At 48.9% G+C, this 285,948-nt stretch overlaps 2 protein-coding genes and 3 pseudogenes across 2 annotated transcripts; 3 read left to right on the top strand and 2 right to left on the bottom strand.

Moving 5' to 3' along the window:
• Positions 1 to 54,299: 54,299 nt before the first annotated feature.
• LOC123815017 lies at positions 54,300 to 54,735 on the bottom strand (annotated as a pseudogene).
• A 17,371-nt stretch (positions 54,736 to 72,106) lies between these two features.
• Positions 72,107 to 72,471, bottom strand: LOC123815237 (annotated as a pseudogene).
• A 2,352-nt stretch (positions 72,472 to 74,823) lies between these two features.
• CTNNBL1 (catenin beta like 1) lies at positions 74,824 to 227,836 on the top strand. The gene is made up of 16 exons (XM_045833652.1): positions 74,824 to 74,949; positions 104,529 to 104,717; positions 108,510 to 108,616; positions 120,335 to 120,474; positions 129,835 to 129,932; positions 137,818 to 137,911; positions 140,540 to 140,631; positions 148,355 to 148,427; positions 148,664 to 148,722; positions 150,175 to 150,323; positions 171,398 to 171,579; positions 200,756 to 200,853; positions 202,824 to 202,904; positions 217,771 to 217,908; positions 218,146 to 218,218; positions 227,648 to 227,836. The coding sequence occupies exons 1-16, from the start codon at positions 74,920 to 74,922 to the stop codon at positions 227,734 to 227,736; spliced, it is 1,692 nt and encodes a 563-aa protein (XP_045689608.1). The 5' UTR covers positions 74,824 to 74,919; the 3' UTR covers positions 227,737 to 227,836.
• On the top strand, positions 109,444 to 112,698 carry LOC123814929 (annotated as a pseudogene).
• A 25,802-nt stretch (positions 227,837 to 253,638) lies between the features above and the next one.
• On the top strand, positions 253,639 to 285,700 carry VSTM2L (V-set and transmembrane domain containing 2 like). Its single transcript, XM_045833296.1, has 4 exons — positions 253,639 to 253,926; positions 273,533 to 273,702; positions 275,350 to 275,400; positions 284,323 to 285,700. Exons 1-4 carry the CDS (start codon positions 253,806 to 253,808, stop codon positions 284,593 to 284,595), a joined length of 615 nt encoding a protein of 204 aa, XP_045689252.1. The 5' UTR covers positions 253,639 to 253,805; the 3' UTR covers positions 284,596 to 285,700.
• The last annotated feature ends 248 nt before the right edge of the window (positions 285,701 to 285,948 follow it).

Here is a 285,948-nt window from a genome sequence, read left to right as displayed (position 1 = left end):
AATGTCTCCCTCTGTCTTTCCATCTTTCTCAGGAGTAGCTTTGTTCATGCAAAAAGCCTCTCAGTATAGCCGATAAAATGTCCACTAGCAAGCCCAGATCCAAGCCATCTTAGCAGCCCTAGTTGCGAGTCTCGCCCCTTGGTTTCTCTATAGCAATTCCAGGGCAAAACCCTGATTGGCTTTGCTGGGGCCACGGGACCTGCCCTTGGACCAATCATTGTGTCCAGGCTGATGGAGGACTCTGATTGGCCAATCAAGTCACGGCTGGAGAAGCATCGTGACTACGGTGTCTCCATAGCAGAGGGTTAGGGAGGGAAGGCGTTCCTCAAAGGTACCAGAAGAAGGAAAGATGAAAAAGGGTGCCTGTGTTGTTTGTCTGCTGGGGGTGGGGGGTAGCCGGAAGTTGTTCAAGGATAGGAGCTGGGGCTGCTTCGCCTGCTCGGTGCTCTCTTACCCAGCTGTCTTATTCTGTCTGTCCTCTGTGCCTGCACTTCATAGTTTTCAAGGTCAAAAAATGCTTTGGGGCCTGAAAAATGAAGCATCAGGTGGGGAATACACACCTTAACAATCTAGTCACTACTAGCAGACCATGAGCTCCTGTGTATACGAGACCGGCCTCCTGGCTGCGTCCCAGCATCCGTTCCAGAACCTGGCCAAAGATGGTGCCGTTAGATGTTATTTGACTAAATGGGTGGAGACAGTAACAGCATTTCTCGAGCACTCGCTGTGTGCCAGTTCTCTATAATTCTCCCGGCATCTTGCTTTATCGTCACCACTGTCTTCTGCGGTACTTGGATTCCCATGTAACAGATTTGCTCTTTATTTATATAATCATTTATTCACTATTGAGTGTTTAGTGTGTACAAAATAGGCAAAATACAGGCTCTAACAGAGATTAGAATCTGGTGGGTGGGGAAACTGAGGCTCGCACAGGGGGTGAGTGCAAAGGGGCTTGAGGAGGTGGATGGGGTTGGGTGGAGGCCCTTCAACCCTTGATCTGCTAGGCATCCAAAATAGTGATGGCATAGGTCGCCTGAGCTGGGGGTATGGGGTCGGCTACGAGCACAAGGGGCCTGAACAGCCTCTTCTTTAGGAGTCTGGACCGGTTTCAGCCAGTCTGGTGCCAGCAAGACTGCTCCCGCGGGCCCTCCCTCTCCCGCTCGCTCTCTTTCTCCCCTCCGCTGCCTCTGGCGCAGTGATTGACGCGGTAATTGGCGCGCGTAGGCACCAGGCTAATTGAGGTCGGGTGGCTGATTGTTGCGGCCCGCGGAGGCGGTGGGCGCTCAGACTAGGCTTTCAAGCTGGTCCGGGGTCTGGTGTGGGGGCGGGGCAGGGTGGGCCAGTGGCCCCCGCCCCTCCTTTTTCCTTGAGGACAGCTCTCCAGGGGCAGGTATCATGGGGAGGATTCCTGGGCCTTCCATTTGCAGGGGAATGGGAGCCTCCAGGCAAAAAGGCTGTGGGGGGCTTGAATCCACCCTTTGGTGCCAGAGCTCCTGGGGAGACACGCCAGGAGAAATATAGCCCAGAATCTATCCTTGTTCCTTATAGCAGCAGTTGGGAGCCTTGACAAATAATTTCTCCTCTTTGAGCCCCATTCTCATTCATTCACTTATTCACCATTCATTTATTGCCTGTGTTAGCTGTTTCAGGCACTGGGGAGGAAGTTGAAATCAGACAGACACGGTCTTATCCTCAGGAAGCAACAGCCAGTGGGGAGATAAACCAACCAACACATACTATTACAAACAGGTGCTGGGAGAGACATTATCTGCACGCAGGGAAGTAATTCATACGGAGTGTTCAAGCAAGTCCTCTCCAAGAGAGGTTGAAGGGGGTGTGAAGGGGGCAGGGGAAAACCTCTTCTCTAAGAGGAGGGCAAAAAAGGCCTGAATGGTGGTCTCACATTGCTCATGTCATTCTACCCTGGCTGGTTGGGACTCACAGATTATTGAGATGGAATCATGTTGATGTTGCACCCACCACTGGAGAGGGGATGTTCTCATCTGCTGACTAGTTTGGGGAGGGCCAACAAGACCGGCGGGGCTGGAAGCTCAGTGCACACAGTGGGGGTGGACAGGATTGGTAAAACCTGTGCAGGGAGAGACTTACTTATCTAGCCTTGCAAACTCTCCCCAATACCTACCAGTCTAAAGGGATCAGGGAAAGAGGCATGGGCTGAGAGATGAGAGGTGGCCTCATCTCAATCCAAACTCAGTGTAAACTTTGGGGTGGTCCTTTCCCCTTTCTCATCTGTGAAATGGGTGCATGTGTAAGAACCAGCCAGGGTCAGTGATTTTCCACTGGGTTCTTACTTGAACTTGATTTTCTCCGATTCTGTATTTGTCTGTTTGGCATCCATCAGTCACAGGCCCAAACTGATGACCAAAGTTGTTTCTATCTTCCCTGCGATCCAGAGCCCATATTCAGAATTACCTCCTGCCTCTAACACACACCAAGCCATTATATCCCCAGGCCTAAATCAACCCAGGGCTAGGACCCAGACAGCTAGGGACAGCCTCTGTGCCCCAAGGCCCACTGGAGTCACTGAAACTCACCAGCCCTGCCCTGCCTTGCCTTTCTTGCGGAAACCCTAGTGAAGGCTGCAGCTACGCCTTCCCTGTGTCCCTGTCCCCACCTCCGGACCAAACCTGGCACTTCCTTGCGTGGCCCTCCGTGGTATGGTTCACTCCCCTCTCTTAGGAAATGTAAGTGCTAAAAATTCTTTCAGCCGCATTAACCTCTTCATATTGTCACTCAGTCATCTTTATAAATTAAGACCAGGGCACAAGTCAGTTCCTCAGAGTCATTTGGCTGTGTGAAGTCCCTTTAGGGGCTATCAGGAGGACTGTGGCAAGGAGGGGCCAGCTGCAGAGAGGGGGCCTGGTGTGCGTGCCACAGATCTTCTTCCTGCCTCCACTAGAGCTGCTCCCCGGGAACTCATGCCACTGCCCCATGGGGCCGTCCCTCCCCAAGATCTGTCTGGCTCCCACCTTGGTTCTGTAACTGACATAAACCCACCCATGCAGGGTGCTGTCATTCAGAAAGGAAAAGATGACCTAGAACAGGGGCCCCAACCTCTGGGCCAGGGACCAGTACCGGTCTGGGCCCGTTAGGAACCAGGCTGCACAGCAGGAGGTGACCTTGAACGTAATGCACTTGAATCATCCCAAATCATCTGAGGCGGGTCCTTGTCCCTAGACTTAACAGTTTATGGCACTGAATTTCTTGAAGGCATGAATCCCTGTGGGCTAGAAAACATGGAGACAGTTTTTGGAGGGAGGGGACCATGAAGGTCTTAAGGGGGCGCCTTAGGTCATGCTGAACAAAGACTAGAGGATACAGGATAGAGCCGTCCTTGGTCCCCATCATCCTCAGCCTCGCCATTCCAGGCTCTTCCTAGTCTGGTCCCACCGACCTCCCCAGCCCTGTCTGTGTTGTCTCAACCCAGACCCAGCTCCTTAACCAAATGGGATTTTGGATTGGAGCTCAGCCAGATCCTGGTTGTATGAACTTGGAAAAAAACTTCACGTCTCTATGACTCAGTTTCCTCATCTTTCAAAGGGTTTAGATGATCCCTGTCTCCCAGGGTTTTGAGGAAAACTCAGACAACCCAGGTAAAGCACAAAGCTCAGGGCCTGAGCCATAGTCAGCGTTCAATCAGTGGATGCTTTTACCATTGCTGCTTATGCTGTGGGCAGTGGGGAATTCTGGGGAGTTTTCAGCGGCCTGGGAGAGAAGGCATCGGATTTGCTGCTTGGAGCTCTGAAGGTGACCGTGAGGAAGACGACCCGGATGGGGCCAGAGAGGAGCAGGCTGCCGCGGCTGGTAATTTACATAGCCGTCAAAATTAGATCTTTAATGCTTTTGGCCAACGGCTGTATACAATTTTAGAGTGAAATAGAAAATACATTCTGATCTTTGGGTAATTTACAGAACACAAAGCAGAAACAAATTAGACAGGTGATAGACACAATCTCACTGAACCCGACCAAAAATTTTCCCAGTGACAACTCTGGGCTGCGTGAGACACCACTTCTGTTGGGCCCTCAGATCATGGTCAGGGGACTGGAAGTGTCACCAATGTATGTATGGCTTCCAGGGACTTGAGTTCCCAGGTTCAGTCCCTTTTGTTTGAAAACAAGTTTAAAAATTACTACAAAAAATATATGCACACAGACATAGGTTGTTATATTGCCAAAGACATAGAGTAAAAATGTCTCCCTCCCACCAGGCTCTCAGTCTCCTTCTCGCCGATAATAATTTGTGGCTTATCTTACTTGGGAATTTCCATCCCTTTGCAAGTACACAGATCATTTCTTTCTCTCGAGCAGGGTTGATACACCCTGCTTTTTCCTCTACTTAGTGATGTGTCTGGGAGATCTTTCCATGTTAGTTCCTTTAGCAACTGTGTTATAATCCAGTGTGTGAATAACCTACTTAACCAGATCCTACTGATGAGTATTTAGAATGTTTCTTCTTCGGTATGTCTGTAGGAGAAATTTCTAGAAGTGAGATTGACTGTTACAGGAAACAGACATTCTCGATGTTGCTACATGTGTCTGAATTACCTCCTTGTCGGGGACACGATCAGTGCGCCACCACAATCTCTTTGGATCTCTTTTATGGGGCTGGTGTGTGTTCCCCAACTTCTGTGTGCTTTACTTCTGAAAGTTCACACCCATGACCATCCCCAGAGGCCTGTGCTTAGGCTCGCACAGCTGCCCTGCCTGTAAAACAAGTGAAATGCCTGGATGTTAAGTCCCACATGGGGGCCTAGGCGGTGATGGAGTGGTTCAGGGTATGAAAGCTCAGTTTCCTTGCTTGGAGGTTGGACAAACTCTGAAGTGTAATTTATACCCCAGAGCTCCCATGGGACGAGGCTGAGGCTGGGACTCACCGAAAATCTCACCGTGGTTGGCAGCCTCTAAGGCGGCCCCAAGATGCCCACCTTGTGATCTTCACACCCTTGTGTGATCTCCACCCTCTGAGTGTAGGCTCTGTGATATGATATCACGTCCAAGATTAGGTTATGAAAGGACTGTAGCTTCTGTTCCCTGGAGGTCTGTTTTATAGCAGGCTGTCGTGTATGAGCGGCCCTGCAGGGTGGTCTGTGTGGCAGGGGCCCCACGTCTGTCTCACTGCCAGTGAGGACCCGAGGTCTAGCAACATTCTGAAAGTGGGCTTAGAACAGATCTGCCCTCGCTCAGGCCTTGAGATGACTGTAGCTCTGGCTGACACCATGGCTGCCTCCTCCTGCCAGACCCTGAGCCAGACCATCCAGCCAGGCCTTCACCTGCCCGCATCTCTGTCCCTCCCATAATGCCCAGATCCTAAATACACCCCCTAACCCAATGAAGCACCTGCTGACCTCTCCTCCCGGAAGTGACACTCCCCCGCCCTCAGCTTCTTCAGCTCCCTGTTTCTCTTTCTGATGGCCGTTCTGATGGCTTTTACTTAACGTACCATTATTTCTGCTCCAGTGTTATTTCCCTGCCTACACTAAGAGCCTTCATGGGCCAGGGTCTACCTCCCAGGAGGGTGCTTGGGGCAGAGAAGTCATGGAGGCCTTTGGGAGTGACCGCCTGGCCCAGGCGCTGTTCAGGGAGACAGCTGAACTCCCTCTCCTCCGTCTGTCCCCAAGTCCTGTGCGTTCCCCTCCTCCACCCTGGTTCAGACTCACCGCCTGTGCTGTTTCAGCCCCCTCTGTTCCACCTCCGCTTCCCCTTCCCACTCGTTTCTTGCTGTCCTCACTGCCTCCACCCTCCATTCCAGCCATGCAGAGCTAGTCACAGTTCCCTAAAAATGACAGTAGTTACCATTTTCTGAGCCATTTCCAAGGAGCCCGTGCGAGGCATTTCACATTCTCATGGTGCCCATGCAGGAGGTGCTGTTATCAGCCCCATTTTACAGGAAAGAAGACCAAGGCACAGAAAGGCCATGTTCACATAACTGGTGAGTGGCAGGGGCCCGTCCCACCTTCGAACTGCCCCAGGGGTCATCTGTAGACAGATCCTGGGCATACAGAGAACATTCTCTGGCCAGCTGCAGTGGACTGAGCCCACGGGGCAGGCACGATGAGCCTGGAGTGAAAACCTCAGGGGCAGCCCTCAGTCAGGGGAGGGAAGGTTCCGGCGTCCTGGCCTCTCAGGGGACGCCTCTGCCACCTGTGGTTCCACACACCCTCGTGGGAGTCCTCAGCCGGACTGCGGTGCAGTCACTCACAGCAGCAGCCTGCGTCGGGACACAGCGGTATTGGCTTCCTTCCCTACCGTTCTCACGCCCCGCTTCCTGTGAGTGCTGGGCTCGCCTCTCTGATACGCCGCCTGCACCCAGGTGCGAGGCTCAGGATCTTCTTCGAGGAAAACCCGCCAGAAGCAGTGGCAAGAATGGGGTCTGCTCTTGGTCTGCCTGCCTGAGGCTACTCTGCTGCCCAGACGTGGCTGGCTGTTCCGCAGCTCCGTGCCCTTGACCGCCCCTGCCCCTAGAATTCTGCCCGAAACACACAGTCCATCCCTGCTCACCTAACCATCATTTAAAATACCCAGCTCAGTTGATTTTTGTAAGAACATTTATGGGACACCCCCAGTTAGAACTGGCCACCACCCTCAGTATTTCAACAGACGGACTTCTCCCTGAGCCTCTGTAATATCCCAGCACCCTTGTCTGTGGGCTTGTGGCTCCCCCGCCACCCTGGGAGGGATCACGTCTTACTCATCCCAGAAACCCTGCAGGCCCGCCGGGGGGGCAGTCACAGAGCAGGCGGTGGGTGATCTGTGTCTAAACTGACCGCGGCTCCACACGCAGACGCCTCTTCTTCCCCTGCTTCGCTCACCCCTTTTCACCCCCAACCGCTTCATATCGTTTCCAAGGGGCAGACCATTGTTTCTGTCTCTGCCTGCCCCTGTGGGCACCCCCACGTCTGCCTCGTGGCGCCTCGCCGCGCCTCGCCCTCTCCGGCACACGGTCTCTCTCTCTGCAGACTTCCACCACACTTCGCTGCACTAATTTCTTCTCCAATCTGCCTCCCTAACTGGGCTGTGAGTCCTCTGAGGCCCACCGTGTATCTCGTTTATCACTATATCATCGCTGTGTTCCTCGTACCAGACCTAGTACACAGTGGGTGCTAATAAATGTTTGTTGAACGGATGAATGAATTAATTACTTAAAGCACAGATTCCCCAGGTCCCTAAATGGAAGGATAAAGGAACTGGTATAAATTGCTTACGACTCTTTGGGTTGTAAGTGGAGAGAAACACATCTCAAGCTGGGTTAAGTAGTAGAAGGTATTTACTGGCTTAATCACTAGGATGCCCAAGTGGACTTCAGGCATGGCTAGATCCAGAAACTAAGTAAGGGCAGCTGCTAATTCTCACTTGTTTTCTTTCTCTCCCCACCCCCACCTCCCTATTTCCCTTGCTTCATGTTGACTCGGCTCCTCTTTGAGTTTTGACCATATTTTCCATGACCACAGACAAGTGCAATCACAAGTGCAATCACTTAGTTGCTTCTCTCTTTGGGCCTTAATTTCCCTCATCTGTAAAATGGAGAGGCAATTTAACCTGAGGCTCTCTAAGCCTCCTTCATAGCTTTCGTCTTAAAGGGGCTCCAAGATAACTTTTGCATTTTCTATTTAGAAACAAGCTGAGGGTCAGAGAGGCAAGTGATCTGTCCAAGCTTACCCGGCCAGTTGGGGGCGGGGCTGGCACCACAGCCCGAGTCTCTGACCTTCATGGAAAAGAGGACAATGTCATTTGGGGCACAGAGGACCTAGGCCGGAGAGCCACAGGGTATTGATTCAGGGTCACCCACCTCCTCTCTGCCTTCCCTCTGGACTTCCCTCTGGCGCTGAGGCTCTTGGGCCATGAAAGGATTTATGTCAAGTGCCACCCCAGACCTGGCTTTGAGAATCAGCCCCACCCCTGGCAGCTCTGACCCTGGCAATTCATTTTTCTCTGAGTCCCTGCTCTTTTCTTCCGGAAAGTGGGGGTTCCTGGAGGAGAGGAGAATAAGGCTCTCAGCACAAGGTCTGGCATGAGGCAGCAGGGAGATAATTTGTCTCGGCGTACCTGGGACCATCCTGACTTTAAAAGTTAAAGTCTCACATCTTGGGAACCCCCGAGTCCCAGGCAAACTGGGCAGTTGGTCACCCTATCAGGCGGGCACTGATACCTGGTAGCAGGAAGGGAGGGGTGTCCTCAGAAGACCCCATAGATCCGGCCAAACAAGCCAGCTCTCCCAGAGAGATGGACGAACCTGGGCCAAGGCAATGCCAGGAGCATCTTTTCGGGTCCCTGGGCCCTTTGCAGCTCAGAGCAATTTGCACAGAAATGAGGCCTGAGATGCAGCAGCTGCCTCTCCCCCTCCCCTCTTGTCTCCTGGACAGGCAGAGGCTCTTGAAAACCTCTGTCTTCAAGAACATGTAGCTGGAAATGACTCTGAGTCCCACCCAATCTCATCAGGCACTCTCCCATTGTACAGATGGCAAAACCAAGGCCCAGAGAAGAGAAACAATGGACTCAACGTCTGTGGAGGCAGATTGTCTCCAGCATGGCTGACTTCGCAGGTGTGCTCCCAGATGCCGTCAGTGAAAATTCACAGTTCACACCTGTGCCGCACGTGGGAGCTGGGGGAGACCAGTGAGAGATATATCTGTGATGTGGAGAATGAACGTGGGCTCAAAGCCCAGCTCTCCAAGCCACAGACTTGCTCTGTAACCACTGGGCCCAGGTAATCCATCTGTAATGTGAAAGTCACATCTCAGCTGGCATGTCCCAGGGCTGTGGCTTAGGAGTGACAGAAAGCACTGGGCAGCCTTAGTCTTTACATGGCTGACGGAGCAGAAGAGCTTTCAAAGACTGCTTTAGTGCTTCTGAAATATTGGGCATTCCAGAATCTTTAGGTACCACCTTTAGTTACCACCTGTACTATTAGTTACTCAATATTTTTCTTTAAAGTAACTTGTTTGGAAAAAATCTTAACTAAAATGATTTCAAAGGAATATGTTGTATCACTTTCTTGAGGTACTAGTTATATATTCATCTAATGCTCTTTAAAGTAAATTCAAAAGTTCTTTTTTTATCACAAAGTATGCAAACCCTAGTCCATACCCCCAGCAGCATGCACACAGTAGGCACATGGCACCACTGTGTTAAACTCTGAGCTTGTGCAGTCTCTGTCCTGACCATGTCCCACTGCACACTGAAGTCCAGGGAGGAGCAAGGACAGAGCTGAAGTCACGGAGAAGGTCTGCAGCTGAGCCCAGATCCAGACCCTCCTGCTGTTCCCACGGCTCTGGGCGAGAACTGGCGCCCTGAAGTGTCGGGGCTTTCCCTGCTTCCCAGCATTTGCACAGCCTGTGCCCTCACCTGGAAAGTTTCTTGAAACTCAAAAGTCACCTTCTCTGGAGCGTCCCTGGCCTGTTTGGGAGTCTCTCTCTGAGCTGAGACGGGGAGGCCCTTGAAGGCAGGTCCAGGTTCTATTCATCTCTGCTACTGGGAACGTGTACCCTGAGGCTGGACACCCATGAGGCCCTGAGCAGTGCTGGTTAATTAGGGGAGACTGAGGGTAGTGAGGCCCAGAGAAACAGGGCCCCAGTCCTGTCCAGGCCCCAAGAGGGACAGGACAACCACGCTGGCAGCCTGCCCCGGGTGATCAAATAGTTTAGCCAAGGCCCCCATCACTCTACCAGATACATTTCAGTGGCTGAGAAAGAAGTTCAAGGGCTCACATGGGTCTGTTGCTTAGCAACGGGAGACTGTAAATGACATTGCTTCAACACTTTAACCCCTCTGTGACAGGCAGAGGATAATGAAGGCAAAGGCAAACAGTGCAACGGAATTAAAAACCAGACCCAGGAAAGGAGCAGAGGCAGGTGCTGGGGAAAGTGGGAGCCTGCAGCAGGTAGATGCGGGCGTGGGGGTGTCACAAACATTTGGTGGCTGCTCAGCTCCTGGGAGCCTGGTTCAGGAGTTCTGGGTGTGTTTGCTGGCGTTAGAAGGGGATTTACTAAACTTAGCCCCTAACAACAGGCTTGTATTTCCCCGAGGGGCACTAGGCCTGTAATTCCAGAAGTTGCCACTAGTAGGAGTTTCCACTCCAAGGGCAGCCAACTCAAAGTAGAGGGAACTCATTCTAGACCTTTTATAGAATCTCTGAATTGTTAGGGAACTCAGATTGGGGTGGGGGGGGCGTTTATTGAGCACCGCTTTGCTTTTGTTAACTCATGTAATCCTCATAATGTCACGATTTAGGGAGGTGTTTCCATTTTACATTGAAGAAACGAAAAGCCATTGATTCAATAAGTATGTGTTGAGCTCCTCTTATGGGCCAGGCACTGTTCTAGGCTCTGTGCACACAGCTGTGAGTGAGACAGATGAACATTCCTGCCCTCATGGAGCTGCCATTCTAATCAAGGGGGTAGTCAATCAACAGGCAAAGTAAATGAAGTATATGATATATTGGATGATGACAAGGCCCATGGAGGAAAATAAACCAGGAAAGGGGATAGAAGATCTAGGGGAGCAAATAAATGAAGCAGCCAGAACAGGGCTCACTGAAGGGCATTGCAGCAGAGGTTTGAAAGAAGCGGGGAGCAAGCCACGTGACTGTTCAGAGGAAAGGCATACCAGGCAAAGGTCCTGAGGCAGGAGTAATGTTGGCATGTGCCAGGCTTGGTAAGAAGGCTGGTGTGGCTGCAGCAGGGTGACCAAGGAGGGGACGAGAAATACATGAAGTTAAGTGGCAGGGCCAGATGCTACAGAGCCCTGGAGGGCATTGTAAGGACTTGGAACAGAATGTAAGCTGGTGGGTGGTCAGGCTGGGGTTCATCTGCCTCAGTTGACCTGGAACAAACCTCCAAACAAGTCTAATTTTTACTTAACCCAACTCACAGATGGAGATGAGCTCTCCAGGAGAGGCGGCCTGAGCTGGGGTAGTCAAGGAAGGTTTTATGGAGGAGGTGAGATGTGGGCTGGGCCTTGGATGATGGATAGGACTCTAGAAAGGCAGGGAGGGCACACCAGGGAGGAAGAGTAAGAAACAGACGTGGGAATAAGCATGGTGCATGCCTAGAATCACACGAAGTGTCTGTGTGCATGTGTGTATCTGAAGATGAGGTTGGACAGACCCAGAAAAGACTCAACACGGAATGCTTAGCCTTCCTTGGAAGCCGCAGACTCAAATCTGGTGCAGTGTCAACCTCTTTCTCACAGTCCTGTCTCCTCTCGCCTCCCCTCCTGCCCGCTGCTGAAGGCTGATGTGGAGGAAGGCCCCAGAAATATTTACAGACCTCTCGGTAGCAGAAGCCCACCACTGGCCATTGGGACAGCCCCTTCCTCAACTCAAATGACCAGATACACTTTATCTGCTTTGTATGTTGAGCTTCCACCAAAAATTCCTTCTCAAGAAAAGTTTACATGTTGCATAAAGCTGGGAACAACCTACATGTCCATCAATGTGGAGAAACGATAAGTAAACTGTGGATTGTTTATCCAGGGGACCGATATACAGCAGTGAGAAGAAATGAGATGGAGCTGTGGGGAAGGAGCGCACGGCATAATACGGAGTGACAAAAAGGCACTTGCAGAAAGATGCACAGAGGGTGATAAAGAGTCTAAACACATATAAAACAATGATGCTTGAGCAGACACACAAGTGTAAAAAGTATAAAAACATGCATGAAAATGCTGAATAGCCCACCTGGGATGGTGCTGATGCTTGGGGAGGCAGGGAAGGAGGAAAACTCGGGGCATGTCAGAAATCTCCGTAATGTTCTATTGTCTAAGCCTTGTGCTGGGTCCAAGGGCATTTGGTGTGTAATTGATTATCTATTTTGCATGGTCAAGATCATCTCTGACAATCAGTGGTTTGGAGGGAGGGTAGACTTGGGTGACCTTTAGGCCTGAATTCATATCACAGCTTCCTAGTAGCTATGGGCCAATGGGAGGGGACTTCACTTATTTGAGCCTCTTTAGATATGTAAAATGGGCATAAAGAATTTTCATCTCATGGTTTCTTCCTTCCTCCCTTCCTCCCTTCCTCCCTTCCTCCCTTCCTTTCTTCCTTCCTCCCTTCCATCCTTCCATCCTTCCCTCCTTCCTCACCCCCTCTCTCTTTCCCTTCCTTCCTTCCCTTTAACAGATATTTATTGGATGTCTACTGTGTGCAAAGTCCTGTACAAGGTACAAGAGATAAGGTCCCTCCTGGTACTTACTTAACAGTCTTGAGACAGACATGAATCAAACCAATAAATTATTACACTGAGGCAAGCAATGATAGGAACTATGAAGAAGACCAACAAGCTTCAGTGATAGAGAATACCCGGAGACTCAGATAGGATGGTGGGGGGTGCACCTCAGAGGGGAGCTGAAGGCATTAGCCTTGCAGGGGATGGTGAGGGAGGAAAAGGACATGGCCAGAGGGTACTCACTCTCCGCTCCAGTCATGCCTCACTGTTTCCAGCCTCCTTATCACACATGACCGTTCATGCCTCCGGGCCTTTGCACCTGCTTTGCCCTCTGTTTTCAAACCCTACCACTGCATTGCTCTGCTTTGTGAATTCCTATGTGTGGCTGTGTTTTGTTTTTAACTAACATTCGTTGAGCTCTTACTGTATTTCAGGCACCACACTAAGCCCTCTATATGTATGTTCCCATTTAGCCTTCCCAGCAACACTGCGAGGTTGGTATTATCATTATCTCCACTTTAATTATGAATAAACAGAGGCTCAGAGAAGTAACTGACTGGTGTGAGGTTACACAGCCAGTAAGTGGTGAAGCCAGGACACAAATCCAGGCAGTTTGACTCCCAGCCAACAGAGAAATACACAACAGTTGGAACCCAGTTCTGCCTGTTTCTAGAACCTATGTACTTAGTCACCTCTCGTGCCTCCTCTGCTTGCAGAATTCCTGTGTAAGTATATGAACGATATTCATGCAACCCACAAATGTTTATCGGATACCTGCTGGGCACGAGACACTGTGCCCAGGTCTTCGTGAGCCATCACTTCCTGACTCCTCACACTAGCCCTAGGAGGTCATCATCCTTACTGATTTCATTTTGCAGATGAGGGCAACTGAGACCCAGAGAGGTGAAGTGAAGGTCATGCAGACAATAATGGGTGGAGCTGGGACCCACATCCAGGAGGTCAGATTCCCAGGCCCAAACTCGCCCTCTGGGGCACACTGACTTTCAGTTTGCCTCCATCGGCTTCAAGATTCCGTTGAGACACCACCTCCAAGATGCTGAATGACTGAATCCCAGGGGTTCGTGGGTCTGGCTCTTCCACCAGCCCCTTATGTGGGAATGTCAGAGCTGACAACGCAGCATGCAATGTGGTTTGGACAGAAATCAGGGACCTGACAACCCTGCCGGGCAGCCCCCCTCCGGTTTGCAGCCTGGCGCACTGACCCCCCACCCTGCCCCACCTCACCTCGACCCCTTGGGCCTCAGGCTCTGAATCCAGGCCAACACAAAGCCAAACGACTTTCAATCTGTCCCTTCCAACTCAGTGATTTTGGAGAAAAAAATACCAAACCCACTAGCATGAATAGAAATTAATATAGAACCGTGCTAACTGCACAGGGATGTTTTTTAAAAAGAAAAAAAAAATCTCAATTTAAAATCTCAACACAAATAGACTCTTATAATATAAGGTCAAAGGAAAGATAAATGCCTCTGGAAAGCAAAGAAGCCATCGCTGGGGCTGAGTTCTTGCACCTGCTCTCATTTCCTCTGTCTCTCTCTCATGCCGACCCTGTTCGCATGGTTCTCTGCCCCCACCTTCCCCCTCTTCTTACCTGTCGCTTGCTCTCCCTGTCTGCACGTTTGCACGTGTCAGTCTCTCCCTTTCAGTTCAGTGGTAGAATTTCAACCTCAGCACAGTAGGATGACCTTGCCCGAGTAATTTCTCAGCTTTGTGATTCAGTTTCCCAATCTTCATAATAGGAAGTATAATTATTCCTTGCAGAGGGACACTGAGGACAACAAGACAGTCCTTCATCAGAGAAATGATGCTTCCAGCCAGTGATGGGCAGGCTCGCCCACCCTCTGGCTGCAGGCCTGGAGGGTGGGCAAAGATTAGGAGTCGGCACCATCTGGTTACCCAGTGATGCCAACGAACCAATGTGGGTGAATGGTCTTCTGACCTTGGCCTCTTTACTGTCAATCTGATTTAGCCTAGAGTTATTCAAAGATGATTCTGGCTTAAAACAAAAAAAAGAGAAGCTGAGAGATATGTAAGGCCTGGTGGGTAAGAGACTCTTCAAAGGTGAGATAATAGCCACACAGAATGGAAAAATAAGCATGTGACAAGTTTAAAGTCAAAGGGATTTTGATTAGAAGAAGGAAGAGTTCCTTGGTAAATAAGAAAGAACAAAACCCTGGGAAAAACCTATTGGAATGGGAGATGCTAGGCTGTGATCCTTTTAGGGTAGTGATCACATCTTTCTTGTTCACCATTATCTCTCCAGGGCACAACAGAAGGCTTGGCTCCATAAGTATTGCTTGAGTGGCCAACTAAATGAATGAGCATTTCTATTCCTGGAGCCCCCTAAGATAAGACTGGAAACGATTTGCCCCAGAGCACAGAGCCTCACACACAGCATGTGCTCATCAACCACTGGCTGAATATCGAATGTGTGAGTTTTCTGGCGGCAGACATTGCTGCTACTGCCCAGCTACCCCTTGAGGACCAAGCGCATGTGAGGGGGGAGGTGAGCCTCTCCAGGGTGGAGCAGGAAGGGGGATGGCTGAGGGACACTTTGTCAAGTAGCTTAAGCATCTCTGCCTGGTCAGCTGGAGGCCCTCTGATACCTGGAGGGAGAAGTTGGACTGAAAGAAGCACAATAGCCCAAGTATCATCTTCTTCCAAGAGGCACCAAGTCAGGGGGTGAAAGAGAAGCAGACTGAGACCATGGAAAGATCAGAACTAATAGCTTTTGTGCCAGGAAAGCACTTGATTGGGAGACAGGAGTCATGGCTTCCAAATGCAAGTGACCACACGAACACCAGGAAAAACCCAGGAGCCTTTTAACCAACAGGGTCTGACCTAGTCTTATATCACAGATTGGGTTCTCTGCGAGGTAGACTCGAAGATGGAGATCAGCATACAGGGTGCTTATTGGGGGGTGCTCTTAGGGTCAACACCCCTGGATGAGGAGGGAAGGAAGCAGGCCTGGGGAAAGGGAAAGTGATGCAGACTCCACAGAGCCCTCAGCCAGCCCTGTGGATGGTTCTGAAGCTGGGACAATAGCTCAGCTGTCCAGAGTTGGGGCGGGTCTTTACACTGCTGTATCAATCAGCTGTTGGGTGCAAGCTGCCCCAGGAAGAGGTGTCACCGTGGGTGAAGCAGGTCTCTTCAGCTGGGGCAATTCCTGTAGGGGACTGATAGCTGGTGGCTTCTGCAATGGCACCCCCACTGGTGGAATAAATCTTTCAGTTCTGAAGGGGGGTCTGAGCATGCATCTCAGCATCCATCACAGCCTGTTATCCCCACTAACAGTAGTCCTTATCAAAATCCTACAAACTAAATATTATCATCTTTTAAAAAATCTTTTATTTTTAATTGCAGTATATTTTATTGTATTTTTCATTACCAGTTAGTACCCTTATGCCCTCCTACCCGCCCCCCCCACAATCACCACACTGTTGTCCATGTCCATGAGTTTTCTCCTTTTTGCTCAATCCCTCCACCCCTTACTGCTCTGCCTTAGCTGTCACCCTGCTCTCCATCTATGAGTCTGTCTCTGTTTACCTTTAGTTCAGTTAGTTTGTTAGATTCCACATATGAGTGAAATCATATGTATTTGTCTTTCTCTGGCTGGCTTATTTCACTTAGCATAATGTTCTCCAGGTTCATCCATGCTGTTGCAAAGGATAACATTGTCTTCTTTTGTATAGCTGAGTAGTGTTCCATTGTGTCAATGCTGTTTTACAAAACATAGTTGTTTTATCCACTCACCTACCGATGGACACTTGGGCTGCTTCCATACCTTGGTGATTATAGATAATGCTGCAATGAACATAGGGGTGCTTGTGTTCTTTTGTATTAGTGTTTTGGGTTCCTTTGGATATATTCCTGGAAGTAGGGTCACTGGGTGAAAAGGCAGATCCATTTTTAATTTTTTGAGGTATTCCCCCACACTGCTTTCCACAGTGGCTGCACCAGTCTGCATTCCCATCATCCAGTTTCCTTAAAGAGAAAATGGAATTTTGGGGAATGTATCAACATGCCACAAGCCACAAGACTAGTAACTACCAGCTGACTCAAACCCCTGGGTTTAAACCCTTCCGTTTTTAACTATCATTCCCTTAGATTCATTCACCTTGCCCAAAATTCTTCCTATTCACTCTACATACTTTGACAAACAGCCTCCTCTCCATGAGGCTCAGCCACTCCCTCTGTCAAACGAAGAAGTTCAACTGTATCTGAGACCCATGGACCCCATAAAATAATAGGCTAATTTTGGTCTGTGTATGCAAAATTTGGGTTTCACATGTTTTTGTGAGTTGAGGGTCCTAAAAGGGTTCTGACTCTCAAAAGAGGTTGAGACATGCCATACCAGATGGTGCATGGTTCTCTACAGTGCGTGCTCTGTGGCTCTGCACCCCGGACATCTGAAACCCCGCACAGCACCACAGCCATTCAGCACCATGGACAGGGTCATGGCCTGCGGGCTTCTGCGGCCAAGTTCCACCAACTACCACACTGACCCAAGCATAGGTGATGGAAGACCCCTGACTGCCAAGAATCCGTGGGATAGCAAGTCAGAGCCTGCAATAGACACAGATGGAATTCCTCCTACCTCCGTTTGTGTGTGCGTGGACGAGTCCCAAACGTTGCAGTTGTCCTCACGGTGACATTTCCCCCATCCTGGGGGCCTCCCATTCCTCTCTCCCCAACAGTGACGAAGAGGGTATCGAGCCGGGCAGTGGAGTACCCCAGTGACGGATTAGCACTGCCAACCACTGACACAAAACCATTTGGTGTGGGGAAATGATAGATGCTAACACTCATTTTAAACACAGGCAACTGAATTCCTGCAGACAGGCGCCACGGCTGGAATTTAGGGCACAGCTGCTAGGTTCAGATAAGGTGCAGAATCAGCCCAGCATACCGCGATGTTACTTAATAATGAAAATGTGGTGATTGATGCTGCTGTCTCGAGGATATAACCTCCCCATTTGGAGGTTTTCTGCTCCCAAATCATCCATTCCACCATTTTTTCCCCTTTCTTTTTTTGGAAAGGTGATGTGGGGGAGAGGCAGGTAAAGGATTGGGTGGCAGTGTGGGGGGTGGGGAAGGAGACACTGAGCAGCAGGGAGCTCATCATCCTACAAATTTGTTGAAAAGGTCTAAAGAGCTTAGTTTGAAAGAATTTGATTCTGGCAAACTCACCTGGGATGGTAAGTTCAAAACAAAAGACTGAGTTAGACCAATAAATATTTTCACAGTCAAGGCTTCATTTACTGTACCCTCCACTTCTATGATGTCACAGGGAGCCTATCAGAGTTTTTGACAGAAGATGTCAACTGCCAACTGTCTCCTGGGCTTCAGGACAGATACGCCATGTGTCTACTCCCCCTTGGAGAGACCCTCGTGTTTGGCATGTCCAAAACTGAGCTCACTCTCCTCCTTCCAAACCTGTTCTTTTTTCTCACTTCAGAAAGAGGCTCTACCCAAGATAGATACCTGGGCATTATCCCAGCCTCCCCTTTTTCCCTCATCTCCCAAGTTCATCCTCCTACACTTGCTATTTTTATCCCCCAAATCACTCTCTCTTGAATTTACCTACTTTTCTTTATCCTCATAGCCTTAAAAGGCAACCTCACCCTCCTTCCCCTAAATAGCCTCCGGATCAAGTCTTTCTCTGCAATCCATCTTCCATTATGGACACGAGTAAGTTTCCTAAACAGACATACACCATGTTACTCCACTGTTTAAAACCCAAGAGGGGTACCTAACTTCCTATAGGACAAAGTCCAGTTTTTCTAACTTAGCACCAAAGCCTTTGAGGCTCCAGTCCCAGCCTATATCTGAAGCCTATTTTTCAACGTACATCATATTCTTTGTTGGGACCATGTGAAATACATGCTTATTTCTGCCTCCTTGCCTTTGCACATGCTGTTCCCCCTGTCTTGCAGGCCCTCCTTCCTCTTCATCTACTCGAAAAGCTCCTCTTCATTCTTCAAGATGCAAATGTTTCCTCCTTTGAGAAGTCTTCTTTACCACCCTCCCCAACCCCTGATTTTCCTTTTTTTTTTCTGTACTACTACAACTATAGCCATCCTGCTTTACAATGATAGGTAGCCATCATCGCCAAATTTGTTAGAACTTGGTTCAAATCCCCTTTTCACCGTTTATCAACTGTATGACCTTGAGCAAGTCATGACCCTTCTGTGACCCTCAGTTTCTTTCTCTATAACACAGGGTTAGTAATAGGACCTAGCTCATCAGGTGGTTGTGATAGATGTAAAGTATCCAGCGTGGACTCTGGCACATAGTGAGTGCTTAATAAATATTAATTCTCCAATAGGGAGAGGTCATGAACCTAGGCCCATGACAGATTTGGGAAGTGCTGGTCTCAGGTTGGGGTTCTAGAGCAGAGGGGGACTCAGCACATGGGGTTTATTGAGGAAGTGTTCTTTAGAAAAACCACTAAGGAGGGAGGGAGAGGAGAAGGAAAGGGAAGGGGATAAGCAAGGATATTATGTCAGGTCAAGTCTATCCTTAGCCTGACCCAGAGAGGGCCTTGAAGCATCAATGGCACCACACGGTTGTCCCTGACTTGAGGCAAGGGTGCCAGGCTTTTGTACCCCGTTGTCAGCCATCATTGGCTGTAGGCTGCCTGGGGGTGAGAGGGAGGGTGTAACCTCTTAGACGAGGTGGCCTTGGTCAGCTAAGGGCAATTTTGCAAAGAAGGGGGCAGCTGTTGAGCTGCAGAAGCAGGGGGATGGGTGGGCCTGCCTGGGAAAGGGGGTATGGATGGGGCAACAACGGGATCCGCTGGTGTCCCAGGCGAGTGTCACTGCTTTCAGGGGGCAGTTTGTTATGGAATGAAGACTGAGTCCAGAATCCATAGCTACCTCAGGTTTCTTTTACTCAGCACATCATGGATTCATGCAGAAGATATTTATGGAACATCTCTTATGTTCTAGGGACTTTCCTAGGTGCTGGATATACACTGGAGAGCAAAAAAGGTGCCCTGAAGAACCTCATAGTCTAATGTGGGTGACAGATGTGTAGCAACTAGTCATGACAGATGTGTAGTAAATAGTCACACCAAAAGATGGAGGTCTCCAAAGAGAAGGAACTCAGTTCTAGGCAGGTGTAGAAGAGACGCCCAGGTCAGCCTGGAGGATGGAGGAAAGCTTCCTGGGGGAGAAATTTTTAAGTGCTGCTTTGAAAAATAAGAACTTACCAGGGAAAGACAGAGTTCTAATTAAGTGGGGAAGAGGGGATGTGTGGCTGTCTGCCTACCTCCGTCTTAAAGTCCTGCTAAAATATGAGGGAATGCCACTAACTTAGAGTTGTCTGTAGCTTACACTTGAGTGAGTATAAATGACACTTTCTGGAAAAAAAGAGTTTATTGAAGAGGAATAAAGAGAAAACCTGGGAACACTGAATATTTTGGGGAAAGTTTTTAAAAAAGCATAAAAGGGGAGTTGGGCACAGAAGGAAAGCAAAGAATTTGAGACAGATGTGCTGATTTTGCGATGGCAGCAGCATCCCCTGCCCTCCCTCCTGTGCGCCCCCTGGCCTTGGAAGCTGGTGAGAAGAGCCTTGGCTTGGAGCCACCCACACCCAGAGTCTGCCTTTCTTGAAGCCAGAGGTGACAACTGCAGTGTCACATAAAACCCTCCTCTCTGTCCTGCCTACTGCCACCAGGCCACTGGCCACTGCCTAAAGCTCCCACCGTTAGCATCTCAAAGCCAAGGCGGCTCAGCCGTCCTTCTGGCTCTCTGTCTCCGACCTTGGGCGGGTCTCTTCCTTTCTTGGATACTAGGAGGGGGTTGGATCAAACTCCTCTGATGTCCCTGCTGCCCAAGCTGTCTATTTGTTTCTTCCTCACTCACTGTGGCTCCACTAAGGTTGAAAATTCAAGGTGGTGACCTGGAGACCCACCCCAAGAGGGCTGGGGGATGGCTGAGCACCTGGAACCTGGGCTGGGCCCCTTCCTCCGCCTTCTGGCCAGCAGAGGTTGTGGACCAGGAGTTGGGAGGGAGAAGGGCACTGGAAGAGGCCTCCAGCCCCTTGTGGTCCTTTAAATGCTGCCAAAGTGACTCCTGTTCCCCAGATTGCTGCCGGCGGCTGTCAGACACGCGTCAAGGTCAGGGGTGTGCATTTGCCCCAGACACAGCAATAATGGCTTCTAATGGACTGTAAACAGGTGAAGTTCACTGCAAAGATGCTGCCACAGGCTGCCGGAAGAACAGAAGCTCCTTTCTCCTTAACCCCCTCCTGGATTCTGATTGCACCATGACTGCACTGTCTCCAAGCAGCACCTGCTGCAAAGACTTTCTTGCCCGGCATCTATCTCACCCACCTTTAAAAACAGGTCAAGAGAAAAGGTACCATTTTCTCCACTTTACAGATGGGGAAACTGAGGCACAGAGAGGGACAGAGACTTGCCTGAAGTGTCAGAGTTATGATGTGGCCCAGTCAGGACTAGAACGTAAGGCTTGTCTGGCCTCATAGCCCCAGCTGCTCTGAGACCCTAATATGTTCTGTCTGCAGCTCACTAATGGGTTGCACTGGACTTTGCCAGGAGTTTCAAGACACAGAAAGAATGACCTGGAGCCCAGAGTTCTAGAGGACAAAGCAAAGGCCTTTGAATGAGGCCCACCTGAGTGCACATCCTGATCTGCCTTTTACTTGCTGTGCGATCTCGAGCTCATTAACTAACCTCTCTGAGCCTTAGTTTTCTCATTTCTTACATGGAGCAATAGGACGATTGTGAGGGATGAAGGAAATTGTGTGAGTGAAACATCTGGCACAGAGGTCTTGCTGAAGGTCAGTCCCCTCTCTTACCCCACCCTAAATTAAATCGAGATGTCTGAGGCTTCCTGGAGGCTGTGGCCTTAGCTCTGGGGCTGCCAGATGAAAAGTAACGACGCAGGTCCCAAAACCCACCCCTCCTCTGGGGACAATCAAGGACGTCATTGCCAAGGTCATTGTGTGCTAGGCGGGAAGAGAACAGCCCTCCTCCCCGACCCTGCAGCCCTGGGCCGGAGGGTAGGAGTGAAGACAGCGAGGACCATAGACCAGGTGCACGAGGAGGCAGTAATTCGGCTGCCATTTCCCATCACGCTGCCACCGTTAGTGCTGCCGTGTCACAGCTGAGGTTGGGAGGGGCAGGAGGGGGTTTGGAGGGCTCCTCTCATGGGCCATTTTTTCTGAGCCTGTTAGATGCCAGGCAGGGAGGTGAAGGGAGTGAGGGCAAGGCGAGTGGGGAGGAGGAGGGAGCGGGACCTCGTCCTGGGCCCCCCCACCCCATCTGCTCTCCTACCCTATCCCTCCATGCTGACTTTGTCCCCCAAATGGAGGTCTGTCTCCTGTTGGATCAGTTTCTCCCAGGGGACCCCAGAAGAGGGGGATCTGTCCCACACTGTGGACACCCACATGCCATGCTGTCATCCCACTCCATTTCTCTTGATAGCCCTTTTTGTCACCTGACTACTCAGCCCTTCACTCACTTATCTTTGGTTGCCGGTTTCTCCCCAGCGGATTGTCTTCTCTCCCAGACTCCTCGAGGGCAGAGATGTTTGGGTTTGATTCACTGCTCTATTCCTAATGCCCAGAACAGTGCCCAGCACAAAGTAGTTGCTCAATAAAGTGCAGAGAGTGTTTAGGACTCAGCCACTCTTTGTGATCTCTCAGTTCCTTCAAAACACATGGATGCTAATAAATGCGCCTACAAGTTCAGGCACTGGGTTAAGTGCTGGTGGGACCTAACAGAACCACACAGCCCCCCCACCCACCTCCTTGAAGTGGGGGGACTCACAGCAAAGGGGCACAACAAAGGAGTTACGATTACTGGCTCTGGAGTCAGAAAGCCTGGGCTTGCTTGGTGTGTGAACTTGGGAGAATTTCCGATACCTCTGAGCCTCAGTTTCTTCTTCTGTGGAATAGGGGTGGACAAAGGTGTTGTGAGGAGTCAAGGAGGGTCTGCCTTTAAATGTGCATTAGCACAGCACCGGTACTCCGGGTGCTTGGTGAGTGAGGGCCATTGATCTGCGATTACCAGTGTGTGTGCCGTAATGGAGGGAGAGAGCACCTGCTGAGGGTCTGCTGGGAAGGAGCAAGCGATCCTGATGTGAAAGGTCAGGGCCAGAGTTTCAGAGGGGGCAGCAAGTGAGCAGGGCCCCCAGGAGCCCAGCGTTCTGGTGGAGGAGCCGGGCAGAGGGGTGGGAGGAGCTTCAGGCTCCAGGTGCGTGTGCCAAGCAAGCAGGGAGAGGAGATAAGACCAGGGATCTTTGAATATTGAAGCGAGGACTTTGGAGCCTGTCCCAGGGGCGTGGGAGCTACTGAGGGGGTTTGAACAAGGTGGGCCATGGCCAGCTCTGGGGTTCACAATGTCTGAGGAGGCCTGGGTGGGGTGGAGGGGACAGGAGGTGGAGAGGGCTGCCCAGAGAGGGCTGATATTCCAGGCGGGCGATGCTTAAGCTCAGGCAGAATGTCAGGGGGCAGCGTGGGGCTGGCAGTGGCACCCAGGCCCAAGCTCCTCACTGATGGGCATAAGTCAGCTGGATACCTGTCCTGGTGCTCACCTCTGACCCCACCAGCATACCAGGGAAGGAAAGGGGAGCAAAAACCTGGAGGCTTTGTCTCCTGCTTCCTCCTTTAATACCTCTGACCCTCAGATACCCCAAGCATCCACCCAGCCTGGTGGTGGAAATCCAGCCCCTTCACCTACCAGTAGAGTGGCCTTGGGCAAGTCAGTATGCTTTTCTGGGTATGCTCCTTCATCTGAAAAAGTGGGGGTGGCTGAGAAAAGGATAACTCAGAAGTCCCTACTCAGTATCAGGCCCTGAGCGGGAGTTGTGGGGAGACAGACAGAGAGAGAGAGAAATGAATGAATAGCTCCTATCTTAGAACTATTCCAGCTCAAATTCCAGCTCTGCCCTATTCTCACTGTGATCTTGGGCAAGACCTTTTGGTTCTTAGTTTCCTGATTTGTAAAATGGAAACACACACAAGCCATTCAGAACGGAAGGGCAATGAGAGTGTCATATCCCCACCAGTGGCATGCAGACAAGATAATATTCAGAGGGAAACCTTTAGCCTGTAACACATTTGTTAAAAAGCAAGACTTTTAAAAAATTAATTAATTAGAACTTCAATTCGAGACACTCCAAGTATAACACAACAAAGCCAAAGCAGACGGAAGGAAGAAATTTAAAGGGATAAGGACAGAAGTGGACGAATCAGGAGGTGAGAAGGCGATGATAATCCCGGCAATGTCGTGCTGTGGTGAGAAGGAGATGAGGTCGTCCGCTCACTCAGGGAAGAGGACGTGAACGCACCGTGTGTGCAGCCCACCCTGCGTCCAGGCGCTGTGCTGGGCACCAGGGGAGTAAAGGCGAGCACACACAACCCTGCCCTCGGGGACGTTTCGGTCTGCTGAGACGGGCAGACGCAGTTCGACGTTCAGTGAAATCAGGGAGGAAGCGAATGGGGCTGTAGGGCCCAAAGCAGGGGCACTGACCCAATCTGGGGGAGCAGGAGTGTCTCCTTGGTGATGATATCTGAGGTCTCCATGAAGGACGAAGGGGGTTGTCATAAGACTGTTCCTCGAAAAGAAGACAGCACGGGCCGGGGTCTGGCCCAGGCAAGCGGTGCCCGGTGGAGGAAATGCAGGCGGTTCTGATATTGACTGAGGACACACAAGAGCCCCGGGAGGTAGGGACTAATATTCTCTTCATTTGCAGTTGAGGAAATTGCAGCTCAGAGAGGTGCCTTAACTTGTTCCAGATACTTGAGCAAGAAGTAGTGAAATTGGAGTTGAACACAAAGGCTGAAGCAAAGCTCGCATGTATCATGGGGGCGAAGGAATGAGGGGGAGAGGGAAGTGAGGTGGGAGGAGGGGAGGCGAGTGCGAGGCGATGTGTTTCTGAGCTGGCCGCAGGTGTCTGAGCCAGGGCAGCGGGGCGCTGCGCCACGCGGGGTGGCGTATCCACAAACCACGTGGAGCCTCCACTTCTTTTTCTTTGCCTTTAAAGATTGTATTGATTTACTTTTTAGAGAGGAAGGGAGGGAGAAAGAGAGGGAGAGAAACATCAATGTGTGGTTGCCTCTCGTGAGCTCCTAACCGGGGGAGCTGGCCCGCAACCCAGGCACATGCCCTAGACCAGGAACCGAACTGGTGACCCTTTGATTTGCAGGCCAGCACCCAACCACTGAGCCACACCAGACAGGGCAGCCTCTGCTCTTTAGAACGGTCTGTTAGCCTGTGGCTCCCTCCTCTGTCCTGTCTGTCAGTAGTCCCAGCTTGCTCCTTGAGGTGTTGTTCCTTGGCGCCTCAGGGAAGCCACTGAGGAAGCTGGGCCCCACATCCCATGGATGGGGCTTTATCTGAGCGTGAACGAGACAGAAGGAGCCAGAGCCGCTCTCAGGATGGATTGGATCCACGTGTCAGCTGCTGCAGCTCTGCTCGATGGAGGCCAGGATGAAGGCTGGGCCTCACCGAGGGGAGACTGAGGCAGCTGGTGAGAAGATGCAGTAAAGGCAGCGGCCAGACTTGCCACTGAGGAAACAGGTGGGACTGAGTCCGTCTGAGAAGATATATAAATTGGGTGTGGTGCACCAGGTCTGCCTGAGTCTGCAATTTATGCACAAGTGTCCAGAGCTGAAGGTAGACAGGTGGGCGGAGCCAAGGCCTAGAGGCCTTACTGACCCACAGGAGACAGGGGACGTTATCCATAGTGCAACGGGGAGCCATGGGAGGACTCCTAATGCCTGGCAGGGCGGCCAGCACCCAGAGCAGCTCAGGACAAGCTAGATCCCACTGGCAGGAGTGGGCCCAGCGGCCTCCCACTGGCAGAGAGCGGGGGACTGCCCTGCCGTCCAGCCCAGCCCCTCTGGCCCCCAGGTCCAGCCAGGACGACCGCAGCACACATCCGTCAGCGTGACATTGGAACATCACTGGGGGAGCGGAGGGTGACGGAGCGCCGTCCCAGGCGGTAATGACTCCAGCGCTGGGAGGAAAATGACATAAATAATATCCCATTAGAGGCGCCGAGCTGCTCTGCTGAGTGCCTTGTTTTGCTGGCAACATGATGGGCTTCATAAACAGACTCATCTATTTTCCGGTCCTTGCTCTGGCTGAGGCGGGGGCGGGGGTGGAGGGGTAGGTGCCAGGGAAGGTGACTGGGGGCTGCAGAGGTGAGGGAGGGCAGGAACGGCAGGGTTCGGTCCTTCCTCCGGCTGCTGAGGCCCAGCCCAGTGCCCCACTCCGAGCCTCAGCCTGTACACCTCCCTCAGGATCATCACGGTCCTACCTCCTGACCCTGCTCACCCCCTGCTTCTTCACCTGGAACGCTCTCGCCAGCTCAGTCTTTGGAAATTGTACTACTTCTTTCAAGGCTCCACTCAGGTGCTCCCTTCTCCATGCAGCCCTCCTTGACTCCTTGTTCTTATGTGACCTCACAGCTTTCTCAGCTCCTGGCAAGGCAGTCTGGCATACTGGAAGAAGCTCAGGTAAATCTGGCTCAAATCTTGACCTTGCCACTTACCATCCTGGGAACCTTGGGTAAGTCCACTGCTCTCAGCCTCAGCTTCCTCTCGTGGAAGGTGGTGATAATAGCATAGGCTTGCTGAGAGAAATATCTTTTAGCATTCTAAGTATCTTTTAGATTTCCGTAAGTAATTGCTTTTCTTGTCTCCTTTGCTCTGTACATGGAAATTGGGGTTTTCCTCTCCCCAAAGGGACACTGTATTTTCCTGTTTCAGACCCTCCCGAGTCCAGCCTTGGCCTTTTTGCACAGCAGGCCTTCAGGGCAGCGATGAGGACGTAGGCAGCGGAGCTCTAGGCCAGGAGTATCTGGGGCTTGTCCCAGCCAGAATATCAATGAGCTCTGTGACCTGGGGACAGTCCCTTCACCTCTCTGGGCCTGTCTCTCTTTGAGTATAAAACAAAAGGACACTGTGGCCCCTCTGAGCTCCCACTTCCGGGATCCCAGCTCCTACTCCCTTCCCCCACCCCGTCAGGAGATGGGCTCTGGCTCTAGGGTCAGAGGGCTAGGATCCGGCTGTGCTGTGTGACCTTGAACAAGGACGAAACATCTCTGAGTCTCAGGTTCTTTGCCTGCAAAATGGAGAAAATAGAGCTCACTTTGCAAGGCTGGTATGATACTTCAGAGAAATCATTATTTCAATGGTTTTTACTGAGAACCTATTGTGAGTCAGGCACTGTTCAAAGGGCTGGTGAGCAAGACAATGACCCCTTCCCCCTTCACAGAGCACATGTTAATGGAAGAGAGAGAGTCAAAAATCAACCAGCACGCAAATAACTGTGTAATTTCCAGTTGTGATACATTATAAAGAAAAATAGAAAAGAACTTGGGGGACCTGGCTTAGTGTTTCTAGTCAGGGAGGGCTTCCCAGAGGAGGTGCCGTGTGAGCTGAGCCCTTGTGCTGGTCATCTACACTGTGTCATCCACGAACCCGTGGCTAACACAGCAGCCATGATGTTGTTGTTGCTCGCGGTTTCTGTGGCCCAGGAAGTCTGGAAGGGCCCTGCTGAACAGTTCTGGTTCAGGGCCCCTCGCCAGGCTTCAGTCAGGTGGCGGCTGGGGCTGGAGCCGCTGGGGGCTACGGGGCATGTCTTTCTCTCTCCGCACGCAGTCTTGGGTCTTCTGCATGTGGTCTCTCCACATAAGCTAGCTTGGGCTTCCTCACAGCATGGTGTCCTCAGGACAATCATGCTGCTCCCATGGTTGCTCAGGGCTGCAGAGCCAGTGTCCTTGACCTTCATTCAGAAGTGTCCCACGGTCACTTCCACTGTATCCTATTCATTATAAGCAAGTCATAGGCCCAGCCCAAATCAAGGGGAAGAGTATCAAGGCCATATTTTATAAAGAACATGGAAGATGAAAGATTTTGTTGTGATGATCTTTGGAACATACAGTCTGCCATAGATCTAAAGGATGAGTAGGAGTTAACTAGGGGGAGAGGGTTCTAAGCAGAGGGGTATCTGGTGCAGAGACCCCGGGGTGGAAGAGAATTTATGGCTTAGTACTGAGGAAGCATCCAGGGACCCAGTGGCGAATGAAGAGGAACTCATGGCCCTTTGGAGCTTACATTCTAGTGGGAAAGACAGACAATAAATGAATGCACAAATAAATTAGCAACATGATTTGGGGTTATAAGAAGTGTTGGGAACGGCATAGTTTGGGTGCTATGATAGAGTGAGACTGGGGTCTGGGGTAGTATTTCAGCCCTAGAAGACCTCTCAGAGGATGTGAAAACGGAACTGAGATCTGTGGATGATAAGGAGCTGGCCAGTTGTGCAAAGCACAGGGGAAAGAGCTCCCTCATCAGAGGGAACGGCATGCGCGAAGACCAAGAGGTGGGCGAGGACTCGGCCGTGTGGTTGGAAGCCGGTGAGCCAGCGAGCGGGTGTGATGGGGTGCTGGGCAGGGAGAGAAGGCTGGAAGAATCTGCAGGGGCCGGGAAAAGAGTTTGGATTTATTTCCAAGTGTGGCAGGGATCCACTGGTGGGTTTTAGGCAGGGCGTCAATGTCATCTGACTTTGTAAATAAAGATCCCTCTGGCTGGCATGTGTAGAAAGAAGCATAGGGGTCAGGAAAGAAAGCGAGGAATCCGGGCAAGAGAGGATGGTGCCCGGACCAGGATGGTCGCAGTGCAGGTGATGGTGAGAAATGGACAGGATCATGACAGGCTGGGAGATAGAACTGACAGTACCTAGTGGCTGGGTGTGAAATGTAATCTCATTTTGCAGCGCAGAGAGGTTCAGTAACTAGCCCACAGTCACACAGCACATCCATGGTATCACCAGAAACAGAAGCAACCCATCGTGCCCAGAATTCAGTGCCACCCTCAGGGCCAATTCTGGGCCTGAGTTGCTGCCATCATGGGGTTCCTGGTCCTCTTCTCTGCCCCGCCCCTCCCATTACCTCCTCTCTTTCCTCCCGGGACTCACTCGGGAGGCTCTGGCTGACACAGGCCCAGCAGGTGTGCCTTGCCAAGCTGTCGACATGATGAAAAGCCTCCCTTGGCCGAGCAGATAACGGTACACACACAGGTCAGGGGGGGCCCATGTAGCCCATCCATCAGGCTCGGGAGCGGGCGGAGGGCAGGCACACACTCTTGTGCCTGTTATCTGCCACAAATGTGTTTTTCCCGCAAGGTGAACAGGAAGACTGACGGCCAGGCGCCTGGCATCAGCTGGGCTGGCGTTTGCAGGAGCCAGCTGGGCTCCCCTCCCTTCCTTCCTCGGCTGCTGAAGGCTCCTTCTAGCCTTTTCCAGAAGAAAGACCCAGCCTCCTGGGTGTAGAGACACTCAGAGCCTCCGAACTGTGGGCCTTTCAGTCCTTGAGCGCTGAATTTTTGAAACTTAGGTGTACAGCATCCTTAGTTCCTTTAGGCAGGATTGTGCAGTGAAATGCATGGACTGTGGGCCCTGACTAGCCTTGGGTTCAAGTACAAGTCCCCCTGCTTATTAGCCGTGTGATCAAAGGCAAATTACTCAACATCCTTGTGCCTCATTAAGAGGATAATGAGAGAGCCCTGGCTGGTGTGGCTCAATTGGAGTGCGGTCTGTGAACCAAAGGGTCGCAGGTTCAATTCCCAGTCAGGGCACATGCCTGGGTTGCCGGCCAGGTCCCCAGTGGGGGCCACGTGAGAAGCAACCACACATTGATGTTTCTCTCTCTCTCTTTCTCCCTCCCCTCCCCTCTCTAAAAAATAAAATAAATCTTTTTTAAAAAAAGAGATAATGAGAGTGTCTGTACTATGGGCGGTTGTGGAGATGAAAGGAGCTACTCTTTGTAAAGTACTTAGAACAGTGCCTGGCATATTGCTCAAGCTGGTAGAGATAAAGAATGTTTTAAAAACTCTTTTTTCTCCTTCTATTGAATTTATTGGAGTGACAATGGTTAACAAATGATACAGGTTTCAGGTGCACAATTCTACAACACATCATCTGTGCACTGTAGTGTGTGTTCAGCACCCAAGTCAGGTCTCCGTCCCTCACATTTATCCCCCCGTACCCTCCTCCACCTCCCCAGTTGCCCTCCCTCAGGGAATCACCACACTGCTGTCCACGTCCGTGAATTTTTCTTTTTTTCTCCTTTTTTGCTCAATTCCCCCACCCCATCCCCCCAACTCCCCGACAGTTGCCAGCCTGCTCTGAAATAAAAGAGTTCTTAAAGACACAGAGTCTTCAATGTTAAGTCTTAGAAACACAGAACCTGAAAACCTTTGAATCTTTGTAGGTGCATGGATTTTCAGGATCTTGCTATCTTACATTATTACTCTAGTCATACCTACAGTGTCAGTGTCGCGGGGTGGCTTAGTGGGACTTTAACTCTGCATCATTTCCATTGCCTCTTCCTCCTTTCTTTCACCTGGAACAATTGAGAGTCTCTGAATTTTATGTAAAAGTGTTCTGCAAGTATAGCGTCAAGCCCCCCATCCAACCAGTTTGTTGCACCCACATATCAATTCTTGAGCATCCACTGCATAGCACCTCACAGTCTCTACATATTTATCCATCTACCCATCAATCCATCTGTCCATCTAGTCCCTCATCCATTTACCCATCCGCTCTTCCATCCATCCATCCATCCATCCATCCTTCTATTTATCTGTCTTCTCATGCACACATGTATCCATACTCTTGTCATCCATCTGTCTACCCAACCTTGCTCCCTCTCATCCCATCCACCCATCCTTACTCCCTGTCTTCCATTTCTTTGTCTTTATTTCTTCTCTTCCTTCCTTGATTTTATTTTCTCATCTACTCACCTGTTCACCCAGTCACCTAACACTTACTGAATATCTATTATGAACAAGGCACTGGGTTGAGGTATAAAGGGGCATGTGAGTGGGTTTCGGTTTCCACCTTCCAGTCCAGCAGGCCAGATAAGACACAGACACCAGCCAGCCAACACGAGAGTGGCCGTATTCAGCAGGGATGAAAAGCCATGCAGAGTGACAGAAAGAGAACTCTCCTTTCTGCTGGGGCTCTGGGGTAACTTCACAAGGGAGGTGGTGTTTGATGAGGACCTTCAAGGACCCTGTCTTGATGGTATCACAGGTAGCTTAGTGTTTCGAGGGACTGGGAAGATAGTAGAGCTATGAGTAGAGCCATTAATAGAGCTAGGGGAGGAGAGATTTGGAGGGCCTCAAATACCATTTAGTCTGACTGGATCACCAGAGCTAGGAGGGTCCCTTCGAATACTGTGTGAAGCATTGGTGCAATCCCTGCTTGCACACTTCCAGGGTTGGGAGGCTCACTACAAGACAAGCAAGAAGGCCTCTAGACCTCTACTGTGCTCCGGGAGCTTAACAGCATTTCCAGACTTGATCTGACTCAGAATCATTACTTCACGAAGTGTCTTGCAGGACAGCATGCCGAGGAACACACTCTGTGAAATGAGGCTTTATGCCCCGCAAGCTTTAAGAGCAGGCCCCACCTTTGGTTTTCTTCCCAGATCATAGCACGTAGAGATTGGAGGGCAGACGGGAGGGAGAAGCCAGGCCATTTCCCTGCTCTCTCTACTTTTTCCGCTTTCTCCTCTTTTCCCAGCATCTCCAGTGGCTGCATCTCCTCCATGGTCCCTGATCCTGAAAACACAGCTTGTCCCCTCTGTGGTTTCACCCCCCTCTGGGCAGGCGCAGCTCCTGTGCTCTCGTAACATCACTTCCTCTGTCCAGTGTGATGGTCCTTTATTCCAAAGCACTCTGTTCCCAAGCTGTGGCCCTCACTGGTCCACAGAGGACACCTGGGAAATGCTGATTGGTGGACACAATCTGTATGCACATTCACACATGCAGAGGCGCCCAAAGAGACAAAAATCAACTATTGCTGATGAATAGTAAAACATCGGGGGGGGTTTAGGAAATGAGAATAGCTCATCTCTTGTTTCACTTTAAAATGACCACATTTTGAGGACCTGGCTGGGTAGCTCAGTTAGAGTGTTGTTCCCAATGCACCAAAGTTGTGGGTTCGATCCCCGGTCAGTACACATACAAGAATCAACGACTGAATGCACAAATGAGTGGAATAACAAATCAATTTGTCTCTCACAATCAACAATAAAAATTTGAGCACATTTTGTATAAGTCTTACTCCAGGAGGGTGAACAATGGAGTTTACTTTTGTGAGTTTTCTCTACAAACCATGGAAGCTATTCATTCATTCATTCATTCATTCAGCAAGCACTTACAACAGCTTCCTCCACTTTGCGCTGTGTGCCCGGCCCTGGTGGCACATAGATTTCTCAGGCTTGTAAAGAGATAATTTTGATGCAACATGTAGGACTAAGACCTGAACTATATATTGGGAGCCCAGAGAGAGGCTGTGTATGGCCATCTGAGAAGGCTTCCGGGAGGAAGTGATGCCTGAGTGGAATCTGAAAAGGTGAGTACAAGTTAGCAGGAGAGACATGGCTGTTCTAAGAGCCAGCCTGGCCTTGGCCCTGACTCCTCACGGTGAGAGCCCATCTTAGGCCCAGGAGGAAGGCAGATGTGAACTGAGATGCTCTGGCCCCCAGCAGTTACTCCTCCACTGTGTTAGGATGTTGGGGTCTGCAGGAGGAGCACGGAGCTGGGAGTCAGATAATGCTGGAAGCAAGCCCAGCCCCCTCACTCACATGACCTTGAGTAACTCACTCCCCTTCTCAGGACTTCAGCTCTCTCACTGGCCCTGATAGAAAATCTTAGCTCACTGAGCTGATGATGGATGAGGAAGTGTTCTGTGAACTGTCGAGTGCTGTGTGTACTGTGAAGCCCTATGCACATGCAACATGTTAGCTGCATGTCTTAGCTCAGGGCCCAGTTCCTGACAGGGGCAGAAAGAATTGCAGGACCAAATTATCCTGCCACCGCTTGAGTTCTGTTCCTCAGGCTCTCGATATTGTGGGGTCTTCCTGAGGTTCCTTATTAATATGCCAACACCCTGAGAAGTGTTAATCCTTATTAGCTAATACCTTAGTTATGCTGGCATTTTCATAACAGTTAACACCTTTACTTAGCAGGGAACCCCTTCAGAGGAGTCCCCTGGCATTCAGCTGCGAGAAGCTCCAGGAATGGGCCCGGAAGGGCTCCTGATGGTTTTGGAGGCACCAGGGGGAGAAGACAGGCGTGCTGCAAGGAGAGAAGCTGGTCTAGGAGGGGCATCCCTGACGCAGCTGTTTTGCCAAATGGCAGTTCCACTGCCTGCCCCTTAGACTGAGCGCCCGGACGGCAGTGCCCTGAACCATCTCTGCCACCTTCCCTTGCTGAGAGGCTTTGCGCAAACTGCTTATCCATTGGGAGCGCCCATTTCCTCCTCTATTGAATGGGCTGTTCAACCATAATTTTGGGGTCACCGTGGCTAATAACAGGTTTTTTAGGTGCCACATAAACATTTTTCATTTTCTTAGTGATGCATTTGTATCTGTCAGCATACAGTTACGCTGTAACAAATGACCGTCCCACAAATAAATCTCAATGGCTTTCAACCTAAGGTTTTGGTTTTTGCTCACACTGCATGCCAGTCGTGGGCCTGCTTTGTTTCCCCTCCCTGTCATCCTGCTGAGAACCACAGCAAAGGGGCAGCCACTGCCTCCAGCACTCCTGGTTACACGGCGCTGGGAAAGGAACACTGGCAGAGCCACGTGACGGCTCTTAAAGCTTCCATTCAGAGGTGGCTCACAACAGTTCTGCTCACATGTCATTGGCCAAAGCATGTCAGGTGGCCAAACCTATAGCCAGTGAGGCAGGAAGTGTAATCCTTTCAGGGAAGCACATAGTAAGGGGTGCAGTGAGTATTTTTGAGTAGTACTGCCATCCAGTACTACACTGTTTATTTTAAAGTGAATTCCAAAACACTCAGCTATGCAGGCATAAATTTAGAGAGAGAGAGAATGAGAAAGCAAATGGGGCAAAATGTATGACGGGTGAACCTGGGTAAAGGGGAATATAGCTTTTCTTTGCAAGTTTTCTGAACAGTTTGAAATCGTATTAAAATAGTAAGTTATAGGTATATGATATCATGTACATGAGGTCTGTCCAGAAGGCTTCCAGCCATGCACTATGAAAAATAGAGACATTTGTTGAAGAAGATACAAGATACAAGAAACATTGTACATAGGAGAGTGGCGCCTCAGTCCCCTTCAAAGTAGGCACCTTGGGACCTCACACAGTTCTCCCAGTCTCCATCAGCTGCCCTGTTGTATTTTCCTGAATCTCATCAACAGTCTGAAATCTCTCCCCTTTCAAAGGTGATTTTAATTTTGGAAAGACCCAGAAGTTGAAGAGTGCCAAATCTGGGCCAGAGAGGGCCTGAGTCACCTGGGTGATTTGATGTTTTGCCAAAAAAAACTGCAGGAGACGTGATGCATGAGTGCGTTTGTGGTCATGATGAAGCTGCCAAGCACCAGTTGCCCACAGCTGCAGCCTTCTGGATCATCCAAGTAATTTCCAGGGAGGAAAGTTCAAGTTTCACTCAGAATTTGATGCAGATTTGTTGCTCTACTCACTCACTCATTTTGAATGTGACAGCCACACAGTACACATGCTCACTCAAAGGAGTCTACCACCCCCACTGACTAGTACAGTGAGGTCATCATTGTTCACGCATGTGCATTCCAGTCCACTCTCCTTGGCTGCCAGTTTACATGGATGTCATGCAAACCATTTTTGTTACATTAATAACGGCTGGACTTTTTCCGGGCAGACCTCATATGTGTGAGATATATATATATAGTACATGGAACTTCCATGTATATCAGGTGAAACCATGGTGCCGTGGTTGTTTAACATGAAACAGAGAGAACAAAGCTAGTTGAGCTAATGTAAAGTAAATGAAGTGATAGCGCCCAGGCACAGCGTTCATGAAGGTGGGCCCGGCAGGACAGACGTTTGGGAAACCGTTGGATGAAGTGTATGATGTTCCTCACATGTCATCGGGGGTCCCCTGGCTGGCAGCCCCCCTTCTCATTCATTCATTCTACACTTAGATGTTGAGCACCCACTGTGCGCCAGGCCCCTGCAGGGCACAAAGCATACAACGGTGGGTGACACGTGGCAGGCACGAGCCTTCCCTGGAGCAGTGAGGGCACAGACTCCTGAAGGTGTCAGACAGAAAGACACATGGCGAGTGGTCCAGGGAGCCCAGCTGGCAGCTGGAGCTGCTGGCTGCGTGAGGAGGGACTGGCTGTCTAGTGGCTCGCCACGGGCTGTCGGCGTCAGAGAACACACCTCAGATCTTGCAGTAGCCGGTTTTCTAAGAAAGGACACGTGTGTCCTTGGGTCCCCACGGCAGTGTGTGTTTGAGTTCGGGGGTGGGAGCCTGCAGGCTAAGCCACAGCGTGAGCGCTGCGCACCTCCCCGTATGGCTTCTCTGATGCCAAGACTTGTTGTCGTGGGACCTGGAGAACCTATTATTTTTATTTTAGAACCAACAGAAGAACTGGGAAGGCACACAAGAGAACTCTTTAAGATAATAAACATGTTCATTTTCTTGTTCATGATGATGGTTATATGGGTGTATAAATTTGTCAAAACTCGTTGAAATGTGCATTTAAAATGGGCACATTTTATCATTTATGAGTTTTATCTCAATAAAGTTCATTTACAAAGTAAAAACCCCCCACACAAACAAACCCCAAGAAGCAGAGCGGTATGAAAATGATGCATTTATTTTGGAGAGGCTAAGACACTGTTGAGTGACTTGCCTAAGGTCACACAGCTACCGAGGGGAGGAGCAGGAAATGAGACCCGGGGAAGCTGGACTCCAGAGCTGCTGCTAACTAGAGTTAATTATTTACCCACATAAGCAAAAGTGGCTTCTTTTTTTGACAGGCAACTTAACAAACAGCACAGGAATCTATCCCAGGAATAAAGGTCTCAGAATGAGAAAAGAGCTGTGGCCTCAAAATTCTACCTCTTTCCTCCCCTGCCCCTTCACACACACAGACACCCTTGTCCTTGGCCTTGGTTGACCTCTGGCCCCTTGAGGGCCTCCTTGGGACCTTCCATCTATTCTTGTGCTGGTCAAGCCTTCCTTACCCTCCGCCTCTCTCCTGCGTTCTGCCCCCACCCTGGGGTTTTTGAGGCTCCGCCCACTTTGTCACACCCCCAACAGAAAGTCCTTGTGTTGTCCTTGCTCTTTATTCTTCCAAGGCCTGGAAGGCTGGGTGGAGCCTTTTGATCTGGGTGGGAGGCAGGGACCAAATTAAAGAGTTTACCGTTGACCCCTTTATCAAAGAAACGAGAAGGCTCAGAGAAGTACGGAACCCACCCGAGGTCGCAAAGTCTGCACGGGTTAGAGCCTGAGCGCACCCACCTCTGTGTGACTCCTGATCCTGGGCCCTTACCCAGGAAGGCAGGAGGAGGCCAGGTCATGGGGATGAGTGTGAGGGATGCGGGTGGGAGGGTGGGAAGGCCCCTCTACACTCTCCGCCCTCCAGAACCGGCTCTGCTCTGTCTACGGCTGAGAGACCCCCCGTCCCTGGAGGGACGAGGCTGCTGGCCCTCTTGCTGAGTGGCTGCAGACCACATTTTTCTTAATCTAAATTGAAAACTGCTCAAGTAGAAAAATCATTTCATTGCTTCATCTCAGAAAGGGAAAAAAAACAAGGGAGAAGGGAGGGGCTGGGTTGGGGAGAGGCAGGAGTGTAGACAGAGGAAAGGCTGGGGGCTACAGGGTACTGAGTCCCTGCCTGCCCCAAGCCTGGCACCAGCCCTGCCCATCCGGCTGCCCCAGCCCCAGGGCCCAAGGGGGTGGGACTACCAGGCTGCTGATGCAGTCCGTTAACCAATTTTGAGAGCCCTACTATGCACCAGGAGACCATGGGCCAGACTCCTGGGACAATGAAGCACAGTGAGGGGCAGCTCCTGTCTGCAGGGGGCTTCTAGTTTCCTTCCTCCCTCCATGCCTCCGTCCATGTATTCCTTCAACGAATATTTATCGAACACCTACCACGTGTCCACATTGTTCCGGGGGCTTAGGATATAAAAATGGCCACTGCCCTCTTGGAATGTACTGTCTAGTGGGGGAGACGGATGATGAAGCAAACAGAATAACAAACTGTATTCAGCTCTGGAGGAACGTGAGGAGTGGAACAAGCGGTTATTCCACGGGCAGGGGTGAGAATGCGGTTTAGGCCGGGCAGTCAGTGGAGGGAGTGCTATTTCAGCAAAGGTGGGAAGCATGGGCAGGAGTCATCAGAGGCCGTAGAGAGGCCAGGGGTGGGAGTGAGGTGAGGTAGCACCTTCGGGGCAGAGGCGAGTAGTTACGGGGTAGGCCCTTAACCCAGGCTGGCTGCGCTCAGCTCCCAGCTGTGCCACTCAACAGCTACGTGATCTTGGGCAAATTGTTTAACCTATCTGTGCCTTGGTTTCCTCATTTTTAAACATAGGGTAATTGTGAGGATCCGGTAAATTAACATATGTCATATGCTTAGAATGGTGCCTGGCATACAATTTTTCGCTAAACAAGCAAATGAGAACCCCCAGCATGTGCAAAGGCCCTTCGGCAGGGAACTGCAAAGTGAGCCGTTGGAGAAAGAGCTGCGTACAAGCTCCATCCTGGAACACACAAACCCAGTGCACACGGCGGACACCCACAGGTGCAGCGGAAGGGGCACAGGCTAGGATCCTGCGTCTGCCACGTCATCACAGCAAACAGACGCTGGCACTTTACACCCTGGTCTCTGGGTCATTCCCACAACCTGGGGAAGTAGCCACGGTTTTCCCCTCTTTACAGATGGGCAAACAGTGGCCCAGAGAAGTCAAGTGACTGCTCCAAAGTCACACAGCTGGGTGGAAGCCTTGGTCTGGCTGACTCCAGAGCTGAAGTCCCTGCCCACTGGGCCCACCGCCTCGTTTCTGAGACCCAACGGAACTGAGTCCGGGTCTGAGTTTGGCTGTTTGTGTGCTGGGTCCTGGGCGGGCATGTCCCACAGGGAGCAGTTTAGAAGATGCAGTCTGAGGAGGGGCGTCAGACAGTGTTTTGCCGAAACCGAGGCACTTTGGACAGAGAAAGGGGCACTATTGATGTTTTCACTGGGGCGGCACGTGTGAACAGGCCCTCGGGGTTGCCCCCAGCATAGAGGAAGGTGATTACTAGCACGGAGCATAGCGGATGTGACTAAGTCACTTAACTTCTCTGAACCCCGGTGTCCCCATGTGAGGGTAAGAATACGTACCTCCTGGAGTTGCGAAAATTAAATTCGATGACGACTGACAGGTACTTAGCCTAGGGTCTGGCATGGAATATGCCTTCAGTGACTGTTAGATGTTGTTATTGCATGTACAACCAACAGAAATCTCTCCGTGCTCTTTCAGCCTGTGCGTCCATCTCTCTGTTCCTCAGATTTCCCCCGCGTCCTTCGCGCTACCCCTTTCAAGACCCAGGTCCAGTTTGATTAGCTGGGTGGCCTTGGGCCCATCCCTTTCAGTCTGTGGGCCTGCTCTTCCCATCCGACCAGAATGCACCACACCACCAAGGCAGCTGGGGTCTTTGTCACAGACTCCCTGAGGCAGGCTGTGGGCCATGAAGCCATCAAACTGCTGGTGAGTGAGGACGAGGGGGACTCTGAGCTGGGTGGACAGAAGCTCCTGAGAAACCCAAAGCTGCAGCCTTGCCCTGACCTACCCTCTCACAGGACTGGTCCCACCCCTCCCCTCCGGAGCGTGCATCCTGTTTTGGGGTTTGTTCCCTGCCCTTCCAACCAATCACAACCCTGCCTTTCTTTTTTCAAAGGAAAAAGGAGGTGGCGTTCCTCACCCCTCCCTGCACCCATGTGCCTGGTCTTCCCCTGTTTCCCTTTCCACTGACCCTGGAGTGTCTGCAGCCACGTTACCACTGAGCCGTGAGACAGATGTGTAGGGGGAAGCCGAGTCTGTAGGACGGTCTTTGTAAGGGTCCGTCCCGAACACTGCGTCTGGGGGCAATGGGGGGCTACATCTGTCTGAAAAAACCAAAGGGCTGTGAGTAAGGCCACGGTGTTGTGTGAAAGGTGAGACTCTGAAGTGTATTTTGGAAATGAATCACCATCCTCTCCCGATTTATAGAGTTTCCAAAAAATAAAAAAAGAAAGAAAGAAAAACAAGCTGGCCTTCCTGCCCCACCGTCTATCCCCAGCCTCATTTTACAGGTCAGTTCCCTTTAATTAGGGAGGCTCTGGGCCTTTTCCCTCGCAAAATGGAAACTGCAGGTTCATCAGAATCTCATTAACCTCGGTTCCCCCCGTGGCCCTGCAGAAGTCAGGCCTGTCTCAGAAAAGCCGTCGCCCAGCAAGCCAGGGTCCGGGTCTGCTGGGCTGGGGGTGGTGGGGGGCTCTGGTTTGCTGGTTCCAGACAATATTCTGGCCACGGCCCCAGCCTTGCCAGCCCTTGCCACATGGGGGTCAGGAAAGAGAGAGGGGTCTTCAACACTTTAATTTGAAACTTGCCAGGGGACCGAGGGATGCTGGGAGCAGAGGGAAACAGCTGACTCCAGATACATTAATACTTGTCTGTAGCTCGCAGGTTTCTCCACTTTCGTGTCAGCTGGCTTTCCTTTCTTCTTTCTTCTTCTTCCCTTCCTCCCTTCCCCCTCCCCCTTCGCCCTTTCCTCCTCCTGCTTATTCTCCTTCTCCTTCATCTTCTTCTTCTTTTCCTTCTCCTTATGCTCTTTCTTTTTTTCCTTCCTCTTCTTCTTCTTCTTCCTCCTTCTTCCTCTTCCTCCTCCCCCTCCTCTCCCTCCCCTCTGCCCTCCCCACCACTGGCTGTTCTTCTTCTTTAGTTTTTGGTCTGGAACTTGCCTGAGCCCGGCCCTGGGCAGACCACTGGCCCTACTCACAGGAGTGGCCACTCTGGGGGAGCTTGAGAGCAGTGTTTACCTGTGGGGCTCTGGGGGCCCAGCACTGTCACCTACTTACTGTGGGGCTTGGGGTAAGTTGCTCAGTCTCAGAGCCTCACTTTCCTCACATGTGCTGAGAGTAAAATGAGATAATGCATTGAGGGCCTGGTAACCGCTGTGAAAACCATGGTGGCGGTTTCTTATAACATTAAACGTGCACTTAACATATATTCCAAAAATCCAAATACTAACATACGTATTTAAAAGAAATGGAAACCTTCTGACCCAGTGATTCCACTCCTGGGAATATATCCCAAGAATCCTGAAGCACCAATTTAAAAGAATATATGTTCCCCTATGTACACTGCAGCGTTATTTATAATAGCCAAGATCTGGAAACAGCCTAAGTGCCCATCAGCAGGTGAGTGGATCAAAAAGCTGCGGTACATTTACACAGTGGAATTCTATGCAGCATTGAAAAGGACGAAACTCTTATGTTTTGAGACAGCGTGGACGGACCTGGAGACTATTATGCTAAAGAAACAAGCCAGTCGGTGAAAGACAAATATATGATCTCACTTACATGTGGAATCTAATGAACTAAATAAACTAATGAACAAAATAGAATCAGAGGCATAGAAGCATGGAACAGACTGACAGCTGTGAGAGTGGGGGACTGGTGGCAAGAAGGTGAAGGCAGTAGCCAGAGAACATGTATACACATGAGCCACGGGCATTGGCAATGTTGTGGGGCTTGCCTGAGGGGGTCGGGGTGGGGTGGGGCTGGCTGGAGAGGGACAAAGGGACAAAATGGGACAACTATAATAGCATAATCAATAAAATAATTTTTAAAAATTATAAATTAATGAAAACCTATGTTCACCAAAGACCCACATGCAAATGTTTGTAACAGTTCTATTCATAATTGCCCCAAACAGGAAACAACCCAAAGATCCATCAACTGATGAATGGATAAATGAACTGTGGTACATCTGTACATTGAAATACCACTTGGCAAGAAACAGAAACAAACACTGATGCCCACAACAACATGGATGAATCTCGAAAACGTTCTGTGATGTGGAAGAAGCAGGCTCAAAAGGCTAAACACTAAACGACTCGGATAAATGACAGTCTGAGAAAGGCCAAGCTATAGGCACAGAAGCCAGCAGTTGCCGGGGCTGGGGTCGGGGAGGGGATCAACTGCAAAGGACGCCAGGAAACTTTGGGGGCAATGGCAACGTTCTATGTCTTGGATGCAGTGGGGGTTACTCTGGTGTACCCATCTGTCGACACTCATCCCACCGTGCACTTTAAAAAAGGGGGCCTTTATGGTGTGGAAATTACCTCTCCATTAACCTTGCTTTAAAAAATAATGTTAGCCAAGAAAAATGTTAGCTAGTTTTAAGTGTTATTACTCTTTTCTTTGACTAAGAGATGGCACACGAATAGCGCAGTATGCCATGAAGTGCACCGGTCTTCTGCGTACATCTCGGCGACTTTTCAAATGTTCATACATCTCATCCAGATCAGGAGAGGGATCCTGCAGCTCCAAGATCGCAGCCCTCAAAGTTAACCGCTGTTTTCACTTCCATCACTGCTGGTTACTTTGGTGAGATGTGCGGATCTCACACAAATGGAATTATTGTGTATGTTGACATGGCCACCGACCAGCAGTGACCGTGGAACGCTGGGGATGGCTCGTCGAAACATGAGAAAAACATACACAGAGACAACCAAGTCCTGTGGAGAAATAGGGACGAAACGGCCACTCTCTCTAGTGGGGAGCGCCTCGTTCCCCTGCCCGAGCAGGCTTTTATTGGGTTCATTTGCATAAGAATTCAGGTAAAGCTCATTACACATTGCCAGGAAGTAAGGATCAACAATAGATAACAAGAAACTCTGAAGGCCTATTTTGAGTCAGGGTCAAAGAGCTGTAAAACTTTAAGGAACAAACTTACTTCTTCCCTGGACCCTTATCATTCAACTAAGAGCATTCTAAACAAAGCAGGTTTCACAGGATTTTACATATTCTTTCTTAAGCCTGATCACCTGGGGAACCCGCCCTTTCCAGCACAGAGCTGCACCACCCTGTCATTGTTTCAGGCTTAGGTGGAGCAAGGGAACTAAGGCAACAAAGAGATAAGAAGATTTTCTCACAGACAATGAGGACTCAGGCTTTGTCAAAGCTGAGGGGAGAGGGTACATCACCCCCTTTTGCTGTAGCCCCCAAAGTCCTTCCTTGGGGGCCTCTCATGTGATCATGTCTGTCTTAGATCGTTCCCCCCTTGGGGAATCTTACCCATCATTGGTTAACTGACCAAGCATTGGGGGCCAGTTATGGATGAAGAAGCAGAAGCAGCGCTCCTGCCAGGGAGATAAGCCTGTCTCCTTGGTGGCTTACGGTTCCAAGGTCGTTCCCTCAGCCTTAGCGGGGGGGGGGGGGGGGGGGTGGTTACAGCTTCTGATACCAGGCAGGGTGGTTCCCAACAGTATGTAATCTTTTATGTTTGGCTCGTAGCTAGTCATTGAAGTCATCTTTTAGAAACACAAATCAGGTCACCTTATTTCTTTTTCTTTAAAGATTTTATTTGTTTATTTCTAGAGAGAAGAGAAGGAAGGGAAAAAGAGAGGGAGAGAAACATCAGTGTGTGGTTGCCTCTCACATGGTCCCTTCTGGGGATCTGGCCCACATCCCAGTCATGTGCCCTGAGTGGGAATCGAACCAGCAACCCTTTGGTTCGTAGGCCAGGGCTCAATCCACTGAGCCACACCAGCCAGGGCAGATCACCTTATTTCTTGATTCCAAGCCCTCCACTGTCTTTCTAATAAGTTTCAACTAAAACGCCAAGCCCTTACCCTACCCTCCAGGTGGTGCACAGGCTGCCCCCTCCTGGCCCCCATGAACCCATCTCCCTGGTTTGCCCTCACTCGCCACACAGGCCTCCCTTCATTTCTGTGAGCACACGTGGCTCCTTCCAGCAGCTCCTTCCAGCTGTAGGGTCTCTGCCCTCTTGGATTCCTCTGCCTAGAATGTCCTTCTGCAGGCCCGACCCCTTCCTGTCCTTCAAGTCTCTGCTTCTAAATCATCTCTTCTGAGAGGCCGCTCCCATGGCCTCACCCCACCTCTGATTATTTACCATCTCCGTGCCTGTTGGCCTCTGTATAACCCTCATCGTGATTTGTATTTGTTTGTTGGGGGGGTTGGTTGCCTTTATCCCCACTTAGTCTGAGGCGGGGTCTGATCTGTGTGTCCTAGGTGCCCAGTCCCTCCCTTGGCACATGTGCGTGCTTAATACACATTGGCTGAGTCAATCATCGACATCAGTTCCCAATTTAGAAGTTGGTTTGTCGTCACACACCCTCATGCACTCCACACGATAACTTGGCAAGGGCAGCGGGAGTCATCAGCCCCCTCTCCAGCCGGGGAACTTGGAGAAGCTGATCTGCAGGTCACATAGCAAGTCCTGACAGAGCGGGGACCTGTCACCACCTCCCTGCTCCTTTCCCCTTTCCCGGAGCCAGCAGAGTCTGCCCCTGACTCTCATCCTGCTTGTTGCTGCTGCTGCTATTGCTGTTGTTAGATTCAAGCAGGACTTACAAGCCATAGAAACTCACGTCCAGCTTGATAAATTTGTACTTAGTGTTCACACCCCCAGAACTGCCCCCAGACCAAACTGTAGAACAGCGCCCTGGTCAGTTCCCCCTCCTCCGAAGGGTAACCAGCATTCTCATTTCTGTCACTAGTTTGTCTGTTTTTGAACTTCATGCAAATGGACTCATTCAGTATGGCCTCTTGTGTCTGATTTCTCGTTCAACACAATGTTTGGAGGCTCATCCGTGTTCTTGCGTGTAGCAGTAGCTTATTTTTTTTATTGTCATAAAGTGCTCCATTCTATGAATATGTCATGGCTTGTTTACCCATTCCATTGATGGGCATTTGAGTCATTTCCAGCTTTTCATGACTGCCTAAAGCTTCCAAGAATCTTTTTTGGTAGAAGTAAACACTTATTTTTGTTGGGTATATACCTAGGACTGCAATGGCTAGGTTACTTAGGCACGTGGTTAGCTTTCCTAGGTATTGCCTAACGGTTTTCCAAAATGAGTGTACCTTCTACCGTGCACATTTTAGGAACCCAGCAGCCAAAAGGGTCAGCACTGACTCTCCTGCAGCCCCCAGGCACTTCCCTGTCTGGTGCTGGGACCCCGAGTCACCCCTCTCCATTAGCAATCACAGCAGGGAGAGGGGTCGAGCTGAGTGGCAGTGCAAACCTTTCTCCTGGGAGGCTGGCTGGCTGGCTGAGCCCAGCAAAGGTCAGGCCACCTTGCATTTTCCCCTCCAATGATCTCAGCTCTTAGGGGCAATTAGCCATCAGTGAAGCAGGCAGCTCAGAATACTAACCAGACCTGGCCTATTCTGGGGAGCGTTTTTCACTCTCCAATGGGGCTGAGGCCCTCCCTGCCTTGCAGAAGGGGTGTCTGAGTGGAGATCCGGGGGAAGGGAGCATCCTTTATTATTATCACTGCACGTTTTGTTAGTGCCCTGGGTCACCAGATGCTCTTTGGCGGGAACATGGGTGCGGCATCTGCTGCCACTCTGCTGTTGCATGCCTCCAGGGACAAGATTCTCATCACCACTCCTGGCTGCTACTTGCTTCTTCAGGCAGTTCTGCTCATCACATAGTGCTTCTTGATTTATTTGGCCCTAAACTGAAAATAAGCTAAAAGTCTATTGGAAGGGGACTGATTAAGTAAATGATGTTTCATCCAATTAAATATAGAATGGATACTCCATAGTATCCATCTGAATATAATGCAGACACATCAGGTCCTCAATCCTGGCTCTGCCAGCCTCTTCTTTTGTGTCTTCCTTCTGACCTTCCAGGTCTTCCCTACTTCCCAGCCCTCAGCCTCATGACTGTTAGGAGAAAAAAAGAAAGGCATGTTAACCTCATGTGCTCTGAGAGGGGGACAACATCACTCCTGTGCTATTCTTAGACAATGCTCAAAGATATCCGACAAATCCAAACTGCTGGGCAGTCTGCAGATGGACTGACCAGTGCTTTTCAGAAGAGTCAAGGTCATGAGAGAGAAGGAAAGACTGAGCAATCATCAGATTAGAGGAGACCAAGCAGACGTGACAACGAGACCCAGTGCAGGGTCCTGAACTGGATTCTGGAACAGGAAAAGAACACTCGTGGAAAAACAGGCAAAATTCCGATTTGATCTGAAGATGACTTAACGACATTGTACCGATGTTAATTTCCTTCCTGTGATAATTACTCTTTGATTATGTAGCATGTGGACATTAGGGGAAGCTGGCTGGGAAGGACATGTACTATTTTTTGCGACTTTTCTGTAAATTTAAAATTTCAAAATCATTTATTTTTTAAAAAACACGATAGTTTAGATCAGAGCTTCTCAACTTTCATTGTATCATGGACCTTTTACATGTGACCCTTGGGCCCTCTCTTAGAATAGCTTTAAACACAGAAAAGATGTTAAACTTCCCAAGAAGACTGATTGTATTGAAATCCAGTTATCAAAATATTTTGAAATTTGTGATTTCGTAATACACCATGCTTTATTTACATACTCACTAACAAGATCTAGCGGCAAGTGCAAAAACACCATTGCGATTTCAAAGTCGTGGTGAGTGTCGGCAGTGTTTGAAGGGACCTGAAACAATGGTATTTTGATATGAAAATATCTGCAATCCCCACGGGCGGTGAAGTCACAGATGCTGCCAATGCCACTGTGGCTTGTCGCCCTCATTCAAGTTGAAGGAAATGAGAAATTTTAGTTAGAGGTTAGGGAAATAAGGATGTAAATTTTCCCTGTTCAAATTCATGGGCCCCCTGAATTCTATTTGCAGTCTGGCGGTATCTATTACATCCCTAATGTAAATGTGTATTTATTGAACTGGAAAGAAACGCATAATATATTGGTAATGGGGGAAAGAAGGTTAGAAAGCAAGACGTACAGTAGGATCCCATTTCTGTAAATTAAAAATGTGTGTGTGCGTTATGTATTCATTCGACAAGCCTTCCAGGGTTGGCGACTTTGAGCCGCACCGTGGGAATATCTCGATAAAAGACAGACATGGCGTTACCTCCCCAGAGCAGGGCAGCTGGACGCATTAATAAATTGCAGCAAAATGTTATTTGTTTTTTTCCCCTTTCTTCTTGCTTATTTGTATTTTTCTATTTTTTTCTAGATGACCTTGTATTTCAGGTGAAAAAATGTTTAAACAAAGAAGAAAATGTATCTTCATCACAAGCTGAACCCTGAATTCCATAGGTAACGCTGAATTGTCCCTAGATCTGTCTTTGAATGTCCCACGAAACTCAGCCCCGCCTCGGTGCCCACAGCCCTGGGAAACAAGGAGACAGAGGTCTTCGGGCCTTCCTTTCTCCAGGCTGACCTGCCCAAGTCCCTCGATGATTCCTCACCCTGTATCATCTCGAGGTTTTCTGCCGCACGGCGACCTTCCTGCGGGCTCACCCTGGCTCTCCCGCGTTTCTCTCGCAGGGTAGCACTGAGAGCTGAACTCCAGATGGAGCCTGCCTCGCTTAGATTGTGAGGAGATGACTGCCTCCCTCCTGCTAGACAGCATGCTCCTATTTATGCAGCCTGAGATAACCATCATTTTAAAAGGGCCTTTATTGAGATATAACTCACATACCATATGTATTAGTTTTCTACTGCTGCTGCAACAAATTAGCACAAACTGAGTGGCTTAAAATAACACAGATGAGTTATCTTGTGCTTCTGTAGTTCGGAAGTCTGGCACACATCTCACCAGGCTGGGATGAGGGTGTCAGCGGGGCTCGGAAGGCGCTGCAGGAATCCATTTCCTTACCTTTTCCAGCTCTGGACTGGCCTGCGTTCCTCGCCTGACAGCTCCCTTCTTCCACCTTCAAAGCCAGTAGTGTTGGGACGAGTCCTTGGCGTGACGGCCTCTCTCTGGTTCTCTCCTTGGAGTCCCTCTTCCAGTTTTTAAGTCCCTTGCAATTACATTGGGACCATCAGATAATCCAGGATAACCTCTCTATTTTAAAATCAGATGATCAATAACCTTAATTTCTTCTTCATTCTTTTTTTTTTTGTAAGATTTTATTTATTTATTTTTAGAGACGGAAGGGAGGGAGAAAGAGAGAGAGAGAAACATCAATGTGTGGTTGCTGGCGGTCATGGCCTGCAACCCAGGCATGTACCCTGACTGGGAATCAAACCTGCAATGCTTTGGTTCACAGCCCGCACTCAATCCACTGAGCTACACCAGTCAGGGCATTCATCTTCATTCTTAATCCTTTTTTTGCCATGTACTCTGACGTATTCAGAGGTTCCAGGGATTAGGAAATAGAGATCTTTGTGAGGTCATTTTTCTGGCCACCGCATCACACAATTCACCATCTAAAGTGCACGACTCACTGGTTTCAGTACATTCAGAGTTGTGGGACACCATCGCCATGTTTAATACACTCAATTTTGGAACACTTTCATCCACCCCGAAAGAAACACTGTACCTGTTAGCAGTCAGTCCCGTTTCCTCCCAGCTGCACACACGCCCTCCCCACCCTGCTCTAGGCAACCACTAGTCTACTTTCTCTCTCCATACATCTGCCTATTCCGAACATGTCCTATGAGTGGAATTGTACAATACGTAGTTCTTTGCGACTGGCTTCTTTCACTTAGCATAGTATTGTAGCATATGTCAGTATTTTATTCCTTTTGATTGCCAAACAATGTTCCATTGTATGTATACACCACATTTTATTTATCCATTTATTAGTCAGTGGAAAACGTGGGTTATTTTCACATTTGTTTAAAAAAATTTTTTGAATCCTCATCTAAGGATATTAATTTTTTTCTTTTTAAAGAGAGAGGAAGGGAGAGAGAGAAACATCAATCAGTTGCCTCACTTAAGCGCCCTGATGGGAGAGCAAACCTGAAACCTAGGTGTGTGCCCTGATAGGGAATCGAACCCCCAGCCTTTTGGTGTATGGGACGATGCTCCAACCAACCAACCTACCCGCCAGGGCCACGTTTGAACTATTATGAATAACGACGCTATAAACATTCATGAAAAGTTTTTGTGCGAACCTATGTTTTCATTTCTCTGAAGTATATACATAGGATTGGAACCAATGGGTCATCTGGCAACTCTGTTGAACATGTTGAGCAACAGCCAAATGGTTCCCCCCAGTGACTACACCTTTTTACATTCCTACCAGCAGTGCTTAGGGGTTCCAGCTTTTTCATATCCTCGTCAACACTTGTTATTATCTGTATTTTTATTATTGACTGTCCTCATAGGTGTACAGTGGTATCTCTGGTTTTTATTTGCATGTCCCTAATGACTGATGACATTGGGCTTCTTTGCATGTGTTTTTAGCCATTTGCATATCTTCTCTGGAGAAATGCCTATTCAGATCCTTTGCCCATTTAAAAAAACTGAGTTACTCATCATTTCATTATTGAGTTGTAAGAGTTCTTCATATATTCTGGACCCAAGCCCCTTGTCAGATGTGTGGTTTGCAAATACTCTCTCCCACTCTGTGGGTCATCTTTTCACTTTCTTGATGAATATTGCAAAAGGTTTTAGTTTTGATGAAGTTAATTTATTTTTTTCTTTCATCACTTGTGCTTTTGGTATTGTATCTAAAAGACTAACCCAAGGTGATGAAGCTTGGCTTCTCTGATTTATTCTAGAAGTTTTATAGGTTTAGCTTTTACACTTAGGTCTATGGTCCATTTGGAGTGAATCTTTGCATATGGTGTGAGGTACAGGTCCAACTTCATCCTTTTGGATGTGGACATGCAGTTGTTTCAGTGCTATCTGTTGAAAAGATGACGCTTTTCCATTGACAGCTTTGTTGAAAATCAATTTACCATAAGTGTGAGGGTTTACTTCCAGACTCTCAGCTCTGTTCCACTGAGCTCTATGTCTATCCAGTCCCGCACTGGCTTGCTTACTGCGGCTGCGTAGTAAGTTTCGGAATTAGGAAGTGTGACTCCTCTGAGTTTGTGTTATTCTTTTTCAAGATTGTTTTGGCTGTTCGAAGTCTCTTGCAATTCCATATGACTTTTAGAATCAGCCAGTATTTTCTGCAGAAAAGAAAAAGAAATAAACTTCTAACAAAACAACAAAATAAGACAGGAACGCAGCTGGAGGTCTGATAAAAGTTGCATTTAATCTATGTTTTAATTTGGAGTGTATTGCCATCTTAAAAATATTAAATCTTCTGATCCATGAATATGAGATGTCTTCCCATTTATTTAGGTCTTAGTTTCTTTCAATAATACACTGTAGTTTTCAGACGACCAGTTTTGCACTTCTTTTTGTTAGTTATTCCTAAAGATTTTATTCATTCTGCTTATTATAAATAAAAATTGTTTTCTTAATTTTACTTTTGGATTGCTCATTATAAGCGTATAGAAATACAATTAACTTTTGAAAATTGGTCTTGTATATGTGACCTTGCTGAATTCATTTATCTGTTCTAATAGCTTTTTTAAAAAAATATGGATTCCTTAGGATTTTCTATATGCAAGATTATCCACAAACAGAGGTAGTTTTACTTTTCCCTTTCCAGTCTGGATGCCTTTTATTTCTCTTTCTCGCCTCGCTGCCATGGCCAGAACCTCCACTGCGATACTGGGTACAAGTGGTGAGAGCCCTCTGCTTGTGCGCCCCTGCGCTTAGGGGCGAAATGCATTTGGACACATTCAGTGTGTCAGGGGCGGTTTTTTGTAGATGGTCTTTATCTGATTGAGGAAGCTCCTTTCTACTCCTGGTTTGCTGAGTGTTTTTATCACAAAAGGGAATTACATTTTGTCAAATGTTTCTCCTGCATCTATTGAGATGATCATGTGGTTTTTGTCCTTTATATTATTGATATGGTGTATTATATTCATTTATTTTCATGTATTAACCCAACTTTGCACTCCTGGGATAAATCCCACTTGATCATAGTGTATAATCTTCTTTATATTTGGTTTGCTAGTATTTTATGGAGGATTTTTACATCTGTATTCACAAAAGATATTGGCCTAAGTTTTGTTTCCTTGTGATGTCTTTAACAATCATTCCTTTTTAAGCCACGCTGCACTGCTGACAGCAATTTTTATTGTGAGCCGTTCCCTCCGACCAGATGTTTGGAGACCTGGCCTGGCCCCAGGGTCGACACAATCACACGCTGCAGTCTTGAGTTTGCTCTCTCCGGGCCGCATTCTCCTCTCCTGTCATCACAAGATTGTAAACTTTTTGGAGTCAGAGGGTCTCGTGGCCGGAATGGCCTCCCAGTCCAATGCTCCCTCTTTGGGGCCAAGTCTAAAAAGATCTTCATTGTCCCCTCTGACTAAAAAGATAGGGCAGTGCTTCTAAAACAAAGTATACGTATACACATGCATGTGAATCACCAGGGAATTTTGTTACAATGCAGATGCCGTTTCAGTAGGTCTAGCTGGATGCTCTTTTGGGGTCTGCATTTCTCTTGGATCCTGCTGCTGCTGCTGCTGACTCATGGACCCCACTCTCAGTAATGAGGAGCTAGAATATTGCCTCCCCCAAACTTTGGTACATAGTGACAACTTCATATTTTTGCTACATTCAAATTTCAAAGTATTTTTTAATTGACGAGCAATTAAATGGTTTCTTTGGGTGAAATTTAGACTCATTCTAGGCAACAATATGGATCAAATCACAGGTTTTATACCCTAGTTATATTTTTCTAATTCTTATTAAACATACCCACTGAAATAAAAAAAAAACGTTTACATGCATACTGCCCAAAATGGCCTCGTGTACCACTCGGTCCACGCGTCCCCACAGTTTAGTGTTGCGTTGGAACTACGAAGGGGCTGAGAAGGTGGTTCTTGCCATTTAAACATCATCGCACTTTAATTGGACACTTTTGACTTGCATCTCATGCTTTTGCTCCATTTTTTTTTCCTGCTGCAATTTGGCCGGTGATTCCTGTCTTTTCCTCCATTATCCACTCTGATTAACTCAGCTGCACCTGCCAGCCTTTATTCCGGTGAGTGCATGGAGCGAGGCGTGCTGGAGAAGTCGTTAAAATGCAGAAGTTCGATCATATTCACTCTTTCCTGTCCAGAGCACAGGGAAATAATGCTTGAGCTCCACATCAGGGTTTCATCCCACCGACCTGGGTTTTGTGGCTCCACGACGAGGCTGCTTCTCAGAATCAGCAGGATCAACCTGCAAGCTTCATCTGGTGGACGTTGTTGGGGGGCCATGGCTTGGCTGGGTGTCTGGGAGGCTGTGAGTTTCCTCTGCGGCTCCCGACAGCATGGACTGCATGCAGGGTGCAGGGACCTGGTGGTTCAGTGCATTTTACCTTATTCTCCAGGAGTGGTACTTACGAAGATGACATATGTCTGGCTTGGAGAATTTTTATTTCTCTTGTTTGGACTTGTTTCTTTCTGGTAGTAAATGTCACTTAATTTTACTGAGCCTCCTTGTCTCCACCTGTAAAATGGAAATAATGACAGCCATGTGAGGTGGGAGGTGCAATACGTAAGAATCCAGATTTTGATGTTCAGTAGGCTGGTTGTGTCATTTACGGCTTGTGTGACATCTGTTTCCTCCTCTGCAAAGTGGAGATAACAATACCTACCTCACAGGGACAAAAGGAGTATTAAGTGGTGCCAGGCCAGAGGCTGGCACAGGGTGAACACTCAGTAGGCGAGAATGATTACTACGATCTTGTGGTCATCATTATTATTCTTATATAAAATATTTAGCAAATCTGAAATATTTTAATGCCCCACATTCATTCCCTCTTCCTTTTTCTTTCCCTCCTGTCCTTCCACCTTTCCTGTCTTCCCACCTTTACCTTCTCACCTTCCCGTATGCATCTGGTCACAGCTGCAAGGAGCAGTGGGAGCTTAAGCTGGAAAAGTGGATTGTGGTCAGATCCTTAAATGTCAGGAGCAGGAATGTGATCTTCAGCCTAAGGGCAGTAGGGAGCCACTGAAGTTTACAGAGCAGAAGCAGGATGTAGTGAAAGGAGGGGATCGAGAAGGAATGGTGAGTGCAGAAGCTGGAGCCGCTGTGGCGAGACAACACAGGGGCCTGAAGGTCAAGTGATAAGGGTGGGGAAGGAAAGGCTGCGTCTCTGCCCGAAGCTTGTCTGGGAGACACAGCTCCATCTCCAACTTCCACCTTGACCACAGTACCCAGCCAGAGCACCCCACCTTGCTGTGTGGCCTCAAACAAGGGCCTAACCTCTCTGAACCAGCAGTAAAGGAGAACCTAGGCCTTGGTGATACCTCCTGGCTTCCCAGCTATGACACTGCCGGCTCCTCCAGGCTTTCATCATTTTCCAGGCTGCTCCCGTTCAGAGATTAATTTGTTTACTCCCTTGCCTGGAGATGAACTGAGAGAACTAATCGTCCATCAGCCACAGCTACCCCAACTCTGCACCGCCCAGCCCCAAATGTCCATTTTCTGGTAAAATATGTCCTCGTTGCTGCCAAAGCTGCTTGGAAAATGCTAATTTTACCCTCAAATTAAAATGTGTTCCTCATTTTAATAAAAATGAAGCGACTGGAAACATTGCCGTGGTACGGGAGAGAAAGATCTAACATAATTTTTTAAATGCCTTCAATCACGCTGCCGTCTGAACTATCGGTCTGTCCTCTTACCCTGACCCCCACCCCGATCTTCCTGCCCCCTGAGGCAGCATTTACATTTCTTAATAACCCTTCATTAATATTCATGAGAAGGGGTGGGTAATAATGGCTGAGCACACTGCACTAATTCAATTTCCACCCCCTCGGCCTGTTTACTTAATCACCAAGGGACCTGGGTTACTCAGTATAATTATTTATTCGGAATTAGATCTGGAGGCATCTGGACTGGAAACAGGGAACTAGGAGCAAAATGGAAATCGAATTCTCTTTGTCATTCCCCGCCTGGCCGCTGCCTCCTGACTGTCTGCCAAGGCTCCAGGCAGCCAGCAGGGCCTGGAGGACAAGCCTCAGGGCCAGCAGTGCTGTTCCTGAAAGGCACTGGCCTGTGCTGGGTTCAATGCACTCCAGATGCTCTGGCCCTGGCAGGAATCTCTCATCAAAGGTGGCCTAGGAGATTATCGCCACTCCCTATGGTCCCAGGCCACCGTCCCAGCGGAGAGTGTGTCTACAAAGTGGGGCCTCTGGGTGACCTGGGGGACCGGTCCAAGCTGGGCATGTAACATTGCCAAACACTTGATCACAGTCCCTTATAGAAGTGAGATCTAAATAATGCCTGCTTGTCATTCACCTTCAGCTTAATGGTCACCTCCTCCAGGAAGCCTCCCCTGGCTCTCTAGACTAGGTTGGGTTCTCCAGGACACACTACCTATTACAACCAGGACATGGGTATTCATGCAAAATCATTTCTAATTAGTTTTTCAGGGTCTGTTTCTCCACAAAGACTGTCCATTTCATGGGGGCAGGTCCCACAGCTGTCCTGGTCATCCCTGAGTCCCCAGCATCTAGCAATACCCAGACTAGAGGACGTGCTTGACAAATATTTGTTGATTTGTTGACTGACTGATTCCTGAGCCTCCATGGCCTCATCTGCAAAGTGAAGATAGGAACATCCACCTTGCAGGGTTCAGTGACTTCAGTGTAAAGAGATTTAGAGGATTTCAGTGTAAAGAATGCAAAACTTTGAGCCCAGTACACACACATAGTAAATGCTCAGTTAACACGAGATAATGTTATTATTGTTATTGTCATTTGGCTGGCCTGGGAAGACCCAAGGAGCCTGGGTTTTGGAGGAAGCTCTGCTCCGAGTCTTGAAATGACTTCTCCAAGTTCACACAGCTAATAAGGCCAAACCTCAATCTTGACTTTGCCTCCTAAAAGCTGGATGACTTTGGCAAGTTGCTTAACTTTTATGAGCTCAGTTTCTTCCTCTGTCACATGAAGATGATAATGGTGATCATCTACTGAATTGCTAGGGAGACTCAGTGAGCTCCCTTGTGGAAGCAGATACAAAAATTCAATAAAAAGGGCTATCGTGGCAGATGGGGTGGGTGGTAGTCAAAGTAGGGGGAATGGCATGAATGTGTGTATCTGTTAACTCATTTATTCATTCACTCAGCATGTATTTGTATTCATTGGCCCCTGCTAGATGCCTGGCCCAGTGCCATGCTCTGGGAAGGAGCAGAAGCGAAGGCAATGCTTCTTCTTCCTACCAGGAGCTCTTGGCCGATAGGAAGGACGAAACAGGTAGGCCAGGTACTGGCACATCAGCAAATGCTATGGCTGTGAGGGGGGCATTGGAAAGGTAGCTTCCAGCTCTGGGGTTTAGGAAAAGGAGACTGAAAGGACGGCATCGGGGGCAAGAATTTGGACCAGAGGGAGGAGGAAGAGCATCCTAAGCAGAGGGACCAGTGAGAGTAAAGGCCCGAGAATGGGAATTTTCTGTTATTTGCAGCTGAAACCTCCCCAACTGCCACACTTTCGCCTGCGTGCCACTACTCAGATGGCACCTCTCTACCTGCACATTCAACAACTCCTGCTCATCCCTCAAAGCCCAGCTTCAAGAGATCTCCTCCCATTTGTCCTGGCCAGCCACAGGTCTTTCCCTGTGGTCTCCAGCACAGCGTTCTCACCCCAGCCCAAGACTTCTCACACAGTGTCTCCTGCTTACCAACGTCTCCAGTCCTCACTCCGCTGCCACTCTGCTATGTATTGCAGGAGGAGTCGAACCCCGCATGCTGCAGGCTTCTTGGAGGGCTGGCTTCCAGATGGGTTTGGTCAATGGGAGGCCCTGGTGGGAGACTGGAAGGCAGGAAGAAGGGAGAGGAGAGGCCAGGGTATTTCTCCCTCTCAGCCTTAAGCAGCATCTCTAGCAGTGGCGGTGTCTCCTCCATTTCTCCAGCTCACCTGTAGCTCCATTGTTTCATATTGCACCAAATGACTCCACCCCTGGGCTGGCGACACTACCCCCTTTCTATCCCTTAGGTCTAGGGTGGGTGGTGGGCTCCTGCTGTTACTCATCTTCAGACTGCTTCACTGCTGCCAGTTGGCTTCTTAGCTCTTCCATCACCTTCCATTCCTGAAAGTTGCTCTTTTGTAAATCTTCAAGTGTTTCCTGATTGGACATTGACCTATACATTTGCCTACCACGGTATAAGTTCCTGGTGAAAAGGGCACCATCTTGTATCCTCAGGGTCTAGACACAGAGCAGCCACCAAAAAATGAATGAATGAATGAATGAATGAATGAATGAATGAATGAATTTTTTTTCTAAGTAAGTCTGTGCTTTTATTGGCTACTTGAGAGGGATGAAGCAGGAGGGATGCCGCGCCGACCGTGCTTCGCTGGCTTAGAGGTGACGGAGAACTCGCCCAGGCAGTGGCCAATCATCTCCGGCCTGACTTCCACCGGGCTGAAGGTCTTCCCATTGCACACGCCCACCGTGCTGCCCACCATCTCTGGCAGGACGATCATGTCCCGCAGGTGTGTCTTCACCACTTCAGGCTTTTCCGTGGGCGGCGCTTCCTTCTCGGTCTTGCGCAGGCGCTTTAGCAGTGAGTGCTGCTTCCTCCGCAGGCCAGGCCGTGGTCCAGCTGCCGCCCTGCCTGGCACTGTAGAGCTGCATCAGCTGCTCGTAGGACAAGGCAAGCAGTTGATCGAGATCCACGCTGCAGTAGGCGAACTTGCACAAGGTCCACTTTGTCTTCCGTTCCACTTCCGTCATCGCGTGAGTTCTTCGGGGAGCCGAACAAATGACTTTTGATTGCATGACTATTCCAGCCAGGCTCTCCCCTTGCTTAGCAAGAGAAGAGGCAGAAGGGGAAAGAATTTCTCTCTGAGGTTGATAATACATTTGTATTAAAATGACATCAGTAATAATAATAATAACAATAATAAAGTGCTTTGTTAAACTGGAGAAGGCTTTATAAATAGTTCTCCACCTCTAAAGTCCTTTGCAAAGTGTTAAGTTCTCTACCCACATATATATCTCTACCATGTATATGGGTAAAGTTCTCTACCCATATATATCTACCAAATACCCGGCCGTGCTTTTTCAGCCCAGCTCAGTTTTCCTGCTGAGGTGGCTGTGGGCCGGGAGGTTGAGAGGAGAAAACGAAGATAATGGATTGGAGGCAACATCGCAGCCAAAGAACAAAAGGCGGGAGGAGCCCAGGGAATAGCAAATGATTTGATCATCACAGCCTCATTTAGAGAAGTCCTCTCCCTCCCTTTCTGCCTCCAAAGCACCTGCCTTCCAGGTGCCCAGCCAAGTCCCTGCATTAAGATTTCTCAGAGCTCAGGGCTGTGCTGTATGATGGTCAGGACCGGCCAGCTTGTCTGCTGGACAAGGAGCAAAGGCTCAGGGAGGGGCATTTCTCACTTCCTTGGGTACAGGAGGGCAGATGAAACTTGGGAATCAGACAGAGTGAGTGAAGGAGAATTTCAGAGTTGCCTGCCTTAGGTTATGCTCTCCAAAAGAAGAGCCTGAGACAAGGGCTTGGGTACAAGTGATTGGAGGGGGGGCGGGTGTTGATCCCAGAAAGCAGGAGTGAGGGAGTGGGGAGACAGGGAAGGAGCTGATCGCTGTAGTGGGCAACTGGGGGGACCCTCTGAGTACTGTGCAGAGTTGTTCACTCAAAGGACAGGGGGCTGGAGGACTTATGCACCAGCTCCTGGTCCCCCAGGGGTTGAGCATTGCTCAGGGGGCATTAACATTCTGGTACCTCTGGGCTGCGCCTGTGGTGGGCTGAGCAAAGGACCAGAGCTTCCAAGAAGGCCTCGAGGGGGAAAAACTAAGAGACTCCGTGGGCACCGTGCCCCACGGCTGCAGCTGCAGGGCTGAGGCCCAGGGCACCCACACAGCATCTTTCACCCTCTGATATTCTCGATGTTCTTCAGCCCGAGTGCCCCAGCTCTGTAACTAAGTAACTTACCTACTTTCCTTCCTTCCTTCCTTCCTTCCTTCCTTCCTTCCTCCCTCCCTCCCTCCCTCCCTCCCTCCCTCCCTCCCTTCCTTCCTTCCTTCCTTCCTTCCTTCCTTCCTTCCTTCCTTCCTTCCTTTTTTTCCTTCTTTCCACAAGCACTTCCCCAGCACTTACTATGCACCTGTGCTAGGTGCTGGGGAGCATGTGTGAATAAGACAGATGGGGCCCTGATCTCATGCTACTTACATTCAAATAGAGGAGACAGAAATAGGTGTATATGCCAATTAACGAGACGCTTTCAGAGACTGGTAAGTGTTCTGAAAGGAAGAAATTGGGAGATGGACTAGAGAGAAGGCGTGGTGGGGGGAGAGAAGCTACTTTAGGCAGGGCTGTCAGGGAAGGTCACTCTGGGGAGGTGGGGGACCGGGAGCAGAGCCCAAGTGATGGGAAGGAATGGGCATAAACGTCTCCTACCACCAGTGGCTTCTGTCTCAGTGGTTCTGAAAATCGGAGGTGTCAGGGATGGGTACAGTATAAATGTACTATTTACAGTATTTACTGTATTACAGTATAAATGTATTAAATGTTTTTAGTACAATGTAGAGTTGCTTTTCATTTTGCCAAGTTAAAACATTTAAAAACTCTGACCAACAATGACCATTTACTGTCACCATGAGAGGACATTTTAAACACTGCCCACCCCCCTTTTAGGAAGGACGTATCTCAGAATAAAGACAGTTCATTAAGTAAAATAAATTAGCTTTGTCAAAATTCCCTTTTCTCCCCCCTCTCATTTTGGCCCCTGACTCTTAAAACTTCTCTCCATCTCGAGGCCCAGGTTGGGCTCAGAACACATTGTTCTCTTTGGATTCCTGGCTTGGTGATTATGGTAACAGGAAATGAATGCTCCATGGAGAATACAATACAATTTTACTTTTCTGCTACTTAGAGCAACCCAAATCCGATGAAATATTCTATTTTCAACACTGTTAGCATTACGGACCTAAGAAAGATACTTGGCTGAACAGATCCGTAAACCATTTATTTTTTAAGTTCTAGTATCTGAAATGGGAAAAAGAGTAACATTCATGCTTTGCTGTTTGAAACTTAATTAAAAATATTTGTTACCATAAAAACATTGCGTAGATATGCCTGTGTCCATTGGGTTTTCCATTTGTAAATTCAGGGCGGGTAACTGCTTCAGTTCATCTCTAGAATAAGGACCAGAAAGTCAGAGAAGAACTTAGCCATTCAGTCAGTGAACAGGCGCAGAAAGCCTGTGGAGTTCCCCTCCCCCCACTTCCACCTTCTCGGCCTGGTGAGCTCCTCTTCTTTTCTCAAAATCCAGTTCTCGTGTCCCCCTCCTGGGCATCTCTCTGAAATCGGTCACCCTGCCTCCAGCTGCCGTTGCAGAGTGTCCTGTCCTGAGCACCCCCCCACCCCCCACATTGTAAAGGGTGGATCTTTCTCAGTGGAGGGAGTTGGTCCAGTGTCTGTCTTCCTTGCATTTTCCCAAAACTCCTCAGTGCGATGTGGGTAGCGCGGAAATACAGGGCACAGGGGATTGTGAGCAGAAGAGAAAGGAAGCGAGGGAACGTTCACTGAGGATCTGCAGTCAGGCGTGGTACGCATGTCATTTCCTTTGAAGCCCTCCCTCCCGTGAAGTCAGTGCCTGCCACCTCGCCTCCTGCCGTCCCGTCCCTACACCCTGCCCTTTCCAGCTGTGACTCCTGCCCTCGAGCATTTCTCCCTCCCCGACCCCTCCCTCTGGGAGGGTCTGCTTTCCTCCTGTGCCCTCCACTCCACACCCAGCAGCCGGCAGCCCGAGGGTTTGTCCACCTGGCCTAGAGGAAGGTGGTCAGTGCCTCCAGGCCACACAGTTAGGGTCTGCCTTTGGGGTTCAGGGAGACAGAAATGCTCAGGTGAAGAGCCTGCAGGCCCCTTCCAGCCTTTAAACAGGAGAATCTCTTGTTCCAAGAGTTGTTTTGAGTTTTGTGAGGACAGCCCTGGAAGGCTGATTCTCCCCTTCCAAGATTCTAGAACTCTAAGATTCTACAAACGGGGGAGAGGGTTCTGCTTCAGGATTTGAGTGGCCTCTGCCACCTTTCCAGAGGCCACACACCTCAGGGCCCCAGACGGGCCACTTGGGGAAAGCCCCGACTTGTCCCACTCTTCAGGCGTGCCACACGGAGTGAAGCCTCATTCGTGATTGGTCCGTGGCTTGGCGAGCCGGAGGCTGCAGGTGGGAGGGGTAGGGAGGATGCCCCTGGACAGACCCTCCTCTCCCTCCTGAGGAAGAAGCTGCCTTGGCCAGCCTACAGGCCCCTTCCACGGCAGCACCCGAGTACTGCCTGGCAGTCCCCATGCCAGCCTCCCTTGCCCACCCCTCCTGCTTCCCTTTTCCCGTTCTCCTGAGCAAAGAGGCAATTCTCCCTCAGTAAGCCTTTGCCAACTGTCCACCGAATGCCACAGGCTGGGTTAAACATTTGACACCCATCACAGGTTGGGATCTCCATAAATAGAGTTTTGGGGGCAAGATATTGATTAGGGATCAGCACCAGTAAAAGGAAAGGGAGGAAGCAGACTTGGATAGGCGGAGAAGCCAACTAATGCTGGCTCTGCAAAGCCTCAGCCAGCCCTGCGGGGAGCTCTGGGGTCAGGACTGCTTGGATGAGCCTTTAAACCCTTCAGTCAGTCTCTGGATACAGTCTGTCCTGGGAAGGGTGGGACCTCAGGCGAGGCGACTCCCTGACGCTGAGGCAGACCTGAGAGGTCTGGACAGCTGGACACTGCTGAGGGTACTCCCCATGCTGGGCAGCAAGCCCTCCCCTGAAGGGATGCCTGGCAGCATTTGTCTGTCTTCCATAATTGCCACGATCTGGGAACCCCCACCACCACCCATCTGTGCAGGCATCAGCTAACCTGTTTTACAGATGAGTTCGCAGAGGTCGAGCAGAGCCCAAAGCAGCTTCCAAAACAGAAAAGTAGAGTAAGAAGTCAGGTCTGTCCATGGCCATAGTTGTATGGTCTCTTCCGCATACTATAGGGGTCCTCTGCCTAGGACCAAACAGTGGACAAGTGCTTATAAAGCACACAGATGTTCATATTCCATGGTGCAAAGCCAGTCACACGGTCAAGCCCAGCTAGTATCCAACGTAGGAGGGAACTCACAAGGTCATGGGTCCTGGAAGGAGTGATTTACTGGGGGCCACCAAGGTAGCAGTCTACCACTGTGCGGCTTACTTACCACCCAGAGAAGAGGGTCAGGTAGATTCATGAGCTGCCGGGGTATATCAGGCAGGATTCTTAAAAGAAATAGACACACTCTACTTGTAATTTCAGGAGAGTATAATAAAGGGACTATTTACAAAGGTGTCAGTAGTGTTTAGGGAATCCAACAAAGGATGGTGCAGTTCCTCTGGCCTACTAATAGTAGGGAGTTTAGCACCCCTAGGCCTGAAGGGCAGAGCAGGATGTGGTTGCTAGAATCCAAGAAGGGTAGCTGTGGCTTTAAGAGGAAGCTGCCTAATAGGAGCTGGGGCCTTTGGTAGAGGGACCTGACAGGGAGGAACCGTGAGGGAGAAATAGACTACCTTCACCTTTTCCCTCCCTTGATCTCCTGCCAGGGCTGATTGGACCCCACTGGGAGCCGGAGGGCACGGGGAGCTTGCTGATGCAGCTCACTCAGGGGAGCCTCCACGCCACAGAGCAGAGTGGACAGGGCAGAGAGCAGATCTGCAGGGCCCACGGAAGATACCCAGCACAAAGGGCCATCCGTGGGAAACCTGACAATGAAACAGTGCAGCACAAGACAGAGAGGCTAGGTGGAAGAAGCCGGATCCTGAATACATCACCTGGGCCCTGAATCCAGCGGAGCCTGAAGCAGCTCTATTCCTGGGCTCTTGCGCTACGTAAGTTACTAAATCCTCTTCCTGCTTAGGCTAGTGTGGACCGGTTTCTGTCTCTTGTGACCAAAAGGTTTCTGATAGACATTCTCCTGATAGACATACCCCCATTAAGGAGCTGGCCCTTCAATGGAATGACTACTTTTCGCCTTCATCAGAGTCCTCAGAGGTCCAGAGGGCAAAACACATTGCAGGGGAGCAGGCTGAGGCTCAGAAAGGTTAAGGGACTTGGTCTAGGTGGCTCATTAGTGGCAGGGATGAGATCTGAACTTGGCCCTGTCTCAAGTGTTCTAGCCACATTTAGCCATTCTTAGTCCCCCAAATGTGCCATACTCTCAGGCCTTTGGGCCTGCAGTGGGTTGAATAGTGTCCCCCCTAAAATATATAAGTGTCCAAGTCCTAACCCCAGGTACCTGCAAATGTGACTTGTTTAAAAACAGGATCTTTGTCAATGTAGTTAAAGATCTGGATTGGAGATCACCCTGGATTTAGTGTGGATCTAAATCCAACGACAGCTGCCCTTCTAAGGGAAAAGCGGAGATGTGAGACAGAGACTCAGAGGGGAAGGCCAGGTAAAAACAGGGAGCAGCGGCAAAGCTTGGAGTGATGCATCTGTGAGCCAAGGAGCACCGAGGCTTGCCTGCCGCCACCGCAAGCTGGGAAAGAGGCGTGAAAGACGCTCTCTCTCAGAGTCCCCGGAGAGCGCCAGCTCTGCGGATCCCCTGACTTTGGACTTCTAGCCTCCAGACTGTGAGAGAATACATCTCTGTTGTTCGGAGTTACCAGCTCAGTTACGACAGCCCTGGGAAACGAATACACGACCTTTCCTACGCCATTCCATTTGCCTGGCCTATGATTCTCCTCCCTCCCCCAAACTTCCACTCCACTCCGCCATTGGAGGCTTATCAGTACACAAAGCTGCAGAGAAGAAAGGGGACCTTGCAAGGAATCGTTCACTCTGCCCCTCTCATGTCATTCCTCCTTGTCCTATAGGTCTCAGCTCAGAGGACACCTCTTCCAGGAAGCCTTCCCTCTGTTCCTACCCCTCTCCGTGCTCCCACTGGTGTGCTGGCACTGTCTGCTCACATGGCCTGTTTCCCACTCCTCTCTCTACTGGGCACTTCTCAAGGGCAAGGGCTGTGCACGGTTGCTCTTTGTGGCCGCAGCTGGGCCTCACTCGGGTTCAGGCACAGTAGGGCTTTTCACTCGTGTTTGCTGAATGGATAAATGAATGGGTGTTTGGTTCCCTCCAGTCCTGTTCCACCTCTGGACCCCCACCCCTTATGGGAAAAACCCTCTCTGAAAGCACGTGTGAAATAGCTCGAGGTCACTAATGACAGGTGGGGGTGGGACGTGCACCCTTGAGTCCAGCCATACCTCACACAGCCCTCCTGCCCGAGATGTGAAGACCCTGTCAGAGGCGTGACAAACAGCTTGGCTGATGGCTTATAATGTCAGGGATGATGGAAACAGGGAGGCGATGGCTAAAAGAATGGGTTGGGGATGCTTGTCATAACTTTATTTGTGGGAGGTGAGCTTCTGTCGGCTGGGTGATGGATGGCGGCGGGGCAGGCGCGGTGCAGACCCTGCCACTGCATCTCCCCCTTCTCTCTAAGCCAAATGACTTTGGGGATGAAAAATGACTTTCTTGGGGAGACCAGGGAGAGGGGAGCTTCAGGGGAAGGGGGCCGTGTGTGGTTGGCACCTTGGAATGACTTTTGCTTCCCTTGCTGAGAGTTGAGTTTTGCCTGGTTCAGCCTGATAGTTTCTTTTCTTCCCCCTCCATTCCTTTGAAGACACATTTTCTGCCTTAATTCTCAAAACTGCCTGAAAAGAAATGTATAGTTTTACAGATGAGGAAGCTGAGGCTTGGGGAGAGGAAGTCACAGACCAGGGATTTGAACCTGGGTCCAATTACTTTAAAGTCTGACCCCTCTCCAGAACAATGTAATAAAGACCACATGAGTAGCATTGTACCAAGTTCTGAGGAAGCACAGTGAAGAGAGCAATTAATCTGATGGGAAAAAATCAGGGAAGACTACCTGGAGGAAATGATATTTTGGTTGATTCAAAGAAGGGTGAATAAAATGTCAACTGGTAGAGAAAAGGCATAGTAGGGATTGGAAAGAGAAAAGAAAGGAGTAGCACACAATTTTGTTTGCTTACCCTGAACCAGTCACTGACCTCTTTCTCCTTTCCAGCAGAACCCCAATTGTTGGTGTTGGGGTGAGGTAATCCATCCTTCTACAAATAGTCATGGGCTTTATCAAGCCATTCGTGAAGTTTCCACTTCCCTTGTGAGTGATTGGTTTGAAAGCAGGAGTGGGAAAAATTCTGACCAATGAGATACAAGGAGGGTTTACCCCAAGAGCTCCTGGAAAAGATTTTCCTGTCCTGAGATGGAATAAGTCCCTCTTTTTTTGCAGGATGTGGTCATGTCTGTACCTGATGCCTAGAGGTGTGCCAGTTATCCTGTGACCAGGCGGATGAAGTGACACACGAAGGATGACACAGTGAGAAGATGGAAGTGACGTCACTGAGCTGCTGAATTAACAACCCTGCAGCCATGAATACCTTGGAACTTAATCTTTGAGTGGATACGTTTTTCTCATTGGTAAGCATCTAAGTTGATGATTTCTTTTTTGCAGCCTGAAGCATTCTGACTGATACAAGAGGCAAAAAGGATGCTAAGGCAAGTGGTTGTGTTCACAGCTCAGGCTTGGGGAAGAGATACAGCTGAGGGACAGAGCCAGGTTCAAGTCCCAGCTCGGATGCTTCCTAGCTGTGTAACCTTGGGCAAGTCATTTGACGTCTGTGAGATTCAGTTCCTGGGGATGAGAATAATACACCCTACTGCTTTGGTGATTAAAATAAAATGGACAGAAAGGGCTGCTTGGCACAGTGCAGGGTGCATAGTAGGTGCTCACTACGTCACACCGGTGGTGGCTGTTGTTGCCATCGTTGCACTTCTGGCCTCTGTGGGAGCCTCGACACTCATTCCACTCTCACCCTAAGACTAGACCCATCTGACCCCCACTCACCGAATCCAGTTCCCACGGCCCTGGTAGTTGTGTAGGCTTCCAGGCCTTGGAATTGCATTCCTGTTCCGGAGGCGGAGAAGGGAAGCACCGGAGCCAGGCCACGGCTCTTGCCACGTCATGACACGCTCTGGCAGGAGTTTGCATGCGTTGGGTTGGGGTTCTGCAGCCACAGGTCAGCCACAGACGGGGCTACTTAGGGGACTTTCCCCTTGGCCAAGGCTGCTTGGACCTTTCACGTCTCAAGTTGTAACGACGATGTTATTCTGCATCTGAAGATCCTTGATAGTTGAGAAAAGCAGGTAACACTAAAGGACACACCAGGAAGAAGGAGCAGCGTGTCCACCCCAGCCTGGGCCTCACGCCCAGGGTAGCCAGCAGGCAGTGGGCAGGGTAGCCAAGCACACTGCTTGGGGCTCTTTGGCTTGGCTTGAGGCTTTGCTCTCCCTCCTTGCTCCGACTCTGTCCCTCTGCCATTGTGGTTTTCATTTCTGAGAGGCATCCCTTGGACTGAATGCTGAAGTCAGTGTTTCATGGTGTCAAGGATGTCCATTTTTGTAGAGGGCCTACTTTCATCCTGCCATACCCACCTCCTCTCACCCTGCCCTCCTCTGAGACCACCTTCTGGGAACCACGCCTCCTTCCTCTATCCTTTTGTTTCCCGAAGGAGTGGTGTGTTTTTACTTGGCTCCACCCCTCTGGCCATAGTTAATTGGGCCAAAGATGGACACCCAACCAAAGCTAAACCAATCGGAAACCTTCTATTAGATTTTTAAACCTAAGGGCAAGGCCCATCTCTTTCCAGGGTACAAATTGTGGGATTTAAATCTGCAGGCTACAGGTAGTCATGCTTCCCACTACGTGGACAGAGTCAGGGTGTCACGTGAGGGAATGAGGAAAGCAGAAGCAAACGGTGGCGAGAGGGAAAAGGAGGACAGCCTGCTGAGGGGTTACCAAGCAGGCTGCACTGTGGACGCCTGAGGCTTGTCCCACTGGGGACCGCTGGGAGCCAGTGAACAAAAACCTGAAGTTGCAAGTATCTAAGCACTTACTCAAGGTGACAGAGTCAACCAGCGTGGTGGAGGCAGGCTGCAGATCCAAGAATGCCTGATCGCATTAAGAGATCTCAGAGTTCTTCCCCTCCAAGGTAACTTCATGGAGCCGGGACTGAGGCCAGGACCCACAGCTCAAGCCTGGGTTTCTGGCGGCTGAATCCTTGCTCTCCAGCACTGGCTCAGCCAACTGTGGCAAAGCCTTTGCTTCTCTCCCTCCCCCCTCCCTCCTCTCTGCTTTCCTGGACAGTATTTCCCTGGGGCTCCTGTTACCAGTTTGCAGAGCAAAGGTATGCACAGGCAGTTCAGGGGTGGCGCGAGTTCAGTGGTTCTGGTATTGTTTCTAATTCAATATTTTGTTCCCGAGCACCAGCCTCCTTTATTGGCGGGGAACGCTGTTATTGGATCCTGCCCTGCAGGAGAAAATGCAGACTTCCCTGGATGGAGGCAGCCAGGTTGTTCTAGAGCCTGATGTGTCAGGCAGGGCGAAAAGACAGCAGGGAGTTTTCGAAAATCTGGTGGTTACAAGCTGTTCTGTGACACGCACAGAAATATTAACATATGTATTCTTGACCTTTCCCCTTGCCCTCCCTTCTAGGCAGGACAAAGCCCAGGAGGCAGCCTTCACATCGCCCTCCTCCTTTTCCTGCCCATCCGCTGTACGGCTGGGTCTCTCTGCTTTTCCCGCTTTCTCCGAACCCAATGTCACTGAGTTCAAGCTCCGGCATCTCCTGTCTCGACAAGTGGTCTTACCCCATCCTCCCCTGCTGCCCAGAAATCCATCATCCTTATGATAGACTATCTCATTTGGGATCTCCTAAAAGCCTGCAAGGAGGACTCAGATGTACAGAGTTTACTGGGGGGTGTTCCCCGGAAACACTGGTGGCGGGGCGGGAAGGTCAGTCAGGGGAGGGAAGGCAGCCAGTCAAGGGGTTATCAAGCTGGCTGCATTGTGGGCACCTGGGGCTCGATCCTACTGGGGAGCTCAGGGAGCCAGCGAACCACCCGATATGGGTCAGAGTTATCTCGCCTGAGGAGTGAGGGCAGCTGGTGTTTATCAGCCAAATCCCGTCAGCTTGAGGGCTGCTCCCAAGTTGGGGGTTTGTTCACTCTCTGGCACCTCTGACCTGCTCCACAGGCAGGCAAAGTCTGTCCCCATGGTCAGAGAGAGTCCTCAGGGAAAGAAACCCAGGTGCCGGCAGTTGGAACTGCCCACTGTGTGCTAAAACGTAAGGGCTGGGCATATGGGTGAGAGGCACTGACAGCACATCTTCTATACAGACACATTTTTTTACTAAAAGCCCCCCGATGGCTTCCCTTCGCTCTGTGGGGTAAAGACCCAAATCGCCTTCTCCATTCTACAAGGCCTCAGTGGGCTGGCCCCAGCCTACCTCCGCTGCCTCGTCTTGCCCCACTCTCCCCCTCGCCGTGGGGCCCCAGCCATCCTGGCCTTCTCTCTGTTCCTCAGATGAGCTTTCTCTCACCACAGGACCTTTGCACATGCCGATCCCGATGCCTGGTCCTTCCCTGTCACCTACATAATTCCTACACATCCTTCAGGTCTCCAGGCAGCCCCATACCGTCTCCCAGGCTGGGTCTTCAGGGCCCTAGGAAGGAAGGCCGCGTGCCAACCACCCACATTCGACTCTTTTATGAGCAAGAAATATACATCCATTTTTGTTGTTTATTACAGCAGTTAGATTATTTTGATTAATACACTATTTCTACTCACGTTTTACAGGTGTTGGAAAAGAGGCACAGAGAGGTGAAGTGACTTGCTCAGGGGTGCTCAGCCGGATGTAGCAGAGCCAGATTCTGACTTCAGAACATACACGACATATAATTGATGTTGCTTTACCCTCAGTAGGTTTTTAATAAATGTTTGTTGAATGAGTGCAGTGAAGACTCTTGGTTCCCTAGCCTTTCTGTTAAGAACCTAGGGCAAAAGTAGTTCAAGAAGAAATCATAGAATGACCAAAAATCAAAATCAAAATGCACGGGTCCCCTCCACTATGTTGTATGTTTCTGGAAGGCATATGCTTTCCTGTACTCAACGCTTAAATCTTTTACAGCCTCTGGCATCATGCTTGGTACATTATAGGTGCTCAAACACAGCGGCTCAATTGAATCCTGCATATAGCACAGACTGGGTGTCCCCCAACTTTTTCAGATGGTGGAAAAATATTTTGAAATTATTGCCTGTCTTACAGAATACCATGAAATAGTGACAAATTAAATTTCAAGTGAGTAAATATATAATTTTTGTGCTAAAAGCAAGTACCGTCTTGCACGAGGCTCTGCCATAAAAGGTGAAAGCTGCACGCTGACTGGGGTGGCTCAGTTGGTTGGAGCGTGATCCCGTAAACCAAAAGGTTGCAGGTTCAATTCCTGGTCAGGATACATGCCCATGTTGTGGGTCTGATCCCTGGTTGGGGCATGTAAGAGAGGCAGCCTATCGATGTTTCTCTCTCACATGATGCCTCTCTCTCTCTCCCCCTCTTTCTAAAATCAGTGAGCATGTCATCAGGTGAGAATACAAAAAGAAAAAGTGAAAGCCGCTGAATGCTTCCCTTCATGAACTGCTCTGCAACCACCAAGCCTCCACAACTGGATTTTGAAACAGCTGGGCCCTGTTCACGAAGTTTCCACAGGAGCACAGTTCGAGCTGGTTGGAGTAGGAAGGGCCAGTTAGTTAGTGGACAAGTGTCTGTCTTCATACTTGCTAGTCAGCGGCTTAAAACCAGCTAGTGGCCTCCTCAGAGCAAGCTGCCAGGACTCTGTGTAAGCATTTTCGTATTAGCTTCGTCCCTATCTCTGTTTTACGCTCTTCTTCATGGTTTTCCTTTTTTTTTACACCTTCTTTTAATTTATGCTACCTTGCTGTGTTTTATGTATCTGATGTAAGCCACCTTAAATCCTTTCTGGAATGAGGTGGTGGTATAAATAAAAACATATAACATAAATATAAATATAAACTGCAACAAGCTCTGTAAAACCTATTCCTAAAACGCCAACCGTGGCTGTTTATCATGGAGAGAAATAGGATGATTAGAGGTGTGTGGGGAGGGGGGGCCGTGTGCATCCAAGGGGACAGAGCGCTGTAATTTTCCAAAGCCAAGATGTGGCATTACAAATAACGTTAATAAATAGCATGGAGATAAAAAAATTAGTTTTGTTTTATTACCTCTATTGATATTTATACAGTTCGTTCAGGATAGAAACCCAGAACATACAAATAAACAAAAGGAAGACAATGAAAGCCACTCAAAGCCCACTGCCCAGGGACCATCACCACTAACGTGCAGTCTCAGAACCTTTGCATCTTCTGCACGCATGATTCAGAGAGGGGGCCCAGCAGACTGAATGGAGCTTAGAGTCTGAGGGACCAGATGGTGGGGCGATGGAGGAGGAGAAGGGGGGAAAAGAAGAGGAGGAAGGAGAGAAGGAGGGAAAGGGAGCACTCTGGGGCTGGGGGTGGGGAGGAAAGAATCTCTGTGTGTGGCCACCTGAGGATAGATGGGGAATTGTCTGGTCTACACAGGGCATGAACACCAGAAAGGAGATTCACTGGGTCCATCTCAGGGTCTTCAACGCCCTCAGATCCGTGGCTGTCTGACCACCCCTGGTCTGACTCAGGGATGGAGGCTGACTCTCACAGCGGACAGAAAGGTGAATGCAGGTACAAGCAGAACTGCTTTGGGGTCCAGATGACGTGTCACTCAGCACTGAGGAGAGATGCCTGTACCCCATAATGCTGCAGGACACAGTCTGGACACTGGAGGTGCAGCTTCTGGAGTGCCTGATTGCAATGTCCCGGACAGGACAGCAGTGGTGGGGGCCAGGCTCCCCTCTAAGTGACTTGGGGGCAGGAAGTGCCCAATTGAAGAGGCCAGAGCACAGGATCCCTAGAGGGGACCAGCCAGGTGTGTGTGTACATGGTCATATGCACACCCAGAAAGAACTCAGTCGTTTGCGAGAGTTGGAGCTTATGCTGGCGCAGGTGGAAGAGGAGTCCGAGAATGTTAATTAATGTTATCGTGAGGTCATTTATATGCTCAAGATGTCCAGCTTGGGGAAAATTTAGGTCTTTTAAATATATTCATATACATGGGCATGCATAGTTTTTTTTCTAGGCAAAAACTTGAGATTTCACCCCAAGTAGAGAATTTTATGAAACTTCTAAAGAGGTTGACATGGATCAGTCTTTCTTCGGCCGTGTTTCTCATAACACCGCTTCCCCGGGGTTACTAAGGCATCACGTGAAAAATGGCTTCTGTGGCCAAATGGCCTTGGACAATATGGGGTCAAACAAAGTTAAACAGGCTTCCCCCTATCGGACTGCTCAGAGCTTTGAATACACTGACGTGCACTGTGACCCTCTGTGAGAAGGTGTCAATTTAGCAGCTGCTCCTGCAGCTGATCTGGGGTGCAGAGCCATTCTCTGTCTTCATTGATATTTTCTGGGAATTGTTGAGGGAGTCTAACGGGTATTAATCAAATGTTCAGTTTATCAATAGGTCTCAGTAGCTGCCAATAATCGGAATGTCACTCTTTGGTATCTAACCTGCTTCAACTTTGTATCAATCTATTGCTGCATAACAAAATACCTAAAAAATAAGAAGTCAAAAATACTAAAACATTTATTTTCTCATTGTTTCTGTGGATTAGGACGCTGGGACCAGCTTAGATGGATGATTCTGGCTCCCCATGTCTCATGAGGTTGCAGCCAAGATATAAGCTGGGCCATGGCTGGTGTGGCTCAGTGGACTGAGTGCTGGTCTGCGAACCAAAGAGTCGCTGATTGAATTCCCAGTCAGGGCACATGCCTGGGTTTCAGGCCAGGTCCCCAGTAGGGAGTGCACTAGAGGCAACTACACATTGGTGTTTCTTTTCCTCTCTCCTTCCATTTCCCCTCTCTAAAAATAAATAAATAAAATCTTTAAAAAAGATGTAAGCTGAGCTTGTAGTCATCTGAAAGCTTGACTGGGATTGGAGGCTCCACTTCCGAGATGGACCGGATGAATCTCGCTTCCCGTCATTCCCGTCCTGCGTAGTCCCCTCCTACAATGAATAGATCTAGTCTGCCCAACCTATAGCATATTGCAGAAATGATGGACAGTGACTTCTGAGTCTAGATCACACAGCATTTTCACGTCTGCTCTGATCTCTCTTGGATCATCTGCTCCAGGGGAATCTAGCCAACATGGTACCAGAACACTCAGGCAGCCAGACAGAGAGATCTGCATGGTGAGGAGTTGCGAGTTCTGGCCAACGGAAAGCATCAGCCTGTGGGCGTCTGAGGGAGCCATCTTGGAAGTGACTGACATCTTCACTACAATCAAGAGAGACCTTGATCCAGAACTATGCTGCTAAGCAGCTTCCAAATTCTTAATCCACAGAAACTATGCAAGCTAATAAATGTTCATTGTTATTTTTAAATCGCCATGTCTTGGGGTAACTTGTTAGACTGCAACAGATAACTAATACACATCCTTAGTGTTAAACAGCTTCAGTTCACTGGCCAAGGGGCCTGTTTAGTTCCCAAGCTAAGAGTGGTCTTGACTGATGTCTTTTCACTGATCCCCAGTTAGTGGTTGCAAAATAGTTGTTTCCAGCCCTTATCATGAAAACATCCCTGGGCAGTCTGACCCATGAAGATCATTGGTATGGGGCATTGATGAAGGGAGCCCCTCAGAATTAGGGGTTTATGTAAATCATTACATTCTTATGAGCCATTGGGAGCCAGTTCTCATGACTTTCCCAGCCCTACACGTTCTATCGCAGAATCCTTTCATTGTGCAAGGGACACAGTTGGTCTCTACCCACATCGTTGCCTCCCTGTTCCTTCCTCCCAAGAGAAAGCCTCAGGGAAAGATGACCCCTCTTCCCCCTTCCTCTTCTTGATGTCGTTGTGCCTGGAACTGCAGCTGCCACCTGTTGCAGGAGAATAACAACACGAGCTCCAGTGTCTCCTTCACCCAGCTTCAGCATTCCCATCCTCACCCATTCCTGCCCCTACCTTGGGTTATTTTGAAGCAAATTCCAATCATCATATTATTTCCTACAAAGACTGCAGTATATATCTTTAAAAGATTAGAACTTAAAAAAAAAGGAATCCAATTCTATCATACCTCAAAACACACACACACACACCCCCCAAAATAATTCCTTTTCATTGCATACCCATAACTCTAGAGTCCTTACTTGGCTCGCAGTGTATTTAAGAACAAAAATTCTCCTCATGTTTCACTGAGACCAGCGCATGCTAGGAGAAATAATTATTCAATAATCTGTGCCTGAACTATAAGTACTGTTTGGAAGTTTAACTGAGCCCACATCCCTACTGTGGAGTGTATAGTCAGACAGGCTCGGATTGGAGTGTTGCCACTTACCAACGCCATGACTGTGGGCAAGTAACTAAGCTCTTCACATTTCAGTTTCCACAACTGTTTAAAAATATTAGATTAGAGAGGATCCAGGGACCTGGATTTTGGAAATGAGAGGCAGAGGAAACAGGGGCTTCTCCTGAACTTCAGACATTGCATTTTGCTCCCCAGAAAACATATCCCCCTTTCCACTGTCCATTCAGAGCTTACATACAGGAGCCACGAGTTTCCCGGCCCTGTCATATGTTTCTAATCAGCCCACGATTGCAGAGTAGGAGCTCCATACTGGTGATGAATATGCTTTATAAGTGTTTTTTGTGGGTGCTTTTTAAAAGGCTGCTCCAATAAATAACTTACTGAGGCATTGAGAGATGGAGGAAGCGACTCTGATTACATCTTGAAGTAGCAAAATCTTAAAGTTTAAGGAACCTAGGCAGCCACAGCTATTTTAAAGCATTCTGAAAGGGATAATTCTTCACCATTACATTTTTTAAAAAGGTTGCATACAGCCTCTCGGGTGGTGTCCTCCTCCCACCTCTCTTCTAGCTGCCACTCTGAAATTAGCATCATTGTCACGTGTTTCTGGACTGCTTGGTGTATAGCATGCAGCTCTTCTTCTTTTTCCCTTGTTAGGTGTTTTTTTTTTTTTTTTGAGGTATAATTGATGCAACACTATATTAGTTTAGGGTATGCAATATAATACTTTTATATTTGTATATAGTGCAAAATGATCACCACAGTAAGTTAACATCCATCGCCACACATAGTTAAAAAATATTTTGTCTTGTGATGAGAACTTTCGAGATGCACTCTCTTAGCTACTCTCAAATATTAAATACGATGTTATTAACTATAGCCACTGTGTTGTATATTCTATCCCCACGATTTGTTTGTACCTTTTTGACCCATTTCGCATACCTCCCACTCCTGTTTCAGTTCTCTACATCCATGAACCTAGTCTGTTCTCTACACCCATGAACCTTCTTTGTTGTTTTTCTTTTTTAGATTCTACACATAAGTGAGATCATCTAGCATTTGTCTTTTTCTGTCTGACTTATTTTACTTAGCATATACAGAGCTCTTCCAAACTTCCACTTCCTTATCTTTAAAGTTAGAAAAGCACTTTGTCAGGATTTAGGGTAGGGGTTTGATAGCATATGGCCAGGAACGAATGAATCAATCAGTGGATCGATTGGATCACTTGTTAACAACTATTAGTGAGTGCCAGTTAAGTGGTAGGTGTTGTGTTAGGTGCTGAGGCTATTGTGGTGAACAACACAGCAATCTCTGGCATTCTGGGGCTTAGAATATGGAAGGAAAAATAGACGTCAAATGAGTAAAAAGCAAATAGACATTGACACACAAATCACAAGTGTTCTGAGGAGAATGGTCAGGAATGCTAATAGAGAATCTTAAGGGCAGACGCCTCTGAGCTGGTGACGTTAAGCTGAGACCTGAAGAATGAGTGCCCCAAGCCTCATCTCTGGGGGCGTTCCCAAGGAATTCATTTTTCTTTTTTTCTAAGAGAGCGAGAGAAACATCAATGTGTGGTTGCCTCTCATGCACCCGGTACTGGAGACCTGGCCTGCAACCCAGGCATGTGCCCTGACTGGGCACTGAACCACTGACCCTTTGGTTCGCTCGCGGGCCAGCACTCAATCCACTGAGCCACACCAGCCAGGGCCCCAAGGAATTTTTTCTTTTAAACACAGGAATTTATTGTTTTCACATCAAGGGTCAAGTCTTTGCAGGCTGTGGGGCGGTGAGTCCTGCAGGCAGGGATGAAGCCTTACTTGCCGGCAATGAGCGGGTTCTGCAGGACCAGGATGACGGAGTCCCTGAGCAGGAACATCTTGGAGATGTAGCAGTCCTTGTTGACAGGCTTGGACTTCTTCTTGCCCTTGCCACTCTTGGGGACCTCGGTCCACATCTCTCCACATTCTCTAGCACCATGTTGCAGTGCCTATCAAAAGCCTTCACCCAGCCCAGCAGCTTCTTGTTGTTGCGACAGCTGATGAGCAACTGGGTGTTGTTCATGACCGACTGTGTGAGCACGGACAGTGGGCCTGAGTTAAACTCCTCCTCCTCCCGCTTCTGCAGCTCCTCTGGGGTCATCTCACTCTTGGGCTTGTTGAGGAGGCTCATGGTGGCAGCAGCTACATTCTGTAACACCCTTGTCTCCTCCACGTTGCCTCTGCCTCCGTAGAGAGCGCATGAAAGGGCCCCAGGGAATTTTTAATGGACCTTCTCATCAAGATAAAATTGGGATATCTTAATATGGTATTCAAGATCCTTTATGATTAGAATTGCCAGATAAAATGGAGGATGCCAAGTTAAATATTAACTTCAGATAAGCAACAAAAAGTTTTTAGTATGTTATTAAATATTATATGGAACATATTTATACCAAATTTTGTTGTTTAATGGAAATTTAGACTTAACCGGATGTCCTATATTTTTATGCACTAAATCTAGCAACCCTATCCATAATCTTCCCCGGCTACCCTTTCCTGCTAACTTCCCACCATTCCATCTCTCCCTGTGACTGGTCTACAAGAGATGGTCCAACTTCCATGTCTTTGCTCAAGCCGTTTCCTCTGCCTGTGTTGCCCGTCTCCCACCATGTTCCCGTGGCAAACATGTCTCATCCTTGAAATCCAGTCCAAATGGTACCTTTTTGCCAGACCATGCTATCCCCATTCCACGGTGCTCACCAACCACGGTTCTCAAAGGGTTTTGCCTTATGATTCTTTTAAGGCCTGGTCTCTAAAAATACACGGACAAGATAAAATGCCTGCAAAAGAAATGGTATAAGGAAGAATCTCATTTTCTCACCTCCCTATCCCCACCAATTCCCACTCCACTCCTCATAATGTTAACATCAAACAATTAGTGAGTGCTCTTTTCTCTAGACTTGTGCTAAGTGCTTTGCACACAGCAGCTCCTGTAAATACCCAGTAATCTTATGAGGCAAATTCAGCCAGTGTCCACTTTGCAGGTGAGGTGATCAGGTACATAGAGGCAGAGTCACTTGTCTCTGTTTCCAGATCTGTAAAACGAGTCTCATGACGGTATTTGTCTCCTTAGCATTTCTCCCCAAGTAGACTGTAGGTTGCAAGAGGGCAGGAACTTTTTTTCTTATGAACTTCTATATGCTCAGAAACCAGAATTGTGTCTGGCATTGAGTAGGCACTCAGTAAATACTTGTGGAATACCTTACAGATGAACAGACTACAATTTAGAGAAAGGAACTTACCCAAGGGTGCACAGGAAGATAGATGTGTTGGAACTTTGAGTAGAATCACTGAAAAACCAACAACCCTGATTTGTAGCATTTGTTAATTTCCATGATGTAAGTACTCCCACTATGGCTAATTTCAAGCAGCCAAGCTGATGTCAATCTGCTTGCAAATTTCTTGAAAATCTAACCATAGGCTCGTGCAAGCCCATCTATACAAGCTGGCTCCAGCACATCAAGAACTAGGACATAATTCTAAAGGACACACAATTCTGAAGGGGACACTCCCACCATTTCTCTATCCTGCTGCCCTGAACAAGGCAAAGTCCATGATTAGAGCTAAGTAGGAGGGGAAAAGGCACTGAAAGAACCCAGTTGAAAGAAGATTGCAAAGGTGATTCTTAAAAAGAACAAAAACAAAAACATAAACCCAATCACAAAACTCTGCTGCTTAAAACCTTCTAATATTGAACCAATATTCTTAGCATATAATCTAGTCTTCTTACCATGACCCTTCAAGAAAGGTAAAAACACAATTGAAATGCAAAAAAAATATGATTTGTGCAGTGTATGGAGAAGGTCCCGTGACTGCTCGAATGAAACTGGTTTGCAAAGTTTCTTGGTACTATTGACATTCTGGCCACATAATTATTTGCTGTGGAGCTTAGGCATTGGAAGATGTTTAGCAGCACCCTGGCCTCTACCCACTAGAAGCCAATAGTGGGGGATAGCTGACATACTCAAAATATCCAAATTAATAAAGGTATTGGAGAAAATGAAAACCGTATTTTTTATTTTGTGAAAAAAACATATGGCATTTTTTGGCCAACCCAATACTTTATTTACACTTATGACACATTTCAATTCATACTAGCCATATTTCAAGTTCTAGTTAGCCACATGTGGTTGATAGGTATAGTACTGGGCAGTGTGGTTGTATGCCTTAGTTTCCTTAATTGTAAAAATTAGGATAAAATTGCATAGGTCACCGGGAGGAACGCGAGAGATGTTGTGAAACACCTAGCATCTCACCCTGCATTTAGGAAGCTCGCAATACAATCTCGGATCCTAGGTCTTTTCACTCAGAGGACCGCCCCCCTACAAGTCCCCGCCCCCTTCTCCGCCCCCTTCAAGCTCCGGGCGGAAACAGAGCTGTCACAAATGCAGCGCGCTTTACGGCAGCGCTGCCTTTTACCGCAGTGTGGCTGGCTCGTGCGTCGCGCACACTTTTATCTCATTGGCTCTGCGTCCCCGCTCACGGTGCTTTTCGGCAGTGTGGCTGGAATCGCTGTCCAGGCGGCCGAGGTTTGGGTTTGAGTGGAGGGAAGGAACCAGAGTTAGCGGTATTGGCAGCTTCTGGAACCATGGATGTGGGCGAACTTCTGAGCTACCAGGTAGGAGGGAGGAGAGAGCTGGGGCACCGTACCCTCTCCCAGGCAGGGGTCGCGGGCCTCAGGATCAGGGTCCCTTGTCTTACCTCCTGTCATCTCAGTCGCAGGCCCAGGTCCCCACACTTCTCGTGCCACCTAAGTCCGAGCCTCTCGTTTCACTTCTTTGCCTCTCGAGAACCTCCTGGGCTCTTTCAGTTTATTCCTTCTCAAGGCTCGAGCTCCTTCTCAACTCCAGCCTGGACGACTTCTCACCCTACCCTTGGGCCTGGTTCCTTTCAACTCTTCTGAAGGCCCCAGGCCATCTTCACAGCCGCCGCGCTCCAGCTTTCTCCTGCCCCACCCACTGAGTTTGTGGTGATGGTGGGAGAGCTCCGGTCTTCCTTGCATCTGAGCCCCGGCTTCTCCATTGACTACCTACGTGGTTTTTTGACAAGTTGTTTTGCCTCTTTGAGCCTCAGGTTTTATATGTTTAAATCGGAGACAGTAATAGTTCTCTAGTAGGGTTGTTTGAAGACTCTATCAACTAATGGAAGTGAAAGCATATTTTAAAGTGTAGAAGGCTGTACCCGTATTAACTGCGGATATCGGGAAATGTTTGGAATTCTAGCGCGGGCTGGACCCCTAGGAATCTTCCGTTTTCCTTGCTCAGAGTACTTGAGGGGGAACGGTGGCCCAGAGGGCAGAAAGGACTTCTCCAAAGTCACTCAACAAGTAAGAGCTACATTAGAGCTGAGGTCTCCTGGCTCCTAGCTCAAAAATGTCCTCCCTCTTTTGACTCCCTGAAGAAGCTCCTTGTCAGAGGCAGGGGAACTGTTCTGTTCAATATTGTAACCACTAGCCACAGGTGGCTATTGAACACTTGAAATGGGACTAGTCTGAATTGAGAAGCACTGTAAGTGTAAAATCACTGGATTTTGAAGACTCAGTATGAAAGAAGTAAAATTTGTATGTCGACTACACAATCATATTAACCATATCAATAACATTGATCATTTTGGTTAAATGATCATTATGGAGAATGGGTGAAATAAAATAACTTAAATTTTACCTCTTTGTGTTTACTTTTTAATGTAGCTACTCGCCTTTTAATTTGGCTACTAAACTTACAGATATAGCTGGCCTCATATTTGTATTGGACCAGCTCTGCAGTATAGAGGACAGGTAATTAAGAGTCATGAGCCTGGCGCCCCATGTTGCTTGGGATCTCTGTTTTGAACCTTGAACAAAGTACTTAACCTGTCTGTGCCTTAGTTTCCTCATCTGTAAAAGGGGGCAATGTTGGTACCTACCACACAGGTCTCTTGTGAAGCTTAGACCAATGCTTGTTAAATAGTGAGCATTCAATAAATGTGAGCAATTATGTTTGTGCCACTGCTTCAGCTACTATGCACAGAACTGACCTTGGAGACAGGACTTGTAGGCAATGGGGAGGGATATAGCCAAGAGATTTCTCCTTTTAAGACAGTAATTGAACATGGAGAAAGGAAATAAAAGAGTTGTTGAATGAGTGATTGTACATATGTTTGGGTTGTAGACTGGCTAGCTATCGATTCATGCTAGAGGAGAGTCATTCATTTGCTCAAGAAATATTTATTGAACTCTTATATCCAAGGCACTATATCCACTCAGTATACAGCACTGAACGAAACAGACAAGGTTCTTGCTTTTGTGGAGCTTGTAGTTTGGTGGGGAAGAAACGAGAGAATAAGTGAGTACACGAGAATTCAAATTGTGCTAAGTGCTTTGAAGAGTATGCAGGTAATACTATAGACTGCACTGTTTAGTGTGATAGCCACTGGGCACGTGTGACTACCCATACTTGGAATATGGAAATGTGGCTAGTTCTAATTGGGATCTACTATATGTGTATGATACACACTGGATTTCCAAGATTTAGTGTGAAAAAAATGAATGTAAAATATGTTACTAATTTTTGTATTGGTTACATGTTGAAATGATAATACCATATGTTGGCTTAAAAATATGTTATTAAAATTATAAAAATCAGCCCTGACTGGCATAGCTCAGTGAGTGCGGGCTGCGAACCAAAGCATTGCAGGTTCGATTCCTACTCAGGGCACATGCCTGGGTTGCAGGCCATGGCCCCCAGCAACCACACATTGATGTTTCTCTCTCTCTCTCTCTATCTCCCTCCCTTCCCTCTCTAAAAATAAGTAAATAAAACCTTTAAAAAATATCAGTTTCACCATTTAAAAAATCATAAAAATCACCTTGTAAACTTTTAATGTCACTATTAGAAAATTTAAAGTTATATATTTTGCTTGTGTGTGGCTTTCAAAAGATTTTTATTGGACAGTGCTGCTGAAGAAAATGACCCCTGGGAGTGGGAGACAGGACCTATTACTTTAGATAACATGGGCTGGGAAGGACTCTCTGAGGAATAGGCATTAAAGGGCCAAAGGCTGAGAAGAAGCTGATTAAGTGGAAAGGGCAGAATGATCGTGGCAGAGGGAAGAGCAAGTGTGTAGGCCGTGAAGTAGGAAGCTGGTGCAGCCTGTGAGAGGACCAGAGAGAGTTTCGGTGGAACGTGGTGAGTGAGCAGGAGCGTGGCGGGTGGTGAAGTTGGAGATGTAGGCCGATGACAGACAGTGTAGGCCTTGCTGTGGGCCAGGACAAGGAGTTTGGGTTTTATTTTGAGAGGTGTTATAGACAGCCTCATTTCACGTACCTGTTTGCAGATAGTGAACCCCATTTTGGGAGTTCACTGAAGGGACTGCCCTGAGGTTATGGACCCAGACAGTATCAGAGTTGGAAGCAGAATCCTGACCTCCACGTTTCCAGCCCTGTTCATTCTCCACATGCACTATTCATGCATTTTTCTTTCTGAAAGATTAATGTCCATACTTCCTGTTCCTAAAAGATAGTACAACCTGGAATCTAGTCCGTAGTCATTCAGATGCACACATCCTTTTGTGGAGGTCATGAGGGACTTCTAAGAGTTAATGGATACAAAAGCTCATTGAAAACAGTAGTGTTTTATAGATATGAAGGATGCATACATACCTATATCATGAGTCTAAATTCTTATAATAATCCTATAAGAGAGGTGCTATTTTTTAAAAGATTTTATTCATTTATTTATTTTAGAGAGAGGGGAATGGAGGGACAGAGGGAGAGAAACATCAATCAGTTGCCTCTCGCATGCCCCCCAACTGGGGACCTGGCTCCCAACCAAGGCTGTGCCCTGACTGGGAATCAAACCTGTGACCTTTTCGTTCGAAGGCTGGCACTCAGTCCACTGAGCCACACCAGCCAGGGTGGAAGGCATGTTTTTCATCCCTGTTGCATAGATGAGGTACAAAAAAAAAAAAGACCTACTTCATTGCTGGAGCTCCTAACCACTGTACTGTACTGTCCGTCTACTTTGCCAGATGCTGAGCTAAAGTGCCTTCAGATAAGTTCTTCTGTTTAATTCTCAACAACATGCCCCTTTGCCTGCCTTTCCTTATAGAAAAGGAAACTCTAAGTTCGAGAGGTCAAGTTACCTAACCAAGGTCAAAGAGCCAGTTAAGGAGCAGAGGTGGAACTGGAACCTACTGAGTACCCAAATCTAGTTTTCCATTTTGTTCTCAGATTTTTAAAAACTTTCAGAACTGAAGTATGTTACACATATAGAAGAATGCATAAATTTTAAGTGCCATTGACTGCAGGTCTCAGTGTTACTACTACAGTTCATTTCTCAGGGACGTGCAGGAACAGAGTTGTCTGATTTGAACATCCCCACCCCCAGAGTTTGATTCAGTAAGTCCCGTGGGACTGTAGAGTTTGCATTTCTAACAAGATCTCAGGTAATGTGAAGCCATTGGTCTAGGGACCGTGTTTTGAGATTCCTTGGTTTAGAATGATCTACATTTCTTTAAAAATTTTCTTCATTTGAGACATTCTCCCTTCTCATGGCCATTAGTTTGCAGTTTTTTTTAGCTTAAGTTATATTTTTCCCCTGCCATCCCAGATATTGTGAACAAATCACTTAATCTTTCTGGGCCTCAGTTTCCTCATATGCCTAATGAAGGGATCAAGTAAGTCTCTCTGAGGTCCCTTCTAGCTTTAAAATTCTGTGATATTAATTTAGTCCAAGAGCTCCAGAGACTTCAAGGGATAAAAAAGCCTGATGTAGTAGAATGAACCAGGGCCGAAAATCTGGAAGATTTGAGTTTTAATCCTTCCTTTGTCATTGCTTATCTGAGTGATTCAGGACAAAAGTCACTTCCCTTCTCTGAACGTCATTTTTTAAAACCACTTAGCAAACCACCTATAAAATGAGGGGATTGGGGCATACAACTTAAATTTCTTCCCTGAAATTCAGAGGCCGAGGTAAGCAAAGAAAGGATGTAATTCAAGAAATGTTTAGTAAAAGTATTTAACATTCTTCGTGCACTCACTAAACTTCATTTTTGAGACAACTTGGAGGGAAGATTGCAATTTTCTGCTGAGATTGGTTCTTCTAGTAATAGAGTCAGGCTGCGAGGGCCTGTTTCTATGTGCCTTACATCCTTGACATACGTTACCTCTTCATTTGAGGAGAGAGGAGAATTACAGTGTGGACAGGAGGCGTCGGAAAAGGTCTTAAAGAGGAAACCAGTTACGTTCCCAATATGGAAATGTACTTTTCTGATGCCTTCAGGCCTAGACATCTCATCATGAAGTGTGCCCAGCCATTCCCTGGCTGAGAAATTTTTACTGCACAGGCGCGTACATGAACTCCAGGACGTTCTCGTTAAAACTAATTCCACAGATGTCTGGAAAAAGTTCTTGCATCCGAAGTTTTGCAATAAGGAATTCATGTTTAGTGCAGCTTGGCTGAGTGGGAATGACTTGCTTTGTGACATGAGAAATGTTCTGTTTGAGGCAGATGGGGTCAGAGACCCTTGGTTTTGGCAATATTGCAGACACCCGCTCATCTCGTCCTCTGTGAAGTGATGTCACAGCATTTCCTTGGATCGCAAGTGCTTAGGAATCTATAATCATGCTCCTCTCCCCTTATTATTTGTCCTTTTTTTGTAACGACAATAAGCTGATAGGACCAGGATTAAAGTATTGAGAAAAGGAAAACTACTAATCAAATATTTTTATATTCCCACAATCCTCGGGTGTCTTGCATGGCTATAGGTATTGTGTATACACTGTTTTGTGTTCTATGTTTTCAATTTAACATCATCAGAAATGCTTCCCGTGTTTCTACATAGTCTTTATGTTACTATTAATGTTTGTATATTTTTGGTCAAGTGATAGGCTGACCATTTTCCCCTAAGTTGTTTCTTTATAATTATTTAGATTCTTTTCAGGTTTTTGTTCTTGGAGATAATATTGCAGTGCATTTCTGTATTCATGTGGCGTTTTCCCTCCCATCTGCCCTTAGTAATTACCACGTGTCATATCCTGTGCTAAGTATTGCATGTACTTAAATTGTGAAGACATTATCTGGACCTTAAAGTATTCACAATTTAAGGAGCAAGACAGACAATTTAACAACTAGCTATGAATAAAGCACAATGGAGGGAATGATTGGATGTGCCTGGAGAGGAGGTGTATAGAGGGGGATGGATTTGGTTTGGTGTGGTCATTGAAGAAAAGGGAGATGATATTGGCATCTCAGTCTTGAATGAATAGGAATTCTGTGGACAGTGAAGGAGGCCGAGGAGAATCATTCTGGACTTGGATGAGTGAAAGCAAAAGCCGGGGAGTGAAATGTTCAGAGCACTGAATAAATGGGGGGACTGGCGGGAGACGCTGGAGTCACCCTGGCTGGAGTTACGTTAAGTAACACAAAACGCTTGTGTGGAATTGATCTTCTATCAGTGTACAGTGCTGAGAGCGGTATGTGTGCTGGTTTTGCTGCAACCTTGATACCATGGGTTGTCATAACTTAATTTCCCCATTAATCTCATTCAAGTTTGCTTTAATGAACATTTTTTCTTGTGTTCATCATTTGTATTTCTTATTATCTGCCTCTTTCTCTTAAAGTAATGTGGTCTGTAATTGGGCTCTCCTGTTGTGCTTTTGTTGGTGGTGTGCACAGGAGAAACATTGGAGTTCGGAACACTTTGTGCCCGGAGGTATTTTTCCTTCTTCGATGGCTCTATCTGACTCACAGCTCTGCGGGTATTGTCTTAATCATGAGGTCATTTTGTGGCATCATGAAGTAGGCTCTTTTTGCACGACAGTTCGGACTAGTGCTTTTTTGAAGTTATTTTTTGTTAGCAGTAAGACTATCTGTAACAGATAAAAAGCTATCCGCATGTGCTATTCCCATTTCAGGGTGTTTTCTGTTTGATCTCCTAAGTGATTTTTTTTTCTTAAGTTCATTTCCTCCCTTTGCAACATTCTCATCCTCTCTCCTTCCCTTAGTGCATTCTTTTCAAACTCATGAAACACATATGTTCAGTCTCCTTGCCCACTAGACAGTGAACTTAGAGGCAGGGACCAGCACCCAGCAGTGTCTTCCCCATAATTGATGTGTGACAGATGTTTAATGATTGAGTGAATGAACCACTGCATGCCTTCAAATGCCCTCTGGTTATTTCCCCCTTTTGGAAAGCTTTTGTTCTGATATCTTATGTGCCTGCTGACTTGTATCTCTGCTTTTGTGTTAGGGATCAAAAACGTTGGATTCAAATCTTTTACTTCAGTTTCTGAATTGTCCTCCTCTTCCTTATTATGTCTTATCACTTTTGCTATAAAACCTACATTTAAAAATTTTTTTTATTTTGAACTAATTTTAAACTTATAGATAATTTGCAAAAATAGTTAAGAGTTTTAATATACTCCTCACTCAGCATCCTCTAACTTAATATATTTTATAACCAGAGTACAACGATCAGGAAGTTAACATTTATATACTAATAACTAAACCACAGATTTACTTCAGATATCACCAGTTTTTCCACTAATGTCCTTTTTCTGTTTCAGGATCTTACCAGGATATTGTATTTAATTGTCATTTTCTTTTGTCTTTTATGAACTTGACCTTTTTTTTTTGAGTGGTCAGTTATTTTGTGGAATGTCTAACTCTAAGACCTACATTCTTGAAGGTTGTCAATGCCCTCTGTAAGGTCAAGGGTTTTCTTGACTCATCCATCCTTCTGTCTTCTGTCCTTCTGCACCTTTACGTGGACAACTCTTAGTTCACTCGCCCTGACTGGGCTTTCATGTGTCTACTGATCGTTCTGGCCGGATGTTCCGATATCACGTAATTCCCTGCATTTCTCCGCCTGTCCTGCCACCTCACCCTGATTTTGCATTTTAGTCAGTGGTGCCACTGTTCAGTAAGACTTGAAAGAAGGCTTGGAGCTCTCTCTCAGATGAAGTGGCTCAAAGACTGAAAGGCAAGGTTCTTTTCTGTGGCCATACAAGCTCATAAGCAGAGGAGTAGTTCTTTTCTCAGGAATCAAGGTATTAAGAGCTGAAAGTGATTAAGTTGCACCTCTTTTTAAAAAAAAAGATTTTATTTATTTATTTTTAGAGAGAGGGGAAGGGAGAGAGGAAGAGGGGGAGAAATATTCATTGGTTGCCTCTCACATTGGTTGCCTCTCACATTGGTTGCCCCCCAACTGGGGACCTGGCCAGTAACCCACCCAGGCACGTTCCCTGACTGGGAATCAAACCGGTGACCTTTCAGTTTGCAGGCTGGCACTCAACCAACTGAGCTGCACCAGCCAGGGCTAGGTCACACTTCTTGCTCTCATGGAACTTACAGACAAGTGGGGGCATCCCACAGATTTGAAAACATTAACTCAGTGCACAGTGCCGATGCCGTGTACAGAGGCCTGAACAGGATGCGGTGACACAGAGGCAGGAGCAGTTCTGCCATCGGGAAGTTGGGAAGGCTTTGCAGAAAAGGTTTTCTTCATCAGGAATCATCTGTCTGTTCCTTCCTTTCTGTTTCAAGCACCATCATCTTCCTTTAGACTCATGGGACTTGGTCAAATAAGTAGCTTTCTAGTCGTTCTTTTTACTTTTCTTATTATATTGGCATAGTGGATGTGTTTTTGTCTTCTCCATAGGCCAACAGAACACTCTTCTCTGATCATAGACCTCAGTCCTATCTGTTTCAGCTTTCTTGGAGATAGGTCTTATCGAATGCCGACTTTTGGAAGTGAGCTTGAGGCAGACAGCCTTACCTTCCTGCATTCTCTCACTAGGTGGTCATTGTTTAAATTGGGGGGGTTGAATTTAGAAGGCTTGTCCCACCAAAGAACTTTTCATATGTAAAAAATGACTACACTGGAGAATGTGGATGGTGAAAATAATTTCTCCAGTGTTGTTGCAGAAAATAATTCAAAGCACACGGCGTTCTGAGTGTGCCCACGTTCTTGAATCCCCCCTCTGTTGGCTGCCTTGGTTCAGTTAATTAGCCCCTTTAAGCCGCAGGTCTTCCTCTTTAAAATGGAGATTATATAGTAGTGTTTATCTCGCCTCGTCATCTTTTTAAGATATAGAATTAAATGAGCCAGTGTGGGTAGTGCTCAGTAATATAGTGCCTGACACACAGTAAGTGCCCAGCAAATGTTAGCTGTTGATTTTTATTATTGATATAATTACAAACACGCATATGCTTTGTTATTACATGCATATGCTATAACAAAAAAAATGTTTTCCTTGAATTCTACAAAGCTGCCTTAGTATTCCCAAGGTCATTGGTCCCTTGAAGATTAAGGTTTGGAATGCTATAAAAGGAAATGAGAACCGTTTGTCACCCGCACGTGCCACAGTATAGAACTGTTCACAATAGATTAAAACACACTCTATTCCACCACAGTTAGCAGTCAGTGATATCAAGATTTATGTCATCAACACAGTAATTCTTTTCTCCAGGTCTCTTTAATATCACTTAGATATCTCAGTTTTTCTCGTTTCTGGTGCCAGGAATCTCATTTACCAATGACTCTTTCTTTTTCTTTACCCACTGAGGTTCTTGAAGGAAGTGGTTGGTTTTGGTCTGAGCCTTGAATAGCTGTAGAGAAAGGATTTCGGAGAAAGTATAGCAGGAATTCTCTTACCTCGTTCAGGGCCAGCCATTTGATTCTAGTGCTTCAGCTGAACAGGTCAAACCCGTTTTCTTTTCCAGGGGATTCCAGGAGTGACTGATCTGAAAGTGTCAATAATTATGTAACCTGAACACACTCAAGTTTCTCTTATCATTAGTATGAGAAGCTGTTAGCTAGTCCCGTAGAAGCATTAATGTTCGAAGAGGCAAAAGATAACATGATGAACTGTAACTACAATTCTTTTTTTTTCCTCTAAAACTGCAAAGAAAATAGCATTCCAACATGATACACCAACAGAGAACAGATGCACTGTTAATGTTTAAGTCTGTTGAACTCAGTTGCTCTTAACTAGAGTGGGGGGGAGTCAAGTAAAAAATGCAGTTAATCCTCAATTTTATGTGTTAACAGAATGAGCACATGAATAATGCCAAACAAACTGTTCAAGAATCATCCATACCCACCATTGGAATAGGGTCAACCCCATGCAGAGAAGCATCTGATACTCTGTGCTTGGTTGCAAATCTGTCTAGGTTCAGTCACTGACTTTGGGCATTCCCGGGTGGTTGAAGGGAAGTCTAAAGAGCCAAAGCAGATAATCTGCTTATAGGCAACTGAGGTTCTGAAAGGAGTTACCAGATGAAAATGTACTGCAGCAGTCTCACTAGGTTTTTCGCTGAACTCAGGATGAAGATAATCTAGTTTCTGTTTATCAACCCACAGTGGAGCTGATAGGTCGACACTGGACAGTCACAGTTCCTTGTGTTTATGGCTCGGATATCTAGGGAGGCAAGACAGACAATAAACAAGGAAAACAAGTACAAGTACAAGCAGACAAATAGTAGGTAAACAAAAACAAGGTAATTCAAATAGGGATATGAAAGGGGGACAAAGGGCTGACGTAGTAGAGGTTTAGGGGAACATCAGAATGTTCTAGAAGGCCTCTCTGAGGAGATCACATCTGAGCTGAGGACTGAATGAGAAAGATCCAGCCACATGAAGTGTTGTGGGAATAGCGATGCAGAGATGTAGACCAAGGGCAAAACTGACATGAAAGCCCTAGGGTGGGGATAAGCTTGTCACATTTGAGTCAGTGTGACCGGAGCGTGGTGAGTGAGGAGGGGGCAGTTGAGATAAGGACAGAAGGTCAGCTGTGGGGAGGAGGGGAAACCCTACAATTTTTGGATTTTATTGTCAGTACAATAGGGAGCCGTGAGGGGTTTTAGGCTGTGGAGCGCGACACAATCTGGTTTCTGTCTTAAGAGATCACTGCATCTCTGGAATGGAGAAGAGATTGCAGGGGCACACCCTGGCCAGCTTAGCTGTTCAAAGCAGGGTGGAATTCACCTTTGTGCTGCCGAGGGCTGCAGCTGACGCTCATGCTCTCCCTGCGATAATTGCTTTCCTGCCTAGGTTGTTTGCAGAATCTCCTAGTTCTAAACATTTAATCTGTGCTCTGGCTTAATCAAGGAGCAACACTGAGTGCCAGGCTTGGCACAGGAAATGTGGGCACAGTGCCTTTTGTCGAGCACCCTGGCCTGGGGGGAAGGAAGAGAGCAGCCCTTGGTGGACCCGAGGACAGTGCAGCTGACCCTCCGCACCTGGTGATTTGTTGTTGGAATCCATAAACTTTATGTGCTTCTGCAAAACAGTTGCAGATGGTCTGGACTGATGATTAAATATCACTGCTGTTTTGTCCAGATCTGCTGTGGCTGTCTCTCAGTGTCTGGTTTTGCATTACACTGAGTAATTAAAGGGGCACAGCCATTTCTGGTTACTTCCAGGATATCTTTTTCAGTTGGCTGAGGGAGTAATTTCAATTTCTGCCAGTCGTAGAAGTGACTGCAGCAAGCAGTGGCTGTGAATGGCTGCTTTTTGTTTTCAAATTAAAAAAAAAAAAACAACACAAACTTTTTAAAAAGAACTTTCCCTAATGAAAGGGCATAATTACCTGCCTGCCTCTGCTGTTTCTGCTGATTCTCCAGTGGGAATTCTGCCACCGGACTCGTCAGAGTTGGTTGCCAGGGACTTTCTCTCCCGAGTTAGCGCACGGAGATCTGAATGGGCAGAGATAACACAAAGTAGCGACGGTACAAGCCTATCTGCAGAGGAGCAGCTTTCTTTCTGACAGAGGTGCCATGGGTGGGCACCACCCTGATTCTCGATGCATCTCTGATCACCCATGACGGGACTTCTCAGCAAATGAAAAGAATTGTCTAAGAACCACCTGAGCTGGGTAGGTTTTACCAAACTCTGGAGTTTCAAAGGCCCTCAGGCTGCTCAGCCTGCCAGTGTGAAGTCATTGAATATTGTCTCTCTGGCTTCTCACTAGGGATCCTTACACCTCACGCAGCATAATGAACTTGGGGAGACAGAAATTCTGATTCTTTTGCTTCCCCCCCCAAAGATTTCTTTTTTCACCCCCACAGAACTTATAAGGGCACAGAAGGCTGAGTGGGAAGAATAAAAAAGATGATGTCTGCCTTCTGGCTGATGTGACTTGTGCTAGCGATCACATGGGGATTCCATAATGAAGACTGCAAATCACTTTCCATCCTCTTGGATCCTGTCCTATAATTAGCAGATTAAACATTTTGTTTAAATTAATAATTTCTCCCCACCCTCTCTGAGCGCTTCAAACCACTGCTAGAGAAAGATGGAGTCTGGTTAACTGGTCTGATATTTGGCTTCACGTTCTAGTTCTGAATTTCAGTAAGAGGTGAAGTCTCGTTTTAATTAAAAAAGCAATTTTTAGCCACAGTTCACATTGTGTGAAGCAGAGACACTTCTGACCACGTGAACTTTCAATTGCTGAGTGCAGTAAATGTAGCTCTTTTTTTCAGGACCATGACACTGAGCCTAACAGGATAATATGGGGAGGTAAGTATGCAGCTGGGCATGAAATACTGCCTGTGCGTTAACGGCAGGTTTGCCTTTAGCTGACAGATTGTCTTTGTGAGAGAAGGGGGTTACTTACGGGATGGTATATTCCTGATTTGAAATGAATGAAAAGCAGCTTACAGAGGAACTTATAGAAATCGTCATTTTTAAAAATGAAACAATACATGTTTTCTCCTCCCTACATCACCCAGCCCAAAGGACAAAACAAAGGGCTGGCAATGACCAGGGATTAAAGCCCACGGAAAGCCAGGTATTGCGCTATGTGATTTGTACATGTTATTCCATCTCATCCTAAAGGCAACCCTGGGATGTCAGTGTTCTTATTCTTATTTTATGGACGAGGAAAGGAAGTTCACAGAGGTTTAGTAACTTGCCCAAGGATACCAGGATGTAGATGGTGGAATCTTTGTCCTACTAGAGGGCTCCAGGGGATGGAGGCAGTTTAAGAAAAGAAATAACCTAGAGAGTAGAATGTAGCAGAATGCTACCATGACCCTACTATGTACTTGCCTCAGTCTACCACACACAACATTCTTGTCCAGCAGAACACTGTGCACTGCTTATCACACCCAAACCCAGGGGAGCAGAACACTGCGCATTAGTTATCAACACCAGGGGAGGACTCCAAACACTTCTGCCCATTGCATGTTGGTGTTGGAGTTGCCAGGGAAAACACAGCTTGGTCAAGCACTGGATGGAATAATGCTTTATTCACAAAGAGAAGAGATAAAGCAAAACCATCCTCAGTGGTGTGCAGTGGTCCCATGTGGCTAAATCGCCCTACCTCCCCTGCAGCAGAAGGACCCTGACCTGAAAGGGAGTGGTGTGCCTGAAGGCCACTGATGTACATGAAAAGCAGAACAAAGGAACAGGAACACTCCTTGAGCCTGAAACAGGGAAAGATACTCCCAAGCAAGGTGGGAAGCCTGGCCAGCCTGTAAGAACTCCTTATGTCTTGGTAAGGAAGTATTTCAGGCCCACGGCCCATTCTTGTGTAGCTGAGTGGAGTTTTGAAATACTGCCTGCATGAGACCGCCTTTCCCAACAATTCTTTATTGGGACTACTTGATTAAATATCTTTCTTCCCAGCAGACTTTGCATTCCTCATGGGCAATGCCTAGATCAGTGCCTGCTGTATAGTAAATGCTCAGCGAGTGTCTCTTGACTGAAGAAAGGAAAGAATGAGGGAGTGAATGAATGAAGCAGTGAATCACTGATCAGGTGCTGAATTTAGGTCTGTTCTAGGCATCTTATTATGTTGAGACCCAGCACTTCTGCAGTTGCCTTCTCTTCCTTACCTGTTCTTCATTGATGGGGAGTAGATGAAGCTGTGTCTGTGGATGATGGTGGCCCAGTGGAAACACTGGGTTGGGTGACACTTGCCTTATGTAACAGAAGATGATCTTCATAAAAGCTCAGTTCCCATACTGTAGTAATCTGAGAGGTGACTGGCTTTCTTTTTTCTTTCTTTCTTTTTTTTTTAAAGACTGAGTTGTCTCCAGCTCCAAAGCGAGAGATTGATTGATCCATTTATTTGCCAAAGATTTACTGCAAGTCTACTGTGGGCCATAATTGCTGTTTTCTCTTTACCCAGCCTTATGGGCAATAAATAAGAGTTAATATAAACAACAAGATTAGTTTTTATTTTATGTTGGTTGTATTTGGCATAGCCATTTCTGTTTGATATGTATTTTTTTGTTATTTAACATTTTATTAAGTACTTTTTCTGGGTTAGGCACTGGCTTTTCCCAAGGATGAGATAGCGGTGACTTGTTCGGGTCACACACTGTAGTGGTAACAGACTTAGGTGTCCCACTACAAAAGTCCGTTTTCTTCTCACTGGACCACGCGCCCCAGTTTGTGGGACGGGCTTAGCGTCACTTTCTTACGTCTTGTCTTTGAGTTTCTAACAGGGACATTAATAGAGCTGCTAAAAGGTTTCTTAAGTTTAAGTAGCTTTAGGTAGCAGACTTCAGTAAGGACGGAAACCTGTTAAGGCAGGATGATTTCCCAGTCGCGTGGTGGGAGAAAGAGCCAGAGCTTTAGGTTTAGACTGACTGGCAGTGTCCCAATCTCCACTATTTTATAGCTCTTTGACCTCAGGCAATTCCTGAGCAAATCACCTGGGCCTTGATTTCCTCACTTGAAGAAACAGGGAATGGGATTAGCAGGATTAAAAAGATAATGAAATGTTAAATTGCTGGTACATAATAATCACACAGTTAATGCTAATTATCTTTATACAGCTTGGATAACCACTGGATGAGGAAGCTGTAGGAGTAGTTCTTTCTGCTTTCTTCAAACCCTGTGATTCTCTGATCTCAGTGCCTCCCAAGAAGCTCTTTGTGAGATTTATATCTGATTTTGCCTCTTGAGGCCTGTCCTGGTTCTCTTATGCAGCACAGTTTAAAAAGAGGTGGCTGGCAGAATTCCCTTGTGTACAGGGTTTTTTAGCCAGTGTGTTTCTGTTTTTTGGGTTTTTTTTTTTTTTTTGGTATGTTTACCAGGATTCTCAAGTTTCTAAGTAATTTCAGTCTGAGACAAGTGAGCAGGATTGATGTCGGGCTGCTTTTACACAGGTGTTATAAACAAGATTAAGAGGTTGTTGAGAAGATATCGGTGGAGCTCTGGGGCTAGCTTTCGGGAGTCATTGTAAATTGACAGCTAATGGGTAGTTTGCCTTGATGTCTTTCTCTGCTTGGTAACTGATTAGAGATTCACCCACAGAGGAAACCTGCTTATGAAAATTCACTTTCTTTTCCTTTATCAGAAAGTGAAGCTATCATAACATGTAATGATGTCTTCCCATCATGTAGAAAACAGTTGCCACTGCACTGTTTAGAGAGGCCTTTTTCAAAGGCAACCAATTCTTTTCTTTTTTTTTCATAACACAAGCCTGCAAAGTTTCAAAGAAAACTTTCATAAGGTGGAGACATGGTTCAAGACAATATCTATCTATCTATCTATCTATCTATCTATCTATCTATCTCTATGTATCTGTCTATCTGTAAAAGACACTCATTTAGTTATCTTAGCCCTTGGTAGAGTTTTTTCCTGCCCAGCAAGATATATATATTTTGCCTTATCTGGTCTACTAGATGTTATCACTAGGAAACTGAGTATCCTAAAATGTTTTTGAAGTGAGCATTTATTAGTTTAAATACACTTTTAAGTCAATTTTATAGCCTCCTATACGGAGCGCGGTGGTGGTGGGGACAGAGCTTGTAGTGGGAATTTGTAGGTGGTACCTAGGCTATCAGAGATATTCCTTTTGATCGTACTTCAAGTGGACAGGTGGTCCAACTTCTCTGTGGCTATGTGGAGGGAATATTTCCGACTCTAAAAATAACTCATTCGCCATCATTGTCTTTATTGGGAATGGAGGTATTTTGCTAACTTTTACTATTTCTAGAAACTATAAAGCTTCTAGAAATAAGTAAAACCTTTGAGTTGAGGATAGTAAAGTGCATCTTAGACAAAAGCAGACACGAAACCGTCTCTTTTCATTGTTTTTGATGGACTCATCAGCAGGCCTGTATTGAGGCCATTACACCAGGTGCTTCAGTCAAGCTGAGAGACAGGTAAATCAGCACTCAGGTGCTGGAAAGTCTCTTGTAATGTCATGCTATGCATTCAGGCTCTGTTTTCAGACTCTCGGGTATTACCTATAGTGCTGAAAAATACCCTTTTTTAACAAGATACCTGAGGTAAAGTTTCATGTGAATTCTGTCTTCCTTGAAATAAATGTGACAGCTGTTATGTAACAGACTTATGTGGGTAAGTTTTAAGCTTTAAATGAAATGAGGGCAATAGTTATGTCCTCCTAGGCTCCTGAGATGAAGGCCATGTCGTTGCCATTAGAGAATTAATGAGTAACTGTGGAAGACCTAAATTTTGTAAATGAATAAAATGATTCGTGTCTCACTTACGATCTGGTTCTCACTTCCTCAGTCCCAGATCATTCGTCCCCGCGTCTCATTTTCTCACAGCGCCTTCACTTTTGTCTTTCCCATCTGTCTTCCCGCTGGGACACCCTTTCTCCCCAGCCACTCCTGAAGAGGAATGCCATTTTGACTCTTGGTGATGACCTTGGAGGCAACTTACAGACAAAGTAAAGATTTCCTTGCCCCGCTTTAGTCTTAATGAAATTGTTCATTCCTAGAGGCAATATTCCACTGTCTGGAGACTTCTTGGTCAGCATAATTTTATGTAACAGTTTTCCCGTGTAACTTGCAAAGCCACTGGGGGGCTGCTGGATGCACACACACTATGTCCCACCCCAGCTTCTGAGACACATACTTACAAACTATATAGCCTTGTGTCACCCTGAATAAAAGTGAATTTCTTGTGTGTGAGCCTTGGTTTAAAATGACAAATAACTTTAAATAGCTTGGCACTTTAATTTGTTATTTAATGTTTAAAGATTCAACATGGACTGGTGTTAATCGTATAGGTCCTGCAAACCCGCCCCCCCCCCGCCCCCCCAGGCTCAGTGTGGGTTCACCAGATGATATGCGGCAGGGAGTTCTTACTGCAGCCTTCATCTAGACAGGTGGCAGGAAGCTGCTCTGGGCAGGGAGCTTCCGCGTGGGCAGGGAGCAACGACGGAGAGGAGGTTTCCTGGTTTTCCATGATTTCCTGCCCGGCAGAAATGTAGCAGGAGTTCTGATGTGGTTGAAAGGTGATGGCAGCAGGGAGAGATGATGCAGATGATGCCTTTGAGATGCTAGTCTCCCAGGCTGTTACTAAGGAAAGGAGTCTGGAGGTCGTGTACCCTGCTCCTACAAAAGGGAGGGTTAGAATCCACACCCAGTTCTGTGCCTTCAGGTTCAAGTCTGGTCACTCCCTTGAGTCTTAGTTTATTCATGTCTAAATTAAGAGGTTGTACTGATATTCGTTGTCTGAATCTGAATCTGACTATCCTCACTCTTTGAATATCACTTGGTGCCACCATTAGAAAGTTTACTAAGCTATATACAACGTGGGCAAAAGTGGGTTTACAGTTGTAATATAAATAATACAATAACTAATAATATAAGAATAGACTCGGTGTTTCATGTACTCACAATGGTAAACCTACTTTTGCCCACCCCTGTATAGAATATAGCCCGGGGTAGCATAAGATGATTAAATATGTAGGTGTATAGAGCAGATGAATTCTGCCTGGCTGCAGTCACCCTGATGACCCCAGGAACTCTGAGAACGTGCTCACATTGTAAACATTTGCTAATAGTAAGTTATGATTCCTGTAGTTCATTGGTTTAGCTGTCCTCTGTTGTCTCTCAGTGGTTTAGCAACATGGGTTAAGTGCCTGCTTTGAGCTGGGCACTGTTAGGTGCTGCGGTATTAGGAACAAGGGTTGGATCCCAGGCTTCCTACCCTGATGGGTAGGGGAGATGGAGGTTTATCAGTGCACGTGTTGTGTGCTGGTAGAGGTATGGAAGCTCAGACGTCTTAACTGGCGTGTTTGGAAGACCCTTAGAGAAGGTGACCTTTGAGCTGGGACTTAAGGCTTGAGTGGGATTTCTCTAGCTGGGATGAAGGGGAAAGGAAAGTGAGCTGCTATTCATGGTAGCACCAAAGGTGTTCACGCCATTCCAAGGAATTGTTTAAATACAATAACTGAAGGTGACTCTCGGGTCCCTCTTCGAATCTTCTCTGGTTCCCTTATTGATTTTTTTCTATAGCAGGGTTTTCAGACCCTTTACTGTCCTATTCATGCATTATTTAGATTATAATGCCTTTTTTTTTAAAGTGAGACGACTAACTCAGTTTCTTGGGACTGGAGCTGAATTAGATGTTATGCTTCTAATAATACACCCTTAATATGAATTAGCTTTTAAAAAATTATAATTAGTCATCCTGTTGATTCATTGAGTTTGAAATTTACTAAAACCATCAGCTTTTCTCTGAATGAGTTGTTTTTAAGTCACATTTTCCCTGATAGGGACTTTATATATTTGCTATTTTGAGTTTAAACAAAGGTCTCTAACTGCTCACACTCTTCAGGTTCAACCAGTTATGGATCTGCCTATCTGTACTACCATTCACCCACATTTCCTTGTCTCCCTGCTGTAGTAACTTAGTGAAGTGTGTTTTGAGATAAAGGCACATGATATGTATCTGTATTGTAAACCCTGACCTTACATTAGCAGTGACAGTGTCAAGGGATTACAACCAGCTGGGCAAGACTTGCTCTGCTTGGCCCCTGCCAGCTTCTAGCGTTCTTCTCCCTTTCCCCCCAGGTGTGCACATAAACATGTCATCTTGCCAAATTTAATTTAGATCTTTTTTAAGAAATAAAATACTGTAAATACAACTGAAGTCTCCTGTGTACCCTTCCCTAATCCCATTGTATTGTGTAACCCTCCCTAATCCAATTTCCTTTTTTTTTTGAGCTTTTAGATTTTGAGTTTATTCTTCATTTAACTTTTAAAACACTACTATAGTCAAATATTAAAACAAAAACAATAGCAAGTAGTGAGCATATTGTGATTATAGTCTACTCACTCACTACTGTATATAAAATGCCAGCAGCGAGGGTTACTCACTGGCCCCATGAAGAGGTCTGACACTGAACCAAGAGTGCACGAGTGCTGGTGCACAACAGTTTACCCCCCCTTTCCATCTGCATCCTTCTCCCCCTCCAACAAACACGTGGAAGTGTCCACAGAGGAGCCTAAACCACCACCTGCTCCACCTTCTTTATCATATAATTCCCTTTTCTCTGCGTCAGAGAGCCCTTCTTAAACTTCAGAAATCTGTTTAAACTTCTCTCCTCCATTTGGATTCTTATCAGGGTGGGACTTCAAGGCCAGTTTCCTGTAAGCCTTTTCCAGTTCTTCCTGGGTGGCATTGGGTTTGACCCCCGAAATCTCACAGTGAGTGATTTCTCTCACCATTTTTGACAGCTGGTGAGCAGGCCCAGGCAGGTGTGGAGGAGCAGGAAGGAGTGCACAGCTCTGGAGGCTGCTGCTCCTCTGCTTCTCACCGGGTGTTCCGGAAAGTTCCCCTAATCCAATTGCTTTATTATCCTCCTTAGAAGTAATTATTATCCTGAACTTGGTGATTATTATTGCCATGCATTTGTTTTACTCTTACTACTTAGTATGTACTCCTTAATATTTGAAATTTTCTTTTTTCTTATATGCTCCAGTGAATATTTGTTAAATATCTCCTCGTGCATATGCCTGGGAATCCCTCTAATATTAGTAATTGTACATAAGGGTCAAATTACTAGGATAGTCATAGACTGCATGTTTCTGAAGTGTTACTAGGTATCACAAATTAGCTCTGCACTCATTTCTGCTCCTTCCACTCAGCAAGGTTGAACAGTTCCTGTTTCTCCATATCCTCACTAACACATAGTATTGTGAGCCCGCTTTTTATTTTTTTCATGTTGGCCAGTCTGATGATATCTCATGGTTTTTATGTGTAAACAGTGACTTACCTCTGGCAACCATGAATCTCTGTGTATCTACGAGATTGGTTTTATTTACATTTGTAGATATATTTATTTCTATTTCTCTCTATATTTTTAAGATTCCACATATAAGAAAGGTTAGCATAATGCCCTCAAGGTCCATCCATGTTGTCCACTTTCTATATGCATTGGTCCATTGGTGAACACTTAGGTTGTTCCGGTATCTTGGCTATTGTAAATAACACTGCAATAGACATGGAGTGCAGACAACTTTCCAAGTTAGTGTTTTCATTTTCTTTGGATAAAGACCCAGAATTGGAACTGCTGGTTCATGTGTGATTCTATTTTCAATTTTTTGAGGAACCTCCATACAGTGTGTTTCTGTGTGTTTCCCACAGTGGCTGCACTAATTTACATTCCCACCAACGGCACTAGGGTTCCCTTTTCTCCACATTCTCCCCAACACTTGTTATTTCTAGTCTTTTTGATGATAGCCATTCTAATAGGTGTGAGGAGATAATCTCATTGTGGATTTGACTTACATTTCCATGGTGACCAGTGATATAACATATCCTTTTATGGACCTGTGGGTCCTATGTATGTCTTCTTTGGAAAAAATGTCTAGATCTTCTGCCCATTTTTCAATTGTATTATTTGTTTGCTATTGAATTCTCTGTATATTTTGGATATTAGCCTTTTATTAGCTACATGATTTGCAAATATTTTCTTCCATTCATTAGGCTGAATTTTCATTTTGTTGACGATTTCCTTTGTTGGGCAGGAGCTGTTTAGTTTGATGTAGTTTCACTTGTTTATTTTTGCTTTTGTTGCTTTTGCTTTTGGTGTCAGATAAGAAAAATCATCACTAAGACCTTTGTCCAGGAGCTTACCACCTGTTTTCCTCTAGGAGTTTTATGATTTCAAGTGTTACATTCTTTTTAATCCATTTTCAGTAAATTTTAGTGTATGGTGTAAGACAGTGGTCCAGTTTCATTCTTTTGCATGTAACTGTCCAGTTTTCCCATCATCATTTATTGAAGAGGCTGTCCTTTATTGTATATGCTTGGCTCTTTTGTTGTGAATTAATTGACCATATATGTGTAAGTTTATTTCTGGGCTCTTTGTTGATCTTTGTGTCTCTTTTATGTCAATACCATACTGTTTTAATTACTATAGCTTTGTAATATAGTTTGAAGTCAGGGAGTGTGATGCCTTCAGCTTTGTTCTTTCTCAAAATTGCCTTGGCTATTTGGAGTCTTTCATGTGCATTTTCCTGATTTCTAATTCGATTGGATCCCTTTTTATATGCTTATGGATGACTCAATATTTTTTCTTTTTTGATCATAATTGTGATTATATTTCTTGTCAAAAGTTAAAGTAATTCTAAAAGTCTGTTATATATATGTGACTTTGCAGTTAGCAATCATTAAGAGAAATTGAATCCCAGACTCAGTTTTTTTTCAAAGTGCTTTATCTTCTATAATCTCATTTCCCTTATTTTACTAAAGACAATCCTATAAAGAATCAGAAAAAGGGCACAACATTTTTATAAATGCATTTGTAAATAAGTCATTTTTATAACTGACTTATCTAAGGTCATGTGACTATTGAGTGATTCCTTGGAACCTTGACTTTTCTGATTATTGGTTTGCTGTTCTTTGCATTGTACTATGTTACTTTTTTTTTTTTTTTTTAGATCAGTGTAATTCTGTTATTGTTTTTGGACTGATGTCTAATATTCTGTCCAGCACCTAACAGAGTGATGTTTAGATTCGATTAGCTCAGTAAACACTTCCTGGGTGAATGAATGAATTATAATGGTTCCAGTGTAGCTGACAAAACATTCATAAGTCTCCTAAAATGGAGGTAGTTTACTTCCAAAATTTTACCGTGCCTCTGTTAGCCTTGATAAATAAACTGAATCAACATTCAGCTTTCTGATACAGCTGCAGAATTAATCAGAGAACATGTCAAAGTAAATCATGGATGCGAAAGTATAGTTTGTATTTCTAAAAAAGAAACCCACGCACCCTTTGGGGGTGATATGAATATATATTAGGGCTTTGACAACTAGTAAAATATTTTGGTAGGGAAAAATTGATTAAGTAGAATCTTCATGACTAGTAATTTAGCTCATAAATCACATCCATGTTATTTATCAGCCAATCAGGTTATAGGTCATAAGGGAAACTGTTGGTGATTTTATTTTTGATACAGTGATTCCACCCCCCTCCCCATTGTGGATATTAATAAAACCTACATTTTTCAGTTATTATTATGGTCTCAGTACCTACAATTTTTTAAATTGGGAATTAGTTAAATGAGGCTTTTTGAGGAATTTTTGGTGTGTGGTTTTTCTTCCAGAGAAAAAAACAACAGTAAACTGCCATGATTCATTGATTTTTTTTTAAGCTTTAAGCCTTTTTTTCCCTACATAATCTTTTTTTTTTTAAGATTTTATTCATTTATTCTTAGAGAGAGAGGAAGAGAAGGAGACGGGGAGAGAAACATCAATGTGTGGTTTCCTCTAGCACGCCCCCTAATGGGAACCTGGCCCACAACCCAGGCATGTGCCCTGACTGGGAATCGAACCAGTGACCCTTTGGTTTGCAGGCCAGTGTTCAAGCCACCAAGCCAAACCAACCAGGGCTAAACTTTAAGTCTTAATAAGAGCTTAATATATAACTATATATGATATCTGGAATTTTCACTAGGGTAGTTTTAGAAGTATGATGATAATTCCTTACATTAATATAGCACTTTAGAGTTTACACAGGGCCCTTTTGAAAGGTGTTTTAATCATCACAACAACCCTTTGAGGTGGGTAGACTATTCTGTGTGTGATGACTTTGATCCCTAGTTATGAACTTTGGCTGATGGCAGTTGTAGAATTAGAGATTGTGAGCTTTTTCAGTTCTGGTGCTTTAAGCAAATTTGCAAGGGATCCCTGATGTTAACTTTGGCAGGTTTCATGCCTGCAAATATTGATTGAGCTGGAAGTCCTAGTTGTAAAATGTCACCAGTGAGTGTGCAGCCAGCAAAGGCAAGGGAAAACTCATTACTGCAGCTCATCTGTAACTTCTGGGTCAGGCCGCTCACTACCATTTGGTAAAAATTAATGTTTGAAAACTCCATTTTATTCTGACAAAATGTAATCAGGCAAGGTTAACAGCAGATGATTCTGAGCATTTCAAATTGGTTAAACCAATCCTTCTACAAACTTGGGTTTGTGACATTCTATATGTGTGATGATTTTAAGAGACATCAGAAAGCTCTAAAATTATGAAATCCCCAAACAATGGTAGGAAGGAATTTAATTATGTATATACCTCCCTTTCTCCTCTCTTGCATGCTCCCCCATATTGATAGTGTTTATTCTGAAGAAGAAAAGGCAATGAGAAATGAAGAAAGAAATAAGGCTACAGTCTTGAAATAATATGAAGATTGTTTTTTTCAAATGTGAGAGTGAGACTAACCTGTTTTATATTGCTTTAAAAGGAGAAGATTAGGGACTGGGGAAGAAAATGATGAATTGAAAGGTTTCGCCTCAGTTTAATGGACTGAGTGATCGAAAGATGGAGGGGCACAAGTTAGGGAGGAGGTTAAATTCCTGTCTCTGGAAATGTTTGGAAAAGGCCCCAGCCTGTGTGTAGCGAGATGTTTTAAAGGGGATTCGAACCTCAGATCGGTGATTGGGTCAGACCAAGGGCTCCTACAGTTTGGAATGTCTTAGTGCCTCAGAATTGCTGCAAGAGGGGTGAATCCAGATGGACACAAGCCTTGTCAGTAGAATGAGTCTCAGTATCTTCCTCCCTCTTTTCTTCTCCCCTCGCGTAAGTATGGGTGTTAACAACACAAACTCAGTGAAATGTGTTAGCAAACAGAAAGCAATGTATTTATTGTCATTGTAACTTTTCTCAATCACTGGATACTAAAAAGTGCAGTAGGAGGTGGGGGTGTGTCCAATGTTTTGACTGTAAAAGGGATCTGCATTTTAAAACCTGTGTGGGAATGGGAAACTTTTCAACCTTGAGATTCTTTGATTTTTGAAGCAGGCGTTTCAAAGACAGATAGGAAGCCACACGCATTGTTTTGGGCCACACTGTGCTCATACTTTAGAAATATTGCCCTTTATGTGCATACATACATTCATACATAAATGGTTGTGTGGAAGTGGTTATCGTTTATAGTTTATAGATTGGAAAGACTCAAGAGAGGGTAGATTACTTTCCATGACTGCTAAGTTAGAGGGACCAGATTTGAATTTAGGAAAATCGGACTCTAAAACTCGTTCTTCCTGCAGGATATCACCACTGCACACAGGTTAGCAGTGAATGGCTCGTTAGTGTGGTGGAGAAGACAAAGACTGTGCGGGAGTTAGAAGCCTTGTCTTTTTGGCCACCAAAGACAAGTAGCTTAAACCCACTTGGCTGAGATTTCCCTGTTTATAAAAAGAGGGATAAACTGTATTATCTTTTGCTGCTCCAATTTCTGAGTCTTATCCTTGGTTGATATTTGGAAAATAGCTCTTCATGCCCCCTCTTGGAAGGCTCTTCTGACGAAGTCCTAGGTAGAGAACTCCTGGTTTATCCTAAGGTTAGAGAAGGTTTCCTTTGCCTTTGTTCATTTCCTTAATAGGATTGAACTTATTTTTTCTTCCATTAATGTGAGAGTGCATTTTATGAAAATTACCCCCTTTTTTAGCCAGGTAACTTGTAGTATTGAGCTATATTTAGACTCCTCCCCCACAGTACACATCTACACTGTTATATCCTGGTACAAATGTGCTCTTCACATTAATAATTGCACTGTGTGTTTTCATAATTTATCATAATGATACCATTACTGCTTATTATAGAAGTCCCTTTTCTCCCCCCACCCCCACCCTCACGTCTAATTGAGGTCGAGACAGACCATAAATGTGATAATGTAGGTTGCCTGCTCAGAGGAAATAGAGTTGGTTTCATAGTGAAGTTTTAATTTAGGATTCGTTCTGGTGATGTAGCCTCTTCCTATGGTACATTACTTTGAGCCCAATATAACTAACTGCATGTTCCCACAGCCCCTCATTATAGCTACAGCTTCTCACTGCTTTTTAATTAAAAAAAAATAGAGAGAGGGAAAAATGAAACCTAAAGCTTAGGTTGGATATTGTCTAGGTACAGAGGGAGTATTCTAGGCAGATTGCTTATTTAATTTTTTAACTCTTTCAAAGATCTCATGGAAATACATTGAGTTCTATTTTTAGGAGGTGGGTGACATATATACCGGGGTGGGCAAAAGTAGATTTTCACTTGTGGATACACGAAACAGAGTTTATTCTTGATTTATTATTTACTAATTATCATATTTATTTGTATTACAACTGTAAACCTACACTTGCTCACCCCTGTGTATGTATATAATCATCCATCACACACTCTCTCATACACATAATAGGCTTCAAGAGTTTTGGAAAGTAAAGGCATATATATATATATATATATATATATATATATATATAAAATCTGGAAGCTTTGAGCAAGTGGGAGTCCTTTATGGATCCCAGAAAGGCTACGAACTGTATGGTGGGTGGTGGCGATTCTTAGCGAACATTTATACTGCTCACTACCTGTTGGGAGTAAGGCAGGGAATGGAGAAGATTGTAACCATTCTTGACTTAAAGGCTGATGTTTTGGTACATCAGAAGTTAAGAGTTAATCATTTTTTCCTTTAGATCTGTGGACAGCAGAAACAGAGAAATGACTTTATTAGGAACATTTTTTTTTTTTTGCCATTCCTTCATCTTGACAGATTCCATATACCTTTCAGATACCAAAACAAATTAATCTCCAAAGGTGACTGGTAAGAATGGCTTAATCTCTGGGGGCTGGCTGTGTGAAACACCAGGAGAGCTCTGGCCCGAGCTGCTGACCTCTCTGACAGGCTACAGGGCTCCATTCCCTCTGCAGGCTCAGAGCCCTGGGTTCCTCCGTGCTGAAACCAGTCTGACATCCCTGAGGCTCTTCCCACCTACACACTCTCGCTTTCTTTTGTTTAACTGATCACTCTCTCAGTGGCGAATATTGGTCATTGTAATCTAGAAGTTTATTTCCAGGTCACGGTGCTATTAGCATCACAATTTTTAGTAGGGAGTCTTTCACAAACTTCATATAAATCTTCAGTTTTATATGAGTCCCTGTTTCATTCAGTGTTGCTGGGAAGACAGCTCCCTCTAGTCTGTATTAGGGAACAGGAACTCCTCAGACGAATGTCCGCTAAACCTATGCCAACCACTGTGGTGGCCACTAGCTGCGCGTGGCTGTTGGGCCTGTGGAATGGGGCCCTGTCTGTGTGGAGATATACCATAAGTGTAAAATATGTCTACCAAGTTCCAAAGACTTAATATAAAAAAATGTAAAATATGACACTAGTAATTTTTTATACATGTTGAAATAATATTTTGGACATGCTGGAGTAAATAAAATATATTATTAAAATTAATTTCACCTGTTTCTTTTTACTTTTTAAAATATGTCTACTAAAAAAATTATTTTTCAAGATTTTATTTATCTTTAGAAAGAGGGAAAAGGAGGGAGAAAGAGAGGGACACATCAAGATGTGGTTGCCTCTTGCACGCCCCCTACTGGGAACCTGGCCCACAACCCAGGCATGTGCCCTGACTGGGAATAGAACCGGCAACCCTTTGGTTCACAGGCTGGCATTCAATTCACTGAGCCATACCACCCAGGGCTAAAACATTTTATATTACATCTGTAGTTTGCGTTACATTTTGATTGGACAGACGGAGACTGCTAAACCCCATGATAGCAAAGCAGTGTTTGTCCTATCTGCACTTAGGTCTGCAGTCCCCAATGCAGTGTCTTGTACATAGTTGACATTTGTTCAGGAAATGAATCCCAATCTTTATTATTCAGAGCAGTCACATTTCAGTAATGAATAGGAATTTCTCTATGTGGAATGTTAGTATCTGTAAGAGAGACAACTGAGAGTTGAAAAGAGAAGAACAGAAGTTCTTAAAATTTTGCCACAGGAGAGAAAAGTGCTGAAATAAAGTGCATCAGGGCCTTTGAACAGCTTAGCCGTCTGTTGGAGAGGAAAGTGCTGTGTTGCCGAAGGAGCTGCATCAGAGCATCCTAGTGGGCTCTGCTGTCCTCTGCCACAGGGTGTCAGGAGAGGAGTTAAATGAAGACCCCACGGGAGGAGGGCGGGGGTTGGGGAACCTAAAGGTTGCCCTCTTAGTGATGCTGTGCTGAGACTATTCACGAAGATTAACAAAGCTCTTGTGTCAGGAATCCACAGTGGCCCTGTCTATCTGTGTTCCAGATAGGGTAATTGCCACATTACCCTAACGCAGCGGCTTTCCACCGGTACGCTGCACGCGGCACGCAGGTGTGCCACGAGAATTTTTTAAACATGCAATATCAGGGGCACTGACCTCTTTTCTATTAGATTGTCAAATTAAAAAAAGGACAACAGACAACACAATTGTAGCCATCTGGTGTGAACGAATCAAAATTGTGCCTATTTTTCTTTCAGATTGGCAAAAAATGTATTTTTGGGTTTGCTGTAGAATTTTAGTAATTAGTTCATGTGTGCCGTGAGGTTGAAAATGGTCGCCCTAATGGAAGCCTGGGACTGCTGCTGGGCCAGCTGATTACCTGAGGACCCTTCAAGCCTTGGGATTCTTTAATAAATTATTTGTCGAATGAATAATTTAACAAATACTACTTTAACTCTGCCAACGTCTTGTATTATATTCACGCGTATATATGTTCTTGCCTAAAAGACCCTCAGACCCGTCACAGTTAGGATCCTGGAGTCAGAGTAGACTAGCAAATTTCCCAGAGATCAGGTTCAACTTTTAGAAGGCACCAGGTTGTCTTTGCAAGAGTTTATTGAAGGATCTCAGGCATTCTGTCTCCTGCTTATCAAATAGAACTGTTAACTACTTCTCTTCCCCAGAGATGTAGTGAAGATTAAAACAGGTGCTGTAAGTCCCGCAAAAGGAGTGCTCTTTCAGTGGAAATTATTAGAGTTAAAAATGAAACTCCTCCTGGGTCTGAGATGTTTGTTTTAAAGAAGTGGATTGGCAGATGTGTTCAGAAGAGACATTGCTAGTGTTCTTTGTTTTGCATTTCTGAACTGTGGCAGTATTTAGCTTTCTTCTTTTAATTGTGGTCCACTACTTTTCCTCTCTGCCTTCAGTGATAAACAACACAGAAATCTCCTTTCTGGGGAGACGGTGGAGCTCCTGCTTTGACTTGGCTGCTGCGGCAGTCTCATGCTAATCAGAATCACAGCAGGGCTTGTTTTATGAGCCTGAAAGAATTAGTGCTCCCAGGGCTGAAGTTCCTTACCTGCTGGGGAGCTACAGATTTAGTCTGGAGCCTGCTCTCTTTTGTAGGATCAAGCTACCTTTCCTTCCCTTTCTCACATGAAAACCACCACCTCAGTTTTTGTGTGGTCTGTGTTTACTGGCATATTGAGTTCTTGTTTTTCTTTTTTAAAAATGTAGACCAGTCACGACGACAATAGATTTTTTTATTTATGGGAAGAGGTTGTGATCATATGAAATTATAACCCATCTCAGGGAGACGAGGAACAGAGTGAAAAATAGCAGGTGGTACCCCGCCAACCAAATTGTCTATTGTGAGTTTTCTAATGTCATATGCTTAAACTTACTGAAGCACCTGGTCTGTGGAACCAGCAGGGTACGTGAATATAGCGGGGGTGACTTTGCACCGCTGGGACAGTGAAGTGCAGTGACAGCGTGGGTGTCAACTCACAGTGAGATGTGCAACATGTGCAACAGAAATGTGTCTGTTATTACCAGACAACTTAGCAAGCTGGCAATGAATGGACATTTTTTCCTGTGTGGAAGCAACATACCGTCTCACACCTACCATGCTGTTGGTTATTATAACAGATAAAGAATAGCTTATTCGAGGAGCCTAATGCAAATGTTTTCTGTTGGGGAAGACAGGATCATGTGGATTACCTCATAGTAAGAATTTTTATATTTATTTAGTGCTATTGTAGTTTAGAATTTTTTTGTCTTTTGGTACAAACTTCCACTTATAAGATGAATAAGTTCTGGGGATCTAATGTATAATGGCATGACTGTAGTTAACAATTTTATACTATAAACTTGAAAGTTACTAAGAGCAGTTCTTAGGTGTCCCCCACCCAAAAAAGGTAATTATGTGAGGTGATGGAGGTGTTAACTAACCTTACTGTGGTAATCATTCTACAATACGTATGCCAATCGAGTCATCATGCTGTACACCTTAAACTTACACAATGTTATATGTCAATTATGTCTCAGTAAAGCTAGAAAAATGTAAAATAAATGGTACATACACACAAAAGTATCTTTTTGAAATTCGTAGGGAAAAGGGTTATAATCTCCATTTGCTGATGAGAGAACTAAGGCTTACTTAGGTTAAATGAGACACCAGAAGTTGCACCAGCAGCGACCTGAGCTGAAGGCAGACATGGAGCTGGTCAGTGTCCAGTGTGACGCCATTTCTCTGTACGAACAGAAAGCAACTATGAGAACTCCAGGAACTGCAGTGTTCAGGCAAAATGAGGTCTTAACAGTATAGTGAAAGAGCTCAGTCAGGTCTAGGGGTCAGGCCAGGCCACTTCTGTTTTTAGTGCTACTGCTGGTGTTGTGACCTTGGGTAATACTTGACCTCTGGGCCTCACTCTACTCTTATGTAAAGTAGGAACTTTGGAGTGCAGGAGGCCCTTGCAAGTTACCTGTAATGTTCTCTGTTTGAACTGTTTGGGAGTGGCTGGAGTCTTCCTTAGACGTGAATTAAAGCTGTGTGCTAAGGGATTGGTACTGGGGATTATGTGTATTCAAGTCACCTACGAGGTAGTTGGCTTTTTATTTTTCCTTGAGTAACAAGTAAATTGATCGTAAGCCAGTGTGCCCATATCAAAGCAACTCTGTTCCCTATGATTTCTGTGTGTATAGGAGCTTTTGTGAAGTGGTAAAACTTTGCATATTGAATAAATTTTATTAAAAACCAAGCCATCAAAATTATAGGCAACTTTAATCATGTATTTATAGAATCATTAAGTGTTTGAAAAATACCACTTAGCGCTTTAATCCATTTTGCAGGAGAGATTGTATGCTCTGGTGCTTTTTAGTTGGGGAATTCTTGGAAGCTTTTAGAATATTTGCTAGGAACGTCCTTCTGCATCTTTTCCAGCTGTAAAATCCAGTGTTTATTTTCTCTTAGCCCAACAGGGGCACAAAACGTCCCCGGGACGATGAAGAGGAAGAGCTGAAAATGCGTCGGAAACAGGCTGGCACTCGAGAACGCGGCCGCTACCGGGAAGAGGAAATGACTGTGGTAGAAGAAGCAGATGATGATAAAAAAAGGCTCCTTCAGATTATTGACAGAGAGGGCGAGGAGGAAGAGGAAGAGGTAAGGTGGCAGAAATGTCTGGGAGCTGGGATGGCTGGCCCTGACGCAGTCTCCGTAGAGTGTAACCTTGGGCCAGACACTTCACTTCTCTGAGCTCTCTAGCTTCATCTGTAAAACGGGGTTACGAATACTTGTTTCACAGAGTTGACATGAAGGTTAAGTGGGACAATAAGTTGGGGAAGCATTTTGCAAAGTGTAGAGAATATTACAGATAGAATTTTTAAATTATTTTGGGTTATGTGTTACAATCACGGCCCAAGCACAGACCTGTGGGGTGATTGGTATTGACTGAGGCAGGTCAGGGAGGCTTTCTAGACTAGACTCAGGACGCAGAGTAGAATTTCATTGAACAAGAAGACCATGGGCTTTTCAGGAAGTTGAAACGGCATTAGCAAAGCAGCAAGACTGGAGAAGTTCAGGGGGAGCTAAGGGATTAGGGTTTAGGTGTTACTGACGAAAAATGCAGTTTAGGGGAGAAGATGCCTCTCTTTTGCTTTCAAGATTCCTTGGAGCCTTTGCACCCATTCCTGTCTCCGGTCCTTACTTCCGTGCGCTCCGCTGGAATGCTCTCCTTGTCCTAAGGGAGAACCGCCCTTGGCATGGCTGGTTTCTCTTCCAACGTTTCCTCCTCAGAGAAGTCTTTCCCATCTCTGGGGCTGCCCTGCAAGTCGTCCTCTCATTCTCCCACCACTTTATCGTATGCTCCCTTCACAGTGCTTATCACGGTGTGAAAAGTCGGTTTGTTTATTTCACTCATTCTTGTCCCCTCCTTGGCCCCCCAGCGCTCGGAGCGCCCAGAGCAATGCCTAGCGCTCGGTAGACCCTTAATAAATATTTATTGAACAAATAAACGAATGAGACTGAAAAGGCTAGAGGTAAAATATCAGTGATTAAAAATAAAATGGCCATACCTTTGTGTCTCTTTAAATCCTTAAGTGTTAACTTGAATGTTATTTCACTTTGGCATTTCGTTCAATATGAATTATGGAAATAGATTCTTAAGACCCAGCTGTTTTTTGGTTTTCTCAAAGACATGATACTAAGTTTGGATTTAAAAAATGAAGCTGGAATAGTGTGAATCTAAGAGGAAAAAAGGTTGATTTGTATCTCACAAAGGTCGTTACTGTGTTATGACGATAACTCATTAGCATTTATACCGGGGCTAATTTGGGGGTCTGACCCTAAAAGGTGGTGACACGTTGGAAATCTGTGGTGGGAGACAGTTCCAAATTTCCTCTCGGAAGGCAGCAGCCCTGCCAGGCTTTCAGCCAGACAGCATGTGGAGCCCATCCTCCCGCCTTCCCCTCCCTCCCTCCCTCCCTCTCCCGCTGCCCTCTCTCCCTCCCTTCTCACTAGCTTCTGCTCAATCTGTTGGCCCTGCAGCAGCAGTTAATTGGCAGGTATAATTCCTGTGTAGGGCAAGGCTGGTACGGGAGGATTAGGATGGTGGCTGTCATGGGTAAGTGGTTTCCAGCCTGAGAGACAGAAATATAATGTTGGACCAGCCTTTCTGCTAAGGGACAGGGAAAAAGAGATCACTTTGTAAAAATGACACATGGAAGGCTCCAAGTTCAGGAGTTATTTTCTCACTGCCACCAAAGTCCCATTTGATGAGAAACAAGTGATGTTTGCCCCTGTAACGTCACGTGAACTTGTAAAATATTATTGTCCTTTTTGTGCTACATCACCAGCATTCATCTTTCTGAAATCTCCCTCTGGTTCCTGACATTGAGCTATTGGAGATACTGCTGTGGCCGATGACTAAGACTGATAATTCCGTTTTCCCGCAGTGTTGGAGAGAAATTAGAGGAGGGAAGGCCAGTCCCTGGAGAGGCTGAGACATTGGGAATCCTGTGAGAGCTGTGTTAACACTAATACTCTTTTCCTACAGTGTGGGCAAGATGTTAGCCAAGGGAAGGAAGAGTGGGGGATATTGAGGTTGCTTGAAAGTGACTTAACTCTTTCCTAGAAATTCGGCTTATTTTAGTTAAATCCCAGCCATACATTGGGTACATGGTGCCTATTATGAATAGTAAGAATACCAGCTTCCGCTGATGTAGTATCATATAGCTCACAAGACAGTTGTATGTACCGCATCTCTTTAGAGCTCCTCCGTGACCTTAGAAGACACAGGTTGTGTTTCCTCCCTCCCTCTCTCCCTTCCTCCCTCTTGTCCCCTTTCTCTTTTCCTTTCTCCATTCCTTCAGCAGATCTCCACGGGGGGCCTGCCATGGGCCAAGCACTGTGAGGGAGCAGAAGACTCAGCGCTGAACAAGCAGATGTCGGCCACCCACAGGGGGGCTACTTTCCCTGGTTTGAGGTGGGACTGGTCATCTAGGCCAGGTCGTGTCGCACCTTCCTCACATACAGGCTGGGGCAAGAGTAGGTTTACAGTTGTTTGTATGGGAAGTAATACAATAACCAATAATAATACAAGAATAAACTGCATTTTGCGTGCTCACAACTGTAAATCTACTTTTACCCTACCCTGTATGTCGTGAAGGATTTGGAATTTTATTCTGAATGTCAAGTGGATGAATTCAGGAAAGAATTATGAGGCAGAAACAATTGGATTTGGTGAGGGTTTGAGGATTATACGCAGCACAGCAACACTGCAGTGTGACTAGTGAACAGTGAAGCCAGGCTCGCCGGATGCTGACGGAGCCCGGGCGCTGACTGCAGTGTTTCCCGTGTCAGGGAGCCTCTCTCTCAGCTGCAGACCCTGGGGCGGGGCTGGGGGCCCAGCAGACTACCTGAGGGTCCAGCAGTCACGGATAAGAATCTGAGAAATGTGTTGTGCCCGAAACGAATTTATTGGCATCTTCCACTTAAAGCCTAATAGAAACAAAGCGAAATTTAACAAAACAATGGCTAGCATTTTTTAGTGTACTTACAAAATTATGGGATGATTCAGTGCTTTTCAGAAAGATCTGTTTCAGGGTCTCTTCATAGCAGTTTCTTTATTGCTTTTAGGGGTGAGTTATGGCCAATGACGGCAAAGCTACACAGTGAAGAGTTGGGAAAGGGTTAGGCAGGGTGTGTTGCGGCACATTACATTAAACTGGAAAATAAACTGAAGAGAAAACGTTTCTGAAATTTTAGTGTAGATTTTCTTGGTGGAAATGATTCAGTTTTCAAAAATTTATATACGTTTGTGTAGGTGTTATTCTAGTATACGAAATAAGAAAACTCTGTGTGATCTGCTAGTTTTTAAATGTTTCCTCTAATTCTTGATGTTATATCTGGATTCTAAGAACCCTTGTGACTCCCTCCTCAGCAGGTAGTAAGGACCAGGCACAGTAATGTGTAAGGAATCTACCAATTAGCAGCCGTTCTTATGGTTGGTACATGGCAGATGGAGGATGGAGGGTTTGGATTTGGCTGGCGGACCACAGTTTGCCGACCCTTGTGTGGGGAAAAGATTTAGGGCCATTGTCACTTACTGAATAAGTCTTTTTAAACCACTGAGTGTTGTCTTACCTCTATAACAAAGGAGAAGAAGGACAAGAATAATATTAACTAATGTTTGTCCAATACTGTTGCTTACTCCATGCCACACAGTCTGCTCACGGAATATTTGGTGACTAAGTCTTCAACACTGTGAACTGGACATCCTGCGCCAGATGTGAGACAGGGAGTGATACCACCGAGTGTGGGGTGTAGACCCTTAGCCCTCGTGCTAGTGGGGGAGATACACTGTGTGTTGTGCATTTCACCCAGGACGGCGAGTGGCAGAGCAGCATGTAAAACCCACAGAAAATGACAGTTGTTGTGTCTGTCCTTTTATACCAGGAGGAACCATTGGATGAAAGCTCAGTGAAGAAGATGATTCTGACATTTGAAAAAAGATCGTATAAAAACCAAGAGTTGCGGATCAAGTTTCCAGACAATCCAGAGAAGTAAGGCCCTGTTTTGCTGATAACCTTCTCCTCTGAGGTGTTTTGTTTGCTATTTTTGATTGTTTTGTCTGCTTTGGTTTTTGTGAGTTGGATTAGGAGTCCCAGGATGACGTGCGTGTTTGGGAAATCACTGGAAGCGCTCACAGCACTGAGAGTCATCAGTACTGAGGGCAGACAACCAGGTCAGCAAGGGGGAAAGATATACTGAGCAGAATCTGGAGAAATTCATGTACAGAGTTCCCACGTTTCCTCCCTGGCCCTGAGTGGGGTCAGGCTGACATGCTTCCTTCTCCAGCAATGAAATACGTCAACACGTGTGCAGTGTCTCTGTCCAGACAAGTCCACGTGAGATTCCAAGTCCAGGGTATTCAGTGAGGACAAGTCCTGTAGCCACTCTGCGCCAGGAACAACGACCAGAATTCCAGGCCCTCCAAAGGAAAGGCAGAGACAACAGCCTTATCACATAGGGAACTTTTCAGAGGCCACATTCCCAGATGCCAGCCTAGGAACCAGGCCCTTCTCGAGATGAGGGCTGTCGTGTTAACTCCTTTCTGCGTTATTCTTCTCAGGGCCCCGAGGAGGCTGACGTTGGTTGCTGTGAGTGATAGCCTTACTGTTGAGAACACGTCAAAGGCTTTGGGGTTAGACAGATATGGGTGTGACTCCCACATGACCTTGAATAAGTCACTTCTCTTTTTAGCCGCAGGTGTCTCATCTGTATAAAGAAGTAATACCCCCTTTACAGAATCGTGAAGGTTAAATGAGAATAATTTGCAAGTGTTTAGATTACCTGGCATTTAACATGTAGTGAGGAAGTGATAGTTAACATGGTTATTACCACACCGGCTGCCCCGTGCCCTGTGAAGTCCTCGGATGAGGACTCGGGTACCTTTCAGTCAGTCTTGAATCCTGACTCAAGGGATTTTCATATTTATACAGACTTTAATGTCCTGATGCTCTCTCTCTCGCCCTCCTTTTCTCCCTCCCAGGACATGCACTTTTAATGAATCTTAATATGTCCAAGGCCTCTAGGCAATTAGGAGTTGGATAGTATAGTCTTTGCTCTCAGGTTTATTGGTTTTTAGGCACAGTAGCTGTAAATGCACAGAAGGAAATATGCTCTAAGAGAGATACAAACAGAAGACTGTGGGGAAGAAACTGAATACCAACTTGGGGACTATTAAGGGCTTCACAGAAGAGGTGGTATTTGAGCTGGGCCTTGCGGAATGACTTCGACTTTAGTAGGCAGCGGGGAACACGGAAAGATATGCCAGGCAGTGTGACTAGCGTGAACAAAGGTACAGAGGTATCAGAGGTCGTCCAGTCCTCATGGCAACCTGGTAGGGCTGCTGTGGCCCACTGCGTTCTCTCTGTACTTCGATGAGGAGGAGAGAGGAGAGCCTGGTTACTGGACCTAGGAACATGGTGCTCGGACAGCAAGAGCGGCTGGATTGCAGCCCAGCTTTTCCTCACACCAGAGTCCTGTCGGGCTTTGTGCTGACTTTCACCATGCAGTGGCCCTTGTCATTCTGCACATGTGCGTGCGCGCGCGCGAGTGTGTGTGTGTGTGTGTGTGTGTGTGTGTGTGTGATTGCACAGGTAAGGTAACACATGAATGGATTTTCATTGTAAAAGATACCAAATGCATAAGCAGAGTAAAAAAAGGAAGTTCTTTACCGCGCTCACCCCCTTTCCATCCCCCTACCTGAGACAGCCCTGGTGAACACGCCTGTGAGTATCCTTCTGGACTCTTTTCTGTATACTTTTTTACATACACATGCAAATACGTTTTTCCCACCTAAATTATACTGTACGTATTCTGCACCTTGATCTTTTTTGGTCACATAACCACATCTTTTCATCTTATTATATGCATGTTTATGTGGTTTGTGTGTGTGTGGGACCAGTTATAGTATTTTGTGGTTTATAGGTACCATGATTTGTTTATTGCTTTTCTATTACAGACATTTAGTTATTTAAAAAATGGGCTTTTATGAACAATGCAGCAGTGCACCTTCGTGTGCCTGTCTTGGTGTAAAATGTATTTCTGTAGGATAAACGTTGAATTCCCAGATTGAAGGGTATGTCCGTTTTAAACTCAGATAGCCACTGCCAGTTCCCCGCTGTACTCTTCCATCCTGCCCCAGCAGGTCTCTTTTCCTGTGTTCTCGTCCGCAGCGAATGGGGTCAGTCTCACACGTCTTTGCCGTTTGTTTTATTATTCTTTACTCAGTGGTCTTCCTGCATTAGACTCTGTGCCCTTGGAGAAGGTGTCTTTTTTGTCTCTGTTTATAGTACCCAACAAACTATCTGCCATACTATAGGTGCTCAGTAAGCATGATGAGATCTCAGTTCATGTCTCCTTTATTACACTTATTGCTCAGAACCTAAGGATACATTATGAGGAAGCTACGTCCTGTGTTGATAACTCTGGAAGTTTACGAAATCCAGATTATCCTCTTTCTGGGCTATACCAACCTCAATGTCTTGCTTACGTCCCACTTGCCTACAGCCTGTAGATTGGTGTTCCTTATAATCCAAGAGAACAGAAACTGAGTAGCCAGAGGAAACCTTCCCCAACACCAAAACCAGTGGTGAATTTGGTAAACCCCCTGCAGATGACATGGAAGAGGAACAAGCTTTTCAAAGATCTAGAAACAGTGACGAGATGGTTGAATTGCATTCTGCCTCAGAGCAGGAGTGCTGGGGCAGAGATTGGAAAAGGAGGCAAGAATAGTAAGTCTTGCCCTGACTGGTGTGGCTTAGTTCGTTGAGCATCGTCATGCAAAGTGAAAGGTTGCCAGTTCGATTCCTGGTCAGGGCACATGCCTGGGTTGCAGGTTTGGTTCCTGGTCACAGTGTGTATGAGAGGCCACCCATCAATATTTCTCTCCTTCACTTTCTCCCTTTCTTCCCCTCTCTCTAAGAAAATAAATACATACATATATACATACATACATAAAAATAATTCAAGGACCTGCACACAGACTACAATGCCAGTGTTTGCAGTGGCCCCGAGCACATGTTATCGGTGCTGATATTGAAACAATTGGGGAAATTCTGAAGAAACTCATCCCTACCTTGGAAGAGGGCCTGTAGTTGTCATCACCCACTGTAGCCAGCCAGCTCCCACTCGAATCTGATGCTGTGGAATGCTTTCAGGACCAACACAGGAAAGGAAGTGACTTTGTGACCTGAGACTGCTGGTTCATCAGAGTCTGGCAGGAGGAGTTATTGGGGTCACCATTGCTAAAATCAAGGAGCTTCAAGAGATCGTTCAGACAACAGTCCAGCTTTTCCAGGAATGCTGTCCTCATTCCACTGACAGGCGATCTTGTTGGAGGAAGACCTGATAGGGCTGTAGGGAGTGTGAAGGTTGTCCTTGCTCTCACATCAGTCTTCCATCAAAGGACGTGCACAGCCCTGTGACCCCATTTTACTGTGCGGTTTGATGACCACCACGGGTGTCCCATGGGATTTCCCATGCGGGGAAGAGACGGTTCAACAGAATGCCTCCGGGTCAGGGTGGGTGTCCAATGCCTCCACCTAGAAGAGATCATGGTGATACATGCTCTCTGTGAGGGCTCCTCCTGGCCAGGGTGGCCAGGGTGGTAGCAGAGCATGGAGTCTTCCTGTTCCTCCACCACCATCACCACTTAGAGGAGGACCTCTAACGGCCTGTGACAGAAGAGGAAGAAAGACCTAGAGTCCATTAGGCTATTATGCTTGGTTTAGGTGCTGATGAAACTTGGGGTTCTGCAGTAGATACATGGAGCCCTTCAGAACGGCAGGTGGCTTACGAACCACAGCGTAGCTCAGAATGATGACTCCTCTGCAGGGGGTTGTGGCTCCTATGGTGATCGTGGGGGACCTGTTGTTACTACTCAAGGAACTATTGCCAAAGATTTGTGTGGATCTGTTATTGGCAAAGGTGGTCAGAGGATTAAACAAATTCATCATGAGTCAGGAGCTTTGATCAAAATTGATGAGCCTTTAAAAGGGTCTGAAATTGGATCGTCACCATTACAGGAACACAGGGCCAGATGCAGAATGCACAGAATTTGCTGTATGCAAATTTCTGATGCAAGGGTGTGTGTGTGCGCGTGCACACATGTGCATGCATGAAGCAGTATACTGGAAAGTTTTTTTCTAAAACTAGTGAAGAACTGAAGGAGTCCCGCATCTTTTTTTTTTAATCTGCTTCTGTTTAAAAAGCCAACAGTCCTCTGCTTCACAGGTGTTCTGCATTTGAGCTGTAGTGAAATCTTTGCTGTTCACCCAATGTAATGTTTTATTCCTTACAAACAGGGTCAGGGAGAGGGTGTGTAAAGACTAACATTGAAATTTGGAAACAGCAGCACAGTGAGTGAATTTTAACTTTTGTTCATTGTTGGTGGTTAAAAAGGAATGCCGCCCCCATGTAATTATTATGGACATTGTGCTTTGTGGTCGTATTGGGGGGAGTGGAGTATAGGGAGGAAAAGTACCAATAGTTCGTATGTCCCTGGCCTCTGTTCAGAGCATTATGTAGAAAGCGATGCTCTTTTGTAAGAAAGATTTTATGATTTTTAAAATAAATTTAGTGAACCTAAAAAAAACTCCAGTTTACTCTTGGAGTGCCAGCCTTGCCTTCGCCTACATGGTAGGTGTACTCCTGTCAGTTTAGAGCAGCGAGTCTCTGCGGATCAGGTACCACGTCTTAGGTGCCACAGCTGCTCTAGTGTTACAGTTCATAAACTGGTGTTAAGAAGATGTTTTATTTTAAAAAATCAACAGTGTTTTGTGTTCAGACAATTTATATACTATTTAAGTTTTTAAATCTGAACATTTTAAAATTGAAATTATGCATAAGAAACATTTTTTTAATGTTCCAAAGTGGTTAGGAAACTACATTGTGTTTTAACCTTGAGTTTTTGAGTTCTTAGTGGTAGTGTCTTTCATAATTCTCTAGGCTAGTGAGGTGCAATTAAGATGAAAATTGCTAGAGCATTTTTGAATGAAACTTCCCGGTTGAGATCAGAAACATTCAAATTTATTTTCTCATATATGCAATTGTCATTTTGATTGCATACCCCAAAAATGCCTCTCTTCATTTGGCTGCAGTTCAGATTCAATTGACAGTTCTTCTTTGCACTTTGTAATCTTTGCACTGTGTAATCTTCCTCCCAGACATTTCATTGAGTAGAGTGTGCTATTTCCCTGGTAAGTCATCTTTGCATGGGCAGAATTATTGAGTTTAGAGGTTCTCAAACTTTTAAATTTCTGGACCCCTTTGTACTCTTTAATGATGAGTGCACCCCAAAGTGCTTATCTTAGAAAATTCTAGAATACACAAGTACACATTTTCTTAGCCATCAGGGCAGTGACATCCGCACAGTCCTGGGGAAAATCCTGGTGCTCGCTCCTGGGAGAATGAGAGTGAGGAAGGCAAATGCAGGCCTGCCTCGGAGGCACCGCGGGCTTGGTTCCAGGCCACTGGAGTGAGGGAAATATTGCGTGAAGGGAGTCATGTGACTATTTTGGTTTCCCAGCACATATAAAAGTTACATTTACACTGTACTATAGTCTGCTGAGTATGTAGTAGCATTATCTCTAAAACAACAATGTACATACCTTAATTTAAAAGTACTTTGCTGCTAAAAAGTGCTAACCATCATCTGAGCCTTTCCCAGGATACAATCTTTTTGCTGGTGGAGGGTCTCGCCCTAGTAACATCAAACATCACTAATCAAAAATCACCATATTATATACAGTAACAGTAAAAATGTTTGAAATATTGCAGGAATTACCAAAATGGGACACAGAGATAGGATGTGAACAAAACTACTGTTGGAAAAAATGGTGCCAATTAACTTGCTTGTGGTAACAAGGTTACCACAAACCTTTAATTTGTGAAAAAAAAAAAGCAGTATCTGTAAAGTGCAATAGAGCAAAGCTCAATAAAACAAGCTATGCTTGTGATACTTTGGTATTATTATGAAAATAGTTTTGATTTTCTGGACCCTTAAAAGGATCTCCACCTACTTCCTACCTCTACTCTGGGGTTCCAGGACCACACTTGGAGAACTGCTGATTTAGCCGATGGAAGAAGAAGCATGTTTTCTGTGCCTTGATTGTTGGTTTTGTGTTTGCAGGACTCATCAGTTTCTGTTGCTTTTCTGGTATGTTTGCACTTGCTGGTTACTTGCTAATATCCACTCTTGTGGTTGAAAGAGAACATCTTGCTGATCTGAAGCAAATGCACGTGGACAGGCCAGCAGAATATTCTCCGTCATACCAGATGGAATCAGTGATCCCATCTCAGCCTGTATTGCTGTTTTAATAGGTTGCTCTGTTGCTTTCCCATTGGCCTCTCACTTGATCCAGTCCCCCAGCTGTGAGTCATTCATTATTGACAGTGTGCCTGCTCGCTAGACAACCCTCTGCAAATGTTGTAGTGTGCTCTTTAAATGAGTAGGCTTGTACTCTGTTGACAAAAGAGAATAAAATTTTCTTTGTTAAGCAGAGGAAACTTGAGGGTGCCTAGGTTTGTTGAGCACCTATTGTGTTCCAACTGTCGTTAGGCACTTCATATTTATTACCTCTTTGAATCCTCACTGTGATTCAGCTAGGAGAATTAAGGGCGCTGAGGTTTAGAAACAGGTTAGTTGTTCTCCGTCTCCCTTGACCAGGGTGGTGTGGCCCGTGATCTGTGTTGCAGTGGCGTCTCTTGGACAGCACCGGATCCTCACAATTAATTGTGTGTAATAGATTGTCTGTATTTGTGCTAGGTTGGGGTCCCCATGCGGACAGCAGCTCTGGTTATTTTGTCATCTGTTATATCCTCAGTACTTAGCACAATGACTGGCACCTGGTGTGTGCCCAGTAGACACTTGGTGACTTACTGCTAGTGGTTACCCAGCCAGTAAATAGTGTGGCTGCGGGTGTGACCCAGGTCTGTCTCGTTCCCAAGTCCAGGCATTTTCCATGATGTCTTGTTACTCAATGCAACTCTGGGCCCCAGTGGGGTTTTTATGTTTTCCTGCTCACAGTTGAGTTTCTGCTTGTTTTTTGTTTTGATATTTGATGACTTTCTAAATTTAAAGACATTGGATTAAGACTGTATATTTAGAAGAATTTCGAAGTTGGAAGGGACTGAAAGGCACAGTCCATTCTCCCTTCTATTCTTGATATTTTTTTCCCTTAAATCACCCTTTATTAATGACCCCCAGTGAGACCTTTCATCATTTGGCAGTTCTGACTTAAGATTTCAGCTTAAAATGAAAAAGAATTTCTAACAGATTCTCACGTGAGAGGATATCTAAACTCCTCATAATCTTGGGAGCTTCCCCAAAGTAGTTTCTATATCCCTTCTAAAATATGGTTTCCATAACAGATGTCATAGAACTCTAGGGCCATCTAACCATAATGACAATTCTGTGTTGCCTTCTTGTAGCCTGAAGCCACAGCAGCATTTGTGGTAGCTACTTCCCTCAGCTCCTTCATCTGGCAGGCTTTTGCTGGATTGTGGGCCAGGGCGTGGCGCCCAGTGCTGGGTGTCCGCAAATGAACGAGTGGTCTCTGTCCTAGCAGAGCTGTCTCGTGGTCTGATTTGTGGTTACAGTTGACTTAAACCATCCAAATCTTTCTACATGTGTGCTCTTCTTAAACTGTGTCTCTCCCAGCCCGTACGTTTTGTACTTGACTTTTTGGTTCAGTGCCACTCTCTGTGTGGATCCTAGGTAATTTTCTCCTGTTAGATATGGACCATCATTGCCTGCCAGGAACTTTTTGAATTGACTCAGTCAGTTGCTGTGTTCACTTTCTCTGTAAGCTTTGTATACTTTGACATTTGTTAAGTTTGTCTTTTATATACCTTCACTCAAGTTACTGATTAAAAAAAACCAATAAAATAATATAATTGATCTAAACAGGCCCGAAGTTGGTGCTTTGTAGGATACCACTAGAGTCTTCTCTCATTCATTCACTCACTCACTCACTCATTCGTTCATTCATTCATTCATTTTCATTCAAGTTCCCAAATCTTTTCTTGTATTCAACATGATTTTGTTTATTACTATTTAGTATCCAGTCTCCCTTGCCAATTCTTCCTGGTGAACTGTAAAAAGCTTTTGTCAAGTTACTCTTCAGAAATCAGAATTTTTTAAAAGTACTCATTTAAAAAATTTTTATTCATTTATATTTAGAGAGAGGGGAAGGGAGGGAAAAAGAGAGGGAGAATACATGTGCGAGAGATACATCCATTGGTTGCCTCTTGCATGCCCCCAACTGGGGACCTGGCCCCACAACCCAGGCATGTGCCTTGACTGGGAATTGAACCAGCAACATTTCGGTTCACAGGCCAGCACTCAGTCTACATCAGCCAGGGCTAAAGTACCCATTTAAGGCAAATAAGCCTTAGAGATTTGCTGAGTCCCTTAGGTTCAGAGGTTATCCAGACCTACTAACCCATGGCACACCTGAATTCTGCACCAGCCCTTCCGAGTCATGATTCTTCTGATTTGGCTTTCACATTTTAGGGGATGAGAATAATCTAAAAAGGATCTATTCATAAGCACAGTGAAAGGAACCTTTAAAAAGTGGTGTGAATAGAGGGGGAATCTTGGTAAGAATAATTTCAAAATGTACTTGGAATAATAAGCAGGTAAGAATAGACAAAGAAGCATTGAAAAAGAAGACTAGGAAGGAAGTATTTTTCAATAACAGACATAAAATATACTGTAACAATAGGAAAGTGTGATCCTGGCTCAAGAATTCGTAGACAGATCAATGAAGTGGAGTGAAAAGCCCATACATAGATGAGAGCACACATTAAAATTTAGTGCATGAGGCCCTGGCTGGTTTGGCTGAGTGGATTGGGCACCAACCTGCAAACCAAAGGGTCACTGGTTCGATTCCCAGTCAGGGCACATGCCCGGGTTGTTAGCCAGGTTCCCCAGCAGGGGGCACCTGAGAGGCAACCACATACTGATGTTTACCTCTCTTCTCCCACCCTACCCCTCTCTAAAGATAAATAAATTAAATCTTTAAAAAAATTAGTGCATGATAGAGGTGGCGTTTCTTCAGATCTGTAGAAAAAGGGTAGATTACGATACTGGGGCAATTGGTCAGACATTTGCAGAAAACAAAGTTAAATCTTTGCCCTTTATTTTGTGCTAAAATAAATTTCAGATTTATTTACTCCTAAATATTTAAATATGTAAACATAAATGTACATAAAAGTATACCATAAAATATATCTCATCTTAACATAGAAAAAAACTCAGGATACATGTAAAATATAGTTCATAAAGGCAAAGATTTGACTACTTAAATTTTAAAAACCTTTATGTCAGAAAGCACAGTGTACTAATTAAAAGGCAAATATTTTTCTCTGGTTTATTATTTTTGCAGCATATGAGAGAAATTTCATTAATATAGAGAGTGTTTATAAATCAATGAAGAAGATGAATACCCTGATATAAAATTGGCAAAGAAGAAATACAAATAGCTGATAGACATTAACAAATGTTAACCATTTTAGTATCAGAAATGTAAAATAAAAAATAAGTTTAAATTTCATACCTCAAATTGGAGGAGATTTTAAATAGATAAATTTTAAGTACTGTTTTTGAAGATGGTGAGGGAAACAGGCACTTGATACACTCTTGATACCTTTCTGCAGAATCTAGCAGAACCTGCCAAGTTCTATGTGCTCTTTGGCGTGGCACTTTCCTTCCTGGGAGTCCACCCGGACACAGTAATTATAAATACGTGTGCTGTAGTGTCACTTGTTGTAGGGAAACAGTTAGAGACCATCTGAATGTCTGACAAAGGGGGATGAATAAAATAAATGATCCATAAGGGAATACCATGCAGCTTTTCAAAATGTATTATTCAGAGCAGGAGTTTCAGGTAGGCTTACTCTCCTGCACCTGCTCCGTGATTGATCGGTAGTCCCTCTTTGGAACACTATGTTGAGAAGGATTCTGAAGCCACATCTGGGCTCAGAAGGGAAGAGTGCTGTGCTCAGTGAGGGATCCTGCCAAGGGAGCAGGAGAAAGACTGGCAACAGTGCCAGATACTGGCTTTTCCCGATGTGGGAGAATGTTGAATGATACAGGGAAGTGTTCAGCCCATGTTAACAATAATGAAGATTGAATATAGAACTATATTCTTTGTAGGCTGCTTTTTGGGGGATGGAGGGGAAAGAGTATGAGTTGAGAAAAATGACTTAAACATACCAGAATATTATCAATGGTTATTTCTGGTTAATGAGATAATAGATGATTTCCGTTTATTTTTCCAGGGCTTGTCTTTTTCCTCCCAGTTTTCTATGAAAAGTAGTATTTTATGATCAGGAAAATATTTATAAATGTTATGATTTGAAATAGTAATGGGGAAAAGCAATGGTTAGGGGTATTGTCTAAAATATGGGCGTATTTCAAGGAGCTACAGTCTCCAGATTTTGTCCCTCACAGAATCCAGATTTCCGAGTAGGCGCCACTTGCCCAACCGTCAGCGCCTGGAGGCTGATGAGTGCTCTGTGGCTTCAAGAGTAACCACTTATGCTCCTTTTCTTTGTGGCCTCAATTCAGTTAAGCAGGCATCACTGGATATATACAGACAAAATAATTCCTGTCTTTCAGAAGTTTACACTCTAGCAGGGAAGACAGACATAATAATAAGAGTAGCAGTAAAAGGAGGAGGAGGAATGAGAGCAAATATACAATGCTTTTTGTTTGCCAGGCGTTTCTAGTTACCCACTCACTCTTTAATAGTGTCCCTGTGAGATAGGTGAATGCATTCTCTCCTTTACAGGTGAAGACACTGAAGGCTTTGAGAAGCTAAGTGCTTAGGTCAGGTTCCAGCCCAGGGCGGCTGGTTTCACAGCCTGCTTAACTGCTGATTCCTCTGCCACTCTCAGTTGGGTCTTGTCCATGGATTGCTTTACATGGATTATATTATTTCCTTCTCAGAACGAACTTTCCTGTCTTGTTCATCAAAGGCTTAGTGGGCATTTCTTATGTGTCATACACTGGGTGGGGGAGTGGGGAGGCATGTGGATGTGAAAACAGTGCACACCTGTTCCGAGTGCCAGGGCGTGGGTCTGTTGAAAGGTTCCGGTGTGCAAATGTGGGTGCAATACCATGCTACATGAAGTGTGGTGGTGACTACGGTATGCCAGAGACTAGATCTGCTTTGCTTTGTGATCTACCTTGTAATCAGCTAGCTCTCTGGAAGGGATGTGGGGGAGGGGGAGTATTTTTGGATGACAGCAGAATCTCTATCTTCTTTTGGGTAAGGGAAGTAATGGCTCTTAATCTGAAGTGGCAAGTAAGAGAAACCCTTTTATTATTAGTAGTAGTAGTAGGGTAACTATGTTTAGGCAACAAAATTGCCACACCAGAGGTAATGCTAGCTAATCCACAGGGGTGGTGGGCAGATCATTTACTGCAGCAAAGTGCTTTGGGAGCCTCTGAAAGGCAACTTGTGACTACAAGAGGAAGGGGAGCCCTGTAATGAGATCTGAATCCAAGATTGATTTTTGTAATGAGGAAATCGATTTCCCAAGGAAATTATGTGACAGTATGATGTTCAGATGAGCGTCCTTCTTGGTTGGTCTGTTGTAGACACTTTGACAGATGGTCTGTCTGCCTGGGTTGTGTTGCTGTTTGCTCCTCAGTGCTGATGGTACTTCTTTCCTTTCAGTGATGCTGTCTTGTTTTCCCCCCTTAGGTTTATGGAATCCGAGCTGGACCTAAATGACATCATCCAGGAGATGCACGTGGTGGCCACCATGCCAGACCTGTACCATCTTCTGGTGGAGCTGAATGCCGTTCAGTCCCTTCTCGGGTTGCTCGGACACGATAACACAGATATCCTTTTGGGTCTGTCCTCAGTAGGGAGGCTGACATGGTCGGGGAGTGCTGTGTACTGTCTTCTCCCTGTCCATCTCTGCTGTCACGCCGGATACTCTATTCCCATTCTAACTGTCTCCCGTCTTGAAATGCACGCTGCTTTTAAATCATTCGAAAATCTGGTTTGTATGAGTAAATATTGGGCAGTCCTTAATTGTCTTACTTGCTCTTATTAGTACTAGAATTCATCGTGATGGATCTGTTCACACATTAACAACATTCATTCTTCTGGATCTTGATTGGGAGGCCAATAAGCAAGAGCAGACAGGATTTGAATTTTTGGCCTCCACATCATTCTGTTAGCAGGTGCCCCAGTGGAGCCGAGACTAGAGGACGCGGCGAACCGCGATGGAAAGCACGTTGGAATGTCCGGGAAGACAGGGTCTTTTGTGTCTCGTTCACCATTATATTTCCAGTTTCTTAAAGAAAGGCTCGGTGCACGAAAACATTTACCGTTTATTGACTTAGCATTAGACCTAAACAGACCATCTGGATTTGACTCTGCTTCATTTTTTTGTGTGGAATTTGGTGCTTCTCTAGCTCTTAGTATTCTCATCTGCAAAAACAGAGTTAATAACTTTTGCCTTTCAGTGTTATCAAAAGGATTCAAGGAGATCATGTAAGTGCTGAGCAGTTTCTGATACATAGTGGGCACTTAGTAAATGTTACTTGTAACTGAATCTGAGTCATGGCTTTGAAACCATTTTATGCTCTGCCATCTGATGTGCAGCTGCTTTAACGCAGAAGGTTTTTGATATGCCTGTGTTCATTAAAGGGCATTTTCTCCCAGTAAGTGCTCTGTCAGAACCCAGAGTTTTGACGGTAAGAGATAAGTATAGTTAGTCCTCGTGAGTGATATTCATGGGGAATCTGCTGCTGCTTCGCATTATTCCCATCTTTCTGGTAATCTCTCTCCTGAGAGTGTGTCTGACTAGGTTCTTTCCTGCCTGATAATTCTCATGGAAATAACTTAGTGAATAATTTTAATAATTTCCTGAAGGGTGATCTTAAGCCATTTCTGATGTTTCCTGTGATGTGAGCCAGTATTCAGAATCACTGTGTCAGTCCCTGGATTGATGAGTGGTCCGCTGCATTCGCCGCAGAGTTCTGGGTTGTATGAGAACCCTAATCAGTTAGCTTGTTTCTGGGTGAGCTCCATACGGGCTCTTATGAATTCATTTAGTGGACATGCTTTGCGTGCTTATTATAAGTCAGGCACTGGGTTGGACCCTGAGGAGCCCTAGGCTCTGCCAGAACAGCATCAGTCTGTAAACATATACATCGGGCATCTTCATGTGATTAGCCCTATTCAAGGTGCTCACTGCTCCTTACAGAGTTAGTCCCTGAGATTTCTAGTTGTTACTTCCCATTTCAGTTCACCTGCACAGAATGGTAGAGTTTTAGAATCTGAGCAGACCTGAGAGACGACTTAGCCCAGTGCCTATTTATTTACTTATTTATTTATGGACAAGTCCGAGGTCCCCGTGCTGGAGAGCTGACTGTTGAGGCTGGCACTCGAGGCCCCCGATTTCCAGTCCGTTGTGCTTTACAGCGCACCCCGGGTCTTCTCCCTAGGATCTGCCAGGGCCCTGACAGAGCTGTGGTCAGCTGGTCATCACCTCGTGTCTTAGTGCAGAGATCGCCTGTTTTGTGTCTGGAAACACACCTCTCGTTCTTTTTCTGTTCCTGCTGACTCGAGATAATAGTAGCAGCTCTCTGAAATAGCGGGTGCTTCGCTGCCCCACCAGCCCGGTTCCTGCTGAGGAGAAGCCTGATGCATGGGAACGGCAAGGGCACAGCTGTTCGAGTTGTTAAGTCCTGGTCTTTAAAAAGGAAAAAAAAATAAGTCCCCCTGTAACAACTTTGACAGACTGCCATTCCCTCCCGCTCTCCGAGAGCTAAACTGTTTCTTCCCCCTCTTGTATGCCAGCCTTCACCGTAATGCCCTAATGATATTTTTTTTAAATCTGATTTTTAATTATGTCCTACGTCAAATCTAAAGTTCATTTGAAAAATTTTTTAATTACCTAATTTTAATTAGATGCAGCAATTAAGGTAAATGTCATCCTCCTCAAAGTATAATTTTTCTTGCAAGTGGCTCCGGGAAAGGGTAGGCCCTCTTGCCTCGCATCCGAGGGACCCGCCTCGGCTGGCGTGTGGGGCTCTCCGCCGCGGCGCCCCTTGTTTCCTGTCTGTGATCTATAACGGGCGTTTTTCTTCGGGAAACAGTTGTTTAACAATTTACTGTTGTACAGCTGTAACTGCCTGAAACACCTTACTGCGAATAAACAATTTTATGGCAGTCATGATTTAAATTTTTGATCTTTGTTAACTCTTCATTTATCACCCAGGACCGTACGTGGCTGGTTATGTTCCCAGCAAGCACAGGTCATCTTTGCTTTGTCCTTCTCTGAGGAAACATCAACTATAGGGATTTTAATTGGATCAGAGGCTGGTTTGTTGTAACCTTAAGAGGCAGCGGATGTGAGAAAACAGCTTGTGCCTTGTCCTTTCAACCGTGAGAAGCAGCTTCAGAGTGTATTCTGGCACTCCGCATGGCTGCTGCCGGTGAGGGCCTGTCAGCGCTTCTGTGCTGTCTCCCCCCTTGAGAGGCTGGAGCCCAGCCATCAGCTGGCTGCAGAGCGGAATTCTGGTCTGTGAAGAGCACCTCTGGGGTGTGGGGAGGAGGGGGAGGGGCGAGCCCCTCACAGAGCGTTGAAGAGTCGCTGGGAATGCATCAGGAGAGAGCACGGGGTGGGGCCCAACAGCTGCCGCCCTGCAGAAATACAGCTTTTTAAAACAATTTTCCCTTTAAAGCAAATCATTTAAACATGTTTAGAGCCCTTTTTTTGTGAACCTTTTGGAATGTTTCTGCAGGGGGGAAAAAAAAACACCAAAAACTACATTTAAAGATATTTTCTTAAGGTATTGCTAAACAGTTTTTGTGGCCTGGTTTAAGCCAGATTTACTCAGTTTGCCTGAAAGAACAAGGAGAAGATAAAACCCCAGGTGGTTGCTGAGTACCCCTTCTGCTACCACCACCATCACTACCCCACCCCCTGCCAAAAAATCTCCAAGGTACCAAATCCATGAGTGTCTTTGCTTTGTTCTCAATTTGAGTGGCAAGTCAATGGAATCCTTTATAAAGTTCTTGTAGATCACAGCATTTACTGGGCTCTTCCTCAGTATGATTAGCTCTGTTGGGTTCTGTTAGGGAAACAAGAAACAGCAACTCTAGTTGGTAGCAAAAACATTCAGGTTACTATGTGTGGTGGTAAGTGCCCGTGGAGTACTATGCTCAGGAAATGCCGTTGGAATTCTGAGAAGGTGTGGGTCATCTCTGGCTTGGGGGTGGTTAGGGAATTGGATATTGGAGATGGGTAAGCGTTTGATAGATGGGGAGATGAGAGTGCTTTTCAAGTTTATTTTCGTGGTCTCTACCTTGGCAATGGAAATTGCCCTTCCTCACTTACTGGAAGCTGACATGCTCTTGCTGGCTGCTTGTGTAGTCACTATGTACTTATCGGATATCAGGCCCATTTAAAAAAATCACAACCACTGATTCATAGCTAAATGCCCCATTCTTTAATTAAAAAATATCCAGTAATCTGGCCTGGCTGGCGTAGCTCAGTGGATTGAGCGCGGGCTGGGAACCAAAGTGTCCCAGGTTCGATTCCCAGCCAGGGTACATTCCTGGGTTGCAGGCCATAACCCCCAGCAACCGCACGTTGATGTTTCTCTCTTTCTCTCTCTCTCTCTCTCTCTCTCAATCTCTCTCTCACTCTCCCCCTCCCTCCCTCCCTTCCCTCTCTAGAAATAAGCAAATAAAATCTTTAAAAAAAAATATCCAGTAATCTAAACTCAGTTTATTCAAAGCCTGCTTTCTCTGCATCCAATTGTGATCAGAGGCCTCATTGTAAGTGTTACAGTAAGGCATCAGTGCAGTGACTATACATACGTTAGTATGCAGGAAGGGAGAGATTTGTTAGTGCCAAGTCGATCATTGGTGCTGATGGGACAGCTCTGATCTGCCTGGAATTCTTTTCTAAATCATTGCTTAGTTTTCTCAGACTCCAGAGGGCCCATAGGCTTGCAAAGTTGTCCTCTTGGATTTTGTGAAATATTACTGTGGGAACTGGAAAATAAGGAGCAGACGGGTTGTTTTAGACTAGCAGGGATCAATTGAACTTGAGCAGTTTGGGCCTGAGAATGCTGAAGGGCAACAAACGGCCTGAGACATGCCTGAGACACACCGTGTTGTTCCAGAGGGTGGTTACAGTGGTCAGGGTGCCTCGTGTTAGAGCCCCAGTGTTAAGGAGCAGGACTAGGGCTGGGAGAGGTGTGCGCCTCCTCAGGGCCGTGTTTGAAATTGGCTGAGAGGGAGGTTGGCTGTGGCTCCAGTGCTTTCCTTTAAGTGCTGGCTAACAAGACTTGTGTTTCTCAAGCTGTTGTTTTGCTAGGAGCCAGTCTCATCTTGATATATTCAGAATCAAAGTTACATTGAAAGGAAGTTACTTCTCTTTCTCATTGTTAGTGTAACTTCCCAGATAATCTGTACTGATAAACCACCCATTTCTTTAGAGCCATTTAAACATGCTCCAAAGAAAGTCCGATTAGGTAAAAAGTGCCAAAGTGGCAGTCTAGGAAAAGGACCTCTTAATGTAATTTTTATTTCATTTATGAGTTTTAGGTGAATTCTATGTCCCAAAGCAGGGTGGCTGTAGCCTGCTCCGGACATTTCCCTGTGGCATAATAGTGCCCACTAGCATTTACTAGGTACTTAATAAATGTTAAATGAGTGTATTTTCTCCCTCGTACTAATTTGATTTAGGAGTGTGATAAAATTATGAGTCCAGGTTCATTCTAGGTAGCTCTGCCAGATGTTTCAAAAGGAGAAAAAGACCATTTTGTGTGTTTTGAAATTCATCTGCATTAATTGAGTTATATCTAATCACTATCCTATTCAATGGATAAAAGAATAAAGATTTTTTTAGAAAGCCCCCTATTTGTCCCATTAAATCAGTTATATATTCTGAATCTACACTGGTTCATTTCTCTTAAGGAAGCCTATTAAAAATGGCTTTTTAAAAAAAGCCACCTGTTTTACTATGTCTTGTTCCTCTTTATCTTAAAAAAAAAATTCCTAGTGGACATATCTCACTGGAGATTAATAAGACTAACGTTCCGTTACTGTACCAGGGCCCTCCATGGGGTCAGGTCCCAAAGCGTATATCCGGGGCCGAGAAAACAGCTGGAGACACCCCCTGTTTTCCAGGAGCCACTGTGCTACCGACCGCGCTGTGCCCAGCGGGTTATTTCCACTTCACTTCCTATTACGCCAGCTTATTGGCCCAGTAGTGGACAGGTACAGAGGGAGTGAGTGCGGTGGCCCTTCCACTCGACATGACAGAATAGGCTATCAAAAACTGTGTTTTAGTAATTCACAGACAGACAGGTTCTCTGTTTTTCTATTATACTCGGACCGGAGAGCCTTTTACCTTGTGAAATGAAATTGTAACTACAGTGGAGAAACCTATCACCCATGCTTGTGGAGCTAGTCTGCTTGTGGAGAAATGCTGGGTGGGTGGCAGACCTTGCTGAATTTTCTCATCATGATCGAGAGTTCATCTGTCTGCCTTTAGTTTCCATTCTTATTCTTCTCTCTGGTCTTCAAATGACCTCTGTACTCTGGGTCCCAGAGTGTATAATCAATTCCTGGGTAAATATTATATTACCCAGGAATTGATTATTATAATCACGGACTCATTACTGCCTTGCTGAAATGCTAGTTGGTGAAAGTTGGGAATTTATTTAAAATCAGTGGTAGGATTGATGAAGACGTTTACCAGATCTGGGAGCTGGTAACTGATTTCCTGTTTGACTTGTTAACTGAGGCTGGAGAGTAGACAAGGAGACACACACTGGAACGTTACGAGATGAGACTTCCCTTGGTAAAAGTTAGACATGTATCCTATTTCTGTGTAAAACCACAGCCACTGTCAGTTTTTTTCCTTTTTTTAAAAACAGTTCCTAGGTTTAATATGACACATTTGTGAGCATGGTTGAAGACTAAGCAAAGGAAAATATGTACCTGGCCCGTAAGACGGTAGAGGCTGAAGAAGGACTTGATTAAGCTGAATGTGCAGCATAGCTGAGATGTGAAATTAGATCTTCTAACCGCTAACTTGACCCAGAAAGGGAGGATCATGCTGTCATTAGCTGAAATTTAGATTTTAGAGGACTTTGGCCATTCTGTGGCAAGACTTGCCTAACAAGTCTTTATTATAGTCTTTATTATTTTTTCATATTTTCTCAGTACTTTGACTTACTTGGCCTTTGACATGCATGACCTCATTTATTCTTCAATGAGATAGGCTGGGCAGAGATCGTTACCACCATTGTACAAATGAGGAATTTAAGCTGTAAGGAAACGAAGGGGCTTCAGTGATATTCCGTGGCTAGTGGTAATTTGGGCTGGATCCGTTCACTGAAGATGTGAAGCCGAGGTGAGTGGGATCTGCCCCCCGTCTGCGCGTGGCATCTGATTCTCATCTGCTGTTCTTTAGTGTACATGTATCCTACCTGTCTCTTGGGGCTATTGTTTAGTTAACTAATAATCATCCCATACTAGTTAAGAAGTGCTTAGCCATGCGTGGTGTTATCCGAAGGATGTGATGACAGTACTTACTGCATGCCCGATTCACCTCCTGGCCCTACAGACAACTGGCTCTCGTGGACGGACGGACGGACGGACGGACGGAAGGGTGGAGAGATGGGGAGGTGAAATGTCAGGCATAGAAAGTAAGCATGTGAGTAGATGAGAAGATCTGTGTAAGAACTTTTCAAGAGAATAAATGTGCTAGGAGGAGGAAGGGAAGTTGCCAGCATTTTGCTGTTTTTCCTTGGACTTTAATAATTTATGGTGAGAATACATGATCATTCTTTTCTCTGTGGTTACAGGAGGGTCAAAAGCTGGAATGTACTTGAATCCAGCCCTTTTTAAGCCTGGTATGCGTTCCCCCATACATCAGTATGAAGCTTAGTGGCAAACGTATTGTTTTTAGAATCAGACGGGCCTAACATTTTTCCTTGCCGTTGTAGTGACCTTTCGGTAAGTTACCTGACCACTCTGAGGTTTAGCTTATCTGTGACACGGGGGTCACACTCACGCTGTTGTGAGAATTGGGTTGTGCAGCACTTGGCGTAATGATGACTTTGAAGAGTGGTGGTGGTTACCACGGTGACTCCTGCCGTCTTCGGGGAGAGAAGACTGCTCGTTCCTGCTAGGTAGGGCTGCTAGGAGTTAGTTTTATAGTCTTTTTTTTTTAATGAATTCAAACAACTGATGTATTTTGGTTCACTATATATTTCAGGTGTCAAGTATGATACATTTTGTGTGTGTGTGTGTGTGTGTGTGTGTGTGTGTGTGTGTGTCAACAAGCTTTCCAGTTATTTTGTTAATAAAGGTTACAAGTATGAAGGAATTTTGTCCAAAGACCTTTAAGCTCTTTGTACACATGAAGTTAACGTCTATGCTTTGGGCAAATATGGCTCTAAAGAGTGAAAGAATATGACACAGGGAGCTTAATTACTTGTTCATGATGGTCAGCTTCTCAACCTCCAAGTAGTTTTTATTCCAGCAAAAGATATTCGCAAAATACCTGGAATATCTGTTGATAGCGAGTTCTGTCATTCTTGTTAATATGTCCTGTGTCTTTCATTTTATTTAGTCTTTCTTCCCAGTTGTAGTGAAACTGCTTTGGTTTTACCCGTGTTGTCTCTTGTCTGGACTCTTGTGAGCTGAGGCTCTTCCTCCTTCAAGGCCTGGCTCCCCCTCCCCCGCCCCGGCACCAACTGCCCACGGCCCGTTGCCCACCCCCACCCCTCAGTGCTCCAGGGCCGCCTGCGCACAGCTGCTAGGTATTCTTTCAAAATACTGTTATTTCATACAGTTATAGTTACCATCTTCTCTCTCCCTCCGGTGCCCTTTCTCCTCCTCTTTATATGCCTTTGTGCGTTCTAATCTCTCTGCGTTTATTCCTGTCGTTTTGCTTCCTAGCCCACCCACCCTCATCCTTTCAGTTGCCTGTTGTCTCACCCCTTTTAACAAATCATTCTCCATTTCCCAGTTTGAGTCAATTGCTCCTTTTTCAGGACAGCTGCAGTTTGTTTCTGTATTCTTCATTTGTTACATGTTAGTAATTGCCTGTGGGGTATAATTTTTTAAATGTCTCTGATTATCTAATGTCCTCATTTGATGATGAGGCAACCGAAGCCCAGAGTGAAGAGTAGATTAGCCTTTGTCACTGTCACAGTGCGTTATTCATCATAGGCTCTCAGTAAATGCAGGCTGGTGGAGGGGTGTGTGTGTGTGTGTGTGTGTGTCTCCAAGGTGAGGGAAGAGAAACTTACTTTAGGTCTGGCTTCCAGTTTCCAAACATAACTTCTTTTTTCTCTGCTTCATGTTTTCTTTCAGTTATATGTCCATCTTTCTCTCTAGTTTTTCCAGCTGTTTAATTCTCATTGTTTATATTTCTTTTGTGTCCAAAGCAGCATGGTGCTGGAGGGTAGGAGAGTCCAGTGTAAATCGTTTCCTTTACATTTTTTTTAATCCTCACCCAAGGATATGTGTATTGGTTTCAGAGAGAGAGGAAGCGGGAGAGAGGGAAACACCAGTGTAAGAGAGAAACATAGAGATTGGTTGCCTCTGGTACAGCCCCGACTGGGGACTGAACCTGCAACGTAGGTATGTGCCCGGCCGGGGGATCGAGCCTGCATCCTTTTTTTGCTGCATGGGACGATGCTCCAACCAACTGAGCTGCTGTGCCAGGGCCTTCCTTCTCCATTTTAAATCTATTTTGTCATGCCTTGGTCTCTGAAAACTCCTTGGTGAATACCAGCCGTCTCATCTTAGAAGTCATTGTTGCCTTTCAAGGTGAACTGTACAAAGTAGTTAAGGTTATACTGAGTTTCAATAATTTAAATTATGAGATAGGCTAAGGGTACTGGCTTATTTCTTGCTGGAAAAGCAACCTCCTCAGTGATTTTATTTGAAGTTTTGAAATTTATAAAAAATACAGTTAACCTGTGGAATAGTTTGCCAGGAAGGCAGCTTAAAGAAAGAAACTAAGTCAGTTAACAATATTTATTGAACACCCTCTGTGAGCAGAACCTTGTTGAAGAGATGTTAATAAAACCAGAGTGTATTAAAGGTAAACAGTGCTGAAGTGATTGACAGGGAAACGGGAGGGAACCAAATATTTTCATAAAATGTCCGTGCAGTTTCAGTATGTATGTGATATCCTTAACATTTTTCACATGTGTCCATAGCTGTGGTTGATTTGCTGCAGGAATTAACAGACATAGACACCCTCCATGAGAGTGAAGAGGGAGCAGAAGTGCTCATCGATGCTCTGGTAAGTTGCACATCCCCCCGGGACTTTGCAGGCTTGTACAAGGTGCTGACGTCATCATCACCCCTGTCTCTGTGCGTGGCACCAGCCGGGTATCCAGTAGAGCTCTGTGGCAAGGCGGGGCTGAGTGAGGAGAGTAAGAAAGTAGAAATGCAACCTCTGGGCACTTGGTCCTTTGGAACTATGTGAGGGAAGGGGTTATAGAGGCCTAGCGTTTATTAAATACCACTTTATGGAATCCTCACCGTATCCTCTCAGACGGGCATCGCTGTCGTTATTCCCACTTACAGCGATGGAGCGGAGGCGTAGGGAGACAGAACAGCTTGCCCGTCATCACTCGGCTGGCATTTGAACCTGTGTTCTCTCTGACTCCGTGTTCCTTTCCCCTACACTTGACTGTGGTGCTTCTGACCTTTTCACAGAGAGTCTTCACAGATGTTTCTTTTCTCTTCTGGCTTTTATAATTCCAAGTGCTAGTGAAGACAAGTGTCATTACTACTTATTTCACAGACAGGATTTGGAGAATGTTAAAAATAAGAATAAGTCTTCTAGCGCATCCAGGCTGGAGCTGCAGCCCTGCCTGTGGCACATGGGCCCAGGTGTTTTGGCATTCAGAGCCTTGCAAGCGGAGCCTTGGCGAGGCCTCACAATCTTCCTCAGCTGTTGTTCCAGGCAGCAGCCAATCCACAGGAGTTCGTATGTAGGGTGAGCCTACAGTCCCATCACCTCACTTTACACAAGAGGAACCCCTGATGCACAAGTGAAGGGTTCCAGTGGGTCCCTCAGCCAGTCCCTGTAACAGCGGAGATTACAGCTGGCATATTCTGACTCCCACCATAGTCCTGTCTCTCCACACCGGTTTCCTCTCACCGGTGATCAGAGAGGGCTCGAAGGCTGGAAAGGCACCACAGCTGGCCCGTGGCAGGAGTGAGTCCAGCCCAGCCTCTTCCCCCGCTACGCCCTGCAGAGCCCTGTCCACCTACCAGCCTACTGCCCTCCTCAAGGCTCTGCTGGTTTTCTTCCTCTCTGTTGTCTGGTCTGTGCTGTCCAGAGTGAAAGGAAGTACTGGTTGTCATGCAGTTTGCAGAGTTTATCTTAGATCTTCACAGCCTCTCGTGCCAGGATCATCTGGAGTGCTCGTTAGGCCACCTTCTGGCCCTGTCCAAGACCTTCTGAATCAGAATGGCTGGGACCGGGGTCCAAGTGACTCTGAGATCCCGCTGCTGCACTGCCCACCCCCTCCTCACCCTCTCTCTCTCAAGGTTCCCGACACTAGAAATTCCCATGTGCCGTGCTTGCTGCTGGCATTTGGTGGAAGTGAAGGGGTTGTGAACCCGCTGGATATGAAAAACTCCCTTACAGAGAGCGAGGCTGGCGGCCAGGAGGCTGTTTGTGACTGAATATGATGAAAATTTTTATCACCATTTTTTTTCTTCCTAAAGCAAACTTTCAGTTTTGCAGAATCTGGGACCTTTATTTTTCCCTTGCGCCACTGCGCAGAAAGAAGAGGACGATGGGGGGAGCCCTTCTGAGGAACATCGGAAGGAAGGCGGTGGCACTTGCCCCCTCACTGTGCTCCCACGGTGTCATCTGTGCAATCTTGCCTTCCTGAGGTTTAATTACGTGGCCCCGAGTGAGCCTTTTTGCTTGGTCCCTGGGCTGATTTTAATTACCACCCTTTGCCCGTGTGAATAGAGGAGGCAAGCGAGGAACAGCCAGCCTGTCTGCTGCCTGGAAAACACACTCAGAAACAGCAGTTCGCACAAAAGCCCCCTTTGTGTTTTCTTTGTTGCCAGACCCACCAACAAACATTGGATCTTGAAGATTTTATTGTTTGTTTGGAAAGAAACAGTTCATCCTCAGACTGGGGAGCCATTATGTAGCGGCTACCTAGGGTTTTCTGTTTGTTTGTTTAGTTGGTTTTCTTTTTATTATACAAAGATTTTTACTTTTATAGCTTTATATTGGTGGGGCTGGTGTGAATCACAAACAGTTGAACATTCCTCGACACCCACATACTATGTGCTTGTCTGCAGCCCCTGCAAAGCCATCAGTACAGAGAGCAAAGCTAGTGGGTGATCTCCCATTTATTTTTTTCCCTCCCCGTGTGCTGCATTCAGGAAGAAGTTTGATAAGTGTTCTCATATTACAAGGGTTGAGTTGTCTTCATCGTTTTAATTTGGGGCCAATATCAGAGGCCTGGAATTGCCTGAGCAGAGGCTAGAGGGCACGTAGCAGAATTTATTGTGGTGTGCAGTTCGCGGTTATTGCCTCACTCTTTGTCCCAGTTGGAAGTCCTAAGCAATAGAAGCGCACATTTGTGGGGAGAGAGTGCTGTCCTGGCATTCTCGGGCATCTTTGGAGTTTAAAATTTGGCACACATCCACTGCCATGCCTTATGCAAAAGGTGAATATTTGTGCTTTGTAACGAGTTGGCTTGGTAGCCTGGAAAATAGACTCTTTTCTGAAGAGTAGTAAATGCAAGCATATTTGTTTTGATGGCAATTCTCTGGCATACCTCTCTAAAAAAGACTCTGGGTTTCTCGAGAGTCGTGAGTAGATTACAGTCATTTTTCTACTCGCTAGTCCCAGAACTTGGCCATGTGCTTGGTGACTCCAGGGCTTCGCTGACACCTGCCTCAGCTCGGTAGGCCCTGCTCCTCCGGGGCCACCGGGAACGCTCCTGCTCTTCCTTTAAACTTAAACCGTAGCCCTTGCCTTCCAAGTTTTGTTCAGACTCATCACCTCAGCAGAATTTGTGTTCCCTTAGCACTTTGTACACCCTGGCACCTGTCACGGTGGCTTCCTGGCACCTGTCACGGTGGCTTACAGACAGCTGTAAGGTTGTCTTTCCTGCATTGCGGTCCCTGCCAGGGGAGTGGCCGCTCTCACTTACCAGCTGTGTGTCCTTGGGAAAGTTACCTAACCTCTCTGTACTCAGTTTCTTCTTCTGTAAAATGGGGATAATGGTAGTAGTGCCTACTGCATAAGGCTGAAGTGAGGAATAAATGAAGTTTTTAGTCTGTTTTTAGAACAGAGCCCGGCACAGCATAAACACCCAATAAAAGTTGAGTGTTATCTTCATAAAGGCACTGTGCCTAGTATTATCTTCCCAAAGGCACATAATGAGCACTTCATAAACATCGGCGTCTACACAAAGTGAAGTGTTTGTGAATGTTTGCTGAGTTCAACAAATACTGTTTTCATTTCAGCAGATATTCAAAAAACATTTTGAACAAATACTTTTAAAAAACCTTTTGAGAGTTGTGGGCCTAAATTAGACATGGGAGGATAGAGGTTTAGTTTTTTAAAAAGGATAAATAGTAAGGCGGAATGGTAAGAGCGGTCGTGAGAGATGCCAGCAGTCTGTGGAAACGAGGAGGGAGCGATCGATCACTTCTGATGGGGAAGGGTCGGGAAGGGCTGCAGAGCTGCAGGTATTGGCCTCTGCGGGGGCGGGGAGGGGGGTGGGGGAGGGTGTGATGTGAGGGTGGACGGAGAGGTCACGGCCACAGGAGATGGGACTGTGGCTCATCTGCAGGGCTGGTCAGCGTGGCTGGGAGCCACCATTTGCTGTAAAGAGTTTAATGAAAGTGGCTTTGATGTAGAGAGCCAGGGGACCGCTCTCCGTTCCCGTCCTTATTCTCAATTAACCCTGCTTAAATGTTAAACTCTCATGTCTCGTGTCGATTTGGCTTGGGCTGGTAGGCGGTGCATTGTGCTGTTCAGGTTGGCAGGTTTTTGGCTGCTCTGAGGGCACTTATTATATAAATTTCTGGATCCTATCACTCTTGTTGCTTTCCATTTCTGTTAACATCCTCACCTTCGTCTGTATTTGCTCTCAAGTGGAATTCACTTGTTCATTCATTCCCTGAATGTTTATTGAGTGCTCGGTGTGTTCTCGATTCTAGGAACCGTGCATATGGCAGTGAGCAGGACCGACAAAATCTGCGTTTGTGGAGCTCATATTCTAGTGCAGAGAGAAACAGCAAATAAACCAGAAACAGATAGTGATTCTCTGTTACACAGAGAATTAAAGTACAGTGACGTGATGCAGAGTGACTGGGAAATCCCAGTGGATTAGATCAGGGGTGTCACACTCATTTTCACCGGGGGCCACATCAACCATGCGGTTGCCTTCAAAGGGTCGAGTGTAATTTCAACTCCTTAACAGTTAAGGAGTAATTACGTTTATACAGTCCTAAAATTATTTCGGCCCTTTGAAGGCAACCGCGAGGCTAATATGGCCCCCGGTGAAAATGAGTTTGACACCACTGATTAGACAGCCAGGAAAGGCCTGCGTTCTGCGTGATAGGAAGAAACCAGGCATTCAGAATGGCCAAAGGCAACATAGGACAGATGTAAAGGACCTGAGGCAGGAGTGGGTGTGGCATATTCGAGGAGCAGAAAAAAGGCCTGTGCTGTGAGAGGACAGCTGGGGCGAGCGGAGAGCACGCAGTCCAGGCCAGGCCCCTCTGGGCTTTGTCGTTCTTGGTGGTAAGTTCGGGTGGAATTGCCAGCGGGATGCGGAGTAATGAGAGGATCCTAAGCCAGGGAGTGGTAGCGTAGTCAGGCCTAACATTTAGAAAAGACCAGGTTGGCAGCTGTGTAGACGATGGATTGGGGGGCACGAGTGGAGGCTAAGATATTACAAGATGGGTTGCAATAGGCATGCATTTTGCATTATGACCATATTACTATGTGTTGACTCAAAACTTAATTGCTTATCAGGATTCAGTGGGTGTCAGTGTATGTGGGGGGGTTATTATTGTTTTTAAAATATGAAATTTCCAGAACTATTTCTACTAGGTAGAAAGATTCCTTACTACAAATCTTTCCAGTTGAATTCTTGAGAAAGCTTATTGGCAGATTGTACAAGATAGGGAAAGATTCCTTCAAACCCTCATCTGTCTCTTTTTTATTTTCCAGCCTTTCTTGCTGGTCAAGTGGGAAGTCTGATCATGCGTTGAACTTTGTCTCAGTCAGACCTGCTAGAATATTGTTTGGGAGACCTGCTAACAGTGAGAAATAACCAGTGAATTATAAGAAAACGTCAGGCTTCAACAGTCATGATTTCCAAGGCTAGGGTTGCTCTGGCTGAGCACCCTTTAATGTTTTAATCCCTAATCAGGATTTGTTTTTAGTTTCAGACTTAGTCACAGCTTAAAAAAATAGGCGTGAAGGTGGTAGATACCAAGGGGTTAGAGGGAGTAAGACAGAATGCTAATTTATGTTTCTTACTAGGCAATACCCAGAGCTATGCATCATACGAATATTTTTCCAAGGGTTTCTGAGCTGAGTGAATTTTGACTGTTTTGACCCTCCTGCAATCAGATAAAGTTTCATTGAACCCAGCAAAACATAGTTTCATATTTTGCAAGCTAAAAAAAGCTGTCTGTTTTTCCTCTGGCCAGACACCCATTCTCCATAACCACTCAGTTCTGGGATTTGAATGTGCTGCTTACTGCCACTGTCTCCACTTTGCAGAGAGCAGACATGGGAAACATAACTAGGACACAAGGAAAGGGGGGGAGGGATAAGGGGGTGTGGCCGCGATGAGCAGTGGAACCTGGTGAAGCAGCTGGCAGAACTGGGAAGCACTGCCATACTCGGCAGAGTTGCAGTGCCTGCTGCTGTGGGGTTCAGGGAGATTCTACGTCAGCCCGGGCGATTTAGAGGAAAACAAACTGACGTGGTTCTTATTTGCCCCCAGATGTTTTTCTGTTTTCTTTCACATACCCAAATTGTCCAATTAATTAAGGCAAACGTCGCAGTGGATTTCTTGGTGAAGCTTTTGCTAGCTGTGAGATTTGAGAGCAAGCTTGCCTTCTCCTTCATATAAGAGGGTAAATAGCTCTTTCTTGTATTTATGGAGGTGCTCTCAGTTTTGGCATCCGTATCCCCTCAAATACGCAGCCAGTGTTTTACATCGTTCCTCATTCCAGGCATAAAGGAGAGCCTAGAAAAAAGTCGACTGCATTTGTGACTGGTATTACAAATTAGTCAATAATCCCAGTGCTTCCCTTAAGTCTCCCTGAGACTTAAGAGTGAAGAGGCCTCGTTTCGAGAGCCCTCTCTTGCCCTTGCTTCATCCTCAGGCTCAGTTTGAACTGGGTCTGTCGAGCGCCTGATGCACAAGTGCCTAGGCAGTGTCGGTTGGATGAGATCATTTCCTTCTCTTTTCCCCTCACCAATGTGATAGGACGGGAAGGGGAAAATAGGGTCGCAGAGATGGTCACTTCTGCCACAAGCTTTGAGAGTTTGGCAAGCTGATTGGACCTTGGGACCTTCGTTTTCTCACCTGTGAGGAATATGTGAAAGTAAATGGGGAAATATATATGTATATATAAAGATCTAATTACAGTACATAAAGTAGGTGTTTTATCCATTAAATTTAGCAAAAGTTACTGAGCGTCTGCTGTGTGGAGCATCCGTTGCTCTAGACTTTGGGGAGCACACCAGCATGAATGAGGCTGTGGCACCTGCCTTCCAAGAACTTGAGTTTTCTTAGTCCATAGGAGATATGAGCAGTGAATAGCCAGGTGGAAGAATGCTTAGAGGGCTAGATTCTAACTCTCTCCTTAATTTTTGGACCAGACCCAGGGCAAGGCATGCCCCACATTTTCATTTAATCTTCACAGCTTTTTTCATTAACTTATTTTTATTTTCTAAGTGAGGAAACTGAGGCAGTGTGAGAGGGTACACGGCAAGTACACAGCGGATCTTACCTTCCTGTACTGGTTCACTTATTAAGGCGATTTACTTATTACTCAGAGATTTATAACCAGATAGATAATCACTTCTTGATTATTAGGTGTTTCCTCAGTTGCCTTCCTTATTTTGCCTCAGGATTACCTGGAGGGCTGTTTCCTCAAGACCATGGACTGTGCCAGAAGGTATCGTGTAGCAGGAGTAGCATTGTTTCTCCTCAGAAGGGAACTTGGTTCTGCTTTTGCTCCCACCGCTCAGTAGCAGTGTGGCCTTGGTGAAGTTCCTCGTCTCTTGAATATCAACTGTGGGGTGTGGCTATTGAAAGTTTCCTTGAAGTATTGTGTGAGTCAAATTTAACGAGAGAAATATAATTTCTGTTTATATAATGTAAATATAAGGCATTTTATTATGTTAACATTCTTTTCAAGAAGGAATTAGAAATTCATCAGAGGTAATAGTTTTCATATGAGCTTAGCATGGAATGTTAGGAATGTTTTGTGTTTAATCCTAAATTTCAAGGCTGGTGTAAAGTATGGATAGTAAATTTACCAACTAAACTTATCTTGCTCCTGTGATTTAGAAGCATGCTTTGGCTTGAACGAACTGTTGACCTGACTTTAGATGGCATAGTGCCGCAGAAAAGTAGCAAGAACACTGAACTTGATATCGGAAGGCCTAGGTTCAAATGTACTAGTACTGTCACTCGCTCGCTTTGTAATGTTGAATTAAACTTTGTCTCCATAAGCTTCAATCTTTTCTTTTTTAAAGATTTTATTTTTAGAGGAGAAAGGAGGGAAAAAGGGAGAGAAACATCAGTGTGTGGTTGCCCCTTGCGCCTTCCCTGGTGGGGAACTGACCTGAAACCCAGCCATGTGCCCCAACTGGGAATCATCCAGCAACCCCTTGCTTCGCAGGCTGGCACTCAGTCCACTGAGCCACACCAGCCAGGGTTCAAGCTTCAGTCTTAAATTAGGAATAATGGTGCCTGCCCTTTCCTTGCCTCAGACTCACTTCAAGGCTCAGAAGACAGCGGGCATGGTAGAGCATGCGCTAAACCTCAGGTGGCTCATTATTTACTTTTTTTCTTCAGTAGAGAAGTGAGTATAGGAATGGGAGCACTTTGGGGACTATTTTGTGATGTGTATCCCTCTCTCCTTTTGCTTCCCTGCGGCTGAAGGTGGATGGCCAAGTGGTTGCCCTGCTCGTGCAGAACCTGGAGCGCCTGGATGAATCTGTGAAAGAAGAGGCGGACGGCGTGCACAACACTCTGGGTGAGGGCGAGGGCGAGGGCAGTTGGCGTTGCCGTTCCGTTCCCTGGTGTCGAGTGTCTTTGTGTGTGTTTGGGGGCTTGGCGCTCATTTCCCTTCCTCCTTCATAATAGAGTCAAGAGCGGTAGTGTTCTCTTTCCTTTTGCCCCCAAACTGCCTTTTCAGAAATGAAGACCCTTGTGTAAATTTCACATAACTGCAGCTTTGGGTTGGCTTGAAGGTAATAAAACAGAAATTCACCTTCCTGGACAAAATCGCTGGCTCGTTTTTAGTGGGACTTTGCCTCCAAAAGTTAAGACGAAGTTTATATAGAGTGAATTTTTTTCCTTTCTTTCTTTTTTTTTGCTTTGGGAACTTGGTATACTTTACGATTTTTAAATCTTGTTATGTCGATTTTTCTTCACATTTCCCTTCAGTGGAACTACCAACTTTTGAACAAGTTTGTATCTTTACAGGGCATTTTATTTGAAAAAGAGGTTTTTTTCCTCTTCTTATGTGCAGTTTGCCATGTGGACTGCGAGCTGAAAGATGGCCCTGAGCCTGGCTGCCCTCATCACGTGCTCATTTGAGGGACTTCCTCTGCAGTGTCTTCCCTCCCGCACTTACTGTTCGAATCTCCCCAGACTTGCCCTGTAAAGTTGCCAAACCAATAGCCTATTTAAAATTGTGCTTTGGGGTAGTCCTCCTTATCGCTGGCCACTGTCATCTGAAACCGTAAGTGACATATCTGTAAGCAGAGCTTGAGAAATGAACAAGGCCCAGCAAAATCGGAAAGCTTGATGAGATTAGATTTTCTTTCAGCTCTTTTGTGTCTGGCACAGATTTCTGTTGTAGTTTTATGCTCCTTTCCGTGAAGATTGTCATAAAGAAGGAGGAAGACACAGCACCTAGGCAGTGAGAGGGGAGAGAGCACAATAATCTGTAATTTGGGGGCTGGCCCTGGTCTAGAGCCAGAACTTGGCATTGCCATCTGTTAGCCTAACGCTGAATTTTGCTGAATGGAAAGCTTATCAGAAGTGTTAACTGACTGTTAATTAAAAGGGCCTGATGTAATGGAAAAAAACACCAGCCCGGAGATCTGAAGAAATCTGTCTAGTTTCAGCTTGGTCACCTACCAACAGCTCAGCAAAGTCATTCCTCCCTCCCGTAGTGAGCCCCGGATGTTTGTCAGGCACTGCGCTGGGCACTGGGGAGGATCACAAATGAAGTAGGCGTCCTTCTGCTTCTCCAGAGGCTGGCTGATGGGAACGTCTTGAATGGAAGGGAAAGATAACACAGGGTGACACGTGGCATGCTAGGGGTTAGTGGAGAGCACCGTGGAAGTGAAGAGGAAGGGTCTCCCAGTTGCTGTTCAGGAGTGAGTAGCCACTGGGGCTGAGTGTGAAGACAGGGACCTTCTGACAGAGAAACACAAGAAAGACTTCCAGGCAGGGATGCGGCCTTTGCAAAGCCGTAAATGGGCCCGAGCTTTGGGGAAAGGATAGACATGTAGCCTCGGGAGATGGGGCCAGAGGAGCAATTTTGTCCAGATTATGGGAGACCTTGTAAACCATGGTACAATGTTTGAGTTTTATTCTAAGGGCAACAAGAAGCCATCTAAAGTGTAAGCAGAAGAATAAAAATGAGTTGACGTAAATGAATGAATTGATTTTCTTAGAAAATGAGAGAAAATAGTTTGAGGTGTTGGGATGATCTTCTCAGGGGTCTCGTTGCCACCCTGCTCCCCAGGCTTTGTGTTCCACTCCCCAAAGGGGCTGCCTAGCTGTGCTTTAGCTTGTCCTCGGAGGACTGACGTGGGTGGAGGAGTGGGGAAAAAACACTAGCAGTGGCAGTTTCTTCAGCCCTTTCTCCTTCTGGGCATTGCACTCAGAGAACACGGGACTCTGTTGTCTGTTTTATAACAACTTACCCTGGGGTGTAGAGCGGAAGGGGCCCTGGAGGAGATGAAAGCATTGGGTGTGATTTTTTTAATGTCCTCCTTTTCCATATCATAGTTCTGTGCTGATTTTCTTGCCCCCCAGTTTTTAACTTCTCTGTTAGCAACAATTTGGCTGTTGCAGGAGATAGCAGGACCAGTTGCGGTTGCTTCTGAGTACCTGGCTGTTACCTCTGCCAGCACGGCCTTTCCCCTCCTCGCACATTATTTTGTTCAGTGAAGGTCACGCTTGGTTCCCCTGCGGTCCAGACAAAGGGAACTGGAAATGGATGAGCCAGGGAAGGAATTCACCATCCCCCAGCTTTTTCCCTAGTGTTTTGTTGAGGCTTCGGTCTAGCCCCCTGTCTCGTTAGCTATAGGTCTCTGGGACTCCGGTGCAGTGAGGACTGCGTGGGTCTTCTCCAAGATCCCCATCCTTCCGTGTGTCCTCCCCTAGCGTTTTCCCTATGAGCACGGAAGCTCTGTCACTCCTGTTGTGAATTCCATCCTTTCCAGTTATAAGTTTCGCTTGTAATATAACTTGAAGGAATAAACCCCGTAACATCTCCCTGGTTGATCTAAAAATGACAACACAGCATCTGGCTGGGAGGAATAGCAGGAGGTGGGAAGGGGAATAAAATGCCCGTCTTGGGAAGCAGGCGCGGTGCAGGTGGAAGAGTCGCCTTCCCACGTGACTGGCGTCTGTCTCCCTTCAGCTATCGTGGAAAACATGGCTGAGTTCCGGCCAGAGATGTGCACGGAGGCTGCCCAGCAGGGGCTTCTGCAGTGGCTGCTGAAGAGGCTGAAGGTAGGCTGGGCTTTGGGAGAGGCAGCTCGGACCTCGCTCTGGGCCCGGCTCATGCTGGGTCATGGGCCTGGGTTGTTGTCCCCGGCTGCACGATCTAGTTTGGGAATTTTTTGCTATTTCTTGCCTCTTTCTTTGTTGTCCTCTTTTGTTTGTTTTGTTTTAAAAGAAGACAGTTTAAAAATAGACTTCAATACCGCTGAAAATAATACAAACATGCTATAAATATAAACAAATTCATGTGACACAGAAGATATAAAACTGAAAGTGTCCCTCTGCTGAATGCTTCTAGTACCACCTCCCAGAGGCAGCCACTGTTAACAAACAGTATTTTATCTATCCTTCCAGAATTTTTGTTTGTGAAGATAGGGGTGTGTGTGTGTGTGTGTGTGTGTGTGTGTTTCACAAATAGAAATACACGATAATTTGTAAAGCCCCTTCACCTGGCCTCTCTGACCCTTCCACTTCTCAGTTTTGAAACATTGGCCTTATTACCTTTCAGACATCTCTTGACCTACCCCCTGCTCTGCAAAGGGCAACATTATTTTGGCTTCTGTATCTGTATTGGCTCCTGCCCCTTCTTCCACCAGTAATGACTCCTGTCTTTCCCGTATATTTTTAGATTATACACACTGTTCATTAACCAGCTTACATCTCTAGTCTTTGGTGTAGCCTCCATCATTTTTAGAACTGAAAGGAAATATTTAAGTTCTGTTGCAGATTAAAAAAACATTAAAAGCCGAAACCTATAGAGATCAAGTGCCTTGCCCAAAATCACGCGGCCAGGTAGACGCAGAGCTCGAAGTGCAGCCCAAGCCTCCAGACTTCCTTCACGCGCTGATCCTGCTGCACTGCTCTGCCTCCAGCCCGCGCTGCCGTTTCTCGTTCCTCAACATCAGCCATTTCATTTGCTTCCTCCGAGTTCTCTTGTGGGAGTTAGCAGATCCGGGTTCTCACCGTTGTGTACCCATAACTGTGTGACACTTACCTTCACGGAGCACCTTTTCTGCATCACCTGGAAGACTTTCGTTGTATCACGTGTGCTCCTTGTCTTGCTCCAAATTTCCTTGAACCCTTAAGAGCAAGGACTGAGTCTCTATCATATTTGCATCTCCCCCCAATTGTTCTCAAGGTGTGGCTCCTGGCAGCCTGTTAGAAATGCCTTCTTGAACCCACCCCACCAGGCCCACTGAATCTGTCCAGCTTGGGATGGAGCTAGCAATCTGTGTTTTAACATGCGGGTGATTCCGATACATGCTAATGTCTAAGAACCGCTAACTTAGATTATTTGTGTTTATATTGGTAAAACCTTGCTATTTAACTGATCATCCCATATGTATTTAGTAGTCCTCGAATAATTAAGTGCATAGCACATTGGCAAGTCTCCTTTTTGCATTGGTCGCCTAGCAGTATATAGAGATACTCATTGATATCTTCATCCACTAAATGAAATCTTGCTAATTTGTGCTAATGAGGATGAAATCCATTGCAGATGATTGCATTAATGGTTTAGCAAGTAAGCAAATAACAGTAGTATGAGAGATACCGCAGCACAGTTTATTTTTTAATAGGGAATACAAACTTATTAGGATATTATGTTCTATTTAAAGTAACACCAAAACCCAAAAGTTGTTCCTTTTCTAAAGAAACAAAATTAAGATTCCCCTCTGTTTCCCCATTAAATCAATGCTTCAGAAACAGTTGCAGCATTCAGCATATGAGCCAATGAACTGAGCATTGGCTGCATTGTACTACACATACAACTGGTTAATGCTGAGTTTTAGCTTCTGGACCAGGAGCTGGGATTTTGCAGGGCACAGCCTGCTCTGACAGTTGAACAGGGCTGTAGATGTGTCTGAACCTGCCCCACATGCTCCAGGTAGCAGAGGTGAGCTGCAGAAATAACCTGAAACTGCTGGCTGCGGGTGGTAACATAATTGTTTTGTACTTTCCAAAAAAGCAGCAGCTTTCAAAAAGGTGAAGTTTAATTTTATTCAAGGCTAGTACATGCTGAGTACAAACCTATGCTTGACTCCGTAATTACTCTGACAGCTGAAAAGGTTTAGGATCACCAGGCTCCTGGACAGAAGAGAGCCCCAGAAGGTCCAAGTCCCGGTGGTTTCCTTTGCCACGTCCAAGAGACCGTACCTGCTGAATGAATGCTCCTTTCTTCTAGTGTTGGCTAAATGTCCTTGTAATTTGGTATTTTCGTATGTTGCTAGCTTGGAGGCCGTCATCTCTAGCAGGTGACTTTTGTCTTTGGCTAGACATGAAAGATTATTCTTTTTTCCTCACGTAGCCCATAGTTTCTTTCTTTTCCACCAGATTAAAATATTTGGTTCTCATTCTCATCACCACCACCACCACTAAGGTTTCCTCACCCAGTGTGCATGCCTTGTATTGGCTATTTATTGTGTGCACAGTGGTATCCTCAGTGCTGCACTACACATGCATTGTTTCTGATTCTCACAAACCACCCTCCAAATGAGTGCTACTGTCCCCCGTTTACAGATGAGGGGTGAATCCCGGTGAGCGGGACAGGCTTGCCCAGCCCCACGGGACGTGTGTGGGAGAGCCTGCAGCAGCTGGGCCTGGCTGTCTTTAAAGCCTCTGGCCCGGCCTCTTCCAAACTGGCCCCCTTTCCAGGGTCTGAAGCTTTGCAGGGTTCAGTATTAGGGGGTTGTAGGGCCTAATCATTTTGACTTTCTGATTAGATTATTCCTTTATAGTAATCAAGTTTTTCAGTCAAAGGACCTATATGTTAAGAAAAAAGTGACGAAATTATGATTTTGATTTTTTGTTCTTAATTTAGTTGGAGAAAATTGGAAACACCTTGACGTGTCTGTCACTCAGCAAAAGCTGGAGATTTTCTTGGGCGGAGCGGGGGAGTGCCGGGGGTCAGGAATTCTCAATAGAGGAAAACTCAGCTATTAGGTTCCTACTAAGTACGAGAGGGGATCCAGAAACCCCCAGAATTTATTTAAAATTACGTATTTATTCTTACATGTTTAAACTTCAGTCAGCTTCAAAGTACTCTCTGTGTGATGCAATACACCTATTGAGATGTTTTTCCACTGTTCAAAACAGTTTTTGAAACTCCATCGATTTTGATGCCTTTTTGTGCTTCTGCTGTTTTTTTTTTGTTTCACCTCTTCCACACGGGCAAACCAGTTCCCTTTGAGGACTTTTTTCATCCTGGGAAACAAAGAAACACGCAAAAAACTCACTTGGGGCAAGATTGGGTGAATAGGGAGGGTGGGGCACGGGGGTCATGTTTTTTTTTTGTTTGTTTGTTTTTTGTTTTTTTGTTTTTGTCAAAACTGCTGAACAACACTTAGCATGGGGTAGGCAGATACACTTGTAAATCACCCATCATGAAACAGGCAAATGTGTTGAAAGAGTCATAAAAAAAATTCACTGAAGCCAATCACAGCCTCTCAGGACAACGCCAGCTGGTGCACTGGTGCAGGTGGGTTCCTAAAACACTCACCGCTAGGTGAGTGGAAGGGGGAAGCCTGTACCACAAGGGGCCTGCCCTCCAGAATATAATTCCATTTTGGGTGGGGTTTCCCCTGTCATATACACTAGTTTATTTAATCCAACCGTCACACGAGGAAATCATTATTTACTTTCACTTAACATAAGAGAAATTGAGTTAGAGAGGCAGAGTGATTTAGCCACGATGAAATGGCAGGTGACCATAGAGCTGAGATTCTAATCTGGATATTTCTGATTCCAGTCATCAGAAAAACTTTCAGTACCTACTATGTGTTAAATACTTTCCACATTATCTTATTTAATGCTCATCATAGCTCCAAAAAAGATGTTATTATCTCCGTTTTACATATAAGGAAACTTGGGACCAAGAAATCTTCTGTGGGTCGTAGATGCCCATTCTCAGTTCATTGTGCCATTCGTCTCAGAATTTGCTTTTTGTAGCGTCCCTGTGCCAGAAAGGACATCACTGTTCCATTTATTAAGTAGCTACGTCCAGACAGTTTAGCACATATTTACGTCTTAACAATTTAATGCCATTTGAACAAACACACATGAATTTAAAAAATGTATTTTTATTTCATTCTTAAATACAATTACTTACTTGAGTTCTGCACAGCTTCTAAGCCCTTGCAATCAGGCTGAACAACACCACCCTCTTTCTTATTTCACACAGTTCTTTTTATCACAGCGACCACCAAAACCCAACTTCACGAAAATAGGATGTCATAAAAAGAGATGTACTTGGAGGTAGTAGTTAATGCAGAGTTCAACAAATGTCAGATGTCACTGTGCTTTCCTTGGCAATTGAAAATACCCTACGGTGCCCCTGTGAATTCAGTGTGACACCTCAGGTACTTGGGCACGCAGTTGGGAGCTGCAGACTTGGTGCACGTCACACAGGTCTTGTGTGCTTATTAGTCAAACCGAGGTATGCCTGATCCCAGAGTCATGGTCTTTTCATAATGTGACTGTGTTACCCGATAAAATTAATTTTAACTCAGCCCTGGCTGGCGTAGCTCAGTGGATTGAGCGCGGGCTGCGAACCAGGCATCGCAGGTTCGATTCCCAGTCAGGGCACATGCCTAGGTTGCAGGCCATGGCCCCCAGCAACTGCTCATTGATGTTTCTCTCTCTCTCTCCCCCTTCCCTCTCTAAAAATAAATAAAAATAAAATCTTTAAAAAATTAATTTTAACTCAGTGCCATAATTTAATGCTGTAATAACAGACAGTGTTCATGTCAAATTCCTGTCATGTTCAGTTCTTTGTCTTGCATATATCAGGTGCCCCATAAATGTTTGTTTGTTTGTTTAAAAAAGAGAAAATGTATCCCCTGTCTTGAGACAGGAGTTTATAAAATCAAAGAAAAGACAAGGGAGACATTGGAACCATGGAGAGGCTATTGCTCTAGTGGCCTGATTCTTTTGGATTCTTTCAGTTAAGTGTATCTTGTTTTAAACAAGAACCCTGACCCTGGAAAACCATGTAAGTTGGTGTGGCTTAAATCTTTTATTCTTTAAAAAGATTTTATTTATTTATTTTTAGAGAGGGTAAGAGAGGGAGAGAAACATCAATGTGTGGTTGCCTCTTGTGTGTCCCCCACTGGAGACCTGGCCTGCAGTCCAGGCCTGTGCCCTGACTGGGAATTGAACCAGCAACCCTTTGGTTCGCAGAACAGCACTCAGTCCACTGAGCCACATCAGCCAGGGCTGGCTTAAGTCTTTTAAAATGGCAATACTTGTAACTTAAATAATTTGAGCAAGTAATTTTATTATTAACAAATTCTCTATTCTGGTGCAAATGCTCACCCCTTGACTTTTCACTTCTGTGTTTTGATTTTTATAAACCTGTTTTTCTTAAAGTACACATGCACAGATTGCATCTAAACCCGGTTCTTATGCTGAATTTCTTAAAACAAGGCTGTAAGCTTGGCCAGGGAGCATACCTTGCAGTCAGCACACGTAACACCTTGCATTTACAGATCTTTTAATCCGAGATGGGTCATACCTGGTCAGCCTTCTGAAACCAGAAACCCTGTGGGGTGCACTTAGGCTTGACGACGCAGACGTGCACAGAAAGCTGAAAAGAGGCTGGTGTTGCTTCATCAGGGGCCACTCGTCCCTCTTAAGTACAAAATCAATGTCCAAACAGAACTGTGAATGGCGCTAAGGTGATGGAAGTGTTGGTGTCAAGATAAACACTTCCCCTGTCCTTTCTAGAAACAGAATTTATTTGTCATTTCAAAAAACCCGGGGAGGTAGCAAGGCTGCTGCTGATTAACAGTTGTCTATGTTCCTGCATTTTAAGAATCAAGGGTGCAGTAAATGAAAACACATTGATGAGGCTTGCTCCTCTCTGCACCTTTATCCAAAGGGCATTGTTAATGGTGAGAGATTTGAGTCTAGCTACTGAAGCAACAACGTGGGCGGCCATGAAAGGGAGTCTCTGCTGTAGATGAGTCCCCTTGAAACTCCAAATAGCAGACCATGCAGCAGGGAAAGAATTGTGGGTAGTAATTTGGGTGTTAAAATATTAACACATTTCTGCATATTTAATATGGTTTCCTTTTTAAATAGTAGGCAGATTATGGCACACAAGCAGATAGGTTTATGATTTCAAATTAAATTTTAAACATTAAAAAATCAAAGGCACTACTTTGTTATAAATACACTCAACTAATCTAAATAAGAACTTGCTTTCTTTTCAACTTTTCTAACGTGTCAGCTAATTTACAGCCTAATTTTGTGATTATAACTTGTGAACAAAGCTTCATGGTGAATTTTAGTCTTAAAAATTCAAAAATTTTACCCTGGCTGCTGGGGCTCAGTGGATTGAGCCTGCAAACCAAAGGGCCGCCAGTTCAACTCCCAGTCAGGGCACATGCCTCGGTTGTGGTCCAGGTCTCCCAGTAGGGGGCGCACAAGAGGCAACCACACATAGATGTTTCTCTCCCTCTCTTTCTCCCTGCTTTCCCCTCTGTCTAAAAATAAAATTGTTGCGCGTGGGTCACCGGCCAGCAGTGACCACGGAACGCTGTGGATGGCTCGACAATACGCGAGAAAAAACACACATGCACAGAGACAGACTAGTTTCTGTGGGGAAGTAGGGACAGAATGGCCACCCCCCCTAGTGGGGAGCGCGCTGATTTACTGTCCATACCTGCTTTTATTAGGCTCATTTTGCATAATAACTCAGGTAACGTACAATACTCATTAGGGGAAGTAAGGAATATAGAAAACAAAGAGCTCTGCCGGTCCATTGAGTTGGGGGTCAAAGAGCTGTAAGGCTGAGGAACAAACTAGCTTCCTCCTAAGACCCTCCTCATTCAACTGAGAGCATTCTTGAACAAAGAAGGTTTCACAGTAATTTACATGTTCTTTCTTAGGCCTGATCACCCCGGGAAATCCGCACTTCCCAGTACCGAGCTGTACTTCCCCGTCATTGTTTCAGGCTTAGGTGGAGCGCGGGAACTAAGGCCACCGAGAGATAAGGAGATTTTCTTCCGGACGCTGAGAACTCAGACTTTGTCAAAGCCGAGGAGTGAGGGTCCATCACCCCCCTTTTGCTGCAGCCCCCCAAGTCCTTCTTTTGGGGGGCCTCCCAAAAGTGATCGTGCCTGGCTTGGGTTGTTCCCCCGTGGGGAATCTTACCCGTCTTTGGCTAACCGACCAAGCCTTTTGGGGTTCGGCAGCAGAAACAGCATTACTGCCAGGGAGATAAGCTTTTGTCTCCTTGCCGGCTCACGGTTCCAAGGGCGTTCCCTTAGCCTTAGCCTAGGCGGGGGTCTCAGCTTCTAATACCAGTCAGGGCGGTTCCCAACATAAAATAAATAAAATCTTTTTTTAAAAAAAGTTTAAAAATTTCAATTATTCATCTAGTTCACATTTGAATCTATATACTATGTGCTAGACAGCAGTCTCTAGGCTCAAATTGGGGAATCTGGGAAAGCTTCACAGAGGAGGTGACATTCATACCTCCTCTGTGAGAGGAGGGCATTAGGAATGTGAGAGCCATTGTGTTCATCTGCTATTTATGGCTTTACTGTGTAGTACTTGAGTCTTGTCTCCTGAGATCAGAGGCAGACTTTTTTTTTTTACCCTTAAGCTGCCCCTTCTCTTTCTGACTTCTACTTCTCTCTAAGTCAGATCCTAGCGCTTGTGAAAAATTCATCCTGGGGAGGGAAACAGGGCCCCATAATGTTTTTTTCTCATCTCTCCTGTCCCCTCACAGGCAAAGATGCCTTTCGATGCCAACAAACTGTACTGCAGTGAGGTGCTGGCCATCCTGCTCCAGGACAACGATGGTGAGGCTCCCTCTCGGTGTTGGTATTCCGCTCGGGCAGCAGCCAGGCTTGTTTCAGATCATGACAGCAAGCTCTCTTGCCTTTGGCATCCCCCTGCTCGTCCTCTCGCTCTCTCTGCAGCTTTTGTACTCTGTCAAGCTGTATTGATTTTGTTTGCTGATGTATCAGTGTTAGACGGCTGTAAAATCTGACAGTTAGCTTCATTTTTTTCCTTCCTCTATTTTTCCCCCTTTTAGAAAACAGGGAATTGCTTGGGGAGCTGGATGGAATCGATGTGCTTCTTCAGCAGTTATCCGTGAGTAATTCTTATGCTTCCTGTCTGCCACGAAGATACATGGGCTGCCTTAAATGGGAGGTGGAGCTGGAAATTGTGGGAAGGAGTAGGCCATGTGCGGCAAGGCCTGTGGAGTGTGTTGTTGGGTTTGAGGTTACAGTGGAGGCACGTGACTTGCCTCCTTTTCTTAGTCATTTGCTTTTTGTAACCAGATATCATTGTGTTTCTGGTGCGGGCTTTCTCGGTCCTTTGGCATTTATCGATCCAGAAGAGGTGCACTTCCTGCGCAAGGGTCCGTTCGGGGCCACGGACACCAAATTATTTTCAGTTGACCCGCTTCCAAGACTGTTCACTTCCTTCCCTTCCAGTCTGCCACTAAAACGGAGTCCTTGCATTTTCCAAACAAGTTCAAGGACTGTAGGTTCCACTGCAGAGGGATGGAGGTCACAGAAGAGAGTAGGGAAGGACGTGGTATTGGAGGCTACAATGAGAACTTGGAAATCGTCATTGGTTCATTGTGAGAAATGTAAATCTGGTTGGAATGTTGTTCTGCTGGCATTCTGAAAAGACTGTTAAGATTTCTTCTAACAAATCTGATCTGTGCTATTCCAAAATCAGGACTGAAAATAGATCAATTTGGATAAAATTCTGAGAGTGTTGGGAGTGACTGAGATGTCAGTTTGCATACAGCTCCCATCCTGGTGCCAGCAGCCTGAGTGGCTTGGCCTCCACCCCATAAAATAGAGCTTTGAAATGTGAATCTGCTTTCGATTCTGGGAAGGTGCTTAGTCCTGTTCCTGCAAGATTATTGATCATTTTGTAGTAGACTGGAAGGGTACGCACATACTGTTAAAAGGCTTTCCTCTAACATGCCACATACATCTCTGGCAAAGACAAAGCTTTTGCTTTAAGCTGTTCCCATGACTTAGAGCCACAACTGCTGTGTGAGGCAGTTCAGTAGCCCTGACGGTTAGAAAACTCCTCCTCATGCTGAGCCATGACTTACCCTTCTGGATTGTGGTGGGATTTTCGAAGGCGAAGAAACGGTTGTGGCTGGGTTGGGCAAGCGGAGGACTTTGGGGCAAAGCTGTCTCTTGACTTGGTGGTTCCAGAGGTGTTCACCATACTCATTTAGCTCTACATGTCCTTTATGGAGTTCTCTGTACCTGTGTTATATTTCACAGTAAATTTGTTTTTAAAACATCTGCCTCCTTGGAACTCTCAACCCCTCATGGACCCAGTGGCCAGTTGAGTGCTTTGGTTTTTTGCATAAATTGGTAGCTGTTTATTCAATACCTATGAATCAGAAAGCCCCATTTCTCTATGGAAACTAATGAGAATTTTGTTTGGTGAGCTTTTGTTCCCTCTGCTGTGGGGTTATCGTGACAGGCAGGCTTTGGAAATTGTTGCGTGTTGGCTGATGAAAAGACATTCTCTCATGGCTCTGTGCTTTCTGTTGTCTTTGCCTGACAGGTGTTTAAAAGACACAATCCCAGCACTGCCGAAGAGCAGGAGATGATGGAGAACTTGTTTGATTCACTCTGTTCCTGCCTAATGCTCAGTTCCAATCGTGAGCGCTTCCTGAAGGGCGAGGGTCTTCAGCTGATGAATCTCATGCTCAGGTGTGTTCTCACCTCCTAGCTCTCCGTCGTTTTTTGCCTGGATTCAAGAACATGCAGTTACAGTCCTTTCTTCCCTGAGAGTCCTAGATATAGAAAACCGTAAAGTCTTCAGGGGTGTGTGTGGTCTTTTCTACAGGGAGTGGGTGAATAACATTATCTTCCTCTCTGTTTGTGCCCTATTGTGTCCTTTGGTAATATGACCGCTACATTGAAGGGAGGTGTCTTTTTGCTCCTCCTCTTAGTGTGTTGGTTTTGGGAAATCTTAAACCTCTAAACATATCCTATGCTAATTTCTAAACTTAGTTCAGTTTTTTATATCCCACATAGACCTATCTATGCCATAAATTTGCCTATATTTTATTGAAAGAATATCAGTCATGTTTTTATTTATACGTCATTTTCTATATACGTTAATCTCAATAATGAATTGCGCACGTGCTATGGGCCTAGCACAGCAGGTGTGAAAATGTACAAGGCATTCTAGAACTTCTCTTTCTAGTGCCTGTCTTGTATGTCTTGTTATTTATGTTCTGATTTCTTAAAGTACTTAAAGTGGATATCATGTTAATGTATTTCACAGAATCCTAAGGTTGGAAGTAAATGGAAGGTATCTTATATTCATAACGCTTTTGAAAAATTTGGCTAGGAAGGAGAGTAGAGAGCTGGGGGCAGGGGAAAGGGCGGGGACCAGGAGGTGGGGTGGAGTCGGGAACAGTGTTCTGGACTGAGAGAGACCAGATCGTGTTCGCACTGTCGAAAGACTCTAATCATTGTCGAGTTATTCTTTAGGAGTTTGAGCCAGAGTCTGTTGTCTTAAAACTTCTATTCCAGTCCACTTAAAATTCTGTCAAGCTATTGCTTTGGCAAAATATTTTCATAAATTGAATGTATACCTATTAAATACAATTTAGAATATAGGCATGTAAAACTGCTGTTAAAACATTGGTAAGATACTATTATCAGCCGAATACAACCCAACTTTGTGTGTATATTTCTAGTCTTTTTTTTTTTCTGTAACTGTTTTCTTGTTTTTAACAGCTTTTAGGCCTGCCCACACGTATAATTTTCTATATTGCTTCCTTTTCAACTTAACATGCCATTTCCCATCCTGTGGCATATTCCGTGTGAAAGTTTTCAATAAATGCACAATGGACTCTCAGGGAATACAGCTCACCTGGCATTCTTCTGTTGTTGGTACTGAGGTTACTGCTGATGTTTTCCTATTCTAACAAATTCTACAATGACCATTACTTTTGTTTATAATGTTATTAAGGTATATGTTTCTAAAATATGAGGTCTGTCCAGAATGTATCCAGCCATGTTATGTGGAAAATAGAGATGTGTATTGAAGAAGATACAACATACAAGAAACAGTGTACATAGGACAATGACGCCTCAGTCCCCTTCAAAGTAGGCACCTTGGGATCTCACACAGTTCCAATCTCTATCAGCTGCCTTGTTGTATTTTCCTGAATCTCATTGACAGTCTGAAATCTCTTCCCTTTCAAAGGTGACTTTTGGGAAAAACCAGAAGTCTCAGGGCATCAAATGTGGCCTGCAGGGGGTCTGAGCTACCTGGGTGATTTGATGTTTCACCAAAAAACTCTGCATAAGATGTGATGCGTGAGTGGGCGCGTTGTCATTATGAAGCTGCCAATCACCAGTCATCCATAGCTGTGGCCTTCTGAATCACTTGAATAGTTTCTGTGGAAGAATGTTCAAGTTTAGCGCAAACTTTGATGCAGATTCGTTGCTCTACTTGCTCAGTCACTTTGAATATGATGGCCACACAGTACACATGCTCACTCAATGGGTGTCCACTGCCTCCACTGACTAGTACATAAGGTCATCATTATTTACGCATGTGCACTCCAGTCCCCTCTCCTTGGCTACCAGGTTACATGGATGTTGCGCAAACCATTCTTGTTATATTAACAGTGGTTGTACTTTTCCTGGACAGACCTCGTATCTTTTCTTTAAAGACTTGTGTAGGGCCAGAGGCCCAGTAGAACTCTTCGTTTGTCCAGTGCGTATCTGACCTTAAATTGATCGAAACTCTTCTTTGTGGAATTGCTTTAAAATTTATTCAGAGGCCTATACAGTTCAGGTGATTTTTGCTAGCTTTATTCTCTTGAGTCTTTTGTTTGCTTATCTCCTTTACCCTTCTAATTGCTTGTCCTTTTGTTGAAATGACCAACCTTCTCTCAAGCAAATAGCAAATAAAGAAGATGCATTTGGCTTCCGGGGTCTTCTAACCTTAAAACTGCACTCTGCAGGGACTTTAGTTTCCTAAGCTTCTTAAAGGTCTGAGCTGCCAGTGTCTTTGGATGGTTGAGTGCAAATATGAAGTGATGTATTCCTGTAGCATATGGTTTGGTAATGCGCAGCAGTGGGGAGCTGAATAAAGAACCAGAAATATGGATTATGCAAACAAGAACACTGAGATTCTGGGAGCCTAATTAAAAAAAGCTCCAAAAGACTTAGAAACTATGTCTAGGATCTCCTACATTTTCATTTTTGAATGCTGAAGTTACTGCTGGATTAATTCTTTTGCATTAATTAGCTGTATTAGCAGATTCAGCATTTCCTTTTTTCTCTTTTGTGTGCTTTATTCTATGTTATTTTTGTTATTTTTCTTCTTTGGACTCCCAAATGGAAAGTTTAATTGGGAGGGAGTTTTTTTTTCTGCTAGCTTCATCCTTTCCTGATCTAGCAAGAGCCACCAGGTTGCTCTCCCATACGGAGAGTCTACTCAGGACTAGGACGCTGTGACACTAGAAGTTCAGGAACATTTCTGTGGCTCCATCGCCCTGAATACTGGTTTTTACTCTGACTCAGGCATTCGTCCAATAGTTGTGAATGTGCCCCTGGAAAGGAGGTAGTACAGAACAGCATGGAAATGATGCAAGCATTCTGGGGACCTGGGGACCCAAGGGTTTGCGACCCTCTGTGGATTCTTGTCTTTGTGCAGGAAAGAATTCAAATGTGAGCCAGCATGGGGTTTAAAGGGAAAGTGTATTGGTGAAGCAGTGAGACACAGGGTGGGCTGCTCCTCAGAGCAGTCCTTCCCTAGTGGGATTCACTTCTTCCATGGAGGCTCATTAAATCGGGGGGTAGGGCATTCAGTAAAGAGGAGAAATATTCAGGATCTTTCTGTGGAAAGGGATGGAGACTTCTTGGGGAGTCCTGTGAGCCACTTTGGTTTTTCACAGGGGCTTTCTTTTTATCACGGTGGCAAGGGGTGTGTTGTTTAGTATGTTAATATATTACAATGATTATATAAGGAGGCCACTGTTTACTGCAAGGTGAAATTAGTTGCCGTGTTGGATTGAGCTGATCTCTGCCAGTTCTAAGCCATAAACCCTTTGGGAGTTGGACTTACTCTCTCAGATGGTTCCTGTAGCCCTTATCAGCTATGGAGTTTCTCCGCATACTCCATCTCAGAAGAAGGGCTTTGGAGTCGAGGTGAATACAGGTTTGGAATATAGCTCTTTCACTTACTGGTTCTGGATATTTGGTGAGTTACTTTAATCTTTCTGATCTCTGACTCTCAGTTTTTTCATCTGAAAAATGGGAATAACAGTGACAAATTTGCAGGGATTCTGTGGGAATTAGACTACATGTAAAGTGTGTGGAATAATACCGTAGTTTCTAAAACATTGATAAAGTACTATGTTAACTTACTACGCTAAGTGCTAGGCATATCCAGAGATGAAAAAGACAGGATCCCTCCCTTCATAAAACTCAATAGCTAGTAAGGGAGGCCAACATTAAATAACTGTAATATAATTTAATTTCTCAACTATTAAAGGAACAGTGAGCCCTGGCTGACATGACTCAGTGGATTGAGTGCCGGCCTGTGAACCAAAAGATCACTGGTTCGTTTCCCAGTCAGGGCACATGCCTGGGTTGCTGGCCAGGTCCCCAGTAGGGGGCTGTGTGAGAGGCAACCACATATTGATGTTTCTCTCCCTCTCTTTCTTCTCTTTCCCTTCCCCTCTCTCTAGAAGTAAAAAGATAAAAATAAAAAAGATTTTATTTATTTATTTTTAGAGAGAGAGGAAAGGAGGGAAGAGTGGGAGAAAAACATCAATGCAAGAGAGGAACATCAATTGGCTCCTTCTCGCACACCCTCCAACCTGGGACCTGGCCCACAACCCAGGCATGTGCCGTGACCGGGAATCAAACTGATGACCCTTGGTTTCACAGGCTGGCGCTCAACCCACTGAGCTACACCAGCTAGGGCGAGATGTGTAGTTTTATATTTTGTAGTAGCCATGGTAAAAACGTTAAAGGAAACAAAATTAATTCCAATAATATATTTTATTTAACTCACTATATTAAAAATCATCATTTTTACATGCAAGCAGTTAAAGTACATGATTTATATTTAGATTTCATAAAATTTACAGTTGAAAAAGTAGATTACCATACCCAAGTTTCTCCAAACATACTTAAATGTTTTGCAATAACTGAATCAAGTGTCAGTTTTTAAATTTAAATTACATTTAAATTTAGCTCCTTAGTGTCATTATCTACATTTCAGATGCTTGATAACTACATGTGCTTAGTGCTGCCATCTTGAACACATACATACACATAGATAGATTTTATCACTCCCCAAAGTTCGCTTGATCTCCTTTGCACTTAGTTCCTACCAGCCCACCTCTAGCCCCAGGCAGCCACCATGGTTCTGGCATTTCCTATATGTAGAATTACACAGTATGTGTTTTGTTTAGCTAATTTCATTCAACAGATAACTTTTGAGGCTCATTCATTTTGCATGTGTCAGTAGTTTCTTTTTCATGCTTCATAGTATTCCATTACATTTCTGCATTCCAGATATTACTGTTTATTTATTAAACAGTTGATGGTCATTTAGGTGGTTTTCAGTGTAAGTTTATTATTAGAAACTACCAAGCTGTTTTCCAAAGTGATTGCATCATTTTATATTTCTCTCAGCAAGTTGTGAGAATTCCAATTGCTTATATCCTCTGCAACACTTGTTATTGTCACTTTAATTTTAGCCGTTGGCATGAGTGTGTGTTGTAGTTCTAATTTGATGTTGAACATTTTTCCATATACATGTTGACCTTTCTTTTGCTAAAATCAAACTTACTCTATGTATTCTAAATAAATTTAGTCTATTTTTTGTCAGGGAAGACTGAAATTTATTTTTATTTTTATTATACTTTATTGCTTATGCTACTTTTGTCTGTTTTTATTCAGGTTATCTTACTGAGTTTGAAGTATGGTTTATTCTAGATCTAAGTTTTTGTCAGGTCCATGCTTTGGACATATTTTTTTCTAGTCTGTGGCTTGCCTTTTCATGCTTTAGCAGTGTCTTTTAAAGAGCGTAAATTTGGCTTTGAGGAAGACTAATTTACCACATTCACAGCCGTCATGGGCTGCATGCAGCCTGCGGGGCCATGGCGTGGACACCCCCGGGGCTAGGTGAGAGGGGCTGACAGCTTCCTTCTGTAGGCTGGCTTAGAGGGCCTGTCCCATCATCTGTTGTCCTTGCACGAGGCAGGATGCTTGTCTCTGGAACTTCGTTCCTTTGAGGGGTCTACTGTGTGACTAGGGATATGAAAGGTCAGGGGTCCAAACTGCATTAGCATTATTATCTGTGATATGCTGGGGAGGAAAGGTCTCTGCCCCTTGCTAGGTACGCAGGGCTTTTTGCCCTGGTGACCTTCAGTGCCTGGCCTGTCGTTCCTGCTCTGCTCATGCCTGACTGCCCACTGCGGTTTTACTGTTTTTGCATATAGATGCCAGTTCCGGCATCTCTTATGGCAAAGATTATCCATGTTCCATTAAAATGCCTAGTTACTTTGTCTTTCCATATAAATTTTAGAATCAGCCTGTCAATTTCTAGAAAAATCCTGCTGTGATTTTTTATTTGGGTTGAATTGAATCTACAGGTTATTTTGGGAAGAATGGACATCTTTGCAATAATGGTTTCCAATCCATGAACATGGTATATTTCTTCATTTGTTTCAGTTTTTTATTTCTTTCATCAGTGTTCTAGTTTTTCTTAAGATAATTTGATATTTTATATTTTTCTAGAAATTTGTCGGTTTCTTACAGATTTTCAAGTTTATTGATATCAGTTGTCCTTGTATTGATTCTTTTCCATATATTTATTTCATTTCCTCTTTTTTCATTTTCTATATTTTATGTCCCCTTTATAATTCCTAATGTTACATATTTAAATTCCTCTGCTTTTTTCCTCAATCAGATTTGTTACAAGTGATTGTTATTGTTTTTGCTTTTGTTTTAGTGTTATATCTGTGTACTTTTGCCTTCTCAGGCTTTTTTTTTCTCCCTTTTTTTCCCTACTTTCCATTTATTGTGTTTCCCTTTTTCTAAATTTCTGAGTTGAATATTTAATGCTTTTCAAAATAATCCTTCTATTTATTTAATTTATTTTTAATAGTTTTTTACTGTATTTTTTCCTATCACCATTCATTCCCTTAATACCCCCTTCCGCCTCCCCCCTCCCCCCCGCAGTCACCACACTGTCATCTGTGTCCATGAGTTCTTTTTGTTCTTTGCTCAATCTTGCCACCCCCCACCCCTACCCCCAGATAAGGTTAAAAATGTTCTCTTAAAATTGTTTAGCTTCATCACATATTTCCAAGTGGTTAAGTCTTGTTATTTTATTACATTAACAGAAAATATAGGCTGAAAAATACCTGCTTTTCTGAATTTGAGACTTTGTGGTCTTCTAGATGGTTATTTTTTTCTCTAAGTGTTTCATGGTCACTTGAATAGGATTTGTGTTCCTAGTGTATAAAGTGCTATAAGTATCTCCTGTATCAATTTTGTAAATATATTTAGCTCTTCTCTATCTATCTTTCTTTTTTTTTCCTTTGGTCAGATTCTGAAGGAGGCATACACCTTTCACTATGATTGTGGAGGTTTTTCCTACTTCTTGCTTATTATATTTGAACTTGCTTATTCAGCAAGTAAATGCTCATTTTATTTTAATCTTTAATTGTATTTTTCTATGTAAATAGTCCTTATCATTGCATGTCATAAACTCTCGAGTTCTTGTATAATTTTGTGTTTACTGTTATGTCCTTTCCCGTCATCTTGCCCTCACAGATTTGCACGCCGTCCTGGGCAGGGACCGTGCTGATCTGCTGTGTGTCATTCCAGGCTTAGTGCTTGTGCTGCTGAATCGAGGACTCCATCATCTTATCTTTAGCTTTTTACGTCATTTTATACTACATGTGACTCTTATTAAGAGCATATTGTTTTTTATTTGGTTTTTTAGTCCATTGTGAGAGCTCACCTCAAGTAGATGAATTTAATGTATTTGTTTTTATTTTAATGACTTACACTTGGTCCTTTTCTTGTCAGTTTATTTTCTTCTAATGATTTCTTTGATGGTTTTATTTTGTTTGTCTTGTATTTTGGTTCTTTCCTCATTTTCCTTCTTTTGTGGAAATAAGCAAATTATTCTTTCCATTTCTTTCTGTTAGTGAATTGATTTTTTTTAATTACTTTGGGGTTTTTTTTCCTATGAAATTGGAAGTGGTACCATGTCGCTTCAGGATGTGAGCTCTGCCTGAGTCTCCTGTGGTCGTCTCTTCTCGTCTTCCTTTTCACGTGTTCACATTCTGCGCTCCAAACCAAACTATTTTAGATTCCTTAAACACCTCTTTATTTCCTCTGGATGGCTCACCCTGGGTGTTTAGGCTTAACTTCTTAAAAAAAATACTTTATTTATTTATGTTTTTAGAGAGGAGGGAAGGGAGGGAGAAGGATGGGAAGAGAAACATCTGTGAGTGAGGGAAACATCGATCAATTGCCTCACACAGGACTCTAGCTGAGGACCGCAACCCAGGCTTGTGCCCTGACCGGGAATCAAACCAGGGACCTTTGGTGGGTGGGTGCTCAATCCACTGAGCCACACCAGCCAGGGCTAGGCTGAACTTCTTTAAGAAGCCTCTGCCAGTATGTCACTTCCCCTAGCCCTATACTTATACCACTGTCACCCCTAAACTTTTAGGATTACGTTCCAGCACCTTCTGCTTGTCTCTGTAGCAGCACTTGCCACACTCTGTGGTAAACATCTGTTTGTCTCTGGCTGTCCTGTGTGCTCTTGAGAACAGAGGTCAGGTTTTCTTTCTCTTTGTACCCCAGGACCTAGCAACAGACACACACCAGGCTCCCACTAAATATTTTCTAAGTGAATGAGAAAAATCTGAGAAACATTTTTGCTGTTTAGAATCATTGGGTCATAGAATTTCTGGCGAATCTTACAGGTAGAGCCGAAGAATGAGGAGTGACTTATTAAAGGCTGTGAAGGCGAGAGAACTCAGTCTCCTGTCTGAAGGTGTTGAGTCCTGTGTTTTCCTTCTCACATTTTTCCGTGTACGAACAACACGGAACAGGCCAAAGGGGATGCGATCCTCAAGGCCCTGGGGAAGCCAGGCTCAGCTGTGGTCCCGGGCTCGCTGCCCTGGTTGGCGTGTGCCCACACGAGGCTGCAGAGCAGAAGCCAGCACGGTGTCCATGCTACAGTTTAGCTCCCTTCAGGATACTCTTACCTCTCTGCCTCTGTGAGCCTTCTAGTTACACAGGGTTATGGTTTAGGCTTTCATGTCTTACAACCTCTGTGCTCAAGGTTCAAAGAAGCCCTTCGTGCAGATTTCTGGTCTCCCAGCTCTTGTTTGTGGGGCCTGGTCTGTTTGGGAGTCTAGTACCTCTTTGCTCTTGCTGCACAGCCCTTCCCCTGTTTACCCTCCCACCCAGGTGTGAGTTGCATTGTCAGGTGACTTTTTCATTCCTGTGTTAAGAGTGTCTGGATTTCACGGTGCTTGACAGAATCAATAAGGGAGACAAAAGCTATTGTTATTTTCTCTCTCTGCCAAAGGACAGATGAAGACGTTTTGGAAAAGAAGAAAAGATTGTTGAAGTGATATTTGAAAATGGAACTCATGCTGTGAAAAAAGCAGCAGCTACCCATCCTAGGGTACAGGAACCTCCAAAAAGGGAATTTCTTAGACGACTACAGAGTTTCAATAAAAAGAAAAGATGAGGTGAGAGTGGGAGGCGCAGAACCTCCCGGACAGTGTAGGGCCATGCACTGGAAGAGAGAGAACCAGTTTCCATTGGAGAGAATGCTGCTCCCTGAGTGTCAGGGAGGCTGACCTCATTCTTCCGGTTTGAGGGTCAAGAGTTAGGGTGCGGAGAGGATGTCCGCATGGCCCGTGGCCAGCGGCAGAGCAGTTAAGATATGAATATGAACCAAGTGGTAGTTTTCTAGTCCGGGGTAGTGGAGAGCAAAACAAAATTTAAGAAAGTCACAATTTATTGTGCAGTTTAACAATGATTAGATGAAGAGGGTACAATTTACAGAAATAAGACTAGATTACGCTTATACGGTAATGGCCATTTTAGAATTTAGCGGGAAGTAAGGTCAAGCTATCCAAATGCCCTCTGGATTGAGAGAGGTTTGCCTTTTCCACGTTCTTGGTTACAGATGTCTCTCTTTGATAGGATGGCTGCTACAAATAGAAGATTCCAGTATATCAAGTTTAATTATAGCCGGTATTCCAAATCATTTGCTTCTTGCCACCACAAAACACTTTTTATTGTACTTTAAGGAACAACAGAGCCAGTGGGAGACAGAAGAATTACATTGTCAGTTTCCTTGAAAATGTTGACATGAAGCTTATTACTTCTGTTGTAAAACCCTGTTGCAGTTAGAGAGAGAGAGACCACCACAACCCCAAGGGATATGTACCAATGCAGTTTGGGATTATATAGCAGAAATACAGTGAGCCCGTCTTGGTTATTAACTGTACGGGCACAAAAGAGAGAGAGAGAGAGAGAGAGAAGGGGACACAGACACATGAATTTCGGGAACCACCAATTTTTTTTCCCTCTGGTGGTTTTCAGTAAGATTTCCTTCAATCTGAAGGCAAGTGTCTCTGACAAAGGGAACAAACAAAATAGCGATAGCGTACCATCTGCGAGGTGAGTCTCCGCAGCCCAGTTCTGGGCTGTGAGCTTGCACTGAAACATACATCAGTAGGTAGTCCAGCCTGGGGGATTTTTTTAACCTTGAAATTTTATTCCCTTGGATTTTATCTTGTTAATAGTGATTTTGTTCATAATGAACCTATATGAATGTGCAAAAACTCACATTTTTATTCTTGTGGTCCTTTACAGAGTTAGTGGTGGTGGTTATTGTTTTTAAGAGCCACAGCCTTTTCACCTGACATTCAGTCTCCAGGACTCTACTGCAAAAGCAAGATAATAACATCAGCTGCACTTCCCGGTGGGGCTGTATACAGTTTGTGCCCCGAGCTGCACACACAGATCTTGTTTATTGTTTGTCCACCAAGCGTTTCCTTTCTCCACTCACTGAGTATTGCCATTCTCTCTTAGACGGGTAGTAGGAGTTTGCACCTGTTCTCAAAGGTACCAGAAAGATGCTTCCAAAACACAAAATAATCCTTCCACCAGCCCTCCAGGCCAGAGTCCCCTCTCCATGAGTGGGAAGGGAAGGGCTCTGGCTGAGAAGGCAGGTTAAACTGAGCAGGATAACACGGAGGATACGGTGTGGGACCTGCCTGAGCCCTTCCGTCAGAGCTCGTGGCTGACCATCATTCCAGTGTTAAATTGCACATATTTTAAGGCTATAATTTGATGAGTTTTATAGTATTTTTTATTATTCCGTGTTTATTAGGGGACTTATTTAGCTCTTTCCCTTTGCTTTTTCAGTGGTTGTTTCAACGTTTATAGTATGTGCCTTTAACTGAGCACAGTCTGGCTTCACCTGGTAGTGCAGCATTTCACGTATAACATGATATCTTCATCACCACAGTCAGTTTCCATTTCTCCCCCCCTGTCTTGGTGCCGCGGTTGTCGTATATTTTACCTCTGTGTATGTTATAAATCCTAATGTCTGTTATTTTGTTTGTTTAAGTGGTCAGTTAACTCTTAAAGGTTTTTTTTAAGTAAGAAAAAAGCCTTTTATATTTGCCTAGATATTTGCCATGGCTGGTGCACCTCATATCTGTGCACACCCAGACTTCCATCCGGTACCAGTTCCCTTCCTCCCGAGTGACTCCCTCCCACCCTCCCTGTGGTGCTGGTCCGTTAGTGCTGACCTCCATCCGCTGGTCTGTGTCTGCAAAGGTGTTCGCCTTCACCTGTGAATGGTGTGTTCACAGGTGCGTGTAGCCTTCTAGGTTTGCAGGGCTCTTTTCCTCTTCCTGCGTCTCGGTGCGCCTTCGCTGCCGTCTGGAGAGCCTGGCTGCCACGTGCAGTCTGCAGTCGTCCTTACGGACGTTCTTCCGAGTGCGGCGTGTCCCCTTTTTCCTGGGCGCACTTGGAATTTTCTCCTTATCGTTGATTTTGAATAGCTTGTACTTGGTGTGGTCCTCTTCATGTCTCTTGTGTTTGGGGGTTATCATTGAGCTTCTTGGATCTGTGGGTTTATAGTTGTCATCAAATGGGGAAAATTTTCAAATGTACGCATGCTTTCTGCCCCCATCCTCCTTTCAGGAAATTCAGTTTCATGTGTATTAGGCTGTTTGAATTTGTCCAGCCATGGCTCGCCGGTGATCTGTTCACTTTCTTTTCCGTCTTTTTTTTCCTTTCTGTGTTTTATTTTAGGTAGTTTCTATTGTGTTTTCAAACTCGCTTTTCTTCTGCAATACGTAATCTGCAGTTAATCTCCCCCAGTGTATTTTTCATCAGACATTATATTTTTCTTTTCTGGATGTTCATTGTGGGTCTTTTTTATATCCAACCTGCTTCTAGTTAACATGTTGAAGCTTTTCTCTATCTTTTAAAACATAGCAAATGTGGTCATAATAACTGTCTTAGTTCTTGTCGTCTGTCATCTGTGTTATTTTTACTGATGATTTTTCTCCTCTTTAGAGGTAATAGTTTTCCTTCCTCTTTGAATGCCTCTTAGTTGTTTACTGAAATTCAGATATTATGAATTTTACCTAGTTGGATGTTGGATTTGGGGGGGGGGCGGTATCCTTACAGATATTATTGACCTTTGTTCTAGGATATAGTTCAATTACTTTGAAAGAGTTTTGTTCCTTTTGAGGCTTGCTTTTAAGTGCTGGTAGTTGGGACCAGGCTAGCTTTGAGTCTGTGGCTAATTTTGCCCCATGACTGAAGCACCACCCTTCGGAGGACTCCATCTGGCAAACTGAGTTCACAAGGTTTTCCCACCGCAGTGGTGGGAACACAGAATATTTCTGTCCTCGGTGAGCTCTAGGGATTGTTTCCCCCTTCTTCTTCCAGGTGGTTCCTTTCTGCAGCCATGGTTAGTTTCCTCATATGTATGTTCTTTATTATTATTATTATTGTATTTTATTGTTGATGCTATCACAGTTGTTGCTGCTTTTTCCCCCTTTGCCCTCCTCCATCTGCCTCCCCCGCCAACCCTGACTGTCCCCATATTGTTGTTTCTGTCCATGATTCATGATACCTGTTCTTCCCACATGCGTGTTCTAATCAGTGCTCAACTGAAGCCTCAGCGGGAACCCTCCGTGCAGCTCTCGGTTCTGGTGCCCTGCGCCGTGCATCCAGCCTCAGGGGTCTCCCTGGACTCCCCCATGTGCCTGCACCCTTCTCTGAGACCTAGATGCTCTCCGGAGCAGCCGATGGAGCCTCTTGCACGTGTTTCCCTCTCTGGGGTCACTGTGTTGTGCTACGTGATGTCAGTTATCTGAAAACCACTGTTTTGTACAATATGTTTCGTCCTTTCGTTTGTTTGTTTTAGGCTTGGATGGGGATAAAAATCCATTAGGCCCAAAGTGGGAGTTCAGCAGTATGTTATATACTTCTAAAAATACTTTCTAAACTACATTTTCTTACTATTTATTGCTGGTGGATGGCAATACAACTAACTTTTGTGTATTGATTCTTTATTAAGTAACTTTGCTATATAACATGTCGGTCACATTTTATTGTGATAACTACCCCTACAGCTGAAGGTCTTTCAATGGCAAATATTTACCATTTACTCCTGGTACACCCATCACTGGGCATCTGAAGCTCTGCGCCATGTCTGATTTTGGGACTCAGGCCGAAGGAGCAGTGTTGAATGGGACATGCCTCTCATGGCAGGAGGAAAGGCTGAATGATTCCATAAGCCTTAAAACGTCTCCTCTGAAAACACACGTAATACTGACAGCCGCATTTTACTGACAATAAAAAGTTACATGACCAGGCCTGATGTCTGCAGTGGGAGGAGGGATGTATGAGCAGTGATTTGCTGGGGCTGGCTGGCATGGGCTCATGAGGGCTGATTGCACACATCTCTTCCAACACTGTGTTTAGTGACGTGAGCTGTGGTGGGAGTGTTTGCTCCGTGTAAATTGGCGCAGAGCACATCAGCACTTTTTTCTGGGAGAGCTAGTTGTTAAACTCTTAGTAGCAAACCACGGGTATATGCCTCTTTTAGGTAGTAGAAGTTAATAGTTGGGAACAGGATTATTTTTTGTGACATTTCATTTTAATGATTTGTTAATTTGTGTGTGCATATGTTTAAATTTTACTAGCTCTGACAGATTTACAAATCTGACCTCTAGTGCAGTATTGAGTAGGAAGACTGGTAATGGGCAAACTAGTCTTTCCCAGGGAATGCATTTTACCGTGGAGTATAATATTTGCATTGAGTTTTTTAAGGTAGCATTTATCAGATTAAGACAATTTTTTTTCAGCCCTGGCTGGCATAGCTCAGTGGATTGAGCACGGGCTGGGAGCCAAAGTGTCCCAGGTTCGATTCCCAGCCAGGGTACATTCCCGGGTTGCAGGCCAGAACCCCGAGCAACTGCACATTGATGTCTCTCTCTCTCTCTCTCTCTCTCTCTCTCTCTCTCTCTCTCTCTTCCCCTCTCTCCCTCCCTCTCTCCACCTCCCCCTCCCTTCCCTCTCTAAAAATAAATAAATAAAATCTTTAAAAAAAAAAGAAAATTTTTTTTCTTATGTCACAGATTTGATCAATCATTTGATCAAATGTTTTTCCTGCATTTATTAAGATGTTTTTAAAATGAAAGTCTAGTGAAAATTGCATTAATGGATTTTCTGCTGTTGAACTGACCTTGAATTCCTTCTTTTTATATGTTTGTAGGGTTCCATATTTTATTTATGAATTTCATATCTATATTTATACATGAGATTGGCTTGTAATTTTACTCTTTCTCGGAAAGGTTTTGGTATCAGAGGTTTTGTTTGTGTCTTTGATAGCTTTATTCAACAAAGTTGAATAGTGTTCCTTATTCTTCTATTTTCTCTAGGAGTTTGGGTTAAAATTGGAATTATTTCCCTCTTGAATGTTTGGTAGAACTTAATAGTGAATATTCTTTGAGAAGATTTTTAACTACTGATTCTGTTTTTTGAGTGGTTATAGTCCCATTTAGATTTTCTTTTTTATTTTTCTTGAGTCAATTGGGGAAATATATATATATCTAGGAATTGGTCCATCTCACCTGTTTTCCAGGTTTTAGGCATAAAATTATCCCTTATGTTCTGTTGTTCTTACTTTCCACTCTGTCTGTAGTTTCTCTCCTTTTGTTCATTTTCATTTTAATTTATTTGTTCCTTTTTTTTCCCCTTGATCCCTCTTGGTAGAGATTTTTCAATCTGATTGGTCTTTTCAAAGAACCGGATTTGGGCTTTGTTGGTCCTCTTTATGCGGGATTGGCAGCTGAGGCCTGTGGGCCAGGTCTGACCAAGGCCTGTTCTCTGTGGCCAACAAGAAGCTAAGGATGGCTTTTATATCTTAAGAGTGTTTTTGTTTATATATGGGGTGGGCAGATGTAGGTTTACAGCTGCGAATACTCAAAACAGAGTTCATTCTTGTATTATTATTTATTAGTTATTGTATTATTTATTTTTATTACAACTGTAAACCTACTTTTACACACCCCTGTGTATATGTATAGATGGTGTGTGTGTGTGTGTGTTCACACATGCAAAGAAAAAGACGCCACAGAGACCACATGTGGCCTGTGAAGCCTAAAAATACTTTGTGTCTGGCCCTTTTCATAACGTTTGCCAACCCGTGCTCTCTGGAGTTCTGGATTTTTGATGACTGGTTGTTTGTCTTACTTTACTGGCAGCCCAGCCATGCTCTGAGTGGCTTCTCTGCACATCTAGCCCACGCCGGTGCTAGAAACAAAAATTTTAACCTTTGTTTTATACATTGTTTTGTTTCCTGGCATAGGTAGTCAAGTAGTTGTTGATACCATTGTTTATGAAAAATGGGTGCAAATAGAAATTGAAAATTCAAAAAATGTGTCTAGCAACATGAAGACTGCCATCATTCAGTTCTACTGATGGAATGCCCTGTAGCATCTCCCGGAACTCCTGTGTTCCTGTGTTCGTTGGCACTGTGGTCTGAGAGCAACTATGAACTTGGCTATATTGGTTTACCCTTCTAATTCGTAGAAATGCTGGATCCTAGAAAGTGATCTTATATTTTGGAAGCTAAAAAGGAAGTGAACTTTATCGCTTACTTTGTACAGCAAGCAAAACTGATCTTACATACCATATTCAGGTTTCTAGCCAGGATTAGTTTATGGCTCACAGTATCTTTTAAAGAATGCCTGTCACTTTTTTTTCCTTCCTCGGTCTCTTTTGGCCAGGGAGGGAATGACTTGACTCTTCCTTGTTTTGAATAAGTTTCCTCCAGGGTTCCATCTCTCTCTTGTGCTTACTTTCTGCACCCTCTCGAGGTAGTTTTCTTCAAACCATTGATTCATGGTTACTTCCCATAGATTTAATGATTCTTCCCAATTTCCCCGTTTTTAATCTCATTTCTGGACCTCAGACGCGTAAGTCTCAGTTGGGCATTACTGCCGTGTCTCACAGGCACCTCAGGTTCAGTGTGAAATCAACCCTTTTTACTCCTAGTCTGCTACTACTTTGCCTTTTCTTTTCTTTTCTTTTCTTTTCTTTTCTTTTCTTTTCTTTTCTTTTTAAGATTTTATTTATTTATTTTTAGAGAGGGAAGGGAGGGAGAAAGAGAGAGAGAGAAACATCAGTGTTGCTGGGGGCCGTGGCCTGCAACCCAGTCATGTGCCCTGGCTGGGAACCGAACCTGCAATGCTTTGGTTCGCAGCCCGCGCTCAATCCACTGAGCTACGCCAACCAGGGCTCTACTTTGCCTTTTCTACCAGTCTCTCTGCCCTTCATAGATCTTTTCTTTGTTCTGCTTCCCTGTACCCTCTCGCCCCCGATACTGTCCGTGCCACTGTGGCAAGTGTAATCTTTCTAGTACTCGAGATGAGCAGGCTCCCTGCTTTGCCGCTGCCCCTCTTACCCTTTCTCTTGTAGTGCTGCCCTGCATCACTTCCCTGGATGTTCCACGCTGCTCATGTCTTTGCATGTGCTATTGTTTCCTTCTGCTTGAAACACCCTCTCCCTTTTCGCTTGTACAGGAAAGACCTTCAGTGACGCTTGGTTCATGCATCATCTCCTTGCGAGGCCCCCCAACGCAGACACAGTCGGCCCCCTTCCTGTGTTCACATTCTGTTTTTTATACACCTCCCCGTGGCGTGGTGCTTGGCTATTCTCAGCCTATCCGTTTTCTGCATGCTGTCTCTCTCCCCTGTGAAATGAGCTCCTCAGAAGCATGAGCTGTGCCTGTTGCTACCTCCCCAACTTAATATCCGGCACCTGTTAGGTACCTCATAAATATTTGATGAAACAACAAATGAACAGAAAATTACACTCCGAATGCATGTTCATTGCAAAAATGTTTTTGTATAATAAAGAATAAGCTAATTAAAACAAGAATGGGCCTAAAAATAAATAAATAAAATCTTAAAAAAAATTTTTTTAAAAACAAGAATGGAAACTTACCTTCCCCCACCCCTCCTCCTCCTCAGAAGGTTCGTTTTAGCAGAATAGGGAGCCGAGACTCCCAGTCATTTTCCACAACCACCCACTGATATGGAGGCTTTTGCCTTCACGCTGGTCCTAGCGTGATCGACAGCCCGATGAACCCAGACAAGACTAAGATAAACTACTTGTCCTGCAGTAGAATAAATATTTCAAATAACGTCAGCCCAAGAAAGTCAGCTATTGATTGCTAAAAGCCTGAATTTAAGCCCGTTGAATATTCCAAAGTTCACCTCCATGCGGCTTGCCTAAATGGTGATCAATATGCAATTACTGCCCCCCTTTAAACGCATCTTACACTGCCTACCCGAAGAAGGGTTTTACTTTTAAACCTTTTGTTTGTTGGATTTGCTTAGGTAAGAAAAAAAAGACTGGGCTAAACCAGAGTTCTTTGCCTTCAGGATTTCCAACAAGCCCACGGTTTCTGTGCGGCGGTTGGAATGCGAGCTGCATGGTAACTGAAGGCACAAGTTACGTGGCCGTCATTCATTTCAAGACGCTTTTTCCTGAGTGTCTAAACAACGAGGATGTGTTTATCTCAGCTCCCTAATTTCTGCTCACATGACTGTCTGCCCTAGGCATGCCTCTGTAAATCCAAGTTTGCAGCGTAGGTTGCTTAAATCCAGCAGAAGTAGAAGCAAGTATATATTTTCCCTCTAGTTTCCTGTTAGCATTTTATCTTGATGCAGAAACCTTGCCTGCTGAATTTGGAGCCCTGGTTACCCTGCCCCTGATATTTAAGACTTTATGTCTCACAAATATGCCTTTTTTATACCACCACCATAGTCAGAGCCCTTTGACTGTGGGACTCACACTGTCATCACTGTCCTCCCACCCAAAGCTCTGCGATCCCCCATCACACAGCTGCCACACTGAGCTATCTGAAGTGTATCCATCTAGCACCTTCTTTCCTTAAACACGGCATGGCGTCTTGACATCTGTGGCCCAGAGTCCAGGTCACTGGCAGCCCATCTGGGGCCGGCCATGGCCTGTCCTTGCCCACCTCTCCTCAGTCGTCTGCCACCACCGGCCTCAGAACGACTCCTGTGTGGTACGCTGTTGCTGGCCCCCTGGGCCTTCGCACTTGCTTGCTGTTTCCCCACCACTGCCTCCCATGCCCTCGCGCTCTCTTCTCTGCCTGGCAGGTCTTTCTTCAGACGCAGCTCAGATCCCACCTTCCCCTTGACACACCCACACTGACTTCTCCGGGATAAAGTTAATTATCTCCACTTCTCACCTCCTCAGTCTTCACTTTCACTGCTCCAAGCTTCAGAAGTTTGTTATTCACCTGTCCTTCAGTCGCTGGAAGACAGGAAGCCTGTGGTTCTTCCCAGCTAGCGTACAGCATGTTGCACGAAGACGTGCTCACCAGTGGGCTTTTTTTTTTAAACTTAGCAGCTGGATTGAATGTCATATGTGAGTAATGTCATATGTGAGTATCTGTGGATCGTTTGATCCCACAGCAAGGGGACGAGGGGAGGAATATTCACAATACGTCCTTGGTGTTTGAGGTTGGCACCAAGTGGGATGAGCAGCCGTCTCCGTTTAGCCAGAACTGAGGGATTTCCTAGGATGTGCTACTTTCAACGCTAAAAATGAAACCGTCTCCGGTAAACAGGGGTGGTCGTGCACTGAGCGGTACTGTTGGCAAGCTTTGTACCTACGCTCCTCCCCTTCGCTCCCTGGGCCCCGATCCTGGCCAGCTAGTCGGACCCAGGATCGCATGCCTTGGCGTTCTTAGCGCTTGGATAGCGCAGCGTTTTAATAGTGTGTCCTCCACAAAACACTGTTCAAAAGGGTGGTTCTGATTCTTTTTCTTCAGCTTTCATGTAGGAATTTGGATGAAGGGCTTTGGATTATGTTATCACCACCTTTTTTTAAAAAAAAAAGATTTTTATTTTTAGAGAGGGGGAGGGAGGAGAAAGAGAGGAGAGAAACATCGATATAACGACTGGTACGCCTCTCCACCTTCTTAATCAGCCTTGCGTTCCATTGCCTGACAATCACCTTGCTCTGTCTGTTAGTTCTCCCTTTTTTTAAAAAATTTTGAATCTCCTCATTACCATTGACTTTTTGAAATCCTAAAAATATTATTAAATTGTCCATATTATTAAAAATAATAATTTAAAAAATCTTAGCCTGGCTTTTTTCTCATGCTGATGGACTCTCTTGTCCAAGATTTGCTAATGAGTAGCCTATACTCACCCCTCTTATTTTCTCACCTCCTTTCAAATATTTACATATGTATCTGTCTTTTCCCATACTCCACCAAATACATATATGTTTCTCTCTCTCTCACTCTAAAGTAACTAACACATAATAGTCTCAGAACAAACATGTTGAATCGTAGCTTCTTAACTCCTAGAATCAGTTCTTTAGCTGGAGGCCTTACTGTGTCCTACAAGACTAGGAGGCACAGCCTTCGATGCAGCCCTTGTTTCCATCTCTGGTCTAAGCCAAACACTGCTCCTGGGCTGCTTCCGACATGCCAGGCGTTAGTCTGTGTTTTGACCATGCCAGCTCATCTTCACCTGAGAGCTTTGTACTTGGCTCTTCCTTCTGCTTTTTATGTTTTGCCCCTAAAATGTACATGACTAATCCATCTATCTCACCACGTCACTCAGATCTCACTGCAAATGTTACCCCTAAAGAGGCGTTCCTCAGTTACCTCACCTAAAGTATTCTCCCCAGTCATTCTTTCACATTGCTCTGTGTCCATGACGCTTAGCCACTGTCAAGTACCTTGATTGTCCATGTGTCTCCTGCACTTAGAATTGAGCTCCATAAGAACTGAGACTTGATATATCCTATTCACAAAAGATGTATCTATTAAATATTTGTAGATTAAATAATGTGGGGGGAGGAGTTATAGGCTGGCTTATACTTTTCCCTGGTTATTTCATGTTTAGTCTACTTGAATAGATTAAATGGTTTTGAAAGCAGAAGACACATCTTCAGTTTTGTTTTCTGTTTTGCCTACCACAATGCTAGGTGCTCCGTAGACAGTGAACATCAGCTAGGTTGGTTGATTCAGCAGCTATGGTACAGTATGAGATGACTGGCTTGCGCCTCTCTACCTCATAGAGTTAAAGAAAACAGTGTAGGTTACGGAAAATGATACTCCTTTCAGAAGTATCTTCAGGAGTAGTAGCCAGTGGCAGGATTATTCTGTGACCTATGGATTCGAGAGGGAAAATCTCCTTTGTGTTTTCTTGAAAATAGTTTATCTTTTCTAATTATAAAAAGTATTGAACGTTCATTCTGGAAAAATGAAAAACACTGAAAAGTAGAAAAAAAGGAATAATAAGATGCAGAAAAAGCATTTGACAAAATCCAACTCCTTTCATGATAAAAAATACTTAAACTAGGAATAGAAGGGAACTTCTTCACCCTTTGATATAAAGCATCTAAAAACAATCTACAGCTAATATCATACTTAATGGTGGAAGACTAAATGTTTTACCCTAAGATCAGCAACAAGACAAAGATATCCATCTTCACCACTTCCATTCAGTTTTTTTTAAAGATTTTATTTATATATTTTAGAGAAAGGGGAAGGGAGGAAGAAAGAGAGGGAGAGAAACATCAATGTGTGGTTGCCTCTCATGTGCCCCCTAATGGGGACCTGGCCTGCAACCCAGGCGTGTGCCCTGATTGGGACTCAAGCCGGCGACCCTTTGGTTCACAGGCCAGTGCTCAATCCACTGAGCCACACCAGCCAGGGCCAACTGTACATTTTTGAATGGCTGAATTGTATGGTATGTGAATTATATATTGATAAAGCTGTTAGAAATAAAGACAAATAATAGGCAATCCATAATTTCACCACCTTGAAATAACCCGTGTAAGCAATTCGATCCATTTTTTGCCAGTTTTAATGCATATTTTTCATATAATTGAGGTAATGGCTTCATATAGAACTTTGAATGTGTTATCTTTTATGATTATTCTTCTGACCTTGAAAAGTTGTTTGTATTATTACAGACTCTCCTAATTGTTCGCAAGTGTGTAGTATTCCATGTAGATATACCATAATGTAATAATTTTCTCATTGGTGGACATTTAAATTGTTTTTTTCTCTATTTTTTCCCATTATAGTAAGCACTGTAGTAAATACACTTTTTAAAAAAGGCTAGAATATCCCTATGAAATGCCTTATGTGAAACCTCTTTTGTCCCCAGAGAAAAGAAGATCTCGCGGAGCAGTGCCCTGAAAGTGCTCGACCACGCCATGATTGGACCCGAGGGCACAGACAACTGCCATAAGTTTGTTGACATTCTTGGCCTACGGACCATCTTTCCCCTCTTTATGAAATCTCCCAGGAAGATCAAGAAAGTGGGGACCACTGAGAAGGAACATGAAGGTAGGATTCACTGGGAAACTCGGCCTAATGGAGGTGCGTTGGGGGAAATGGTGGGAACGAGAGCTGCCCTGAAAACCTCTGATCCACATCTGAGGAGTAGTAGACTCTTACGCTGAGGAGTGCTGCCTTTCTCTTTCCTACCTTTTTATTTTCTGTGCGTGGAAAAGCAGCCCAGAGACCCCGGATCACTGATGGCCTGTGTTGCACTGGCGCTCTGCTCGCTTGAATCCTAGTGGCTCCATTTCCTTCTGGCTTGTTAATACATCTGTGCGTGAGGGTTTTGTTTTCTGCACTGTAATTTGTGGCAAGGTGTCTCTCTGATGGAAGACCCTTTTGAAAAGAGTAATGAGATGGCACCACATGTCACCTCCGGAGTGGTGCTTTCATGTATTTCTGTATTAAAGTATGATTCAGCTAACATCAGGAATTGCCGAAATAAACTATTTACAGCCCAGATTCCCCTTTTTATGTTTCTCCTCCCTGATGGTGCATACTCCCAGCAAAATGCTGCCATGAATTGCGATGCTGTAACCAGAGCAGTTACTGCAGGCCAATCTCTTCCTGGTATTGTCTAGTGGACTGCTGCATCCCTCCCCCCAGGAAATGGCCACCGTGCAGTCTGGAAGGCGGGGATTTACGAGCATTGACAGTTCTGCTGGAGGCTACCAGACACCAGTACTAGGGAATTTACATGGTTATTTTAACGTGGGCGCGGGGCAAGGAGGGGTGTGAGTTGCTGGTGTGTGTAACAGAGAAGGCGAACTTGAGCTGATTTGGTTGTCTTGTCAAAAGTTAACATTCATCCAATGATTTGGGTAATTTGTGTGTGTGTGTTTAATAGAATTGGTGTTGGTATCTGAAACATTCCTTGGAGTGTTTTGCATCCCTTGGCCTGCTAGATAAAAGTTTCCCTTCTCAGCCCCAGCTGGGTGATTCACTTGTTCAGAGCATCATCCCATAAACCAATCGGTTGTGAGTTCGATCCCTGGTCAGGGCACATACCTGGGCCATGGGTTTGGTCCCCTGTCAGGGCTCATGCGGGAGGCAACCGATCGATGTTTCTTTCTCATGTCGATGCTTCACTCTCTCTGTCTCTCCTTCTCCCTCTCCCTCCCTCCCCTCCCTCCTTCTCCCCTTCTCCCCCCACCCTTTCCTCTCTCTCTAAAATTAATAAACACATCCTTGGGTGAAGGTTTTTTTAAAAGTTCCCCTTCTCAAATTGACTTTGCTGACTCTCTTCCCCTGGAAAGGCTAAAGGGAAGGTGGTGTGACTGTCTTCAGTGGCCGCCTCCACTGAAACCTCCTCTGATCAGATGAGCGCTCCAGAGGCAACAGGAAGTCTGGCAAGGGAGGAACTGGCAGTGCGAAAACTGTGGACTAGACACCTACGAACAAGCAGAGAGTTCAGTTTGCTTCAGACCAGGTGCTGACCGATCAGCAGCCATAGACGTGTTCACCGGGCATCAACGACCCTACCGTGGTCTTGTTTCTTCTCTCAGTAGAAATTCAGCAGAATGAGGCTGTTGGAGGAGGAGTGGGTGGTCCTGGAGATCTGGGAGGTAAAATTTTGGAGACAGGCATCATTCCTTGAAAACCGGCCACAGTCCTAGCATTGCCGTGCTAAGAGCTATCTTATTTAGGCTTAAATGAAGTAGATGGTGGTACCTTTGTTGTTTTTAGGAAATTAGCTGAGAAATGAAGCAAGCTGTGGTCCTGCCGCTAACTGGCTGTGACTTTAGACCCTTTGTAACTTCTCTGGACTGTGTTTTTCCTCCTGGTCTCTAAAACGAGGAAGGTAGAGTAGTGAACCGGAAGCTCTGCTGTCTGTAGCCTAAGATTCTGAGACACGGGCCCTGCTGTCACAGCCTTGTCCTGTAACCCCACGCTCCACAGGGACTGTGCTGTGGCTCGCCTGCTGGGTTCCAGCGACAGACTGGATGCTGCAGCTTTTTTTTTCTGTTTTTACAATTGTCGTTCAGGTACAATTGCCTCCACTTTCCCCCACCACTCCCTGCCATGCCCCACCCATCCCCACCTGCCACCCTCGATCCTAACCCCCTTTGGCTTTGTCATGTGTCCTGCATACATGTTCCTTGACAACTCTTCCCCCTTTTCCCCATTAGCTCCTCCTCCCTCCCCTCTGGTTATTGTCAGTTTGTTCTTTATTTCAATATCTCTGGTTATATTTTGCTTGCTTGTTTGTTTTGTTGGTTAAGTTCCACTTATAGGTGAAATCATATGATATCTGTCTTTCACCGCCTGGCTTAGTTCACCTAGCATAATGCTCTCCAGGTCCATCCATGCTGTCACAAAGGGTAAGAAGTCCTTTCTTTCTGCTGCGTAGTATTCCTTCTCGAGCATGCTTAAAGAAAGAGGGGTAAACAGCCCTTAGCTGGCTCTTGCTCTGTGCGTGGTACTGAGAAGAGGGGAAGTGACGGATTCAGTGAGCAGCTGTTTTCCTTCTGAAAAATGTGCCCAGGCACATGCTGGTCACAGTATGTTTGCTCTAGAGTACCTGCGTTAAGAATTTGATAACCTTATATTAGTGAGGGCAGTGGCTTGGTGAGACAGCTCCTGGAAGGCGTGCGTGGACTGTAATGGCTGGTGAGGATGAGCCCTGCATCCAGAATTCACCAGCACCCAGAGAGAAGCGATCCCCCGAGGAGAAAATACAGCTCTGGGCCTCCTTGCTAGCTGCTGCGGGCACACCTCATGCCATGAAGGTAGGATGGGAATGAAGGCAGAGCAGGGCAGGGCACGCCATGCAAGGTTTCTTTGTCCTGTCTTGTCCTGTGGCGTACTCCGTGTGCTGGCCAGCTTGTGTGCTAAGCTAGAGCGCAGCACCTCAGACCTTCTGGGGTGTTTACAGATGTGCCCAGTTCACCCTGGCCCCAGGCTTCCACTGTGCTCTTTCTTCAACCTGTAACAACTTTCTCTGCCCGCTCCCTTTTAGTCATCCTTCAGCTCCTTAGTTCTGCTGTCCCTTTCTCAGGGAGGCATATCATGAGCCCCTGGACTAGAGTAGAGCCTCTTATTCAGTGGGCTCTGGTGTCCAGACTTTGCCTTCATAGCCTTTAAGATAACGGAACCAACGGCCTTGCCACCTCTGGGTCCCAGGGTGCAGCCCGGTCCTGGCATGTGGCGGACGCACAGTTAGTGTTCAGTGACGGAGTGAATAAGCGGCCGCTCTCCTGAAAGACTGCTCGTTAAGAACAGACATGGGTTCGGAACTCTCCTCAGGGCCCTGCGCCAGTGTTAATGCCAGTGTGGTTGACTTCATATTGATGGTTGTCAGTCACACTCTGGGGTGAGGGGTCTTTCTCCCGGCTTGTTTAGAAGCAAAAACAAATGGGTTGCTAGCCATGAATTTTACTTTGTCTCACGGACTTGGAGTCTATGGCAACAGCATCCCCTCCATTTAGGGCCACATCCTTATGAACTATATGGTGGATAGAACTTCCTTACAGGTGAGGCCACCCTGTGGCTAGCTGCTTTTGGCAGTGCAGCAACTCCATATGAGGCAGTATGGGCTGGGAATCAGGTTGCCATTCCAGAAGCTCCTGAGGGCCGCCCGCATGCCTCCCTGTCTTGTCACATATCAGGGTTAGCAGCCTCCTTGAAGTTTACCCTGGTCCAGTCTGAGTCCTTATCATGTCTCAGGAGCTTCCCCAGAATCCTACGGCAGCAGTATCGCCTACTGTGGTGCAGATGGATCCACTGCCTAGCAACCGTGTGATTTGGGGCAAATTCCTGAACTCTCTGATCCTCAGGTGCCTCATCCATAAAAACAGTGAGACTAGATGGCATGTCTGCTTAGCACGCGTAGATCCCAGAATAGAGCGGTTACCTTGAGAAATGTAAGTTCTCCCGACAAGACCTGTCTCCAATGCTGCCCACCCTGCTCAGTCCCACGTACCCGTCCTTCCCAGAGGTCCCGGGAAAGCCCGGCAGACTGCGCATGCCTGGGTTGGGGGAGGACTGGAGGAGTGTGGGTTTTATTTATGCTAAACAACGGGGCGACATAGAGGCAGCTGTGTTCCTAAAGCCAACAAAAAGGGTTGAGAGAGGAGAACTTTTCCATTAAGGTGACTAGAGAGGAGGAAAAAGCAAAAACTGTCCTTCTAACCTAGAATTGCTGGTAATTTAGTTCCTCTTTTGTGAGTTGGGGTGGAGAAGGGAAAGAGTTATTGTAATTGAAATCCATTCAGGTTTGCATAATAAAACCTTCAGAAATAGATCAGGGGAGGCATTTCGCTTGGGGGATGGGTTGGAAAGAAATAATTTGCCCTTGTGTGCAACAGCATGATTGGCTGCCTCCTTGGTTTTGTAAAGAACAGCACAGTATATATTGTCTCCTTGGTATTAACTGCTTCAGAATAGGAAGGGAGCAGAAAAGAGCAGGGATCCAGGAATGGCATTTGACCTTTACTTCTTGTCTCTTTCTAAAATTCTTATTAAAATAGGCCCAATTTTTCTTACATTGCTTCATTAGGTAGGTGAGTTATTGAGTTTGTAGCAGTTGTAGTTAATTGCGCTGTTTTAACGTGGTTCCCCTGGAGGCTGTTACAAGCTTTAAGGGGTTGAGCTGCCAAGCAGTGTGTAGGTGTGTGCGGTGCATGCCGGGTGTGTGCACACGTTTTACCTTACGAGCGATGAGAGCAGTTGATAGCAGGTTAGTGCTTTAAAGAATAGCATGCTGTCGTCTGCAGAGGATGGTGATTCTGGTGGGCTCTGCATGTCAGGAAGCGTGTCATTGCCGGTGCTCCTTGGACCCCTGGCAGTGAGGAAGCACAGGCCAGAGCGCCCACCGCCCGCCAGGGTTAGAGAGGGCGATGGCAAAACCTCCCTGCAGTCAGGAAAGAAGGGGGTTTAATCAACACGGGCAAGAAAGAAATATTCCTAAAGTCTCCATGGTGAACTATAATAAATGACATGGCATTGTTCGGGGCCACCTATGTTCAAAATTTAACAAAGACCTAGTATGTGACAGGTCCCAAGGAGAAAGGGAAGAAAACAGAATTCCTGTCCTGGAGGAAGCTATTCTTTCCTAGTGTTCCATCTCCAGGTGCCTTCCCTCCGCCTGTTCCTCACATGTCCAGTTTTGCATGTCTTGGCGGTGTCTTTCCTGTCTTCCCTACCCTCCCTCCCTCTCTCTCTCGTTCCCTCCCTCCCTTCTTCCCTCCCTTCCCTCTTCCCTCCCCTCTTTTCCAGGTGATCTCCTCTACTACCTGCAGCTGTAATTTCTATCTCTTTGCCATTAATTCCCAAATCTTCAGCCTTGTTTCTTTCTCAAGCTCTAGTCCAGGAATGTCAAACTCATTTTAACTGGGGGCCACATCAGCCTCGCAGTTGCCTTCAAAGGGCTGACTGTTAAGGAGTAGTTACATTTATACAGTCCTAAAATTATTTCAGCCCTTTGAAGGCAACTGCGAGGCTGATGTGGCCCCCAGTTAAAAAGAGTTTGACATCCCTGCTCTAGTTGGCACAGCTGATTAGCCAGCAGACAATCCCATCAGATACTCACCCTCAACTCTTGCACAACCATACTCATTCCTTCCTTGCCCGAGTCTCTTCTGGTTCCCTATCCTGGTAGATGTCACTGCTTGCCACGCCACCACCCACAGCAAAAATCAATGCACCCTGCTTAGCTCTAACTGTCCAGCATGTAATTGATCTTAAGTCCTGTGAATTCTACCTTATGAAAAAATCTTGAATCAGTCTTCTCCATTGCCTCATCACCTCTCCTGAACTGTCACTGTAGCCTTAATAGGTGTGTCCTTTTCAGTCTCCCAGTTCTCCTGTCCTCTCAGATCCCTCCTGCATGCCGCCAACCAACTTAGAGAGGCACTCCCAGCCCTCAATGAATGTATAGTTTAAGGAAGGGGGAGAAAAGCAATTTTGCAGATATTTACCAAAACATCTTAATAGCAAGTTCAAAGACATATCAGACCAGAGTACTTCATTATTAAAGTGTGCAGGAAAATAGGAAGGCTTAGAGAGAAAGATACTTCTGGGAGAAAGGAGACGATGACACAGGTTAAAACAAAGGGCACTGGAATTTCAGCCTACCGGTGCATGTTACTACCCATTTCAGCATGTGGAGGGGCGTCTTCATACAGCCGATCATATTCGAGCCTTACAACAGCCCCACAAAGTTGCTGGGGCTTTTCAGTCAAGATGGAGACACGTGCCTATAGTTAAAGCATTATGGAATTCAGGGATTCTTACCATGTTAACCAGTTTGTGGTTCTCCCATAAGGCCACAGAATCTGTCCCCTGGTGATATTTAATGCACGTTTGTTTATTCATCTATAAGAACAGAATTATTACCGCCCTTTTTGGAGTGTTGTGAGAATTAGTGTTGTGTAAGTCTAACATAGTGTGGGGATTGATAAGTTAGTTTATTATAGGTGATTATTTTAATGCCAACCCAGACATCGTACTCTACTAAATGTTCTGCTAGAAGGTGTGGAAGCCCAGACTTCTAGGGATCCTGGGAAGGCTTAAGAGAAGAAATGACATCTGAGTGTTTCCTAAAAGACAAGTAGTATTTCGTGCTTACACCAGTCATGGGAACGGCAGAGAGGACCGTGGGCACTAAGGCATGTATAACAATTGTGGTGATGTGGGTGGTCCAGAACATGGGATTTGGACGAAGACAAGACTTGGCTCGGTGCCTTGGTCCTTCCGTTTACCAGCTGTGTGTCTTTGGGAAAGTTGCTTATCCTCTCTGAGCCTATATTTCCTCAATTGTAAAATTGGAATAATATTGGAATCTTATCTCATAAGGGTGCTGTATGTGGGGATTAAGGGAAATGATACAGAAAAAGTGCTTAGCACAGTGCCTGCTTCACTAATAGCAGTGACTGTGATGAGGATGGATTTCCGATCTGTGTTCCTCGTCTTTGTACTCTGTTGGTAATTTCAGAAGCACTTGCTTGAAGAAATGTTTTCCTTCCTGAATCTGCCATCCACAGAGGTGGACTGTAAACGTGCCAGTCCAGTTCCGTGGAACGTAAGACGAAAAGCCTCCCCAGAGAAGACTCACCAGGGTCCCACTTCCCCTCCATATTACCTGTAAACAGGTAATTCAGAGATATTTCTCCCCTTTTTCGTGTATTCCCCAAGCTTAAAAATCATAAAGAGTTGGTTATAGTGGTCAGAACAATAAGCAAGTGAAGAGTGAACCGTATTTAATTTTAAAAATGGCATTGAGTCATGTATTAACAGCACTTTATGTTAAACGTGGATGGAAATGTCTTGCTGTTGCTTTTTGTTGCTATTTGAAACCTTATAATTGAACAGATTCTGGATCAATTCCTTTTCTCTCCCTCCAGCTAGCCGCTCATCTTGTTCCTGACCTCAGATGATAAAACGTAGGGCTGCTGGAATAGCGGTGTGTTTGGGTTTGGGGGCTCCTCGTCAGGCTTGAGGGGATGATTCTGAGTGTTCCACATCTGGTTTGCTAACTGGTTCCATCATATTAAGAGTTTACCCTCGGGCCTTTCTTTCCCAAGTAGAACACAGCGAGTTGTTTTTCAACAAGGAAGACAGTGAAACAGAGGATGTATTTGCCGCCCTGGAAGAAACTGGAATTCTCTTTTGCAGGGAGGACTGGGGAAACAGGCTAATGGCCAACCCACATTTATTGGGCATCTGCTAATACAGACCTGTACAACTGACCTACTTTATGAATTAGGCATTTCTATATCTTTGACAGATAAATATCAGGGCGTTTTTATTTACTAAAGACCTTTCAGGAAATGAGTGACAGCAGCAGAGTTTAAGCCTAGGCCTGAACTTCTGAAGCTTCTTGTAGCGCCCAAGTGGCTCCAGTGGTTTTGGTTGACATCAGAGGCGGCACAGACGTGGATGGAGGGTCGTCTTTGCAGACAGACAGACCTGGCTTCATTCCCAGCCCTACCCCCAAACTAGCTGGTGGCCTCGGGCAAGTTATTCTTTTTAGAGCTGGAGCTCCTCTTTAATCAACAAACCTGATAAAACCTTTCTTGTCCTGACCGATGTGGCTCAGTTGGTTGGGCATCGTCCTGCAAAGCAAAGGGTCGCTGGTTCAATTTCTGGTCAGGGCACATGCCTGGGTTGCTTGTTTGGTCCCCAGCCGGGGTGCATACAAGAAGCAGCCAATCCATGTTTCTCTCTCACATTGGTGATTCTCTCCCTCTCCTTCTCCCTCCCTTATCTTCTCTCTAAAAAAATCAATAAAGTTAAAAAAAAAAACTTTCTTGAGTTGGGTGAAGAATAACGATCATGAGCATCTTCTACATAGTCTCTAGCAGGTGGACATTCAATAAAGAGCAAGAGAGTTACTACCTATCAGCCTCCTTTCAAAAACAGCCATCCCTCTCTCTCCCAAGTCTTCAGTCTACATGTAGGATCAAACTCCTCGACTTTCGTGGGTGTGAAGCCCAGTTGTGGACCAGGGCTCCATATGCACACAGGCTGGGTCCTATCAAGAGAGATGGGACACACCAGAGAGCTGGGACAGCCACCGGTTATCACGATGGCCTGTAACCTAAACGCTTGGTGATGTAACCCTGCTATGCTAGCCCCGTTACAAGTCATCACTTCTTGAATGAGGTACCAAACCCTTCTATTTCACGCTATTGTCACAAAGTTGATTTCTGTGGAAAAGAGCCCTAGCGGTAGGTCAGTGAGACTTCATTCTTTTTTTTTTTTTTTAATTAAGCAAACCACTAAACCTCTCCTTTGTGCCAGGCTTGGTGCTATAGATGACAGGTGAGCAAGGTCACAGCCCGGCTGGGGAGAAATACTTTATATTACAAGGTGAAAATGAGAGGTGAGTAAGCTCACAGCCCGGCTAAGGAGGCAGACATGGAATCCTGCATTTATGTTACAAGGTGGAAAGGTAGAAGAAAGGGTCAGACACTGTGGGAGCGTGGAGGAGGGTTCCTAACGTAGCCTAGGTGGTGAGAGAACAGTTGGAGGTAAGAAACCCTTCTACCTTAGAAATGTGGTTTTTGAGGCAAACCTTAGGTCGGAGTTTTCCAGAAGTAGGACTGTGAAATAGGGAGAAAAAAGAAAAAAGAGAAAAAACCAGCACAAGTGAAATAAAACTTGGGAGGGACAGACTGCAGTGAGCCTTAAACCTAGCCGCCCATCAGAATGATCTGGGATCTCGTTTAAAATTAGTTGCTTGGACACATTCTCAGAGTTTTTGGTTCCACCAGTCTGCGTAATGTTGGTGGATCTGTATTTTATTGTGTTCCCGGGGAGTGCCTTTGAGGCCCTGCAGAGCTGTGGTGAGGATCAACTGAGTTATATATGTATGATGTTTAGGAACATAGTAAGCATCCATTAATATTAGTAGTTATTGCTGCTTTTATTTTTGTTTTATTATGTTATTCAACTGTCCCGAATTTTTAGGTCATATGTATAGTACTAAATTTAGTTATTTTGACTGTTTCAGCTAATTTAGAAGAAATTCAATTTTGATACTGAGGGCCTGGGTAGAAAGGATGAAGGAGAAACATTTATCATTTCTTTTTTTTTCTGTGTTTTTCATTTTGCCAGGTAGAAACTTAGTTCTTTAGTGACAGCATTAGCTGAATTCTTATTTTTGGATATAGAATTTTCCACTGGTGCATTCATTATTTTGTCAATATGACTGTTAGTTTTCATTTATAATCTTGATTAAATTTTATAGAAATAGTTTAGTATGCAATGTATCTTCTTTATAGAAATAAAACAAATACCAGGAATGTAGTAGGAGCAGTAGAGAAATAGTCAAACCTTTCTAGGTTATCTTTAGCATTTTTAGGTGGTGCCCATATGAGGAAATAACTGAGGGGCTAGGCAGTAAATAACTGTGGGCCCTGGGTTGTTAAAATTCAACATACAAACTTTACTGGGATACGCTTGCTAGTGTTTCTGTTCAGGGGCCTTGTTTGTTCTGAGCACTCGGATGGGCTTTTACATCCATTATCTCATTTTATCCAATCCTTGCAATAACCCTATGAGCTATGTATTATTACCCACATTTTACAGGTGAGAACACTGAGGCAGAGAGGAGTTGTCATTTTCTGACGATCCCACAGCTAGTATGTATGCAGTAGGATTTGAACCCAGGATTTTTGAACAGTTACTCTCCCTCCCCACTGCCGCCCCGCCACCTCCTCTTTGTCCTCTGCCGCCTCCTCCTTTTCCTAAATTCCAGGATGCTCACCTACAGTGGGCCTAACTTAAACTGCTTGGTGTCTTTTCCTGCTCAATTTCTTTAGGTTTTCAGTAAGCCCTGCCCCAGTACTGCGTAAGTAACCTCCATCTCTTAGTCTGATTTTTTGCCTGGCCACACTTTGTCCGTTTCTTCTTGGGTGTGTCTGTCCACAGAGAGCCTTCTCTGTCCTCGTGTCTTCATGCCCGGAGCCCAGCCCGGCTTCGGCCTTCCGTTGGTGTTCCCGTCTGGTCAGCCTGCAGCTGCCTTCCTTTCGTCACGTACTTCACTCAGCACTCGGGCCTCTTTCCTCCCTCTGCGGGCCCCTTCGTGGGGATGAGAGACACAAATCTATGGCTTTTGACCATGATTGGTCAGTATCACATGAAGAGCCTTGACAAAATACACATGCCGAGGCCCTGACCTCCAGAAATTCTGAGGGCTGGGACTCTGAGCATCCGTATTTTCAGAAAGCTCCAGATCCTGGCCAGAATGCCCAGAGCACAAGCCTTGGTAAGCATCCCCATTACTTTCTCTCTGTGCCAAGAGAAGATCTTGCCTTGGTGGGTCTTTGGGAGGAGGCTTGTTAAAAATAGCATTATGGCTTTTTCTTAAAAAAAAGAAAAGATTGTATTTATTTATTTTTAAAGAGGGGGAGGCAAGGAGAAAGAGAGGGAGAGAAACATCAATGTGTGGTTGCCTCTTGAGCGCCCCCTACTGGGGACCTGGCCCACAACCCAGGCATGTGCCCCAAGTAGGAATGGAACCACTGACCCTTTGGTTCACAGGCTCAATCACTGAGCCACACCAGCCAGGGCAGCTTTTTCTGAATTTGGGTAAAGTAAACTAATGTAGAAAATTTAAGCATGTGGAAAAGATTGGTGGGACAGTAAAAATGCCCCCTAGTCTTAACTCCCGGAGTTAATTGCAGAAAACATCATGGACACCATCCATTCAGACATCTGTGTCAGGTGTGGAGTTGTATGTGTGCACATGGGATTTGTATAACTGGAATATACTATTATGGAACCTGTTTTTACTCTGTCTTGGACATATTTGCCAGAGGTGAGTCTTTTAGTACAGTTAGGAAGCTAGACTCTATTGTTAGAAGACAGCAACAGCGTAGATTTCAGGTTAATGATTAGGTGGCAGAGGTGCTAGTTTGGAAAGGTGAGCTGTGCTTGGTCAGTGATGTTGGCTTCTCCAAGTGGTGTGAATGTGCCGGGGCTGCAGAATGGTAAGGAAATGAGGTCGTGGACTGCAGGCTAATGTGTCTAAGTTCATTTGGTTGTAGCATAACGGGAAGTGAAAATGCCTTTCAATGGTATTTTAAAAAAATGTCTGAGCATTTGAATTTTGGCATCTCTCAGTAGATATAATGGGAAAGGGGGTAAACTGAAGATAAAGTTGTATATATTTCACTGCTCAAAAGGAATACAATTACATGTGTGGGAGTGTCAGTGTCCACCTTCCTGGACTCTTGTGATATTGGCTGTGATTTTTATATGTAGCAGCCTTCAGGTTGTCAGGGAAATGTCTGTGTATTTAATCATGTTGTAGTCGTACTTGTTTGCTTTTTTTTTATGGTAAGAAAATGTCTTTGGCTCTCTTTTATAGTCAGATTGATTTTGCTTGTGGGTGTCCAGATGCTGATGAGCTGTAATTAGCATAAGAAGGAGGTTGGAAAGATGTTCAACATTCTTTTCTGGTAGCCAAACAATGGATCCCCAAACTGAAATTATTCTCAGGTAGCAGGTTCAAGAGAAGTAGCTCTTTCCTCTTTTAGATGTCAGTTTGTTAAAGGATGTGGTGCTGGGCAAAGGCTGTCACCCCTGGGGGTGGGGTTGCAGGACCTTGTGAACTGTGGTGGGCGTGGCTTTCTGCAGGTGAGTGACAGTAGTAACTTTCACTGCTTTAAGTAGCCTAGTAAAAGAGATCTGGCTGGGTTCTGAAGACTTGGGTTCACATTTCTGCTGTACCTTATTCTCGGGCCCTGTGCCTGAACAAGTCATTTGCTGTCTCTGAACGTCAGTTTCCCCACCTTTCAGATGGAGACAATAGTATTTCAGTGTGTGAGAGTTGGATAAGGTGATGTATGGGGAAAGTGCTTTGTACAACTGTAAAACGATGCACATGAGCGATACTGTGGTGGTGTGTATCACATTTAGTGTTTTTCCTGTCTCTGATACATTCCTTACATTTTTTTTCTTGTAATACTTTTCTTTCTTTTCTCTGGCTCCAAAGAAGAAAGAAAAGGATTTTTAATTTGTTCCCTGTTTGCTACAGGGTTACCATAAAATAAATTAAGCGTATCATTTTGATAATCACTAAAAAATATGCCTACAACTTTCTTGAATGTTACTGATTACTAATAAATCGTGTTTCTGTGAAGTGTCCTGCTAGCTGGCAGACTTGTGGAACACTAGTGTTTGCTGGCCTCGTTAACAGGCTGATTTTCCTGGGGATGCGCCTTGTCACCCAGTCAGGGTTATTGTTGATGACGGTGGGGGAGATGCTTTCTCACGTTTATTGAGTATTTGGTATTCCAGGATATAATGATGTCATTATCCCTACCATCAGCTTTGTGTTATCACTTTGTGTTATCAACCTGTTTTATTACTGAGGAAAACAGCCCCAAAGAAGCGACATACTTTCTCAAATTGTGCACACAGTTTAAATTAACGTCTGCTAGAACCCAAAGCCCTGGTTCTTTATGCCGGGCTTCAGTTTCTCAAGGAGACTTCCGACAGCCAGAAAGTGAAGTGACTTTTAACCACCAGAGCAACAATCCAGTAATGTCAGTGGTTTCTTGAAATAAAATAGGAGAGTTTATAATACTGGCATGGCAGGGCAGGAAGGCTCTAGTACCAAGGGTTTTTTTGTTTTGTTTTGTTTTGTTTTTGATATTTGGTAATGTGTGATGTAAAGTTTTTAATATAACTTCAGTCTAAGTTTTTGAAATAGTAAACTTTGTTAGAACAATTTTCTTCTGTTGGTTGACCCTTGAACAACATGGTGGGTCCACTTATACAAGGATGTTTTTCAATAAATATTGTAAATCTGTTTCCTCTTCTGTATGATTTTCTTCATATTTCCCTTTCTGTAGCTTACTTTACTGTAAGAGTACAGTGTACAACATACCTGCAGATCTGTGTGATCGACTGTTGACGTTAGCGGTGAGGCGTCCAGTCAGCAGTAGGCTGTTAGTAGTTAAGTTTTGGGGGGAGTCAGAAGTTACACGTGAATTTTCGACTCTGTGAGGGTGGGTGCCCCGAACCCCCACATTATTCAGGGGCCACCTGTATATCTTACGTTAAGTTAGATGTTTTTTCTAAACCATAAGGTTGGTGTGGTTCTTAAAAGCAGTATAGTGGGAACAGCAGAGCTTTCAGAGCATGCCTTTCAGACTTGAGTTCAAATCCAAGTTCATACCCGTTGTGTAACCTTAGGCTCCTCAATTAGCGTCACTGATCCCAGATTCCTTATCTTAAACAGTGTTTCTCTGTGTTTACGTTGCAGACAGATCACCTGGGGATGTTTTAAAATGCAGACTCTGCTTCCCTAAGTCTGGGGTGAGGCCTGAAATTGTGTGTCTCTAATGCACTCCCATGTGGCTCTGCGGCTGCCGCTGGTCCTTCTGGCCACACTTGGAGTAGAGGGATCTGCAAAATGGGATGTTGCTGTCTCAGCTACACTGTTGTGCACAGTAGGTGCTGAACAGCTGTTAGCCCTCTTTCCCCCTCTTTCCCACATACCTGGGGGACAGCCGCTACTTAAGAAGTGGATCTGGAAACGTGTACTCTCAGCATGTCTTATCTCTGTCAAAAGTCCCGGGCTACGGGAGCGTTTTCACAAGTAGTGAGCTCAGGATTAAGCTCTGAAATGAGAGGTGCCCACATCTGAACGCTTCCTGATGTCATACGAGGCTCCTTTAAAAAGAGTGCGCCCGGAACTGGTTGTCATTTAGAAAGCCTCTGTGAAACTCGTGTCTGTGAGGCGGCCTGGAGGAGACCTTGGCTGACCTCTTCCGAGAGCCCGTTCCGTCTTCAGTTCTTCAGCTGATGTTGGCTGAACACCTCATGATGCCTAGCAAGGTGCTAGGTCCCGGGGGATTCCCGTGAGCCGCCTCGGGCCCCAGTCCTGCGGTGGGGAGACAACGTGCAGGTAACGAGCACAGTGCAGCACATCACAGGTCATGAAGGAGGTGGGTGTGCGGTGCAGCTGGAAGCAGTGAAGGAATGAATAGGCTCCCAGTCCCCTTGGGTGAGCCTTGCAAATCTTCCCTGAGGAGACTGGGAAGACTAGAAAGGTTGAAAGTGGGTAGGAAAGTTCCAAGAGGACGAGAAAGGGCATCTTCCTCTCCCTCCCCCACATGGAGAACCACTGACATGGAGGGAAGAGTTTCATGGATGTTGAAAGCTGAGAGGACCGTTAGATAGACAGTTGGGGAAACTGAGTCCAAGAAAAGAAGAGAACCTTTCTGATGATTACTGTGCTTACTAGTGTCATTCTGGAGAATAAAATCTGTATTTTCAGATCCCCGTCCCAGTGTGTGTCCCGCTCTACTACACAGGATGTCCAAGGCCCCCCAGGAGCAGGAAGAATCCCTGTGGTTCTGGGGAGGCGGAGGGTCTCGCTGAGGAGGAGGAGTCACGTGGCCAGGCCGAGGGGAGTTGGGAACTCGGCTGCCAGCAGGGACACACTGCTGCCGATCCGCAGCCACGCCCAGCGTCTGCCAGGACTGCGCACCATTCCCCTTCACCGAATATTTATGATGAAGCAGTCCGGGGAATTCTTCTTTGGGAATGCATTTTGGATTCCTTCATGGTAGACAAGTAGGATTTGTTTCACTGAAGTCAGTTTTTGCCAGAAACCATCTGTTTTGTATAAAGCAGGGGGACTTTGGCGTTTCCGTTTATAGCTTTGTTCAAAATGGGCTCTCCTCCTACTTCCCGCAGCCCAGTTCACTAAGCAGTATCCTGGAGCCGTGGGTGCTGGATCAGTCTCTGGCTCTTACTAGCTCTGAGAACTTGGGCAAAATACGTAACCTCTCTGGGCATGGTCATCTCTCCCCTGTAAAATGGGGTAATTTACTCAAAGGGTGGTTATGAGTATTGAGAATTTGTGTGTGAAGCACCTAGCACAGAAACCTGGCGTGGAACACTAGCAAGTGTTTTTTACCTCTGTTGGTGAGGGCGTGGAGACGTGCCGGGCTCTGAGTTCTTTGTACAGGGCTGTAAAATGCTTGTGCTGGGTGTGTCGGAAAGGCGCGCTTGTGAGGGACGGATGATGGCAAAATACTTCATATATTTGCTAATTGGTAATTACATCCTGTTAGTAAAACAAAGCCTGAAATCGTTCTTCACAAATGCAGTGTGTTTTTTAGGATTAACCAGGTTCTTTTTTCTTTTCCCGATTACAAGTCTGATCCTGTTAGAATGTGATCCTGAAGCATTTTCACAGGGAGGACCTCGTCTTTTTCGAGTTGTTGTGCTGTGTGGCCCCTGATTATGGAATGGCTTAGTTCATTAGCCTCAAACCAGGAATGAAAGCACTGCATTAGTGCAGTGCGGCAGTGGCTTCTGTCCTTGTACCGTCGTGTTCCCGGCTGATGGAAGAAGGGTTAAGGCAGACCTCAAGAAAGCGAACCCCAGGCCTCTCGGGGTCTGCAAGCAGGCTTCGCTGGTTCCTGTGGAAATCAGCTGCAGCCCTGGAGTCTGGGAGAGGAGGGTGAGGAGTGTAACAGTTGGTGAGGCTGCAGCAGTTTGGAGGAGGACTTGGCTGCTAAATGTGGGGAGAATAGGAGGAGGAGACCGTGGCTGTTTGAAGGGTGCCAAGGCAGGACTGGAGGATAAGATGAAAGTAGTGAACGGGGGTTTAGATCATTCATTCCCTGAACATCCTGGAAACGGGCTTTTCTCTTTTTCCTAAGCTGCATTTCTACTCTAAAACAGGCGTCCAGACATGGCTCCAGAAAACACCTCTCTGGCTTTGCGTCTGTAAGGATCAGCTCCCCTGCGCCAAGGCAGCCTGATGCTTGGCACGTGGGAAACTGGGATGGCAATGACATCACGGAGGGTGTGGGAGAAGTCTGTTGTTCGTGCTGATCAACCTTGGGTGTGTCTGAATCCAAGTACTGTGTCATTGTAATGACCCAGGGTTCTGCTGTGTTTCCCAGCCTTTTAGGACTATTTGAGAATACAGTAAGCTACTCGAAAAGAACTCTAAAAAAATAAAATCACAGTACAAATATTCAGGGTAATTGTCTCATTTTAGGATCTGAACACTTTTTATGTTTTTGTTGTTTGGGGTCATGAGCAGTGAGAGGAGTGGTGTACAATATGCTTTTCGAACCCTGAGAAAGACCTTCTAGGCCACGGAGTCTGTTTAAATCAATTTAGGTGAAAAACTCCTAAAAGTGATATGCCGTTAGTGAGCGGACCAGCCTCACCTGACGTACAGCTGTCTTCATGAAGGGACTCACCGAAGGACTCAGACTGGTGGTCAGAAAACCAGGTTGCCTCAGGCCAGGTCTCCAGAACATTGCCGCTGTGGGTGCTGGTGCGGGGATGTTGGTGGGGATGCAGAGGTGAACCAGAGGCGCCGAAACTCCAGGTGTTCATTCCTGCCGTCTCAACAGGATGGGGGTTCATTGAAAAAGCTGTGTCGGTCCTTCTAGCCAGGTTCCCTCAAATGCAGTGGAAGTATTTGAAGGAGACCCTCTGAGACAGGTAAAAAGAAGGGAATGTGCCTTTTCACCACCTAGTTGTTTCTAGAATTTTCTCCATGGGATGTGTGGCTGGTCCAAAAACAAGTGAGACTGTCTGTGCACAGCTTTTGGGGGGTAAATACCTAACTCTCAAGACACACAGTTTCCCTTCGGACTCCCTAGCAAAGAATTTACTGGGTGAGCGTGTCAGTTAGGAATCGCCGTCGATTGCTCATAACAGAGACTGGAGACAATCATGGTTCAAACAAAACAGGACACTCTGGAGGTTTATTTCTCTTGCATGTACGATAAGCCCAGAGGTCAGCAGGACTAGACTGGCAGCTTCACTGTGTCATCAGGAGCCCAGGTCCCTCTGTCATTCTATTCCACCACCCGTATCACGGGACCAGGGATGTTTGCTTGCCAATGTGCCCCGAGCACCTGTTAAAGTGACTAGCTTCAGTTTTCAAGACTGCCTCATGGTCTCAGATGGCTGCTAGAGTCCCAGTTATTATGTCTGTATCCCAAACAGCAGGAAAGCAAAAAGAGGAGGGGGCAGGGCAGAAGGGGACATGTCCCCTCCTGGAAATCCCAGTTCATCTTAAATCTCTGATCCAAAATTAGTCACATGGTCATGCCTGCGTATAGGTCATACCAATAAGGGAAGCTGCCGTGTTTTTTTTAAGCTGGAGATATTTTCAAATAAATATGAGTTCTATTAATAATAAATAAGAGGAGAAATTGGGGAGGCAGCTGGCACTCTCAGCGAGTCAGAATGCTGCCACGTGGTGTACAGCATCTCCCACAGGCAGAGTTCGGCCAGGCCCTCTCCGCGTTCCTGAGGTTGCTGGTGCCCGCTCATTTTTCAGGGTGTCCCCCAGCACCAGCATTGTTCCCCATCCACCCTGGAGCGATGGGGCTGGTTCACGTTGCAGGACCAGAGCAAACTAGATCGGAATCATTTTCCACTGGAGACGGTCGTGTACACACGTGCCGGGTACTTACAGCTTCATGGATCTCTCCTTCGACCCGTCTGGGGTGCGGGCCTTCCCTGGTAGGCGAACACCTGACCCGGGGAACGTCGTGCCTTCAGCTCAAGCCCTGGGGAGGGGTGTTGGATGCCGCATCAGCTGTGCTGTTCTCTCCTCCCTGAGCCCTTGCATAGCAAGGAGAGTAATTGCGTAGCAAGAAGTTTTTTTGAGCACACATATCCCTTTCTTGCTGCAAGGCACATTTCCCCACAAATACAGAGCTGTAAATTAGTTAAGATAGCACTTAAACACATTTTAAAATCCACAGTGCGGCTGGAACTCCGAAAGGGAGGGGAAGAAATCTCCTGAGAACTGTGAAATAAGTCAACCAAAAGCAACACCTATCATATTGCTTTGCATCCAGTAGGTGCTTAAACAGTGTTTGTGGAATCTCATTGTGACTGGAAATTGAGAATACTGAATTAATTTTGGCTATATTTCAGGTTAAATGGGTTTCACTGTGCCTATTTCAGTGGAAAATATATTCAAAATTTTAAACAACAGACATATTAAAAACTACCTTTTGAAAAAAATTGCCTTCGGGAATCTCATCATTTATATTCCAAGATCACACCTCTCACTCTTTTTTACTAGCCTTCTTCCTCCCAACATTTTCTTATGAAAATTTTCAAACATAAAGAAAAATCGAAAGAACCATGTAGCAAATGCTTATGTACCCGCCACCTAGATCCCACAGTTAATGTTTCACCGTGTTTGCTTTGGCACTCTCTCCCCCACCCATTTTATTTTTTAATGCAGGAAGTTGCAGACATCAGTACACTTCACCCTTAAATACTCCAGCATGAATGTCATTAACCTAGAGTTCAGCTTTTAAAATACAACTGCATAGAGTGAAATGCACAGATCTTGAGTGCATTACTTGATGAACTTGGACAAATACATGCTCTGTCGGTACAGAACAGTACCCCCACCCCATGAAGTCATCCTGATGCCCTTTCCTGGTCAGTGCATCCCCCACCTCAGGGAGGTGTCACTGTTCTGAGTGTTTCACCGTGGATGAGGTTAACCTCGTCTGGAACCTCATCAGGGGACTCACACAGCGTACACTCGTTGAGGGGAAAGCTTTCTGTTTTTGAGGTTAATCCGTGTAGTTGTAGGCATCCATAGTTTGTTCCTTTTTATTGCTGAGTAGTATGCCATGGAGTAGATGTGGTTTTCCTTTGACAGAGTATTTTGAAGTTTTAGGCCATTACGAGTAGAGCTGCAGTGAACATTCTTGCATAAGTTGTAGTCCTGTGTTTTCATTAGCTCATAAGCAGATACCTAGGAGCGGGATTGCTGGGTTGAGATTCCTTGTTTGAGAACTGGAATCTTGTCATTGAATTCAGAGAGGACCTTATAAATCATCCAGGCCACCTGTCTTTTTACAGACAAGGGTATTGAGGCTCAGAGAGTGGGTGGAGATGAGACCAATTCAGTCACGTAAAGGATTTTCTCAAAGTCCAGGGTTCTTTATGTCATGCTTCCCTTTTTGTCGCGAGAAGGGGGCAAGGAAAGGACTTCCCCTGAAAGATCCTTAACTGTTTGTTTTTGCCTAGGGAGAATTCACTGTTAGGTACACCCAAGTGTGATACGGTATGGTGTGTATGTTGCGTACGTTCTTGTTATGATCTAGATCTGGTCCTGCTTCTCCGGTGTGTGTTCCTGCAGATACAAAGTCCAGACCCTTTAGCTGAGTGAGCAAGGTTCTTACTTACTCCCGCCCGTCTCCACCCTGCCTCGCCTTCCCCTGCATCAGCAGTTCTGTAGCCTTTTCCGTGTGGGGCTCCTGCCTCTCTCTAAACCTCCTGTGCTTTGTCTGGAATGCCAGTCCCGATTTGTCTTTCTGATAAATTCCTCCTCCTTATTCAGGATTTGACTCATCCAGATCCGCTCAGGGGTTGTACGCGCCTCCCACGGCCAACTCTCACCACGGTATTTTGTTAGGGCGTCAGATTTAATATGGGGTGAGCTGCTGGCACAGGGCTGGATACTGAAGGTACAGAGACGAGGGGGCTGCGGGCCCTGCCTTGGAGGGGCTCGCCCTCTACGGGAACCGTCCTGTGGAAAGGGCCTTCGGGCCTCGCGTCATCCCTCTGCTCACGCAGCCAGCACTGTGGGAGGGCGCCCTCCCCGGCCTGCGGACATCGGGTGTTTGAAGGCTTCATCAGATGAAACTGCCTCATGGTTTTATTTGCGGTGCTAGTGAAGTTGAAAGGTTTTTAACTCTTGAGGAAAATAATCAAGTTTTACTATAGTAGAACTAACTACGTCACTTTTTAAACTGTGAAACCCTGCGAGGAAGACTTATTTTCCTGGCTCAACCTCTAGTTTCTTATCTGTAAAACAGGGAGAATGATACAGCATGTTCATAGGATTGCTGTGAGAACAAATTATGTGTAAAGCACACATAGGCACGTAGTAGGTTTACAGTAAATGTTGCCTCTTTAAGTCCCCAGTGTCTAACCCAGGGCCTGCCACATACTCAGGATTCAGGAAGTGTTGGTAAGAACAGGAGTGTATGTATTTTGCGTGTGTGTTAAAAAAGGAGGGGGCTATATATAGACACAGATCCATCTGTCTCAAGAAGAGTGTTTGATTCGCCTGCATCAGTATTCCACTGGAGTGGCTGAGCGCACACGCGTGACTCTGCTTGGGTTACCACGCTTCCTGCTAGGCAGATGTCCATTACAATGAAATGTAAAAAGGGGAAAAAATAATAATAAAGGCAGAGGATCGTGTAATGTTATGGCTTGATTTGACAGGGCCTCCTGCTACTTTCGGCTGCCGGTGCCAAGCATGGAACACGTTAATCTGTATTCCAGGGCACCACTGCTGAAGTCCAAATCAATCTAATTGGGTTATTTTAAACATCCTGCTTGCGTCTAGAGTCCTACCAGAAAGTTGGATGTCTGTCTATCTGGGGTGCTCAGGGTGGGGCTGGGAGAGAAGAGAGGTGGGCAGCAATAGAAAAAGAGATGGTTTTAATTTTAGAAAGGAGAGAAGAACACGGCTGCCTGAGTCCCTTAAAACAAATGAGCTGATGGCCTTAGATGTTCCATGGAAACAAAGGTAGCTCTGCCGCATGGCCTTGAATTTTAAAGTGGCCCTGCAAGATCTCGCCAACGCGTGGGCCTGACAGTTGAAGCACAGGGACCATTTCCGCACTAAGAATAGAACTCTGGCTGACCCATATTTTTTTAACCATTTGGGCTGCTGGGAATTGCTGTAGTTGGGTGGGCAGAGCGGCCCTGAACTCATTCTCCAACCAGCCAGGCTGGGCCAGTCTTTACGTCCCAGGCCATCAGAATGTTGGGTGGGGTCCACTTCCCATAGTCCAGCACTTACATTTATCCGTGATCCGCACCCCTTCTCCACCTTTCCCACGCATTACCTTTCATCCTCCCTTCCCTCACACCTGTCTCTTCCCAGGTCTTTGTTCGTGTCCTGGGTGTTCCAGCCTAATGCCTGTGCTTCACGTTTGTCCATCGACTTGGAATATCCGTGCTCCCCTTACCCTTTCTCCCTTGAAGCTCTTCTCGTGCCTTTTTCTTCTTCAGGGCTCAGCCCAAGTGGCACCTTGCCCACCCGTCTCCCAGACCCCCGTTGGGAGAGAATGTGCCCCGTCAGCAGTGTCTACCCTTTCCCATCACTGTCACTGTCTGTCGAGCGACTTTAGATGTAACAGACCTCAAGCACGTGGAAGACAGGATCCGTGTCTGAGGTCTCTGTCCCTAAACACCGTTATCTTATCCACCGGGGGGTTCTAGTTCCCGTCATCATCCTTGACTAAATGGATGATTCCGTGTCAGCGCCTGTGCCAAAGACCCCCGTGGGCTTTCTCCTGTGGCAGAGGTGCAAGCAGGATGTCCCTGAAGTCTGGGGGCACTTCACTTGGCACAGAAGAATGAGGAAGTCACATTTAAGGATTATTACTGTGTCCCCTGTCACCTTTGCCCCTCTGGTCCTCACCCCCCATCCCACTCCCCACCATGGGAGACTTGTTAAAGGGATAGTATTCCATTTATCCCTGGCCTCGGGAATATGGTCCAGGTCTGCGCTTCAAGAACCCAAAGTCCTGGCGTTTGTCTGTCTGCCAGCTCTACCACCGAAAAACTCAGAGCTAAGAGCTCACAGCCACTCACTTGTCCCTGTAGCAAATCCAGCTCTGCAGCCCTCCTAGGAGTCTCTGCAAAAAATGTTTTTCTTTCGTCTCCATTCTGGCTTCCTAATTTTTAACCCGTGTAGCCACCCCTACCCACTCCCTCCTTTTCCCCACCCAGCCCAGGCTGAATTGGGGGCCCTTCACATATGTGCCCTGCACATTCCATGTGTGGCGGTTAGTTGAGCACTCTACTGTAGCATGTATGTCTGAGCTCTACTCACTGGATGACAAACGTCCCCCAAGTGGACAGTCTTCTCTCATGACTGCGGTCCCAGGACGTGGTACATGGCCTGTACTTAGTAGGTGCTTGGGAGTTTAAGTAAAGGAACGGTCGCTGTATATACCACGTCACACGCTATAATTATTTGTCGATGGTTATAAAACTCATGAGGGAGAAGGTATTTTTCAATTCCTCTACAGAATATGTGCTGTTTTCATTTCTTACAGCAAGACCAAAAGGCAAATGATTATCAGGGCCATGTACCTTTATTTGTAATAAAAAGTAAGACCATCTTTGCTTAGCCGTGCTGTGTCCTTCAGCCTACTAGTGCATAGCTACTACCCACCGCAGGGCTGTCTGCAGGTCTTCTATTATTTGGCTTCATGAGCAGCCACACATAAACACATTGTTTTAATGTATTGTGGAATCACAGAGTCTGAGTGAAGTTGGCCTCGCTCCATTTCAGGGTTAGAACAAATCATGGGTCATAGAAAATAGCCCTATCAGCTGAGGAAGTCAAGCAATCTAAATTCCTATACATTTTTTAAATTTTTATTTGTTGATTTGAGAAGGAGAGAAATGTCGATTTGTTGTTCCACTTGTTTATGCATTCCTTGGTTGATTCTTTTATGTGACTTGACCCGGGATCAAACCTGCAACCTTGGCGTATCAGGATGACACTCTAACCAACTGAGCTACCTGGCCAGGGCTAAGTTCCTATATTTCTCAGTAGGGGCTAGTTAGGATGACCCAGGCAGACTGAAACCTGTTTAGTGGTAGCTACGTGATCAGGCAGCAGTATGGAAGGAGCTGGATAGCGCTCTATGACAGGTGCATGGGGGAGAGGCTTTTTTGCATTGCTCTGTCAGTACGGCCCATCTTAAACTGATGTCTGTTGAATGCTTACTGCGCACGTATCTCATTTGATACCATGGATTTAATAGATGAAACAGCCACCTTTTACAAATAAGAAAACTGAGACTCGGAGATTAAACATGGTTTAGTGTAACCAGCTATTGCATGTCAGAAGCAAGATTCGAATCCAAGCCTGTCTGATTCTAAAGCCCCACATAGGTTAATGAACTCACTTGCTGGTGTTCCAGGTGCACGTCCCCGGAGCCAGTCCTCTCCGTGCATCCCCAAGCCTTTCTCAGCAGCGGGACGCTGACCAGCCTAATGGCGAACAGGCCTGTTTGTGCACAAACAGGTCTCCTTACAGAGGGAGGTGATGTTAACCTATTGGAATTTGTACCAGACTTTTTTAAAGAACAGGAATGGGAAATGCTATTCCATCCTATTCTTTGTAAAAATGGTATGCACAGAGGCTGGTTGGAGTGACTGCCACAGCACGGTCATGCCATTCTGGAAAGACCTCCAGTCTGGGTGTCTCCCTGGGTCATGGGTTCTTAACCAAAGAGCCATGCCTAAGAGATGGAACACTCTAAAAGTTCGTGGAAATGTTACATTTGTTTCTATTTTGGAAGGCTAGTATGCATAAAGGTTCATCAGATTCTCAGAAATGTCTGTCATGATGTGTGTGTGTGTGTGTGTGTGTATACATATATGTATATATACACACATGTGGGTACATACACACACAGATAGATCTATTAGATTCCAGTGGTTCACACAGGTACTTTCAACCAAAGAAAATAATATCCCCTATCAGGGCTATTGTTCCTATACTCAAAGCCCCAGAGACATTGAATTCAAAGATTTCTAATTCTCCTTCCAGCTCTGAAATTGCAGGACTCTTAACTGACTCCAGAGGATCAAACTTTAGCATCTAACCAGGGTCTGACCCATGGCTAATCACCCTTGAGAGGCCCTGAAGAGATCAGAGTTGGGGGAAGAGTGGACCAGATCCCCTAGGACATCGCACTAATCAGTGACTGAGGCGGCCGGTTGAGGAGGGCCCCCGGCAGGCAGGGAAGCAGGCAGGGAGTCACACTGGCCCAGTTTCTGTACGGCCTCTCTCATACTCTACCCAGGCCCCTGCCTCCCCACTCAGTGACTTGAAAATGTAGGTTTTCTTAGCCTTGTCCTCTCTCGAGGGGACAGGGGTGGGGTGTGTGTGTGTGCACTCGCGTCCAACTTCTGCTCCTCCTGAGCCCTGCCTTAGAGGTCGTTCTCTGCAGCGGGAGCCACCACATCCACCTCGTCTGTGCTGACAGCTCCATAGCCATCTTTCACCTCCATTTCATGCTGTCGAAGTGACAGAGCGGCCGAGCCGTGGTGGCCGGCAGATAAACCTGCTATCTCCCCCGCTCTCTGTGCCAGCAGCTCTCCCCATCTTTTTGGTGCTTGAAAAATTGACACCACCTTGGGCTGAAATCTGTTCCTAGGGAAGCTACATTTATTAGTAGCTAACAAAACTGTGTGTGTGCGCGTGTGTATGTGTGTGCATGTGCAACTTGGGGTGGCTGAAATGTTTTCCTATCTGGTGGTGCCGGTGATGTACGGCCAACCCTAACACCCAGAGAGACAGATGGAAGGAGTGTAGGCAGCTTCAGCGCTCCTGAAATTGACAACCTGTACTTTACTTTAAATCCCAAACAAATAGGTAAATGTCATTTGCTCTTAGTATACCACTGCAATTGATTAAGGTATCTCCTGCTCCAGGCTGGGATGAGCTGTGGAAATGCATGCAAATATGATCTAGTGCCAAGAAGAAAATGATTCATCTGTGTATTATATTTTCCTTTTTGAAAATTACAGCTCCTGATCCCCTTTCTGTGCTGCCAGGGCCCCACCCCCTGTCTTGTTGAGGTATAAAAGAACATTATCTTGTAGCTCTTTTTCATCCATCTTAACAGCGAGATTGAAAGGGAAAATGATTGAGAAGTTTTGTTTCAGAATTTGTGGACCTGCCTAAAACCCAAGGACTCTGTCTTTTGGACACAGTGAGCCCCACATGAAGCTGATCTTCAAACTTTGCTTCTGATCTCTTTATCTTCCTTTAAAAGCTCCGATGATGACCTTGTTATGTGGGAAGCATGTAATACAGTATGAAAAGCTTGCAGTTTGCGGTCAGACAGCTTGGGTTCAGGCCTAAGCTCATACCACTTACTCAAGGACATGACCTTACGTAACTTAATTAACCTCTGTGAGCCTTGGATTCTACATGTGTAAGATAGAGATGAGAGCAGGACCTTGCTCATAGCTTAGCAGTGAGGATTCGATGAAAACATTGTATACAGGCTCAAATAAACCTACTGTCACAGATACACAATAAAAATGGTGACAGTTATTACTGCACCCTACTTACTTTCAAATAGGAATTTGAAGCTGCTTATAGCAAAACAAATATGGTGGTACTAAGTCTTGGCTTTGAATAAGAATTTGTCAAAAGACAAATGCCTGACTAGGGAAAATATTTGCAGCATATGTAACAAAGGATAATATTCTTAATTTACAAAGAGCTCATAGAAAATCAAAAGTGGCAAAGGATAAGGCCAGGCACTTTACACAGAAAGCAATACAAATGGTCAGTAAACATCAGAAAAGGTGCTTTAACCTCATTCATAACAATAATAAAAACATGCTAACCAAAAGATCCTGTTTTTCATCTTCCAGGTCGTCATAATTTCTAAGTCGGATAATATCCAATGTGAGTGAGGATAAGGGAAAACAGATACTCTTTCATTTTTTATATATATAATTATAGTTCCACTCTCATTGTATGTGTGTACACACACAGAGAAGGAAAGTGTAACTGGTGCAGCCTTTTTGGAAGATAATTTATCAGTGCCTTTCACTAATTTATGTGTCAGTACCTTTTCGCTGACCAATTCTACTGCTGAGAGTTTTTCTTAAGATATACATGCAAAAGTTGCCAGAATGTGTGTACTTAACTTGTCCTATATATACATGGAGGTTGTTACCAGTTGCCATGCTAATTTTAAAGTTTTAGAACTGAGCTCGTTAGAATTCACTGCATTTATTATGGCCTGCCCCATGTCTGTTCGCCAGCTGAAGGAGTCAGAACCACATCCAACTTGCTTGGCCCGAAATTGCAGAACTGGCGTGTCTCCCACTCCCCCTTCCTCTAATCTTCTCTCCTTGGCACACATGGAGGTCAGAGGGCTTTCCCTGACCTGCACCTCCAAAGACCTCCCTTTCTTATCCTGCTTTCTCACCCTGCGCTGCTGAGCTGTGTTGGTTCACCGATCTGACCTGGGGCCATGATATTTTTGACCTTCCTGAGAAAACAGGGCCCGTTCTGTGCGCTCCGCTTTCTACCCTCACCCCACTCTGCTCCCTGCTCCCCGCTCCCTTCCTTTTGTTCAAGACGGAGATTCCAGCACCTCAGTCCCGGCTCTACACAAACGTCTGAAGATATGGGGGCCTTGAGAAGATATATAGTACCTCTGCCCACCGCGTATTTTCAGAAAAGTTTTATACTTAAAAAATTGAATCTACTGGTTAGAAACATTTTATTGGAACTGATAGCTCCCTAGGAAAAAGACATACACTTACTCTCAAATGCAAAAAACATACAAAAGGGTGAAAGCTATTTGAAGGGATTTGACAGATATCCAGAATTCAGGAGTGGTTTGTCTCGTTCCCCCTCTACCACCACCACCAAAAACTTGTACTGAGAGCCTGCTTTCATTCATTCAGCAAGTATTTTCAAAACACCTAGTATGTGTCGGGCATTGTTTTGGGACCTCAGATATAGCAATGAACAAAATAGACTAAAATCTCTGCCTCTGTGGATCTTATGTACTTACTAATCGAAGGGAGGTAGGAAGTAAGTGAATATAGTACAGTCATACCTCAGTAGTCATCAGCTTCAGCGCTCGTCAAACCCTGTACTCGTTGCATTTTAACAAAAAAAAAAAAAAAAGGAAGAGGTTTCAGCACTTGCTCTGGACTCGAGACTCGTTGCATTCACTAGAACTTGTATTAGTCCAGCACCGCCCCACAAGAAAAAATGCTTCATCGCTTGTGGGTTACTTGGTACTTGTCAGTGTCGGCACTCATTCACGACGAGTACCGAGGTGCCGCTGTACTTTAGAAGATGGTGCGTGCTAAAGAAAAAGAAACGAAGGAAGATTTGGGAATAGGCCGTGTTGGGGCACTGCCGTTTTAGATAGGATAGTCAGGGGGAAGCCTCGTTGAGATGGCAGTTGAGTAAAGGTAGGTTCCACGGTTAGGCCGTGCGGACGATCTGGCGAGGAGCGGTTCAGGCAGAGGAGACAGCGAGTGCAGAGGCCCCAGGAGCACGCCCCACGTTAGAGGCAGCGTGCAGGCTGAGCGAGTTGGCAGCCGCTGCGGGGTTTTTAAACGGAAGAATTATGGGATCCGACTTCAGGTTGAAAAAGGATAGTTCTGCCTGCTCTGTGGAGACCAGGCCACAGCGGGCAAGGGCGGAGCCAGAGACACCCCCAGGCAGGCTGGTGGGTGTTCCGGGCAGGAAGCGACGGTGGTGTGGACCAGGGTAGCGGCAGTGGGGCCCTACGGAGAAGAGATGGGACTTGGATCCACGTAATTTGAAGGTGAAGCTGACACCGTTTCCTGTGGTTCAGGTGACAAAAGAGAGTCCAGGGTATCTTCACTGTTTGTGGCTTGAGAAACTGGAGAACCTGGTTGCCATTGACTCGATAAAAGAGTCTGCGGGGAGCAGGTTTGAGGAGGAGGTCAGGACGAGTTAGGTTCCTAAAGGACCTGTTGTTAGACACGCAGCAGGGAGAGCAGGCGGGCTGTTGAACGTAGGAGTCTGCGTTCAGGAATAGGACTCAGTTACAGATAACAGTCTGGGGGTTGTTGGCATGTAAACGGTTTTTAAATCCATGGGACTAAATGAGATCCCCATGGAAGTGAGTGTAGCTGGAAAGCAGTCTTAGGACTGAATAACTCCAGCATGGAGACAAGAAGGAACTGAAGAGGGGGGATACTTCTGATATAAGCGAGGAAACAATGCAAATACAACATTTCATCTATGCTACAGTAAGAATACTTGTGACTTCATACTTGAGTTTTCAAGTGCTTTTCGAAAACTCAGGGTAGCTTGGCGTTTGAAGATGCCCTTCGGTCAGTTTTCAAACAGCATATTTGTTGTCCACACCGTGTGCATTTTATTTCAAAATAAACTCTACTCAGCCATTTCTCTGTGAGTACACTTCTGCCACCTCCTTTCAAGGTCATTATTCTTGATTTTTAAATTTTCTTTTTAAAGAAAAGAATCTCTTTACAGTTGAAGCCTACCTATAGTATATCCTTCAATTACCCTCTTCTTCCCAGGGTAGGAGAATAGTGTTTCATAATAAATTCCGTGGGTTATGTGAACTCACAAAGCGTTGTTACCGTTTTGAAGTACTTACTGTCCAGCTGCTTTAAACTTGAAGTGGGGTTTTTGGCTGCACCAGGATGTAAGTGAAAGCACAGGGTTCTATCAGATTTCTTATTTCATCCTGGGGTGTTTACTTGGAAAAGTGACGAGGTAATTGGACAGTACGGTAAGAGCATGTCCTATTTCTTCACTATGTGCTCATCTCATGGCGAGTATTAATACTCTGTCCACAGGTTATTTCTGTAGATAGGGGGTTAGTTCGAAGTTCTGTTTTGGACAATAAAAATCAGTTAATTCCAGGCAGAATACAGACTCTAACTCAGTGTTGATTCACTTGCCCAAGTTGTCCTCGAAGCTATCATCTCTGAATACGTTTCATGTGCTGTACGTGAAGATCAGTGTATTTTTCCAATGACACAAGTTAGGTTCTTGTCTTATTAATCAATAGCAGCAGTCAGGGAAGGCCTACTTATTCCTCCTTCGACAGAATCAGACCAAGCCTGAAGAGAGGTAATAATTACTGCTCTGATCACAGCATGTACTCTTTTCTCCTCCCCACCCCAGAGCATGTCTGTTCGATCCTGGCTTCCCTCCTGCGGAACCTGAGAGGGCAGCAGCGCACCCGGCTTCTGAATAAATTCACTGAAAATGACAGCGAGAAGGTGGGTGCTGGTTGGGCTGTAAAAAGGGGGCCAGGCTGCAGGGACAGAAGGGCTCTTTCCCTGATGCGGTCCGAGTGTTCCTGTCCTAAAATATCTTCTCCAGCACCTGGGCCCCATCGCTTTGGAGGCCAAAGGTTTCTGTGGTTATTCTGCCTTCCATCTCTAAAGGTATTCCCCTGAAAGTTGTAACACCTAGGGTGGTATCAGCGAGGACTTTGGCGGAGTATATGGGGGAGGGGGGGCAGTTAGACCCAACAAGAATGGATTATAATAGGATTGGGGGTGACAGGGCTGGGGGAGAGACAGCATAGCAGAGTGGTCGAGAGCATAGGCTTTGGACTCTGACGTCTGGATTTGAACCTGGATTTGCTGCTTTCCAGGCAGGTGCCACTCTGAGCCTCATTTTCCCTGGCTTTAACATGAGGTAAAGATCAAATGAAGTCTTCCTAGGCAGTGGTAATAAAAATTAAAAATGATAATAAAAGAAGTGGTAGAGTCTATCCGAGATGGGCTAGGGAATGTGGGACTGATCGTATAAATGAGATTAGACACTTTATATTGTCATCGAACGTGCCAAACCATGGCTTTGGCATGTTAGTTTGTTGTTTTTTTTTTTTAAGAGTAACAAGAACTACCATTTATTGATTGATTTCTGTGGATTGGGTAATACAATATTATTCACCTGTACAGATAAGGGAATTGATGCTTACAGACATCATGGGACAGGCCCAAGATCACCCAGTTGAGAAGCACAACTGGGCTTTGAACCAGGCCGCCTCAGTCCAGAAAGCCTGTGTATTTTATCACACTAGACATAAGTAGGTAATTCCAGATGAGGAAAAATTAAGCGCCAAAGCCCCCCCTTTAACTTAAAATAATTTCTCTCCTTCCTGTGCCCAAAGTATGGCTGAAATTTTCCCCCCACTTTGGAGAGAGGTTTAGGACTGTGTCTTTGAAACCGCCTGTAACCACTTCTTCCGCTCTCGATAGCAGCACGGCACGGTGGGAGGGCCGCGAGGGGAGGGCCGCCCAGTCACCCTGCTGACACGTAACATGCATGCTTTGGTTTCCTCCCCTTTAGGAGTAGGGTTATCATCTGTCTCCTTTGCCCACTTTACCTGGTTTTTGTGAGGTTTAAGGAAGTAATAGGACAGTGCGGAAGAGCTTAGCGCCCCCATTGTCTCCCCGCACGGGCTCAGGCAGTCTTCCTGGACCAGCGGGTGCCGTGCTGAAGTGTCATCTGCTCTCCACCACTCACAACAGCGCATGGTAGACACCAGGGCGCCAAGGACCACAGTGATGCCAGCCCAGTAGAAAGATGGTTAGGAGTCTGGGCTGACTTCATGGTGTTTTTTTCAGACTTCTGGAAGTTTTAGGGGAGAATGTTGGAAGCATGACTTTTGTTAAGTTTCAAACCGATTTTTAAGTTGTTGCTGAGCAAAAGTCAGGCTCTTTTTCTAAGTTGCCGAAGGAGCTTTTCTTTACTCTCTTCTGACTCAAAAGCAACTAAAGAAATTTTACTCAGACCTTTTTAAAAAAAGATCAGCTCTGGGGCAGAATCTGAACATGAAAGGTTTCAGTTTGAAAAAGAGAAATTTCTGTAAAGTTCTAAGTGAATATCAAGTATATAACTTCAAGCCCCTTCTCTTTGCACTGAGGGCCTTGAATTTTTATTTACTCACTTGTTTTCTGGCAACTGCAATCCCTGGGAGCCCTCAAAGGGCTGGGAACGCACTCCGTCCTTTGGGAGTGGGCGGGTGTCCAAACCGCATCGGCCCGAGTGCGGGCTTTGTTCTCCTCGGCTCTTGATCAGTTCCCGACGTGCTCCCAAGCGCAGCTCCTCTGATGTGAGGAGCGCCGGAGTGGGTCTCCCTTTGTGAGGGGTGACAGAGATGCACGGGAGCTCCGCCTTTCCTTTGCCTCGGCATTCTCTTCCCTTCTCACTAATGCCTGTGAAATCTCTCTTTCAGGTTGACAGGCTGATGGAGCTGCATTTTAAATACCTGGATGCGATGCAGGTGGCCGACAAGAAGATTGAAGGGGAAAAACACGTACGTATGCCTGCCTGCCTGCCTGCCTGCCTGCCTTTCGCCGGCTATCAGCCTGCACTCCACTTGGGCCCCTTGCGCACCTTGTGTCTGTCTGCCCCCAGGACAGGCGAGGGCAAAGGCGCCATCCGCCCTCGTGTGCCATCTAACCCGTGGGAAGAGCAGACTCTCCCAGCAGGAGTGGAAGTCCTTTGGAAGGAAGGGTGTGTGGGGTTGACCCAGGCCTGACCCTGGCAGTACCAGTCTGGGTGACAGTACCAGTACCCTCGGCCAGAGCGTCTCTGAGAAGGCCCGACCTGAGTGCACGGCTGTGACTTGGTGCCGTGTTGGCAGAGTGTGTCTGGGTGCACACCCTTGCTGGCTTCTGCAGTCAAAGGGCAGCAGTTGAAGGGAGGGCGCTCACGAAGGGTAAGGGCTAGAAGGAAACCTCGAGGTTGTTGAGTCCAGTTTCCCCGTTTCCGAGTGAAAACTGGAGGTCTAGACGAGGGAAGCTCAGGCCTGTCGCAGGAAAACACGCACACCCGGTTCAAAGTGGCTGACCCCGATTTTCTCTGCCGATGTTTGCCGAAGGAGATGAGACCGGCGATTTTTTCCCTGAGGGGCTTTGCTGACTGTGGTGTTATCCTGCCTTTGTATTTTTCACCGGCTTCTGTTTTGTTCTCTGCTGCCTCTGGCCTCCGGAGCTTTCTCTTCTGTCTCCTCAATCAGGGCAGGTTTTCGTATCTGTTATTTTAATGAATGATTCATACTCTTTCCTACAAGACATTCCTTAGTCTTTGGTCACATTACAAAATGATCCTTTTCTTGCCCTGGCTGCTGTGGCTCACTGGACTGAGCGCCAGCCTGAGAACTAAAGGGCCACTGGTTCAATTCCCAATCAGGGCCCATGCCTGGGTTGCAGGCCAGGTCCCCAGTAGGGGGCAAGCAAGAGGCAACCACACATTGATGCTTCTCTCCCTCTTTCTCCCTCCTTTCCCCTCTCTCTAAAAATAAACAAATAAGATCTTTAAAAAAAACAACTCAAAATGATCCTTTTCTTGCCATTTTTCAAAGTCTGTAGTAGACTCTTTTCCATGTGACCCTGATTGGCTGTATCACTCCATTCTCTATTTTCTCTTCTTGCCTTAAAGACACCCTTGAGGCTGTTGAACCTCACTGGTGGACGAGCCAGTGTCAGCGCCCGCCCCCATCTGTGCTGGGCCGTCTGCTGTGCCTCAGGCCAGGGCGAGAGATTGGAGCTCGGAGACAGTGACCCTGCTGTCCACGCCGTTTCTCTTCACCTCCCCTCTCACAAAACACACCATCGCTTTATGATCCCAGTAGACAGGTCACTGTGTTTATCATTCTTGTGATCCCCCCATGCTCCCTAAACCTAGTGAGTCCTCAGATGTTTGTTGATTGATTGAATTGATTGACTGGACTTTCTTTTATGCAGTGAGACGACTACAAGGCAAAAGGCAGAGACTAAATCCTGAGGCTGGTCTTCAGATGTTAGCATGTCCCACACAGTCCTTTTATTGCACGCACACCACGCCCTTTATTTTGTCCTTTGATTCAATGCTCCTTGTCCATTGTTTCTTCCCTTTATAGTAACTCGTGCATGCTGGGCACTTAGTGAGTGTTAAAGGCATGTAGTAATATATTATTTCTCTTTGTCTGAATGATAACTAGAAACAAATTGAAATTTCCCTAGACTTTTGTAAGGAAATAGCCATGAGACCGCCAGAACAGTAGGTCTGCTGGACCCCCGCCCCCCGTGTTATCTGCTGAAGGATTTTTAGGGGTGGTGCAGGAGCCGCTGGGAGTCAGGGCACCTGGACCTTTAGCGCAGACACCGCCTCCACACCACTGCCCAGCCGTGCCTGTCACGGCGCCTCACGCAGCCCCGGTTTCTCAGTGCAAACAGGGGGTCAGCACTAAAGGTGGTTTCTGAGGGGCCCTCCAGCTTCACGTTTTCCCTCCGGTTCAGGTGAACGCCATTTGGTAGCTGCCATTTTATGAAAACGGGATGGATAAAAAACACAGGGAGGAGTTGATCGCTGGCTGAGTAGTCTTCTCCAGGGGGAGAAGCCTACTCCAAACCCCCGGCCGCAGTGGCCTGTGGGCGCAAGCAGAGCTTCGCTCAACTACCACCTGAGCTCTGCCTCCGTCTCCCCCTGCTGCTCCCCACCCCAGCCGCCCCCGTCCGTGGAAAAACTGCCTTCCAGGGAACCAGTCCCTGGTGCCGAAAGGGTTGGGGACTGCTGTTTTACAGAGAGGAGCAGTAGCCTAGAAGGTTTGAATTTCAGCTCTGCCACTTCCTAGCTCTGAGACCTCGGACAAATGAGCTGACCTCTCTGAGCTTTGGTTTTCTCATCTGCAAAATGGAAATAGTACCTCCCTTTCAGTATTGTAATGAAGATTACATATAAGTATATAAAGTATTACCTTGCTCAGTAACTAAAAGCTGCTGCTATTGCTAGGTTTTCCTAGCTTCCTTTAGCATTCTTGCATTACTTTTAAGTAAGCCAGGCAGGGCTTTTCTAAGAACATCCTCCTTGCCAGATGTCCCAAAAGGAGCCACTCTAGCAGACCAGAGTGTATTGGCACCATCAGATGCTTTGTTTAAAATGAAGCTGAAATAGGCTTTTTTTTGTTTTTGTTTTGAGGGAGACCAGGTAAGCTGTTGGCCGCCAGGTTGCAGCTGGACTGTAGCTGTTAGGAACTTGGCCTGCTTCCCGCAAGATTATCTATTATCATCGTTGAAGAGGGTGTGAAATTGATTAGCAGTGACGGAGAGTAATCACTGCAGCCACTCTCCCCAGCACTCACAGGGCCTCCGGTACCACAGGCACGGAGCCCCTGCCATTCCCTGACAAACATCTGTCTCCTTGATGCCAAGGCCGTTCTGCTGGGCACTGGCAAACATTCCGAGGCCATTAGTGCTCGGCAACCTCAGTGTTGCTCAGAGAGATGGGCGGGGTGGGGGGTGAGGGATGCATTTGTGAGCGGTGCTTCCTGCCAGCACTCAGGCTCCGTCCTGGCAGACGAAGCCGCCTCACGGGTGTAAAGTGACTTGGAACAAAGTGACCTCTTTTTCACCTCTCCTTCATGCAGCCTTCTCTCTTAAGTCATAAACAATTTGTCGCCTCACCCCATCCCACTTCCATTAAACCTGGATGTCCTACACCCATTGGGAACTCGGTAAATATTTGTTGACTTGGAGTGAATGCTTATTTCTCAGGCGTTTGATGCCATTAGCTGTCAGATCAGTAATGAATAAGTATCTCACAGTGCCAAGTCAGCAACAAAAAAAATCGTAGATGACGGGGCCAGGTATTGACTCAGATGACGGGATCGGGCACTGGCATTTTCTATTGTCTCAGAGCCGTCATCTCCCCTGCAAACTCCAGACTTCCATGGGTACAGTGCAAGTGTTTGTGGTTTGCAGTCGACCAGGATGCTGGCGAGGATCCAGTCATTCGGCAGATGTTCTTAAGCACCTGCTTTGTGCAGGGCCCTGGGCTGGGCACTGGCGGGGGTGCGGGGTGGGAGTGCTGCTGAGCGCTGGGGGCTGGGGGCTGGGGGACCCATGGAGCAGGGAGGAGTCATCCGCACGAAGAGTCACCCTTGGCAGTCTGGGTGAAGTGAGATTCAAGCTGAGCCTTAAAAGCTAGAGACGTGCAGGGCATTTCCCATCTGGAGAGGGCCAGGAGCAAAGGAGGGGCGGCGGGAAGGCACGTGAAGTTTGGGGCCGAGTGGTGATTTAATGCTAGGAGCAGGTGTCGGAGGGAGAGCCTGGCTGGGCTGCGGGGCCAGGTTTCTTCCCGATTCTCCAGCTCTGGACACGCCCCCTTGCTGCCCGCCGTAGTCTTCCTTACTAGTGTTTTGTTTTTAAGGCCTATGTCCCAACCTGTGTATTTGAGGAATTCCATAGGTAGGTATTGCTGACATAGATACCACACACATGAAAGCTACTTTCACAGGGCCTGGCATGTAGGGGTGGCCAGAAAACCTTTTGTTTTCTTTGTAAGGACCGTCTACACCCCTGCCCAACACACACACACATTGTCTTCCCCAGTACTGCAGGGTTTTGCACGATCTGAGCTGCCCCTACTTCTCGAACGTTCTGCCTTAGCTCTTCTCCCACTGATGATGCCTCCTCTGACCTTCAGGTGTCAGCCGAAATGCCACCTCCTCAGAGAGGTTTTCCATGATCACCATGTGTAAGCTGGCACCCTCATCCCCAGTGCCTCTTTATAACCTGCAGTTACTTTATTTGTTTATTCTTTCTCTCTGGGACTGTAATCTCTCTTGCTCATCCCATCCCTAAGACTTACATAGTGATTGACACGTAGTAAAGGAAGGACCACCACTCCTGAGATGAGATGAATATTTGCTCATTGATGTAAAGACAGATAGAGGGTCCTGGGTTTTCTGTATTATTCCTTAACTCTCATTTTTAACCCTAATATTTTTTTCTCTCTGATTAGCTCTGTAGTCAAAAATATTCAACTCTGTAGAGTCTATGGTATAACTGGCTGTATTTAACACAGAAGAACAGTCCTGTTTAAAGGAGTCTGCATGACAGATTGATAATTTTGTACATATTCAGCTCAAATCACCCCACTGCAATAATCTGTAAGTGGCAGAGCCTTCCACTCTTGGGCGGTTGCCCGCTGCTTCTGTGTTATGTTCAGTGGACATACCCTTGGGGTTCCTGGTTAACAAGATTTGACCTGAACTTTTAAAGGGCGTGTAATTCTTAAGACTCTTCTAGTGAGCGGAAGTGCTCCATGATCTGTAAATATCCGGGGTGCTTGTCTCAGCAGATTTCACCTGACTCCACAACAGGAAGCCCGGCAAATGCCAAGGACGACGTCCTGACTTCTTGGTTCCTTCTGGCTTCTGTTGGTTAAATGTACAGAGATGCCTGGCTTCTGACTGTCAAAAGTAAGACTTAATTATATAGGCAGGGATTTGAGGGAGGAGAGTCTTAGAGAGTTTTCCCTTTTTTAGTTCCTGGGAAAATTATTCTCAGCAGGTTTATTCAATAAAGTGTTCTTACCACATACTTCGCCCCATAATGACTTACAAATTGCATGCTAATTTTGCCACAGTTCAATCATTCCAGGCTTCATCCTGGAAAGAGAAAGATGGACTCCGTGTAATGAAACAGTATCCACGGGATTTAATGTCTGAAACAGACTCTATTTCCTTAGCATTTGACACTCAAAGGTTTTTGTACAGATGGGGGTAACATGCAGGAATGAAATTGTGGGGTACATGACCCTAAAGCACTGGGTAAGTAGACAATGGAAGTGTGGGACCGCCACTGATTCCCCTGCCAACTGTGCCGGAAGCTGCTGGGGTAAGCTCACAAAAAGAGAATCCTGCTGAGAGTGCCTCTCGGCTGTTCTTTAAACCACGGCTCCAAGCCTCCTCAGTCCATGAATTGGCCAGACACAGCTTAGAGCCAGTAGAGGCTGGGGACAGGACGGGAGTGGAGGGGGGGGGGTGTCGTAGTGCCTTTTTCTTTCTCCTGCTTCCCTCTTTCTTAGACACCCTCACACGCTGCCCCACGTCCACTCACCCGCCCTCTGCTGCCTCCCTGCCCTGCCTGCCCCTTTCCCAGTCACAGCCGTCCTCCCTGCAGTCGCAGAAGTCGGACTGTGCCACTTACCTGGCCCTGGGGCACTGGGCAGTGTTTTGATTTTTTAGTCCTTTCCGTCCCCTTTCAGCGGGGTTCATTGTCTCTTCCCTGCTGATGCGTGGAAGACCTGGTTCTTTCAAGGCTAGCTTGTATGTTGTCAAAATTCAAATGAGAAAAGTCTGGGAGGATTTTTCTTTGTTTGTTTTTTAGTAAATTTAGGAGTTGAAGACACACCTGTGATGGAGGCATTCCGCTAGCACGGTCCAGCCCCAGCCCCACCACATGGGAACCCTTCCTTGTGGCCGTCAGTGCCTCATCCTATGCGTGCGCTAGTCTTCATTTGACTTTCGAGGTTCATTTTGGAGATGAATGCAGCTGTTTGTAAAACCTGACACATGCTCACACGGGAAGGCCAGCCTGCCGTGTGGTCAGCTTCCCCTTTGGGGGCACAGCTCTGGCCTGAGATCCTTGGGTTCTCATCAGAGCTGCTATCAATTAGCTGTGTGTTCTCAAAAAAAAAGTCCCTTTCACTATTTCTCCAGCCTTGATTTCCCCAGCTGAAAATGACCTAGTCTCTGAGATCTTTTCTCTAACAGCCTGGAGGAAGACTTTTGTTTTGCTGGTGTTTGTGCCTTCCCATTCCTACTTACCCATCTCTTCCATGGTTTAAATTTTCCCTTGCTTTGAAAGAAAAAAGAAAGTGGCCTTCTCTAAATGATGGGGCAATTCCTGCCCATGCCCGTGACCCCTGTTGGGGCTCTGAGTCATGTCCTCTCTTATTAAGGTGAGAGGGATTCCTGCAGGCTTCATAGCAGCTGCTTTTGTGACTGTCTCCTTCCATCAGCCAGGGGCAGCTCTGCCGCCTGTCAGGGGCAAATTAGAAATGGCATCCACATACTCACTTGGAAGCCAGGGACTTGCCTGCTGAGGGAGATAGAAGCCGGTGGAAAGGTGTTGATTTGGTCTCTCGAAGATAAATTAACATTTAAAGTGAGGATGTAGCTGGGGGAGGGAAAAACACACGCAACCCTGCAGAAACGGCACCTGGATGGCGCACCCCCCCTTCCTTGTGTATCTTTGGAGATGAATCTGTTTATTTTAGCAGCCCCCAAACAGGCGTATGCTACTGCGAATTGCAATCTGTTCTTCTTAATGCGCCATTCCCTGAATTACCATCTAAGTTTTTATTCTAGTCCTCTCTTATAGAATAAACAAAACAAAACCTTTCAGAGATTTTTTTTTTTAACTCTTCCAAATTACATATGGAATTTGCTAGTCTAGCTACAGGTTTCCCTCCCCAACCACCCCCCACTCGCCTTTTTTTTTTTTAAGTTTCTTCAATTTATAAGGAAAAGAAAGTCTGTCCTGGCCAGGACAGCTCAGTTGTCCTGGGTAGCTCAATTGGTTAGAGTGTTTTCCTGATCCACCAAGGTTATGGGTTCGATCCTCTGTCTGGGCCCATACAAGATTAAACCAATGAATGCATAAATAAGCAGAACAACAAGTCATGGTTTCTCTGTCTCTTTCTCCCTTCCTCTCTAAAATCAATGAGGACATTTTTTAAAACTTTAAAATAAAAAATAAAAAGAAAAGACAGGCCAGGAAGCTAGGCGACCTTACATATAATGCTATTTATTGGCAGTGGTCCCCAAATATGGCATAAAGAAAAAGATCCCATCTGTTTGCTCATAAGGGAATACTGGAGAAGGTCTATAAAACAAAGACTCCTTCCTTCTTTGAGTTGTGGGTGGGATCACAGGCTTAGAGCCAGACTCATATTAGTTTCGATCCTGTCTCTAACACTTCCTCAACCATGAGCTTTGTGAGATTTCTCTTTAATAAAGCCTCAGTTTCCCATATGAAAAGTGGCAATAGTAATAGTTCTTACTCTTAGGGTTTGACGAAAAATGAGAGACCCACGAGTGTGCTGAGCACAGTGCCAGGCACACAGTAAGTACCCAGGAAAGCTTGCTAGTGGTACTGCTCCAGTTCGGCTGCCCGTCTCTTTGCCAGAGTGAAAGCACTAACAGAAAAAGGTCCTGCACTGGAAATCATGTTCCACACAAGTCTCTAACCGAAACTCAGTGGCAGTCACTGGACATCTGTCTCAGCTTGTGCACCTGTGAAATCTGAAGATGGTGTTTGCCGCACATACCCAACACGGGCACGCGCAGCCCTGCGACTTAGGTGAGGTTAACGCGGGTACGCTGCCTCGAGCACCGTGTGTGGGTGTTCAGTTGTCATCGCTTCACGGAGACACGCCCCTTCACTCTCCTCGAGGTGCGAGGTGAATGAATTAATCTGTGGGAGACTTCCTCTACATCTTAACTCTCCTGTCAGATTTCAAATATGACTCACCATATAGACAGGTTTTTCACTCTGAGATTTTGTAAGATATGTTTACAATACTTAAGTCGGTACGGGATGTGTGGAGTTCTCTTCAGCCTCTATTCGTCATATTCCCATTTCTAGAGCACCTGATGTGCATGCTCACATTGTTTTAAAATTGCCTGTGGGATATAGAAGCAGATCCAGAGGTTGTCTGTATCTTGTAGGTGAGTTTACTTTATTAATGAGAAGATGAGCTAATCGTCAGTGTTCTGTTGAGGTAACAGTTATGTCCTACGTGAGGCATTTCTCATAGAACAGGGGTGTCACACTCATTTTCCCCGGGGACCACATCAGCCTTGCGGTTGCCTTCAAAGGGCCGAATGTAACTTTAGGACTGTATAAATGTAACTGCTCCTTGACAGTTCAGTGAGAGCTCAGCGCTGCCTGCGGGTAGAAACAAGGGGCCGAGCGGTGGAGGGCCGGACTCGGCCCGCGGGCCTTGTGTTTGCCACCTGTGTCATAGTGGGTCTTCTGATGGCCTGGGGGCACCGTCCGTCAGCAGCGTCAGTCTAGCCATATACCTGTATACAGGCAGAAATCGATTACATTCGGTTATGAAGGTGCTTCCGTCCTAGATTTGTCACAGGTTATCAAAGCCAAGAGGGAAGTTCAAGAGCACCAGGTCAAGGAGGACAAAGGGGAAGCTCACCACCACTCCCCATCCTGCAGCCAGGGTGGACATTGCTAACTGATTTCATTGTTCGACTCAACATCTCAACCCTTTTCCAATGTGGTACTCTACAGCCATTACTTAGGTTAGACTTGACCTTCAGAATGAATGCTCTCTCTCTTCCCTCAGCCAAATCAGGCTTCTTATTTCCAAGCAAAGAAGCTAAGGACAAGAAAAGTTAAATGACGCCTAAGGACACTAGTAAGTTAGTATCAGAGCTGAGATCATTTGTTTGGTGCTCTGTCCCACCTTGGCAGAGAAACTTGTTTATAGAATTCATACGTCATAGTTCAGAAAAGTCCTGATACCTAACGTACAGGCTTCTCGTGCTATCAGAGGGTCTCCTGAGTGGCAAAGAAGGCAAAGGAGGTTGGATACCTTCCTTAGAATGAGTGTTCGTGGCCTGTTAGTTAGTTCAGTGCCCTGTGCCGAGGGGCTCGGGCTGCAGGTCTGATCTGTGCGTGGGCCGGCTGGCTTCATTCACTCGGTTTTTGCCTAGTCACTTCTGGAATGCCTCTGTCCGGTCAGCTGGGCATGACTTAGTTCCCCCACCACTACTGGGGCAAGTCTGCTGGCGGATTGCCAGTGCACAGCCGTCAGTTTCTGGAGCAGACTCCTTTCGTTCTTCTGGAGCCTTTTATAAGGGAAGTAATGGGGTGGAGAGAAGTTCGTGATGATTTACTTGTTTAATTGCCAGCACTTCTATGTTACTGTAACGTTACTTCTCCAAAGACTAAGTCCTAGCTAGATGATCGTGATTTGAGTTGTGCTGGCAGCCATTCTGGAGTTTCAGACACCCTTAGGAGTCTTTCCAGGTGTCTAGTTCTGCTTTCGCACACACAGATGCCCAAAGCACCGTGTCGGGTCCTTATCCCAAGATCAATTTATTAATCCATTTATAAGCTGAGCCTGTCCACACGTAGTAACAGCAGGAGTGGATAATAAAGGCAACATGCCATCCCACTTCTTTTTAAAACAGGCCAAAACTTGAGAAGATGTACCTAAAAGAACCGTCCCCAGGGTTTCGGGGTTTTTTTTTTTTAATATTTTATTTATTTATTTTTAGAGAGGGAAGGGAGGGAGAAAGAGAACGGGAGAGAAACATCAATGTGCGGTTGCTGGGGGCCGCGGCCTGCAACCCAGGCATGTACCCTGACTGGGAATCGAACCTGCGATGCTTTGGTTCGCAGCCAGGGTTTCTTATTTTCCATCAGAGTGATACATAACCACCCTGCTGCTTGAATATTTCCCTTTAAGCTCGGAGCGCACACTCGCATTCCACGTCCCCGAGTGCACTCAACAGTAAACGTTCCAGTGGCAGAGCCGTCACCAGCTAGATAAGGTGCCGTTCTGACAGCAGTCACCTTCTCTGTGTGTTGGTTCCTGGGATGCTTCCGAAACTGTCAGGGCGGCGACTTTGTCTTAGAAACCAATCTCTGCTTCATTTCTGTGCGTGTTCAACGCAGCGGCGGGGATGCCTTTCTCGGAGATGAGCTATAGTTGCATCTCAGATCTACATTTGAAAATTCCACTTTCAAATCCTGCGGCCATGTGTCTAAAAGTAGAATGTCGAACTGAACACTGTCGGAGTGTTGAAATTCTGAAGAAAGAGGGAAAATGGGGTTTGGCATTGCTCTCTTGGGTCCATCCTTTGTGGATGACAGTATTTAGAGAAACTGGAAGGGAGGGTATGTGTGTACCTAGGTAAAAGGAAATCAGATTGTGGGGAGGAGTGTGAGAAAGGAAAAATGACCAGGGGCATTTCTGACCCAACTAGAGAAACTTAATTTCACCGAGCTCCGTTCTTGAGCCTTTCTACCACTCCTACTGAGCATCTTCCTCATTCTCTGGACAGCTCTGAAGTCTGTCCCTGCGCAAACACGGTCGTGGGAAAACAGCACAGACTCGGGTTGAACCCCAGGCCTGCCACCCACCAGCCTTGGGGAGGTTGGTCTGCCTGAGTCAGTGTCCTCATCTAAATGGGGATAGTAATCCTCGCCTCCCAATATGTGTGAGAAGGAGTAAATACATACAAAGCACTTAGCATAGCCTGACACTTAGTAAGCCCTCAGTGAGCACTGGCTGTCCCTCCTAGGTAGACAGGTGGCGGTGGCAGTGGTTGTTATTCAGGCTGCCTTGTACAATGCCCAGTATGTAGTAATCGGTCACAATTAATGTGCCCTGGCCAGTGTGACTCAGTTGGTTGGCTGCGGTCCTGCAAACTGAAAGGTGGCCAGTTTGATGCCCGTCAGGGCACGTGCCTGGGTTGCGAGTTCAGTCCCCAGTGAGGGTACATGCAAGAGACAACCAGTCAGTGTTTCTCTCCTTCTCTTTCTCCCTCCCTTCCCCTCTCTCTAGAATCAATAAAAGAAAGGAAAAAATTGTAAAGAAAAAAATATCTGTTGATAGCTAGAATTTGATAATCATGTGTGTGCGTATACATGTATCTTTTGGGTTTTTTTCCTTCTCTCAATGATAGCGATACTGCATTGTTGTTCTCTCCTACCCTGGACAACTTGACTTTTCTATGCCTTTTTCATGCTGTTACTCCTCTGCATGGAATGCTCTCCAGCTTTCAAACCCCTTTAGAATCCAGCTCAAATGTTACATTTCCCCTGAACTGGCCTGACTTCTCCAGACAGACTCGGTCTGCCCTTCTCGTGGGTTCCCACAGCATTCAGTACAGTTAGAGGAGACCTTTATAACAGCCGTTACTGCATTTTTAAGAAACAGTTTGTTCACACTTGTTAACCTCATTAGACTGTAGTCTCCTTGCTTGTGTGAACAGTTCTATTTATCTTTGCTGCCCCCGGCCCGTTGTGTAATACCTGGGCCAGAGTCAGGCCTCGGGTAGGTGAATGAGTGTGTCCCACTCCCAGTTCTCCCGTGTGCAGACCGCTGAGGGTTTCAACCCCTCCCCCTCTCCTCCTCCCCCTCTTACCTGCCTCTCACATCGATCCACATCGTGGCCTCTGCCTGCCTCTCAGTGCTCAAGCCGTGTGTCCGTTACACAGGTGGCCGCACGTTCCTGTTCGTGACGTTTTTCCTCAGCAGTGAGCGCAGTCCACTCCCGTCACCTCTGCCTCCTCTGGCCAGCATTCCAGCCACCCACCAGCTGGCTTCAAAGGCACCGTGCCTCACGGTTTCCCGATGCCTCGTCTTCCGCCTCATCCACTGGAGTCCGCGCACACAGCTCATTAAATGGCCCTTAGCTTCCCCTATGAATCCTGTTCAGCAAAGGCTTTCCAGGAGCCTACTACACAAAACCAGCGTGCAGGGTGCTTCCAGAGTACAGGCGTGGGTGAGACACAGCCCTTGTTTCCGGGGCCAGCACAGGGAAGAGGCGTGCGTCTGAGTGACGGTTGTCGCAGGGCAGCCTCGGGGGGTGCCCTGAAAGAGGCACCAGTCCAAGGCTTGGGAGTTTTAAGGGCTGAAAAATCACATTTAGTTGGAAACCTTTGAAAAGTTTTCAAAGATCGCAGGAAAAGTTTTGTAAGGAATATCACATTTTAGACTTTATATTATGGTAGAGATTGGGGGCCAGTGGAGGTGGGGTGGGGGAGAACACCAACATCACAATCAAAGGCGAGGAGGCCGGGACAGGGAGGGCACGCCTGCTTGCGCCGCATGCATGGGTGGGGACTAGTGAGCAGAAATTAAGGACGGCGGGAGGCATACCCCAAAGAGAGCCTCAGACCTCGGGAAGGCCTTCACTGTCAATGCATTCGTTCTGCTGTGTCTGCCGATCAGCAGCCTTGAAACTTTACCCTGAAGTCCCCTCTTCCCAGATGTCCTAACGTCTTAACCAGTCCTGCTCAGCACCCGCCACTTGGAATTATTTGTAACTTGTGGGCACACTGTATGTAACCCTTTACTTCTGGGCCATTGCCTGTGTGCCCGTGGCCTCCCCAGACAGACGTTCAGCTCCTTGGTGATGAAGACCAAGACACCTCCCTTCCTCCGTGCTCCTCCTCTTCCTGCCTTCACTCGACCGTTGAATGGCATCCTGGCCACCAGGCACTAAGCAGGGCGGGGACCTGAACGTGTGCGTCACTCATTTTCACCTCCGAGGGAATCAGACCGGCTTCCTGTTGCCAGGGAGTCCATGTTCTGGCAACTGATGGTCCTGTAATTATGAGCCATTTACTTAACCTCTGTGTGCCTTAGATTCTAATTTGCACAATGGGATTAACAGTCCCTTTTCTGCTCTCTTTAAATTTGGTAGTAAGGACCACATACATAATAGCACTTAAACGCTACGACACTATAGAAATGCAAAGTGTTAGCAGCAAATGCTTTTTGCATGAGTGGAAGTCAGGAGTGATTTTCCTTCCGGCGCCCAAGCTGCCAAACACGGCGGCGTTCTTGAGCAGGAAGTCGTGGTTGTGCGTGAATGAGAAACTAAAGAGGCCCTTCTGTTTTCAAACTCCTTGGACATCAGTCCGGTGCTGCCGCATGAGCCTCCGTTGTGACTGCGTCGTGAACATTAACGCCATGACCAGATTACCAGGGAACTGGCTACGAAACGAAGCCCGGGATTGGAGGCCGGGATCTGTCGGGCAGGGCAGAACCTGGTGAGCCCACAGCCTGCCTTCACCTCCTAGACAGAGGCCCTCAGGAGCGGGATGAAAAGTAGCCTTGTGTTGCTGCGGGCTGGCCCCCTGGGCAAATAAAAAAGTGCATTATCTGCGTCTAAATAGTCTCTGAAGGATTCTTGTAGGAGATTGATGGCCATCGTGGTAAGTCCTTCGAGTTTGGAAGAGTGGAGAGCAGAGTCCCCAGGGCTGCCGCCAGTGACAGGAGCCTGAGTTGTCAGAGGGAACCGCGGCCGTAAAACCACTGGCAGGGTTAAGCGATGGATAGTTGTCATCGGAAGCTCGCACGCATGCACGCAGTGAGCGCCTGCCGTCCCGGGGAGTCTGTGGTCATGCGGAGCGGCTCCCTCACCCAGCTCTTCCGAGAGCCAGGGGCCCCACACAGAGACGGCTTTTCCCCGTCCGGCGGGGGTGTGTGTGACTGAGCTGGGAGCGCGAGGGCAAAGTCAGCGCCTGCTCTCACAGAGCTCACGGCCTAGCCTCGGGAGGTAGAGGCGGGCGCAGAAACGGGGAGGCGATGATGGCTCAGATCGCTGTGCCTGTGACGCGCAAGGACAGGTCACGCCGAGAAGCAGCTCATCGAGAGTGCGCTCGGGTAGGGAGTTTTGGAAGGGAGGCATCGTTAGCCTTAAATAGTCAGGAAGGGCTCTGAGGCAGAGGTTGCTTGAAGATGGTGTTGGCTTGAGAGATACCCCAGAATCCCCAGGAAGGAGGCAGAAAGGGCCCTGAGTCGGGAGAAGGGCAGGGGTGGCGATGAGGGGCTCGCGTGGGGGCAGAAGGGGCAACGGCGATGTTTCATCGGGGTGATGGGGGTGATGGCCGCACAGCTCTGAATATACTAATAGCCATTAAATGATACACTGTAAGTGGATGAATCGCCTGGTGTGTGAATTGCGTCTCAATAAAGCTTTAAGAAACTGAGTGGACTGGAGAGGAAAAGATGGGGACGGCAAGTCTGACAGGTCTGGGGTTTCAACAATTCAGGAAGAGACTCCCGTCACTTACTGGGGCTCTGGCCTGAGGCATGTGGACTTAGGAAGTGAAACGGAAAGGTTGGCGGCATGTGCATCGGATAGAACGGAAGCCCAGAGTGACGCACAGGCAGAAGCTGGGCGCACGTGCCATCGGTTTCATCGAGTTCCGAGACAGACCTTTGGAGGAAGGGGACCCTCTTCCCCGGGTGTAGACTGATTTGGAAGAGAGAGCTAAGTGTCTCTTGTAGAGAGGTTGTTTGCGGAGGCCAGAACCAAAAAGTAAAGAATGAGTGGAAGCAGATAAGTAGCTTAGATTTGTGACCCTGCCAGCTTATTTTTTTTTAGGTGAAACTTGCAGATGAGATCATTTTGGTCTTGACTCATACAGGAAAAAAAAAAGACTTTACTCTTTTCTCCCTGGGTGCCTCATCTCCATTAACAATAAGAACATAAGGAAGATATTGAATAATAGGAGATACATCAAGGTGGAGTGGTTTTCTTTTGTTGCTTTGTTGTTGGAGCCACTAGTCTTGGGGGTATCACGGGTAGACTAGAAGCCTGTTCTCCCCACTCTGCTGACTGCTTCCAAATACTCGTTCACGTCTAGGACATGGTCCGGCGTGGGGAAATCATAGACAGCGACATTGAGGATGAGTTCTACCTGCGGCGCCTGGACGCAGGGCTCTTCGTGCTCCAGCACATCTGCTACATCATGGCGGAGATCTGCAATGCCAACGTCCCCCAGGTAGGGGGCGCTTCCCTGGACGGGCCTGTCTGTCCCCGCCTCCTCCCTTGCCACCAGCTTAGGTAGAGACTCTCGGAGAAAGAAGTGGATCACACTCTCCTTGAATTCCTTCACTTCAAATGGGCCCCCTTTTTGAGGGATGGGAGTGAGGTGAATACTTTCACTACGGTGTAGTCGGGTGTCTACGGAGACAAGTGATACTTTTCCTTTCACTCCCCACTCCCCCCTCCCTGCTAGATTCGTCAGAGGGTTCACCAGATCCTGAACATGAGAGGAAGCTCCATCAAAATTGTGAGGCACATCATCAAGGGTGAGTTGGCCTTGCTTGTGCCTGGGGCTTTGGGGAATCAGGTGGTGCTTTCTTTGTGACTCGGTGTCCCTGGGATTTGTTGCACAGCATTCTCAGCCCTGAAAGCTTAAGTGTGTTGTCCAGGCAACTGTGTGTCCAGCTGACTGTGTGTCCAGGTGACTGTGACCAGGGCATCGTTGTCAGAAGACCACAGACTAACCTAGTTATCACCTGCCTCTGACCCTCCAGTTCCAGAACTGAAAAAACACGTAACAAACAAGCACTAGAGTCTGGAAATAGTTGTTTGAAAAAAACTTTTTTAGACAAAATAAGAAAGAAACGAAAAATTTAGTTTCAAACTGCATGTAGTAGAAGGAAATTGCTTTCTAAGGGGGTGAAAACAAGGAAGTAACAGGAGATACTGGAGTTGTGCGGGCCGGAAGGCCGTGAATTCGGGCGTTGTGGTACGGGAGGAAGAGCACGCCGGCCTTCCGGCCTGAGCTGCGCCTGCCCCCGGCTGTGTGAGCGTGGCCTAGCAGAGATTTTGCAGAGGTTCACCAGACACTTATAACAGCATCCAGTCTGGTCCCTGGCTCAGTCAGGCAAGTTTTCCCTTCTCCCCCACCTGCCCTGGCGAGTCCCTCAAACGCTGTAGCCTCTTTGGCTGGTCCTGACTCAGCTGCCGTGGCTCCCGAGGGGCCCTCCAGTCAGTGAGCAAGCTCTCGGTCACCGGGCAGGGCGCCTGAGCCGAGCACCGCTCTACGCATCTCTACCCTCGGGCCACTTAGCACAGACCAGGGCACATGGCGGATGGAGGCCATGTCGGACTGTATGTATAGTACCGATAACGCCAGGTTTAGGAGAGAGTCAGGATGGACTGAGCGATGGCAGGCAAATCACTTTCTCTCTCTGGCCCTTGTTCTGCCCATTGCTAAGGTGAGGGATTAGGCTGTGTGTATGCAGAGCCTTTGCCCGTAAGTGGCTTATAACTCCCATCACAGGTGGGAGGCGAAGGTGCAGATAGGTGTGGAGGGCTGGGGCCCGGCCCCCGGAACCCGGTTACCTTGAGCAAGTCACCCAATTGCTCTGTGACCTCATAAAGTGGGTGAGAGGATTAAATGAGATGATATGTGGAAAATATCTGACCCTTAGTAACTGCTCAGTAAATGTTAGCGATCATGAGGTTTATGAAATATTGTGGTGATAATTATCACCATCATCATTATAAGTGAGGCGTGGCTAAAATCCCACGGGAAGCCCTAGGAGAGGAGCAGCACTGAGCTGGGTCTTAGAGGCTGGGACAAGGACCTTCCAGAAGGTAGGGACAGTGGCAGTGGAGGCCCGGCCTGGGGACCGGGAATCACGTGGTCAGCATGGCCCTCCCAGGCGGGCGGAGATGGCGGCCAGGCAGCGCCTGTTTTGCAGGTGGCGTGCGTGGGCCGCTGGGGTCTGTGGGCTCCTCTCTCAGAGAGAGGAGAAAGGGGGAACCCCTCATGAGCCTAGCCTGGGATCGTGCCTTCCGCGGTGGCACCCTGGGTACTGCCGTCTCGCTCTCGGTGTCACACTCACACGAATTAACTGCTCGGTGTTGTGCCGCCTCCTCCCCGGGGTGTAGCTGTAGTGATTTGCAACTCCAGCCTTTAAATGCCATTTGCTTTTTACACCCACACGTTCAATTAGAACTTTTTACTACTCCTAGCTCTGCTCGCTTGCATTCAGGCTTCTCTGTACACCTCCGTCCCTGCAATCAAAACAGTGATCTCCTAAGAAAGAGAAAGTGTTCTTAATGGGCACTGACACGTAGTGAGTGGGTTTTTCTTTCGGAAACCCTGACGTGTAACACCGACGCCTTCGCTTATTCGGAGTTCTCCGCTGTGGCCTGCCTTTGTCTCCCTCCGATCAGGGTTTGTTCTCCCTGGTGCCTAGCAACGTGCCTGCACGTCCCAGATGCCGAGTGGTGACTTCCCAACTGAGCGTCTGGGCAAGCACACGAGCCGGTGAGCGGCCTGCACGGAAGTCGTGCTCAGCCCCCCACTCTTGTTCCTCTCTCCTGTGACCTCCGTTCCCTCCTCTGCCCAGACCCGCGGACTCAGCCCTCTGGACGGGGGTCCAGCCCTGTGGTCTCCTCCCCGTCGCCCTTCACGGCCCGCCCCCTAGTAGCTCTGCCAGTGCTGCCTCCACCCTCCATCTTGAGTCCTTCCACTTCTCTCCATATGTTACTTCCCATCACAGCACCCAGTGTATTTTCTTCCTAGCCCTTACCACGGTCTGTGATTGTTTTCATTTATGTCTTTGTTTACCCACTTTGTGTGTCTTGTACATGCGAGTGCAGGCTCCCCGATGTAGGGACATTGTCTGGCTTGTTCACCATCATGTCTTCTCAGCACCTAGGGCCGTGCCAGGCATGCAGCGGGAACCAGTGAACATTGTACACATTGTTGAATTAAACCCTCACCCTGAGTGAATTTAAACTGGCAAACGTTTACTGAGACCCTCCCCAGGCGAGCGGTGCTACACACTGGCTACTAAGGTACCACTCAGCACCCGACCTCCCCGAGTTCCCAGCCTCCTGGGGGACCTAGATGGACACCTGACCAGTCGTGATGCAAGTGAAACACACATCTCCACGGCCACTCAGCCACTCAGCGAGCATTGCTGGGCGTCGGCTCTGTGTCCAGTGGTAGAGATGCAACGAAGAGTAGGCAAGAACAGGCAAGAACCCTGTCCTTGAGGCGTTCCCAGTCTAGTGGGGAAAGATTCTCTAAAGTAGTTACAACGCGATGAGCGCTGTGTGGGCACAATGAACAGTGTGCCCGGGGAGGAGGAAGGGGCAGCGAGGGAGGCACGGGCCATACCGTGGAATCCCAGGGCACGTGAGCGCCTTCACAGGAGCTCTGGCCGCATCAGCGGGGGCCAGGCGGGGATGCGGAGGCTGGAGCGCTGGGCGGGGTGGGGAGTGTGCTGGGCGAGGCTCTCGAGTTCTGCCGGGTGCACGGTGAGCTTGGGCGACGGGCAGTGACTGCAGCTGAAGGCAGTGGACGTTCTCACTGGGGCGCGGGAGAGATGCCGCTTTGGGCAACTCAGAGCCATTAGTGTGGGGGTGATATTTAAAGCCCAGGTCAAAGAGGCGCCCACAGGACACTGACCACTAAAAAAAGAAAGTTCTCTAGCCCTGGCCAGTGTGGCTCAGTGGCTTGAGTGCTGGCCTGTGAACCAAAAGGTCACCAGTTTGATTCCCAGTCAGGGCACATGCCTGGGTTGCAGGCCAGATCCCCAGCTGGGGGCGTGCAAGAGGCAACCAATGGATGTATCTCTTGCATACCAGTGTCTCTCCCTCCCTTCCTCTCTTTCTAAAAATAAATAAATAAAATCTTCATAAAAAATTTAAAAGTTCTCTCCCAATGAAAGGCTCCAGATGAAAGGTAAGAGTTCCCGACCCTGCACGCCCCTGCCTGGCTCACACCTGCCCGGGGGGGAGCCCATCTGCCTGCAGTGTTGCGTGGTGGATCTGCGCACATGGCTGCCTCTAGGTGGCCTCTGAGCAGGTGCCAGGAGCACCCGCAGGGCAGCAGTGAGGCTGAAAAAAGGGTGAGGCTGCCGTGGGGTTGGGGGCTGGGCCGTGCTCAGGCCCAGCTCTCAAAAAGCCATCCGTCCCTGCCCCCCTTCCTCCACTCTTCCTTCCATCACCAGCACACACACAAAGAGCCTCGTAAAGAAACCCAGCTCATCAGTCTGTCCTCTTTGATTTTAATTTTGTTTTTCAGTTTGGGTTGCTTCCTTTTTTTTTTTTTTAACATACTAATTAGATGCAAGCTTCTTTCTTTGATTTTATGGCCTATATATTTCCTAAGTTTTGCTGGCAGGATGACAGCTGATGTATCCCTTGAGGTCCCAGGAAAACGCTGATGAGGCAAGCCCAGCAGGGGCCTTTTCCTATTATAGTTGGGTCCCCTCCCTGGGGGTTTTCTCCCTCCTCTTCTGTTGGGGGTGCCAGGGGAGCCGGCAATAATTGATGGCTCATTAAAGTCCCTCTCTATGCCGACTGCTTACTCGGTGTTCTCGAAGACCCGCCCTCCCTGGGACGGGTAGCAGCTCCGGGACTGAGGCTGCGGTGCCCACGTAGGGACGGCGCTGTCTTTGCTCCCGAAGGGCAGGTCGGACCGTGTGCTCCGCAAGGGCAGTGACAGTGTTCCTGCCTGTCCTCTCCTGGTGCCTGGCCCGTGGCTGGCGCAGTCAGTGCTCACTGGGGGTGCATGCCGGGGTGGGGCTTCAGGCTTTTTTGAGCGTTCCAGAAATGCAGAATCACAATAGGTGGAGTGGCCACTCCTGAGCACACCCTCTGTGCCAGGCTTTTAACGTATATTCTCTGGTTCTCACAGTAGCCCCAAAAAGCAGGATCACAACTTCCACTTTGCAGGTAGGGAAACCAAGACTCAGAAGCTCAGGGGAGGCAGGGCCATTACCGAAGTCATTCTTAGTGTCGGACACTGGGTCCAGAGTCAAATCCACACACAGCCTTGGTCTGTCTGGCAGGAAGGATGCCCTGACTGTGCCGTCGGCTGCTGCACTCCTACAGCCTTTGAAGAAAGGAAAGCCAGGGCGTGTACCTTTATGGAACACCCACTTGGCATCGTGGGGGGCTAGGTGGGCACCTAACACGCAAATGAGACACGTAGGAGGCCCTGTCCCCGGGGAGTACAGTCCCATCTCGGGAGAAATAACTAACCACAGCACGAAGCAAAGTGACGAGTCAGCGCTCAGCCTGCAGTGGTGACCAAGAAGGCACAGTCGGTTCTGCTGGAGATTAAAGGAGGCTTTGAGTGCTGCCCAGAGGAGGCGCTTGCTTTCTCTATTTTAATTGTGAAATTCGTCTCCAAGAGATGCACCGTTTCAGCCGTTGCAGCCAGCACCACCACCAGCGTCTGTCCACACAACTCACCCTTACCTCACAGACCTGCAGCTCTACCCACGCTCCCTCTCGCCCCCTCCCGGCCTCCCCCAGCCCCCGCAGCCACCCGGTACCTTCTGTGTCTGTGAAGTTGGTGGCTGAGTAAGGGGGTGACTTCTCCAAGCAGGTGAAGGACCCCGCCGGCAGACGCAGAGATTGAGTGGTCATCTCCTTAGACATGGAGGAGGAGCTGGGACCCGGGAATACTTTTCAGTATAAAGTCTTGTGCCAAGAGTCACCGTGGAGGCCGCCGGCGAGTCTCTTAAGTGCTTTCAGTCGCCGGGGAAAGCCGCGGGGAGGCGATGTGGGTGCCGCGCTGCTTTGCAGAGGGAAGCCTGGGGGACGGCCGGCTCCAGCCTCCTTCGCCAGCAGCGAGCGGCAAGACTGAGCCAGACTTCCACGCGCTTGCAGAAACTGGCTCCTGGCCCTTGGACTTGCTTGTGTTCTCTATGGCTTGAAATCTCCGAGAAGCTCGTAAACATGTATTTCCATATTGGTTCGGGGCTCTCGGTAGCCTGCGCTTTTCCTCCGTGGTTTCAGGGCTGCAGAAGCTGGCAGCATTTGTCTTTTGACGCGTGTTGGCGTATGCGTGATTTGTACCAGGTCGTGGCTGCGTTGGCCACCAGGGCCGGAGGAAGGCCTGTGCGTTCACCTTAGGCAGCTGCTTCCCCTCTCTGAGCCGCAGGCCCTTCATCCCTAAGATGGGATTCTCGCTTCAGAAGGGTGCTGTGGGAATTGGGGGGGGGGTGTACAGTGTGGACAGCGCTGCCCGATGGCTACACATAGTGCCTGCCTGGTAATGCCAGCTTCCTCGACCGGTTAGTTTCGGGCTAACCCCCGGTAAGCAGAACGGGGCAGCTCAGGGCAGCGTGAATCCCGGCTCTCTGTACCTTTGGGCGAGCTGGGTAACGTGTCGGAGCCTGGGTTTCCTCCTCTGTGAGAACCAGACCTGAAGGGAAGGTGCCCCTCGGGAAGGCTCAGGTGGACGTGCATTCGGGCACCAGGGACAGAGTACGTGCTCAGTAAATGGAGACCCTGCCTGCCCTTCCTGGGCCGAATCCGGTGGCCTGCGGCTGGCAGCAGCCTGGGCTCAGATGCGGGCAGGCCCTGCACCCAGCCCAGACGCCCTGGGGGCCTGGTTAGGGGTCGGAGGGGAGGGGGTGCTTCTCCAACCGGCTGAAGTGTCCTCGGGACTCAGAGACCAGGGCCCTGTTCACATTGTGAGCAAAGGGCGGTTTCCTTCCTCTGGAAGCGGTTTCACTTGAGTGCTGTCTCCCGGGAACTTCTGCTCCTTCGCCCCAGGGAAATGCCCTCCTCTGGGGAGCGGTGACATCACACCCTCCCCATCCACCCTTTAGCGAGGGGGTCTCCGTGAGACCCGAGGCCTTTCCCTTCTCAGTTTCTGTTTTGTGATTATTTCTGTGTCTTCAAGTGTTTGGGGATGAAAACATTGGGATTCCCCATCTCTCCCCTCCCTCTCCCTCCTGTGTTTTTTTAAAGGGCGAGCATTTTGGTTTCAGGGTCGGTGATCTGCACCTGGCCGGTGAGCACGGGGCCAAGTCCCTGCCCTGAAAGACAGGTCTCCGCCAGCCCAGGTGCCCTCCCCCGCCCAACATAAACAGAACAGCTTGTGTTCCATGTCTGAACAGTAAACCTGCTGTCCAAAGTTTGCTTTAATATTTATGCGTTCAGCACTGCTTCCTGTTTCTCAGCTCCCTCAAAGCCTTTATTATTGGAAAATGATGGGGACGTGGAGGAGGGAGTGGATGTGTGCCCAGCTCATCCTCTTCCTCTCCCCCTCCCCACCTCCCCTCTCGCCCCGCCCCATGGTTCTCCCTCCTAGCATCTCTTTCCTGCCTTCTCTCTTCCTCTCTGACACACGCACACACACGCACGCACGCAGCAAAGAGAACTCTTTCCTAAGACCTCTGGGAGGAATCTGTTCAATATTTATAAACTGCTGCAGCAGCTGTAATAACGAGAGGTAGCTGGTACCACCAAGATTTGCTCCAAATAGGATTCTATCCAGAAACAGAGAACGAGGAGGGTAAGGGTCAGGCGGTGAGGGGCAGGCGAGGTGCATGTGGATACCAGCCGCCGGGGCAGTGGGGGAGCACTGAGGGCTGGTCCCGCTGCATCCGGGCCTGGCTCACGATGGGGGCCCTGCCGGCTCCGACAGGCGGCGACCTGGCACGAGAGGCCGTGGCCCCAGCGACCTGCCCCTCAGTGTGCCCTCTGAGGCCCCTCTGCATGGGGGCCTTCCCTCGAGTCTTAGCTTCTCAGCCAGATGCTGCACGCAGCAGCGTAGTGCTCGCAGTGCTGGGGTTGTCCCCACAGGACGGGAAACACGCGGGGTGGGGTATCACGGAGGTGAGGCCATGCCACCTTGGAGACCAGCCCCGCCCCGACGGCTGTCACGGGCCCCTTCACCACTCAGTCGTGTTCTGGGGTTCGAGTTTCAGCTCCTCTGCCATTCCACATGTGGGCAGGTCACGCTGGCTCTCTAGTAAATCTGTTTCCTCACGTGAATCACTGCGAAGATTAAATGAGACGGCGTATATAGGTGTCTGGCACCTATCCATGTTCACTACGTGCTGGTTTCTGTTCCACTGCGTGTGAGGCATCCCCCTCCACACGTGCACACACACACACTGCACGGGCTCCCTTCACAGCCCATTTCCGGAGAGCAGGCCCCCTGGCTTTGTTCCCTCCCTCCCTGCAGCTGGAGGGAAGGAGCAACGGGGGAGACTGGCCCCAGGGACCGGGACCGGGACAGTGCTCTGGTGCTCCGTGTACAGGAGGGGCGGGTGTTTTCCCCTCAGGCCTTGGCAGAGGTGATCCGACAAGGAGGTTTATGCAGACTTTGGTTACCTCTACTGCGTGTGAACCTAGAAAGAGATTAGGTCCCTCCAGGGAGGCTGGCTGTACTCGGAAAATCACTGCCCCAAAGGACCAGACCATTCCCCCACTTCCTTCCCTCCGGGGTCTGCGAGTACATTAGGAGAGCAAAGTGTTAGTTCAATCCATTAAGCCTCTTGCTTCCAGATCATGCCTCTGGGGGCATTAAATGCTGTAATGGTCATTTCTCTTTCTCCTGGGGCAGCAGCGAGGTCATTCACAAGCGAGTAAGAGATACCACTCACCTGCAGCCCTGCAGCCTTCCCGCTCCTGCTCCTTCCTCCCGTCACCCAGCCCTCTCCTTTAGGGGCCCTCGTAGGCGGCGTCACAGCCACTTGCATTGGAGGTGATGGATGGGCCTAACGGAAGAGAGTGATTTCCGGGGGGAGACACACAGCTGGTCGGGTCTGAATCCCAAACCCCGTTTTCCGGCACATGTCCAAAGTAATAAAGAGGAAGGAGGAGAAATGAAGAAGTGGCAGGAGCAAGATTCTTTCCCCAGCGAGGAGGGAGGGGGAGAGTTGCACACCTTCCCCTCTCTCCCTGGGCTTTGGCAGATTGGGATCTGCAGATGTTTTATTATGCAAAAGCCTCTTCCAAGGGCGGTCTCCATTGCTCTGTCTCTGGCAGCCCCAGCCTGGGAGCTGGGGTCAGAGGCTGCGAGCAGTCCTCCTGACCGACTGCCCTGTTGCTTGCTCACCACTCTGACTGACAGCGGGCTCTCAGCCAGGCCCTGCTGGGAATAGGGGACGCGGTGGAAATCGAGGCAGAGCCCTGACCTTGTGAAGCCCCAGTCCAGTGGGAGTAAGAGCACAAGCGAGGACGAACTGGAAGTCAGGCCTGTGATGGAGACGTCCAAACAGCGGCCACAGTCCCCTCAGGATCTGTGCCCGGCCCCTGCCCTGGGCTCTGAGCTCCAGACCGAGCAAGCGCCCCACCATCCCCCCCCCCCAACCCCCCCACCCCCCACCTCCGCACTGGGTGTCCTTCTGCTGCTTGCCCCTTCGGCTCTTTCATGAAATCTCCCCGTATGTGTGAGGTCTTCTGACCACCACCCTTGATAGTTTATTTACTTTTTGGCGTGTTTCCCCCAGTAAAATGTGGGCTCCGCCAGAGTGGAGCTTTTCCTCTCTTTCGATCATGACTTTGCCCCCACTGCCTCAGACAGCGGTGCTCGGGCTTGAACAGCACCAGCATCACCGGGAGGCCTTGTTCAGACAGATGCCGGGCCCCCCAGTCACCCCTCCAGCGAGTTCCTGCGTGATGCTGAGGCTGCTGGTCCAGGCCGCGCTCTGCGGACCACTGGTCGGGAACAGCGCTGCCCACAGTGGGCGCCCACACCACACGTGGGTTAAGCGAGCAAAGAGAGAGTAAAGGTGTGGCCGGGAGAGGAATGTGAGCAGGGAAGGCGAGTTGTCCCTTTTCACTGAGGGCCTCAAAGGCAAGATCCAGGAGTTTGGCGCAGCCGCCGGGTTGGGGGCTGCGGGAGGCGTTGGAACAGCATGCGCCTCCGTGGGAGCTGGGATTCGGAGAAGGGGCTGACGTGCCCCCGCCGAGATGGACCCGTGCTGAGGTTCACACCTGACCCCTGTTTGTCTCCCCAGAGTACGCAGAGAACATCGGGGACGGCCGGAGCCCGGAGTTCCGGGAGAGCGAGCAGAAGCGCATCCTGGGCCTGCTGGACAACTTCTAGACCGGCCCCGGCCCGTGCGACGTGGACACTCTCCGGGCCCTCCTCCCGGCTTCCGCACGGCGCCGCCTGGCTCTCAAACGAATAAAAGCTAGTTTTCTCAGTCCCGGGCTGGCATTCTCTGTACCAGAGCGGTGTCCTCCAACGCTCGCCCTCACGCTCACAGCAGCTGTCACGGGGCACGTCTGGGGCGGTGGGCGGCCCACCTCCCTCCCCCAGTGAGGGAACTGAGGCTGGGTGGGGCCCCTGCTGCTCCTCTGGTGGCGCTGCCTGTGGCGCAGCTGCAGCCGGGAAGGGAAAGGGGAAGGGGAAGGCGTTGCTAGTGACCCCCCTGGGGCTTTTGCCCTGACAGAGAACCAGTGCCTCACAGGAGGCCGGGACTCGCACAGACACGCCCTGGGGAGGCTTTCACAGCTGTGAGGCCACCCACTGGACCCGGCCAACCCGCATCAGCATTGCTGGTGGGGGCGGGGGGCTGGGGGGGCCCTGGGGCTCAACAGTTCCTTGCTGTTAGGCCCCCCCACCAAAGGATGGAGTCAGGATCTAGGCAGCCCAGGCGCTGGGATTGTGTGAAGCTCCCAGGTGACCCCCCGTGGCAGGATAGGGGCCGCACTTGGGAGTAGCCAGGCCTGGGGCCCACGTCCCAGCGGTGCCGTCCACCAGCCCTGGCCATGTGGATGAGCGATGCCGCCCTCCTGAGTCTCACTTCTCTTCCGTCTGCAGAGTGGGTGTGGTCGTAGCCACTAGGGGCTTAAGAAGGTGTGAGGACTTGTCTAAGCATGCAGAGGGCACTGATGAGCACACAGTAGGCGCACTATAAATGGCAAGTTCTTTGCCTTCCCACTCACATCCACGGCTTCAAAAGAATTGCAATTTCATCCCTTTTACGCGGGTTTTGAGGAAGTTGGTCTCCTCCTTCACAGAAGTCCATGGTCCTTTAGCACATTTAATTCATCAAGAGCAGAGTCCTCACGAGTGAAGAGGCAGAAGGACCACTGGTGTAGAAAAGCTGCCTTCCATTACAGTGAAACATTTGGCCCAGGGTCAGCCAATGGGGGCGCCACACACTGTGCGCTGTGCCAAGGCCGATGCCGGCAACGCGCCTCTCATTGGCCCCCGAGGGACAGGGCTCCGGGCAGCCACCCGAGAGGACTCCGGATAAGACGACAGCTGCGGGCCCAGCACGGGGCTGCTGCTGACACAACAGTGACTCGGGCAGGCCCTGCCTTCCTGGGGCGGCGCTGGGCGGGCGGCGTGGGAAGGCAGACGGCTCGCATCACCCCCGCGAGGCGAGCGTTCCAGCGGGAACGCGGCGGGAGTGTGTTACAGGGCCCATTACAGAACGCGAATTGCCGTGCGGTCGCAGTTTGGATTTCGTTATTTTTTTTATTTCACTTTCCTGTAACTGTAATAGCTACTGTGTATTGAACAGCTGCCATACGCGACTCACTTTCCATCCATTCCGTCTAACCTGCGCAACAGCCCTGCCGGCACTATTATCCCCAATTTACTGAAGCCGAGACTGAGGTCTCGGAGCGTGAGGGGCTTGCGCGGGGTCCCGTGGCCAGTCAATGGCAGAGCCTGCGTGTGAAGCGAGGTCTGTGCGCCTGCGTGGTCCGGCTCTGCCCTCCGCCGCGCCCCGCTCGCCGTACGGACGGGGCTCGCCGTACGGGCGGGCGGTTTAATGAGTTCACTCGGCATAAAGCACATCTGGGTGGAGCCTATGGAATCGGGCTTTTTGAACTAGGGTTGCTGCTTTAGAGACCATCAGTCCTTGAGCTGTATTTTCGTTTTAAACGTTACTTGTTTTTCACCAGGTAGTGCTTCTACCTGGTACAGAAGTTCAAAATTCGACAAAAAGGTATACAGCAAGGAGCCTCCCCTCAGGTGTCCCGCCCCCTAGGCCTCCCTGTCTCCGCAGGTGACTGCTGTCACCTGCTCACCAGTCCCAGGTTCTGCCCAGCAGTTCCCGGCGGGGCGCTCTGCACCCCAGGCGTCCCCCCGAGCGCCTCAGAAGCCGGCCTGGGGGAGAGGGTGGGCGGGGCTCCAGGACACGCTAACTGCAGGCACCCTGTTTTGCCCCGCTTCATACACTGGGGTGCCTCCTAGGATTTTGTTTGACCCACAAGGCCCTATGCTAAACGCAAGTCTGAACTCACACCTTCACTTTACAGATGAGGAAGTGGTCCGCTTTCCTTTGCTTCATGACGGGAGACTCGGGAGGACCTGAGCTGTAGTCCCTTAGGTTCAGAAGGGGTTACTGTTCAGGGGTCTGGGAGCCAAGAAAGCAGGAAGAGGGGAAATTTCTGACTCTGCTCTCTAATTTTAACGACCCACCCCCACCCGGCTAAGAGATGCTTTTAGTAAGAATCAGGAGACATGGGCTCCTGGGATGTAGCCCCGCCCCTTGCAGCCTACTGAGACACGTGCCTCCGAGAGGGCTTCTCAGGCTTCCAGTAGGACGGCCCTCGCCGTGTGTGGCTCTGAACTGCCTTCCGTGTCTGCCACCCTCGGGTTCCCAAGCTCTCTGCTTTACCCAGGGACCCTTTGTGTCCACAGCTGCGTGGTGCCCGGGCACTGCGTCCCAGCAGGGCCGTGTGCCTCTCCCCTCCAAACGTGGGGGAAAGATAGCCTCTCGGCAGTACCAGCCAGCATTCTGCACGAGGGGAATGAGGATTTCGCCTGCCTTCTCCTTCGCAGCTTGCAGCTCCGTGTGTGGTGGCCGGCATGGCTGAACTCGGCAGCGACGAGACGGGCATGTCTAATTGAGAGAGGTTTGCATGCAGGCTGCATCCTTCTCCACGTGGGGGGAACATGTTGTCAGGGAAGCTGGAAGGCACCCTTTAGTCACCTCCACAGTGGCACCAGTGCCCAGGTGGCGCCTTCTGCCATTACCAAGAGCGACAATTTAACGCCGACAGGGAGACAAGACTCACTTCCCCACGGGCGAACACTCCCTGATTAGATTAGCTCGCCCCGCAGCCGAGCTGACGGCGGAGCCACTTCCTTCAGCCAGCCTTGCCCCTGGGTGCCCGGGGAACTCGGCCAGTGCTGCCCGCACCGAGGAAGTGGCAAGCTTTCCCCCGGTCACCCTTCTCTTGCTTGGGTGGCATGTGCCCTTGGCATCTGCTTCAGAAGGCGCATAAGGATGCCAGGTGTGGCGCTCTCCCTGCCAGCCGTGTCCCCCGGCCGTCCAGTGCCCTCCCCAAAAACAGCCCCATCGTTGAGCTGCCCCATCTTTCCGGAGATGGCCCTACGTGTTGTCAACTGAATACAACACACATTCAACACAGGGGGCGGCGTGTCATGTCCTCTGCTCCGCGCCTTGCTCTCCTCACACTACCCCTGCCCAGCCCGGAGCCCCCCACGACTCCGAGAGCCGGGCTCAGTAGCAGAGCGGCGCCGTAATTTAGTTAATCGCGGTAATGGACGTTCAGGCAGTCTCCAATCTTGGGCTATTACGATGTTGCCGTGAACATCCTTGTACAGAATGCCATTTCACACATGTGTGAGTTTAAATTCCCAAGCAGAATTGCTAAGTCAGAGAGAGCGTGCCACGGTGCCAGTGTGTCCCGTCGCCCTCCTCCCGCCACCCATGTGCGTGAGTGCCACCCGCACCCGCAGGGTCGGCGCCTGCCCCGCGGCCCCTCTGCTGTGGGAGCCGAGTATCCTGTTCGTCACCTTCATGTGCGTCTCTCTGATGAGGGAAGTCACGTGGCGTTCTAGAAGAATGGATTTACCGGGTGTGTGCCGTATTAGCTAATACTCGTTGAGCCCTTCCTGTGAGCTAAGTACTTTCCTCAAATTAGCTCATTTAGCCCTCATTTCCGAGGTGTAGGTACTGTCATCATCAACCCCGCTTCACAGACCACGAAACCAGACTGAGAGGAGAGGCTCTGTGGCTTTCAAAGTGACCGAGCTGGGAGTGGGGCATGAGGACACTAGTTCCAGAGCCCCCACCCCTGACCTCGGAGTCACCCCATCTCCTGACCGTGAAGAAGGGGCCCGGGTGAGGCTGGAGAGGGCGGCCAGGGTGCAGGATGCCCCGTCAGTGCAGGGCGCGCTCAAAGCAGCAGCTCTCGGTGGAGTTGTGCTGGGAACCCCGGAGAAGCAGCCCCGCTCTGTGGGGCCCCTGCCCCCCGCCATCTGGGTGCCCGCTCACTACTCACCTGCATGGGGTCCTGGGGCTTCCAGGCTGAGGCTGGGCAGTCACGTGGCCGTGGTCCTGGTTGCTCTTCTGTGGGAAGAAGGAAGTCCGGGAAGCACCTGGAAGATGAGGCCTTCCCTCTGCAACAATAAGGAGGAGGTGCCACCCTCAAGCACACTAGCAGTGAGCGTCCTTGCCCGCCTCCCCGTCCACCCCACCTCTGCCCGTCCTCACCCAGCACTCCCCTCCACACTCCACATCCTGCGTTGGACGGTATTGCCTCCTCCCAGGAACCGCTGGCTGAGCACCTGCTCGGAGCCAGGCCCCGAGCTAGGACCTGGGGTCATGCACCCCAGAATGAAATGCAGTTTGAACTCCCCACAGCAGCCAACCACAGCATCACGAGAGCAGTCATCGACTTCGAGGGAGGTGAGCAAAAGCACTGGGACACGGGAGGTCCCTTAACCTGGCAGGAAGGATGGGGAGAGATGGGGCCCTGCACCCTACCTGCATTTGGGTGACTCTCACAGGGCCTTTAGGATGTAGCTCAAAGAACAAGAATTGGAGAGCCACTCAAGACAGAGGGGGCTGCACAGGCAGAGGGGTGGGGACAGGAGGAAGCACAGGGCCTAGGAGGACCTGGGGCTCTCCGCAGTCACCTCAGAGGATGCCCCACCTACTCTAAGGCCAGCGAGGCCTGGGGCGAATGAGCTCCCAGTTAAGGTGGAACCACATGCTCGGTGATTTCCTGTGCCTTCCAGAAGCCTGGAGGTCATTAGTTGTCCAGAGTCACAGAGCTTGCTCTAGGACAAGTCGTCTCCTCTTCCCCCAGGCAACTTCAGTCCCCGGATGGTGGGGAAACAGATTTCACTGAAGGGCGATGAAGCTGCGATTCTGACCCCTAAATCAAGGTCTGGCCTTACAGAGTGGTCTAGGAAGTGCCCGGGCCCCAGATAGGCTGGTGACAGCTGAGCGAGGACAAGGCCAACAACCCCTGTAAGGCAGAGGAGGGAGAGTGGGAGGCCACGGTCTGGCCACAAGTGAGGAAGGCTCCCACCTGGCTCCGCAGGAGCCGGCCCAGCCAGGAAACAGGAGCCGAAGTGGGCAGGGGACCGGAGCCCCCAGCCCAGCCTCTGTGGGTCTGGCATGTCCCTCACCCTCTCAGAACCCCTGTTCTTCGGGGACTGCACGAGGGGCTCTGAGGAGCCAGCCCGGAGACCTCCACGTGCACCAGTACCTGTGACTGGCTGTGGCACCTAGGTATTCGCTCATCTGCACCGCATCACACACTGAACACCACCGTAAGCTGTGCAGGGAACAGAACAGACATCGTCCCCCTGCCACCGAGGAGCTCACATCCTCCACCCTCGTGGGACAGACTAGTAAATGTGTAAGCATACGCAGAATGGCTCCTGGGTGTTATGTAGGAGCAAACCACGTGCAAAGGATGGAGACTAGGTAATGGGGGAACAACCTGAGTCTGGGCGGTCTGGGGAGTGCTCCGATGAGGCGCCTTGGAGCTAAGCTCTGAGTGATGTCAAGGAGCAGGGCAGCCTGAGAGCTGGGAGGAGAGGGCTCTGAGCAGAGGCACCAGTGCAAAGGTCCTGGGGCAGAGACAGCGCCATCATTCTCCGGCAAAAAGCCGAGAGAAGCCACTGTGGCTGGACCCGAGAGTGAGGCAGAGGTGGGTGGGGGCCCAGATCTTGCAGGTCTTGAGGGCCCCGGGGGAGTTTCGAGCACAGAAGACATGTGATCTGCTTTTGAAAAGACCCCCTTTTCTGTTCAGTGGAGGACAACGCTGGGGGAGGGGCAGTATGGAAGGAAGCAGGAGACCCAAGAAGAAGCTGGTGCGCCCGCCCAGGGAGGAGATACTGGCGCTATGGACCCGGAGCAGACAGTGGTCACAGACAAGGGGACAGGAGACCTGTCAAGGCATGGCCAACCAGTCCCAGTGCAGGGAGGGGCCCCTGGCCCGGGCTCCCCCAGAACAGAGGGCCAGAAGCAACATTGCCAGCCCAGCAGGAGTCGGGTGGGGCCTGCAGAGAGAGCTGCTCAGTATATAAATATCTTTAATGAATAAATAGAAGTGCTTTTAGGGCTGGCGGAGTCGTATCATTTCCACCTGCTGTAAAATTTCATTAGGAGCAGGCGCTGCAGGGGGAGAGGAATGGCTGCAATAAATCTGCCCACCTACCCTCAGGCCCTGCCTTCACTCTGAGCAGACTCAGCCCCGCTCCCTGGAGGGTTCAGACCCAGGCCCTTCGCCCCAGGCCGCCCGGTCCTTCCTGCCCCAGCCCCGCAACTTGAACAGACGGGGAGGCAGCGTGGGCTGGGCGGTGAGGGAGCCTCTGACCACCGGGGCCCTCGCTCTCCTTAGCTCGGAAGTGGGTGGACTTCCTGCCCCTCCTTCACCCCCGCACCCCACCAAACGCAGATTAGATGGGTTTCAGAGGAAGGCGGAATCATCGTTTCGTATCCCTGGAACAACAGGGCTGGGGGAAAGCACGCCTTGAAGTCTCCCAGTTTTACAAACGAGAAAACAGACCCCAGAAAAGTAGGCGCCTACCCTGAGATCACACAGGTCCAGCAGATCCAGCCCTCGGAAATGACCGCAGTGTCGGCCACCTTGTTTAGCACCAACTAAGTGCCTGGCTCTGTCCTGAGCACGACAGGCACCATCTCATTGAACCCTCCCCACTCCTGGCTCCTGGCCCGCGGAGACTGTCACTGCCCATCATGCCCAGGAGAGCGCTGGGGCCCGGGTGGTGGACAGAGCCCGGGCTCCAGCCCACCGCAGCAGCCCTTCTCCGGACTTTTCAAGCCAGGTGAGGCTGGGATTGTCCCCATGAGCCTATAAATCATCAAAGTGTGAGCGCTTTCAAGAAATGGGGTGGAGCCCTGGCTGGAGTAGCTCAGTGGATTGAGCGCGGGCTGCAAACCAAAGTGTTGCAGGTTTGATTCCCAGTCAGGGCACATGCCTGGGTTGCAGGCCACAGCCCCCAGCAACCACACATTGATGTTTCTCTCTCTCTCTCTTTCCCCCTCCCTTCCCTCTCTAAAAATAAATAAATAAAATCTTAAAAAAAAAATTTAAAAAAGAACTGGGGTGGAAGATTCACTGAGTGCCTACTATGTGCGAGACAGCCTCTGAACTAAAGGCCACTGTCCCCAGCACCTCGCTGCACCCTGTAGCATCTTCCAAGGTTGCCACGCTACCTCTACTTCACAAGTAAGAAGAGGAAGCATCTCGAGATCAAGGAGTTTGCCCAAGGTCACAAAACTGTGACACTGATGCTGATGGCTGCCAGCACTTCAGAGAACCGGGGACCCTCAGGTCCCTCCCTCGGGCTCCCTGACACCCTCCCTGAGCCAATGGGTACAAGGACGGGACAGCAGGCTCGCCAAGTGGGCAGGCCCCGCTGGGAAGCAGCCTGAGTCCCTGGTTGTCAGCTAAGCTCATTAAGTGGGCCGTGGCAGGACGCAGCCCGGCCCCGCGGCCTTGCCTCCCCACCTCGCTCCGGCTCTCCCGGGGGCTACAAGCAAAGTCTCTGCAGTCGGGGAAGAGGCATGAGTCAAGCTCCACCAGGCTGGCCCCGTGGCCCCACGTGGGCCGTGGGCATAGGGCACAGACACTAGAGACAGGCTGCCTGAGTTCACGTCTGACCCTGCTCTCCGCTAGCTGTGTGACCTTGACTGAGTCGCTTCACCTCTCTGGGCCTCCGTTTTCTCATCTGCAAAATCGGGAGATGGTGCTGTACCACACTACCCGCTGTCTGGACCTGCGACAGGCTGTTGCAGAGGAGTGTGACCCACAGTACGGGGCTGTTTGACCATCGTGTCACCACTGCCGATATCCGTGTCTGACTGTCTTTCATGTTCACTTTCTCCACGAGACTGTGAGCCAATTCGCCCTGACCTACACCTTCCAGAATGAACAAACAGACCCGTGAGCATCAGCCCATCCACCAGCAAACACCCAAGCCATGGCTCTCAGGGAGCGAGAGCGAGCAGCGGGCCTGTGTACACCAAGAGCTCTACGAGGGTTGGGGGTTGAACCGAAGTGCCGGGGGTGGCCCCAAGCGTCCGTCCAGCCACCGCTCACAGCCTCGAGCCTCCATCGCCCGCACACCTTTGTGCCACTCCTCGCCCTGCGCCGCCCCGCTGCCCACTTCCTCCCTCGCTGGCCTCCTCATTGCTGGGGACTCGCTCAGGCCCAGACTCCACCCTCTCTGGGAAGCAGGGGTACAAGCCCCACCCTCGGGGGGTGCCTGGCCACTTGGGGGAAACTGAGGCAGATACAGGAGCTGCAGCACGACAGGCATGGGCCCTGGAGAAACCTTCGCTCTCCGCCCACAGCCCTGAGACCTGCAGACCCTCGTTCACCCCAGGCCCTGCACCCCCCAGGCCCCTGGGGAGCCCACTTCTCCCCGCCTGCCCTGTGAGCCACCTGAGGGTCGGAGGGAAAGGGCGGTTGCATTTGATCATGTCTTCGCTGCTGCACCCAGCACGGGGCACACCACCCAGCAGGTGCTCCCTGCAACATTTCTCCAGCAATATTTTCTGAGCACTTGCTGTGTGCCAGGCCCCATGCTGGGCCGTGGGGATGGCACGGCAAACAAGGCAGGCAGGTTCCTTGCCCTGCTCCTTCCAAGCAGGGTAAGACAGAAGTAAATGAACAAGAGGCGAGCCGGCAAGGCAGCCTGAGACGGCGCTAGGAGCTATAAAGAAAGTAAAAGAGAGTGACTGGACGAAACGGTGGCTACCGAAAGGTCAGGGAAGGCCTTTCTGCAGAGGCAGTGCTGGAGTTGAGCCAGACCGCTGAGAGGAGCAGCCGCCAGGGGGAGCTGGGAATGGTGTTCTAGGCCGAGGAGACAACACGTGCAAAGGCCCTGGGGCAGGAGTGTGATCCATGTATTCAAGGAACAGCCAGATGTGCCCTGTGAATGAGGGGAGAGTGGGAGGGGTGAGTCTAGAGAGGCAGGCGGGGACCAGGCCACACCGGGGCTTGTGAGTTACGGGTAGGAGCATGGATTTTCTTCCTTGTGCAGTGGGAGGCCACTAGAGGGTTTGAAGCAGAAGAGGGAAAAGATCATAGGGACTGTGTGTGGAATGTAAGAACTGAGTCCAGAGGGAGGGAGGATAAAAGAATGAATGAGAGAATAAAGGGCAGAGAATGAGACTCTGGCTGCCTGCAAGGAGGAAGTGCCACCACAGATGGGGCAGGACCCGGGCCCCTCCCGTCCTCCGAGTGCCTCGTGGTCCACTGCCTGGAGTGGCCAGCACCCAGCCCGGCCTCACAGCCCTCAGAGGCGCAGACACAAAAGCAGCTTGAGTCAGGGTGGAAGCAGGGGTTCTGGGAGGCCGGAGCTGAGTTATGTCTCGGAGGGTCCCTGATACTTTCAGGAGGAGCAGCCATGGCCTGGAAATGAAAGAGCAAGTGGAACGTTACCAGGTAAGAAGAGGGGTTTTCAGGAGAGGGGGTGAGCAGGTGGGGACCGGGAGGTAGGACAGGGCTCGGAGCTGGGACACTTACAGACCCACATCCAGTTCACTGTCACCACAACCCTATGAAGGGCAAGCTGCCATCCCCCGTCTACACATGAGAAAACGAAGACTCAGAAGAGGAAAGAGGCTGGGTGGTCACACAGCTATTCTGGGCAAGAGCTGAGACCTGAACTCAGAGCCCAAGAGTGGTCAATAAGATGTATCCCAACACTCTGGTGGGTGGGTCCTGAGAAGTCCACAGGCCAGGCAGGAGGGGGTGGGAGGGAGGGAACTGTCAAGAGACACAGAAACACGTGTGAGCACTGCAGAGTAGCTCCTTCTTCCTGGGGCACCATGGAGGGCACGATGGAGGAGATGGCATTCGAAGTCAGCCTTGAGAGCCCTGGCTGGTGTAGCTCAGTGGATTGAGTGCGGGCTGCGAACCAAAGTGTCGCAGGTTTGATTCTCAGTTAGGGCACATGCCTGGGTTGCAGAACATGGTCCTCAGCAACCGCACATTGATGTTTTTCTCTCTCTCTCTTTCTCCCTCCCTTCCCTCTCTAAAAAAATAGATAAATAAAATCTTTAAAATAATAAAATAAAGTCAGCCTTGAAGGGTGATGAGCTATGATGGGTAGAGAACTGGGGGGACATGGCAGAGAACAGAGGCATGTTGGTGGTAGTACTGGGCGAGTAGAGGGGGTGGGGCAGGAAACAGGGGAGGAGGTAGGGAAAAGGTGACAGGGTGGCAGGCAGGAGTCAGGTTAGGAATGTTAGAATGTCAAGGCCAAACACGTGTACTCTGTTTGGAAGACCCAGAGGGGCCCTGGGAGGGCTCTGACCCAGAGAGGCAGTGACGTGAACGACTCTGAAGGACGTCCCCAGATTTGCACATGACGGGTGGCAGGCCACAGCCAGGAGGCTGGAAAAGCAAGCGACGGGCTGGTACTGTTTGTAGGCTAGTCATGGTGGGGGCCTCAAGCAGGGCTTGACCTTGGGGTGGAAAGGAGAAGACACATTTGAGAGCTATGATGGCATTCGAGTGGGTGGGCTGGGTCCCGGAGAAAGGGGCTGAATGCGGGGGCTGGATCCCCTGGAGGGTCCATTGCCTTGGCCACCTTCTCTGGCCAGAGACTAATTAATGCATGCGTTAATTCATGTATGCCTCTGTCCGGCCATCCAGCTACCAACCCACCCACTCACCCTTCCTTCCGTCCAGCGTGCATTAGTCCCATCTTTGTGCCAGCCCCTCTCTGTTTTGGTGGGGGGCCGGGGATGGGAATGCCTGGGCTGGTCCCCCACTCTCTGGAGCACTTCATGGTCTCCTGGGCAGATCATGTGACAAGATACCCTCACAGCCCAGTGTGCCGAGCACCTTCGGGAAGGGGGGCAAAGGGGGTGGAGGAAGGCAAGAGGTGGGAGGGGCTCAGCCCAGCCCCCCCAGGCCCCCCCCCACCCCTGTCGGGACCTGGTGGTCTACAATGTCATCATCCCAGACAAAGGAGAGCACCTTATTAGTGTTATTAATGATCATTAATCTAATTAAATAGCAATTACCATTAAGAACACAACAATGAAAATGCCACCTTGCATTGAAATGTGTTTTCTCAGGTATCCTTACGAGGGATTTCCCATGAGCCCAGCCCACCGCTCTCTGTGGTACGGTGCACACAGTAGGTACACGGCCAACCCTTGTACTTCAGAGTCACGGCTGGGACCACGAACTCCAACTCACCTCATTTTAAAAATGGGCAAACTAAGACCCAGGAAGGGGACAGGCCCTGGGGTCGCCCTCAGGTCTGTGGCGAAGGCAAATTTAAGGCAAGAAGCCCAATACCCAGTCGTCTCCTGCTACCCCTTCCGAAGCAGCCTTTTCTTGTGGGTCTTTTTTTTTTTTTTTTTTTCCCTAGGAAAAACAGCTGTCAGAGGCAGCCATCCTGTTACCATTAAACAAGGCAAATTCTATCGGAACAGAATCGGAGACACCCCTGGACACCTAATTACACAGTCTGGAGCAAGAGGCACAGGCAGGGAAATAGAAATATGAACCCACAGCGCAGCAGACAGCCCCGACGCCCAGCCCTCCCCTCTGCCAGAAGCTGTCGCTTCCCTGAGGCCGTGGGACAAGACACGTCTCCCGGTGCTTGCACAGGGTCCCTGCTTGGGTGAGCCCCACAAGCCCAGCACACACGACCCCCACTGCACGCAGCCAGGGCTGCGCGACGCACCGGCGTCTGGGTGGGAGCGGGAGCCCTCTCGGAGCTTTGTCCAAACCGGTGGAGAACAGGCGTCCTTTCAGGTCCCCAGAGGCCCCACTGGCCCAGAGACCACCCCTCCTCTATCCAGCTGCTGCCCCTCGTGTGGCCAGCCCCCCCCACCCCAGCCCAGAGGGTTGCCCCGGCAGGTTTTGTCCTGTTAGTTGTGTTGGATGCAGGGGCTGCTGTCGCCCCACCCGGACAGTGTGTGATTAGACATCAGGCAGGACAGCGGAGGGGCCCCTGCCTGCTTCTATTTCCATGTCCCCCGTGAGGACAGGCGCCAGGGCAGACAGTAGTGCGGAGCTGAATTCAAAATTCGTCCCGCCGTATTTACCGAGTTTCCCCCACGCGTCCACGCGGGGCTCCGGGAGCAAGACTAGGGCCCTGCTCCCGAGGAGCCAATGAGTGGGGGAGGCAGACACACGGCCAGCTGACCCAGCCAAAAAAAAAAGAGAATCGAATGATCTTGTCTCAGATGGAAAAAGTGAGATGAAGGAAGTAAACAAGGAGTGAGGTAAAGAGCAAAGAGTGTCTGTTGTGGCGGGGGGGTGTCTTCTCGAGAGAAGATGGTTCTAGAAGGCCTCTCTGAGGAGGTGTTTGAGCCGAGACCTGAACGGTGAGCAGGAAGAGCCACGGGTGGAGCTGGAGGAGTCTCCAGCTCCGGCTCCAACTGCCTCCGGGCAGAGGGGACGGTGCAAACTGAAGGGGCCAACGGTGCCAACGGTGGGTGTACGAAGAGCAGACCCGAGAGATGTGCAGAGGGCGCCTGGGCTGTCCTGCAGCCAGGGCGAAGCAGGCGGCGCCTGGCGCTCCGCGGCAGGGGTCCACCTGGCGCCCCTCGCAGGCCCCTCCAGGAGTCCCCGGTTCCCGCCCTCAGCCCTGCTGGCTCCTCCCTCCACCCGCCCCGCCCCGCAGCTCCTCCCTGCCCCTCCCACAACCCGCCTCCCCGAAGGTGCCTTTGCTCTATTATGTATTGTTAGTATTATTGGTGTGTCATTAATAATCATTACCCCCTCCCCTCCCTCCCTGCTTTTCCTTTCCACGGCTGGTTTGGTCGTCAACCTAAGGCAAGGGACCTAAGAAAAAAGTCACTGGGTCTTCCAAGTCTCAGGGTCTCTGTCCCCGAAAGCAGAACGTGAGACCCGCCCACAGCCTGAGGTTCTGACTCCGGCGTTCACACTGCGTGACCTGGAGCGAGTTCCTGGTCTCCCTGGGCCCCCTTTCCACCGCAAACACCACGGTAGTGACAGTCACCCCCGTCCCCTCCACCACGTGGCTTCCCAAGCATTGGCTCACTGATGTCACACACAGCCCCGCAAGACCGGATTATTACTCCCCACCCTCTTCCAGGTACGAACCTGGGCCCAGGCGGGGCCATAGTCCTCCACCAAGAACTTGTGGCCAGGAAGTGGCGGCGCGGGAGGCACACAGCCGGCCGCCCTGCCGGGTGTGGCTCAGCTGCTTGGGCGGCGACCTGCAAAGTGAAGGGTCACCGGTTTGATTCCCAGTCAGGGCACTTGCCTGGGTTGCGGGTCCCCTCCCTGGTCAAGGGGCGCGCAGGAGGCAACCAGTCCATGTTTCTCTCCCTTTCTTTCCCCCTCCCTTCCCCTCTCTCTAAAAAATAAAGAAAGAAAATCTAAAAAAAAAAAATGCCTGGCTGAAATTAGACAGTAGTGATGTTCTAACACAAATTTCCCAGTCCTGGTGGGTGTGTTGTGGTTATATAAGAATATGTCTTTGTTTTAGAAAATGCACACTAAAATATCTGGAGGTGCTGGCGTACTGTGCTTGCAACTTCTCTGTAAGCTCCAAATTAAAAAATTTAAAACACTCTAAGTACAGAAACAAAAAACAAGCAGGGCTGAGGTCAGAGCCCAGGCCGGACTCGGCTGGGCCGGCTGCCGGAGGGGACGCCATTGTGCCCCTCGCTTCGCAAATGGGAAGCCGAGGTGGTCTGGCCGTTTTCGGAGGCCGCACAGCCAGAAAGCAGCAGGATGCCTGCCCAGGCAGAGCTGCCCGCCCAGTGAGGTGCGGAGACAGGGTGCCTGCCAGGGACTGGGGTGCGCAGGGGGCAGGGGCCTTGTGGCCAGGTGGCCGGGCAGGAAGCCCACCGGGTGGGGGCAGGGTTGCTGGGGGCCCGGCTGCTGGGGGCCAGAGCACTGAACGGGCCAAGTGGTCCCCCTGCCCCTCCGCCCTCACTGTGGGGGAGGGGAGCCCAGAGCTCCCGCCCAGGTCAAGGTTGATCGATCCCCCACGGCCCCGGGGGCTGGTCCCGTACCCGCACCTAGAGCTGCTGCATGTTTTCTTGTCTCTGATTGTAAACAGATTTGACTAAAGAGGTAAATTAGAAGTTAATTAGAGAGAACATGATTGATGAGGTAGTTTGCAGTGACTGGGAGGTGTGGAAAGGATGGGGCTCCCCACAAGGAGGTGAGGGAGGAGGGGAGCAGGAAAGAAAACTCACAGGCCCGTGGACTGGTGGGGGCACAGAGCGGAGAAGGGGCCCACCGAAGCCTGCCCTTTCTCCTGGGCTCCAGGGTCACAGCCAGAGCCCCCCAGACACGAAGGCCCAGGAGAGAACCCCACAAGAGCCTGTAACCGGGAGCTGGCCCTGGCTGGACTTTGGGGGTGGCGGGTGTGAAGCAGCCGCTCTGGCCTGCATCCGGTGGGAATTTTTCTCCTGGGTGTGCAGGCTGGGCGGGGAAGATGCTGACGCTTGTCAAACACTCACGCTGCTCCAGGCCCTGCGCATCTTTTCAAAACCTTGCAAGGTCGGTCGCGGTGCGACTGTTCTAGAATAGGTGCTCTGGGAGACTGAGAGAGCTGAACCAACTTGTCCAAGGTCACGTAGCTAATGATGGAACTGAGACTGGCCTCTAGAGCCTGTGCCTGTCTGAATTCCAGGTAGCGCGGGGGTCCTTCCTCCCGCAGCCCTGCTTGCATACCTCCAGCAATGGTGAGCTCACTCCTCCTCACCCCCTTCTTCCCAGGTAGCCTGCGCTGCGGCGGGACAGCTCTCACTACAGGAACGTGTGTCCTTGTGTGAGCCTTGCCTGACTCTCTCCAGTGCCCCCTTCAGGGCCCAGCCCTGCCCCTGGCCCAGCTCCTTCAACCCTAGAACACAGAGACCTCTGCGGTGGGGAGGAACCTTAAAGGTCTCACCCAGTTCATTCTCCTGGGGAAGCTGAAGCCCAGAGAGGGACCAAAACACCAGAGTGACACAAGGAGCTGGGGTGTCGCTGCAGGGCCACCAGGCCCTGCCCCACATCCCCTGTGCCCCGGGCTGAATTGCAGCTCTCCTTTCATTATCCCCTCACTTTCCTCCCTCCTTCACTCAGGGACATGCTCTGAGGCCCCACCACGTGGGGGACTCAGAGAACAGCAGTGTGGGAAAGCAGGCCCGCCTTGGGTGCTCACGGCCCAGTTGGGGGTGTCAGGGCTGCGAGGGAGAGGGGTGAGCGCCCGTGATGGGGACGGCTGGCTCCTCCAGAAGGGGTGCTGGAGTCAGGTCTGGTGTGAGGGTGTTCCAGACAAAGGAGACTGTGGTGGGAGGGAGCGTGGTACGTTCTAGAAACCGCCAGAAGGCAAAGTGGCTGGAAGTGAGAGTTGGGTGGGGAGCTAGTGGGAAGTGAGGTCACAGAAGGAAACTGGTTAGACTTTATTCTGAGCAGTAGGCACTGTTTAGAGTTTTAAGTGTCGTAGAAGAGGGTGATTGGATTCGTGTTTGTCAAAGCGAACCCCCGGCTCTTTGGGTGGGGGTTGGCAGGGGGGAGCAGGTGGTCCCTGGAGCTGGCGAGAGAGAGGGCCATGGAGCAGGGCCCTCGAGGGGTCTCGTCCTCGAGGGGCCCTCAATGGACGAGAGAGGAGTCCTGTGGGCAGGGCTCAGGGCTGGGTTAGATCTCAGGGTGCAGGATAGGCGGGTGGATGGGTGGGAGCTACTCTCGAGATGCAGAAGCCTGAAGGAGGGCAAGACCAGGTCTTCGGCTGGGGGCATGTTGGGCCCAGGAGCCATTCAGGATGGTGTTTGTGGACAGGTGATGCCTGGTCAGGGCAGCTGAGAGCCGGAGCCAGACTGGTGGGTCCTCCCAGATGCGGACAAATCGGCCCAGCTGAGAGGTGCGGTCCGCAGGCCCACCCTGTCCTGATGCTCCGCCCGGGTCTGCAAGGCAGTGTCGGGGAGGTAAGACCCGGGCTGGACAGAGCAGAGCAGAGCAGAGCAGAGCATGGCCTCCTGTGCCCCAGGCGGTGTGCTGCCTGTTGTCAGAGGGGCTGGAAGCCTTCTCAGGGCTCAGCTGCTCTCACTCCTCGGAGGTCGCCAGGCCTGGGCTGGAGCACACCTGGAGAACGGCCCCTGAATCGGACCAGTGACACAGGAAGTCGCACCCTGACGGGCCTTGGCAAGAGGGTGGGTCACTAGTCATTCACCGCCACCATTACAGAGCCTGCACCTGCCATCCACCAGGCGCGTTAACTTGTATGACAACCCTTCTCACTAAGCTCTGTTTTTAATCCCATTTTACAGATGAGGAAACAGAGGCTCAGAGAGGGAAAGGGCCCAGGGTCACACAGCCCAGCAGAGACAGAGTCGAGGATCCGAACCCAGACCACAGCGTGCACTCAGGCAGGCTTCCAGCCACGCCTCCGGCCGCCTCTTGTGCGATCAACCCGGCCTCCCCAGCTTCTTTGAATAGCGGGTGGGAGGGGAGAGCCCCTGTGCGGAGGGCACTGGAGCCTTCCATACCCCACCCAGCTGGAGGGGGCAACAGCACCGGGGGAGGAATGCTGATCCTGGCAGACCCCCACCTGCAGACTCCAGGACCCAGGGAAGCAGGGACAGCAACTGACTCTTGGATGAGGGGGATGCTGAGGCCAAGGCCAAACTGGGGCTCCTAGGTCACACATCTGACCTTGGCGCTGAGGTGGCCTCCCTGGGGACATAGGCCTTCAAGCCTCCTCCCTGGTCAGTGCTGGGGCTTCTGCTTCCTCTGGCCAACAGGGGCCAGTTGGACGCAGGTGGAGGCCAGTGATGGAGGGAGGTGCAGCCCCGAGATCCAGGCCGGTGCCTGCCTGTCCACGGGATGTGCGACCTCAGAAGCCTCTGCCCTCCCCTGGGCCTCAGTTTCCCCACGTGTGCAATGAAGTAGTGCAATGAGGTGAGAGTCCTTGGCAGCTGCAGGTTACCGTAGAGAGAGCAAAGACAAACAAATCGATGACTAACATTTCTGAGTCTCTCTCTACTGTGTGCCAGGAGAGGAAGAAGGGTTTTTCCTGCATGTCTCAGTTTCCACAAAACCCAGCAAGATACAGTCATAATCTTCACTTTGGAGATGAGGACACTGAGGCTCAGAAAGGCTGAGTAGCTGTTCAAGGACCACACAGCTGGGAGGGGGCGAGACTGGCTTCAAGCCCACCTCTGTCCGCCTTCAGGTGAGGCCGGGGTACGTCTGCCGCATGCAGCCGACTCACACATGTGCCCAATGAGAACCATGCCCTGCAAGGTGTTGGAGCAGGTGGAGTTTGGGGGAAAGGCAGGGACGGGAGCATGGGAAGAGAGGTGCAAGGAATGTGGGTAGAAGTTAGCAAGAATAAGCCAATGGGTGACTCTGGCCACGTTTCTCTACCCTTCCAGTTCTCCGTCATAAAATGGGGATAAGCGTAGCATCCCTCCAAGGGTAGTTTAAGTGAATGGTGGATTTAAACCCACAGGACCAGTGCCTGCTTGCTACATGCGTGCCAGGATTCTGCCTCATCTGCTCTTGCAGCAGCCCTGGGGCTAGGTGGAGGGGAAGGGCCCATCTCTCAGACGAGGACACTGAGGCTCTGAGAAGTGAAGAAACTTGTCCAAGGCCACACAGGTTAGTTAGGATTTGCATCCTGTGGGTGAGTTCTCACTGCTGCACCATAGCAGCAAAGGACAAATCTGGGTAGATGATCGATACTGGATGGAAGGATGGAAAGGATGCTGCTATGCAAAGGACAAATACTGGGTAGATGGATGGATAGAAGGATAGAAAGATGGATGGATGGATGGAAGGATGGAAGGATGGATGGATGGGAGGATGGATGGATGGAAGGATGGATGGATGGGAGGATGGATGGAAGGATGGAAGGATGGATAGATGGATGGATGAGTGGTTGGAAGGATAGATGGGTGGTTGGAAGGATGGATGGATGGAAGGATGGATAGATGGATGGATGAGTGGTTGGAAGGATGGATGGGTGGATGGATGGGAAAATGAAAACGTGCACACAGTCCTGGGAACACTCTTCCCTCTGAAGCTGCATTGTTGTCCTCACCTGGTGTCTCATGGGGGTTGTGAGGGCTTCTGCCCCAGGGTCACAGGCATCTGCTTAGCCTGCTGCACCCCCGCAACCACCTCTGCCTTCCCCTGAGGGTGGGGAGGCTCCGAAAGCCCCTGAATGGTGTGCTGCATTCTGGAGATGTTCTCAGATTTGAGGGGAATTTATCCCTCCCTTCAGTGGTGGTGGCATAATTTACAGACCCTGGTGACTGCAATGAAAGAATGGAGCCAGTTGCAGCCATTTATATATAATTACCCAGCACCTCCATCCACATTCTGCCAATCGGTTATTAACATGAGAGACCCAGGACACCCAGCAGGGCTCCCACTCTAGCAGGGACCCCTGGGAAAACCCCTCTGTTAGGATCCAGGCCCAGCATCTGGGTCAATTTGGCCAAGTCTTTTCCCCACCCCGATCCTTGCCTGAAATTTCACCATGAGAATGTCATTCCTTTGGCTAACGCTCCATCTCTGGTTTTAAAGCCTGGGTCTCTGAAGATCTTTGTTGGAACTGTGTGTGTTGGTCAAGCCACTCTCCCGCATTTCCTTCCAGACTAGAATATTGAGCTGAAAGGGCTCTGCAGCGAGGATCGAGTTGTACCCCCCACCCCATTTTAGCGATGGGAAAAGCTGCGGTGCGGGGAGGATGGCTGCCAGAGGTGACCTGGAACTCAGAGGTAGAGGGCCCAAGTAGGGCCAGGTCTGCCTGACTCCCAGGTCCACCTGACAGGGAGCCAGAGCCCAACATCAGGAGGAACTGGCTGGGCTGACCCTCTCCCCTCCACCCAGCTGGGATCTGGGCCCCAAACGACACCCTTGGAGGTGAAGGAACCTCCTTCTTCTTGTGGTTAAATGCTGAGGGCCTGCAGACAGTGCACCTGGTGGCCACCAGCGGCGCCATCTCCAGTGTCCCTCAGGAGGGGGCTGGGCTGCCTGTGCTGTGCAGCAGGAAACCTCAAAAAGACGTGTGACTCGGCGGGAGAAGCGAAGGGGGAACAACTCCGAGGGAGTGGGCTCGAGTGGGCAGGCCCAGTTCCAGCTGCCACCTCGTGGGCCTCTCACGGCCGGGCCTCCACCTGAGGGCTCCAGCCACAGAGGCCTGGGGCCGCTGTGAGACTTCAGCCAGTCACTTCCCCTCTTGGGCCTCAGCTGTCTTGGCTCTGAGGCGGGTTGAACACCCCCTCCCTCCCAGCCTCTTTGTGGGTATTTAATGAGACGAATCCCAGTGAGTGTTCCATAGATGCCCGTTCCGTCTCCCTGGGTGGGATCTGTGGGGGTCCTAGCCCCAGGCCTCCCCTTGGGAGGGCCTGTCTAGGTCAGGACTAGGGTGGTCATGAGCCCCGTGTGGCTGCGGAACACTGGGAATGTGGCCAGTCCGCACGGAGAGGCGCCGTCGACGTGAACGACACGCCAGACTCTGACAAGCCGGTGCATCAAAGGAACGGAAATCTCTCATGAACAATGTTTCGTATTGATTTTGTATTGGAATGACAATGTATTTGGTACATTGGGCTACAGGAAATATATCATTAAATTCATTTTACTTATTTCTTTTTCTTTGATAAAAAAGGAAAATTTAAAACGTACCCATCGGCTCGCATTTCGTTTCTTTTGGACAGCGTTGGCCTAGCTAATTGCTCATAGCTGTTGAATATTGAGACTGGCATTAACCACACCATTAAAATTATTTCAGGATTTTAAAAACAGTTTCACACACGGGGCTTTGACATTGGCGGAGACTCCGCCGTCCCATTGTGGTTAATCAGCCCCCGGTTTGCAGGGTGAAGGGCCCACGGAGCCCCGTCTCTCCGGTGCAGTTGATTGCCTGTGATGGGCATTATTATCAGGCTCCTTGCGGGCACAGCCCCGATCCGTGCCGAGCGGACGGTCACTGGGCTTGGGGGAGCGCCGTTCACGGGCTCAGGTTCCGATGTGAGCACGAGGGCCTAGAGGGACTCTTTGGAATTTGGAAAGCTATGTCCCCCTTCGGGAGGCCACAGAGTTGAGGTGTCTCAGGGATTGCTGCTTGACTGCACAGGTGACGCTCGGTCCTGCCTGCCCTCCTCAGACGGTGGCACGGGGAGGAAAGACCCCAGCTGGAGCCAGGAGACCTGACCCTCAGCCAGGCCCCGCCATTCCCTCCCTGTGAGACCTTAGGCTTGCCCTCTCCCATCTCTGGGCCTCAGTTCCCCCATCTATACAATGGGGGGTGCGTGGTGGCTGATCCTTGATGACCCTTTTCTGTTAAAAAGCAAAACTATGTTAAACTCTAAGTTTGGAAGTTTGAGGTGAAATCTTCATTCTGTGTGACCCAGCCAGGCTGGAATCCAGAAGAAAAACCTCAAAGTGACCCCATGCGTCTTCATGGTTACTCAGCCTGGCAGGGGCAGGCGCCAGGCTGGGCAACCTCCCCCTGCCCCTGGCCTGCGGTGCAGGGTGGTCCTCAGTCTGGACAGGGGCTTCCTAGTTGGCCCATGAGTTTTGAGGAGGCCGAGTCAGAGGAAGGCTCAGCATCCACAGAGGTGAGGGGACTTGGGTCTATGTGGAGGGAGGCCACGCCGGCGGAAGGGCCAGAACCTGGAGGCTCATGTGACAGGGACATGGCCTGATTGGAGAGGCCTCCTATGGCTCCTGCCCAGACTGCAGGAAGGAGCATACAGGAATCGAGGATGAGAGGAGAGGAGTGTTGCGCAGGATGGGGGGTCACAGCTCAGTCTCCTGAGCCACCCTCCAGGTGAGGGCGGGGATAGGTGGCTCCCTCATCCCCAGAGGCTGGCTGGGCCCAGTTCAAGGAGCGCAGAGGAGGTGCTCCTGTCCTCTCGCCCTGTTGGAGTCCCCACCGGGGCATGCATGGATCCCGAAGCTCCCCAATTTATCTCAGGGTGCATTCAAGGGCTGCCGCAGCCTCACATCAACTCTAACAGCCTCAGGAGAGATGTTTGGGGGACAAGGAAACTTGCATGTCTCAGAGAGAGAAAGTAACTTGCCCCAGGTCACACAGCGAGTAGTGGCAAAGCCGGCCCCGGACCCCGGGCCTCTTTCCCGAGCCTGGGCCAATGCCTCTCCTGAGGCTGAATCTTCTTTTACGAAGCAGAGCCCGGGCGGCAATGCCCACAGTATTTCAGTTCAATAATACTGGGACCTGGCACAGCCAGGGGTGGGGCGGGAACCATGGCAGCGATTAGCAGAGCCGTAAGTCTTTCCCTTTATCCAAATCTTGGGCAGTAATTTAGGAAATTTAATTAAAGGGGGAGAAAGAGGGACACCTCTAGCTCCTTGCCTCCTGTTACAATGAGTGAAATACACCAGGCTGTAAAAGGAAATGCTGTTTGAGGCGCAGCTCCGATGCTTTATTGCCAAGTTTTATTCACTGACGTGAACGTAATCGCTGGAAACTCGAGCTGTATTAACGCACATATTTTCACACATCTGGGGCCCCGCCTTCCTGCCTCCCCGGGGTTTGTTCCCCCACCTCCCTGGGTCAGCCCTGGTGTTCTCTGGGTATGTCCATGCCCCGTCTGGCTTTTCCCACCGGTTTCAGCCCTCCCGTGGCAGATAAGAGTTTAATAGGATTCCATTGCTCCTCTGAGCTCAGTAATAAATTCTGGAAATTAGGCGGCTACATACTGAAGCCATTGTTCCCTCTTATAAATGGGTTCCCTCGAAGCCGGTGACCGAGGGGTCTCTGATAAGCTCCTATGAAGCCGTGCTCCACATGTTATTGGTGTGTTAAAAGGTGCAACTCCGGGCTCACATTGTTCATTGTTAGGGGCTGATACATTTAAGTAGTTTCTCCATGAATCAGGCAGCTTAGGTATTTCCCCCCTTTTGGCATTGATAGATGAGCAAAAGGAAGCCATTTAGACGGCGCTGTATAGGGTGCTGGCCCACACGGTGAATGATTTCCAATGCCTGGTTTAATTTATTTTTAAATGAAATTTGCTATTGATTCTGGATTAAAAGGACAAATCTTACGGCTGTTACCACTGACAGAGCCGTGGCGCTCAAGTGACACCTCTCAAAGAGGGAAAAGGAAGGTGGCCTCCCTGAGCCAGGGGACAGTGTGGGCTGCCCAGGGAGCTTGGGTCAGGGGTGGGGGGCAGTGAGAGGTCCCCTGCTTGGGGGGAACTTTACAAAGATCACCTTTCCTGACAGAAATACTTGACACGATGTTCGCTCTCTGAGCTTCATTTGGGTGATGGAAATAGCAGTGATATTTGCCTCCTGGCACCCACGTGACCACTGATGCTTGTTTAGTTGCCTCCAGGGATGGGAAGCTTACTATCTCCTGGAGCATTTCCCGGGTGAAATGAGTGACGAGAGTCACCCACCCTGTGAGTTCCGAGAGACTGTATTCTGGGATAGTCTGTATTTACCTCCTGTCTCCACTGGGTTCCCAGCTTCCACGGTGCCTGCATTTGGCACTTGGGTCAGTGAAGCAGAAAGAAGACAGGATGACACAGGGAAGGAAGAAGGGCTGAGGATTCATCTTTTCACATCCAGCCTCTGCCCCACCTCATCGCGCAACCTGTGTCGGATTGTGGATGTGAATGTGATTTATAAACTGCACGGTGCAATTTAGGTGCTGCAGGAAATACAAATGGGACAGAACAGTGGGGTGGGAGTCCTCAGCTGGAAACAGCGGACCTGGATTTAGTTCTGTCATGGTTGGCTGTGTAACTCTGAGGAGTTCACTCATCCTCTCTGGGTCTTAATTTCCTAAGCTGCAAAGGGGGCGTGTGGAACTAGATGTGCTTAGGTATTATGCCTAAGACCATGGGCTCTGCAATCAAACATATTACAGCACTACAACTGTCTTGCTGTGTGACACTGGGCAAGACACTGAACATCTCTGAGCATATTTCATTATCTTTAAATAATAATAATAGTGATGATAATAATAATTTCCAATACGTATCATTTATTTGCCATATGCCAGGCTGTTTTAAGTGCTTTCCATGTAAGCAGGTCATTTAACCTTCACAAGAACCCTGTGATGGAGGTATTACCTCTGTTTTACAGATGAGGAATAAAATCAGGCATAAAAAAGTATAGTAACTTGCCTAAGGTCACACAGCAAGCAGGTGGCAGGATTCGAAACTAGAGGCCACACTTATACCCGCACTGTTCTACTCTGCATGGCCTGGCTGTTTCAAGGTTTAAGTGAGATTGCTGAAGTCCTCAGCACAGTGCCGGGTAGACAGTGATGGGCTACCCGAGGCTTGGGGACTGGGAGAAGGCGGCAGGCATTTCTTTCTGGGAAGGACTCAGAATGGACTGTGTCCAGTGGGGACTGAGCTAGATAGAGGGGAAGGCGCGTGTGCAAGCAGGGGGGAAGCCGTGGGAAAGGGAAGGGCATGCTGAAGCTAGGGCATGTCCAGGGAGGGAACATGGAGGGAATTGTGCCTGGAGCAGAAGCTGTGTGCAGAAGGTGAGGCTGGGACCTTGAACACAAACTAGAGAAGTCACAGTTTCTCTAACAAACAAGGCCATTGGAGGGTTTTGGGCAGAGTCATTATAGCATGAGCCTTTTCAAAGTCATACCATCCCTGGAGGCCTGTCCTTGAAGGAATCTTCAAGGTTACTGGGTTTAACCCTGTCCCAGACTGGGAGGAGGAAGAACTCCTGAAGGTCAGCCAGTGGGTTAGTGGCAGAGCAGCCTCGTGTTGTTGTCCCCCCCAACCTCCTTGCTCTGCAGCCCCCAAGCAATCGCTTGTTTTTCTCCTCTCTCTTCTAATCCCCTTTCTCCCTGTGCTCTTGCTGTGCCCCCCTCTCTCCCATCTGTGGTTTAAGAGAAGAAAGCCCTGAATCTGAGCCCCAGTTTTGCCACTGCATTCTCCTGGAGAGGCCTCAGGCTGGGATTAAAAGAGTCTTGGGTTTCAGTCTTGGCACTGCTACGTGATCTTCAAGATTCTTAGTTTCTTCCTCTTTATGATGGGGGCAATGGAGCCCATTTCATCAGGAGCGAGGCTCAAATGAATTAATGAATTCATTTGAATTAATGCCAAAAAGGAGAGAACGCTTGCTTTGCAGAGTCCAAGACACCTGGCCATCCGAAGAAAGAAAAAGAAAAGGCCTCTTCCCCAATGACTGTGGGCCCAGAAAGCCGGGGAGACGGGAGGATCTGTCCGTGGTGCTGCCACGGCTCAGAGCCGCTGGTCCCGCCGGGACTGTCATCTGTGTGGAAACAGTATTTGTAAGGGCTCGACACTTCAGGGGTCTGGCCCATTTTGAGTGAACTGGTTGTTGGCTGACGACCCCAGGCCCCATCCGGTATGCCCCCGCCATGATGCTGGAAGGGGGAATGCGAGGACAGAGTGAAGACAGAGCGGGGGGTGGGGGGGGGGGCTGTTCCTCGGGGGCTAACCCCATTCTCAAGCTCGTGGCTCTGTCCACAATGCTGCGCACAGGCTCCCCCTGTGATCTGGGAGGGGGAGCTGGCATCTGCGGTGCTGACCTCCGCGGCGGGCGGGGCGGAAACCGGTAGCTCTGTCCACGGTGTTGAGTCCTGGTCCGAGAGGCCTAAAGGTTGGTGGCCGGGGCTGGCGCTGTCCTCCTGCGTGGTGCTGAAATCTCCGCGGACACGCCGCTCGGGAACGAAGCATGGGACAGCTCAAGGGATGGGAGAAGAAGGGACCTTGCCCGGGCGTCAGCGACCTCGCCCCAGACTCGCTATGGGACCTTGGAGAAAATACTTCTCTGATTTAATATGCTTCCTCCTCTTTTCAATGCGGCCGTAAGTCCGCCCTTGTGTCTGCACTGAACGTCTCTCCCAACAGCCCTGGTCAACCCGTCCGAGAAGGAATCGGAGGCTCTAGTTGGACTCCTAATGGGAGGGGCTTCGTCACCCCCTCCCCCGCCCAAAATTCCGTCGAGGCGCAGCGGCCCCAGGAAGGGAGCCCTTAGGGCCCACAAGGGGGCGGCCCAACCCACCGCGCTGGGCCCAGCGGCTCGGTTAGAAGGAGCCCCAGCAGCTGGCCGCCTGACGCCCGTTATACAGACACAAAAACTGAGTCCCGGAGAGGGGACCACAGCAGTGATGACCCCTGAGCTCCCCCCATGAGGGCGGCATTGTGCTAGGCACGCACGGTTTCGTAAATCCTCACTACGACCCTTGGAGGAAGCTGTTGCTCCCATTTCTCCGAAGCAGACCATGAGGTTCAGACAGGGGCAGGCGCCCGCGCAGGACCGCACCGGAAGCCCAGGGCTGCGGCAGGACCCGCACCAGGCCCCCTGGGCCCCAGCCCCGGCCCCGACCCTACCTCACCCCCACCTCGACCGCCGCCTGCCCCCGACCCCGGCGCCCGCCCGCTAGCAAAGTTAGGAGTCCCTCTCCGCGCTGGGTCTGGCGGCAGGTGGACGGTCCCCTTCCTTATCCCGCCGGACAGTGCTGCTGCTCCGGAAGGCAGGTGCTTTATGCTTTGAGGGCACCGGGTGCCCGGGGTAGCTCCCCGCACCGCATCCCGCCCCCTGCCTGCCCCTCGGGCGGGGGCCTTGGCGGGTACCGCTTTAAAAATCCCAGGCTGGGCAAAACTTTGATGATAAATCAAGCGGCAGATCCCTCCGCCACCGCCTCCTCCGGCGGGAGGGCGGGAGTGGGAGGGAGGGGTGCGGCGGCAGCGCCGAGCGGCGTGGCCTTCCGCGCAAGGGAAGAGTCCCGCAGTCGGAGGCGGCCGGCTGGGCGTGCGCTCGCTCCCTGCAGCCGGGGCTGGACCGGGGCCGGGCGAGGGCTGGGGCCGGGTCGGGCCGGGTTCAGCGGACAAGGGGCCGCGGTTGCAGCCCGGCAGCCAGGCCGCACCCGGCAGGGGACGGCGGACGCGGGGTCTGCGGTTTCCTGAGCCCCGATGTGAGGCGGCGGCGCCCCCGGCCGGAGCGCACACCATGGGAGCCCCGCTCGCGGGGGCGCTGGGCGCCCTCCACTACCTGGCACTTTTCCTGCAACTCGGCGGCGCCACGCGACCCGCCGGCCACGCGCCCTGGGACAACCACGTCTCCGGCCACGGTGAGTTCGGTCGCCGCCCCCGCGGACTTCCCCACCAAACCCCACCCGGGCTTCTCCGCTCCAACTTGGCGGTCCCCGGGCTCGAACCTGCGCTGGCCGTGGCAGGAGTTCCGGGGCGCCCTCTGCCGGGTCCCTGGACCCGCCCCGGCACCTTGGCCACCCCTGTGGAGGAGGGGGCACCCCGTGCGCACCCCGGATCCTGATCTCGCGGAGAGCCCCTTTCTCCCCCCACGCCCACTCTCGCTGACACACACACCTCCACGGCCACACAGGCATTCACAGCCACGAGCACGCTCAGAGCCACACTCACTGCTTTCTCACACTGACAACTCCTACCCTCACACATCTCCAGACACCTCGGGTCCTCCTCCTCACTCATAACCACTCACACTTATGCCCACTACACACACACATCAGACACTACGGCTGGTGGGCTCACACCCTGCCAGCTGGCACGCAGGCTCACACACTCTACACAACTCTTGCCTGCCTGCCCGCAGACATACTGGCAAACACACACACACACATACACACTTGTGAACACACTTTGCTCACCCACCTCTCCCTGCCCATCTGCCTTTCCCCTTTGTGGGTTTAAACCCACAGCTACCCTTGTCCCCTCCCTCTCCACACTTGTTTCCTATGCCACTGGGAAACCTGGGGGATAGAAGACCCTGCATCTTCAGAATTGGTAGCCTGGGGCTGCAGCCACCCCTTACGGCAGGTGCCTCTCAGGGACCGAGGCTTGGTGGGAGCCCCTCAAAGATATTGGAATAGTTGGGATCGCTGCTTCCAGCCAAAAGCATGGAATGGGGGAAAGGATACTAGATGGTTTTCTCTGCCTCTGGGGGAGGGCAGGAAGCCCCTGCCCTCTCTCTCTAGGGTACTGCCTGGCACCACCATCCTCAGCCTCGGAGAACCGAAACGTGAGATATCGCCACTCCAGCCACCGTGGGAGCCGGGGAGCGGGCATGCCCAGCACCGGCTGCCTGCGTGCCAGGGCTCCTTCCAGCCCCAGAGGAATCCAAGTTGGCAGCAGAGTTGGATTGTCTGGGGCTGACAGCTGTGGGGGCTCCTGTCCCCTGGGAGCCAGACTCCAGTATGGGGACCAGAGCATAGATAAAATGGAGACCCTTCCTCCACCCATCCCTTCCCGGCAGAGACCCCCCATCCGGTGGGGGACGCTGCAGCACCAGTGTTGGGCACTGTATGCCCAGGGCTGGGGTGAGGTTTGAACAAAGGGCAGAGAACTGGCTGATTTATTTTTATGGGATAGAGTAAGCTCTGGGATGGGGCTGGGAGGATGGGGACAGATAATCAGAGACAGCTTTACTGGGGTGTGAGGACCGAGCGGGATTGCTGAAGGGGGCACCTTCTCAGGGTCTCTGCTTTTTGGGATCTGTGACTCCCTGCACCCTCTGCCTTACCACACTTGACAGCAGCCACTCGATGTATCCTTCATACACCCACCCTGTCCCTCATCTAATTTCTGCCATCCTGGAGGGAGCAGTGGTAAACAGCAGAAGGGTCATCCCGATCCTCAGTTTACAGGTGGAGAAGCCCAGGCTCAGAGGGAAGGGACTTGCCCAAGGTCACACGGTGGCGGCATGGCTGAGCTGGGACTGGCCCCAGGATCTGTGGGAAAAGACGGCGCGTTTTCCAGGACATTCATCTCCCTGTCAGATTCCCTCCCACTCACGGGAGGGAATTCCTCCTTCCGTTCCCCTCCCGGCTGCCTCAGCTCCTTGGCACAGTTGGAACTTGCTCTAGGAGGGTTTTCCAGGGAAGGGCTTTCCTGAGTTTGCGGTCCCGAGAGATAGAAGGACGGGCTCTAAGGTCTATGGTCTCCTGTCCCTGGAGCACCAGACCCCCAGGATTTGGGTACCACTTTCATTCCCGAGTTCCCGAGGTGGTGCCCTGTAGCAAAGCGGGGTTTGCTCTTCGTGTAGCAGTGTCTGCCTGCCCCCTGGTGCCAGGTGTACCTAGGGGCACAACTCTGTCCCTTTGGACCCTGGAGAGGTCAGCTACGTGGCCCAGTGGAGGAGGGGCTTCATGGAAAGGACGCAGCACTGACTGCTGGTAACCCTGGATGTGGCTCTGGGCAAATGAGTCCCCACTTTGGGCTCCTTTTGTCCCTCAAGAAATGAGGAGGCCAGGCAACTTGCAGGGGCTGGACTGCATTTCCCTAACATCTCAAGGTTCAAAGTCACCAAGTAGTGGCTGCCGAGGAGCCCATGTGGCTACCCCTCTGTGGGGCCAAGCGCCTGCCACCACAGGAAAGGTTTGGAGCCACTCACTTAATCACAAAAAGAAACTGTTATTAATGATAGTGAGACGCGGTGAATAAGTGGGTCATGCCTAATAAGCCGTTTGTGTTCAGGAGGAGAATACCAATTTGATAAAAGCTGTGTGTGCTGAAAAAGCCCAGAAATTGCTGTTTAGCAGATTGGAGCCTGATCGTTCCATTATTCCTAGGCTCCACGTGTCCTCCGCTGATTCAGGAAATGTGGTGGGGTTAGGAAGGTGTCTGCGTGGCTGGTGCGGGGGTGGAGGCTGGACGCAGGGGCTCCCGGGGAGAGGCCCACGGGCTCCGACAGCTTGCTGGCTGCTCCCCTCTCCAGCGCAAACGGAGCCCAGCCCAGCAGCCAGGCTGGTGCTTCCTCCCTGTCCGACCTAGGGCTTGTCACAGGGAGGGCCCGTGGTCAGATGGGTCCTCAAGGACATCTGTGTCGCTTCCCATCTCCTTGCTACCTCTGTTCAGCCCACTTCGCAGAAGGCTCTCTAAAGGCAGGAGGAATGACTGGGGATTAAATGGAGTATGCCACTTAGGGAGGCGTCAGGAATCTGGAGGCTGGGGTGGTGGTGGTCAGTGTCTGCTCCTAGTAGGTACTCAATAAATAGCAGTATTTTGATTTTTCCTTATCAAAAAGGGTTAGCTCACTGCCACGGGCACAGCAGGGGTAGGAGGAAAGGGAACTAATATTTATGAAACACCTACTGTGTGCTAGGTGCTGCTAAACCCTAGTAGTGTTAACTCAGGGACGCCGACATTATCGGTGGAAGGCTGGTGTTGGCCATGAGAGGATCCCGAGGTTCAGAGAGGACCAATGACTTGCCCAAGGTCACTGAGTCTGTACTGAGAGCTGGCAAGCTGTGCGGGCAATGAATGAAGGTGTGTCTGGCAGATTGGGGCCTGCCTCCTCCAGGACGGCCTTGGGGTGGGCTTGGCAGGTCACGTGACAGGACTTCTCCCCCTGCACAGTCCCTTCCAGCTCCCCAGGGAACTAGTGATGCAGTGGGTTCCTCCAACAGGAGGTAGCCCACTGCTCAGAAAGGTGACAGGGTCTTGCCGAGGCCGCACACAAGTGAGAAAAACTCAGCTGGGTTGGACTTCTCCAGCCATCTTTCCAGAATTGTCCAAGGCAGGATCTTTGTGGGGATCTTTGCAGACCCCCCGCCTTGGAGCCACCCACGGAGTTTATTAAATGCAGATGCCAGGGGCTCCCCAGACCCGTTGGCCAAAGTGATTATTGATAGAGCCCTGGAATCTGCATTTTAATACGCTTCCCAGATAACCCTCCTGCAGCCTGGAGTTTGGGAGCCACCGCCTGAAGGACTCACCCACACCCGATGAGACATGTAGGGACGGGAAATTGTCTGGTGCCAGGCGCTGCTGGTTTGGTCTGGTTTTGCAAGAGGGGGAGAGGTCCAGGCTGGAGCAGGTGTGTGGACCCTGAGAGGAGATGTTTGTTACACTGCAACACACACCCATTCTCCCACCCCGCCCTGCCACACACACACACACACACACACACACACACACCCCTAGGCCAGCACCTTCAATTATTAATACACCCCAGTGCAGACAAAGATCCTGACTTGGCCTGGCGCTTTGTTCATTGAGTGATTCACTGTCCTGAGGTTTTGTGTTGCCAGGACGGAGCAGTGGGGCGGGGGGAGGGGTAGCGGTGGGGGCCGCTGGGCCCTTTGGCACACAGCCTGTGCACTGAAAAAGGACTGGCTTTCCCGTGTTCCTCACCGAACTGTTGGTGTCTCGCCGTCAGTAAGCTGGCTAGTTCGGTGGCTGGGAGACGGAGAAAACTGAATACTGTCTTCCGAAGGTTATGATGTTAAAAATGTGTCCACTGTTGTCTCGGGTGTGGGTGATTATTCTATCAATTACGCCCGTAAACACTCCACCTTGGGCTGAGGGTTTCCCAGCCTCCTGTGGGGAATTGGTCCTCACAAGCGCTTTTCCCCAAGTCCTTCACACCAATTGGTTTTGACACCTTGCCTATCAGCGGCTCCTGTGGCCTTTCTCCCAGCAAGGCGAGCTGCAGGCGGCCAGCAGGATGGGGAATTCTGCTCATCGCCACGGTGACAGCCCGGGCATGGGGAAGTGTCCTCCTGAAAAACAAACGGACAGGGTCAGGGCTGATGGGAGAGTGGCCCCTTCCAGCCCAGCAGCTGCCAGGGCAGGAGACGGGGCGCTTGGAATGAATCACCAAAGCTCGGAACCAGCCAGCGAGGCCCCGTGGACCATGTTCTTCCACCCCTTTCACAGAGGGGAAGACCAAGGCCACGGGCAAGAGAGCATTTGCCCCAAATTTCTTGGGGGTTATTTGGCCTTGGGAATCACCTCATCCAAGTCTGTACAAATAGGGAGAGAAATATATGGAAGCAGATGTTAGTGGTTGAGCGTCATGCAAGTGCCTTAAGTGGCATCATCTCATTTGATCCTCAGAAGAACCCTAAGAGGAGGGGACTTGCCCCAGAGGGGAGGTTAAAAGGCTGGCCCGAGGTCTTGCACCTAGCAAGTGTAGGAGCCTGGATTTGAACCCCGGAGTGTGGCTCCGGGGTCCATGCTCACAGCGCTGTTGGGTTCCAGAGGTGCGGGGGAGAGGTGGGAGGATGCGGTGACCACATTCGTGTGGGAGGGGAGCGTCGGACGCGGCAAACCCAGACCAGAGTGCTGCCTCGGCGACCTTCCGGCTGCCCTCTGAGGTTGAGAGAGTCACACGGGTGGGGGAGGGGAGCACGTGGTGCGAACAGTGACATAGTGCCCTCGTGAGGGTGGGTGTCAGAAACAGGGGAGAGGTGGTGGCGTGAAGCAAGCCCACCTCTTGGTGCTTGGCCATGACCCTGGACGTGAGGAACCAAAGCACTTGTTGATGGGCTTGTGGGGAGAATCAGCCCCGAAGGGAGCTGGGGGCAGTTGGACACGCAGGGACCAGAATCTGGGCACTCTCATCCCCACCCTCTTATTGTAATGACTGGGGGTTCCAGGGCCGGGACAGGTCAAGAGTACCCTCGTGTCCCTCTCTCACCTGTGCGGCTCAGTGGGCTGGGCATCATCCCACAAAGCAGAAGGTCGCCAGTTCGATCCCCAGTCAGGGCACATGCCTGGGGTGTGGGTTTGGCCCCGATGTCTCTCTCTCTCTCTCAGATCAACATTTCTCTCCCTCTCCTTCTCCCTCCCTTTCCCTCTCTCTAAAAATAAATAAATAAAATCTAAAAAAAAAAGAGCCCCTTGTGCCCTGGCGCCCACGGCCGCACCCAGCACAGGGAGGTGGCAGGGAACGAACAGATGGCGAGAAGCACGAGGCAGAGGTCTGAGGTTCAAGTTCTTGCATGTTTGCTCATCCACATTAATGTTTTAAATACTCGTGTCATTTTAATTTCACAAGAAACCCAGCTTTTTAGGAGAAAAATCACGGAATCGGAGCCCTTCCTCATCTCTAGTGTCCACAGCAAGGGCATCCCGAGTGGGTAAGGCTGATTTCACCTTGCAGTGGGCAGGCCCGGCCCCCGCCCCGGGGTAAAGAAGATGGCTTTAGGGTAGCGGGGTTTCGGCGTGTGTCCTCCTCTCCCAGACCCCAGTGAGACTCTTCCCTCAGAAAAGGGGTGGTGGTCTCACCGAGGGAAGAAGTCCGTCCTTCTACCACCAGTGACCCTGAGGTCCACAGCCCACCCACTGGCTCCCTCCGGTACCCGCTGCTTTGGAGAAGCGCGGGGGGGTGGGGGGGGACGGCCGTCCCTGCCCACCGCCGTGTCCCCTCCCGTTCCCGGAAGCCAGCAGAGGAGGAGTCTCTGGGAATTGGGTGCCGCGAGCCCCATCGAAATCCTTCTTCAAGGCTCCCAGGGGCCCTCAGCAAGATTGGGTCCTACCTAAGATATGGTTTTAGGCAGGATCCAGACAAACCTCTTATATTTTCATAGTTATACATTTATTTTAATGTAGATTAGAAAAATATAACCAGCACATCAGAACCGTGATTTCATACACATGATTGCTTAGGAGGGAACTAACAGGGATATTAAAAACATAGTGGGTTGGTTTATAGGAGAACATAAGGACGTAATTGAAGGGGGGGGTACATGGGCATGTCCTGTGCAGAATGACGGGCCCCGGGACCCCTCCCAGCTCACGCTCCCCGCCCCTCGAGCTGGGAACCACTGGCCTAATGGGGGGCTGCTGCCACGTACTGGAGGTTTGATCATTCATTCATTCATTCAGCAAATATCGACTGAGCGCCTGCCATGTACCAGGCTCTTTTGGCCACTGGAGACACATCAATGAAGAAGACAGATAAGGTTCTCGCTCAGCAACTGAAGCTATAAAAAAATATCTGCATAAATTGTGCCAAGAGTTAAGAAGCTGAGGTGACATTTGGCCTGGAGAAGGGTGCCCACCCCTTGGGCAGTGAGGGGGTCCAGTAGCGAGCTGCTCGTCACAGCTAGTGTGCAAGCTGGGCCCCAGCAGTTATTAGTCGGAGATGTCATGGAGGGGGTCCTCACATTATTTCCCAAAGGAGCAGAACCTGGTGACATGGGCAGAAGCCAGCAATTCAGTGACAGTGCTGGGACAAGGGCCCACGTGGGCGGGGCTCCCAGCCCAGAGGATGCCTGGCTTCCCACAGGGGATGTGGCAGGGGCGGGTCCTTTGCAGTCCTCTGTGTTTGGGGGGCGGGCAGTGACTCCTTTGTGACTTCACTTCAGCTCCGAGTTCAAGTGCCAGAGCTGGGGCAGGGGAAATGGACCTTTGGTTTTTATCCACCCTCCCCTGCTCTGCCGTCTGGGCGGCTGGCAGGCCCCTGGGCCTCAGTTTCCCCATCTGTACCCCCCCTCTGTCCTTTGTCCTGCAGTCAGCAGGTGAGGGGGGCCGGTGGTGCAGCTCTTGGTGCTCAGCCCTCGGGGTGGGGGGGAGCCCTCGGGGGTCTGTGAACCGAAACACCAGCCAGCGGGCCAGCGTTCATGCAGCATTTTCTGAGCTGAGCGCCTCCCCTCCCTCCTCTCACTTACTCCTCAGATGCCCTGTGGGGTGCGCACTCCCCTTTCACAGACGAGGACACTGAGGCTTGCGGGGGTGGGGCCGCCTGCGTGAGCACAGCACAGAGACCGTTGAATGGCAGAGCCAGGCTCGAGCCGGGCTGGCGGACTCCAGGGCCGCCGTGCTCCGCCGGCTCCTCCGCCCTGCTCCTGGCTGCCGGAGCAGGTGGGCGTGTGGGCAGGCGCTCTGTTCCGCAGCGGCGCCCTGGCTTCTTCCTCCGACTCTCTCAGGGCTCCCGATGCCAAAGTGCTGAGCGGGCGGCGTCTGGCGCAAAGAGCTCGGGTCTGAGAGTCCAGGCTCCGGGTCAGTGGGAGGTGGCGGGAGCCTCGGGGCATGCGTGTGTGACCCCGGACGCACCTGCCTGGGCGTCCCCGTCTGAGCCAGTGTCTGGAGTGAGTGTGTTTGGGTGACTGACCATGTGTGATGCGAGGCGCCCGTGGCAGGGTGGGCAGGAGCCTGGGCGGTCTGTAGCGTCCTGGCCAGGCTGGCTTCCGCTGCCCGGCGGCCTTTGCTTCAGGCCCAGCCTCCCCGCCCCCTGCAAGCTGCTGCCCTTGGGACGGAGCGCGGAGGCTCTGGGAGCATCTGGAAGGTGAGGGCTGAGCTGGGAGACGGGGCCTCGCTCAGAGCTATCAATGTGGGAGGTGGCGGTGCCCATCTGTGGCAAATGTCTGCCTGCCCCTGGCTCTCTGGATCTTTCTCTCCCCTGGTGTGTGTGTCTCTGCCTCTGTCTCTGACTCCCTCTCCGTCTTTCTTTGTCCCTTTCTCTGTGTCTGCTGTGCCCACCTGCCTCTCCTCTCCTCCGTCCTCCCTTTCCCTCCGTCTCTGCACGCACACGCACACCCCCTCCTTAGGATGCCACCTCCGGATTCCACATGCATAGATTCTGGGTATCACTGTGGCTCCCACACGAGAGGCAGGCACTCAGGAATGTCAGTCGAGTGAATGAAGTGAACAAAAGAACGAATGACCAAATGGTGAAGCCGCAAGGGGCCCTGGAGTTTGTCTAGACTGCTGGCTCCTAATTATTTGGGAGGTCGCAGTCCTCTTGAGAATCTGATGAGAACTGGATCGTTTCCTCAGACACACGCCACCTTGTTATGCTGGGTGTTCCTGGGTTTGTAGAGGCCCCAAAGCCCACCGGTGGTCCCCAGGAGAAGCAGCCTTCATTTCACCGGGGGTGGGGGTGGTGGGAGGACTGTCCAGGGGACGATGGGAAATGCTGGGGCGTGTGCACGTGCTTGTGTGTGTGGGTAAGTACACGGCGTCCTTTCTAATACCTGAGCACACCAAGCTCCCTCCTCCTCGGGACCTTTCCCCGGGCGTCTCCCTCCCTGGCAGCGTCTCTCCTGCCTTCTGGCTCTCTCCCATCCTTCCTGCAGCTCCTCAGAGGGGCCCATGGTCCTCCTGTCAGAGCCTCGCAGCCATCGCCCCATCTGGCACCCGAAGCACCCATCAACATACCCATCTTGCAGAGGAGGAAACCGAGGCCTAGAGAGGAGCAGTGGGCCAAGGGCCCCACACCTAGTTCAGAGCGAGGGAGCAGAGCCCAAACTTTGCTTCACCCCCAGCCTGGCATGTTAAGGGTGTCCCTGAGGGTTGGGGGTCTTGACTGAACACCCTTTCTTAGGACCCTTAGGCTCCGCTCCCAGCTGAGGGCGGGGAAGGCGAAAGCAGAGGGCAGGGTGTCTGTTTTGCTTTGTGAGGTTTTAAAAAAATTATTTCCAGCCTTGGAGGCGGCAGCAATTACGGCTGGCTCACTGGGGAGCTGTTTGCTGGCTGTCATCAGCCCCGGAAAAGGGTCCCTAATGGAGGCCTGGCGGCCAGAGCGCGCGGTAGTGGAAATGGCACTCAAAGCAGAGCAGCACTAATGGTCCCAGGTGGGCAGAGGCGAGGGGAGGAGGGCAGGCTGGCTGTCAGCCGAGGCGAAGCCCTCTGGGGCAGGGGCCCTGAGGCTCACCGGCTGGTCTCTTTATGCCCCCCCCCACCCCCAGAGACCCCAGCAGTGGAGCCTGAACTCCAGCTGGGTGCTGGGTGCCCTGAGCCCCATGCCGGCTCTGCTGCTTCTGTTAAATCCCCTCCTGGGCAGAGGCAACAGTAAGTGCAAAGGCCCTGGGGGAGGGGCAGAACCCTTCAGCTAGTTCTGGTTCTCTTCTCTGGCTCTAGAATAGTCCTTGTGCTTGAAAAGGCCAGACCAAGCCAGCCCTCTAGGTGAGGAAAAGGGAGGTGGGGATGGAGAAGCTGGAGCAAGACCACCCAGGGCGAGGCAGCCTGGTCACCACCACCATTGCCACACTCCACGGAGCCTACCACATGCCAGACGCTTACAGGTGTCTATGGTCCCATTGAGCCCCCAAGTACCCATTGTACAGGTGGGAAAACTGAGGCTCAGAGATCAGCCTGCAGTTGGGGTTCAGATCTGGGTCAGCCTGATTCCAGAGTCCATGTATTTATGCCGCAGTATTGGGTTTCCCAAACACACCTGGGCAGGAGGGTGAGGGGCTGGGAAGTGGGGGGCTGGGTTCCACCCGAGTCAGGTTCTGTGGGGGGAGGGGTGGCACAGCCACTCTACTCTCTGCCCCTGCCTACAGGGCAACCCATTCTGCTGGGCAGCATCCCTGGGCTCTGCCTCAGTTTCTCTCCTCCTCTCCGCCTCTGTCCTGGTTTTCTGGTGCCGTCATCTTTGTCTCCCTGCCTCGGCTCTGTCCCCACGGCCCTGGCCCTCCCTGGCTCCGCCCCGGGTGCCTCCCCCCACCTCTCACTTTCCTCCCCCTTCTCAGTGGGCCCTGGGGATGCTCCTGTCTGGGCTCTGGGGCCCCTGCTTACCCATGTGGCTGACGCAACCTCCCTTTGCTTCTTCCTCTGTTCACCCCTCTCTGCCTCTGGCAGGCAGCCTGGATGAGGACAGCCCGGGCTTGGGGCTCACGTCCTGTTCCCCACTCAGCCTCTCTGAGCCTCACGGGCTGGCCCCTCCGTGGGCCTAGCCCGCTGCCTTTGCGGGATGCTCAGGGGAGGATGAAGAGAGATGCCCATTTGCCCCCAGCTCCCTGCACACTGCCGCCCTTGCCTCCCTCCCTCCCTCCCTCCCTCCCTCCCGGCCCCTTCGCTCCCTATATAGCCCAGTCATGCGGGAAGCAGAGACAGGAATTCCACTGGGGAAACCTGCTCCACTCCCACACTCCTGCCGGTGCCAGGATATTTTCACTCTCCTCAAATCTCCCCAGATTTGCAAGTCCGCCGCTGTCTCCCTCAATATGTGCGCTGGCCTGGGGAGCACCCTGCCCCCAGCCCCGGGTGCCCGCGCCGCTCCCCTGGCTGGGTCAGGGCTGCCTGGCCGGGGACCTGGGCAAGCCCCCACTCTCTCTGTGCCTCAGTTTCCCCATCTGTAAGATGAGAATGATGGTAGTGGCTACTTCCATGTCATTGTGGGGGTTTGGTGAGATATTTTATTCAAGAAACACTTCCTTAAAAAGGCATGAAATATGATATCTGCTACAATGTGGATGAACCTCAAAAACATTATGCTAAGTGAAAAAAGGCAATCCTAAATGACCCCAGATTTTATGATTCCGTTGATGTGAAATATTCAGCACAGGCGAGTCCAGGGAGACGGGAGGAGACTGGTGGTCAGTGGGGGGGTGGAGAGCGGTGGCTTAATGGGCACGGGGTGGAGGGGGGCCCTGGGGGGAGGGTAGCAGCCGTTGGGGACGACAGGGAGGTGGTGGCTGCACAGTGATGTGAACGCACTAAATGCCACCGAGTTGTTCACCTTAAAAGGGTTGATTTTATGTTCTGTGAATTCCACTTCAGCTGAAACTAAGTAAATGAGGAAACACCTCTACAGCACATACTTTGCACCGAGTAGTCCACTTTAGAAGTTTCAGAGCATTTAATGCTAACAATAGTCCTTTGAGGCAGTTGTTACTCTTGTCCCTGTTTTTCAGACGAAGAAACCAAGGCACAGCGTCAGCAGCCACTGGGCACAGAGTAAGTGCCCAAAAACGTCCGCTGTGTTCATTTTCACTGGACCGGACAGCCCCCCTTCCCAGTCAGCAGGGGCTGGGCAGGGACTCCAGAACGTGCTCCTGTGTGTCTAACGTGGCAGGGAGCCCTGGCCGGTGTGGCTCAGTGGGCTGGGCATCGTCCTGCAAACCGAAAGGCCACCAGTTCGATTCTCAGTCAGGGCGCATGCCTGGGTTGCGGGTTTGGACCCAGATGGGGTTTCTCTCTCTCACATCGATGTTTCTCTCCCTCTCTTTCTCCCGCTGTTCCCTCTCTCTAGAATCAACTAAAAAAAGAAAAACTCAGCAGGGCTGTGGGCAGAGGCTCCACTGCGTCTCGCACCCTGAACCAGGCTCTTTGCGTGCATTAGTTCATTGAATCCTCAGGGTCAGCCTTGAAGCCCTGACACGTGGGGGGGCCGAAGCTCAGAGAAGTGAAGCAACTTACGCAAAACCACAGAGCAAGTCAGGGCAGAGCTGCAACTTGTATCCTCGCCTCCAAACCCTGGGCTCCACCCTCCCCACACTGGGTCCCCCTCCCCTGGGGCCCCTCCCCCTTGAGCCCACAAGGCCGACACTCCTGTGCGCAGAGCAGGGGCGAGCCCTGAGGCTGCGGAGAGGAGCAAGGCCTCCGAGTGCAGGAAAGTCAACAGCTCCCCGGCAGGGCTGACGTTTTTTTCGATGCCTCCTATTTCATTCAAAATTCATAAATTTTGTATTGTATTCCATAATATATTCATGTTTGTTTTAAGACAAAAATAATGCGTTTTCCCCATTTGGGGAGAGAAACCATTGCCTCAGGAAGTTCCTTGCCCTGTCTGCGCAGCAAAGACGTGAGGGAGTCCTCCATTCATTCCTTTGTTCATTCACTCCTCGGGAGGGTGCTGGTGGGGGGTGGCGGGGGAGGCTTCCAGGTATAGGGGCGGCACAAGCAACGTGGGGAGGTGGGTTGGGCCGGTGGCCCAGGAAGCCCCAGCCTGTGACAGTGGTGGAGGCGGCTGCCCCCCGCGCCCCCGCCCCAGGTCATGGTGTGGAGGGTGCCAACCTGCCTCCCAACCTCTTCTCATCGAGAAGGAAGTCTGCTATGAGTTTAACGCCTCCCCCTCCCCCATGTCCCCCGGTTAATGAGAGAACAGGGAGATTGAGGCTTGTAGCCTTCGATAAACAACCTTTCCTAGCTAGAATTTACGGACGCTGTTTGGTTTTCATGGTGTTTATTTTTACGGTTACCCTCTGTTTATGGCAAGTGGTGCTGATTTTCCATTTATGGTAGTAATAAAAGCCTCCTTTTAAGCTGAAATTTTTTAAGTAAAAAGGGAAAGATGCTTTGAAAATAAATATCAAGTAAATTATAGTGTAGGTGATACAGGGATCCTACAGAAATGGTGGAGGTGGTCCCCGAAAGGTTGAACTCGGGAGACCCTCTCTCTAGGCTGCCCTTTCCTGTTCTGAGCTCCCCGACTGTTCAGACCCCACTCAGCCTTCAAATTCAAGAACGCCCCCTCCTCCGAGGAGCCTTCCCTGACTCTCCAGGCAGACATAGGCCCGCCTTTCTCTCTCCCAGCACTGCCACCTCACACGGCTATGTGAATGGTGCACACCCAGAACAACTGTCCATGGTGACCCAGGCTCAGTCCCTGGCGCTCGCTGTTCGCATGACAGTCACGGTCTGTCTGTGTGTGTCCTGTGGGCTGCAGGCTCCTCGAGGGCCGGGGCCTGGCAGGGGCCCAGGATGGCTGATCTCTCATCCTTGAGCCTCTGCAGCGTGTGGAGGCCAGCGTGCTCCCGCTAAGCATGCAGCAGTTCCTGAAGCTTTTGTACAAAAGGCCTTTCTCTCCGCTTCTGGAGAAGAGGCAGATTTGTGCACTCCAAGATGAAACAGCCCTCTGCCGACTCACCCCTCGGTCCCTCTTGCTGCAGGCAGCTGCCAGAAGCCAGGGGCTGCCCAGGAGCAGCCGGAGAACCTCGGTGCCCGCCACCCCCCCCAGGCCCACCCATCCTGGCAGTCCCTCAGCACCCATCCCTGGGGAGGAGGGGCTCTGGCTGGCCCCTGCTTGCTCGGGCCCTGAGGGCTTTTCTGGGTGCTCCTCTAATGGACATTTTACGTCTCCTGATTTCAGGGGTGCAGGGAGACCCACAGGGGAGCCGGGGCTTTAGTCAGCACTGCCTCTGTAGGCCTTCCCCCCTGTTCTGCCCCCCCTGCTGGGAGTTAAGGCGGCCACATACCCGTCCAGCCCCAGCACCCAGCGGAGCCGGGCACAGAGCAGGCTCTCTGGGAATGGCCTCTGTCACAGGGTCACACTTGTTCATGCTGGAGGACAGTGAGAGCTTAGAGAGGACTCTGGCTTTGGCTGGAAAACTTTGCGGTCAGCCTTGGGGTTGAAATCTGACTTTGTTCCTTCATGCTGTTTGACCTTGGACAGCTACACCTGGTCTCTGAGCCTTGGTCCTCCTCCTGTGAAATGGGGCTGACGACAAATAGTACCACCTTCTCGAGTCTTTGGGGCGGGGTTGGGGCGGTGAAGTGGGGTCTGTGTACAGCATCTGGCACGTGGGCGGGGCTTTCTTCCTGCGACACCAGAGCAGGGGAGGGGCCCCGGTGGCTCCAGGTTCTCTGGGCCTCTGTCTCTCCACCTGTAACGAAGGGACAGTGGTCTGAGGGTTGATTAGGTGGGGTCAGGCACACCCACCTTCTGGCCTGTGGTGGGTGTCTGATCGGGAAGGCGATCCCAGGGGTCGATGGGGCCGGGCTGTGGGCCTCGGGTCGGACTGGGGGGCGAGCTGCCGCAGAAGTGGCCACGGCCCTTCCTGCGTGGCTGGTGTTTATCTGTGACCCTGTTTCACCCTTGGGTGCGTTTGACAACTTTATGGGTCCCCTCCAGGCGCCACCAGCATGCCTGTCGGTTTGGCTGGGCACCCCCTCGGCTGGGCTGCGTGGGCCACACTGGGCTTGGGCGCCAGAGGTCCTGAGGGCCACAGGGAGGGCGGGTGAGGGGGGCGCCGCTCTGCTGGGTCCTGGTTCAGAACCTCCCCGGTTGCCTGGGTCCGTGTGGCTGTCCCCATCCCTCAGCTTGTGAGTGCGATCCCCCCAACAAACTAGTCTGGCACACAGTAGGTGGCCAATAAGTGTTGTGTGAATGAATGACTGGATGAATGAATGATAGGTCTTTTCTTTCTTATAGCTTCTAACGAGTTCTCTGGGTGTTTGTCTTACCTTTCTTTCCCACTGTATTTATTTATTCATTCATTGAGCACAGGCCTAATCGCACCTCCCACGTGCCGGCGCCATGCTAGACAATGCAGTTCCCTGTCCTGGGGGAGCTCCCGGGCCGGGTGGGGGGGGGCACAGACGCCATGTATCTGTCATCCAACCCACTCAAGCAGGGCAGTGGGGGGGACTCAGAGACCGTCGGGGGCACTGGGGAGGGCCTGGGCGGCGGCGTGGCCGAGGGGCCCGCAGGGCGGTGCTGGTCTCTCTGCTCAGCCCTGCTCCTTCCGCCCCCTCCAGCTCCAGCTCTGCCCTGCTTCCCCTGAGTAGGAGCTGCCCCGGCACCGGTCGCCCTGCCCTCGCTCTGGCGAAGACTGGGTCAGTTCCTGCAGACTTCCTGAGGAAGCAGCCTCAGACCAGAGATCCAAAGTTGGCACAGCAGGGAGGGCTGTGCAGAGGGAGCGGAGATTTGGGGCCGAACCAGAAGGTCTGGGATGGGGAACCTGAGCTCAGAGACGGAGGGAGCTGGGGGCTGGGCTGGGACCGCCTGTGCTGGACAGGCCCCCTGGGGCCCGAGTGAGCCCGCTGGCTGTTCAGGGGAGCAAGCGAGGGAGGAGAGGAGGTACAGGATGGACAGATGGGGGGTCATGGGCCCAGGTGTGAAATGCAGACGTCATGTCCACTGCATGATCTAATGAGGCTACAAAAAAGCATCTTTAAAAATCTTTCTGGAGAAGACAGAATTGTGAGCTAGAAGTTGAGAGGAAGGAGAGCTGTGTGTTGAGCACCTACTCTGTGCATGGGGCGTATGTTACCTTATACGATCCTCCCCTGCATCTCTCATTCACTGCTCCCCCCCCGCCCCAGATAAAGAATCTGAGGCTCAGAGAGGTAGAGGGGTTTGTCCCGGTCACACAGCTAGGGGGTGGAAGAACCAGGATTTGAACCCAGACCTGAAGGCAAAGCCCTAGCTGTTTGTGCTGAACCAGGGTCTGGAAGGTTAGGAGGGAGGTCGGGGCCCTGATCTTTAAGGGCAGGCAAGGTTGTCCAGGTTGTCCCCTGCCTTTCCCAGAAGCCAAACCAAGGAGCTCGGGCCAGGGCCACAGGCTGTTTTCTGCAGGTGATGCCCTGCTCACTGGGGCTAGGTTCATCAATATATCCTCCGGCCACCCATTAACAGCAGAAAGGAAGGAGACACTGCGTATATCGAGCCCCTTTCCCCTTCTCCTACAGAACCCTAACCTGTGGGCACTGGTTTTAATGGTCTCCCCAGCGAGCCCGGCCCTGCACGGACCCCGGGGCTGGAGAGCACAATCACATCCTTCTCAAAGATCTGTAATTACACCCGCCTCCCAGGGGCCTGGCTGCGAGGAGCACCGGCAGGGGCGAGGAGGGCTCAGGCACAGGAGAGGAGAGGTGGATTCTTCGTCCTGAACTCGGCGGGCGCACTGACGTGGAGGTCGGGCACTGGGGGGCTGGAGGGCAGGAGGGCATGTAGGGGATCAGGAGGAGGAGCTGCAGGAGCAAGGTCGAGAAGCTGCAGGCTCCCACTGTGGGGTCCTCTGGGCCTGGGTGTGGATGCAGGGACCTGCTCACTCTGGGGCCTCGGGTGCCTCAGCCTTCCCATCTGAGAAATGGGCATCGTAATGGTCACACCTACTCCGTGGCAGGACATGGAGCAGGAGGAAATGTATGTAAGGGGCTCAGCCTGGGCCCGGCTCGAAGCAAGAACTCCATGTTTACTAGAGTTTGCCTCCGCGTCATCCAGGTTAGGACGGAGCGGCTGCCGGTTTCTGGCGCTGACAGGATGCCCTCACCTCACTCACAGAGTCAGGAGAGGGAGCAGGAACCTCTGCCAGTTCGAGCTGCCCGCCTTCAGTGGAGGCGGAAGGAACTGAGCTGCCCTTCCTTAGAGGTGTGCAAGGGGGGATGCAGAAGGGCGGAGCCTCGTGGCTCAATTTCACCTGGTAATTCAGATTTTTAAAAATATCTTATTTATTTTTAGACATAGGGGAAGGGAGGGAGAAAGAGAGGGAGAGAAACATCGATGTGTGGTTACCTCTCATGCACCCCACCACACACACTGGGGACTTGGCCTGCAACCCAGGCATGTTCCCTGACCAGGAGTCGAACCGGCGACCCTTTGGTTCGTAGGCTGGTGCTCAACCCACTGAGCCACACCAGCCAGGGCTTAGACCAGATTCTGATGGAGGCTGATGGACCCCTGAGTCTTGGTCACGAGGGCTGGTCAGACATAGGTTCAAAACCCAGCTCTGTGTGAATCTTGGGCAAGTCACGTCATCTTTCTGAACCTCATTCTCCTCATCTGTCAGGGGTAGTGAGTAGATTAGAGAGTATTAGAGAGAGTGTCTGCACAGTGCTAGGTACACAATAGATGCTCAATTAATGGTGTGGTTTGTATTTTGTTAAAACAAGGCTCCGGCTTTCCCTTCTTCCTGCCTTGGTTCACACCTCTCCCTTTCTCCTCGCCTCTGCCACCCACCCTTCAGGGCCCGCCTGACTTGTCACCCCCTCCTCCCTCAGGCTTCCCTTCCCCCAAGTAGGGGTGACCCATCGCTCCCCAATGCCTTAGGACGCACATTACTTTCTCCCTCACATGTCTGAGCTGGTGGGGCTCTCGGCCCATGAGTTCTAATCCCCGTGGCGCAAAGGAGCAATTAGGCTCTGAGAGGAGGAGAGATTCTCTCAAGGTCACGCAGCAAGTCTGTCGGCAGGAACGGGCTCCGTCCTCCATCCCGGGCTCCTCATCCTGCGCCCTGGTGCTTTCCTGCAGACACGGCTCCTCCCCGAGTGGTGGGGCGGGGGTCCCTGGGGTGGTGCCCGGAACAGGCTCACGCTGCCACCCGTGAACAGGGAACGCAGATATGCCTTCAAAGGCCCAGAGCCTCAGTGTCCTCCCTTGTCCTGCGGACATACTGCCCTCTGCACTACTAAAATTGGAGCCAATGCACTCTGAGGGGCCTCCCGTAACCCGCCCCACCTAGGCGGCTCCTCACAGGGTCCGATGGGATCAGAGAGAGCTTGGGACCAGGGCCCACTGTGGGGGAAGAGCTGGTGGCCACACCTACAGCCAACTCACCCGGCTTGGAGCTGGACTTTTTCTCTATCTTCTGACCAAAAGCCCCTCCCCCTCCTGGCTCACCTCCTCTGGGAAGCCTCCCCTGATTACCTCAGCCTGGGTGAAATGTCGCCTCTGTGCTTGCCCAGGCCTTGCACCCAGAATAAAACAGACTCGCCCTCCTGCCCCACAGGGCCTTGTAAGGTTGGCCACTTGGATTGTTTCTTTTTGAGGAAAAAAAAAGAGCTTTACAACCAAAATAGTTGGGATTCTCCAGGAAGAGTATGGTCTTGGGAGTCAGACACACCTGGGTTCAAGTCCAGGCTGTAAGTGTGGCCTTGGAAGGGTCACTCCCAGGCACTGGGCCTCGGCTGCCTCCTCTGGGCAGTGGGGCTGTGTGAGGGGGAGGGGAGCCCCGGCTGGCACTGTCCTCACTCTCAGGGGTGCTGCCACCCGTGTCCCTGAGCCCCGGGGGTGTGGCTGGTCGACACTGAGGTGCGTGGTGATGGCGTGAAACGCGCACTGGCTTCCCAAGACTCAGCGGGAAAACCATGTAGAATGTCTCCTGAATGGCTTCCATAATTTGAAGTACTGTTTTGGATATTGTGGGTTAACTGAAATACATTATTAAAATTCACTTCTGTTTTAAAACCCTTTTTTGTTTACTTTTTAAAACATGGGTACTAGAGCCTTGAAACCTCCGTGTGCCTCGAACGCGTTTCTGTTCTGTTGGCCAGAGCCCCTGCGAGACCCCCCAGGGTTCCCCGGGCGCCGGGCCAGGTGGGGGCCTGCAGGGCCGCCCGGCGGGAGGGCGGCGGAGACGGAGTCCCTGGGCCACCCGGGCGCTGCCAGGCATCCTTCCAGGACAAGATCATCTCTCGTGAGAAGAGGGAAGAATTCTAATTACAACTCAGGGCAATATTTGTTTGGAGAGACGAGAGACAGAACATATGGTGGGGGGGCCTGGGGACACATCAGGGGGGGTTTGTTTTCTCACTCACCTGGCAGGGGGGCAGGGGGGCAGCCTGTCCTGGGATCTGGTAGGGGGGCTGGGGCGGGGGCACAGGAGGCAGGTGGGGCTCCCGCCACACACCCTGGGGCTTTGGAAGGATGGAGAATGTCCCACTCGTTTGGCACACACAGAGCACCTACCTGCCAGGTGCCAGGAACCGTGTAGCCACGGGAAGCTCGCGGTCCCCGTTCTCCTGGAGCTGTGACGGTGACCAGAGTGGCTGGGAGGTGCGAGTGGGAGGAACCTACTCGGGGTGGTCAAGGCAGCCTGCCTCTTGGGGGATTGAGTTTGAGATGAGCTTTGAATGACTTTTGGGCAAAGAGGAGCCAAGGGAACAGCATTCTGGGCATTGGGAACAGCCAGGGCGAGCGTGAGGTGGAAAGAGGCATATTCCCAGGACAGAGAGAGATCTGGGGGAGGTGGGCAGGGCCCAGCCTGGTGGGCTTTCTCCCCAGTGCATTGGGGGCCAGGGGAGGGCTCTGAGCAGGGGTGGCCTGGTCTGACTTGCCTTTACAAGGACAGTGTGGCTGGTGTGCACTGGGGTTGGGAGTAACCAGGAGGGAACCGGGACAGAGGTGACTGGGGGATTCTGGAAGATTTGATCAGGAGGACAACTTCCTTCCTGGCCTCCTGGCCTCTTTGCTCACCCCTTACAACCCAGCCCTCCTCCGATCCACCGCCCCCTGCGTGAGCCTTCTGTAATGCCCGTGGGCTCTGGGACAGAAGCCCAGCTCCCACAGGGCATCCCGGGCCCTAGGCCAACCCCTTCATCCCTGTGTCTCGCCAGCTGCTGCTGCTGCTACACAGCTGTCTACAGGCCCAGCCCCAGGGGGCTTCTCCAGGTGCCCCACCTGAAGCCAGGCCGTCCCCACCTGCAGGCCTGGAGGCTCCCACTCCCCCCCCCCCACCTGCCAGCACTGGGCCCGCAGGCCTGTCGTTTCCTGAGCCTCGGCCACTCCCCCCCCATTTCTCCGCACAGCCCTGTTCACAGAGACGCCCCACGACATGACGGCGCGGACGGGCGAGGACGTGGAGATGGCCTGCTCCTTCCGCGGCAGCGGCTCCCCCTCCTACTCGCTGGAGATCCAGTGGTGGTACGTGCGGAGCCACAGGGACTGGACCGACAAGCAGGCGTGGGCCTCGAACCAGGTACCGTCCGGGGAGATGAGAGTTGGACTGGGCGAATCCCGCCCCCGCCCCCGGGCAGGGGTGTCCCTGCCTGGCACCTCCTCTGAGGGGTCTGGGCTCCAGCCGGGTCGGTCCTCTGCAGCACCCAGCTGTCCCCCTCCCTTCTTCCTGAAATGGGGGCTTGTCTCAGGGGAGGGGCAGAGCGAGCCTGGGCATGTGCGGTGGGCACAACCAGAAGGACCCTCCAAAGAACGCAGAGTGTAGCCGTGGGAAGCTGGTGGGGAAACTGAGGCCGGAAGCTGGCTCCGGGTTAGGGGCATGGTGGGGCTCCCTGACTCCCCTTCCACCAGCTCTCCAAGCCAGGCGGGCAGTTGTTCAGCAAAGGCCCCTGCAAACACGGGGGCACTGCTGCCGAGGCCTGTCAAAAACACACATGCTTGCACACCCTTTGCACACACGCAGGCACGCGCCTGCCCCCCCGGTCACCGCACACACGTTGGCCTGTACACAAGGACGCGTCCCTCTGGGCACACTGCAGGGCCGGATGCTGTTGGTGTCCCTGCCTGCACAGCGGGGCACACACCACACTTGCCACCAGCTCCACTGCCTGCCCCCCCACCCCCATCACTGCCTGAGGTTTTCTGTGGACAGCAGAGCCCACTGGTCATCAGGACAGGCTGGAGGAGTGCTGTGCCTACAGGCGGCCGATGGGAGCCGGAGGGCACGTCCCCAGCTTCCTCACCCTTGGCCAGGATGGGCAAAGAGCGCTCTCTGCCCTGTTCCCCAGGTGCCCGGCGGGACGGGAGTGAGCTCCAGTTGCCCACCGTGGTCACTGGCTTGATTCCACACCCCCTGCTGGCTTCCTTCCCTTTCTCATCTCGATCCCTCACTCCCCTGGTGGCGGCACCTGGGACTCCCCACTAAGTAAACTACCTGCACTGGAGTCTTTGTCCCCAGAGCTGCATCTGGGGGAACCCAAGTCAAGACACTTCGATTCCCACACTTGTGCATATGCAAATATATGCAAACACATGTCTCCCTACCACCTCATACGTGAACACGTACATTGACACCCCTTCCTGGGCACACATGGCCACGGTCACCCGTTGTCGCAGGTTCGGGAAAGAGCCTCTGACATAGTCACAAATACGCATTGAACTGTCGTGCTCCTGGGGCCCTAGCTCCCCAGCACACAGGCTGAGCAAAGGCCCCAGCAGAGTGGTGCTGGTCTTTGCGCCACTGGGGCGGGTGTGCAGGCAGTGACAGCTGGGCGGGGCTCCGGCGGTGCCACTGCAGACACGCGCTCCTGTGTGCGACACACCGGAAAATGCAACACGTTCACAGATGGACACAGTGGACGGACACTCCTATAGACGCACCAAAAGGACTCACATTTTCCCCTCACACCTACCAACCCCATTTACCCCCCATCCTCGCCCCCCGGTAGCCAAATGCACAGCACACACAGCTTTACGGCACCTCCTTTATCTTCCTTCGCTCTGACTGACTCCCACCCCCTGGGTGGGCACAGAGCTGAGGGACCCCAGGGCCCAGGGGTCCCCAGAGTGTCACCTGCCCCATAGCTGGAATCTGAGCTCTTGTCCGAACCCCCAGCTGGGGGTGCTAACACCTTGTCTCTGCTTTCTCCGCCCCTCCTGCTCCCCGCAGCTAAAAGCATCTCAGCAGGAAGACGCAGGGAAGGACGCGACGAAAATAAGTGTGAGTTCTGATAATGACTTCTCTCAAGCGCTCTAATGGAGGACGCAGCTGTAATTTTAAAAAAATGTTTTTCTGGTCCAGTACAGCAGGGAGCTTGGGCAAGAAGATGGAGGGGAAGAAAAAAAGAAAGGGTGGGGGGTAGGAAATGGCTCTGATCTGTTTTTTAAAAGCCAGAGATTTTCCAAGTTCCCTGAATGACAGGCCCAAAAAAATGACAGGGGGAGAGAAGACGCATCCTCTCCTGTCGGGAGCCAAGGCTGTGTGTGTCCCTGATGCTTCGTGTCTGTCTCAGCAGCGTTTTTTGTTTGGGGAAACCAACAGGGTCTAATGAGAGTGAGCCAGCTCTTTCAGCCCATCATGACAGACAGCTGCAGTGTCTCAGGGTCACTGGGGTCCCTTGGGTGCCCTGGCTCCCCCAGGGGGTGAGGCGGGTGCAGGAGCTATGCAGAAGGGTTGCAGGGCTGGCTGGGCCTTGATACACTGCCTCATTTTTCCATCGCTGCACCTCTCCAGGGAAGGGCACACGTTTGCCCGTTTTACAGGTGTGGCAGCTGAGGCTCAGAGGCTCGCTAGAGGTTGTGGCGTGGGGGAGCTGGCTCAGGCTCTTTGTCTCTGGGCCGTGCTGGAGCCCAGACAGGTGGGGGGCCTGGAGGGAGGGAGGGACAGTTTTTGTGGTGGACATGCTCAGAAGACACGGGCGTGACTGAGAAAGGAGGCGAGAGGGACTGAGTGGAGGAGGGGTCCCAGCCGTGCGGCCAGCCGGGATCGTGCACGGAGCACAGGTCTGCCTGGCAGGAAGCTGGACGCCCACCCCCACCACGCTCAGGAAACTCAGGGGAGGACCGTGTTTGCGTGGGGCGCGGTCCCCGAGTTCCGGCTTGCTCTCCTGCCGCTTCCACAACTGCTGGAGGATGCAGGGAGCTCAGGGCCCCAGGGCCCATCACCCGCAGACACACGGAGGAGCCACAGCGGGTGTCACAGTGTCTCGGGGGCGCTGGGAGGCGTGGCGGGTGCCGCGCCAGGCCCTGGAGGTGACAGAGTAGAGGCAGGGAGGCCTGGGAAGAGGCTCCCACAGCTGCTCAGGCAGGAGGCGGGCGGATGAGAGAAGAGGATCCTCACGGCCTCCACTGCGCTGCTTGCCCCAGGGCCTTTCAGAGCCGGGTCTGGAAATTTGAGCCACTTCCCGTTTAGGGTGGCTGCGGGCCCAGCCCTGCCCGCCCAGTCCCCTCCCCCTCCCCTTCTCTGCCAAGGGCTCGGCCCTGAGTGCTGCTGTCCTGTTTCTGGCTCAAACACCCGCCAGGTGAGCCCAGGCAGGGAGAGACCTCGGTGTACGTTAGTGTGCCCCGCTCGCTGCAACTCTCTCTCCTGTAATTTTGTTTGGGGTTTAAGGAGCATCTCAGGCAAAGAAGAGAATAGGCTAATTGATTTAGAGGATTAGAACTCGAGGCTGCTGGGCCCCACGTGAGGGGAATGCGAAGATGCTAATTAGTGAAATGAAATAAATGGGCTGGGCGTGATTGTGCAATCACTGCGCCCCACCCCGCCCCCAGTGCTGGCGATTCCAGCACCGGCTGGGGCTCCCGGAGTCCGGTTAGGGACCTCGCAGTCAGTCGTAGGCCCTGCTCCTCCGTGGACTGCGGCACGCACGTGACTGTTCCTACGTGCAGGGATGGTTCGTTGGCTGGCACCTGTAAGCCCACGCCCACCCCGGTTCCCTGCAGGCCAGGGTAATCCCAGACTTCTCTCGGTCATGTGCAGAGCTCTGGGCTCCCTGCGCACCCTCTGGGCTCTCTCGTCTTGCTTGACCCGGCTCTCCGCCCTCCCGCCAGCCCTGCTGCCTTTCTGCCTTCTCACAGGCCAGTCCCTCCCTCTGTTCCTCTGGAAAACGGATCCCCTGTCTTCCTTCAGCGCTCAGCTCAGGAAGCCTCCCATTCTCGACCCTGTGACCCAGCTGCACCCCTGCCTTCCCCTGCTGGCTGCATTCCCATGATCCACTCCTGTGACCACTCGGTTCGTGCCTGTGCCCCTGGAGACGGTGGGGCTGGAACTGTTACATTTCCAGAGCCTCGCACAGTGTCTGGCACGCAGTAGGTGTCCCCCCAAAAATGATCAAGTGACTGTCACACACACATACACACGCACTCCTGCCAATGAGGGCTTAACGCAGACAGGTGTGATACATGGCCATGCCACCCTGACACGCACCCCATGCCCGTCCGCGGAGGTGCACAGGTGACGGGAAGGAGTGCAGGACTCGGGCGGGACGGGGTGGGGGGGGCCCAGGCCGTGTTCCGCAGGAGCCAGCCGAGCCAGGCAGGAGTGCCGGCCCAGCAGTCCCCTGTCTTCCAAACACCCCAGTTTCAGTGGAGTGGCTCCTGGCTCCTGGTTTTAACCGTCGGGCCCGAACGTCATCTCTGGAAAACACCACGGAGCCCAACGGTGCAGTCTCCCTGCTGGGCAGCAGCGAGGCTCCGGGGGAAGAAGTCCAGCCAGCTTCCAGGGGCCAGGTGGGGGCCCAGTGACCAGTGTGTGGCACCCTGGCAACCCCGGGGGTTCCAAGAGGCTGGGACACTGGGGCCAGCGGTGAGTGTCCCAGGAGCCAGTCCTGGCTCCGCCTCTGCCGCCTCCCTGCGCCTCCCGTCCCCACTCACTGCTGCCCAGCACCTCTGTGGAAACACTGGGGAAGCTGTGGAGGCCGAGGCTTTGGCTTATGAACGGCAGTGGTCGCTGGAGTGGAGACTCAGCATGAGTATGTGAATCACAAGACTCTTGTCCTTGGCGCAAAGGGGACTGGAGCAGTTGGAGAGGCCCAGCTCCTCCGCAGGAACCGGGAGCGGAGCGGGGGCGGGGCGGGGCGGGGAACCAAGGGGTCCTCTGTGTGGGTGGGAGGACGGCGGGGGGCCTGTGATAATAGTAATAATAACAATGCAGTTAACACTTGCTGAGTGCCTGCCACAGTCAGGAGCTGTGGTGAGTGCTTTCCATGGAGCACCTCACTTAACTCCGGGTCGGGGAGGACCCCTGGCCTTGAGAACACCCCCCTGGGCAGTCTGCGTTTGCTGGAAGGTTCCGCCATTAGGGCCTCGTTGCTGTGGTTCAGGTGGCTTCTCCTGCTTTTTGGCCACATTCAAGTTCTGGATGTTTTTCTTCTGATCTAATGGAAGTTCTTTCTTACGACTGAGGTTAATTTCCTTCCCCTTCACCAGGTTTGCAGGCAGAGATGGTTTCTAGCTTCCTGAGTTTAAGACAAGGTGAAGTTCCCCACACACACCCTTCCCAGGTCGGGTGCCCACCTGCCTGCAGCACCATCAGCCCCTCCCTCAGTCTCACGGAAGTTGTCTGTGCTGTCGATTCGGTCAGTGCAAACTGCTTTAGTCTGAAAGAGCCCAGGGAAGCCTGGTCCCCATGCATGGTGGCCCAGGGCTCTGGCCCCTCATCCTAACCGCCGCCTCCCCTCCAGCCGAACCCTAAAAGGCGGGTGCAGTGTAAGAGGCCTCCGGAAGCACACACCGCAGCCCTGTCGGGAATCTCCGTAAAAGGCAGCTTCCATTTGTCAGGTCGGCCGAGCGTCCCTGCAGGTGAAGCCCCTCCCCTCCGGCCTGGCCTGGCTGGCCCCCTTGGGTGCTGCACAGGTGGATGCTGTGTGGGCAGAGCTGGGGGAGGGGACCGGGACCACTGGAGCAGTCCATGAAGTCTGCATCCTTCCCAAAGCATTATCAGGCCAAGCAGTGGGTCAGGGTACTGTATGATTTTATTTTCCGCTATAGACATTTCTATCTTTTCTGGAGATTCCTGCAGTAATTCACAACACATAGGGCATTAAGTCCCGAAGTCTGCAAGGAAGGCCAGACTCATGTGGAGACAAAAGTCACTCCATCCCTCCTGGGAATCCCTTGAAACATCCTTAGAGCAGCCAGCCTGCGGTGGAGGGGTTGAGGGCTGTGCCTCTGTGAAGGCCAAGGTCACATACACCCGTGCCCTCAGGGTGCTTCCAGTCAGTGAGGGAGATAGACATCAACCCAATAATGACAAGATGAAAAGTCAAATGAAGCTGCAGAGAGCTGCCTGGGAGTCTGAGCCAGGAACAGGACCCGACTTAGCCCGGGAGGCCTGGAGGGCTTCCTGGAGGAGGTGCTCTTTGAAGTGAGCTCTGAAGTGCAGAGGAGTCGACTAGCAGTAAGGGGAACTCTTCTGGGTGTGTGTTGGAGGAACTCCTGGAGGCAGGTGTGGCCGAGGGGAGGTGGGGATGAGACCCCAAAGTACACCCCCTCCTGCCAGCCACTTCAGGGAGCAGTGGAAGGTCGTCTTCTAAGATGCGGGCATTTAGAAAAGATCTGTCTGCTGTGGGAGAAGAGACTGGAAGGGGCCAGACTGACTTAGGGGAGACCAGACAGGCGACTAGGGCAATGACCCAGATGAGAAGCCGGGCCTTGCTTGCTCTGGCCCGCGTGGGAGGGCCTGGGGTCCAGAGAGGAGGGAGAGGCCCATGGTATTTCCAGGCGAGACTGACAGGATTCAGAGGCTGGTTGGGCCTGGGTGTGGCAGCAGCAGCAATGGGAGCGATGACTGGGGAGGGTCAGGCTAGTGCTGTTGAGGCTTCCTGGGCCCCCCCATGAGGGATGGGGTGGCTTGGAGACCCTGAGCCGGAGTCCGAACAAGCCAGTGGCCGGGTGGGGTGGCCGGGTGTGGAGTGGTGGAGCTCTGACAGAGCAGGGCCCGGCCTGGGCGCAGCACCCCCCCCCCCCCGGGGCCACCCTTCACTCTCAGGTCTCGCCCAGGAGGCCGCATGTGGGAAAGGTCTGGCACCAGGGACAGAATTGTCGGAGCTCAACCCCCCCGACAGCCCGGGCCCCTGCTGTGCTGGGGACAGGCCCCGGCCACAGGCGAGCCGCAGGAGGCTGAGCTCCGTCATGGTGTGGACTCGCCTTGTTTCTTTCAGCGTAATTAGGTGCTTAATTGCACCACCAGGGCCTGTCGATGCCTGTGCCGACGTGATTATGATTTACAGTCAGCCTGTGGCGCGGGGGTCTCTTCTCCTGGCCTCTTTAGTCACATCGGACTTCCCGGCCACAGGATTTTTCTGCCCGATTTGTGAAGGATGAAACCCAAGAGGCCGCTTCTGTACCCCTCCCCTCCAGAAGCTGGAGCAGGATGATGAGGCCCCTGCCAGAGGCTGTCTCTGTGAAGGGTCCGGCGCCCCAAAAGCAGGGAGGGTTGGGGGCCTGGGGAATGAGGTGGGGGGGGCAAAAACACAGACCTGAGGTCTCCGGTCATGGGAGGCTCCCTGGGGGTGTGTCTGAGGCCTGGTTCCTGTCACCAGCTCCGGACCCTGGGCAAGTCAGTTCACCTCTCTGAGCCCCCATTTCCCGACCCACCTGGTGGGTGTCCTCGGCGGGCCTGCACCACAGAGTTACTGTGAGGTTTAAGTGAGGCGTGTGAGGCTTTAGCACACCATCTCGCAGGGACCGCGCGCCCCATAATCACGGACTACCAGCACTGCTGTTACTGCTTCTGTCTCGATTGTTTGCCCTGATGGGACTTAAAGGCACAGACCTCCACGGCTGGCCAGAGGGAGCAGTGCCTGTGGGCCCTCCTGCCTTGTCCTGTTAGAGACCAGCTGGCTGTGGTGCTGGGTTACCGGGTGAGGTCTGCATGCTCCTGCGACCCTGAGCCCTTGCGGGCAAGCGCCGGGGTCCGGCTGGTTCGAAGCTGCATTGCCAGCTCCTGGCTCAGAGTGGGCGCTTGATGAATGTGTGTCCGATGAATGGATGATACAGCCCGGGAGAACCAAAGCCAGGGCGCTGTGACTTGTCAGGGACGAGTCCCACCTCCAGCACCCCTGCAGCGTTCCCCATCCCCTCCTCCTCTCTGGGGTGAGGGAGAGCTTTGCTTCTGGAAGGCACCTGTGCTCGCTGGCAGAGGGGTGGGAGGGAGCCGGGGGTCCCCCCCAGGCCTTGGCGTCCTGGGGGTGAGCAGAGGGGTGGGCGAGGGTGGGCCACGCTCCATGCTCCCTCCCTAGGAGAGGCTGCTCCCAGCGCTTCACATTATTACTCCATTAGCGCCTTGTAGGGTTGACAAATGAAGGATAATTAATATCCGTGAGGGAAACAGATGTTGAGGTAATTCATTCCCTGCTGCGCATTTGCAACAGCATCCCCTGCTCCCTGAGAGCCTGGCGGGCCGCAGGGCCTCTCCCTGCCCTTGGTCAGAGGTGATGGAGTCAGCCAGCTGAAGGCCTCCAGCTGGGCCCCGCCCCACACCAGGAGGGCGGCGGGAAGTGTGTCCACTGCTTGCTGTTGGGAAGTTCTGCCTCTGTCCCTCCTCATGCTCCTGCTCTACCATAGCCCATGTTTTGCTGCTTCGTGGGGGATGACGACCAGCCGGAGATGCTCAGGATAAGGGAGGATGAGCCAGGCTCCCTGCTGTGGCCCACCTGCCCTCTTCCCTTCCGGAGCCCAGGAAGCACTGCCACCCCCATGGCCCTGCCAGGTCCTGGTGGCCCTCTGTGGGCCTGTCGCACCATTTGGAGGGACAGACTGCATGGAGTCAGGCGTGGGCTCAGTTCCTAGTACTGCCACTCACGGACTCAGCATCCATGGGAAAGTCACCCCCCTTCTAGAGCCTTAGTTTCACCATCTCTAAAGTGGGTATAATTGTGTGTGTGACCCCCACGTAGAAAGCATGGCATCTGGGTGCCACTTCATTTGGAGAAATAAGGAACTCCAGCGAGCTCATTCATCCCACAAATGTTTTTATTATTGTTGTTATTGTTATTTTACTTACAGGGCGCCAGGCCCTGTGATGGTCCCTAAGATGAACACAATAGATATTCCTGCCCTCGTGGAATTTATAGTTTAGCCAGAGAGAGAGAAAAATCAAGTCAACTGACAAATCAATTAAATGGTTTTCATATTGTGATGACTGCTATGAAGGAGATAAATGGGTTGTGATGGAAGGCTTCTTGGAGGAGGTGATGTTTGAGAATGAATGGGAGTCACACAGATGAAGAGAGATGGGGCATGGCACCCAGCCAGAGAAACCAGCATGTGCAAAAGCCAGAAGGCCACAGGCCTGAGGTCAAAAGAACTGAACATTTGGGAGGAGATAAGAAGAGACCAGGGAGACCAGAGCAGACTCGTGAGATGATTGGAAGTTCCATGCGTGAGTGCCCGGCACAGACTCTGAAACGAACCTGCAGAGTGAATGCACCCGTGGAGACTGTCCTGCTTCCTTCTCTCCCTGGCCTCCTCACTGTAAGGGTGGTCAGTGGGGGTTTCCCCTCCTGGAGCAGGGGCCTGGCCAAGGGCAGACCCACTGATTGTCCTCTCCCACCTGCCAAGGGCAGGGAGGCCAGCAGGGCCCACAGCTGGGGCCCCAGGGCTGGAGCCCACTCAGCTCCCACGTGGGCCTGCTGAGCCCGGACAGGAGCAGGTGGTCAGATCATCCGGAAGGGGGTCGCCAGCCAGCAGTGGGGAACTGATCTCCGACGTTCCGTCTGGGCGGGGCGGGCACTGCAGGAGGCAGGGCCACACAGTAAGAGGGTCTAAGTACCATGGGCCAGGGGAGATTTTTCTAACTTTTTAAATTTTCAATTTGAAAGTTAGATTCACAGGAAGTTACAAATATATGGTCCTCTGTATCCTTCATCTACATTTCCCAGTGATGTATCTTATATAACTGTCCAGCTGCCTTTTTATTCTTTTTTTAAGATTTTATTTATTTATTTTTAGAGAGGGAAAGGAGGGAGAAAGAGAGAGAGAAATATCAATGTGTGGTTGCTGGGGGCCATGGCCTGCAACCCAGGCATGTGCCTGGCTGGGAATTGAACCTGCGATGCTTTGGTTCGCAGCCCGCACTCAATCCACTGAGCTATGCCAGCCAGGGCCTTTTTATTCTTTTAGGTGAAAAAACTCACAATAGCTTTATGTTCACAGCTGACTTACCCAAGTGCCCATCAGCAGGGGGCCTGATAAACACATTGTGGTGTGCTCACACGATGGAATACTACACAGCAATAAAAAAGAACAAGCGGAGACATGCAACAAGGAGAATCTCTTGGATATTGTGTGAAAGAAGCGACACCTGAGAGAGTTGGAGAACAGGCTGAACTAGTCTATGGTGATAGGAGTCAGAGCAGCAGTTAACGCCCCCGTGCGGGGCATGGCGGCGTGGAGTGGTGGGGGCCTGGGGGACGAGTGATGAGGGAGGGCCACAAGGGGGCGCTCTAGAGGGTCGACAGTGGCCCTGCCTTGCTCTGCTTGCGGTCGCACAGGGAGACACTGGAGTAACATTTTATCAAGTGTGCCCTTCGCTGCATATAAGTTAAATTGCAATTTTAAAATAAAATTTAAAACCCCAAAAGAATAAACACAAAACCAAAGTACAAAGACAAATATGACACTTTTGTTCCTCCAACAGACATGCGCAGTTATTAAAGTCCTGATACATTTGTGATCAGCCTTTTTTTTTTTTTTAAGAAATAAAACATTTCGGACTAAGCTAAACAGTCACCTTGCAGCCCACCCCAGGTCCACAGCCTCCCCTGGCCCCAGACAGGAGGCCGCCGCGTTCCTCCCTGCCTGGTTTAAACTTCCGCGCACACGATCTCCCAAACCAATGGAGAGCGTTGGTTTGCGTTTGTTTCCGGAAATGGCACCGCACTTCCTGCGTGGCGCTGAGACGTAACATGCCTGGCGCTAGGGCTTTCTTTGGGTGAACTGACTTCCGCTTATTTATCTGTTCTGTTGATGCACTTTTCAGGTGCCTCTACTTTTGTGCTGTTTAACTCCATGTGCCCTTGTGGGAGTGTCCCTGCACCGCCCCCGCCCCCGCCCCTCCCCCCTCGGCCTGAAGCGGGCTCTCTTGAATGACTTGCCTTCTCACCACCCGACAGCCAGGTCACGGTCTCTCTGTCGCCCCCAGGTGGTCAAGGTGGTGGGCAGTAACATCTCCCACAAGCTGCGCCTGTCCCGGGTGAAGCCCACAGATGAAGGCACCTACGAATGCCGTGTCATCGATTTCAGCGATGGCAAGGCCCGGCACCACAAGGTCAAGGCCTACCTGCGAGTGCAGCCCGGGGAGAACTCGGTCTTGCATCTGCCCGAAGCCCCGCCCGTCGCCCCCGCCCCGCCGCCCCCCAAGCCCGGCAAGGAGCTGCGGAAGCGATCGGTGGACGAGGAGGCCTGCAGCCTCTAGACTGATGCGTGCCCCGCCACCTGCCCACCCCACGCCCCCACGGCCGTACAGAGTGCATGAGGAGCTGCTGGACCGCTGGGGACAGGACGGCCTGGGTCCAGCCGCCTCCCCATCCCCGAGACTGCCTGTGGCCACCACCTGGGCCCTCTGCCCACCACCCCTTTGCTCAGCATGTAAGCCCCGTTCAGCCCTTCCTTTTCAGCTCCCTGAGGTGACCTGGCTTGGAGGAGGTAGCCCTGGGCACCCAGGGGACAACCACCCTGGACGCGGGGACGGGACACCATGCCGGGGCCAGGCTGCCCCCTTCTGTCACCGGCTTCAGTGGCATCCAGTGTTTCGCTTTGCTTGCTTGCCCCCCAATCCTGTCCCTAGCCGGGGCCTCCCAGCCTTACTCTCCCTCCTTCCTACCACCCCCCACTTGGACCTGGGGAGTGGACCGAGACCCCTCCCTGAGTCTGGACTTGGATCTTCTGAGCGGAGCTGGGGCCTCTCCCCTGGCAGAGAGATGGGGTGGGAGCTCCCGGGAGACCCTTGCTCTGGGGCTGTGGCCCATGAGAAGGAGCACTCACAGGGACCCTGGGAGGAAAGGGAGGTGTCCCACTGCCTCCTGGCGGGTCAGTCACTTCAGCCTCCTTATACTTAAGACAAGCTCCCTGTCCACGCTCCAGGGCGGTGGGGGCACCAGGAGCCTCTGCCCCGTTGTGCAGAGGGCTTCCCCCTCAGCCCCAGGGCCCCATGCAGAGTTTCGCACCAGCAGGACCCCTTTGGGGGTCTTTGAGACTCTCCCAGGAGCCCCCTCTGCCAGCTCCCAACAGCCCAGCCCCCTCTTGGGGTCCATGCCAAGTCCACCCAAGGGCCTCGGGCTGTTGGGAACCAAGGGACCCCCATACCAATCCCCTCATAATTCCCGATCAGGGGTTCACCCGCCCCTGGTGATGTGTAAATATTTCTATTGGGCCCAACACTCCCTCAGAGCTGGCTCAAACCTCTGGCCACCCCTCAGCAATGCCCTGGGGGGTGTGGGAGGGGCCACGGGCTTTGCCCAGGGGTGTGTGGGTAACCCTGTATACATGATTCAATCCGTGACTACCAGCCGACCTGAATAAAGTGGTTTAAAGAAACCTCTGGGCAGTGTCTTTTCGGAGCATTTGTGTCTGAGAGCCGTGCAGCGGGGGAGGGGGGAGTGGAGGGGGAGGGCGTGGCCAGCCCACACCCACGCCTCCTGCAGCACCTTCTCAGCCTCCTGCAGCACCTTCTCAGCCTGCCTTCTGCCCCCAGCACAGAGCAAGAGCTGCTGGGGCACAGGGAGAGGGTGAAGGAAAACCAGCATTGGTCCAGCACTAGGCCCTCGAA

The sequence above is a fragment of the Phyllostomus hastatus genome, unplaced genomic scaffold (assembly GCF_019186645.2).
Source record: "Phyllostomus hastatus isolate PE091 unplaced genomic scaffold, TTU_PhHast_1.1 phas_contig_17, whole genome shotgun sequence".
NCBI lineage: Eukaryota > Metazoa > Chordata > Mammalia > Chiroptera > Phyllostomidae > Phyllostomus > Phyllostomus hastatus.
The sequence above is the reverse complement of the archived record's forward strand: the minus strand, read 5'-3'. Positions and strand labels throughout refer to the sequence as shown.

Bases quoted from the DNA above. Each gene is read 5' to 3' on its own strand.
- CTNNBL1 (XM_045833652.1), top strand. From the start codon at position 74,920: ATGGATGTGGGCGAACTTCTGAGCTACCAG. The intron at 148,428-148,663 runs GTGAGGCTCCCT...TCCCCCTTTTAG, and splicing joins CCTGCTCCAGGACAACGATG to AAAACAGGGAATTGCTTGGG. The intron at 200,854-202,823 runs GTGGGTGCTGGT...TCTCTCTTTCAG, and splicing joins CTGAAAATGACAGCGAGAAG to GTTGACAGGCTGATGGAGCT.
- VSTM2L (XM_045833296.1), top strand. From the start codon at position 253,806: ATGGGAGCCCCGCTCGCGGGGGCGCTGGGCGCCCTCCACTACCTGGCA. The intron at 253,927-273,532 runs GTGAGTTCGGTC...TTCTCCGCACAG, and splicing joins CAACCACGTCTCCGGCCACG to CCCTGTTCACAGAGACGCCC. The intron at 275,401-284,322 runs GTGAGTTCTGAT...TGTCGCCCCCAG, and splicing joins AGGACGCGACGAAAATAAGT to GTGGTCAAGGTGGTGGGCAG.